Genomic DNA, 270,810 nt, shown 5'->3' on the forward strand with positions numbered 1-270,810 from the left:
TGCTAGTCCTGGAACGTGAGTGGCGGGCACCGCCCTCCCCACCTCCTTCATTTTCCCTCCTGTGCCGCTCGCCTCCCGGCTCCTGCTCCGTAGAACCCAGACGCCTCCTCCCCTCTCCGTCCCGCTGTGCCCCATGGGCCCACCACCTGGACAGAGGGGCCCGGATCTGAAGAGGGTGGGCTCGCTGCTTGACCAGCAGTGCTGGCAGCCTGGCTTGGGGAGGGCAGGGCTCTGCCCTCCAGCACGTGGGTCCTCGTCCTCCCCTCGACCCTCCTCGTGCCGTCTGTTCCGCCGTTCCTTTCTGCTCCCCTGGGCGCCTGCCCAGCTCCCTCCCTTGCGTCCGTGCTGCAAGCCTGAGGGGCCTCCGAGCTCAGCCCAGGCTTGCAGGTCTCGGAACCTTCTGTGTCCTTCGCAGCGTCTCGTTCTAAGGGATTTTCACATTTCAGTTCCTAGTGGGAATATTGTAAACTGACCAAGAACCAAGAGATTTGCTGGTTGGGGACTGGCAGAAGAACGGGTGCTCCCAGCACTGCTGGAGTGCTGTCAGCCTGGGGTCGGGGGGTGTGGAGCCACCTGGGTGCCACCTAGAGAAGGGCATGGGAGCCTTGGCCAGGGGGTGCTGTGGCTTTTTTTTTTTTTTTTTTTTTCCTGGAGACGGATTCTTGCTCTGTTGCCCAGGTGGAGGGCAGTGGCACGGTATCGGCTCAGTGCAACCTCCATCTCCTGGGTTCAAGCGATTCTCCTGCTTCAGCCTCCCAAGTAGCTGTGATTACAGGCACGAGCCAACACGCTTGGTTAATTTTTTTGTACTTTTAGTAGAGACGGGGTTTCACCATGTTAGCCAGGCTGGTCTTAAACTCCCTACCTTGTGATCCGCCCACCTCAGCCTCCCAAGTGCTGGGCCGGGATTACAGGCGTGAGCCACCGCGCCGGCCGGCTACGTTTTTAGAAAGGAATTTCCAGTTTGTGCTAGGGCTGCTCCAAGAGCCTGATGCCCCGGTCCTGGCTCAGGGACGTGAGTGGTGCCTTGTCTGTCCCCACATCCCGGTCCCAGCCTCGTGTGTCTCCGGGCAGGAACATCACCAGGCGGGGCCGCTCGGTTGCCAGCGCCTTAGCCCAGGGCCCGCCAGCTGCCGGCGAAGGCCACCTTCCCGAAGGGGCCTCCTCAGCAGGCGCTTGTGGCTCTTCTCTTCCCGGAGGCGCGGCCAGAGTTCCCCCTGGGCTTCCAGTCTTCGGGGTGTCAGGGCCACGGTGTTTTCGGGAGTGAAAACAAGCCCTTCCCGGGAGGAGCCACAGGTTCCTGGGGGTCAGGCAGGCAGCGCGGCCGTGCTCCTCCACTCTGCTGACCGCATCTCGCCGGGCCTCGCAGCCGGCACAGTCTCCACTTCCGTAGAAAACATTGGCTCGAAGACACTCCTCACCTGCTCCTTGAACGACAGCTCCACAGAGGTCACCGGGCACCGCTGGCTGAAAGGCGGCGCGGTGCTGAAGGAGGACACGCTGCCCGGCCAGAAAACGGACTTCGAGTGAGTGCCGGACCGCGGAACGCGACCACGTGCCCCTTCTCACAGCTCTCTTGCCGCGAGTGGCCTGTGGTCCGTGAGAACAAAAGACTGGTCGCCAGGCTCGATCCAGGCGGAAGTTAGGGACCAGCTCCACTCGGACCCCCAGAGGGAAACTCCAGGGAGGGGTCTGAGGGCGCCCTTGGGAGCCGGGTGGCTCCAGTAGCCCTGACAGGCGTCCCTGTTGCTCCCTCGCCAGGTCCCGGGCACAAAAGGGCGCCACACTGCCAGGCCCCGGGCACACATGCAGGCCTCCCGGGCTCTGTGCTCCTGACACAAGAGGGCGCCACACGGAGCCCTGCCCGGCTCAGCCCCCAGACGCTGTCATGGCCAGAGCCTTGTCATCACTGGAGCTGGGACGGCCCTGGGAGCACAGAGCCTTTTGTTTTGAGGCTCACTGGGAAGACAGTCCCAGGGTGTGGGGTGCAGAGCAGGGACCAGAGGTGACGGGTTCGTCGTCAGGGAGAGGGTCCTGTTTGCTGGTTCTCTCACCTGGAGGGTCTTGGCAGCCTGGCTCTGTCCCTGGGGCCGTATGGGGACACCAGGAGTTTTGTTGAGGTTCAGACTTGACTGGGACAGTTTGACTTTTTCACTGTGCTGTGGTTGGGCCCCTGGAGAGCCCTGGGTCCTGGGAGGCGTCCTGCAGAGCCGGGCCCAGCTCACCGCCTGCTGTGGTTGCAGGGTGGACTCCGACGACCTCGGGGGAGAGTACTCCTGCGTCTTCCTCCCCGAGCCCACGGGCAGGGCCGACATCCAGCTCGACGGTGAGTCCTGCAGCCAGGGGTGCCGGGCGCCGCCGACTATCGGGGGAAGCGGTTGGCCTGAAGCACCCGGCACATCCCGGAGCCCTGCCCTGCTCCCTGGAGGGGCACAGCCCTCGCGCTGCGGGGAGCCCTGTGGTTCCAGGCTCCTCTCTCTCTCAGCCCTCCTGTCAGGTGCCCCCAGAGTGAAGGCTGTGAAGTCGTCAGAACACGTCAGCGAGGGGGAGACGGCCGTGCTGGCCTGCAAGTCAGAGTCCCTGCCCCCCGTCACCACCTGGGTCTGGTACAAGATAACTGACTCTGGGGACCAGGTGAGAAGCCAGGGCAGCCAGGGGTCCCGGGCTCAGCCCTCAGGACCGGGGGAGGGGCCTAGGTCCGGGGTCCCGGGCTCAGCCCCTGTCCTTGGTCCCCCTAGGTCATCGTGAACGGCTCCCAGGGCAGGTTCTTCGTGAGTTCCTCGCAGGGCCGGTCGGAGCTACGCATCGAGAACCTGAACATGGAGGCCGACCCCGGCAAGTACGCGTGCAATGGCACCAGCTCCGAGGGCACCGACCAGGCCGTGGTCACCCTCCGCGTGCGCAGCCACCTGGCCGCCCTTTGGCCCTTCCTGGGCATCGTGGCTGAGGTGCTGGTGCTGGTCACCATTATCTTCATCTATGAGAAGCGCCGGAAGCCCGAGGACGTCCTGGATGGTGAGCCGTCTGCCCTCCTGCCCACACGCCCCGCTCTTGGGGTGGTCCGGGGCCACTCCTGGTCAGTCCCTGCCAGCCCCACCGCTGACCCAGAGCTCGGAAGCAAGGAGCCCCGGGCGGGGAGTTGATAGCACCCTGAAAGCCAGTGTGGGATGGAGCGTCCGGTCCGTCCCTGGGCAGCTGCGACTCAGTGGGCAGCGAGACCCCAGGAGGAGGAAGAGGCAGCAGTTCACCCCACAGCCTCACCCAACCCTTCCCTCCCCCTCACGTGGCTGCAAGCCAGTGTCCTCCATGGTAAGCCAGCCCTTGCTGTTCCGCCCGACCTCGTGGCAGCTGCGAAGAGCCCAGGGCCATGGTATCAGGGAGTCCTGGCCTCTGCATGATCGGGCTCGGGAACCTGAGGTCAGCCGTGCTCGGCTCCGGCAGCGCCTGGCTCTTCTGCTCCTCAGGCTGCGTGTTCTGGGGCGAGGCCTGTGTGGGCCTGTCGTGGCGGCTCTTGGAAAGCACTGGGGGGCAGGAGTGAGGCCCATGAGGCCGTGGGGACAGCTTACCTTGGGGGGGGGGGACAGCTCGCCGTGGGGAACACACCGCAGATGGGGAGGGCGGGTTTTCCCCGCACCATTCGGCCTCAGAAGATGCACACGGCCGGGGCTGATGCGCTGCCCTGAGCCACCTGGAGGTCACTGAGGGCGGGGCCAGCAGCACAGATGTCCCTGCTCGGGGGCCTGAGTGGGACCAGCTCTGACAGGCTGTTCTCTCGTCCTCTCTTTCATGGTGGCGGTCCTCCTTCAGATGACGACGCGGGCTCTGCTCCCCTGTAAGTCCCAGCTGTGGGGTTCGGGGTCCCAAGGAGCTGCCTGCTGCCCCAGGCCTTTAAAACACAAAGGCAGAGTCCCCCGGCTTCAGTATTCTGGGGTCCTGGGGGCCGGGGTGGGCAGGGGTGACTTGGAGAGGGTGACTTGTCGGAGACACCCTCTCACCCGGCCCCTCATGCCCCAGGAAGAGCACCGGGCAGCACCTGAACGACAAAGGCAAGAAAGTCCGACAGAGGAACTCCTCCTAGCCAGGTGCGGCGGGCGGGCGGGCGGGCGGGAGCTCCTCCTGAGCCGGGGCAGTGGGCTCCTGGGTCCCGCCTGTGGGCCGCTGGGAGGTGGGTCCAGTCTGAGCGCCCCTCCCTGTCCCCAGGTGGCCCGAGGACGCTCCCCGCCCCCGCGTCTGCGTCGCCGCTGGAGTCCACTCCCAGTGCTTGCAAGATTCCAAGTTCTCGCCTCTTAAAGAAAACCCACCCCATAGATTCCCATCATACGCTTTCGTCTTTTTAAAAAAAGTAGGGTTTTCTTTCTGCATTCAGGATTCTGTTCCTTAGGTTTTTTCCTTTGTGAGTATTTCTCAGAGCCCGGGAGCTGCGGCGCCGCGGCCCGCCTGTGGCTTTCCACCTCTGGGTCTGAGTCACGGCGGGTGGGCGGCGCAGCCTCCTCCACTGGCTGCGGAAGGTCACAGGTCACACGAGGGGCCCGCGTCCTGCCTGTCTGAAGCCAATGCTGTCTGGTTGCGCCATTTTTGCGCTTTTATGTTTAATTTTATGAAGGCCACAGGTCTGTGTTTGACTCAGCCTCAGGGACGACTCCGACCTCTTGGCCACAGAGGACTCACCTGCCCACACTGAGGGCAACCCCGTCACGGCCTCAAGGCACCCCCAAGCCCCTTCCTTGCCTGTGCATCCGGGGGCAGCTCTTTAGAGGGTTTGCTGGGGAACTGGCGCCGTCGCTGGGACTCCAGAACCGTGGACGCCCCTCCCCAGCTCGCCCCTCGAGGACGGCCCACTCTCCACAGCACCAGGACTCAGTGGGAGCCCCTGTCCCACCCACCGCCACAATAAAGATCGCCCCCACCCCCACCCTCACCCTCTCCTGGCTCCTGTCTGTGCCTGACGGGCTTGGGTCGCCCGAGAGCATGTTCACCCTGGGCTCTGGTGACCACAGCAGGGGTGGGTCCGGTGCCAGGACTTCACGTGTGAGGACGGGTCTGCTGAGACCCCAGTGGGTGTTGGGGGCCTGGGGGCATGGGCTGGACTGGGAACTTGGAAGGCAGCTGGGACCGACCCCGTGCCTCAGAGCCACACAGCAGAGGGTTGGCACTGACCTGAGTCTTCTCTGAGCCTGTTGCTCCTCTCGGCGTGCTTTGGGCCTGACAAAGGCCGAGGCTTTCGGCTGCCTGCCCCACAGCTGCCCGCACCGACCCTCCTGGGCGGGCTGCTTGGGCAAGGTTCAGGCGTGGTCCTGGCGGCTCCTGGAGAGCAGGTGTGTGAAGCTGGTTCCTGGGGGCTGAGGGATGCCCAGCCCCCGTCCGCCCAGCACGTGGAACAGACGTGGCTGCAGGGCTGGAGAACTTGGGGGGGACCAGGAGCTTACAGCGTGGAGGTTGCAAGGCACAGGGCTAGTGAGTGGGTGTGGAGGGAGGTTTGCAGCTGTCAGCCCTGTAGGCACTGGGCCTCCTGCTGGTCTGAGCGGGGGTCTCGGGGTGGAGGTCAGCAGAAGAGGCTGAGTAGGGGCTTAGGGAGCCTGGGTGGGTTCCCAGAGAAGCCAGGAATCAGGTGGGAGAGCAGTGTGTTCTGTGGTGGGGAAATCCAGCATTTAATGCCACAGAAGCCAAGAAACGTGACCCACAGCCTCACCTCACAGCTACGCAAAGCGGGCGTTGCGTCAACACAGTGAGGGGCCCAGGCGGGAGCCCCTCCCGGCGCTGATGCTGTGTGCTGGGCCAGCGGGGAACCGCGGGGCCCACATCCGGAGCTGCCCTCGGCCTGGAGCCGCACAGCTGAGGCCGGCTCAGGGTCCCTGGCAGTGACCGCCCCTGCCAGTTCCACAGCTGGGCCCTCCCCGCTGCTGCCACCAGGCGGCACGACATGCCCGTGGGGAGGGCGGCAGGTCCTGGAGCCCCTGTGCCCGGGCAGCCTGGCAGCCCCTCCTGGGCTGAGACCGCGGAGTCCCAGGCATCACCCACTGAGTGTATGCTCAGTGACCCGCGAATAGGGATGCCCGTTCTGCTTTCATTGATTAGGCGCCTGTGGTATACCTGGAGCTGGAGGTTGTGCGTGGACAACAGGCAGAAGGGTCCAGTGGGATGGAGACTGCCAACAGGATGATGGGAAGGGGCGCGTTGGGGGGCATCGCCGGGCACACGGCCCAAGTGGGCCCCTGGCTCGGGTCTCCCCCTCACCTCCCTGCCTGGGCTCTGTCCCCCTCAAGGGTCCCAGGCTCTGTCCATCTTTCTGCCGCACCCCAGCCCCAGGCGTGGGCCCACAGTGCCTGTGGACGCCTCATGCTCTGCACCGCGTGGTAGGTGTGAGAGTTGCAGGTCAGGCCAGCCTTGGGAGATGGACGGGTTTCTTGGGGTGGCGACCAGCAGGTGGGGGGCCTGGGTCCCTGCAGGGTCATCCGCCCGAGAAAGCAGCCACTCACCCATAGGTGCTTCCTTCGTCTTTTTTCTTTGCACACAGAAATATAAGCCTGATTCGCAAAAGTATAGCCGCTCAGCATGTAGCTCTGTGCACCTGCCCTCAGCATTTGGTGTCCATGTTCATCGACAAGCATCCAGTGAGCACTGAGGTGTGCCAGAGATGGGGCTCGGGTGTGTGGCTGAGACAGGGATGCCACCCCCTTTCCTAAGCCTCTGTTTCCTCAGCTGTAAGCTGGGACCACAGGCGACACGCACCACTCCGCCTGGCTCATTTAGTATTTAGTCAAACTGCAGATTTTCCAGGCGGGCTCAGTGCCTGCCCTGGCCTGATTTTGTCTTCCTGGTCTTACACTGCTTTTCACTCCAAAGCCCCCAAATTGTATAAGCTTTCAGGGCATCCGACCTGGACCTGTCCTGACCAAGTGGGAAATGCAGGTCCGAGGTTGGTAAATGCGGTAAACAACGCTGAGAGAGGCTGCAGGCGGCGGGGAGGTGGGGAAGACCCTGGGGAGGGAACGGCAGGGTCTGGGGAGGCTCAGCAAGGAGGGGTCTGGGGGTCCGGGGCCCAGTGACCCAGGCACACAAAGGCCAGGCGTGGGCAGAGGAGTACAAACTGCAGGGCTTTCTGCCAAAGGCACTGGGAGCCGTGGGTGGTTGTAGGCCACAGACCAGCGTGACTGAGGAGACAGGCCCTGGGTCTCCATGCTCCCTACACAAGTCAGGTGTCAGGTGTGGTCCCGTCTCAGGGCCTTTGCACAGGCTGTGCTGCCTGTCCAGAGCACGCTTCCTGCGGCTTCCCGGGCCGCACCCCCTCCTTCAGGCCTTCTCCCGACACCTCGCCCCTCTCCCCACCCCGAGTGTTTGGACAGCGCTCACCACCTTCCGCTGGACAGTATCTTATTTGCTACTCTTACAGTTGACTGTGATAACCAGCTTCTCCCCTGGCTGGCTCTGAGTCAGCCACACTCTGAATGCTCGGCCCCTGGAGCCGGTGCTTAGTCTTTGGTTTGTTTTTAGACGGAGTCTGGCTGTGTCGCCCAGGCTGGAGTGCAGTGGGGCCATCTTGACTCGCTGCACCTCCCAGGTTCAAGCGATTCTCCTGCCTCAGCCTCCTCCTGCGTAGCTGAGATGACAGGCGTGCGCCACCATGCCTGGCTAATTTTTGTATTTTTATTAGAAACAGCATTTTGCTATGTTGGCCAGGATGGTCTCGAACTCCTGATCCACCCGCCTCGGCCTCCCAAAGTGCTGGGATTACAGGCTTGAGCCACCGTGCCCGGCCAACTTTATTATTATTATTATTTTATTTTATTTTATTTTATTTTTTTTTATTTTTTTTTTTTTTTTGAGACGGAGTCTCGCTCTGTCCCCGGGCTGGAGTGCAGTGGCCGGATCTCAGCTCACTGCAAGCTCCGCCTCCCGGGTTTACGCCATTCTCCTGCCTCAGCCTCCCGAGTAGCTGGGACTACAGGCGCCCGCCACGTCGCCCGGCTAGCTTTTTGTATTTTTTAGTAGAGACGGGGTTTCACCTTGTTAGCCAGGATGGTCTCGATCTCCTGACCTAGTGATCCGCCCGTCTCGGCCTCCCAAAGTGCTGGGATTACAGGCTTGAGCCACCGCGCCCGGCCTATTTTATTTTATTTTTTCTGAGATGGAGTCTTGCTCTGTCACCAAGAGCTGGAGTGCAGTGGTGCGATCTCGGCTCACTGCAACGTCCGCTCCTGGGTTCAAGCAACTCTCCTGCCTCAGCCTAGCTGGGACTGCAGGCACGCACCGCACCCAGCTAATTTTTGTATTTTTAGTAGAGACGGGGTTTCACCATGTTGGTCAGGCTGGTCTCGATCTTTAAATATTTTTAAAATTAAAATAAATAAGCATGGCCAGGGGGGTGGCTCACACTTGTAATGCCAGCACTTTGGGAGGCCGAGGCGGGTGGGTCACCTGAGGTCAGGAGTTTGAGACCAGCCTGGCCCAACATGGCGAAACCCCGTCTCTAAAATTAGCCGGGCCTGGTGGCAGGCACCCGTAATCCCAGCTAGTCTGGAGGCTGAGGCAGGAGAATCGCTTAAACCCGGGAGGCGGAGGCTGCAGTGAGCCGAGGTCACATCCCTGTGCTCCAGCCTGGGCAGCGACAGAGCGAGACTCCATCTGAAAATTAATTAATTAGCAAATGCAGAGTACTCCAGCCTGGGCAAGGGGTCAGAGTGAGTGTGCTGAGGCCAGGCAGGGCCCTGCTCACACTGACAGGCATGGCCTGGGTCAGCCTGTGGGCTGGGGGGAGTCGCCGGGATCTGGTGGGAAGGACCCCGAGCCAGCCTCCCTAGTGACTTGCAGGTTCTGCCGGTGCCTGGAGGAGGCGCCTTTTTGCTTCTCCCACTGCCAGGCATGGGCGGTTCTCATGCCGTGCGGGTCCCGCCGCCTCCCTGCTCCCAAGCGCAAGCCCCAGGGCTCTGGCGACCTGCCCAGCCTGACATCTTCCCAGGGTGAACATAAAAGATCCCCCTTCAGCTGGAGGACGCATCTGCCTCGGGGCGGGCCACAGCCTGGCACTGCCAACTGTGCCACCAGCCCAGCCTCTCCCGCGACACCTTGGGACGAACAGCTGTCCTGCCCGCCTGTGCGGAGGTGGCCGGCGGGGCCGGCCGGCGTGGGGGCACAGGGATCCCCAGGGTGTGGGGCAGCTTGGCCGGGGCGAGAGACTCGGTCGGGCTCAGCCCATCCAGTGTCAACCAGGGGCATGCTGGCCCTCCCTCAAGTACCACTGAGTGCCTCCTGTGTGCAGGAAGGGGGCCATCTCTGCCCCAGTGGCCCCGAGGTGCAGGTGGGCAGGCGGCACCCGACACACAGGGCATCATGGCTGAGAGGACGTCAGGCCAGGTGCCAGAAGGGTCCCAGGAGGGCAGGAGGGTCCCAGGAGGATCTCAGGAGGGTCCCAGGAGGATCTCAGGAGGGTGCCAGGAGGGTCCCAGGAGAGTGCCATGAGGGTGGGGATGTTCAGCCTCCACTTCTTCGTGTGTGACTGTCTCTCTCCTCTCTCTCACTTGCCAACTCTCTCACCCACCCCATCCCGGCTGTCTGGTGGGCTGGGTGGGCTGGGTGGCTAGGGACACAGGCCTCATGTCACCTGGCACCAAGCAGCCCCCACACTCGGTCTGGCTGTGGCCCAGAAGCAGAGCCTTGGGAAGCACCTGTCTCAGAGCCGGAGACTGGGGGCACTGGGGGCACAGCCGCACCCGAAGCTTGAGGGGTCGGGGAAGGAGGCAGCCCCGGGGCAGAGGGCTCTGGTGCCTGTGCGAAGGCACTAGTGGGCTCTGGGTCTCCCTGTGACCCCAATCTAAAGCCCACCAGACCTAGAGGAGACCCCCCCACCCCACACTGCTCCCCAGGGCACGGTTTGAGGGTGGGTGGGAGCCCCACACCCTCGGGTGCCTCTTCTAGTTTTCCCTGTCAGTTTCCTCAAATGCAGACCAGGGAGAGGAGTGCCCGAGTCTCCCAGAACGGCCCCCAAGCCGGCCTGCCCCTCCCCACGCACTCAGGGGTCCCTGTCCAGGGCCCACGGGCGACCCAGCAAGGGCTCCTGTGACCTTTAGAAACACGCTTTCATTGTGGGAGTCTTCAAACCTACGGAAAGCAAGGAGGCGCTGGCCGTGGCGGCCTCCCGTCTCCCAGGCCCGCGTGCACCCTCCCCGCGCCGGTGCCCTCCGGGCAGAGGTGGAAGCCGCGGCGCGGGAGAGGCGGCCCCGGCCGGGCAGCGGGGCTCCGTGACCTTGGGCGCGTCCTTACACGTCGCGGGCCTCAGTTTCCCCTCCTGGGGAGAGGCCCGCGCGGGGCTCCGAGGCCTCGGGCCGCGTGACCTTGGGGCGCCCCGGACCCCGCGGCCCGAGTTTCCCGGCGCCGGGCGGAGGCGGCGCGCGGGGAGGGGGCGCAGCCGGGCGGGACTCCCGCCCCCGCCCCTCCCCCGCCGCGAGGCTCCGCCCCCCGCGGCTCCGCCCCACCCCGCCCCCGCCTCCCCCCTCCCTCGGGCTCCGGCCGGCGGCGGCGGCGGCGGCTCCGCTCCGCACTGCCCGGCGCCGCCTCGCCATGGACGCGCGCGGGGGCGGCGGGCGGCCCGGGGAGAGCCCGGGCGCGACCCCCGCGCCGGGGCCGCCGCCGCCGCCGCCGCCCGCGCCCCCCCAACAGCAGCCGCCGCCGCCGCCGCCGCCCGCGCCCCCCCCGGGCCCCGGGCCCGCGCCCCCCCAGCAGCCGCCCCGGGCCGAGGCGTTGCCCCTGGAGGCGGCGGACGAGGGCGGCCCGCGGGGCCGGCTCCGCAGCCGCGACAGCTCGTGCGGCCGCCCCGGCACCCCGGGCGCGGCGAGCACGGCCAAGGGCAGCCCGAACGGCGAGTGCGGGCGCGGCGAGCCGCAGTGCAGCCCCGCGGGGCCCGAGGGCCCGGCGCGGGGGCCCAAGGTGTCGTTCTCGTGCCGCGGGGCGGCCTCGGGGCCCGCGCCGGGGCCGGGGCCGGCGGAGGAGGCGGGCAGCGAGGAGGCGGGCCCGGCGGGGGAGCCGCGCGGCAGCCAGGCCAGCTTCATGCAGCGCCAGTTCGGCGCGCTCCTGCAGCCGGGCGTCAACAAGTTCTCGCTGCGGATGTTCGGCAGCCAGAAGGCCGTGGAACGCGAGCAGGAGCGCGTCAAGTCGGCGGGGGCCTGGATCATCCACCCGTACAGCGACTTCAGGTACCGCCTCCGGGAGGGCCGGTCGGCGCGAGGGGGCCCGGGGAGCCGGCGCGCGGGGGCCGTCCTTGGAGCGCCTGGGGAGGGCGGGGCGGCGCGCCCGGCCGGTGACCTCGGGGCTCCTCGGTGACCTCGGGCGTGTCCAGGACCCGCCCCGGAGTGACCCCGGCGCGCGAGGCTCCGCCTCTGGGGGGCTCCCGGGGTGACCCCGGAGCGCCCCCCTCCCACGCACCCCGACATCCTCCGCCCTGCGGCGCGGCGGGTGGGGTGGGCCGCAGGGCCAGGGTCTGAGCGCCGAGGGGCGCAGAGGACGAATAGAGGGGAACGTGGGCCCCAGAGAGGCGGCGGAGCGGAAGGGAGGAGGAACGAAGGGCGCCCGGGAAGGACGCGCCTGAGGGAGGCCGGGGGAGAGGGGGTTAAGCGGCTCCCACGGCGTCCACCCGCGCCCCGCCTGCGAGGAGGCGCGCCCGGAGCCGCGGGCCTGGAAAGCGTGCGGGTCCCCAAGCTGTGTCTCCAGGAGCCGCTCCACCCGAGCCGCGGGCGGTGCGCGCATGTGGCGGTGGGTGTGTAGATACCGCTGTGGATCAGCCGGCTAATGCGTGGAGGGCTCGGAGCAGGGCCGGCGCGAGACCACCGCCGCCGATGTTTGCGTTCCTGGTTCCCGGGCTGTGCGTGCTGTGGCCGGAGAGTGAGACCGGCGCGTGTCCCCGTGGGCTGTGTGTGAACAGGGGCGCGTGACGGCGGCGGGGTTCCCGGGGCGCAAGCCTGTGGCCCGGGAGGTGTGTCTCCAGGGGTGTGTCTGCGTGGTGGTCGCGAGCGTGTGTCTGCGTGGTGGTCTCGGGCGTGTGTGCCCCGGGTGGTTTTATCGTGGTGGGACGTGTGGTTCGTATGTGTTGGGACCAGGTGGCGGGCGTGCGTTGTGCGCCCGGGGCCGGTGTGCACCGGTGGGCAGTAGTGTGAGCCGTAGGCAGGTCTCACACGCGCGACCGTGGACGGCTGCGTGTGTGTTTGTCCACGAGTGGGGTGTGAGGTGGGTTGTGGAGGGTGTAGACGGGGCCCGCCGGGCGGGCGCGGTTTCAGCACCACGGACAGCGCGCCGGGCCTGGGAAGGCTGCGATTTTCCCGCCTGTCTCTCCTCCTCCAGGCCTGGGCACCCCTGAACGGCCCCCATGGACCCTGGACCCCCAGAACTGGGCAGGGAGGCTGTGGGAATCTCTCTTCCCTTGACTTCTCTGCACCCCTAGTGATTGGCTGGAGAAACTGAGGCCTGGGGCACACACGTCCTGGACAGCCTGGAGGAAGGCCCTGGAATCCTCCTCCCACCCCAGGTCTTCCTGAGAGAACACAGCTTTGACCAGAAGCCTGGATTTCGAGACAGGCCAGGGGTGGGAGGAGCCCCAAAACCCCCAGAAGGGCTGTGTCCGGCCCCTCCCACCCCGCCTCCGTGCCCCACTGGGAGAGCTTGGTCAGCGTCTGGGCTCTGGCCTGTGAAATGCGGACAGTGAGCAGGAAGGACTGGACTTCCAGGGCTGCTGGTCGGCCTGGCCCCACTTCCAGTCGGGCAGTGGCACCGCCTGGCCGGAGAGGGACGTGGTGGGGAGGGAGCTGCAGAGAGCGCCCACTCCCCTTCTTCGTCCCCTCCAGCATGACCGCCGACAACGATGGGTGCACCACAGTGCAAGGGCTGGCAGGTGGAGGCCCACGTTAACCACTCCCTCCCCTGGGCAGTTCCAGTGACCCCCTGGCTGCAGAGGGGCAGTCGGTGTCCTGGGGGGCAGGTGGGCTGATGGCTGATCCTGGCGCTTGGGGGGAAGGCCGGTAGGAGGAGTGAAGCCCCTCATCCTTCCACCCACCTTGCACGCACGCAGTCGCCTGGAGGCCCGGGCAGGCCGGGGCCCCGCTCTGTGCTGTGAGGTGTTGAGGGCTCAGAGGCCCCCTGTGTGGGCCAAGTGCGGCGTCACCCAGGCAGACGAGTGTTGAAGTGGAACTGAGCAGGCAGGGAATGGGGTTAGCGGGGCCTGTCTTCAGGACTAGGGGAGTTACGGCAGTCAGATTTTAAAAAAGGATTTCGATGTTGCCAAGCTGGGTGCACGCGGCCCCTATGACCCTCCCCAGGCTTGGGACCTGTGCCCCTTTTCGACTGTCCTGAATCAGTGTGGAAAAAGACCCCCAGAAATATCTCAAAAGCTCCCTAAGCCCCCGCTGGGCCGGGGGCTGTTGGAAGCACCTCTGAGGATTAATTTAATAATATTAATTATTGTAAGGGCGAGGAGGGTGCTGTTGCTAACCTGTTTTACCCAGGAGGAAAGAGAGGCCCACATAAGTCATTTGGTCAGAGACACACAGCTCCTGAGGGCCGGATCTGTCTGCACAGCACAGCCCAGGTGTCCACACTCCTGACCGGCAGGCGGCCAGCCTCTGCCTAGGTCCCATGCAGACCAAGGGGAGAAAGAAGGCATTCTGGGGGCGCCTAGGGGTGGGTGGTGGGTGATATCTGTGTGAATATTCATTTTTAATTTTTTATTTTTTTTGAGACGGAGTCTGGCTCCATCGCCCAGGCTGGAGTGCAGTGGTGTGATCTTGGCTCACCGCAACCTCCGCCTCCCGGGTTCAAGGGATTCTCCCACCTTAGCCTCCCCTGTAGCTGGGACTACAGGTGCCCGCCACCACGCCCGGCTAATTTTTGTATTTTTAGTAGAGAAGGGGTTTCACCATCTTGGCCAGGATGGTCTCAAACTCCTGACCTCAGGTGATCCTCCTGCCTCGGCCTTCCAAAGTGCTGGAATTACAGGTGTGAGCCACCGTGCCCGGCCTGTGAATATTAACTTTTTGAAGCCATGTATGCAGTGCTGGGAGGGGCCTTTCTGTGTCTGCCTTTTCACATTTGCCCTTTCTCCTCACAACCTGGGGGTGTAGTAACTGTTCTTGCTGGAGCAGCATCTGCAGCGAGATTTAAGAGGAAGAAGGAGGGGGCAGCTCCTGCCCCAGCCCCCAGGTCCCCGCACAGAGGCCAGCAGCGTCTCCCTTCCTTGAACTCCCCTTGTCTCTTGCCAGTGGATCCCATCCCGGGAAATTGGCCCCAGCCGCCTGGCACCAGGAAGGGGATCATTAGTGTTTGGTGAACCGGAACCGCCCCCACTCGGCTGGGCTGAGGAGGTGTGGAGGATGCAGGGGAGCCCTGGACGGGAGGAGGTGTTTGAGGTGGCCGGGGGGGTGATGGGGATGTGTGCAGAAAGGTGGCCCAGCCGAGGGAAGAGCCAGGCGCGGAGCTGGGCGTGGAGCCGGGCCAAGAGGTAGCATCGTGGAGCGTCTGGGGGCCGGACCCTGTTGTGTAGGGCGTTTTGGGGCAGCTCACAGCAAGCAAAGGGGCCTCTACGTTTGCAACTGACTCAGGAATCAGGCCCCAGCTGGCTTCAGGCCCAAGGCCTCCTGTACCTGGCTGGGTGTCTTGGCCCCTCATTGGGCCCCTCTGCCTCAGTTCCCCCAAATGCAAGGTGGGGGTGGTATGAGGGAGAGGGCTGTCTCCATCACGCCCAAGTCTGCCTTGCTTCTGTGCTCGGAAGTGGCCTCTCACACACCTCTCGTCCCAGCTCCCATATACAGCAGGCGCCACATATTTGCTGAATTTGCTGAGGGGCAGAGCACGGGTCCTGGGCAGACGTGGGTCCGGATTTCAGCTCTCAGGCTGGGCAGTTGGCCCCTTCGGAAGTGCAGTTGGTGCCAAGGCCGGGTGTCTCACGCCTGTGATCCCAGCGCTTTGGGCAGATCACCTGAGGTAAAGAGTTTGAGACCAGCCTGGCCAATATGGTGAAACCCTGTCTCCACTAAAAATACAAAAATTAGCCGGGCATGGTGGGCATGGTGACGGGTGCCTGTAATCCCAGCTAATAGGGAAGCTGAGGCAGGAGAATCGCTTATACCCAGGAGGCGGAGGTTGCAGTGAGCCGAGATCGTGCCATTACACTCCAGCCCGGATGACAGAGTGGGACTTGGTCTCAAAAAGAAAAAAAAAAGTGCAGTTGGTTCATTCATGAGGCCTCTGGGGCTGTGGAGGTGTCTAGACCCAGGCCTGATGTCTGGAAGTCCGCAGAGGTGTGCCGCACGCTTCCCTGGGGTGCTGGTGGAAAAGCAGGTTCAAGGACCCAAGTTCAAGGTTTTGAGTTCCGGAGGTTCAAGTTGCCATCTTTGTAGGTGATTACGGTTCGTGCCTGAATTGGAACAGGCGTGAAAACCAAGGAAGGAAGGGGTTTGGCCTCGTGGAACCCCCAGAGCTGCGGCAGGGTCTCCTGCGCCTCCCAGAGCAAAATTAGTTTAAAAATAAGTATAGTTCATTCCTACTCCCTTCACCCCAACCGCCGCTGATTCTAAAGGCCACACAGGTCCACTTGGGAAAGCCTGAGTCGTGCAAAGGAGGGTGTCTCAGCAGGAGGGGGGCTGGGGCTGGGGGAGATCTCAGCAGGAGAGGGGCTAGGGCTGGGGGGCGTCTCTGCAGGAGGGGGGCTGGGGCTGGTGGGCGTCTCTGCAGGAGGGGGGCTGGGACTGGGGGGCATCTCTGCATCAGGGGGGCTGGGGCTGGGGGGCATCTCTGCATCAGGGGGGCTGGGGCTGGGGGGCATCTCTGCATCAGGGGGGCTGGGGCTGGGGGGCGTCTCTGCATCAGGGGGGCTGGGGCTGGTGGGGACATGGAGGCCCAGGGAGGGGCGGTCTGTCCGAGGCTTGCTGTCATCCACTCCCCGTCCCTGGTGTCACCCAGGGGCTGGGCAGGCCTGGCAGGGTGGAGACGGGGGCAGATCCGAGGTTTGTGCCCTGGGAGCTCTGGGGGGCACAGGGCAGGTGTCGGGTGGAGAGAGGCTGGCGGCTTCCTGACTGCCCTCAGTCCAGCTGCAGGGCTAAGTGCCCCGTGGCCGGCCTGCAGTCTCCTGCTGCTGATTTTCTGGTCCATGTTCCTGAGTCAGCTTCAGCTGGGGAGGCCCCGTGTGAGGGGAGACAGACGAGATGCTCCCCAAAGCCAGGTTCTGTTATGTCTCCAAGAGGACAGTCCGGGGAGGGGCTGCTCCAAGACCCACCAGGACAGGCGGCCCCCGGGCCCCGCCCCAGATGGCTGAGCGGGTCAGTGGGAGATCAGCCTGGGGGTGCAGCTCTGCAAATCCACGGTGATGAAACCGTGCATTAGGGCCTGGGAATAAACCCCCCATTATCCCGGTGAGGGGGGGATGGCTCCGGGGGCGGGGTGGGGCGAGGCGAGGGTTTCTCTGGCTCCGGTCACGACAGGAAGACCCAGCCTGCGCAGGACCGTGGGGTGTGCACGGACCCATATGCCCGGTGGCAGAGTTGACACCCGGGGCCTGCCCTCTGGTCTGCGTGGAGGGGTCAGGGACTGGGGTGGCCAAGACCTCCCCACTCTCTTCAGGGCCTTCCCTATGTTCCCTGCTCGAAAAAGGACATCTTTGTCCGGGCACTGTGGCTCACGCCTATAATCCCAGCACTTTGAGAGGTAGAGGCGGGAGGATCGCTTGAGCCCAGGAGTTCGAGACCAGCATGGATAACATAGCAAGACCCCCCCTCATCTCTACAAAAAGTGAAAAAAATTAGCCAGGCCTGGTGGTGTGCACCTGTAGTCCCAGCTACTCTGGAGGCTGAGGCAGGAGGATCACCTGAGCCCAGGAGGTTGAGGCTGCAGTGAGCTATGATCAGTGCCACTGCACTCCGGCCTGGGCAACAGAGTAAGACCCTGTCTCAAAAATTTTTAAAAATCCCTGCCGGGCGCGGTGGCTCACGCCTGTAATCCCAGCACTTTGGGAGGCCGAGGCGGGCGGATCACAAGGTCAGGAGATCGAGACCACGGTGAAACCCCGTCTCTACTAAAAATACAAAAAATTAGCCGGGCGCGGTTGTGGGCGCCTGTAGTCCCAGCTACTCGGGAGGCTGAGGCAGGAGAATGGCGGGAACCCGGGAGGCGGAGCTTGCAGTGAGCCGAGATCGCGCCACTGCACTCCAGCCTGGGCAACAGAGCGAGACTCCGTCTAAAAAAAAAAAATAATAAAATAAAATAAAAATAAAAATCCCTAAAAACCCACATCTTCAAGCCCCCTTTATCAGCCCCCCACTCAGTTGGGTCAGGCCCTGGCTCGCCCCCCCACCCCACGGTTCAGCCTCACACCCAGACAGCACTGACCGCCTCTCTCCGGCCAGATGCTTCCCTGCTCCCTTTCTGGCCCCCCGGCTGCCAGCATGGGCTTCTCCAGACGTCGGTCCTCCTTTCCTTGTCACCTCTACCTCCCTGGCTCCGGCCCTCCCCGTCACGTCCACCCACGTCCCCCGTCCCGAGGTTGCCCACCAGCCTTGAAGGGAACCCGGGGCATCAACCTCCGCACCTGCTGCCCCTCCTCAGGCGCTGCCCTCCCCTCACCATCTCATCCACCCACACGCCACCTCTGAGAAGCCCTCCCGCCGCCCGGAGCTGATGGGCCCCCCAGGTCGGTCTCCCTGTGGCACCCCCCAGGGCATCCCCTGTGTCTGTCTTGGGGCTGGGCCTGTGGTCATCGTGTGCCCCAGCGCCCGGCGGCACAGCTCTGTAAACATCTGCCCCGTCTTGGGATCACCCGGGAACCTGAGATCTACCCCCCGTAGCATCTCCCTTTCTTGGCCGGGCGCGGTGGCTCAAGCCTGTAATCCCAGCACTTTGGGAGGCCGAGACGGGCGGATCACGAGGTCAGGAGATCGAGACCATCCTGGCTAACACAGTGAAACCCCGTCTCTACTAAAAAAATACAAAAAACTAGCCGGGCGAGGTGGCGGGCGCCTGTAGTCCCAGATACTTGGGAGGCTGAGGCAGGAGAATGGCGGGAACCCGGGAGGCGGAGCTTGCAGTGAGCTGAGATTCGGCCACAGCACTCCAGCCTGGGCAACAGAGCGAGACTCCGTCTCAAAAAAAAAAAAAAAAAAAAAAGATCTGTCCCTGAGTCCACAGCTGAGAGCTCTCTCCTAATCCCCCCGCCCGAGGCTCTCCCTTAATCACCGACCTCCAGCCCCTAATCCTCTCCCGGATTTGCCCCATCTGTAAATCCTTGTTGGCCTCGGGCCAAGGCTGGGCTCCTGCAGGGAGGGCCCGGCTGCCCTCGCCCGTTCCCCAACCTGGGAGTCAGGCTCCAGCAGGGGCTGAAGGCCCCCTGGGCCGGCCGTCCCCTGGGGTCCAAGGGGCTGAGGGTCCTGGGCCTTCTGTTGCCAGGAGACCTGGGGGCCTTGTGGGGTTTGGGAGCCGGGTCAGAGGCCTCGTCTCCCGAGCGTCATCCAGTCCTAGAGAGACGGAACCCTGCAGCGGCTTTGGGAACTTCCAGGGGAAGAACCTGAGCTCGGGGCAGGCGAGTGACGCGTGGTCTGTCTGGGTGTCCATCCCACTGTTTCGCTTATGGCTGGAAGAGCCTCAGTTTCCCTGTCTGAGCCGAGAGAGAGGCCGGGTGGCTGCTGGAGTTGGGCTGAGCTCACATTGGTGTCAGGTGCTGGAGGCCCCACTGAAGCCCTCTGTGAGTGGGAGGGGGTCTGAGGCTTCCTCCAGCCCCCCAGGCGTGAGAGCTGAGGCCGGAAGGTCTCCCCAGGGACCCAGCCTCATCCCCGGCCTCTGGAGCTAGTCTCCCTCCCTGCCTGCGAGGGCCGGGCTGGACCAAGTGGCAGGACCCCCCCACATTTCTGAGGAAGGGGCCCTTGCAGAGGCCTCTCTGTTACCTGTTGGGGATGGGTTTTAAGTACAGGATTTAATGATGGTGCCTGACATTCCCGTGACAGCTGAGGGGGGCCCGTCCGTGTTCAGCACTGGGGTTGGGAAAGGAGGGCACAGGGTGCCCGGGGGCTGCTGGCGCCCGCCTGCGTCCCGATGGCGGCTGGATGGGGAATGGGCTGCCGGACGCTCCTGCAGAGTGTGAGGGGGAGTCGGGGTGGCTCTGGGCCTTCCTCCCGCCCCGGGTCCTCTCTCTGGGGTCCTGTCTCCTGGAGCTGGCTCCCCCTCCCCAGGGCGAGAGGGACTCCCAACGTCACTCGTTCCAGTGCTGGGCAAGGAGAGGGCTGGGGTGCACCGGCAGGGACGGTGGCGCCCTGCAGGGCTCTGGGGTCCCCTCTGCCCCAGGCCTTGCTTTTCCCTTGGTAAGGGACATGTGTGGACGCCCTTCCTCCTTCTGACCTCTGGCTGGTGGCGATGAGGGTTGTGGCCCCAAGCCCTGCTTGGAGGCATTGCGGTTGGAACGGGCAGGCCCAGCCCCACGAGGGACCCTCAGGGTGGCCACCCAACCTGTGCCTTCTCCTAGGCCCCTCTGCTCCAACCCCTGTAATCCCCGGGAATACTGCCCTGCTGGGCAAGATGGGCTGAGGAGTCCTTTCCCCGGGACACAGGAACAGAAGGCTCGAGGGAGGAGGTTTCCAGACAGTGTGGGCCGTAGACAAGAGGACAGTCCTGGGGTCTCATCCTGCAGCCCCACTTACATCAGAGGGGAGGTGTGGTCCCTGCCCCCAGCCCACCCCGAGAATAAAGGGGAGAACGTCTGTTAATTGTCACCTGGAAAGGAGGCCCTTATGTTATATGGCCGTTTAAAACCAGGCCCCCGCCTTGGTGGTTTCCAGGTCACCCTTGGCGGTTTCTAGGTCCCCCTGGTGGTTTCTAGGTCTCCTTGGTGGTTTCTAGGTCCCCCTTGGAGGTCTCTGGAGCCCCCTGGGAGTTTGTCCCCGCTCCTTGTGGGGGAGATTTCTAGGTCCTGTGGCCTTTTTTTTTTTTTTTTTGAGACGGAGTCTCGCGCTGTGTCACCCAGGCTGGAGTGCAGTGGCGCGATCTCGGCTCACTGCAAGCTCCGCCTCCCAGGTTCATGCCATTCTCCTGCCTCAGCCTCCGAGTAGCTGTGACTATAGGCGCCCGCCACCATGCCCGGCTAGTTTTTTGTATTTTTAGTAGAGACGGGGTTTCACCATGTTAGCCAGGATGGTCTCGATCTCCTGACCTCGTGATCCACCCGCCTCGGCCTCCCAAAGTGCTGGGATTACAGGCTTGAGCCACCGCGCCCGGCCACTGTGGCCTTTTCAACTGATCTTTCCTACCTGTTTTGTCCCAAGGCTGGTGCTCGAAGGCGGGAGGCAGGTCTCAATGCAGAGGGAGAGACTGGGACGGAGGGGCAGGGAGCCAGCGGCAGGCAGGTGGCATCCCCTCAGCCCACTCGGTGCTGGGGCCCTGGGGGTCTCGTTGCTGAGCAGATGTGTCAGATTGGGGGCCTGAGCCCTCACGCCCTGTCTAGATGCAGGGAAAGGAAGGCCTTACATTTCAAGTCATTTGATTTCATTTCACCCTTCAAGCTTGTGAGGGGCCCTCCCCACCTCAAGATCAAGTCACCTTTTTTTTTTTTTTTTTTTAAGACAGAGTCTCACTCTGTCACCCAGGCTGGAGTGCAGTGGTGCAATTTTGGCTCACTGCAGCCTCGGCTTCATGGGCTCAAGTGATCCTCCTACCTCAGCCTCCCAAGTAGCTGGGGCCACAGGTGCCCGCCACCACACTGGCTGATTTTTGTATCTTTTTTTTTTTTTTTTTTTGAGATGGAGTCGCCGGGCGCGGTGGCTCAAGCCTGTAATCCCAGCACTTTGGGAGGCCGAGACGGGCGGATCACGAGGTCAGGAGATCGAGACCATCCTGGCTAACACGGTGAAACCCCGTCTCTACTAAAAAATACAAAAAAAAACTAGCCGGGCGAGGTGGCGGGCGCCTGTAGTCCCAGCTACTCGGGAGGCTGAGGCAGGAGAATGGCGGGAACCCGGGAGGCGGAGCTTGCAGTGAGCTGAGATCCGGCCACAGCACTCCAGCCTGGGTGACAGAGCAGCACTCCAGCCTGGGTGACAGAGCGAGACTCCGTCTCAAAAAAAAAAAAAAAAAAAAAAAAAGAGATGGAGTCTTGCTCTGTCGCCCAGGCTGGAATGCAGTGGCCGGATCTCGGCTCACTGCAAGCTCCGCCTCCCGGGTTTACGCCATTCTCCTGCCTCAGCCTCCCGAGTAGCTGGGACTACAGGCGCCTGCCACCACATACACAAAAATAATTTTTGTATTTTTTTTTTGTATTTTTTTTTTAGTAGAGACGGGGTTTCACCGTGTTAGCCAGGATGGTCTCGATCTCCTGACCTCGTGATCCGCCCATCTCGGCCTCTCTAAGTGCTGGGATTACAGGCATGAGCCACTGTGCCTGGCCCTGAGTCAGCCTTTCTCAGGTCTCTTCAGGTTTTATCCCCAGCCCAGGTGGTTCCTGGGGGCCTGTCCCAAAGGCTCAGCCCCTCCCCATCCCCAGGCGGTGGGTGCTTGGAAGAAGAGACTGAGATTCTCAGGGGCTGCAGGAACTCGCCCAAGGTCGCTGTGCCAGCAGGCGGGAGTCAGCCCGGGTCTGGCTGATGCCGCCGCCCTGCGAGACGTTGGGTCCCTTCCAGCCTTTGGCTCTCACAGACCGAGCGGCTGTGAACATCTTGGTACAAATGGCTTTTTAATTTTTTTCTCTTCCTTTTGGAAGGTTTCCTCGGGATCATTTCCCTAAAGTGGAGTGTCCGGGTCACCCGGCAGACGTGGTGTTAACGGCTTTTCCCTCGAGGAGTCATCCAGAAACAAGGAGCCAACTTTCGGCGGCTCCTGAAACAAAGCTCCGGGCAGCCATGCCAGCGATGGGCTCCCGGGTTTCCTTTATTGGTGCTAACTTTGGGGAGTCCCTCCAGCCTCTCGGCCTCTCCTCCGACAGGATGCGGGGACCCTGGCCATGATAGGGAGGAGCTGGGCCTGGGGTGGAGATAAGACCCCAAGAACTGGCCGGGCGCGGTGGCTCAAGCCCGTAATCCCAGCACTTTGGGAGGCGGAGGAGGGCGGATCACGAGGTCAGGAGATTGAGACCACCCTGGCTAACACGGTGAAACCCCGTCTCTACTAAAAATACAAAAAATTAGCCGGGCGAGGTGGTGGGCGCCTGTAGTCCCAGCTACTCGGGAGGCTGAGGCAGGAGAATGGCGTGAACCCGGGAGGCGGAGCTTGCAGTGAGCTGAGATCGGGCCACTGCACTCCAGCCTGGGCGGCAGAGCGAGACTCCGTCTCAAAAAAAAAAAACCAAACCTCAAGAACTAAGAAGGCTGAGTTGATCTGGGGGTGGGGGGTCCCCCCAGTGGTTTTGTGTGTATGTAACAGGGTCTCATGTTGCTCAGCTGGTCTCAAACTCCTGGGCTCAAGCGATCCTCCCACCTCAGTCTTCCAAAATGTTGGAATTACAGGCATGAGCCAGCATGTTTGGCGTATCCCCCGACCCCCAGTGTTAATGACAAAATGAATCATTGTGGTGGAAATTCAAGACCCTCCCTTGCCTAAGTCAGGCATGTGCAGGGCATGTGGGCTCAGACCCCACTCTGGGACCTCCCCTTCGTCAAGAGCCCTTGGCCTCAGAGCCCAAACGTTTGGTTTTTTGTTTTGTTTTGTTCTTTGAGATGGAATCTCGCTCTGTCACCCAGGCTGGAGTGCAGTGGCGCGATCTCGGCTCACTGCAACCTCCGCCTCCCAGGTTCAAACAATTCTCCTGCCTCAGCCTCCTGAGTAGCTGGGACTACAGGCGCCCGCCACCACGCCCGGCGGATTTTTGTATTATTGTTATTTTTTGAGATGGAGCCTCACTCTGTTGCCCAGGCTGGAGTGCTGTGATGCAATCTCAGCTCAGTGTAAGCTCCGACTCCCTGGTTCAAGCGATTCTCCTGCCTCAGCCTCCCAGGTAGCTGGGACTACAGGCACATGCCATCACACCCGGCTAATATATATATATATATATTTTTGTATTTTTGGTAAAGATGGAGTTTCACTATGTTGGCCAGGCTGGTCTTGATCTCCTGACCTTGTAACGCGTCCACCTCAGCTTCCCAAAGTGCTGGGATTACAGGTGTGAGCCACTGCGCCCGGCCAATTTTATTTTATTTTATTTTATTTTTTTGAGACGAAATCTCACTCTGTCACCCAGGCTGGAGTGCAGTGGCGGGATCTCGGCTCACTGCCAGCTCCGCCTCCTGGGTTCCCGCCATTCTCCTGCCTCAGCCTCCGGAGTAGCTGGGACTACAGGCGCCCGCCACCGCGCCCGGCTAATTTTCTGTATTTTTAGTAGAGACGAGGTTTCACCGTGTTAGCCAGGGTGGTCTCGATCTCCTGACCTCGTGATCTGCCTGTCTCGGCCTCCCAAAGTGCTGGGATTACAGGCTTGAGCCGCCGCGCCCGGCCGGTTTTTTCTTTTATCAATTTTCCACTTAACTGTTTTAAAACCTATGAATCAGTGTCCTTAAGCCCATTCATAATGCACAACCATCACCACTACCCATGTTTATACCTTTCTCATCCCCCAGACAGAAACTGCACCCCGCATGTGCCACTCCTCGTCCCTCCAGCCCCTGGTCCCCCGCACCCACGCATCTCCTTCCTGTCTCTCTGGATTGGCCCGTCCTGGACATTGCATAGAAATGGGATCACACCTGTAATTCCAGCACTTTGCAAGGCCGAGGTGGAAGGATCTTGAGGTCAGGAGTTCGAGACGAGCCTGACCAACATGATGAAACCCCGTCTCTACTAAAAATACGAAAGTTAGCCGGGTGTGGTGGTGGGTACCTGTAATCCCAGCTACTCCGGAGGCTGAGGCAGGAGAATCGCTTGAACCTGGGAAGTGGAGGTTACAGCGAGCCGAGATCATGCCATTGCACTCCAGTCTGGGCGACAGAGCGAGACTCCGTCTCAGAGAAAAAAAAGAAATGGCGTTTCTCACTGAGCGTGACGTCCTCAAGGGGCATCTGCGCCGTGGCCTGGGTCAGAGCCTCGCTCCTTTTCGTGGCTGAGTCCTGTTCTGTGATGGACGAGTCATGCTGTGTTTGTCCCTCTGTTGGTGATGGGCGCCTGGGCTGCCTCCGCCTTTTGGCTGCTGTGATTCGAGTGTGAATCGAGCTGGTGTGGACGCGGCGGAGTGGGCGTCCGTCCGCTGACCGAGCTGGTGTGGACACGGCGGAGTGGGCGTCCGTCCGCTGACCGAGCTGGTGTGAACACGGCGGAGTGGGCGTCCGTCCGCTGACCGAGCTGGTGTGGACACGGCGGAGTGGGCGTCCGTCCGCAGTCGAGCTGGTGTGGACACGGCGGAGTGGGCGTCCGTCCGCAGTCGAGCTGGTGTGGACACGGCGGAGTGGGCGTCCGTCCGCAGTCGAGCTGGTGTGGACACGGCGGAGTGGGCGTCCGTCCGCAGTCGAGCTGGTGTGGACACGGCGGAGTGGGCGTCCGTCCGCAGTCGAGCTGGTGTGGACACGGCGGAGTGGGCGTCCGTCCGCAGTCGAGCTGGTGTGGACACGGCGGAGTGGGCGTCCGTCCGCAGTCGAGCTGGTGTGGACACGGCGGAGTGGGCGTCCGTCCGCGTCCTTGTTTTAATTTCTTTGGGTGTAATCTCGGGGCGGGGAAGTACCGGTAATTTTATGTCTGTTTAAGGAGCCGCCCGTGTTTGCTCAGGGTGGTTTTGATTTGCATTTTCTCGATAGCGAAAGGGCCAGGCGCCTGTCCATGGAGCCGTTCGCTGACTCTCTATGACCTCCCGTGTGGACGCAGCTCTCACAGCACCGAGTCCGGCCCGCCATGCGCAGGCCCCGAGCAGACAGGCCTTTTCTGCCAGAGCTTCCTGGGGAGGGTTTTGGCATCCACGCTGGGGACTTGGACTCTGGCCGGGTGTATCTGGGAGTGGATGTGCCCTCTGGTCTCTTGTCCACGGGTATTTATCATGTGGAACGTCCGAACGGTGCCAGGTCCAGCTTGGCCCGTTCCTCCCACCCTCTCGGCCTCCCCTGTGGCACCAGCCCCGACTCTGCTTGACTTCCCTCCCTCCCGCGTGGACGCCCCACTTCCTCCTCTGTCCTCCCGCGTGGACGCCCCACTTCCTCCTCTGTCCTCCCGCGTGGACGCCCCACTTCCTCCTCTGTCCTCCCGCGTGGACGCCCCACTTCCTCCTCTGTCCTCCCGCGTGGACGCCCCACTTCCTCCTCTGTCCTCCCGCGTGGACGCCCCACTTCCTCCTCTGTCCTCCCGCGTGGACGCCCCACTTCCTCCTCTGTCCTCCCGCGTGGGCGCCCCACTTCCTCCTCTGTCCTCCCGCGTGGGCGCCCCACTTCCTCCTCTGTCCTCCCGCGTGGGCGCCCCACTTCCTCCTCTGTCCTCCCGCGTGGGCGCCCCACTTCCTCCTCTCTCCTCCCGCGTGGGCGCCCCACTTCCTCCTCTCTCCTCCCGCGTGGACGCCCCACTTCCTCCTCTCTCCTCCCGCGTGGGCGCCCCACTTCCTCCTCTCTCCTCCCGCGTGGGCGCCCCACTTCCTCCTCTCTCCTCCCGCGTGGACGCCCCACTTCCTCCTCTCTCCTCCCGCGTGGACGCCCCACTTCCTCCTCTGTCCTCCCGCGTGGACGCCCCACTTCCTCCTCTGTCCTCCCGCGTGGACGCCCCACTTCCTCCTCTGTCCTCCCGCGTGGACGCCCCACTTCCTCCTCTGTCCTCCCGCGTGGACGCCCCACTTCCTCCTCCTCCCGCGTGGACGCCCCACTTCCTCCTCTGTCCTCCCGCGTGGACGCCCCACTTCCTCCTCCTCCCGCGTGGACGCCCCACTTCCTCCTCTCTCCTCCCGCGTGGACGCCCCACTTCCTCCTCTCTCCTCCCGCGTGGACGCCCCACTTCCTCCTCTCTCCTCCCGCGTGGACGCCCCACTTCCTCCTCTCTCCTCCCGCGTGGACGCCCCACTTCCTCCTCTCTCCTCCCGCGTGGACGCCCCACTTCCTCCTCTCTCCTCCCGCGTGGACGCCCCACTTCCTCCTCTGTCCTCCCGCGTGGACGCCCCACTTCCTCCTCTGTCCTCCCGCGTGGACGCCCCACTTCCTCCTCTGTCCTCCCGCGTGGACGCCCCACTTCCTCCTCTGTCCTCCCGCGTGGACGCCCCACTTCCTCCTCCTCCCGCGTGGACGCCCCACTTCCTCCTCTGTCCTCCCGCGTGGACGCCCCACTTCCTCCTCCTCCCGCGTGGACGCCCCACTTCCTCCTCTGTCCTCCCGCGTGGACGCCCCACTTCCTCCTCTGTCCTCCCGCGTGGACGCCCCACTTCCTCCTCTGTCCTCCCGCGTGGACGCCCCACTTCCTCCTCTGTCCTCCCGCGTGGACGCCCCACTTCCTCCTCCTCCCGCGTGGACGCCCCACTTCCTCCTCTGTCCTCCCGCGTGGACGCCCCACTTCCTCCTCCTCCCGCGTGGACGCCCCACTTCCTCCTCTCTCCTCCCGTGTGGACGCCCCACTTCCTCCTCTCTCCTCCCGCGTGGACGCCCCACTTCCTCTTCTGTCCTCCCGCGTGGACGCCCCACTTCCTCCTCCTCTCTCCTATGTGGACGCCTCACTTCCTCCTCTCTCCTCCTGCATGGATGCCTCATTTCCTCTGGAATTGCAGCCAGTGCTGCCCTGGCTCAGCCTTCCTGTGGCCCCTGTGGAGGCTCCCACTTCTCAGTAAGGCATTTGGGGCCCTCACCTCCCGGCATGAGCTGAGCACGATTCATTTCCCACACTGGCTTCCTGCCTTTGCTCTCCCTGTGCCCGCCGCCCTGCCTGGCCCTGCTGCTTCCTGCTGCCCCTCTGCACCCCAGCTCCTCTCTGCTCGTCTGCTGTCCTGTCCTGTCTAGTTTTTCAACGCCAACCTTGTGCCAGGCACATAGTGCCTCTCTGGTCATGTGAAGCATTTAATCTATTTTGAGCCACCTCTTGGGCCTTGTGAGGTCTCCTGCATCTTCAAGGACACGGGGTCAAAGCTGGACACGGGGTCAGAGCTGGGCCTGAAGAAGGGACCTGGACTAGGGCAGCACAGTGGGCATTGGGCTCCCTCGGGTCTGGGCAGCCTTCCTGGAGTGGGAGCCTGGTCCCCAGGGAAGAGGGCACGGGGCCGGTCCTGGGGAAGGCACCAGCCTAAGGTGTGGGCACCCTTGTCCCCCAAAGAGGAGTGCCCGGGGCTGGTCCCACAGGTGCCTGGGGGAAGGCACCAGCCTGAGGTTTGGGTGCCCCTTGACCCCAGGGAGGAGGGCCTGGGGCTGGTCCCGCAGGCACCTGGGGGGAAGACACCGGTGTGAGGTGTGGGTGCCCCTCGCCCCCCCAGGGAGGCAGGCCCGGGGCTGGTCCCCCAGGCTCCTTGGAGGTGGCACCGGCCTGAGGTGTGGGCACCCCTCACCCCCCAGGGAGGAGGGCCCGGGGCTGGTCCCGCAGGCGCCCCGGGGAGGCACCGGCCTGAGGTGTGGGCACCCTCGCCCCCAGGTTCTACTGGGACTTCACCATGCTGCTGTTCATGGTGGGAAACCTCATCATCATTCCGGTGGGCATCACCTTCTTCAAGGACGAGACCACCGCCCCGTGGATTGTGTTCAATGTGGTCTCGGACACCTTCTTCCTCATGGACCTGGTGCTGAACTTCCGCACCGGCATCGTGATCGAGGACAACACGGAGATCATCCTGGACCCCGAGAAGATCAAGAAGAAGTACCTGCGCACGTGGTTCGTGGTGGACTTCGTGTCCTCCATCCCCGTGGACTACATCTTCCTCATCGTGGAGAAGGGCATCGACTCCGAGGTCTACAAGACTGCGCGCGCCCTGCGCATCGTGCGCTTCACCAAGATCCTCAGCCTCCTGCGGCTACTGCGCCTCTCGCGTCTGATCCGCTATATCCACCAGTGGGAGGAGGTGAGGTGGGGCGGGGGGCGGGGTCAAGGCCGCCGGGGCGGGGCTATGAAGGTTCTGGGGTGGAGCTACAATGGTGCAGGGGCGGGGTCAAGGCCACCAGGGCGGGGCTACGAGGGTGCTGGGGTGGGGTCAGACATCAGGGGTAGGGCTGTGAGGGTGCTGGGGTGGAGCTACAGTGGTGCAGGGGTGGGGCCAAGGCAGCAGGGGAGGGGCTATGAGAGATCTGGGTGGTGTCCAGGCCCCAGGGGTGGGACTATGAGAGTGCAGGGGCGGGGCTTTGAGGATGCTGGGGTGGAGATACAACGGTGCAGGGGTAGGGCCAAGGCGGCAGGGGTGGAGCTTTCAGGGTGCTGAGCAGGGTTGAGGCAGCAGGGACAGGGCTATGATGCTGCTGGGGTGGAGTAAGCACCAGGGGCGGGGCTATGAGGGTTGTGCTGGGTGGGGTCAAGCAGCAAGGGTGGGGCTATGAGGGTTTTTCTGGGCGTGGTCAGGCAGCAAGGGTGGGGTTATGAGAATTGTGCTGGGTGGGGTCAAGGAGCAGGGGTGGGGCTGTGACGATTGTGTTGGGCCGGGTCAAGTAGCAAGGGCGGGGCTATGAGGGTTGTGCTCGGCAGGGTCAGGCAGCAAGGGAGGGGTTATGAGAATTTTTCTGGGCAGAGTGAAGGAGCAGGGTTGGGGCTGTAAGGGCTGTGCTGGGCGGGGTCAGGCAGCAAGGGCGGGGCTATAAGGGTTGTGCTGGGAGGGGTCAGGCAGCAGGGGCGGGGCTCTGAGGATTGTGCTGGGCGGGGTCAGGCAGCAGGGGCGGGGCTCTGAGGATTGTGCTGGGCGGGGTCAGACATCAGGTGTGGGGATATGAGGGTACTGGGGTGCTTTTAAGCAGCAGATACAGGGCTGAGGGGTACTGGATGGGGCCAAGCCTGTAGTGGTCGGGCTGTGGCTGTGGGACCAAGGCCACGAGGGGCTCCAGGTCGTGGATGAGGCTGCTGCAGAGCAGGAGCAGGGCAATGAGGGGTGTGGCTGCGCTGTGGCTTCAGGGGTGAGGCTGTGAGGGTACTGCAGGGGTGGGGCCATAGCCACAGGGTCAGGACTTTGGCCACAGGGGCCGGGCCGTGGGTGAGAGTCAAGGCCACAGCTGCAGAGGTGTGGCCATGAGGAGGGCGGGGCCATAGCCGTAGGGGTGTGGCTTTGGCTACAAGGGCGGGGGCGCACAGGGCACTGGGACAGGGGTGGAGGTGAGTCTATGAGGTCTCCAGGGGAAGCGGGGGGCAGGGCTGTGGGGTGCAGGGCTATGAGGGCCCCAGGGACTGTGGCCAGGGCCATGGAAGTCAGTAAGGCTTGGCCGTGACACGAATGGGCGGGGCCACAGGGAAGGACAGGGCGGAGTTATGGGTCCCAGCAGGGGCGGGACACAGGGCGGGCCTCGGGCTGCCGGGTTAAGGCTGGGGGGTGGGGCTTAGGGCGTTGCTCTGCTGGGGTGGAGCCCCAGGTGGGGGCGTGGGAGCTGCTGGGGCAGAACCTGGGTGTCCGGGGAGGCCATGGGGGCCAGGGAATGGTGTCACCAGGGCGGTGCGGGCGCAGCACCGACCCTTGGACACATCCATGTCCCTATTATTCATTCTGCTGTGTTCAAGCTCTGGGGAAACTGAGGTCAGAGAAGCCAAGCCTAGTCACTCTCCCTCCCCCTAATTCCAGACCCCACCACAATCCCATCCTGGACCAAGTTTGTCACCCACGGCCACCAGTAGGGGCCTGGTGACTGTCCCGTGTCCTCCAGGCACCGCAGGCTGGAGGTGGGGGGCTGGGGGCTGGGGTCCTGGGATGGGAGTTGTGGATTTGGGCACGGGGGTCCTGAGGTGGGGGCCATGGAGTGGGGTGAGGGTCCTGGGGCGGGGGCCGTGGATTTGGGGGCAGGGGTCCTGGGATGGGGTCCATGGAGTGGGGTGGGGGTCCTGGGGTGGGGGCTGTGGACTTGGGGGCGGGAGTCCTGGGATGGGGGCCGTGGAGTGGAGTGGGGGTCCTGGGGTGGGGGCCGTGGAGTGGGGGTCCTGGGGTGGGGGCCGTGGAGTCGGGGTCCTGGGGTGGGGGCTGTGGATTTGGGGTCAGGGGTCCTGGGGTGGGGCTGTGGATTTGGGGTCAGGGGTCCTGGGGTGGGGACCGTGGACTTGGGGGCAGGGGTTCTGGGGTGGGGGCTGTGGACTTGGGGGCGGGAGTCCTGGGATGGGGACCGTGGAGTGGAGTTGGGGTTCTGTGGTGGGGGCTGTGGATTTGGGGGCAGGGGTCCTGGGGTGGGGACCGTGGACTTGGGGTCAGGGGTCCTGGGGTGGGGACCGTGGACTTGCGGGCAGGGGTTCTGGGGTGGGGGCTGTGGACTTGGGGGCGGTAGTCCTGGGATGGGGGCCGTGGAGTGGAGTGGGGGTTCTGGGGTGGGGGCTGTGGATTTGGGGGCAGGGGTCCTGGGGTGGGGACCGTGGACTTGGGGTCAGGGGTTCTGGGGTGGGGACCGTGGACTTGCGGGCAGGGGTTCTGGGGTGGTGACCGTGGACTTGGGGTCAGGAGTCCTGGGGTGGCGGCTGTGGACTTGGGGGTCAGGGGTTCTGGGGTGGCGGCTGTGGACTTGGGGGTCAGGGGTCCTGGGGTGGGGACCGTGGACTTGGGGGCAGGGGTCCTGGGGTGGGGACCGTGGACTTGGGGGCGGGAGTCCTGGGATGGGGGCCATGGAGTGGAGTGGGGGTCCTGAGGTGGGGCTGTGGATTTGGGGTCAGGGGTCCTGGGGTGGCGGCCGTGGACTTGGGGGTCAGGGGTCCTGGGGTAGCGGCCGTGGACTTGGGGGCAGGGGTTCTGGGGTGGGGGCTGTGGATTTGGGGTCAGGGGTCCTGGGGTGGCGGCCGTGGACTTGGGGGTCAGGGGTCCTGGGATGGGGGCTGTGGATTTGGGGTCAGGGGTCCTGGGGTGGGGGCTGTGGATTTGGGGGTGGGGCTGCAGGGTGAGGTGGGGGTCCTGGGGTGTGGCCATGGATTTGGGTGGGGGTCCTGGGGTGGGTTCTGTGTGTTTGGAGGGCAGGGGTGTTGGGGTGGGGTCTGCAGGGTGGGGCAGGGGGCCTGAGGCAGAGCCGTGGATTTGAGGGCGGGGCCAGGAGCTCCTGCAGTGTGGGCGCTCGGGACTGGGGCTCTGAGGTGGGGGCCGGGGGGGCAGCGGGGCAGCGGGTGGGGGGCAGCGGGTGGGGGGCGCTCGGGACTGGGGCTCTGAGGTGGGGCCGGGGGGCAGCGGGTGGGGGGCAGCGGGTGGGGGTGGGGGGCTCACGGCGCCTTCCTGCAGATCTTCCACATGACCTATGACCTGGCCAGTGCGGTGATGCGCATCTGCAACCTCATCAGCATGATGCTGCTGCTCTGCCACTGGGACGGCTGCCTGCAGTTCCTGGTGCCCATGCTGCAGGACTTCCCGCGCAACTGCTGGGTGTCCATCAACGGCATGGTGGTGAGCACCGCGGGCCCTGACGGAGGGGGACCCGGGCCCCCTTATCCGCCTTACAGAGGGGGGACCCAGGCTCCCTTATCCCCCTTACAGAGGGGGCACCCGGGCCCCCTTATCCCCCTTACAGAGGGGGGACCCAGGCTCCCACACAGAGGGGGGACCCAAGCCCTTCAGAAGTGGAGACAAGACCCCACCCTTACGGAGGGGAGGACCCAGGCCCCTACCGAGATGGGGACAAGACCCCCCTTATACAGGGGAGGACTCAGGCCTCTTTACAAAGGGGGACCCAGAACTGCAGCCCCGGGGTTGACCTGTTAGTGCCCCTGGGGGCTGAAACAGCCACTTGGAGCCTTTCAGGCCTGGGATCGTCCGTGGAGAGAAGCCGAGTGTGATTATGATGAGATCTGTCACCCAGACCTCTGCTTAGTGCTTTTTCCAGTGGATTTCCCTTTTTAATTTACCTACATTTATTATTATTATTTGCTTATTCTTTTTGAGACTGAGTTTCACTCTGTCGCCCAGGCTGGAGTGCAGTGGCGCGATCTCTGCTCACCGCAACCTGCGCCTCCCCGGGTTCAAGCGATTCTCTCGCCTCCGCCTCCCGAGTAGCTGGGACTACAGGCGCCCGCCATCGCACCTGGGTAATTTTTGTACTTTTAGTAGAGACAGGGTCTCGCCATGTTGGCCATGCTGGTCTCAAACCCCTGACCTCAGGTGATCCACCTGCCTCGGCCTCCCAAAGTGCTGGGATTACAGGGGTGAGCCACTGCGCCTGGCCTCATTTACATACATTTAATTCAAAGAACAATTGAAGAACTGGGTATGGTGGTGTTCACTTGTGGTCTCAGCTACTCAGGAGGCTGAGGGGGTTGGATCCCTTGAGCCCAGAAGTTTAGGCTGCAGTGGGCCACGATTGCACCACTGCACTCCAGCCTGGGCCACAGAGCCAGACCTGATCTCTGACAACTAAAGAACAATTTACATCATAGCCCTGAAATGGGGAAGTGGTATCACACGCCAAAGAAACAGTAAATGGGCCGGGCACAGTGGTTCACGGCTGTAATCCCAGCACTTTGGGAGGCCGAGGCAGGTGGATCACCCGAGGTCAGGAGTCTGAGACCAGCCTGGCCAACATGGTGAAACCCCGTCTCTACTAAAAATACAAAAATTAGCCGGGCGTGGTGGTGCACGTCTGTAGTCCCAGCTACTTGAGAGGCTGAGGCAGGAGAATCGCTTGAACCTGGGAAGCGGAGGCTGCAGCGAGCCGAGGTCGCACCACGGCACTCCCGCCTGGGCTACAAGAGCGAAACTCCATCTAAAAAGAAAAAAAAAAAGGAATAATAAATGAAGGCAGTCCCAGATTCCCCGTGCTTCCTGGCTGAGATGTGCTGACTGTTAAGAAGGGTCAGTGACGGGAGCCCTTGGGCGTTAGTCAGGTTAGTGCCCCAGCGAGCCTTTGTCCCCGCCTGGGGAGTGCTGGGCCCCAGCTTCCAGCTGCATATAGGGCTTGGGATATGTTTGGTTTGGACACAGAGCAGGTGGGCATTGATGGGGTCAGGAGCTACAGAGGGAAAACCCACCAGTGCCCCTCCCCAGAGCCTGGCACAGCTGCCCGGGCTGAGGCAGCCCATTGTCTGGCTGCCGCCCGCGCATGTGGTCCCATTTCCTGGACAGAGCCCCGCGGCCCCCCTTTCCCGGCCGGGTCAACTGAGGACTTGGTGGGACAGGACCTCCTGGGCCGGCCTGGTGTGTCCGCCCGCCGTGCCCCTCTGCTCTGGCCCAGGTGCTCCCTGGAACTTTCGCCCCCTCTTGACCTCACAAATGTTCTGATCTCAGAGGCTGCAAAAGTCGGGGTCCAGACTCTTGCCCTTGGGGTCTCAGTTTCCCCAGGAGTGAAGTGGGCAGCTAGCATCAGCCCTGGTCCTACTGCCGACTCACCGTGACAAGTGTGCAAACCATGTCATCTACCTGGGTCTCCGTTTCTCTTGGTTACCTCTGAGCATGGGGAGCTCAGTGCCTGGGGGAGGACGGGCGGTGGGCCCTTGAGGACCAGGGGCTCCCGGGGCGAGAGCACCTGCCCACCACCACCCCTCCTGCTGGCCTTGCAGAACCACTCGTGGAGCGAACTGTACTCCTTCGCGCTCTTCAAGGCCATGAGCCACATGCTGTGCATTGGGTACGGCCGGCAGGCGCCCGAGAGCATGACGGACATCTGGCTGACCATGCTTAGCATGATCGTGGGCGCCACCTGCTACGCCATGTTCATCGGCCACGCCACTGCCCTCATCCAGTCGCTGGACTCCTCGCGGCGCCAGTACCAGGAGAAGGTCTGAGGGAGGCGGGTCTGGGATCTCATGGGGGAGGCAGGCCCGGCCCTGGGATCTGATAGGGGAGGCAGGCCCAGCCCTGGGGTCTGAGGAGAGAGGCGGGCCCGGCCCTGGGGTCCGATGGGGGAGGCAGGCCTGGATCTGGGGTCCGAGGGGAGAGGCAGGCCCAGCCCTGGGGTCCGAGGCGAGAGGCAGACTTGGCCCTCCACCTAGCTCCAAGTGGCATGCTCAGGGCACAGACAGCGTGATGGGGAGGTCGGGGACCCTGGGGGTCCGTGGCTGTGATTAGGAGGAACAGAAACCCTTGCAGCCGGCGGTGAGAAGCGCTGGCCGTGTGATGGGGAGGGAGGTCTGGAGCCTGGAGATGGACTTGGGGCAGGGGCTGGGGAGGGGACGCAGGCTGGGCTGGAAGGGGCTGAGTTGGGGTCAGGGCAGGTCAGGGTCAGTCACTGGACGTAGGAAGCCCCTGGGGCTGAAGGAGGATATGGGGGAGCCTGGAGTGAGAGACAGGCATTGCCAGGAGGCGGGGCCCACCTGGGGGTCTCTAGGCCGGCTCAGGATGGGGCTGGGGTGGGGAAGGGGCCTGGCGGGTCCGGAGAGCCTGGGGTCACTTGAGGACACGCCGGTGGCCGGCAGTCAGGGCCAGGCTTCAGGGACAGCAAGGCTGCCCCACTGCTCAGACGTGGCCTCTGGTCTGCAGCGTCCACCGGGCTAATCCTAGGCTTGGCCGTGCAGGGGACACAGGGGAGCCAGGAGGGGTGGAGGGAGATTAGGATTGGCCCCATGGGCGGCCTCTGGAGTTGGGCCTCATGCTCCGCTCTGTGCCTCAGTTTCTCTCTGTGAAGCGGCTGGCTGGGAGTCAAGTGCCCCCTCTCCCCACCCCCCGAGCAGTGGCTGGCAGGATCGGCTGGGTCAGCTGGGCCCCGTGCCAGGCGCCCGGCTGTCCGGAAGCCACGGGCCTCGCACCCAAACATAAGCTGGTGCCACCACCCGCCCGCCGTCACGGGTTCCGCTGAGCTCAGGGCAGCTGTGGCCGGGCGGGGCTGGGGCGGAAGTGAGGCTGGAGCCATCGGGGGGCACCGTCCTGGGGACAGCAGGGCCTGGCACCCCTGCCTGGCACCCACGCTCCCTTCCCTGCTCAGGAGGGGCTGACCCGGCGGTTTCTAGAGAGATCATCAGGGAGGGGTCGGAGCCCCTGCAGGGTTGGAGGCCCTAGGAAGGGGGTCCTGTGTGTCAGGGTACCTGGGGCCTCTCCTCATAGAGTCAGGTGCCCACCCATTCCTCAGGGGTGGGGTTGCCAGATAAAATTCAGGGCACTGGGCTTGGCTCAGTGGCTCACACCTGCAATCCCAGTGCTTTGGGAGGCCGAGACAGGGATCACCTGAGGTCAGGAATTTAAGACCAGCAGGAGCAACATGACGAGACCTCATCCCTACAAAAAATAAAAAAATTAGCAGGGGCCGGGCGCGGTGGCTCAAGCCTGTAATCCCAGCACTTTGGGAGGCCGAGACGGGCGGATCACGAGGTCAGGAGATCGAGACCATCCTGGCTAACATGGTGAAACCCCGTCTCTACTAAAAAATACAAAAAACTAGCCGGGCGAGGTGGCGGCGCCTGTAGTCCCAGCTACTCGGGAGGCTGAGGCAGGAGAATGATGTGAACCCGGGAGGTGGAGCTTGCAGTGAGCTGAGAGCCGGCCACTGCACTCCAGCCTGGGCGACACAGCGAGACTCCGTCTCAAAAAAAAAAAAAAAAAAAAAAAAAAAAAAAAATTAGCAGGGTGTGGTGGTGCACACCTGTAATCCCCGCTACTCAGGAGGCTGAGGTGGGAGGATTGCTTGAGGCCAGAGGCTCAAAAAAAAAAAAAATTCATGATACGTAGTTACATCTGAATTTCAGAGAAACGCCAAATAAGGTTTTTAGTTTATTTCAGATATTACAAGGATAACTTAAACTAAACATTGTTCTTGTTTTTCTGCAGTTCAACTTATTTATTTATGTTGTTTGTTTGTTGTTTTTGAGATGGAGTCTCCCTCTGTCATCCAGACTGGAGTGCAGGGGCATGATCTCAGCTCACTGCAGCCTCCGCCTCCTGGGTTCAAGCAATTCTCCTGCCTCAGCCTCCCGAGTAGCGGGGATTACAGGCACCTGCCACCACACCGGGCTGACTTTTGTATTTTTAGTAAAGATGGGGTTTCACCATGTTGGCCAGGCTGGTCTTGAACTCCTGACCTCAAGTGATCCACCCGCCTCCTCCTCCCAAAGTGCTGGGATTACAGGCGTGAACCCCCGCGCCCAGCGTGCAATTCAACTTTAAATGGAGATCCTGAACTTTATCTGCCAACCCTGCCCCGACAATTAATTTAATATTATTTTAGAATTATTATTTAGGATATCAGTATCAATTATTCAGAATGTTAAGAATGAATCGACTTGGCCAGGCGCGGTGGTTCACACCTGTAATCCCAGCACTTTGGGAGGCCGAGGAGCCCAGGAGTTAAAGACCAGCCTGGGCAACATGGTGAGACCTCATCCCCACAAAAAATCAAAGAATCAGCCAGGCGTGGTGGCGCACACCTGTAGTCCCTGCTACTCAGGAGGCTGAGGTGGGAGGCTCGCTTGAGCCCGGAGGTGGAGGCTGCGGTGAGCTGTGATCGCGCCACTGCCCTCCAGCCTGGGCGACAGAGCGAGACTCTCTCAGAAAAAAAAAAAAAATTGAGTTTATCATTGAAACGAATTCAACTCCGATTTAAATAGAAGCATGTTTATTTGCTGTTGTGGAATCTGGCGGCCCCTGTGTGGCGGATGCCTGTCTCCCTGCCTCAGGCCGGGGCGATGTCTGACCCAGCCTCACCTCCTCCCCATGGTACAAGCAGGTGCCCGTGTGGCCGCTGAAGGCCTGGGCGGTGTCTGACCCAGCCTCGCCTCCTCCCCACAGTACAAGCAGGTGCCCGTGTGGCCGCTGAAGGCCGGGGCGGTGTCTGACCCAGCCTCGCCTCCTCCCCATGGTACAAGCAGGTGCCCGTGTGCCCGCTGCAGGCCGGGGTGGTGTCTGACCCAGCCTCGCCTCCTCCCCACAGTACAAGCAGGTGCCCGTGTGGCCGCTGAAGGCCGGGGCGGTGTCTGACCCAGCCTCGCCTCCTCCCCATGGTACAAGCAGGTGCCCGTGTGCCCGCTGCAGGCCGGGGTGGTGTCTGACCCAGCCTCGCCTCCTCCCCACAGTACAAGCAGGTGCCCGTGTGCCCGCTGCAGGCCAGGGTGGTGTCTGACCCAGCCTCGCCTCCTCCCCACAGTACAAGCAGGTGGAGCAGTACATGTCCTTCCACAAGCTGCCGGCCGACTTCCGCCAGAAGATCCACGACTACTATGAGCACCGTTACCAGGGCAAGATGTTCGACGAGGACAGCATCCTGGGCGAGCTCAACGGGCCCCTGCGGGAGGTGAGGCGGGCGCCGGGCAGGCGGGAGGCAGCCTCGGGCACAGGGCCGGCCTCCCTCTCCTGGCGCCCAGGAGCCGGTCCCTGAAGGAGGCGCGGAGCCTCAGCTGCCCCAGGAGGGACTTGAGCTAGACCTGTACACGCACCCTCCCCCGCCGTGAGCCTCTGCACCCCCGGGACCCCCGCCACCCCCGCCTTGCTTCCCGATGCCCCCTTAGCAGAGCTGCCGGGCTCTGTGCCCGACAGGGCGGGGCAGAAGCAGGGCAGGGTGGGGAGGGAGGAGCTGCAGAGGCCCCGCTGAGCACCAGGGCCTGGGGGCACACAGGCTGATGAGGAGGGGGTTTAACTCCCAGCTGTTTCTGTAGCTTGGGTGACCCTGGGCGAGTTTCCCGGGGCTGCGGGAACAAACCCCCCCAGTCTGGCTAGAACAGCAGAGATTCGGCCTCCCACGGTCCTGGAGGCCAGAAGCCCAAAATCAAGGCGTGGGCCGGCCGCGCTACCCTCCCCGGACCCCCCGGGAGGATCCTTCCTGCCTCTTCCGGAGTCTGCGGCTCCAGGCGCCCTCGGCTTGCAGATGCATCTCCCTGGTCTCCGCCTCCATCTGCTCACAGCCCTCTCCCCTGTGCGTCTCTGTCTCTTCTTGCAAATCCATCCGACGACGTTGGATCAGGGCCTACCCGGTTCCTCGTGGCTTCTCCTTAACTGGGTCATGTCTGCAAAGACCCTGTTTCCACATGAAACCGGGGTTCGGGATGTCAGCCTGTGTTTCTGGGAGATGTAGGTCAACCCACAACACCCATCAAGCAGTGGTTGAGCGCCGACTGCATGCCCTGCTCTGTGCTCGAAGGCCTTACCCTCAGGAAGCAGGGCCTAGGGAAGGCGGCTGTGATCACACAGGCAGCAGAGAGCAGCTCTGGGAAGTGGGGAGGGATGAGGATGGGGAGGCAACGTCAGAGCACGGCCACGTGTGAGCCGGGCAGGGTGTCCCGGGGGGAGCACCTGGCTTGGGCAGAGGCCCCAAGGAGGGGCTGGAGGAGCTGGGCGAGGAGGCGGACAGGACGGGCCTGACCCTCGGGACCGTGGGCCCCGGGAATGCTTCTGGGGGGCATTTACACGCATTGCCTCCCAGGAGGCATACACTGCGGTTCGCTTCGCTGAAAATGTTTAATTGCATTTGATGACTATGATTTTCATTCATTCATTTATAGAGAGATAACTCACAGACCACAAAATGCATAAAATGCAGTGGCTTTTAGTATTAACAGAGTGATGCACCCGACGCCACAACCAACTCCAGAACGTTCTCAAAAAGGAGACCTAGGCTGTCAGTCGCCAGCCTGGCTCCCCGTCCCCAGCCCTTGGCAACCTACACTACTTGGTCATTATTTAGGTGCTTAGGAGTTGCAAAGTCAAATCTTTAAACCCACATATGTCCAGGTGCGGTGGCTCACGCCTGTAATCCCAGCACTTCGGGAGGCCGAGGCGGGCGGATCACCTGAGGTCGGGAGTTCGAGACCAGCCTGGCCAACATGGTAAAACCCCGTCTCTACTAAAAATACAAAATATAGCCGGGCGTGGTGGTGCATGCCTGTAATCCCAGCTACTCGGGAGGCTGAGGCAGGAGAATCACTTGAACCCAGGAGGCAGAGATTGCAGAGAGCAAAGGTCACGCCACTGCACTCCAGCCTGAGCGACAGAGAGAGACTCGGTCTCAAAAAAACAAAAACAACAGCATATATTCAGAGAAGCCTGGCTCTGTCCTGTCCCTGTCCCTCTACCCAGTTTCCTGCATTGGACATTTCCACTTTAGTGTTTTGTTTTGTTTTTAGAAACGGAGTCGAGTCTCATTCTGTTGCCCAGGCTGGAGTGCAGTGGTGCAGTCTCAGCTCACTGCAACCTCCGCCTCCCAGGTTCAAGCGATTCTCCCACCTCAGCCTCCTGAGTAGCTGATATTACAGGGGAGCGTCACCACGCCCGGTTAATTTTTGTATTTTTAGTAGAGACGGGGTTTCACCATGTTGTCCAGGCTGGTCTCGAACTCCCAACCTCAAGTGATCTGCCTGCCTCAGCCTCCCAAAGTGCTGGGATTACAGGTGTGAGCCACCGCACTCGGCCAACTTTTTTTTTTTTTTAGACAGAGTCTCGCTCTGTCACCCAAGCTGGAGTGCCGTGGCGCAATCTTGGCTCATGGCAACCTCCACCTCCTGGGTTCAAACTTGAACTCCCAACCTCAGGTGATGCTCCTGCCTCAGCCACCTGAGTGGCTGGGATTACAGGCATGTACCACCCCATCTGGCTAATTTTTGTATTTTTAGTAGAGACGGGGTTTCACGGTGTTAGCCAGGATGGTCTTGATCTCCTGATCTTGTGATTCACCCGCCTCGGCCTCCCAAAGTGCTGGGATTACAGGCGTGAGCCACTGCGACGGGCCTGGGCCTTTTTTTTTTTTTTTTTTTTCCTTGAGACGAGTCTCACTCTGTCACCAGGCTGGAGTGCAATGGCACGATCTCGGCTCACTGCAACCTCTGCCTCGTGGGTTCAAGCAATTCTCTGCCTCAGCCTCCCGAGTGGCTGGGACTACAGGCGCCCGCCACCACGCCCAGCTAATTTTTTTTTTTTTTTTTTTTTGTATTTTTAGTAGAGACAGAGTTTCACCATCTTGGCCAGGCTGGTCTTGAACTCCTGACCTTGTGATCCACCCGCCTCGGCCTCCCAAAGTGCTGGAATTACAGGCATGAGCCACCGCTCCTGGCCTTTATATTTATTTATTTTTGAGATAGTCTTGCTCTGTCACCCAGGATGGAGTGCAGTGGCATGATCTCGGCTCACTGCAACCTCTGCCTCGTGGGTTCAAGAGATTCTCCTGCCTCAGCCTCCTGAGTAGCTGAGATTATAGGCGTGTGCCCCCACACCCAGTAATTGTTGTATTTTTAGTAGAGACGGGGTTTTACCATATTGGTCAGGCTGGTCTTAAACTCTTGATCTCAGGTGATCTGCTTGCCTCAGCCTCCCACAGTGCCAGGATTACAGGCATGAGCCGCCATTCCTGGCCTATTTTTCTTTCCTTTTTTTTTTTTTTTTTTTTTTTTTTTGAGACAGAGTCTCGCTCTGTCCCCCAGGCTGGAGTGCAGTGGCACGATCTCGGCTCACTGCAAGCTCCGTCTCCTGGGTTCAGGCCATTCTCCTGCCTCAGCCTCCCGAGTAGCTGGGACTATAGGCGCCGCCACCGCACCCGGCTAATTTTTTGTATTTTTTTAGTAGAGACGGGGTTTCACCGTGGTCTCGATCTCCTGACCTTGTGATCCGCCCGCCTCGGCCTCCCAAAGTGCTGGGATTACAGGCTTGAGACACCGCGCCCGGCCCTATTTTTCTTTTTAAGGTAAAACAAACATACGCAGATACCCACTGCCCTGTGTCCTCCTGGCTGGGGCATCTGGCGCCTCCTCTCTGCGCTTCTGGTCTTTTGTGAGGTGAGCTCCACGTGGTGCTAAACCAGGGCCCGGGTGTCCAGATTCACTGGGTTGGGTTGATTCCTTCTGAGAGCTTGCGCCATTCTGTAGGCTCAGCGGCCGCAAGGGTCACCTGCGCCTGGCTGAGGAAGGTGCAGTCTCCCTGGGTTAGAAATGGCAGCTGTTGCCGGGCGTGGTGGCTCACACCTGTAATTCCAGCACTTTGGGACGCTGAGGTGGGCAGATCACCTGAGGTCAGGAGTTCAAGACCAGCCTGGCCAACATGGTGAAACCCCATCTCGACTAAAAATGCAAAAAGTGGTGGCGGGCGCCTGTAATCCCAGCTACTCGGGAGGCTGAGGCAGGAGAATCGCTTGAACCCAAGAGGTGGAGCTTGCAGTGAGCCGAGATTGTGCCATTGCACTCCAGCCTGGGAGAAAGAGTAAGACTCCATCTCAAAAAAAAAAAAAAAGCTGCGCGTGGTGGTGGGCACCTGTAGTACCAGCTGCTTGGGAGGCTGAGGCAGGAGAATGGCATGAACCCGGGAGGCAGAGCTTGCAATGAGCCGAGATGGCACCACTGCACTCCAGCCTGGGCGACAGAGCAAGACTCCGTCTCAAAAAAAAAAAAAAAAATATCAAACAGTGCGCACGTCATAAGGGCACAGCTCGATAGCTGGTTCCTAAAGTGAACATGGAGCAAAAGTGGAACATTGCCATCCTTAGAAGCTGCCTTGCTAAGGGGAACTCGCTCTTTTTTTTTTTTTTTTTTTTGAGACGGAGTCTTGCTCTGTCGTCCAGGCTGGAGTGCAGTGGCGCGATCTCGGCTCACTGCAAGCTCCGCCTCCCGGGTTCACGCCATTCTCCTGCCTCAGCCTCCCGAGTAGCTGGGACTACAGGCGCCCACAACCGCGCCCGGCTAATTTTTTGTATTTTTAGTAGAGACGGGGTTTCACCGTGGTCTCGATCTCCTGACCTTGTGATCCGCCCGCCTTGGCCTCCCAAAGTGCTGGGATTACAGGCGTGAGCCACCGCGCCCGGCCGGAACTCGCTCTTAACAACATCTATTCATCTCAAGGCCCTTGGTTTTTATGTTGATTTTTCAAAAATCACCTAATAGTTTGACCAAATGTTGTAGCTTTCCCCTGATTTTGTGTGTGTGTGTGTGTGTGTGTGTGTGTGTGATGGAGTCTTGCTCTGTCGCCCAGGCTCTTGGCTCACTGTAACCTCTGCCTCCCGAGTTCAAGAGACTCTCCTGCCTTAGCCTCCCGAGTAGCTGGGATTACAGGCACGTGCCACCACGCCCGGCTAATTTTTTGTATTTTTAGTAGAAATGGGGTTTCCCCATGTTGGCCAGGCTGGTCTGGAACTCCTGACCTCAGGTGATCCACCCACCTTGGCCTCCCAGAGTGCTGGGATTACAGGTGTGAGCCACTGTGCCCGGCCTTTTTTTTTTCCGAGACGGAGTCTCGCTCTGTCCCCCAGGCTGGAGTGCAGTGGCCGGATCTCGGCTCACTGCAAGCTCTGCCTCCCGGGTTCACGCCATTCTCCTGCCTCAGCCTCCCGAGTAGCTGGGACTACAGGCACCGCCACCTCGCCCGGCTAGTTTTTTGTATTTTTTAGTAGAGACAGGGTTTCACCATGTTAGCCAGGATGGTCTCGATCTCCTGACCTCGTGATCTGCCCGTCTCGGCCTCCCAAAGTGCTGGGATTACAGGCTTAAGCCACCGCGCCCGGCCTGTTTTTTTTTTTAGAGTCAGGATCTCGTTCTGTCGCCCAGGCTGGAGTGCAGTGGTGTGGGGATCACGGCTCACTGCAACCTCCACTTCCTGGGGTCAAGTCATCCTGTAGCCTCAGCCTCCTGAGTAGCTGAGAGTAGGTGCCCCACCACCACTCCTGGCTTTTTTTTTTTGGTAGAGACGGGGTTTTACTATGTTGCCCAGGCTGGTCTAGAACTCCTGGGCCCAAGCGATCCTCCCGCCTCAGCCTCCGACAATGCTGGGGTCACAGGCGTGAGGCCCCCCGCACCTGGCCTCCTTTCCAGTGCTTATGTCTACAGTTGCCCGTCCTGGTCCGATTGGATTGGCAGATGTCGCCATATGATGTCAAATAGCGAGGAGCAGGGAGCGTTTTTGCTTTCTCCCGTCCTTGGCGGCAGCAGCTCGGTCCGGCTGCGGGGCCGAGCCCGTCTCTCAGACAAGGAAATTGGGGCCCGAGAGGTGAGCCGGTCCCAGAGGCAGGGCGAGGGGCAAGCGGGAGTGGGGTTTGCAGCGGACCCAGCCCTGCCTCCCCCCTGCAGGAGATCGTCAACTTCAACTGCCGGAAGCTGGTGGCCTCCATGCCGCTGTTCGCCAACGCTGACCCCAACTTCGTCACGGCCATGCTGACCAAGCTCAAGTTCGAGGTCTTCCAGCCGGGTGACTACATCATCCGCGAAGGCACCATCGGGAAGAAGATGTACTTCATCCAGCACGGCGTGGTCAGCGTGCTCACCAAGGGCAACAAGGAGATGAAGCTGTCCGACGGCTCCTACTTCGGGGGTGCGCTGGAGCGGGGCGCGCCTGGTGGGGAGGGGGCACGCGCCCCCCGCGGTGTGCAGAGCCGGGGGGCTGCGGGCTGCGGGCTGGGCTGGGGCAGGCACCAGGGAGAGCCTGGGTGGGAAGCGCCCCCGCTGGCCAAGGTGCAGAGGCCGGGCCGTGTGCCTGGGCGGGGAGGGCCGCGGTGCCCGCCCCGTCCAACGCCCCTGCCCGCCACGTGCAGAGATCTGCCTGCTCACCCGGGGCCGGCGCACGGCGAGCGTGCGGGCCGACACCTACTGCCGCCTCTATTCGCTGAGCGTGGACAACTTCAACGAGGTGCTGGAGGAGTACCCCATGATGCGGCGCGCCTTCGAGACGGTGGCCATCGACCGCCTGGACCGCATCGGTGAGCAGGCCGGGGGCGTGGCCGGGGCAGGAGGGGTGTGGCTGAGGATCGGGGGCGTGGCTGGGGCAGGAGGGGTGTGGCTGAGGGTCGGGGGCGTGACCAGGGCAGGAGGGGTGTGGCTAAGGGTCGGGGGCGTGGCCGGGGCAGGAGGGGTGTGGCTGAGGATCGGGGGCGTGGCCGGGGCAGGAGGGGTGTGGCTGAGGGTCAGGGGCGTGGCCGGGGCAGGAGGGGTGTGGCTGAGGGTCAGGGGTGTGGCCGTGGCAGGAGGGGTGTGGCTGAGGATTGGGGGCGTGGCCGGGGCAGGAGGGGTGTGGCTGAGAGTCGGGGGCGTGGCCGGGGCAGGAGGGGTGTGGCTGAGGCCTGAGGGACGTGGCCAAGGCACCAGGGGCGTGGCTTCGACGGTGCAATGGGGGACGGGCGTGGCTGTGGCATCAGGGGCATGGCTGGGGCAGCGGCGTGGCCAAGGCAGCAGGGGTGTGGCTCGGGCAGGGGCAGTGGCTGGCCGCTCCTGGGACCCTTTTGGGTCTACAGGCTGATTTTCTGACCTATTGTCCTACTTTGGCCAGGGGCAGCTATTTCCCAAGGAAGGGAATGCACGGGGTGTTTTCGGTTGTGCTGAATGCTCGGTGAGCCCCTGCTGTGTGCTGGAGGGGCAAGGGGCAGACCCGTCGGCCCACTCTGACTCCCAGGGAGGCTTATGGACTGGTGGTCAAATCGCACACGACCGGGCTGTGTGCCAGCAGGGCAGGTGGGGCCGGTGGGCCTCCCTGAGTTGGGAATGCAGAGTGAAGACCAGGGTAAGGGATGCCACGTGGAAAGGGGGAGGAAGGTGTGTTCCTGGAATGGACACAGCACGTCCCAAGGCCCTGAGATCGAAGGGAGGCCTAGAGTCCAGAGAGCCAGGGAGGCCTGGAGGAGGTCGGGGAGGAAGGGGGGTCCAGACACACAGGGCCCAGTGAGCGGCAGGGAGAGTTTTGACTAAATCAGGAGCATCCGGGAGTCATGGAGGGTTCTAGGTGGGCAGAGGACCTGGTCAGATAGTATCCATCAAGGCGGCCCGTGTCCAGGAGGGAGACTGACTTGGCCTCTGAGGGGGCAGTCTCCGGGGCAGGGAGGGGCAGAGCCCTGATGACTGGATGTAGGCGCCAGGGAGATCGCGGCTCCTGCTGCTGTTTGTGGGAATGGGAATGGGAATGAAGACCATGGCGGAAACGCAGGACAGGTGCGATGGAGTGGTGTCAGGGAGCTCCCCAGCGTACAGTAGGAAGCACTCCACAACGCTTTATACAGCGAGTATGCAACACATTCCAGGTGTTTAGGTTATACCTTCTGTATACAGCAGGCGCTGAGCACGGGCTGTTTACAGGCAGGTGTTCTCGGTATGCCTGTGGCACACTGGAGGCACTCATTACATAATCAGCATATACAGATGATATACATGCATACTTGCTGTACAGTGATACCTGCTCCATGTGCACAGCAAGCATTAAATACCTGCTTGCTGCCGGGTGCGGTGGCTCACACCTGTAATCCCAGCACTGTGGGAGATGGGAGACTAAGGTCAGGATCATGATCCTGAGGTCATCCTGACTAACACGGTGAAACCCCATCTCTACTAAAAATACAAAAAACTAGCCGGGCGTGGTGGTGGCGCCTGTAGTCCCAGCTACATGGGAGGCTGAGGCAGGAGAATGGCGTGAACCCTGGAGGCGGAGCTTGCAGTGAACTGAGATGGCGCCACTGCACTCCAGCCTGGGCGATAGAGCGAGACTGTGTCTCAAAAAAAAAAGAGCAAAAAACCTGCTTTCTGTATGCAGGTGCTTCATGCATGCTGGCTGTGCATAGCAGGTGCCTGTATACAGCAGGTACTCAATATCCATACCGTAGGCAAGAGAGGCTACATGTGTGCTTATTGTATACAGTAGGTACTAAATACATGTTTGCTCTACACTGCAAGCACTCCATGCACACCCGCTGTATAGAGTAGGTGCTCGGTGCCTGCTTGCTGTATCCAGCAGGTGCTCCATGTATGCGTGCCGCGTACAGTAAGTAGGTGCTCGGTGCCTGCTGTATGCAGCAAGTGCTCCCTGTGCACGTGCTGACGCCCCCTCTCCTGCAGGCAAGAAGAATTCCATCCTTCTGCACAAGGTGCAGCATGACCTCAACTCGGGCGTATTCAACAACCAGGAGAACGCCATCATCCAGGAGATCGTCAAGTACGACCGTGAGATGGTGCAGCAGGCCGAGCTGGGTCAGCGCGTGGGCCTCTTCCCGCCGCCGCCGCCGCCGCAGGTCACCTCGGCCATCGCCACGCTGCAGCAGGCCGTGGCCATGAGCTTCTGCCCGCAGGTGGCGCGGCCGCTCGTGGGGCCGCTGGCGCTCGGCTCGCCGCGCCTCGTCCGCCGCCCGCCCCCGGGGCCCGCACCTGCCGCCGCCTCACCGGGGCCCCCGCCTCCTGCCAGCCCCTCGGGCGTGCCCGCCAGCCCCCGGGCACCGCGGACCTCGCCCTACGGCGGCTCGCCCGCCGCCCCCCTTGCTGGGCCCGCCCTGCCTGCGCGCCGCCTGAGCCGCGCGTCGCGCCCACTGTCCGCCTCGCAGCCCTCGCTGCCCCATGGCGCGCCCGGCCCCGCGGCCTCCGCACGCCCGGCCAGCAGCTCCACGCCACGCCTGGGGCCGACGCCTGCTGCCCGGGCCGCCGCGCCCAGCCCGGACCGCAGGGACTCGGCCTCGCCTGGCGCCGCCGGCGGCCTGGACCCCCAGGACTCCGCGCGCTCGCGCCTCTCGTCCAACTTGTGACCCTCGCCAACCGCCCCGCGGGCCCAGGTGGGCCGGGGGCGGGGCCGTCATCCAGACCAAAGCCATGCCATTGCGCTGCCCCGGCCGCCAGCCCGCCCAGAAGCCATAGACAAGACGTAGGTAGCCGTAGTCGGACGGACGGGCCGGGCCGGTGGGGCAGCCCCCTCCGCGCCCCTGGCCGTCCCCCCCATCGCCCTGCGCCCACCCCCATCGCCCCTGCCCCCGGCGGCGGCCTCGCGTGCGAGGGGGCTCCCTTCACCTCGGTGCCTCAGTTCCCCCAGCTGTAAAACAGGGAGGGGGTGGCCCAAAGGAGCCGGCTGTGGAGCCCCGCCCGCACCCCGCCCTCCAGGTGGCCCGCCGTCCGATGAGGATTGTTTTTTAAGTGCAATACTTGGCCCGCCAGCTTCCCGCTGCCCCCATCGCGCTCACGCAATAACCGGCCCGGCCCCCATCCACGCGCGTCCCGCGGTGACCTCCGGGAGCAGCACCCCCGGCTCCCTCCAGCACCGGCACCGAGGGGCGGGCCTGGCTGCGCAGGGCACGGGGGCGAGGCTGGGGTCCCGCCGCCGTGATGAATGTACTGAAGAGCCGAGGCAGCAGTGCCCCCACCGTGGCCCCCACGCCCCATTAACCCCCACACTCCATTCCGCGCAATAAACGACAGCATTGGCGCCCACCCCGGCCGCGTATGATTGCTCGGGACGCACGGGGCGCGCACCCTCACGGAAAACAGTTCCCGGAGGTGGCCACAGAGCTTTATTTACATACTGGCACAAGGCCCGCCGGGTGTCAGCTGAAAAAGTAGGTGGAATGCTTCACCCGCTCCAGGTCGAAGGCCCCTGCGGAGTGAGCAGAGCGGACAGCGTGGGTGGCACGAAGGCCCGGCCCTGGCCCGCTGTTAGAGGCACCCTTGAAAGGCCGTCCACCCGCCTACCTGGCTTGGGCACTGCCTGCAGGGTCTCCTTCAGCTGGCTGGCCTCCCAGCACTGGGAGATCTTCCGGGGTGTGGGGCTGGAAGTAGGGTGGGGTGAGGCTGAGGCCAGGTTTTGTGGGGGGTGTCCAGGTAGGGTAGTTAGGTAAGGGAGTGCCTTACTTAGGGCAGAACCGGCTGACCAGGAACCGGGACAGGTCCTCCAGGATGGGTTCACTGTGCAAGCAGACAAACTGCTCCCGGCACACCTGGGCAGGAGAGAGAGTCCCCGTGCGTGATCAGGCAGGGTCTGGGCACCACCCCTACCCAATGCCCGGTGTGCCAGGCCCCACCCATGGATGCACTAAGGCTCAGACGGGGGCACCTGGTTCATGACGGCGACATCAGCTGCGTGGGTCCAGTAACAGTCGTGCACAGAGACGAAGGTCAGGCCCTTCCTGCGGCAGAGCGGACGGCTCCTGAAGGGAAGGGAGCCCACAGGGCCGCCCCGCGACGGGCATCCCGGCCCTGTGCTCAGCCCTCTCCACTCAAGGCCCAAGGAAGCCCACCCTCCTCCAGGCCTCGCCCAAACATCCTGGGTTTGGCTTCAGCACAGGCGGAGGAAATGTTCTGGGAAGCCGCCCTGCCCCACACCTGCTGCCCCCCAGGCTGCTGTGGGAGCCTCAGCTTCGAGGGCAGCTGCGTTGTCCCCTCCTGCCAGGGCCACCACCCCACGTCCGGGGTGTTCTCAGCTCCCGTGGCCGGTAGATGCTGCTGGGACGACCTCCACGTGCCCCAGATCTAACCACACACTGCGGTGCTCACCAAGAAATGCCCACCACAAAGGAGCAGAGCCCATGCTTGGCTCTCCCCGTCAGGCCACGGGGGTGGCGGGAGCTGACAGGACCACCTTCATATTCGGGGAACAGAGGCCCCACAAACACAGCAGATCCACTCTGCCCAGACCCTGCACCCAGCACTGTCCCTTGCTGGACCCTGCCTTGCCAGCTGTGCCCTGGTAGCCAGAACAGAGGACCCCAGGAAGCGAGCAGCACCCCTGCCACCCGGAGGTGCCCACCTGTAGCAGTGCAGGGCAGTGAGCATCATATGCGAGGAGTCCAGCGAGTGGATGAAGTTCGGTGGGAACCCGTTCTTCTGCTTACGCGTGTTGGGCTTCCTAGGAACAGGACAGGTGCCGGGTGGGGGCCAGAATGCACTCCCAGCCCAGAGACGCCCCTAACTGGCCACTGTCTCCACTGTGGCTGCTCCCCCGGCCAGCCCCCCAGCCTGGGCCCCCCACTCACTGGCTGATGTCTCCATTGTGGATGTAGGTGATGCTCTGAATCCCACCTCGTACTTGCTAAAAAGGGAAGGAGCGGGTGAGTCCCGCCCGAGGCCCAGCACAGTGTTGGTACACTGGGATGGGGGTACACTGGGACAGTATGGGGTGATACACTGGGATGGGGGTACACTGGGACAGTATGGGGTGATACACTGGGACAGTATGGGGTGATACACTGGGACAGTATGAGGTGATACACTGGGACAGGGGTACACTGGGACAGTATGGGGTGATACACTGGGACAGGGGTACACTGGGACAGTATGGGGTGATACACTGGGACAGGGGTACACTGGGACAGTATGGGGTGATACACTGGGATGGGGGTACACTGGGACAGTATGGGGTGATACACTGGGATGGGGGTACACTGGGACAGTATGGGGTGATACACTGGGATGGGGGTACACTGGGACAGTATGGGGTGATACACTGGGACAGTATGGGGTGATACACTGGGACAGTATGGGGTGATACACTGGGATGGGGGTACACTGGGACAGTATGGGGTGATACACTGGGATGGGGGTACACTGGGACAGTATGGGGTGATACACTGGGACAGTATGGGGTGATACACTGGGACAGTATGGGGTGATACACTGGGATGGGGGTACACTGGGACAGTATGGGGTGATACACTGGGATGGGGGTACACTGGGATGGGTTGGGGTGGTACACTGGGACAGGGGTACACTGAGATGGGATGGGGTGGTACACTGGGACGGTGATACACTGGGATGGGAGTACTGGGACAGGTACACTGGGATGAGGGTACACTGGGATGGGATGGGGTGGTACACTGGGACGAGGGTACACTGGGATGGTGGTATCCTGGGACAGGATGAGGTGGTACACTGGGACGGGGATACACTGGCATGGGATGGGGTGGTACAGGGGTACACTGGGATGGGATGGGGTGGTACAGGGGGACAGGGGTACACTGGGATGGGATGGGGTGGTACAATGGGACAGGGATACACTGGGATGGGTACATTGAGACGGGGTACACTGGGACGGTGGTATACTGGGATGGAAAAGGATGGTATACTGGGACGAGGGTACACTGGGATTGGGGTACACTGGGACGGATTAGGGTGGTACACTGGGACGGGTACACTGGGATGAGACAGGGTGGTATACTGGGACGGGTTACACTGGGACGGGGTACACTGGGATGGGGTACACTGGGATGGGGGTATACTGGGACGGGATGGGGTGGTACACTGGGACGGGCACACTGGGACGGGAGGGGGAGGTACACTGACCTTGACCTTGTGCTCCAGGCGGTAGGGCTGGATGATGGGGATACCCAGGGGTGTGACCCACTCCACCACGGAGCCCATGTGGGAGATGAGGCGGGCGCTCTCGGTCAGCCAGTGCTGTGGGACACAGGCCATCTCAGGGCTGGGGGCTCAAGCCGGGGCTCCCATCCACTTGCTCGGAGAGCCCTGGCCGAGCGGGGACAGCACAGGACGTACCTGGATGGCCCGGGTCCCTGAGAACATCTCCTGTAGACTCTTGAAGACCTGGCGTACGAGGTAGTGGGAGGCCTCCCACACAAACTCCTGCAGAAGACGGGCGGCAGCTGCGGGTCCTCAGGGGCTGGCCCGTTCATGCCCTACTCCCCCCCCATTTGAGAGCAACTGAGGCCCAGGGCCCGGCAGGGATGGGGCCTGACACTCCCACAGTCGGAGAGAAATGCCCAAGCCCTAGCAGGCAGGCAGTGGTCTGGGGGACCAGCTGGGTCTTCTGCTGGGAGGCTGGGTCTGCGGCAAAATCGTCCGACTTTTAAACGGCAGCGAAACCAACATGTTCCAAGCGCTACAGGCCTGGCGCACCTGGGGAAAGTCGGTCAGCTCCCGGAGGCGCTTCTCAATCTGCAGACGGCCGCCGTAGCGGGTGACCCCGTACACCACAGTCATCACCGTCTGCTTCACCACCTTGCGGGTGATAAAGCCTTCCAGCATCTGTGCCACCCGCGTGCCCCGCTGGGCATCCTGCCTGCGGAACACCTCCACCTGCACCACGGGAGGGCAGGCGCGCGAGTCAGCCCTGCCAGCATCCCAGGGGCCACCAAGCACCCATGAAGCCCTCGGGCAACATCTGCCTGGGAAGGCCCTGCCCCAGCCCCACCACATCCTCAGGACAGGCCAAGGTGAGGGCGCCTGGGACTCAGGGCCCACACTGCCCCCACACCCAGATGCCCCCGGGCAGCAGGTAACAGGGCACGCCCTACCTGCGCAGCCACGCCGCTGTACACGTCCTGGGGCACATCCGAGGGCTCCAGGTTGACCGAGGCGGCGCCCACGCTGTCGCGGCCCAGGGCAGCATAATGCTGTAGGCCGTTGCAAGAGCCGTCCTGAGGGAGGGGCCGCAAATGGGAGATAGAGACTCAGGGAGGCAGAGACGTGTGGGGCCCCAAACTACCCCCCAGGTCGAGCTGTTCCTAAGGCTGTGCACGCCCAGCCAAGCGCACCTGAGCCCTGCACGCTCCCAGGAGAGGCCAGGAGCCACGGTTCCTGGACCCTCTAGGGCCACCTCTAAAAGACAGCACAAGAGAAGGTGAAATCTCACAACCTCAAGGCGAGCCCCAGACCAAGTGCACGGCATGGCCTCGGGGGCCCACCCCGCGGGCTCACCTGGTGGACGGGGAGGTGGGAAACGTAGGCAGCAGGGTCGGAGCAGCGTACGGCGTTCGCCACCTCCATACAGCAGGCCAGCGTCTGCCAGGGTTCCTCAGCGCCCATCCACCACTTTCGGCCCTGCGGGGACAGGGGGTGTGGCGGGCAGTGAGGCCCGGGCGGACTTCCTGAGCCAGTGGGGGGATGTGGTACAGGGGGTGGGAACATAGGGAGGAGACGCACACGCCCGACGGTGAACACGGAACCCATGTGGGCGAGAGACGGGGCACTGACTGGATGAGTCCTCTACAGCCACAGATGGAGGGTGAGGACTGCGGGTGGACGGGGCTGAGACAAGTGTGTCCGGAGGCACCAGGGGAGGAGGGTGGGCGGGGGACGCCGGGGCACCTGGGGAGGAGGGAGCGCGGGGACACCCAGGGGAGGAGGGGGCGCGGGGGATGGGGGGGCGCCTAGGGAGGAGGAGCAGCGGGGGCGAAGGACGGGGGACGCGGGGTCCCCAGAGGAGGAGGAGGGAGCATGGGGGAGGCAGGGGCGCCGGTGGGGGAGGAGGGAGCGCGAGGGATGTGGGGGCGCCTGGGGAGGAGGGAGAGCGGGGGTGGAGAAGGGAGCATGGGGGAGGCAGGGGTGCCGGGGGAGAGGAGGGAGGCCAGGCGGGGGGAAAAAGGGAACAGGAGGGGGGGCTGGGGACACAGGAGCACAGGAGGAGGAGGGAGGGAGAAGGCGAGAGGACCTGGGGAGGAGGGCGGGCGGTGGACGTGGCGGTGCCAGGGGAGGGCGGGAGACGGGGCACAGGGAGAAGGGAGAGGGCGGGGGCGCCTGAGCAGGAGGGCAGGCAGGAGACGTGGGGGTGACGAGGGAGGGCGGGAGACACCAGGGCGCAGGGGGAGGGGGAGGGCGGGAGACACAAGGGCGCAGGGGGAGGGGGGAGGGGACGCCTTGGGAGGAGGGCGGGCAGGGGACTCAGGGGCACCAGGGGAGGGGAAAAGATGGAAGACGCGGGGGTGCAGGAGGAGGGGGGAGAGGGAAGACGGGGGCACCTTGGGAGGAGAGCGGGCAGAGGACGCGGAGGCACCAGAGGGGGAGGATAGAAGGCGCGGGGCCGCAGGGGGAGGGAGGGAGAGGGAGGACGAGGGCACCTGGGGAGAAGGGCGGGCACAGGACCTGGGGGCGCAGGGGGAGGGAGGGAGAGGGAGGACAGGGGCACCTGGGGAGGAGGGCAGGCACAGGACCGGGGGCCGCAGGGGGAGGGAGGGAGAGGGAGGACGAGGGCACCTGGGGAGGAGGGCGGGCACAGGACCGGGGGCCGCAGGGGGAGGGAGGGAGAGGGAGGACGAGGGCACCTGGGGAGGAGGGCGGGCACAGGACCGGGGGGCGCAGGGGGAGGGAGGGAGAGGGAGGACGGGGGCACCTGGGGAGGAGGGCGGGCACAGGACCGGGGGGCGCAGGGGGAGGGAGGGAGAGGGAGGACGGGGGCACCTGGGGAGGAGGGCGGGCACAGGACCGGGGGGCGCAGGGGGAGGGAGGGAGAGGGAGGACGGGGGCACCTGGGGAGGAGGGCGGGCAGGGGACCCGGGGGCGCAGGAGCTCCGCCCCTACCGTCATGGGCTGGTCCGCCGAATCCAGGATGTCGTCCATCACCTCCTCCGCGAAGGCCAGGCGCTTCCGCAGCGGTTCGCGCTTCTTGAACCCGGTGAGGTTGACCAAGTGGATCTTGAGCCAGTCCAGGCCGTGCGGGCCGAGCGGGCGGCCCTGGGCGAACTCCAGCAGGGCCCGCGCCACGTCGCTGCCCAGGTGGTTGAAGTGCGGCGGGCACGGGTAGGTGCGGCCGCGGAAGTCCATGTTGTGCGGCAGCCAGAAGACGCGGCCCCGCAGGTGCTGCGCCAGAGACAGGCGGTACAGCGCCTCCGCCCGCAGGCTGTGCATCTCCCGGGCCAACTTCTGGCAGCGCGCCAGCTCCCGGCGCAGCTCAGCCTTGCGGGCGGGCGCGGCGCTCTGCGGCACGTGGGCCTCCGCCGGCTGGGGAGCCTCGGAGGCCGGGGCCGGCACGCCTAGCTTGGGGCAGCCCTTGGCCTGGAAGAGCTGCAGCACCAGGTCCAGCACCCGCCCGTTGACGCGCCAGGCGCAGTTGCCCAGTTGGGTGAGAGCGTCCAGAGCGCCGTGCAGCGCGGTGGGCGGGCAGGTTTCCAGCAGCTCCTGGTGCTGCGTGGCGCCTTCCACCGTGCGCATCAGCTTGGTGGGGCTGAGCAGAAAGGCGCCCGTGTGCGGTGAGGTCCAGGGCAGCGGGGGACACAGCATGGGCACATCCACCGCCTCGAAGGTCAGCGTGGGCTCCGCGGCCGTCTCCAGCAGCTGCACGTAAGCCGGGTGCGGCTTCAGGATGCCGATCTGCGGTGCGACAGGCAGACGGGTCAGGGCCCCGCTGCCGGTGACTTCCTACCGCCGCCCTTTAAACTCGGTGAGAGAGACCGGCTCCCCCACCACCAAGAAACCAGTGTGGCCTCCCACGAACAGAAGCCACCTCTAGACACGGCTGGACAGCTGCGCGGACACCCATGGTGTGTCTCGAGTCCTGGGAGGTACTGATGGCTGCGCTGAGATCAAGGCACCACCCAGAGGCGCCAACCCCATGGGGTCCCTTGTGCCCCCAGCAGGATGCCCCCCAGCTCAGGAGGACACTGCTGTCCGGCACCTGCTGGACGTTGCGGAAGGAGTACACGTGGTAGAGCACGGGAACAAGCCGGGAGGAGCCGTGCCGGTTGTCCAGACTGGACGGCATCCGCGTGGCTTGCACCAGCATCTCCGCCAGCTGCTTGCCCAGCTCCATCTGCACTGGCAGGGGCCAGGGCTGCTCCCGCAGGGCCTCGGGCGCCCCCAGCGCCTCCCAGTACTGCCGCGGCAGGCAGGGGTTGGGCACCTGTGGGACAGGGTGGTCAGAGAGCTGGGCATCGGGACCTCCGACCAGACGCCCCACCGCCCGTGCCTGCTCCCCCGGTGGGGCCCTGTCAGCCCAAGGGTACAGAGAAAGAGGCTGAGGCTTGGGGGCAAACTCGGCTGCCCCAGAGAGGGAGCGCGCCCGCCCACCACTGGCCCCGGCCAGGAGGAGAGGGGGTGCGCGCCTTACCTTGGTGTCCGAGGCCAGCAGGTGCAGGTACTTCCTGTAGTACGTCTCCAGCGCCTGCACCTGACCACTGAGCCGCCGCCTCTGCACCACATGCCGGCTGAAAGTGCGTGCGCTCAGCTCCCGGGCCAGGGTGGTGAAGGACTCGCCCTGGGCGGGCAGCGCCTGCAGGACCTGGAGGAGGAGGCCGTGAGTGCCCGCCCACCCCGCCCGGGGACCCGGCCGCGCAGAGGAAGACGTACCTGCAGCAGCATCTGCACCACCTCGCGCTCGTCCAGCAGGCACAGGAAGGGGTACAGTGAGAACCGGCCCTTGTGCACCTCCACCTCCAGGTGGTTCTTGGTCTCCTGCAGCACCCGGCACAGCGCTTTCTCCCAGTGGTCCCGCAGGGTCTGCAGGGTCTTCCGCTGCGAGGGATGAAGGGCCCGGTGAGCCCCGTGGCGGCTGGCGGGACCCAGGCTCACAGGACGGGGGTCACCACAGCTCCCTGCGGAGACCTCGTGGCCCTCAAGGTCCCTGCTGTGTGTTCCAGGTAGCTCCTCACCCCGGCCTGCGCCCTCTGCCGGCTTCGGTGCGCCTGAGGCAGCCAAGAGCACAAACCCAGCCGCAGAGTGCGCAGCACCACAGGCCAGGACCTAACCTCGGGACCCCACAAGTTCCCCCTGAGCGGCAGCCAAGCTGAGATCCTAGGCCTTGCATGCCCATACCAGGGCATGAGCAATTCAACCACATGCACCGAGCTCAGCACCGCGGCAGACACGGGACCCGGCTCAGCCCCCGCGGCGGACACGGGACCCCGGCTCAGCTCCTACCGCGTGCGTGACCTCCTTGCTTGGCAATGCAGGCTTCTCCACAGACACCACGCACACCTTGCTGGCCAGCTCCACGCAAAGCTGCTTCTCAAAAAGCGACTGCAGGGTCTTCAGGGGCAAGTGTAGCTTCGGGTAGGACACCGGCCCATCCTGCAGGGATGGGGTAGTGAGGTCGGGGGCTCAGCCGGAGGGAGACCTGCCCTCCTAGGACCCCGAAAAGGCACGGGTGCACGCGTTTCTGCGTCTCGTGCAAATTGCTGACCGCCATCGCTGACGGGGAAAAGCGGGCTGCAGGTAGTCAGTGCCAGTGGCCAAACCAGAGGCTTTGGCCCCTCCTGACCTCGGGCCCTCTAGATGGGACAGTGGGCATCGTCGTGGGGTGGGGGGCAGTGGTGCTGGGAGCCGGCAGAGCCTGGGGAGACCATTCACTGCGCCCCCAGATGTTTGCTGTTTTCTCCTCAAACTTGGAACTGTGTGAATGTGACCCATCCAGAAATAGATGAATTAAAAATAACTAAAGCCCAGCACTTTGAGAATCAAAGGCTCAGGTCCACACAAAAGCTTGTACACAAACGTTCACAGCCGCATGACTCATAGTAGTCAAGAAGTAGAAACAGCCCAAGCGTCCATCAACGGACAAACAGACCAGCACGGTGCGGCCATCCACGCACCCGAGCATGACTCAGCCCTGACCCAGGCCGCCTCGCGGATGCACCGTGAGGACGTCACGCTCAGTGGGAGATGCCAAACACTAAAGGCCACGCAGTGTGCAGTCCCATTTCTATGGAATGTCCAGGGCAGACTCAGCCACAGAGATGAGGAGGGGATGGGGAGTGACGGGTGATGGAGATGAGGCTTCCTTTTGGGGTGATGTAACATTCTGGAATTAGACAACTGTGAATACACTAAAATCGCTGAATTACACCTTTAAGAGGGTTTTATGGCAGGTGAATTACCCCTCAGTGAAAGACAAGCACACTGCGTGCACCTGGCAGCCCCATTCGAAGGCGCTGCTCTCGCCTGTCACCCCACCCTGCCTCTGGGGCGCCCGACCACCTCATCCGCCCAGAGCCCACACCCTTACGCCCGAGACCCTCCCAGCTCTGGCTCCTTCAGTCTTCTGGGAGGAGGAAGGGACGAATCCAGGGCCCGGCCCAGGTGAGCCCCGGGCACCAGGGAGGCCCACTGGTCTGAGCTGAGGCTCCAGAGACCCCTCAGGGCAGCTATGAGGACTGAAGTCCGTCTGCTGGACCCCACGTGGGCTCACCTTGGCATACACGGCCCTGAGCAGCTTCGAGGTGTTGACCGCGGGCGGCGGCCGCGGCGGGAGGCTGAAGGTGGGCTTCACCTTGTGCACGGCCTTCAGCACAGTGGCCTGCTCCTCCTCGGACAGCGGCACGGCGGTGAAGAGCGCCTGCAGCTTCAGCCCCTCCTGGCTCATCTGTTTCAGACACCTGTGGGGCAGCAGGCCTGCCTGAGGGATGGGCCAGCCCCACGCTGGGCTTCCACAGAGCCCAGGGGCACCTCGTGGCCACCTCCTGCTAGCCTGCAGTTCTCAGTGCAGCTGTCAGGCCCTCCAGGGGTCCCCAGCCCCCAGCCTAGGCACTGTCCCAGATCTTAAGACCCTGGCAGGAATGTGGTGGGGGCTGGGGGCTGGGGTGTGGGGGGTGGGGGTAGGGGTGAGGGTAGCGGTGGGGCCCTCTCGACACCACCTACCTTTCAATGGTCCCAGCGTCCTGGCCCCGCCTCCCCATGCACTGGAGGATGGCCGCGTAGGACAGCAGGTCTGGGGTGAGTCCAGCATCCTTCACCATCAACAACACATACACCAGCTCCCTGAAGGCCCCCTGGGAGACCAAGCCAGGGTGAGGGTCTGGGGGGATGGCCCAACCTCTGCATTCCCCACTGCTCCCTGGAGACCCCTTCTCTGTAGCCACCAGCTCAGCAGGGGACAGGGTGACCAAGCAGGAGTGGCCAGCTGGGCAGACAGATGCGTCCCCCTGGGGTTCTCACACACAGGCTCTATCTGCAGAGGCGGCCACATGGCCTGCCAGGTGGGACTGTGTGAGGTGCACGTTCCTCTGGGAGGAGGCTTGTCAGTATTTTTAAATTTTCTTATTTTGAGAACACCAATGTGCCCAGTTTTGGGGTTTTGAAATTGATCCTTTCCAGGTCAGCCAACCTCAAGGTGTGCCAACTGCGTGATTTTTTTTTTTTTTTTTTTGAGACGGAGTCTCGCTCTGTCGCCCAGGCTGGAGTGCAGTGGCGCAGTCTCGGCTCACTGCAAGCTCCGCCTCCCGGGTTCACGCCATTCTCCTGCCTCAGCCTCCCGAGTAGCTGGGACTACAGGCGCCCACCCCTGCGCCCGGCTAATTTTTTCTATTTTTAGTAGAGACGGGGTTTCACCATGGTCTCGATCTCCTGACCTTGTGATCCACCCACCTCGGCCTCCCAAAGTGCTGGGATTACAGGCGTGAGCCACCGCGCCCGGCCTACGTGATCTTTTTGAAGGACTTGGCTTCACTGTTCTCTACCGCTCCTGCCTTCCGTTTCATTTATCTGTTTTCAGTTTTGTAACTTCATTTGCTTGCTTTAGGTTTAGTGAGAAATTCTTTTTCTAGTTTCCTAAGGTAAAAGGTGAAGTATTTCGTCTGAGATGTTTCACCTTTTCTTTTTTTTTTCCCAAGACGGAGTCTTGCTCTGTTGCACAGGCTGGAGTGCAGTGGCATGATCTCAGCTCACTGCAACCTCTGCCTCCTGGGTTCAAGTGATTCTCCTGCCTCAGCCTCCTGAGTAGCTGGGATTACAGGCATGCACCACCACGCCACTTAATTTTTTGTATTTTTAGTAGATACAGGGTTTCGCCATGCTGGCCAGGCTGGTCTTGAACTCCTAATACCGTGATCCACCAGCCTCAACCTCCCAAAGTGCTGGGATTACATGAGTGAACCACCATGCCGGGCCATCACCTTTCTTAATATAGGCATTTTATGGCTATAAATTACTCTCTGAGCAATGCATCCCAGAACTTCTGGTATGTGATGTTTTCATTTTCATTATCTCCAAGTGTTTTCAAATTTCATACTTTACTTCTTCTTTGGAATTTTTTTTTTGGATGCAGTCTCGCTCTGTTGCCCAGGCTGGAGGGCAGTGGCGCAATCTTGGCTCACTGAAAGCTCCACCTCCTGGGTTCAAGCGATTCTCCTACCTCAGCCTCCCAAGCAGCTGGGATTACAGGCATGCACCGTCACATCCAACTAATTATTTTGTATTTTTAGTAGAGATGGGGTTTCGCCCTGTTGGCCAGGCTGGTCTCGAACTCCTGACCTCAGGGGATCCACCTGCCTTGGCCTCCCAATGTCCTGGGATTACAGGCATGAGCCACCGCACCCGGCCCGATTTTTTTTTCTTGGGAGAGAGGGGTGTCTTGCTCTGTTGCCCAGGCTGGTCTCAAACTCCTGGGCTCAAGCAATCCTCCTGCCTCAGCCTCCCAAAGTGCTGGGATTACAGGCATGAGCCACCGTGCCTGGCCATGTATCCTTAAATTTCCCTTGCAATTTTTTTTTAATCTAATTTTTGGCCAGGCACAGTGGCTCATGCCTGTAATCCCATCACTTTGGGAGGCCAAGGCGGGTGGATCACGAGTTCAGGAGCTTAAGACCAGCCAGGCCAACATAGTGAACCCCGTCTCTACTAAAAATACAAAAAAAAAAATTAGCTGGGTGTGGGGGCACATGCCTGTAATCCCAGCTACTTGGGAGCCTGAGGCAGGAGAATCACTTGAACGTGGAAGGCGGAAGTTACAGAGAGCTGGGATCTCACCACTGCGTTCCAGCCTGGGTGACAGACACTGCACTGTCGACACAGACTTGGAGGCTCTCTCTCTTTTTTCTTTATTTTTAAGACAGAGTCTTGCTCTGTCGCCCAGGCTGGAGTGCAGTGGCACAATCTCGGCTCACTGCAAGCTCCGCCTCCCGTGTTCACGCCATTCTCCTGCCTCAGCCGCCTGAGCAGCTGGGACCACAGGCTCCCACCACTACGCCTGGCTAATTTTTTGTATTTTTAGTAGAGATGGGGTTTCACCGTGTTAGCCAGGATGGTCTCGATCTCCTGACCTTGTGATCCACCCGCCTCGGCCTCCCAAAGTGCTGGGATTACAGGCGCGAGCCACCGCACTCGGGTAGTTTTGGGGCAGTGACTTCCATGCATGTGGCCAGTGAGGTCTACTGTCCTTAAATTAAAATATTCAGTTCTTCCCTTTCACCAGCTTCAAGTGCTCAGTAGCCACACACAGCTGTTGGCAGATGTGGAAAATTCCCAGCATCATAGAAAGTTCTACTGGATGGTGCTGGTTAGAGCATGTGGCTGGGCGCGGTCGCTCCTGCCTGTAATCCTAGCACTTTGGGAGGCTGAGGCGGGCGGGTTACCTGAGGTCAGGAGTTTGAGACCAGCCTGGCCAATACGGCAAAAGCCCGTCTCTACTAAAAATACAAAAATTGGCCAGGCGTGGTCATGAGTCCCTGTAATCCCAGCTACTCAGGAGGCTGAGGCAGGGAGAACTCTGGAACCCAGGAGGCGGAGGCTGCAGTGAGTCGAGATCATGGCACTGCACCCTACCTAGCCTGGGCAACAGAGAGAATCCACCTCAAAAAAAAAAAAAAACAAAAACAAAGATAAAAGTAATACCTTAGCCTGGCTAACATGGGGAAACCCCACCTCTACTAAAAATAAAAATGAAAAACATTATCCGGGGTGGTGGCGCACACCTGTAATCCCAGCTGCTCAGGAGGCTGAGCTCACAGTTGAGCAACACCGAGGACTGCTGGCCACCCCTGAACACCGGGAGAGGCAGGAGGAGCCCCAGCCAGAGCCTCTGGAGAAACTTCGGGTCTGCAGACACTTTGATTTCAGACTTGTGGGCTCCAGTGCTGAGACTGCGTTTCTGCTATGCAAGTCACCAGGTTTGTGCCACTTCGTTACAGCTCCAGGCTGACCACAAAAGCGCCCTGTTACAGTGTGGGCTCTCTCTGAGGGAATTCAGGGGGCTTGTGACCTTGGAGGGGAAAATACACGACCCTCATCCTCAGTCTTCCTGGAGTTTAGTACCCCTACAGCTACGTGAACGAGGCAGCAAGCCCCCTCGACCGTGTGGTAAGGAGACTGCAGACTTCGCTGCAAGAGTGGCTCCATCTGATCCTGAGTTTCGCTGTCTGACGCATTAATAAACAAGCATATCAAGTTCTCTACCACGAATTGGTCTTAATGCTGTGACAGCTGTATTTTAACATAATAGTATCCCATGTTTACCCAAATATTAAGCCAAGCTTTTACTGCTGTTTCTCAAATTAGGGTTGAAGGACCATGGGGTGGGAGAAAGCTGGGAACGTCTGCTCCCTTGAAAGAATGTATAAACACCACCCTCCAAAACAACCAAGGGGTCCAAGGAGAAACTCTGGCCGGGCGCGGTGGCTCATGCCTGTAATCCCAGCATTCTGGGAGGCCGAGGCAGGCAGATCACGAGGTCAGGAGTTCCAGACCAGTCTGGTCAACATGGTGAAGCCCCGTCTCCACTAAAAATACAAAAAATAGCCGGGCTTGTAATTCCAGCTACTCAGGAGGCTGAGGCAGGAGAATCACTTGAACCTGGGAGGTAGAGGCGGCCGTGAGCCGACATCACGCCATTGTACTCCAGCCTGGTGACAGGAGACTCTGTCTCTAAGTAAGTAAATAAATAAATAAATAAACGGCAAGGGAAGTTGGAAAATACTCCAGATGAACTACAAAGAAAACATTGGTGGGATCCAGCTAAAGCCATGCTCAGAGGTCGTGAACGCCCACGTTTCACACAGAAGGATCTCAGCACAGTCGCCCGACCTTCCACCTCAGGAAACCAGAGAAAGGAGCAAAGTCAACCCCAACATCAAAGTCTCATCCTGACCAGGGGTCTGCAGGCTGCCCCCCGATGAGGCCAAAAGCACCCCCTGCCCAGACAGGTTCACGGGCCCTGAGAAAGACCGGAAGAAAATGCCAAAGACATTATAAGAATTTCTCCCTACTTTTTTGGTCATTTTCAAAATTTGAGAATCACATGTGATTTGTATTTGAAAAGCCTGAAAAAATTAAAATAAAAAACAAAGGACTTGAACTTGGGGGCTAAGAGATAAAAGTCCAGTCTAAACGAGGGCAAGTTCCTGTCTCCAACGACCAGGGCAGGTGTCCTGGCTCCCGCCACACTCACCTGCCGCGCCCAGCCAAGCATGACGGTGTTGTACATGTCCAGAGTGAGCAGCTTCTGTTTCCGCTGCTGGCTGTGGTGGGTGACCAGCAAGTGGTGGGCAAGGGGCAGGTGGTTGGTGAGCAGGCAGCACTTGAAGAAGGCCAGGAGCTTCTGCTGCTGACCTGAGAGCTGGGCCTGCGTGGACGGGGCCCGCCCCACGGTGAGCCTCAGCTTCCGAGGGGCCTCCTGCAGCACCCGGGGCAGCTGCTCCTCCCAGGAGCTCTCAGGGGCCAGGAAAACGGCCAGCTGCTTGCTCAGGAGCCGGGGCTCCACCTGCAGGTGCTTGGGCCACACCTTCAACTCCTCGCTCTGGCTCTGGACTTGCATCTGCAGGTTCACCTCCAACTGCTGCATGTGCATCCGCTGGATCCGCTTATCCTTCTCCAGTCTCTGTGCCCAGCCGCTACGGGGCACCGGGCTGGCACCCGTGGCCCCCCTCTGGACCTTCCTGGGTGGCTGGGGGCCACCATCTCCACTGCCACGTTCTGGGAGCCGCGCCACATCCACCCTGTTCACCACCACCTCAGACACGCTCTCAGCCTGCAGCTGCCGCACCCGCGCCTGGAGCACTGTGAGAGGCAGAGGGCGAGGACATCAGAGGAAGCCCCCATTCAAGCACCCATCTCTCTGGACCCCGAGCCGGGCCAGGAGGTGCAGGTGGCTGAGTTCACTGGGACCCAAGGCATGAATTCCTCGTATCTGCCAACAACGCCACAAGGTCCGCCCCCTCCTTTCCAGACACACGCACCTCCCCATCCGAGTCCCGGGCCTCACAAAACTCAGCAGCCCAAACAAGTTCCCACCGAGACCCGCTGCACTGCATCTCCCCGGTCCCAGGCCACTCCGACCCTCCAGGTTCTCCCTGGTCACGGGCCACTCCGACCCTCCAGGTGCCCAGACCAAGAACCCCGGGGTCTCTGACAACTCCCTCTGTCCATCTCTCAGTACCTCCTCCGGGCTTGCCTTCAGAATCTATCCAGGTCGCCCCTCGCCTCCCCGGCCTCCCCTGCCCCTCCCACTCACGGTCTACCTCAGGACCTCCGCAAAGGCTCCCGGGACCCTGAGCCACCCGCTCCCCGGCTCAACCGTGGCCTGCAAGTTTCCACCCTGCCTCAGCAAGACCCCCCAGCTGGTGGAGCTGCCACACACACACTCCTAGGCTCCTATGGCCTAAGCTGGTGGATGCTGAGTTAGTAAACACTGAGCCGCTGCTTCCAGGGAAAACAGGGCTCCTGTTCGTGCTGCCTCAGGTTGCACTTTTGCCAACCAATCAATGCCTAAATGTTTTGTGTCTAAGGAAGCCTTATTGGAAACCTATCGCTGGCCGGGCGTGGGGCTCACGTCGGTCATCCCAGAACTTTGTGAGGCCAAGGCAGAAAGATCACCTGAGGTCAGGAGTTCGAGACCAGCCTGGCCAACATGGTGAAACCCCGTCTCTACTAGAAATCCAAAAAATTAGCTGGGCATGGTGTCATGTGTCTATAGTACCAGCTACTTGGGAGGCTGAAGCAGGAGAATTGCTTGAGCCTGGGAGGCAGAGCTTGCAGTGAGACAAGATCGCGCCCTTGCCCTCCAGCCTGAGCAACAGAGTGAGATTCCATCTTAAAAAAAAAAAAAAAAAAAAAAAGACTGTTGAAATAGGCCAGGCATAGGGCCGCGCACCTGTGGTCCCAGCTACTCCGGAGGCTGAGGTGAAAAAATCACCTGCACCTAAGAGTTCCTGGCTGCTGTGAGCTGTGATCAGGCCACCGTGCTGCAGCCTGAGAGACAGAGCAGGACTCTGTCTCAAAAAAAAAAAAAAAAAAAAAGGCAGCCAGGTGCGATGGCTCACACCCATAATCCCAGCACTTTGTGAAGCCGAGGCAGGTGGATCACAAGGTCAGGAGATCAAGACTATCTTGACCTACACGGTGAAACCCCGTCTCTACTAAAAATACAGAGAATTAGCCCAGTGTGGTGGTGCGCGCCTACAGTTCCAGCTACTCAGGAGGTTGAGGCAGGAGAACTGCTTGAACTCGGGAGGCAGAGGCTGCAGTGAGCCAAGATCACACCATTGCACTCCAGCCTGGCAAGAGGGTGAGACTCCGTCATAAGAAAAAAAAAAAAAAAAAAAATTACTGAAATAAAAAGGCAAGTGTGGTGTCCGCCTTCAGTGTGCTCCAAAACTCAGGAGATACTTTTAGTATTAACAGGTGAGAGGTTTTTTTTATCTTTTTTGAGATAGAGTATCTCTTTTGTTGCCCAGGCCAGAGTGCAATGGCACGATCTCGGTTCACCGCAACCTCCACCTCCCAGGTTCAAGTGATTCTCCTGCCTCAGTCTCCCAAGCAGCTGAGATTATAGGCGTACATCATCACTCCTGGCTAATTTTGTATTTTTATGTTTTTTGAGACAGAATCTTGATCTGTCGCCCAGGCTTGAGTGCAGTGGCACGATCTCTGCTCACTGCAACCGCCACCCGGGTTCAAGTAATGTTCCTGTTTCAGCCTCCCCAGTAGCTGGGATTACCGGCGCCCACCACCACGCCCAGCTAATTTTTGCACTTTTTTTTTTTTTTTTTTTTTGAGACGGAGTCTCACTCTGTCGCCCAGGCTGGAGTGCAGTGGCCGGATCTCAGCTCACTGCAAGCTCCGCCTCCCGGGTTTACGCCACTCTCCTGCCTCAGCCTCCCGAGTAGCTGGGATTACAGGCGCCCGCCAACTCACCCGGCTAGTTTTTTGTATTTTTTAGTAGAGACGGGGTTTCACCGTGTTAGCCAGGATGGTCTCGATCTCCTGACCTCGTGATCCGCCCGTCTCGGCCTCCCAAAGTGCTGGGATTACAGGCTTGAGCCACCGCGCCCGGCCGACAATTTTTGCATTTTCAGTAGAGACGGGGTTTCACCATGTTGGCCAGGCTGGTCTTGAACTCCTGACCTCTTGATCCGCCCACCTTGGCCTCTCAAAGTGCTGGGATTACAGGCGTGAGCCACCGCGCGTGGTCAGGTTCCTTCCCTTTATAAAGGTTCTGTCTCTCCCTTCCGGCTGGCTGATGGATGCAGACGGGATGTGGGGCAGGAGCAGCGATGGGAAGCAAGCACAGAGAAGCTGGCACCACCCTCCGACACCGCCAGCCAGGACCTGCCACCGCTGGAGCCTGGGCTGTCCCTCCCAAGTTTCCCAGTCATCCAGTGTCCACTAGTCGCCCACCGCCCAGAGAGAAGCCAGGCAACCTGAGTCAGTTCAGGGTTCACGTCCTGGCTCTGCACATGTGGCCTGGGGGGTCTCTCCAGACATCATATCGAGCCTCACTGTGTCCCTGGAAAGTGGGAGGACCTGGTGGGGTTCTGGGGAGGGGAAATTACGAAAGGTCCAGGAAGGAGCCTGCTAGGCAAGGACGGGGCCCATGAGCGGCGCAAGAGACGTTCCAGTAACGCCGTCTGGGTGGGTCCTGGGACCCGAGAGGTGGAGACCACCCTCAACCTGTCTCAGAATCTGAGCTTCCGCCTTTTCTCCCGGCAGCAGGGACCGGACTCTCCTCTCCCGGGCCGCCGTGGGGGTCGCGCTTACCCTCCAGCAGTTCCACGTGGCCCCAGTCCTTCCTGCGGTCTTGGTCTTGCTCCTGGGGGCTGGCGGACGAGCTTCTCCTGGGGCCGCAGACGCCACCGAGGATCCCTGCGGGAGAGGCGAGGGCGGCTGAAGGGGGCCGGGCGTGTGGGCGGGGGTGTCCGCAAGGGCAGATGCCGCAGGGTCGAAGGTCAAAGGAGCCCCAAACGCGGCGGAAACTCTCTGAGCACGGGCTTAAGTTGGAAAAAAACTAAGAGAGCGAAGGTGGAAGGGGCCCCGCCACGGTGAACATGGGCGGGAACCGCGGAGACGGCTCCCCGCACTCCAGATGCAGCAGATCAAGGGTTAAGAGCCCTAAACTCCACACCTGGGGTCAGGAGGCTCCATAAGAAACCAGGAGTCAAAGGTCAGAGTACACTGAGGAGCCTCCGTCGGAAGAGCCGGCAAGGGCGAGTGGAAAGCGGGGCCGGGTCGGCGGGCTCCGCACATGCAGCCGCAAACGGGCAAAGGTCAAAGCGCCAAAGGCCCCGGGAGCGCGGGGAAGAGCGCGGGCCGCGGCGTGGCCCCTGGGCTGCCTGGCCGTCTTCCTTCGCGTTACCTTCTTTGGCGAGGAGCCCCGGGCAGCCGCAAGGCTGCAAGGCCCGTCTGAGCCCCGCCGCGCCGCGGCCCCAGCAAAGTACCGACATCACGCACGCCGCTCCGCGCCCCGCCGCCGCCACCCCCACCCCCTCACCGCCTAGCGCCTGCGCAAGCGTCCGCGCCGCCTACCGGGAGTTGTAGTTTCATGGTCGACGGCGGCTGCGAAGGGACACCCCAGCCGGAAGTGCACTGTCGGAACTACAACTCCCAGGATCCAGTGGAACCCGGAGTCGCGAAGGCATGCGCCGATGGAACGCTCTGATTGGCTCCTCCCGCTGTTTTCAAAGAGGGGGGCGGGACAGAGCTGTTGCCGTGGCAACTGGGGGGGACACGCAGGCTGTCTTCCCGAGGAGGAACCTCAAACCTGGACGTTTTTTTTTCTCTTTTTCTTTTTTCTTTTTTTTTTTCAAGGAATACTCTAATAATGAGGACAGCATCTGCAATTTAGAGATTCCTGTCTGCAACCTTCATTGTTCCAACGACAACTTTTGGGTAGGAGCTAATAGGATGCCGTCCGTCCTGGAGGAAGCTGAGACTCAGAGAGGGCCAAGTTGCCGGAATACAGCGCACGCGCGACCTCAGGGAGGCTGGAAGGAGAGAAAGCCCCAGTCCACGAGACTCCCAGCCTCCAGCGTCAGTTTACCCTCCAGTCCCCAAGCCCTCAGGGGCAGGGGCGGAATGGAGCCGCAGGTTTGGATTCGCCTGCTACGTGGGGCGAGGTCAAGGGAATGAAATAAACCCGGGAGCCTGGAACCTGCCCTGGTCTCCGCGTGATCCTGCCTAGAGGAGCAGGGCGGGAGCTTTAGAATGGAACCTGGAAGGCGTGCCCACGTGTGTCGTTCAGCTGGGGCAGCAGGCTTGTGAAGGGTGAGAATAGGAATATCTGGGGGTAACTGTGTTCCAGGCTGATGTCACAGTTGCAAAGGGGAGCCGGTTTGGTGGCTCAGGCCTGTCATCCCAGCACTTCGGGAGGCCGAGGCGGGTGGATCACCTAAGGTCAGGAGTTCGACACCAGCCCGGCAAATATGCAAACATGCCTGGCAACAGAGCAAAACCCCATCTGCAGTAAAAATACAACAATTATCCGGGTGTGGTGACAGGCACCTGTAATCCCAGCTACTCGGGAGGCTGAGGCAGGAGAATCGCTTGAACCCGGGAGGCGAAGGTTGCAGTGAGCCAAGATCTCACCACTGCACTCCAGCCTGGGTGACAGAGCGAGAATCTGTCTCAAAAACAAAGTGCAAAGGGAGGCCAGTTCACTGCCTCAGGCCTGTAATCCCAGCACTTTGCCTGTAATCCCAGCACTTTGGGAGGCTGAGGCGGGAGGATCGCTTGAGCCCAGGAGTTCCAGACAAGCCTGGGCAACTGAGATAGTGAGACCCAGTTTCTACCAAAGGGAAAAAAAAGAAAAATTAGCCAGGCATGGTGGTGCACACCTGTGGTCCCAGCTACTCGGGAGGCTGAGGCAGAAGGATTGCTTGAGCCCAGGAGGTTGAGAGTGCAGTGAGCCGAGATGGCGCCACTGCACTCCAGCCTGGGTGACAGAGCAGGACCCTGTCTCAAAACAAGTGTAAAGGCCCCGAGGCAGGAACAAGTGTGGACAGAGGAGCAATTTGAGCAGAGTGAGGCTGGGGAGAGGGAGCAAAGATATAGCTAGGACTCAGGTTGGGGCCTGACCACACGGGCTCAGGGGCCTCAGCTCAAACTGTCCCCAGTTCCCAAACCCTAGCACTTCAATTTCCCCATCAGCCCAGAACGAGGACTGGGCCTCACTCTGGAAAGGCCTGGCAGCCTCCTTACACACATTCCAGACGCTGCTGCCCACGCCTGCCTGGGCGCACTGATGCCACCGGCTGGGAATGTTTTCGACAGCAGCATCCTCCCTCACCTGCCTCAGTCCGCCCCAGGGTGCCCCAGCAGGCTGTGACCTCAGACCTCACTCACTACTGGGGTCACCTGCCTGGCCCTGAATCAGCCGGGCCTGGTGTCCCAAGACCTACAGACGCTCCCTGCACCCCTGCAGGAAACCAAGACTTCTGAACTATTTCACCATTCCTTTTGCGTTAGTCTTTTCTTCTATTTGATGAGACATCAGACCCCCTAAACCAGTGTTTCCCCAGGAGTCAGGTTCCCGAATCTTAGCAGCAAGAAAGTTACCCTCAGCCGCACGTGGTAGCTCACACCTGTGATCTCAGCATTTTGGGAGGCCGAGGCGGGCGGATCACGTGAGGTCAGGAGTTTGAGACCAGCCTGGCCAACATGGTGAAACCCCATCTTTACTAAAAATACAAAAAGTAGCTGGGCGTGGTGGCCTGTGCCTGCAATCCCAGCTACTCAAGAGGCCAAGGCAGGAAAATCACTTGAACCTGAGAGGTGGAGGTTGCAGTGAGCCAAGATCGCACAACTGCAGTCCAGCCTTGGGCAATGTAGCCAAACCCCATCTCTACAAATAACACAAAAAAATTTTGTTGGGTGTGGTGGTGCCTGCCTGTGGCCCCAGCTACTTGGGAGGCCGAGGTGGGAAGATGTAGAATTGCTTGAACCACAAGGCGGAGGTTGTAGTGAGCTGTGACTGAGCCACTGCCCTCCAGTCTGGGCGACAACGTGAGACCCTGTCTCAAAAAAAAAAAAAAAAAAGTGGCCAGGCGCGGTGGCTCAAGCCTGTAATCCCAGCACTTTGGGAGGCCGAGACGGGCAAATCACGAGGTTAGGAGATCGAGACCATCCTGGCTAACATGGTGAAACCCCGTCTCTACTAAAAAAATACAAAAAACTAGCCAGGTGAGGTGGCGGGCGCCTGTAGTCCCAGCTACTCGGGAGGCTGAGGCAGGAGAATGGCGTAAACCTGGGAGGCAGAGCTTGCAGTGAGCTGAGATCTGGCCACTGCACTCCCGCCTGGATGACAGAGCCAGACTCCGTCTCAAAAAAAAAAAAAAAAAAAAAAAAAAGAAAACCTAATTTGGTTTTCGAATAAGACAACAGTTTCTGAAACAGGTCCTTGCCCAAATTCCAGCCTGGCAACTCTGCAGCCATCGCCCCCGCCCTGCCATTTATTTTAACTATATCTGTCTCCACCACTCATGTATTAAATAAATACAATATTGGCCGGGCATGGTAGCTCACACCTGTAATCCTAGCACTTTTGGGAGGCTGAGGCCGGCAGATCCCCTGAGGTCAGGAGACCGGCCTAGCCAACATGGTGAAACCTTGTCTCTACCAAAATTCAAAAATTAGCCGGGCGTGGTGGCGGGCACCTGTTAATCCTAGTGACTGGGGAGGCTGAGGTAGGAGAAATGCTTGAATCCAGGAGATGGAGGTTGCAGTAAGCTGAGATCTCACCACTGCACTCCAGCCTGAACGACAGAGCTGAGACTCAATCTCAAAAATAAATTAATAGGCCGGGCACGGTGGCTCAAGCCTGTAATCCCAGCACTTTGGGAGACCGAGACGGGCGGATCACGAGGTCAGGAGATCGAGACCATCCGGGCTAACACGGTGAAACCCCGTCTCTACTAAAAAATACAAAAACTAGCCGGGCGAGGTGGCAGCGCCTGTAGTCCCAGCTACTCGGGAAGCTGAGGCCGGAGAATGGCGTGAACCCGGGAGGCGGAGCTTGCAGTGAGCTGAGATCCGGCCACTGCACTCCAGCCCGGGTGACAGAGCGAGACTCCGTCTCAAAAAAAAATAATAATAAATAAATAAATAAATTAATTAATTAATACAATATTAATATTTTGCTTGCTTAAGTTTTACAAAGAGACAATATCACCATCAAAAGCGGGAAACCGTATGTCTGGCCGGGTGCGGTGGCTCATGCCTGGAATCCCAGCACTATGGGAGGCCGAGGTGGGCAGATCACCTGAGGCCTGGAGTTCCAGACCAGCCTGGTCAACGTGGCAAAACCTTCATCTCGAATAAAAACACAAAAGTTAGCCGGGCGTGATGGGCACCTGTAATCCCAGCTACTCAGGAGGCTGAGGCAGGAAAATTGCTTGAACCCGGGAGGGAGAGGTTGCGGTGAGCCGAGATCGTGCCACTGCCCTCCAGCCTGGGCAACAGAGTGAGACTCTGTCTAAAAAAACACAAAACAAAACAAAACGCAACCAAACCCCAGAAAGTCAAGAATCGCTAGATGGAAGGGGATGGCCGCAGGCCCTGTGACAAATGATCACAAACTTGGTGCCTTAAAGCAACGTTCATTTTCTTACATTTCTGGAAATCAAAAATCCAAAATCTGGCTGGGCGCGGTGGCTCAAGCCTGTAATCCCAGCACTTTGGGAGGCCAAGACGGGCGGATCGCGAGGTCAGGAGATCCAGACCATCCTGGCTAACACGGTGAAACCCCGTCTCTACTAAAAATACAAATAACTAGCCGGGCGAGGTGGCGGGCGCCTGTAGTCCCAGCTACTCGGGAGGCTGAAGCAGGAGAATGGCGGGAACCCGGGAGACGGAGCTTGCAGTGAGCTGAGATCCGGCCATTGCACTCCAGCCTGGGTGACAGAGCCAGACTCCGGCTCAAAAAAAAAAAAAAAAAAAAAAGAAAAATCCAAAATCAGGACCACAGGGCTGAAATCAAGGTGTGTGGAGGCCTCGCTCCTTCCAGAGGTCCCCGGGCTCCTTCCTGCCTCTCCCAGCTTCTGAAGGCTCCAGGCATCCTTGGCTTGTGGCCGCATCGCTCCCATCTCGTCTCTGTGGTCGCACTGCAGCCACCTCGTCTGCTTGTGTGAAATCCCCTCCTGCCTCTCTATTGTGACCGCGTTTAGGACACTCCAGGACAATCATCTGCATCTCGTTCAGATCTTCAAGGCGTCTTTTGAGACTCTTTTTCCAAATAAGGCAAATGTCACAGGTTCTGGGGATCAGGGTGTGGACTTACCTTTGGGCCAACCATAGAGGCCACAAAGAGGAAAAGACCACTGAATACAAAGCATCCGCCAGCCCAGCCCTGATGGGTGTTTGTTGTTGTTGTTGAGACAAAGTCTCCCTCTGTCACCCAAGCTGGAGGGCAGTGGCGCGATCTCGGCTCACTGCAACCTCCACCTCCTGGGTTCAAGCGATTCTCATGCCTCAGCCTCCTGAGTAGCTGGGATTACTGGCATGAAAAGGAGCGAGGCTCTGATCTGGCCACAGCATGGACGCACCTTGAGGACGTCAGACACAGAGGGACACATAGCGTGTGATCCCCTTTATATGAAGTGTCCACGACGGGCCCATCCACAGAGGCAGGAAGGGGATGTGTGGGTGCCGGGGGCTGGCGGAGGGGATGAGGAGTGACGGCTAATGGGGCTTCTTCTTGCAGTGATGGAATTTTCTGGAACTAGACAGTGGTGGTGGTTACCCAACTCTGTGAGGTACTAAAATCACTGAACTGGCCAGGCGCGGTGGCTCATGCCTGTAATCCCAGCACTTTGGGAGGCAGAAGCAGGTAGATCACGAGGTCAGGAGTTCGAGACCAGCCTGGCCAACATGGTAAAACCCCGTCTCTACTAAAAATACAAAAATTAGCTGGACATGGTGGCAGGCGCCTGTAATCTCAGCTACTCGGGAGGCTGAGGCAGGAGAAACGCTTGAACCCAGAAGGCGGAGATGGCAGTGAGCCAAGATCTTTCCACTGCACTCCAGCCTGGCCAACAGAGCGAAAATCCGTCTCAAAAAAAAATAATAATAAAAATAAAATAAAATCACTGAACTGTGCGGTGTAAGTGGTGAATTGTGTGGTATATGACTGAAGTTTCCGAGGTGTCGTTAAAGAAACTCAGACGCCTGGGGTGGGGCCAGCCTCCCAGCTGTGTGTCCCATCCCCCATCCTTTGTCACAGGGCCTCAGACCACCCTTCTGCGGTGCGGAGCAGACACCCTAGGAAGGCAAGACCTGGGTTCCTGCTGGCGAGAAGTCGGAGGACATTTCTTCAGTGTCTGGTGCTGCACCCTCTGCCCAGCGTGCTCTGTGGAGGGTCTCACTGTCTTCCTCCAGACGTCTCTTTTTTTTTTTTTTTTTTTTTTGAGACAGAGTCTCGCTCTGTCGCCCAGGCTGGAGTGCAGTGGCGCGATCTCGGCTCACTGCAATCTCCACCTCCTGGGTTCACGCCATTCTCCTGCCTCAGCCTCCCGAGTAGCTGGGACTACAGGCGCCCGCCCCTGCGCCCGGCTAATTTTTTTTTTCTATTTTTAGTAGAGACGGGGTTTCACCATGGTCTCGATCTCCTGACCTTGTGATCCGCCCACCTCGGCCTCCCAAAGTGCTGGGATTACAGGCGTGAGCCACCACGCCCAGCCCCTCCAGACGTCTCTTTACTGGCCTATTTGACAGAGGCGGAACCCAAGCTTGGGGAGGTGAAGCGAGGCTTGCAGGGCCCCTGGGGTGCTGGCCACAGGGCTCTAGTGTGGGAAGCTAGGCCAGGCTGGACCTCAGCCCTGGGGACCCCTGGCCCAGTCTCAGTAGCGGGCCCCTGAGACTGTGGCACCTGCCTCTGTGTGACCCGCCTAAGCCAGGAACAGACGGTCAGGAGATGCCTGAGCCACCAGGAAGGCATCCGGCGTCCAGCCAGACCGGTTATCCCTCCAGAGGGCTCCCTGGCTGGATAGGCCGGTCGCCATGTCTTCACCCTGGTGCTATTTAAAAGTGCGTGCCACCTGGGGCTGTGGCCACGGAACCAGGACACGGCTGCTGGGAGCTGTGTCCCCACACCGGAGGTCGCTGCCCCTGTCAGGCCTCGGTTTCCCCACCTGTCAATGCCTTCACTTGGCTGTGAGTCTGCGAGGGTCACTGTGCTCACCTTTTGGGACCCAGGGCATGAGGCAGGCCAAGGAGGAGTGGGGGCCAGCCGCCTTGCTGGGTGGTTCCCCGTGGGACCTGGGGTGTGGCTCAAGGGAGAGCAGGTGTGGGTGTGAACGGGACCGCCCCATTCCTGCCGCCTTCGACGTGCCCCGCCGGCCGGCCACCCACAGGTCTACGTGGCTATCCTCCCTCCTGCCCAAACACACGTCCCCAGCCGTCACCTGCCCACCCACCCGCGCATCCCCACACCCTTGCGGGCCTGGCTTTCGGGAAATCACAATTTGGGGGGAGAGCAGTCCCACCAGGGCAGGCCCCGGAGCCCGGCTGGCGGGGCTGACGCACGCGGCAGGACCTCCCGTGTCCATCTCTGTCCCCCCGCATCTCCACCTCTGCCCGACTCGCTGTCTCACTCGTCTCTCCCTGTGTCTCTTGACTGCCACCGTCTCTGTCTCTGTCTCCCTCCGGGTCTCTGCGACCCGCGTCTCACACTCCCGCCCCCGCAGCCCGAGGTCCTAGCCCGCCCGGGGACTCGGCTGACTCACCGACACGGCCCGCGAGACAAACACACGCGCGGAGGCCGAGCGCAGAGTCCTGCACGGCAGCGCCCCCGTGCACCTGACCCCCGCCCCCGAGACGCCCCATTGGCCGGCGCCCTAGCCTGGCCCCACCCCCGAGGCACCCCATTGGCCGGCGCCCCAGCCTGGCCCCACCCCCGAGGCACCCCATTGGCCGGCGTCCCCGGCCCCGCCCCCGAGGCGCCCCATTGGCCCCGCCGCGCGAAGGCAGCGCTGCGGCGCCCGGGAGCGAAGAGCGCGCGGCGAACCGGGCGCCGGGTCATGCGCCGCCGCCTGTGGCTGGGCCTGGCCTGGCTGCTGCTGGCGCGGGCGCCGGACGCCGCGGGAACCCCGAGTGCGCCGCAGAGAACGCGCAGCTACCCGCACCTGGAGGGCGACGTGCGCTGGCGGCGCCTTTTCTCCTCCACTCACTTCTTCCTGCGCGTGGACCCCGGCGGCCGCGTGCAGGGCACCCGCTGGCGCCACGGCCAGGACAGTGAGTGCGGGGCGGCGGGGCCCGGGCGGGGGGCGGCGAGTGATGGCACTGAGTGATGGCGGAGGCTCCTCTGTGCAGCCTTGGCCTCAGTTTCCCCCGACTGTGCGATGGGTGCAGCCCTCTTGCTGGGAGGATTGGACTGTTAAAACGAAGACTGCAGGGGGGGCCCGGCTCAGGGGCAGGGAAGGGTCGGTGTGGAACAGCCCTGTGGGTGGGGTCACCCATCTGCAGGTGGGAAACAGGCTCCAGAGGGGCTGGGGCAGGCCCAGCTGCATGGCGGAAGGAGGGGGTTGACCGCCGGACTCCTGACATCACAAAACCGAGTCAGGGCTGCCTGAGTCCGGGCCCCTCTGCTTCTTCCTAGACACCCCATCTGGCAGGTGAGGACAAGGAGGCACACAGAGGGAATGGGGCCTGCCCGGGGTCGCACTGACAGGGGTGGCAGAGCTGGGTCCCCACAGGGCCCAGGACCTCACGGAGCGGGCGTCTCCATCCCCAGGGCCTGCCCAGCACACGGTAGGCCCTCAGCGTTTGTGGAATGTCAGGAGCAAGAGGAGAGGCCGGGCACAGCAGGGGATGTGGGGGTAACCCGGAGGCCAGGGGAGTCGGTGTCCCCGCCGGGCAGGGGGCACTGGGGAGGGGGCCTGGGCTGCTGGCTGCCGCCTGAATCACTACCATTAGGGCAGATAATCACCCCTGCCCTTCCCAGCGCTTTCATCTGGGCGCCAAGGCCCTCATTAGGCCGCACGCGACGAGGGCGGACGGGGGACTGGCTGGGCCGGTCCCTCCATGGCGGGCATGGCCAGGCGGGGTGGCCTCGGGCCAGGGCAGAGGCCTGGCTCTGCTGCGTGACCTGGGACAGTTGCTACCTCTCTCTGAGCCTTGGTTTCCCCAGCTGGACAGCGATGGGGGTGAGGGCTAGCCGAGGGCTCTCCTGCCCTTCGTTCATTCACCGGTCACTAACGGGCACCTTGTGGGTGCTGTGCTCGGCACGGGGGACCCAGTGGCGACAGAGATGCCCACCCTCCCGGGGCTCCCAGAGCAGAGGCGCGCAGCAGTTAGACACAGGAACAAGGGCCCAGGTGGGTGCGCAGAACAGTGAACAGCGGTGTTGGGAGACGCCTTGCCAGGGGCGGGGAGGCGCAGGGCGAGGAAGGGGCCAGGGGAGATGGTGACACAGACACCCCACAACAACCGCCTCAAAGACGTTCCTGTGTGCCCTGGAAGGTCGGGCCTGGAGGCCGCCCCGAGGAGCTTGTACTTTGACAGGGAGCTGGCCGGGCACACGGGGAACTGTGCAGCCGGCTGAGGAAGCGGCAGGCACCCAGGCTGGGGTCGGCAAGTGTGGGTGAGGAGTGGCGGCCGGGCCCAAGGTCCTTGTTGGACAAGACACTTTGGCTCAGGGTGGGGCAGGGTGAGCCCTGGGCCACCCACAGACGACGGGGTCTGCATCTGGCTCTGCCACTCGCTGGCCTCAGTTGGCCTCTCTGTGATGTGGGCTGCGGAGTGGGTTTGGTAGGACAGCTGGCATACAGTTGGCACTCAAGCATGTCTGTGGTGTCCCACTCCAGGCCACTGCCAGTCTGGCCTCCAGTCCGGAGCTCTGAGTCCCAGTGACTGTGCGTGGGCTGAGCCGCTGAGCTATGAGGGCCGGGGCTGGGGCTCCCTGGGGTGGTGCTTGTCGCTGGCTCATTTATGGTCAACAGCGGCCCAGACGGGCCCTGCCCGCTCTGACTCCCACATCCCAGGAACCCTCTGCCAACCTTCCTCGTGGTGTTCCGGCCCCTGGCGTCCCCCTGGATGTCTGGGACCTCCCCCCGCAACACACACACACGGATGCTGCCCTCGCACTGGGTTGCAGGGACAGCGCTGACCTGGCCTGGTGGACTCTCCCACGGGTCCTCGTCGATCCCTGCACTCCCTCCAGCACCAGGGGGCCGTCCTGCTCCTCGTTCCCTCTGCCTGCTCCTCGCTCCTCCTTCACATGCTGGGGGGCTCCTGGTGTCAGTCATGGCCTTGGGGGGGATCCTGGGTGTCTATCGTGGTCCTGGGGGTCTCCCGAGTGTCTGTCATGGTCAGGAGGGGACCTGTGGTCTGGGGCGGGGGGCTCCTGGTGTCTGTCGTGGTCCTGGGGGGGCTCCTGGTGTCTGTTGTGGTCGGGAGGGGACTCGTGGTCCTGGGGGGTCTTCCTGGTGTCTGTCGTGGTCCTGAGGGTCCTGCACGAAGCACGGTGGACAGCAGCGGTGCTGGGGGGTGAGCCAGTGCCAGCGTGAGCGGCTGTGAGCCAGCGAGGCCCTCCCCCAACCCCCGCCTCCCCCAGGCATCTTGGAGATCCGCTCTGTACACGTGGGCGTCGTGGTCATCAAAGCAGTGTCCTCAGGCTTCTACGTGGCCATGGACCGCCGGGGCCGCCTCTACGGGTCGGTGAGTGCCGGGCAGGGCCGGCCGGCACGGGCGCGGTGGGGGGGTCGGCCGGCCTCACCCCCACCCCCACCCTCAGCGGCTCTACACTGTGGACTGCAGGTTCCGGGAGCGCATCGAAGAGAACGGCCACAACACCTACGCCTCCCAGCGCTGGCACCGCCACGGCCAGCCCATGTTCCTGGCACTGGACAGGAGGGGGGGGCCCCGGCCAGGCGGCCGGACGCGGCGGTACCACCTGTCCGCCCACTTCCTGCCCGTCCTGGTCTCCTGAGGCCCCGAGAGGCCAGCGGCTCCCCAAGGTGCCCAGGCTGGTGGCGAGGGCCCAGCCATGCTTGTTCTTCCCCTTGCTGGCCCCGTAAGCGCTGAGTGCCCACGGCGTGCGGGCGCTGGGGACACAGCACAGGAGCCCCCCAGGGGGACCCCAGCCTGAGGGGACGGCGGCCACCAAGCAGGTCCAATCCTGAGTTGGCGACCTCGAGGACCCAACAGGGCACCTCCTGGGCTGAAGGATGCGGACGTCGAAAGGTTGAGGGGGATGTCCCAGGCAGGGCCCTGCAGAGGCAAGGGCTCAGGGTTGGGAGCACGCTGTGGGGCAGGCCAGGAGAGGAGAGGAGGGGAGGGGAAGGGGGGCGAAGAAGGAGCTGGGGGGACGGTGACAGACGCCGCAGAACACCAGCCTCAGAGTCGGTCCCGTCCCGGGAATCTGCAAATGCACTGCCTTGTGAGGACCAAGGCACCCGCAGGTGGGACAGAGATGGGGGAGCATCCGGGGTGGGGGGTCCAGGGCCCCAGTGTCCTCACAGGGTCCTCACGACAGGAGGCGGGAGGGTGAGAGCCAGAGAGACGGGGACGGGCTGCACTGTGGAAGGGGAGGAAGGGCCCAAAGCTGAGGGATGTGGGATGTGGGTGCCTCCAGGTGCTGGGGAAGGCGGGAAACGGGTCCCCACTGGAGCCCCCGGGAGGGACCGGCCCTGCCCCACCTTGATACTAGCCTGGTGGGACCCATTTTGGACTCTGGCCTCCAGAACCACCAGAAAATAAATGTCGTCTTTTAAGCCTTCAAGTTTGCAGGCCTTCGTTACAGCAGACGTCGGAAAAATACGGTGTCTGAAACTGTTTTGATGACAAAATAAGCCTCAGTGCCCCTCACATCCCCCGGGAAGGGCAGAGGCTGACACCTCAGTGCCCCTCACATCCCCCGGGAAGGGCAGAGGCTGACACCTCAGTGCCCCTCACATCCCCCGGGAAGGGCACAGGCTGACACCTCAGTGCCCCTCAGATCCCCCGGGAAGGGCAGAGGCTGACACCTCAGTGCCCCTCAGATCCCCCGGGAAGGGCAGAGGCTGACGCCTCAGTGCCCCTCAGATCCCCCGGGAAGGGCAGAGGCTGACGCCTCAGTGCCCCTCAGATCCCCCGGGAAGGGCAGAGGCTGACGCCTCAGTGCCCCTCAGATCCCCCGGGAAGGGCAGAGGCTGACGCCTCAGTGCCCCTCAGATCCCCCGGGAAGGGCACAGGCTGACACCTCAGGGCCCCTCACATCCCCCGGGAAGGGCAGAGGCTGAGGGCAGGAGCCGTGCTGGGTGCCGGGCAGGCCTGGGGCTTCATGCCGCTGTCCTGCGGGACGTGGGGAGGGCTGCTTGTCGGGGTGGGGGCGCCCCCACCTGTGCCCAGCGCCCTCCTGACATCCTGAATCCGCTGGGACATGTGCCTGCAGCACTGGGAGTCAAACTCCAGCCAGGGAAAAGGGCAGAGCCAAGAGCCCAGGTCCACCCCAGCCCCGCAGCCTCGAGCCAGGCAGCCACACCCTGGGCCCGTCTCCCCTTCTGTGTGTGGGTGACAGCACCATAGCCCTGGTGAAAGGGACAGTCCCCGGGGACGGCCAGGGCTCCACCCCCAGCCTCCGCCTTCCACATAAACGCAGGAAAACTGGGCCGGGGCACTTGCTGGGAGGCGCTGAGCAGCCTGACAGGGAAAACCCTTCTGGGAAGGGAGGGTCGTGCCCGGCCAGAAAGCCTCTGCACACCCTGCAGAGAAGGGGGCCCTGCCCCAGGGGACACCAGGTGGCCCCAGGGGACACTTTTGGCTGGCATGGAGCAGGTGGAGGCCAGAGCTGCACCCAGGATGACCCCAGGCTGTCAGCGTCGGGAGATCTGCACACATGGACCAGCTCAGAGGGCGCTGCCACTTGAGTTCTGTTGCCGGGGGCCGCACGGGTCCACGGCTGAAATAGAACTTGCTGGCACCCCACGCAGGAACCTAACGTGTGCCTCAGAGAAACAGGTCAGCAGGCCGGGCGCGGTGACTCATGCCTGTAATCCCAGCACTTTGGGAGGCCGAGGCAGGCAAGTCATGAGGTCAGGAGATCAAGACCGTCTGGATCAACATGGTGAAACCCCGTCTCTACTAAAATACAAAAAATTAGCTGGGTGTAGTGGCACATGCCTATAATTCCAGCTACTTGAGAGGCTGAGGCAGGGAAATCGCTTGAACCCGGGAGGCGGAGTCAGCTGAGGTCGTGCCACTGCACTCCAGCCTGGGCGACACAGCGAGATTCCATCTCAAAAAAAAAAAAAAGAGAAACAGGTCAGCAGTTGTTTCTAAAACGGAGCGTGAAATGAGCAGGCAGTCCAGCACGTCCCGGGGCAGTGAAATCCCCGGGGCAGCGAAATCCCAGTTCACGCAGAGGCCTCAGCAGCTCATTCACAAGCCCAAGCCTGGGTGCCCCGGTGTCCTCAGGCAGCGAGGTGGGGGCTGCACAACAGAGAGAAGCGGCCTGGGGGCACAGAACCAGCCACTCTCCAGGAAATTGCCAGCAGTGAAAATCAGCCAACTCCAAACTGTTGCAAACTGTGCTTCCGCTTACGAAGCACTCCTGAGAGGCAGGGCAATGGGGAGAGGGCGTCCCACCTCCTGTCGTGCAGCAGGCTCCTGGGGCGGGGAGGGCACCAGGGCGGCCACTTCTCACCACTGTCTGATCTGTGAGCACTGCGGCCTCACAGCCCCCACCAGGGTGCCAATGTCCTCAGGGCCCAGCGCCCCTGAGGCTCATGCCTGAGTGCGGCGACCTGATCGGTCCTGCTCCTCCGGCCACCGCGGCCACCCCACGGGAGGGAAGTCCCAGCCTCACAGGCAGGCACACACCCCGCAGCATCTCTGACAACGGCCGTCCAGTTCGAGGCCCCAGGCCTCGCAACCGTAAGCCTCACCTGCCCAGCCCTGCCCTCCAGCTCCAACTCCACTCCCAAGGACCAGCACGGACACACAGAACCCAAGCGTCGTCCCGCTGAACGCCTCCTGACTCAAAACTCCATCTTCCAACACAAAAACGGCGCGAGGCTCCGCCTTTCCAACAGGAAAACGGCTCGGCCAGAGCAGGCAGCCTGGCCTGTCGCGCAGACTTGGGGCCTAAAACACAGTTGTTCTTAGTCTTGAGATCAAGGACAATGCAAGGGGACTTCCCCACCTCGGTGGCCTCCATGCAACCTCGTCTTCAGGTGCCGGGTACGTTACCTCGTGAGGTGCCGAGTCCGCGGGTCCCGGAGTTGGGATGTGCACACCCTCAGGGTTGGCACTCTGCCCTGGCAGCCACAGCCATGAAGTCCCAACGCTTCTCTAGGCTCCACGACCCCGGAGGGCGGCCACCAGGAGGGCTCACCACGGCGTTGCGGTAGCAGAAGTCCAGCAAGTGCCCTAGGCACGGTCAGAACAGGTGGGATCCGAGTTACCTGGCCAAGGGGGCTGACGCAGACACGTCGCGGGACACGGTGAAGAGGGCGGTGTGGAGCGGAGCGGAGGGCGGGAGTCTTTGGAGAACAGGTGGGGGCGTGGGGTACGCACCTCCCGCTCACAGGAGCCGTCCGCAGTGGAAGGACACGGGTGGTCCTGCTGGCCTCCTCTCCGTTATCCGTCTCCATCGTCTGAGTCTTCGGTCTCAGGGTTGTGGATCGTCAGCAACTGAGACGAACCCACCGTCCTGGCCCCCAGCCCACACGTCCCCAGGCCTTGCCCCAGCTGGCTGCACCCCAGGCCAGGCATCCAGCCACCTTGAGCAGTGGGGTCTGGCTCCTCAGAGGGGCCAGGAACCCGCGTGGCTGCGGTGGAAGCCTGAGGTGCGACCGAGGGTGAGGTGGAGGTGCTGGGCCCTGGTGCTTTAACACTGGTGTTTCTGGTTTTATATTTCACGACCCGGTGTCACCGCCACCCTACCTCGCCAGCAGGCCTCCTGGGCTTAACCTCGGGAAAGCGGGCTTGCTCGTAGGTCCTGGGCGCCAGGCCCTGCAGGAGGCACAGGCCCCTGGAGACAGGACCGGGCTGTGCGGAGCCCAGCCAGCCTCCCAGCTTGGCCCTCTCCCGACACATGGGCGCAGAAGGAAAGCCACACACCGGCTTCTCTTTGTAAGTAGTGTATTTTAAATAGCTTTCAAGATACACATATTTTTTCCTTTAAAAAAGTCTGTTGGAGCAATTTTGTTCTTGAATTTTGCTGGTCATCCTCATGGTCCCGAGCCCCCGAACTCCGGGTTGTGGAGGCGGCCGAGGGGAGGCCGGGGGCCCACGCGGCCTGTCCTGGCGGCACCTGCAGCACTGTGGGGCAGCTGCGCCCCGTCTTTTGCCACAAATCATGCATGGCCGCCGTGTGAGCTAAAACGTCCATTTATTTCAAAGCAGTAATAATTTAAAATTATAAAAATCTTTCCACCGCTGAACGTTTAGAGGGTGAGGTTAGACAGAGGATGGGGAGGCTGGGGACACCCCAGCGGGAACCATGTGGCCCACGCCTTCCCGAGCCAGGGGGCCAGTGGGCCGGGCCCGGATCCTGCCCTGGAACAGGCGGGACCTGCAGCGCTGACCAGCCAAGTGTGGCCCGCCGGGGCACCAGTCCGTGGGTGCCGTGTGGCGCCGGCTGCGGATGGGTGGGAAAGGACCCGTGCTTTCCCGGCGGCCGACGCGGGCTCACGAGTTGCCTGTGGCGTTCTCGTTGCTGGGCGAGCTGGAGGAGGAGGAGGACGACGAGGAGGAGAAGCTCACCCCAGTGAGGCCCGGGGGGTTCGTGGCCGTGTTCTGTCCCGTGAGGCTTTTTCGGCAGACGGGGCAGCTGTCGTGCTTTGTGGGGACAGAGGCGGGGACGGGAGAAGGGGCAGGTTAGAGGCGGGAGGGCCGCGGTCGGGGGGCGGGTGGGCAGGGCACTCACCTGCTCCAGCCAGGGCACGATGCAGCCGTCGTGGAACAGGTGGTTGCAGGGCAGCTGCCGCACACGCTCACCCAGCGCGTAGTCGTCCTTGCACACAGGGCACTCGAGCCCGGAGCCTGCGGGAGTGTGTGGCTGTGGTCACAGGGGGCACAGGGGGCCTGCCGAGCCTTCAAGGGCGGGCTTCTCCACTGCCTCAGTCAGAGGCCACCCCTGAGCCCAGTGAAGGGAGAAAAGCCATGTGTGTGCCCCCGCGGGCCGCCAGAGGGAACCTAGACAGAACCCTCTCCTCCCAGCCGACCTTCAGGAAAATGCCGGAGGCCGGGCGCAGTGGCTCAAGCCTGTCATCCTAGCACTTTGGGGAATCAAGGTAGGAGGATCACCTGAGGTCAGGAGTTCGAGACCTGCCTGGCCAACATGGTGAAACCCCGTCTCTACTGAAAATACAAGTATTAGCCGGGCGAGGTGGCGAGTGCCTGTAATCCTGGCTACTTGGGAGACTGAGCTCTCATACCTACGTGCTCCTCGGTGACGGGGACGGTGGGGAGGGCCTGGATTTTCTCTTTATCTGCCGGTGGGGGGCCCGTGTTTTCAAACTGATTGAGGAGCTGAAAGACAAGAGGCGAGAGTGCCGGGAGCTCCTCGGGGGCCCGGCCCGGGGCTCTGAAACGCGAGGCTGCAGGACCTGCAAAAGCACCGAGGCCGCATTTGTCCTGGGCCCTGGCCCCTTGGAGCCCGCCCCGGGTCGGAGGTCACTGCGGAGCCCACGTGGCCCCCCGCTCCTGGGTCCCCTGACGGCAGAATGGGGTGGGCCGCGCTCCGGCTCGTGGGTTGCTGTGAGGGTCAGGTCCTGCCAGTGACAAAATACTCCAAGGGCTCCCAGCAAGGCTGAGATGGGCGGTGCCTGGAAGCAGGTCGGGGCGCGACCTCTCGGGAGAGGGACCGCGTGGCCTCCCGAGCACGGGACTGTGGCTGCGGGTGAACCCTCTGCGCGGTTCCGCTACAACGTTCCGCGTGAACACAGGAGAACCCCCAAGGGTGCCAAGACTCAGAAATGGCAGGAGGAAGGCCGGAGCTGCCCCGTGCCCGCCGGAGCGCGGAGGCTGCGCCCGCATCCCCCTTGACCTTTGTGGGCTTCCTGGGTCTGGGCAGTGGGGCAGCTCCCAGGGACGGGCAGCCCAGCCCACCCCCGGCAGGCACTTGGGGCCGTGGCCACGCTGTACCTGTGTGATGATGGCGTCCAGGCCGTTGGCCCCCCAGGCGTAGTCCATAGGGTTTGAGTGCAGGACTCCCCTGGAGGTGGAAGGTGGGGTTCGAGTGGCTGATGGGCAGCTGGGGCAGGTGCGTCTGCCCACCCCACTCACCAGGGACCCAGGCTGGGGATGGGGACAGACACCCCCACCTACTCACCAGGGACCCAGGCTGGGGATGGTGGCAGGCGTGATGATGCCATTGACAAGCTGCTGGATGATCCTGGAACAGAGGGGGCCAGTCATGGGGTGAGGCCGCCCCACGCACTGGGAGGCGCCAGGCCTGCCCAGGTCCGTGGTAAGCACCAAGGGCAGGACCAGCATTAACTTCTAAATTAGCTTCTATTTGTTTACTTTACTATGAACCAGGGTCTCATTCTGATGCTCAGGCAAGAGAGCAGAGGCTCGATCTTGGCTTACTGCAGCCCCGACCTGCTGGGCTTAGGTGATCCTCCTGCCTCAGCCTCCCAAGCAGCTGGGTCCACAGGAGAGCTCCACCACTCTCAGCTCTTTTTTTTTTTTTTTTTAAGATGGAGTTTTGCTCTTGTTGCCCAGGCTGGAGGGCAGGGGCGCAATTTTGGCTCATTACAACCTCTGCCTCCCGCGTTCAAGTGATTCTCCTGTCTCAGCCTCCTGAGTAGCTGAGATTACAGGCATGCGCCACTGCACCCGGCTAATTTTTGTATTCTTAGTAGAGATGGAGTTTCATCATATTGATCAGACTGGTCTCAAACTCCTGACCTCAGTGATCTGCCTGCTCAGCCTCCCAAAGTGCTGGGCTTACAGGTGTGAGACACCACGCCCGGCCTTGACTAGTTTTTTTTTTTTCTTTTGAGACGGAGTCTCGCTCTGTTGCCCAGGCTGGAGTGCAGTGGCCGGATCTCAGCTCACTGCAAGCTCCGCCTCCCGGGTTCACGCCATTCCCCTGCCTCAGCCTCCTGAGTAGCTGGAACTACAGGCGCCGCCACCTCGCCCGGCTAGTTTTTTTTGTATTTTTAGTAGAGACGGGGTTTCACCGTGTTACCCAGGATGGTCTCGATCTCCTGACCTTGTGATCCGCCCGTCTCGGCCTCCCAAAGTGCTGGGATTACAGGCTTGAGCCACCGCGCCTGGCCTAGTTTTTTAAAATTAGAGACGGGACCTCCCTATGTTGCTCAGGCTGATCTTAAACTCCTGTCCTCAAGGATCCTTCCTCCTCGGCCTCCCAGAGCACTGGGACTACAGCGCTGAGCCACCGTGCGGCAAAATCAGCCACTTTTAACGATGATATTTCCAGCAGGTGAGACACACAACCATAGAAGGATCAATCGCCAGGAGAGGGGAGGCCCGGGCTCTGCTCCACCAGCAGGGGGGCCCAGTGAAGGCTCGCCCAGGCTCTGGTCCAGGCCCAAGGGCAGGACGGTGTTTGATGATACGCATGTGAACAGCAGTCCCCAAAGTACGTGGGCCTGGCAGGCGCGCTGCGCCCCGCTCTGTGGTCAATGCACACGCCCTGGACCAGCACACTTCTGTCTCTGAAGGGCTGTGTGGGGCCCCCACTCCCAGTGGGTCACAGACCGAGGCTCTCAGAGAGTGTGGGGGTCACGGGGCTGGAGCACCTGGCCGGGCGGCCTCTCCAGAGAGCCTTCGGATGACGCCACACTTCCGTGGAACACGTGCTGCTGAATTCTAAGCACCAGAACTTCCGACCTCACGGCGTGGGGCCCTCGCGGCCACCCCCGGGGCCCCCTCACCCTTCCAGCGTGGGGACGCCTTCGTGCCGGCCGGTGGCCCGCCGCGTGGTGAGGCGGGCGCGGGGCTGCCGGGCGCCATACCGGTGCCGGGACGGATGGTCTCTCTCCCGCCGGCTCTCAGGGTCCCTGCCTTCATCAGCCTGAGCCCCAGGAGGGAACGTAGGGATCTCGAAGCTGTCATCGAAGATGCCGAAAGCAAACTGTCCGTAGCCCTGCGGCAGCGTGAACAGGTGCTGATCCACGTGCTGAGGAGAGGAGGGGGCGTGACCTCGGGGCTCAGGCCGGTGCAGGGGAGAGGAGGGGGCGTGACCTCAGGGCTCAGGCCGGTGCAGGGGAGAGGAGGGGGCGTGACCTCGGGGCTCAGGCCGGTGCAGTCTGCTGGGGGCACTAGGGCACAAAGACAAAAGAGAAAGCAAGACGGGCCCTGCTGGGTGCTGGGTGGGAGGGAGGCGGGAATTGGGCAGAGCCTGCCTGGCTGGTGTGAGCCGCCTTGACGAAGTCTCACTTTCATCAGCCCCAACTGAGCAGCGTGGGCCACCCCAAACCCAGCCCGGGCCCCTGGAGGGATGGATGTCCTCTGCCGTACGGGCAGGGAGAGCCCAGGGAGGCAAGGTGGGGACAGGCTGGTGCTCGGGGCCCTGAGCAAGGCCGACAGGATCAGGAAGCACGAGGGGTGGGCGACTCACCTCCAGTGGTGGCCGGCTCTGGTCCGTGGGGGCTGTGGAGGGGGCAGAACCATTTTCTGTGCTCCTGGGAAGACAGTGAGTGTCAGCAGCACTGGCTGCCCCGTGTCCCCATGCGCCAGGCGCTCCCTCCCCTCAAAAGCCTGTGTTGGGAGAGTGGCACTGTCCTCAGCACTGCTTCCCACCTGCCACCGCCCCTGCATTTGGTACCATAACCTGCCGCTTCTTCCCTCGCCAGTAAACCACAGGTTTCTCTGGAAACCAGTGCAGACACCAACAACCTCCTGAGCGTGAGGATGTGGGTGGGGCCCCCGTGGCCCCTTCCCCGGAGGGCCTGGGTCACCAGATCAGTCGCCAAGGCTGAGGGAGGTCAGCGGCTGCACAGGTCGCCAGCACTCCCCTCCGGCCCGGCCCTCACAGAAGGGAATGGCACGCTGCTGCCCGCACAGAGGAAAGGGCTCCCAGAGCCACGGACGCCAGGGCCTGCCAGCCACACACCCGGGGGGTTGGACGCCAGCACAGCCCCCACCCCTACGGCAGCTGAGGCCCGGAAGGCTCTCCCAGCCTCTTGAACGGGGGGCTGCATTACCTGGTCTCTTCCGGAAGCTCCTCAATGAAACCAGACTCGCATCTTGGACAGATATAATCCTGTAGGAGAAAACAGGAGGCCGGGTCACGGCGACGCCTGGCATGACCTGCAAAAACCCCTCAGGGGTGAGGACAGAGGGGCTCCGGACCCAGTGGTCTCTGGCTGGCCAGGGTGGCTCCCAACCTGTGGTCCTGGAGGGCAGCCGAGGGGACCTGGCCTCTGCCGGCCACCTGCTGACCCTTTGGTGGTTCCCGGCGATCTGATGCCCCACCATGACGGGCATCACCAGCGCCTGGGCACCTACTCACACAGGTGGCACCACTCGGAGGGGTGCCCCGATATCCCTTTTCCAGAATGCTCTGGCAGCCCTGCACACAGCTCGTTCCCCTGGCTGGGGGGAGGCCACGTCCACACTGGCCACACCCCTGCAAGACCTCATTCCCAGGTCCCCCTAGAGCCAAGCACAATGCGAGGCCAACACGGTGATGTCCCAGAGGAGAAATGAGGACCCTGCCAGGGGACAGCTGCGTGAGCCCCAAACCCACATTCACGGTTCCCCAGCACCAGCCTCAAGCCACAGCCATGCCGAGGGTGGATGCCATCCCCTGTGGACCTCACACTGCAAAGGGATCCCCAGGGCTGGAAGGGCCTGCTGGAGGCACTGGCTCATGGGGCAGACCCCTCATGGATGGCTGGGCCCCTGGTGATGGTGGAGCGGGCCGAGCATTCGTGGGGCCTGGGCTGAAAAGCGTGTGGTGCCTCCTGGCCTCACGAGGAGCTGGGCAGATGCCGATGCAAGCTTCTCGCACAGTCTGCAGAACTGGAAACCGGAAGCCAAATCAACCTCTCTCTAAACGACCCCGCGGGCTCAAGTACTCCACCGCAGCGACGTGAAAACGGCCTCACATGGCACGTGTCATCACGGAAAGTACTCCACCGCAGCGACGTGAAAACAGCCTCACACGGCACGTGTCATCACGGAAAGTACTCCACCGCAGCGACGTGAAAACGGCCTCACACGGCACGTGTCATCACGGAAAGGGCTCATACGGGGGTCCCGAGATCACCGCCAGGTAACACCAACAAAAACAGGGAGACGAGGCTCCCACGGTCCAAGGGGTACTGCTGTGAGGGGAGCCAACGCAGACCCCAGGCTCTGGGGACGCAGTTTCCACAGGGGCTGTTCAGTCCCAGCGGGGCAGGGGCTAGGACCTAGTCAGCTGTGGTCCCCTCTCCAGCAAGCAAGATCCCAGCCTCACCCGCTGACTCTGGGGAGAAACGGGGGTCTGGCGGGCAGTGCTCGAGGGGAGGGACGACAGCTGGGTCCCTGCCCACACCACACGGTGCCCGCCTCAGCTGCTCCTGCCACTGAAGCACATGCTGGGTGGGGAGGGACTAAGGCCAGGGCGAGCGAAGGATGCCAGATGCACGCGAACCCACCGTGAGGGCAGAGTAAAGACGCACCATCTACAAATATAAAAAAAGTGCTGCCGGCTCCTGGTGAGGCCGGCAAGCAACACACGCTTTTCAGCCCAGGCCCCACGAATGCTTGGCACACTCCGCCATCACCAGGGCGCGGTGGCTCAGGCCTGTAATCCCGGCACTACGGGAGGCCGAGGCGGGTGGATCACCTGAAGTCAGGAGTTGGAGACCAGCCTGGCCAACATGGTAAAACCCTGTCTCTACTAAAAATACAAAACTAGGCCGGGCGTGGTGGCGGGTGCCTGTAGTCCCAGCTACTGGGCAGGCTGAGGCAGGAGAATGGCGTGAACCTGAGAGGCAGAGCTTGCAGTGAGCCGAGATCGCGGCCACTGCACTCCAGCCTGGAGTGAGACAGAGCTGAGACTCTGTCTCAAAAAAAAAAAAAAAAAAAATTGCTGGCCGGGATGGTGTCTCCCACCTGTAATCCTGGCACTTTGGGAGGCCGAGTGGATCACCTGGAGTGAGGGGGCCAGGTCGTAGGTTGAGGGGGAGCCCATCTGGGGGACTTCTGGGTGATTTGGGTGGATCACCTGAGGCCAGGAGTTCAAGACCAGCGTGGCCAACATGGAGAAACCCCGCCTCTACTAAAAATACAAAAATTAGCCAGGTGTGGTGGCAGGTACCTGTAATCCCAGCTACTCAGGAGGCTGAAACAGGAGAATTGCTTCAACCCGGGAGGCAGAGGCTGCAGTGAGCCAAGATTGCGCCATTGCACTCCAGCCTGGGCGACAGAGCGAGACTTCATCTCAGAAAAAAGAAAAAAAGAAAGAAAAAAAAAAAAGAAAAAGAAAAGACAGCCCAGGCCAGGTGCAGTTCATGCCTGTGATTCCAGCACTTTGGGAGGCCAAGGTGGGCGGATCACTTGAGGCCAGGAGCTTGAGACCAGCCTGGCCAAAGTGGCCAAACCCCATCTCTACAAAACCAAATTAGCTGGGTGTGCTGGGGCAGGTCTGTAGCTGCAGCTACTAGGGAGGGGGAGGCAGGCAGGAGGGGGAGGCAGGAGGCAGGATGGCTTGAGTCCAGGAGGTCGAGACTGCAGTGAGCTGTGGTCCCACCACGGCACTAGCCTGAGTGACAGAGCCAGACCCTGCCTCTAAAAAAAAACAAAGGGAAAGAGAAACAGATAACCCAGCCGAAAACGGGCAAAGGACCGGCACAGGACACGCCTCCAAACCGCGCACCGGGAAACACAGCCGGCCAGCCCCGGCGAGACGCCACTTCCCGGGGCCGGCGAGGACGAGATGCGAGACCCCATCCAGGCCTGCTGGGAGCCCAGAAGCCCCCCAGATGGAACAACCCCACGACCTGCGAACGGTCCCCTCACTCCAGGCACACCCGGGAGAAACGAAGACACCTGCCCACACTCGTTCACGGGGCCAGAACGGTCCCCTCACTCCAGGCCCACCCCCGAGAGAAACGAAGACACCTGCCCACCCTCGTTCACGGGGCCAAAACCAGCAGGTGAGTGTCCATCGTCGTCGCCGGCAGGTGGGAGCAGCTCCAGTGCCCACCGGAACCTCAGAGCACGACTCAACCACGGAAAGGAGTGAGGCCCAGACCAGGCCACGCGGGTGGGGATGCATCTTGAGGACATGATGTCCAGTGAGAGACGCCAGACACAGAAGGCCACACAGCGTGTGATCCCATGTCTGTGAAATGTCCAGGACAGGCCGAGCCGCAGAGACAGTACCGGTGCCTGGCGGAGGGGACGGGCAGTGACGGCTGACGGGGACGAGGTGGGTTTCTTTTTGAGGCCATGAGAATGCTCTGGAATTAGACTGTGGTGGTGGTTGCACAACTTTATGAACATACCACAAACGCTTCACCGGGTGGGTTGTGTGGTGTGTGAAAACACTGAGATAAAGCTATTAAAATACATGGGCCAGGCGACTGTGGTCCCAGCTGCTCGGGAGGCTGAGGTGGCAGGATCTCTTGAACCCGGGAGGTGGAGGCTGCAGTCAGCCAAGATTGTAGCAACAAAGTGAGGCAGCGTCTCAAAAAAAAAGGGGGGGCGGGGTGTGGTGGCTCACACCTGTAATCCTAGCACTTTGGGAGGCCAAAGTGGGCAGATCACTTGAGGTTAGGAGTTTGAGACCAGCCGGGCCAACGTGGTGAAACCCCGTCTCTACTGAAAATACAGAAATTAGCCGGGCACGGTGGTGGCGCCGGTAATCCCAGCTGCTCGGGGGCTGGCACAGCGCTCAGCCGCTCCGGTCCCAATGTGCCGAGCTCAGCCCCTCTGCATCACCTGGCTCTCTATCGGGCTCCTGGGTTCCCATCTCAGTCCAGGGCACAACGCACGGAAAGTTCCCGCCACCCACACTGCGGGCTCACGACAGCCCAACCCGGCCACACACACACTCGTCTGCCCCAGCCCTGGCCTCCTCCTGGCCCCCGCTGTCCTGCCCGTAGCGGCCGTGGGACCTGGTGCCACAGCACCGTCCAGAACCCTCTCCCTGCAGCACCCACTCGGGAGTCGGGGCCTGTGCGTGTCGGCCCTGCTGCCGGCATGCCCACCCCAGGTGGTTCAAAGGTCACCTCTCTGCTCCAAGCCTCCGCCCTGTCATGGAGGACTCACTCGTATCTGAAATCCGGCCGCCAAGGGCTGTGACCCAGCTCCTGGGTGTTGTCAGGGCTCTGGGCTGTCCCTCAGGCCCCTGGCCAGCCCCTCCAGGGCCACCAAAGGCCGCAACCGAGGCTCTGGTCACGAAGGCAAGTCACAGGTGGATCCCAGATATCCAGGGTAGAGGCCGAGCCTCTACTCTCAGGTGGTGGGAGGGGCTGGACCTGGGGGTCTCCAGCCACCCTCCTCCTCCAAGGGCACAGCCGAGAGGTCGCTTGATCTCATATTAAATCGGAGCAGCCACAGGTAGAAACGCCTGGGCAAGGGGGCCTGGTGGAGGAGCTGCCCCACCTTCTCCGGGGGCAGCACGCACTGGGGGCCCCCACAGAGGCCCCACTGGAGCCTCCGGTCCTAGCAGAGGATTGTGAATCTGCTCACCTCTCCCTCGGAGGACAGGTGCAGGAGGTAAGATCACTCCCCCCCACCCCCGTCATCACCATAGCAACAGCTGGCCAGGCAGCAAGGGCGGCGGGAGCCTGCCGGTACCGGGCCCCACCTGTGCACCCCGAGGGGTGCGATGGCCTCATCCCTGGGTGGGACCTGGCAGGGCAGCCGGGGCCCTTCATCCACAGGGCCTGCATAGGGCCCATGTCCTGAGGGCCCAGGGCCAGGCGTGTGGAGGGGAGTGGGCTGGGGACCTGCAGGCCCCAGAGGACTGACTGCCTGGAGACAGTGACTCGGCCCCCGTGGGCGGCAGGGCCCTCAAGGAGCTGTGCGCATCAGGAGACCCAGGGAGGAAGACGGCGTGGCCCTCGGCCTCAGTGGGAGCCCCGTGCGGGCTACTGTTTTCCTAAAGGATGCCCAAAGCTTCCCGGCTCACCCACAGTGTGTGGGCCCCACAGCCGCAGAGGCACGGACACGTGTGGCGCCTACACCCCTTTCTTCCCGCCCTCAGCAGCTGCCACCACATCCCACATTCACACTGTCTGTCCCTGGGCCCCACGCACCACGCACTCCCGGGACAAGCTGGGCGGACGAGGCGTGAGCGAAGCCGCTGCCTAGACCTGCTGGGGCCCCACCTCACACCCCAGCGGGTGCCTCGGCCCAGACCCCGAACTCTGCCTTCTCCTTCCCAGGTGGCTTCAGGCACCGCCACTGGGGACCGGAACCCCACACGTGCCCGTCCGTGCCGGTGCCAGGGGTGCCGCAGCTCTCCTGAGGCTCGGGAAGGTCCTCGTGGTGGCAGAGTTCTGAGTGCGAGGAAATTCAGCACCAGCAGCTGCCTGAGGCAGACCCCTGCACCAGCCGGCCGGACAGAGAGGTCAGCCGACACCCACAGGTTCCCTGGGTATTGCTGGTGCCCGATCACAACGCCAGGCTCCATGCTCACAGGGTGCTGCAGGGAGCCAGTTCCAGAGAACCCAGCTGTGCGGAGTCGTTTCAGGGTGCCGGCCGGACGCTCGCGAGGCAGGGCTGTTACTGTCACAGAATCTGGCACAACCGCAGACACAGAGCAAGCAGCGGCCAGAGACAGACGCCGCACAGCCCCGGAAGACTCAGGTCCGGGCTGCTCGGGAGGCCAGAGACAGACGCCGTACAGCCCGGGAAGACTCGCGTCCGGGCTGCTCAGGAGGCCTGGGAGGGCCAGGCCGCTGCAGGGACGAGGAGAAGACAGGGTGGGCTGGGGGGCAGCTGGGGAGACTTCCTGACCGGCACCATCGGTGACACTGGCCACAGCAGCCCTCACTTTCCCGGTGGCTCCCAGCCCATGCCGCCTCTTCCCCACCCTGGGCAGCAGGGTCCAGCACCCCCACTGTCTTCTCACCACTCGGGGACACTGCAGAGGCCCTCAGGGGTGGGGGGCTGAGCAGGCAGAGCTGAGACCACCCTAGGAACCACCCAGAGACAGGGAGCTCAGGGACAGGGACGGCACCCAGGGCCACCTCCCTGCGCCCGCCCGGCTCCCGGGGACTCAGTGCCCTCAGCAGGTCCCTGCCCACCGGATGTTCTCGCCCACACCCTACTGTCACAGCACCGCACTCAGCACCTCCTCGGCAGGGTCGAGTCTGGGTCTGAGCAGCCGCCTGCGGCCTGAGCTCCAGCTGGCCTGTCTGGTTCCTGCCACCACACGCCCCACTCCGGCTGACGCTTCCTTTCCTTAGACACCCAGACGCTCTCGTCACTGCCTCTTTTTTTCTTTTTTTTTCTCCCCGAAGGAGTCTTGCTCTGTCGCCCAAGCTGGAGAGCAGTGGCACGATCTCAGCTCACTACATCCTCCGCCTTCCAGGTTCAAGCAATTCTCCTGTCTCAGCCTCCTGAGTAGCTAGGATTACAGGTGCCCGCCACCACACCCAGCCAATTTTTTGTATTTGTATTTTTATTTTTTTGAGACGGAGTCTCGCTCTGTCGCCCAGGCTGGAGTGCAGTGGTGCAATCTCGGCTCACTGCAAGCTCCACCTCCAGGGTTCACACCACTCTCCCGCCTCAGCCTCCCGAGTAGCTGGGACTACAGGCGCCCGCCACCACGCCTGGCCAATTTTTTGTATTTTTAGTAGAGACGGGGTTTCACCGTGTTAGCCAGGATGGTCTCGATCTCCTGACCTCGTGATCCGCCCGTCTCGGCCTCCCAAAGTGCTGGGATTACAGGCGTGAGCCACCGCGCCCAGCCAGTTTTTTGTATTTTTAGTAGGGACGGGGTTTCACCATATTGGCCAAGGCTGATCTCAACTCCTGACCTCAGGTGATCCGTCTACCTCAGCCTCCCGAAGCACCAGGACCACAGGCGTGAGCCACTGTGCCCGGCCTCGTCACCACCTTTCGTGGGGGCAATTGTCGCCCCTGTGCCGTCGCCTGAGCCTCCGACTGCGAGTGTGGCTCCCCGCTCAGGGCACCCTCACAAGTCACCAGGAGAGCAGCCAGGTGCCGGCCACTCTGCACACACGTGACCACCGGATGCCATGGGGAGCGAGTCGTACCACCAAACCCACGTCGCAGGTGAGGAGACTGAGGCCCAGGCTGCCCAGCGGAGAGCGGCCCAGCCGTGTGGGGCCTCAGCCTGATCCCAGAGCCCAGGAAGGCAACGGAGGCCTGGAACAGCCCAGCTGCCTGGGGGAAGCCCTTGTGGGCAGGCACACAGCCCACGGCAGCCGGGCAGCCAGTCTCCTCTGCGTCAGAGGCAGGCAGGAGTGTCCTGCCAGCCAGCCCAGGTGTCTCAGCAGCAGCACCGCCGCCTCAGACTCAGCTGCCGCGCAAGCTCCCCATCGGCAGAGACGCCGTTTCGAGGGCGCTGGCTGTGGCTGGGGACTTTCCCCATTACCAGATTCGGAGCAGCCTTCCCTCCTTCCCGCCCCAGAACCAGGTGTGCCCATTTCCCAGCACAGAAAACTCGTTTTTGAGACAGCGTCTTGCTCGTCACCCAGGCTGGAGTGCAGTGGCACCATCACGGCTCACCGCAGCCTCCACCTGCCAGGCTCAAGCGCTCCTCCCACCGCAGCCCCCGCCCGGAGCTGGGACTCCAGGCGCGCAGCAACACACCCCACTAATTGTTTCAGTAGAGACAGGGTCTCGCCACGCACAAAGAAGTTCTGACACTACAACGCTGTCTACGGGCGCCTTGTTGCGTCCTGCTCCAAAGGCACAAGCAGGTGCCCTCTGGATCACCTGTGGGGTGGAGACAGGCAGTCCTGCGGCAGCCCTCCCTGTAGTTATTTGCTCTTAAGGAATTTACCAACGTCCATGATTAAATATTTGTCAATCACTGTTCCATGCTGGCTCCCTGGCCAGCCTGTAAAGTCTGTGAGGGCAAAGACCACAACTACCTGTCACCACTGAGATCCTGTGACCACAGGAAAGCCTCGCCAGGCCCAGTGACAGTCAGAGGAGGTCAGGGTCCTCCCTGTCCAAGGCCACCAGTCCTGTGCAGGCTCCAGGAGCAGCTAAGTGTGCAGCCAGGTCAGGGCAGCGTCGGCCCCCCCGCCACAGCCACCACTTCGGCCTTCCCGGGGGCCTCCCAGGGCCTGTCCCACGGCTCACAGCGGCTGCGAGGGGCTGCCCTGCAACTCACCCAGGCAGGCAGGCTGTCAGGCAACCAGCCCCTCCTGTCACGGCCAGTGGGGACAGGAAGCGAGCGAGACCCCTGGGAGACAGAGGAGCAAGGCAAGGCTCAGTCTCAGCCCCAGAGCCTTCACCCCACATCCGAGATTTCACTTTATTTGTTCCTCCTGCGGGGGAGGGGAAACCCGGTGGCTTCAGTAGAGAGGAAACCACACCTCTCTCTCCACTTCTGGGCCTGGCACCGCTGTCCTGCCATGCCCCACTCTAGCACTCGTTTCTCCTCTGTGACCCCAGCCAGGCGGCTTCTCCCGACTCCCTCCAGCCCCTTCCTGGGTCTCTGCACTGCTTGTTGGGGGCTTGGGCTCCCCTTAGGGGTCAAAGCGTAGCAACAGCCAGGCGGCAACGCACACAGCACAGTAAATCCTCAATGCCTGCAGTCTCTTCCCCTGGGCACGGGGTGGGGAGTCCAGACCCCTCCACCTCCTGCAGCTGCTCCCCTCAAGCTCGTCAAGCGGCTCCGGACTGAGCCGGCTCTGCCCCTTTCCTGCTGAGCCACCACAGGCCTCAGTTTCCCCATCTATCAAGCAGGCGTGGCTCGACTAAATCACCACTTCCCACGTCAGCCTGGGGAAGGGGAACACGGGTTAAAAATGCAGACCACCGCCGGCCACGGTGGCTCACATCTGTAATCCCAGCGCTTTGGGAAGCTGAGGCAGGAGGATCGCTTGAGCCCAGGGGTTCAAGACCAGCCTGGGCAACACAGGGAGACCGTGTTCCTAAAAATAATATTAAAAATACAGACTGCTGAGCCCATTCCACACCGACTGACTCCGAAACCCTGGAAAAGGGGCCTGGAAATAGCACGTCCGACCAGCACAGCTCCCACCTCCCCCAAGGTGACATCAGGGCCGCGTGGGGAACCTTGCCCTGAACGAGCAGGAAGTAGCACTCGGAACGCCCAGGCCCAGGGTCCTCCCGGGCGAGGGGTGGCTGTAAACACCTCGAGGAGGAGGGGGCTGCCCGGCCAAGCCCCGGTAGGGGAAGAACGCAGGCTCCGGTCACAAAGCCCCGCCGGCGGGCCGCGCTCGGACCCCGGGACGGTGCCTGGAGCCTCCCGGGCCTGGGCCTGCCTCCAAGGCGGCGGCCAGGGCTCCACAAGGCGAACCTGCAGCGAGGCGCCGGCGCCCCAGACCACGCGCTCGGCGGGGGTCCCCTGGCGTTATTCTCGGGGTCCGAGCCCCGCCATCCCCTCCTCCAGGCCCCGCCAGGCCTGGCCCCTGCCCTGCGCCGCGCCACCGAGCAATACCCTCTCTCTGCTCGCCAGGCCTCAGTTTCTCCGTTTGCAAAACCAGGCTCACCGGACTCGGAGGTCCCACCTGGGATCCTCGCGGCCTCTCGGGTCGGGAACGCCGCGGATGTGGGGTCACCCAGCCGCGATCCCGCTGCGCCGCTCCGGCCAGGCCCCGCCTCCCGCCCAGGCCTCAGTTTCCCGCATGTGCAGGACGGGGTTCGCGCCCGCACCGCCCGGGTTCCCCGCGGATCCAGCCTGGGCCGGCGCTGCCCCGAGCCTCAGTTTCCCTATCTTGGCCAGCTCGCGCAAGCGACCCCCACCCCGGCCCCGGCCTCGGCCTTGCCTCAGGCCTGTGGCACAGACCCTGTCGCCCGTCGCCCTGGCCCGGGCCTCACCGGCAGGCGCGGGACGATCTCCACGGAGCAGCAGTGGCAGAAGTACCGTCCGGGCTGCGGCGACGCCTCGGCCATGGCCGCCGCCGCCTACTCCGCGCCGCCCGCCCCCCGCGCGGCGCCCGCCGCCGGCCGTTTGCTGCTCCCTCGCCGGCCGACGCGCCCGCGCACGCTCACGCACGGCACGCACGGCACGCGGGGCGGAGAGCGGACGCGGGAGCGGCGTAGGCTGCGCACTCGGCCGGCCGCGGACAGGGCGACGGTGGCCGCTGAGAGACAAAATAGGCCCGGCCGTTGGGCGGGGCTCCGGGCGGGGGCGGGGTTCCAGCGGGGGTGGGGCTTCCGACGGGGGCGGGGCCAAGTCCAGGCGGCGGAAGAGACGAGGAGCGGGGCCTGCGCGAGATGGAGCCGAGGCCCTCCTAGTCTCCCGAAGCTGCCAGGGTCCTCGTGTCCCTCAGTGCTTCCCTACCTCATCGCCTTCTCCCTTCATGGTGCTTCAGCCCACTGTCCCCACTGTTCCTGGGGCTCGCCAGGCGCCCTCTCCCCGCCCCCTCCCGGTGCAGCGCTCCCCCAACCCCCACGTGGCTTTCTTCCAGGTCTTTGCTCAAATGTCAGCTTACAAGGGCTCCTCTGCTGCCCTCCTGCCCCGTGGCACCGTCAGGTCAGCTGCGCAGCGAAGGGATTGTTGGACCCACAGCAGCGACTGACACACAGCAGGCATTCCCTCAGCGCTGCGGAATACAGGCAGACAGGGGCTCAGGGCGCTGCCTGGGCCTGGCTGGGACCCGTGGGGTCAGATAGAGGCTGAGGTCCGTGGCTTGTGGCCCTGTTTCCAAGATGCTCCGGAGGCTGACGGCCCAGGGGCCTCCCGGGTGCGGAGAGGGCAGGAAACCTAACCCCCACTTCCAAATTTAATCAGTAGACACGGTATCAACACCCAGCGCAGGCCAGGATCATGTCTGAGGTTCGTTCTGGCCCAATCATGCATGTATTTGTTTTTTTTTTTTTTTTTATACAGAGTCTGACTCTGTCACCCAGGCTGCAGTGCAATGGCACAGCCTCGGCTCACTGCAACCTCCACCTCCTGGGTTCAAGCGATTCTCCCGCCTCAGCCTCCCGAGTAGCTGGGACTAAAGGTGTGTGCCATCACACTGGCTAATTTTTGTATTTTTAGTAGAAACGGGGTTTCACTATATTTAGCCAGGCTGGTCTCGAACTCCTGAGTCATGATCCGCCCACCTCGGCCTCCCAAAGTGCTGGGATTACAGGCGTGAGCCACCGCACCCGGCCTCATGCATGTATTTCTTTATTCACTCAACGCTCATTGAGCACCTACTGCATACCAGACCCTATGCTGAAGGCACGCAGAGACCCCCGGCCCCATGAGATTGGACCAGAGTATGGGACTCAGGGGTGACCCCAGCTCTGCCTCGGGAGAGAGAAAGGGCTTCCGAGGGGAAAGGACATTGGAACCAGGGTTTTGAGGGATGAACAGGATTTGACTGGAGTTGGACTTCCTGCAAAGTGAGGCATTGGAGCCAGACTGTTGAGGAATTAAGAGTTGGAGCCTGTGCATTGAAGGGTTTTTTGTTTGTTTGTTTGTTTTGTTGTTGTTTGGTTTTTAGAGATGGAGTCTGGCTCTGTCGCCCAGGCTGGAGTGCAATGGCACGATCTCGGCTCACTGCAACCTCCGCCTCCCGGGTTCAAGTGATTCTCCTGCCTAAGCTTCCCCAGTAGCTGGGATTACAGGCCGGGCACCACCACGCCTGGCTAATTTTTGTATTTTTAGTAAAGAAGGGATTTCGCCATGTTGGCCAGGCTGACCTCAAACTCCTGACCTCAGGTGATCTGCCCGCCTCGGCCTCCCAAAGTGCTGGCATTACAGGCGTGAATCACCAAGCCCGTCCTGCATTTAGGTTTTTTTTTGTTTTTGTTTTTGTTTTGTTTTGTTTTTTTTGAGACGGAGTCTCGCTCTGTCGCCCAGGCTGGAGTGCAGTGGCGCGATCTCGGCTCACTGCAAGCTCCGCCTCCCGGGTTCACGCCATCCTCCTACCTCAGCCTCCCGAGTAGCTGGGACTACAGGCGCCCACAACCGCGCCCGGCTAATTTTTTGTATTTTTAGTAGAGACGGGGTTTCACCGTGGTCTCGATCTCCTGACCTTGTGATCCGCCCGCCTCGGCCTCCCAAAGTGCTGGGATTACAGGCGTGAGCCACCGCGCCCGGCCCTGCATTTAGGGTTTTGAATGTCGGAGGTTGGGGACGGGCTTGAGCCTCCTTCCTGTCCGTCTTTTCAGCAGCGAGAATCCAGTCATTCCTGCTCTGACCACCAGAGAGCGCACGGGCCCCGTCCCTAGGAATCCAGGAAAACCCCAGGCCGGGGAGGAGCAAGGCTTGCAGATTCAACACCAGGCCTCCCAGACCCAGCCCCTGCACCAGCCTTCGCCCTGCAGAAGTGTAGAAGGAGCAGCAGGCCTGGTTCAAAACGACACCAAACCACGAACTGGCTGTGTGTCCCTGGGCAAGTGGCTTAACCTCTCTGAGCAGGTGGCAGAACCTGAGGGTTTTCCGTTGGCTCGGGGCAGACGTGAGGACCCCTTGAACCTCCTCAGCCCTCCCTATGCTCTGCTGCCTGCCCTGAGTCACCTGCCCCTCACTGACCCCTCTCCAGCCTCACTGGCCGCCTTGGGTGGGTTGAGCAGTTTCCCACCTTGGGACCTTGCAAGGCCATTCCCTCTGCGGGTAGTCCTTCCCCAAGTCCCCTCTCCTGCCCCTGCTTTTCTTTTCTTTTCTTTTTTTTTTTTTTTTTGAGATGGAGCCCAGGCTGGAGTGCCACGGTGCGATCTCAGCTCACTGCAACCTCCGCCTCCCGGGTTCAAGCGATTCTCCTGCCTCAGCCTCCCGAGTAGCTGGGATTACAGGCATGTGCCACCACGCCCGGCTAATGTTGTATTTTTAGTAGAGACGGGGTTTCACCATGTTGGCCAGGCTGATCTCGAACTCCGAACCTCAGGTGATCCGCCCACCTTGGCCTCCCAAAGTGCTGGGATTACAGGCATGAGCCACCGCACCCGGCCCATCTGTGGGTTATTAATGGCGTCTCCCCGTATGTGAGGCCAATGCCCAGCGCACAGTAGGTGTTCAGTAGATTCCCAAATGCATGAACAGTTGGTGAGTGTCTACTGTGTGCTGGGCCCAGGCAGGTGCTGGAAACACAGTGGGATGAGAAGGAACGTAGGGATTTTGTATCAAACTAAGCAGGGCGAAGTGGCTCACGCCTGAGACCAGGAGTTCAAGACCAACCTGAGCAACATAGTGAGACCCTGTCTCTACACAAATAGAATTAGGCTGGGCACAGTGGCCCATGCCTGTAATCCCAGCACCTTGGGAGGCTGAGGTGGGAGGATTGCTTGAGCTCAGGAGTTGAAGACCAGCCTGGGCAACACGGTGAAACTGTCTCTACTAAAAATAAAAAAATGAGCTGGGTGTGGTGACAGGCGCCTGTAATCCCAGTAACTCAGGAGGCTGAGGCAGGAGGATCACTTGACTGGGAGGCAGAGGTTGCAGTGAGCCGAGGTCGCACCACTGCACTCCACCCTGGGCCACAGATGGAGACCCCCATCTTTTTTGTTTTGTTTTGTTTTGTTTTGTTTTGTTTGAGATGGAGTCTCGCTCTGCCGCCCAGGCTGGAGCGCAGTGGTGTGATCTCAGTTCACTGCAACCTCCGCCTCCCGGGATCAAGTGATTCTCCTGCCTCAGCCTCCTGAGTAGCTGGGATTACAGGCACCCGCCACCACGCCCAGCAAATTTTTCTATTTTTAGTAGAGACAGGGTTTCTCCATGTTGGTCAGGCTGGTCTTGAACTCCCGACCTCAGGTGATCTGCCCGCCTCAGCTTCCAAAAGTGCTGGGATTACAGGTGTGAGCCACCGCGCCCAGCAGAGACCCCCATCTTTAAAAACAAAACAGAACAGAACAGAGGGCTCAGCACGTGCCAGGCCTGAAGTTTAATTCTCACAAAAGCTCCACGTCGTGGACACAATTTAACGGACAACACAACAACACATAGCACACCCAGGCCCCTCAGCCCCTCCTGCTGGCCACCCGGCCCCCGATCAGACCCAGGACCCTCGGCCCCTCCTGCTGGCCACCCGGCCCCCGATCAGACCCAGGACCCTCGGCCCCCTCCTGCTGGCCACCCGGCCCCCGATCAGACCCAGGACCCTCGGCCCCCTCCTGCTGGCCACCCGGCCCCCGATCAGACCCAGGCCCCTCGGCCCCTCCTGCTGGCCACCCGGCCCCCGATCAGACCCAGGACCCTCGGCCCCTCCTGCTGGCCACCCGGCCCCCGATCAGACCCAGGACCCTCGGCCCCTCCTGCTGGCCACCCGGCCCCTGATCAGACCCAGGCCCCTGGGCCCTCCACCTGCTGGCCATCTGGCCCCAGTCTAACCGTGGAGTGTGGGCCGGAGCAACCCAAGTGCCAGGCCAGTGTCTGTGTGCAACCCAGTGGCCCTGGGCTTCCAGGGCACTCCAGTGTCCATTTGCGACCAAGTGGTCACCTTGCTGCTGCCGGCGATGGGACAGACCTGGGAGCGGGACGCTGGGCACCCCCAGGCCCCTCTGAGGCTCTGAGAGACCCCCGAAGTCTCACCGGGTGCTGTGAGATGGGGGTGCTGTTTCCCAGTTTCTCAGCACTTCCTTGGAACAGCTATGAAAGCAGATGCTTGGCTGGGCGCGGTGGCTCACACCTGTAAGCAGAGATCTCCCGACTCTCCTCTCTCCTGATCAGTTGTTTGGGTGTTGCTAACTTTGTTTTATTTTATTATTATATTTTTTTGAGACAGTGTCTAGCTCTGTCACCCAGGCCGGAGTGCAGTGGCACGATCTTGACTCACTGCAGCCTCCGCCTCCTGGGTTCAAGTGATTCTCCTGCCCCAGCCTCCTGAGTAGCTGGGATTACAGGCACCTGTCACCACGCCCAGCTAACTTTTTTTATTTATGTATTTTTTGTAGAGACGGGGTCTCACCGTGTTGGCCAGGCTGGTCTTGAACTCCTGACCTCAAATGATCTGCCCGCCTCAGCCTCCCACAGTGCTGGGATTACAGGCGTGAGCACCGTGCCCGGCCACTAACTTTATTTTAAATAATTTCCAAGATGCAGAAAAGCTACAGGCGTACCACAAAGGGATCTGTGTGCCCTGAACCCTGACCCCATTATTCACAATTTGCCTCATTTATTTATTTTTGAGATGGAGTCTTGCTTTTTTGCCCAGGCTGGAGTGCAGTGGTACAATCTTGGCTCACTGCAGCCTCTGCCTCCTGGGTTCAAGGGATTAACCTGGCTCAGCCTCCCGAGTAGCTGGGATTACAGGCGTGCGCCACCACACCCGGCTAATTTTTGTCTTTCTAGTTGAGACGGGGTTTCTCCATGTTGGTTAGGCTGGTCTCGAACTCCTGACCTCAGGTGATCCGCCCACCTCAGCCTCCCAAAGTGCTGGGATCACAGGCGTGAGGCTAATTTGTTTTTAAATTTTTATTTTGTAGAGATAAAAACTTGCTATGTTGCCGAGAGTGATCTCCAACTCCTGGGCTCATGGGATCCTCCCACCTTGGCCTCCCAAAGTGCGGGGAGTACAGGTGTGAGCCACAGTACTTGGCCCCACCTTTATCCCAAACACACCAAAAAGCAGCCTGCTGTTCCCTGAAGGCCGTAACACGTTGATCAGATTGACCAGCGGGCACCAACACCACCACACACAAACGCACAGACTCACACCCTACCCCGGGCCCCGCTGGCCACCCCTGGTTCCACACACATGGCACCCTGTTTCTCCCATTTCCTCTCACCAGGGACCTCAACAGATGTGGGCTTGGTTCCATGAGCTCTCCTGGCCCCTTTTTCAATTCAGGATCCCGTCCCCATGAACCCTGGGGGCCTTGGCCAACACGAACTGAGAGGACTCAAAGGAATGACATGGGCCACGCCTGACATTCTCAAAGGAATGTCAACACGGCTCATTCTCACGTCCCAGGCAGACCAAGCCCAGGTAGACCACGTCCCAGGCAGACCAAGCCCAGGTAGACCACGTCCCAGGCAGACCAAGCCCAGGTAGACCACGTCCCAGGCAGACCAAGCCCAGGTAGACCACGTCCCAGGCAGACCAAGCCCAGGTAGACCACGTCCCAGGCAGACCAAGCCCAGGTAGACCACGTCCCAGGCCGACCAAGCCCAGATAGACCAAGCCCAGGTAGACCACGTCCCAGGCAGACCAAGCCCAGGCAGACCACGTCCCAGGTAGACCAAGCCCAGGTAGACCACGTCCCAGGTAGACCAAGCCCAGGTAGACGATGTCCCAGGCAGACCAAGCCCAGGTAGACCAAGCCCAGGTACACCACGTCCCAGGTAGACCACGTCCCAGGCAGACCAAGCCCAGGCAGACCAAGCCCAGGTAGACCACGTCCCAGGTAGACCACGTCCCAGGCAGACCAAGCCCAGGCAGACCAAGCCCAGGTAGACCACGTCCCAGGTAGACCAAGCCCAGGTAGACCAAGCCCAGGTAGACCACATCCCAGGCAGACCAAGCCCAGGTAGACCACGTCCCAGGCAGACCACGTCCCAGGCAGACCAAGCCCAGGTAGACCACGTCCCAGGTAGACCATGTCCCAGGCAGACCAAGTGGCTGTGCATTCCCTTCTCCCAACCCCCTGGGCAGAAAGAACCACAACTGTCCCCATTGCACCGATGAGGAAACTGAGGCCTGGGGAGGAGGCCGACTGCCCGAGGTGGCAGCTTTGGGGCTGGACTGTGGCTGCCTCCTGGGGAAGGAAACAGTCCCTCTCTCCACTCCTCATCCTGGCAGGGGTGGTTGGGCCACTGTTCCTTCATCAAACGTCGTGGAGCCTCCGCCGCGTGCCAGGAGCGGGGGGCCCGTGCCACAAACGTCTGCCGAAACCAGCCATCCACCCAACGGCATTGAGCACCATGATCAAAAGAATAAAGGCCCCAAACAAGGCCAGGAGCAGTGGCTCATGCCCATAATCCCAGCACTTTGGAAGGCCGAGGCAGGTGGATCATTTGAGGTCAGGAGTTCGAGGCCAGTCTGGCCAAAACGGTGAAACCCCATCTCTGCTAAAAATACAAACAAATATAAAAAGGCCTGGTGCAGTGGCTCACGTCTGTAATCCCAGCACTTTGGGAGGCCGAGGCGGGCGGATCACCTGAAGTTGGGAGTGTGAGACAGCCTGACCAACATGGAGAAACCCTGTCTCTACTAAAAATACAAAATTAACCAGGCGTGGTGGCAGGCGCCTGTAATCCTAGCTACTTGGGAAGCTGAGGCAGGGGAATCACTTGAACCTGGGAGGCGGAGGTTGCAGTGAGCCAAGATCACGCCATTGCACTCCTGCCTAGGCAACAAGAGCAAAACATTGTCTCATTAAAAAAAAATAAAATAGGCCGGGCGCGGTGGCTCAAGCCTGTAATCCCAGCACTTTGGGAGGCCGAGGCGGGTGGATCACGAGGTCAGGAGATCGAGACTATCCTGGCTAACATGGTGAAACCCCGTCTCTACTAAAAATACAAAAAACTAGCCGGGCGTGGTGGCGGGTGCCTGTAGTCTCAGCTACTTGGGAGGCTGAGGCGGGAGAATGGCGTGAACCCGGGAGGCGGAGCTTGCAGTGAGCCGAGATCACGCCACTGCACTCCAGCCTGGGAGACACAGCGAGACTCCATCTCAAAAAAATAAAAAAAATAAAAAAATAAAAAATAAAATAAAATAGCCAGGTGTGGTGGTGCCTCCATGTAATCCCAGGTGCTCAGGAGGCTGAGGCATGAAAATCACTCGAACCCAGGAGCACAGGTTGCAGTGAGCTGAGATTGCACCACTGCACTCCAGCCTGGGAGACAGAGTGAGTTAGACTCCATCTCAAAATAAATAAATAAAGTCCCCAAACACACTTGATTTTTGCCCAGCAAGACTCATGTCTGTGGTGGGAAGTCAGGGAGCCCGAACGGACGGACCGGCTGCAGACGCGGCAGAGGAACATAAATTGTGAAGATTTCATTTTAATACGGACATGTATCAGTTCCCAAATTAATACTTTTGTAATTTCTTTTTTTTGTTTGTTTGGTTTTTTTTGTTTGTTTGTTTTTGGTTTTTTTTTTTTTTTTTGAGACGGAGTCTCGCTCTGTCGCCCAGGCTGGAGTGCAGTGGCGCGATCTCAGCTCATTGCAAGCTCCACCTCCTGGGTTTACGCCATTCTCCTGCCTCAGCCTCCTGAGTAGCTGGGACTACAGGCGCCCGCCACTGCGCCCGGCTAATTTTTTGTATTTTTAGTAGAGACGGGGTTTCACCGTGGTCTCGATCCCCTGACCTTGTGATCCGCCCGCCTCGGCCTCCCAAAGTGCTGGGATTACAGGCGTGAGCCACCGCACCCGGCCTACTTTTGTAATTTCTTATACCTGTCTTACTTTAATCTCTTAATCCTGTTATCTTTGTAAGCTGAGGATGTACGTCACCTCAGGACCACAGTGATAATTGTGTTAACTGTTGTAAAACGTGTGTTTGAACAATATGAAATCAGTGCACCTTGAAAAAGAACAGAATAACAGCGATTTTAGGGAACGAGGGAAGACAGCCATAAGGTCTGACTGCCTATGGGGTTGGGGCAAAAAGAGCCATATTTTTCTTCCTGCAGAGAGCCTATAAACGGACGTGCAAGTCGGGAAGATATCGCTATGTTCTTTTCCTAGCAAGGAATATTAATATTGATACCCTGGGAAAGAAATGAACTCCTTGGCAGAGGGCTACAAATGGCCACTCTGGGAATGTCCATCTATGTGGTTGTGATGAGGACTGAGATATGCCCTGGTCTCCTGCAGTATCCTCAGGCTTACTAGGGTTGAGAAATCCCACCCTGGTACATTTGTGGTCAGACCAGTTCTCTGCTCTCGAACCCTGTTTTCTGTTGTTTGAGATGTTTATCAAGACAATACGTGCACCGCTGAACATAGACCCTTAGTAGTTTGGTTTTGCCCTTTTGTCCTGTTCCCTCAGAAGCATGTGATCTTTGTTCTGCTTTTTGCCTTTTGAAGCATGTGATCTACTCCCTGTTCTTATACCCCCTTCCCTTTTGAAACCCTTCATAAAATCTCGCTGGTTTAAGGCTCAGGTGGGCATCATGGTCCTACCAATATGTGATGTCACCCCTGGCGGCCCAGCTGTAAAATTCCTCTCTTTGTACTCTTTCTCTTTATTTCTCAGCCAGCTGACACTTATGGAAAATAGAAAGAACCTACGTTGAAATATTGGTGGCGGGGCTGGACGCGGTGTCTCACGTCTGTAATCCCAGCACATTGGAAGGCCAAGGCAGGCAGATCATGAGGTCAGGAGATCGACACCATCCTGGCTAACACGGTGAAACCCCATCTCTACTAAAAAATACAAAAAATTAGCCAAGTGTGGTGGCAGGTGCCTGTAGTCCAGCTATGCAGGAGGCTGAGGCAGGAGAATGGCATGAACCTGGGATCAAGCCGAGATCACACCACTGCACTCCAGCCTGGGTCACAGAGTGAGACTCCGTCTCAAAAAAAAAAAAAAAGAAATATTGGGGGCAGGTTCCCCTGATACATGTCAGATTTCCGATCCCCAGAACCATCAGGTAATTCACCTGTGCTGTTTTCAGCTGCTACCTCTGGGTCCATTTGTTACAGCAGCAGATAGCATGCTCATACATCAAGCTATAATGAGTCGAGCCCAGTCAGTCTGGGTGTTTGTGGGTTTCCCAGAAGCCTTGAAGCTACAGGCGGCCCCTTCTGTCATTGGCCAGAGTGGGGTCACATGGTTGTGCCTGAACCAATGACTAGCAAGAGGAATGACTGACATCACTGTGATCTTTTTTGACCAATCAGTATTCACCTCTGGGGCTGAGGCAGGGCGCTCCCTTGTGAGAAATCTGGCTGCCTGAATCTCACACAAAATCAGGTCCCTCATCAGGGAGAGGGAACAGCCATTTATGGGGTGGGGATGCTTGGGGGCCAGCATGGAGAGATGCTGTGGGAAGAGGCCTGGACTGAGCAGGTTCAGCAGGAAGGAACCCAGGCCAATAAACCTCGACTGGTCCCATGGCCGTCGGGAGCCATGGGTGGTGTTTGAGCTGTGGAAGTACCTCTGAAGGGGGTGTTTTTTGTCTGTTTTGTTGTTTTTTTTTCTTTTTTGAGACAGTCTCACTATGTCACCCAGGCTGGAGTGCAGTGGTGTGATCTCGGCTCACCAAAACCTCTGCCTCCTGGCTTCAAGCAATTCTCCTGCCTCAGCCTCCTTAGTAGCTGGGGCTACAGGCACCTGGCACCACGCCCAGCTCATTTTTGTATTTTTAGTAGAGATGGGGTTTCACCATGTTGGCCAGGCTGGGTGTCAAACTCCTGACCTTAAGTGATTTGCCTGCCTCAGTCTCCCAAAGTGCTGGAATTACAGGCATGAGCCACCGCGCCTGGCCGTTTTGTTTTTTGAGATGAAGTCTCACTGTCGCCCAGGCTGGAGTGCAGTGGTGTGATCTTGGCTCATTGCAGCCTCCGCCTCCCAGGTTCAAGTGATTCTCCCGCCTCAGCCTCCTGAGTAGCTGGGATTACAGGCGTGCACCACCACGCCCGGCTAATTTTTTTGTATTTTTAGTAGAGAAAGGGTTTCACCATGTTGGCCAGGCTGGTCTCAAACTCCTGACCTCAAATGATCCGCCCACCTCAGCCTCCCAAAGTGCTGGAATGACAGACGTGAGCCACCGCACTCGGCCAGTGGGGTTGCTTTAGGCCCCGGCTCACACCGCACCCTGCCGATGGGGACATTTTAGGACTCAGCTCACTTCCCAGAGTTCCCACACCACCCACCAGGCCAGATCTTCAGGCCTGAGCCGTGGTTATCAGCATCACAGGCTCCAGAGAGGCCAGCAAGGCTTTGCTTCCTGGAGCCCAGGGGTTGGCAAGTTCTAGCTCAGAGGCTGCAGACAATGGACAATAAGTCAATGCCAAGTATCTTCAGGCTCAGGAAGGTGGGACCGGGTGTCCCTGAGTGTTCTGTACCAAGCCACGATCCACATCCCATCCTGGAGGCCGAAGGTGGTAGAGCAAAGTGACCCCCCCTAGAGCTCCACAGAACCTGCTGCTCTGGGTCCTAAAGGCTCCCCTTGAATAAATGCAAACCTACTAATTGCAAAGGTGGTTATTATTATCAGCTCCAAGGGACAGAAACTTGCTTTAAACTGGCTTCGTCTCCCTGTGGAGGAGGAGTTCAGGCACAGCTGGATCCAGCGACCTCCAGTGTCACTGAGAATTGTTGCTGTCCCTTTTGGCTCTGTGGCCCACGGGGCTGGCCTCTCCCTAGTCATCAGAAAGAGCCACTTGCAACTTCAGGCTCACACCCTTCCAGCCCCAGCAGGAAGCAGGTGTCCCTGTCCCTCTCCCAGCAAAATTCCAGGGCTGTTGGCCAGGCATGGTGGCTCACACCTGTAATCCCAGCACTTTGGGAGACTGAGGCAGGCAGATCATAAGATTAGGAGTTCGAGACCAGCCTGGCCAATACGGTGAAACCCCATCTCTACTAAAAATACAAAAATTAGCCAGACGTGGTGGCGTACACCTATAGTCCCAGCTACTCGGAAGGCTAAGGCAGAAGAATAGATTGAACCTGGGAGGCGGAGGTTGCAGTGAGCTGAGATCACGCCACTGCACTCCAGCCTGGGCAACAGAGTGAGACTCCGCCTTGAAAAAAAAAAAAAATCCAGGGCTAACTCGTCCTGGTGGTTTTGTTTTGTTTTGTTTTTTCTTTTTCTTTTTTTTTTTTTTTTGAGATGGAGTCTCGCTCTGTCACCCAGGCTGGAGTGCAGTGGCGCGATCTCACTGCAAGCTCCGCCTCCTGGGTTCAAGCGATTCTCCCGCCTCAGCCTCCTGAGTAGCTGGGACTACAGGCATGTGCCACCACGCTCGGTTAATTTTTGTATTTTAGTAGACACTGGGTTTCACCATGTTGGCCAGGGCGGTCTCGAACTCCTGATCTCAAGTGATCTGCCCGCCTCAGCCTCCCTAAGTGCTGGGATTATAGGCGTGAGCCACCGCACCCAGCCTGGTTTTCTGAGTGTCAGAGAAGCCTCACTCACTGGCTGGGCGTGCACAGGTGTCCACTCCTGGGGTCCCTTGTGCTGGGATGATTGGAGATGATTCCCCAGAGGAAAATACGGTGCTGGGAGCAGAAGGGGGGAACCAGCCCTGGGCCGGCCCTCGTCGTGCATGGGAGGTACACGGGTCCTGGAAGCTTGTGAACTCGGTGCTGACCCTAGTCCTGACTCTACAGGGCTGTGTGACTCCAAGAAAGTCACTTCCCACCCTCCAACCTCATTTGCCGCCTATAAATGGGGTGCCTGCCTCACAGCCTCCCGGCAAGCAGCAAAGGGGACTCACCATGCTCCCATCCTGGGCGAGCATCTATTAACTAGGTGATTAACAGGAATCCACGCATGCGTGCTGTGGCCCTACTGTGCGCCCGGTACTGTCCACATCCCACCTGGAACCTGTAGCACTGGGGTCTGTGCCCATTTTACAGATAAGAAAACAGGCATAGGCCGGGTGCGGTGACTCACGCCTGTAATCCCAGCAATTTGGGAGGCCAAGGCGGCTGGATCACCTGAGGTCAGGAGTTCGAGACCAGCCTGGCCAACATGGTGAAACTCCGTCTCTACTAAAAATACAAAAAATTAGCTGGGTCCGGTGGTGCATGCCTGTAATCCCAGCTACTCGGGAGGCTGAGGCACGAGAATTGTTTGAACCCAGGAGGCAGATGTTGCAGTGAGCCGAGGTCGCACCACTGCACTCCAGCCTTGGCAACAAGAGCAAAACTCTGTCTCAAAAAAAAAAAAAGAAAAGAAAAAGAAAAGAAAACAAGCATAGAAGGGTCTCCGGGCCTGGCACACAGTGGGCACCCATAGTTGCTATAACAAATCTGTACGAACTTCCTGGTTTAAAGCAACACACGGGCGGGGTGTGGTGTCTCACACCTGTAATCCCAGCACTTTGTGAGGCCAAGGTGGGCAGATCACCTGAGGTCAGGAGTTTGAGACCAGCCTGGCCAACATGGCAAAATCCCATCTCTATAAAAAAAAAAAAAAAAAAAAAAAAAAAATTAGCCGGGTGCAGTGGGAGGCGCCTGTAATCCCAGTTAATCGGGAGGCTGAGGTTGCAGTGAGCCGAGATCGCACCTCTGCACTCCAGCCTGGACGACAGAGTGAGGCCCTGTCTCAAAAAGATAAAAATGGCCGGGTGTTGTACTAAAAATACAAAAATTAGCCAGGCGTGGTGGTGCGCACCTGTAATCTGAGCTACTTGGGAGGCTGAGGCAGGAGAATCGCTTGAATCTGGGAGGTGGAGGTTGCAGTGAGCCGAGATCGCGCCACTGCACTCCAGCCTGGGTGACAGAGTAAAGACTCTGTCTCAAATAAATAATAAATAAAATAAAAATAATAAATAGCCGGGCATGGTGGCTCACGCCTGTAATCCCAGCACTTTGGGAGGCTGAGGCAGGCGGATCACGAGGTCAGGAGATTGAGACCATCCCCGGCCAACACGGTGAAACCCTGTCTCTACTAAAAACACAAAAAACTAGCCGGGCGTGGTGGCGGCGCCTGTAGTCCCAGCTACTCAGGAGGCTGAGGCAGGAGAATGGTGTGAACCCGGGAGGCGGAGCTTGCAGTGAGCCGAGATCGCGCCACTGCACTCCAGCCTGGGCAACAGAGCCAGACCCCGTCTCAAAAATAATAATAATAATAATAATAATAATAATAGGCCGGGCACAGTGGCTTACGCCTGTAATCCCAGCACTTTGGGAGGCCGAGGTGGGCGGATCACAAGGTCAGGAGATCGAGACCCTGGTGAAACCCCGTCTCTACTAAAAAAAAAATACAAAAAAAAATTAGCCGGGCGCGGTGGTGGGCGCCTGTAGTCCCAGCTACTCAGGAGGCTGAGGCAGGAGAATGATGTGAACCCGGGAGGCGGAGCTTGTAGTGAGCCGAGATTGCGCCACTGCACTCTAGCCTGGGCAACAGAGCCAGACTCCGTCTCAAAAAAAAAAAAAATAATAATAATAATAAATAAGTAAAACACACAATTTTTTCTCTTGCACAAGTTCTGAAGGTCAGTAGTCCCACATGGGGGCCGGGCGCGGTGGCTCACGCCTGTAGTCCCAGCACTTTGGGAGGCCGAGGCGGGTGGATCACCTGAGGTCAGGAGTTCAAGACCAGCCTGGCCAACACAGTGAAACCCCGTCTCTACTAAGAATACAAAAATTAGCTAATATGGTGACGGGCGCCTGTAATTCCAGCTACTCGGGAAACTGAGGCAGAAGGATCGCTTGAACCCGGCGGGGCGGAGGTTGCAGTGAGCCGAGATCGCGCCATTGCACTCCAGCCTGGGCGACAGAACGAGACGACGTCTCAAAAAAAAATAAAAAAGAAGTTCCACACGGGTCTTGCTGGGGGAAGATCGAGGTGCTGGCAGACCCGCGTTCCTTCTGGCAGCTCCAAGGAGAATCTGCGCCTTTCCAGGCTCCTAGAGGCCGCCCACATTCCCTGGCTCGAGCCCCCTTCCTCCATCTCCGAATCCCGCAATGGCAGCCAAGTCCTTCTCTTATCCCATCTCTAACCATAGAGGGCAGGCGTCTCCTTTTCTTTCTTTTTATTTTTATTTTTATTTATTTATTTATTTTATTTTTTTTTTTTTTTTTGAGACGGAGTCTCGCTCTGTTGCCCAGGCTGGAGTGCAGTGGCGCGATCTCGGCTCACTGCAAGCTCCACCTCCCGGGTTCACGCCATTCTCCTGCCTCAGCCTCCCGAGTAGCTGGGACTACAGGCGCCCACAACCGCGCCCGGCTAATTTTTTGTAATTTTTTAGTAGAGACGGGGTTTCACTGTGGTCTCGATCTCCTGACCTTGTGATCCGCCCGCCTCGGCCTCCCAAAGTGCTGGGATTACAGGCGTGAGCCACCGCGCCCGGCTATTTTTATTTTTGAGATGGAGTCTCGCTGTGTTGCCCAGGCTGGAGCACGATCTCAGCTCACTGCAACCTCCGCCTCCCGGGTTCAAGCGATTCTCCTGCTTCAGCCTCCCAAGTAGCTGGGATTACAGGCACACGCCGCCATGCCCACCTTTTTCTTTTTTGTATGTTTAGTAGAGACAGGGTTTTACCATGTTGGCTAGTCTAGTCTCGAACTCCTGACCTCAAGTGATCTGCCCATCTCAGCCTCCTAATGTGCTGGGATTCCACCGCGCCCGGCCAGGCATCTCCTCTTCTACGGACGCTTCAAAGACAGTGGGCCATCTGTATAACCCAGGATGAGCCCCTGTGTGAAAGTCCTCAACTCAGTCCCCCCTGCAGAGCCCCTTTGGCCGGGGAGGGTGGGACACCCACAGGTTCCAGGGATGAGGGCCCCATGGTCTCTGGGGCCGCCGTTCTGCTGACCACCCCCAATTGCACTTCCACTCACTCACAGCACAAACGTCTGTTTCCAGCGCCCACCCCTGCCGTTCCAACCAACGTTCGTCTCAACCTGAACATCCCTTTCCTCTGGGAAGCCCTCCTCAGTCTCCCCCAGGCCTGGGTGTGGCCTGGGGCACCTCTGCTATCTGGGCATCCTCTACCACAGAACAACACTGGATTGTTACTGTTTTTTTTTTTTTTTGAGACGGAGTCTGGCTCTGTCGCCCGGGCTGGAGTGCAGTGGCTGGATCTCAGCTCACTGCAAGCTCCGCCCCCCGGGTTTACGCCGTTCTCCTGCCTCAGCCTCCTGAGTAGCTGGGACTACAGGCGCCCGCCACCTCGCCCGGCTAGTTTTTTGTATTTTTTAGTAGAGACGGGGTTTCACCGTGTTCGCCAGGATGGTCTCGATCTCCTGACCTAGTGATCCGCCCGTCTCGGCCTCCCAAAGTGCTGGGATTACAGGCTTGAGCCACCGCGCCCGGCCGATTGTTACTGTTTACCTGTCAGGATTTACCTCGAGGGAGACAGAAGCCTGGGGGGGTGAGCAGAGGCCACGGCACCCACGGTGGGTGTCTGAGCCAGGGAGAAGTATAATGGCAGCTGGGGTACGAAGTGGCCACGGGGGCCAGGCTGCGGGTGGAGGTCCTAGGATGAGCCTCGGGGCTGGATAGGGTAGGGAGAGGGGCAGAGCCGGGAGGTCGTCACTGGGGTCTCAGGAGGAGGCAGTGCCCCAGAAAAGGCCAGTGACCTGTTTGAGGTCACCCCACAGAGCCTCTGGGTTAGGGAGGAAGACAGAGCCGGGAGCAGGAGGCCACTGGCAGCTGGCCTCGGTTTCCCCGGAGAGGGCCGGAACCCACGCCAGCCAGACAATGACCCTTTGATTCGCACAGCCCAGGCCGGAGTGGCTGAGCCACAGCGGGGTCAGGTCTTGGCCAAGGTCACACTGTCCAGCCCCCGCACACCCTCAGTGAGAACACAGGGTCCTGTCCCTGCCCCGCTCCCCAACCCGGGGAGATTCCCAGGGGAATGCCAGAGGCCAAGGCCAGGTCAAGACGGCGGGGTGTCCCCCCTCACGGCCACTAGGGCAGGAACTTGGCCCCTGGCCACTGGCTGCGAGGGGACACAGTCAGGCTGGGCAGCTGAGGTGGAGGAAAAGATACAGGTGCGCCGTTCGTGGGCGCAGGTCTCACTTACGCCAGAGAAGGGGCTGTGCCGTGGGGCTGCTGGACGCCTCCGTTTCCACACCTGGGGGGTGGGCAACGCCGGAACAGCCAGCGGCCAGACACAGGCATCCCCAGGAGACACCCAACTGCTCTCCATCTCCTCAACCTTCTTTATTTTCCTGAAAGCATTTACCAGTCTTTGAAGTTACAGATTAATTTGTCTCTGCATTTTGCTGTCTATGGCCCCTCCAAACCAGGAGCTCGGTGAGCGTGTGATGGGGTCTGCCTTGGTCACCACGGCACCCCAGCACCCTGCAGGGCCCCTCTGGCCAACAAGAGATGTTCACTGATGGTTCCTTAGAAGCGGGAACAGAGGGGCTCCGCAGAACCCTTGAGCTCGCCACGGGCGCCCTGACAGATCCGGAGGCCTCCACCGCGGCATCAGTCCCAAGTAGGAAATGTGTCTGGCTGCAGCAAGCAAAGCCCCCCGGACACAGCGCCTCCGGGCCCACGCAGATGTCGCTGTCATAAATTGTGGGAAACGCCTCTGCTGGAAACAGTGTTTGAAACAGTGTTTGCTGAATCTCGGAGGGAGAGGAAAAAACCTAGTAAACATTCTTGTTGATATGACCTGGGGGAACCTTCCCAAAGGCTTGGAAGGCTGTTGGGGGCAGAGTTGCCCAGGGGCCCAGGACAAAGGCCTGGCGTGCACGCACACACGCACACACACAGACAGTGGCCTCCCTGGGGGCCTTGGCTGGGCGAGGCCTGCTGTTGTCCACGATGCTGGAAGGAGCTGTGTCTCTGGGTCTGTCCCGGCCGCACCCCGTTCTGTCCCACACCCAACCTCTCCCCACCCACAGGCCGGCTCCAGCGGCCAGGTGGACGGGTGGGCGGCCTGCGCCATGAGCAGGGAACCATATCCAGCTGAGGTTTTGGGTGTGTGGGGCAGGTCGGGACCAAGGAGGCCGGGTTGGGGGGCTCAGACTATGAAAGTGACCACATGCAAATCACAGAAACGGGGTGCAGGGATCCACAGACGTGCTCCTCGTGGGTCCCCGCTAGCTCACCACCACCCCTGCAACTGAAGATCCCCACACCCACTTTGACTCCTGGAGACCGCCCCTCCATCCACCCAAAAGGCTGCCACCACCTCGAACCCACACCCCGGTCCCAGTTCCGCCCTGGGTCCAGCCACATCTCCCCAGATGCATTCTCTGGCTCCGGGAGGGGACCCGGGCGCGCGCCCCCAGCTGCCCCCCGCAGCGGCCGGGCCCGGCGCCTGCCCACCCCGCGCGGGACACGGCCTCGCCCCCGCCACTCCCGCGCCGCGCCCCGCCCCGTGCCCCGCCCCGCCCGCGGCCCGCGGGACCTTTATAGGGAGCGCCGGCCGCGCGCTAGGAAGTCGGTGCCGCTGCCGTCTCTGCGTTCGCCATGCGTCCCGGGGCGCCAGGGCCACTCTGGCCTCTGCCCTGGGGGGCCCTGGCTTGGGCCGTGGGCTTCGTGGGCTCCATGGGCTCGGGGGATCCCGCGCCCGGTGAGTGGGGCGGCCAGAGGGGCGGGCGGGGCGGGCCACCCACGTGGGGCTGCCCGGAATGCGGCCGGGGGGACGTCGGGGGGCGCGGCGGCGGTGGGGGCGAGGGCGGTGTCCGGCGCAAGCTGGAGCCGGGAGGGTCTGAAGGGGGGTCACCAGGAGGTCAGCAGAGCAGAGGTTCCTAATCACAATGACCGCTGACATTTATTGAGCGCTTAGTGTCTACCTCTCCCCTCCCTGAACCCGTGCCATCCCAGTAGTGCCGGAGCTCTCTTCATCTCTGTCTTCCAGATGGGGAAACTGAGGCTCAGGGTCACACAGACTGTAGGCGGCAAAGCCAGGGTTCTAGCCGCGACCGTCTGGGTCGGTCCTGGTGCCCTGAGAGGCAGCGCTGGGTGTCTGGAGCCAGGCCCTCCAGCTGGGGCTGAGAGCTTCCCCGGGTCCTGGGTAGACCCGGCATGGAGACTCACACCTGGGACTTGCCGGGAGGCGCCAGGCAGGAGACGGCCCCACTCCTGGCCTCAGTTTCCCCTATGATGGGTGCCAAGGTGCTGCATTCCCCAAACTGGTCCCTGGCAGTGTCTGTGAACCACCGAGCACTCTGGGAAGGGGGCTGTGGCCGTTCCTGCCCCCAGGGACAGGGGAAGAAACTGGGGGCTCTCTGGCTCCCCACCCCCCATCCCTGCAGCCCCACCCCACCCCAGCCCCGCGCCAAAGGGAGAGCAGAGCCCCCTCCCCGAAGGCCACGTCCCTGGGGAGACAGTGAGCTCATGCAAGGGGAATGTTCCCAAGTTGGAGTGAGTAAGAGGCGGGCCAGGCGGTGGGGGGGCTGCCAGGCGCGGGGCTCCACGTGCCCTCGGGTGCTGTCTAGACAGAGGGCAGAGGCGGGAGAAGCGGTTCCAGGGCCCGCTGACCCTGACATGCCCAGTGCCTGGCGTTGGGTGGTGTTTGACGGGTTGGGCAGGGTGCCAGCCCCCGGCCTGGGGGCTCGGAGGGAACGAGGGGGGACCTCCTGGGATGGGTGAGGGTTGGTGGTGAGGGTGTTGGGGGGGGCATAGAGCTAGAGGGGAGGAGGTATCTCCAGGGACCCGGAGCCAGGGTGGGGACCCCCATGTGGTTTTCTGCCCCTCTTCCTGGGTTGGGGTAGATCATCCCGTGCGTAACTACTGAGCACCACCTGCATGCATCTGTGGGCGGGCCAGAAGCTGGGTGTCAGGAGTGGCCCAGGAGAGCACCCCGTCCCCTGGCCCGCAGGTGGTGTTTGTTGGCTCCAGCAGGGCCAGGAGGCCACCTGCAGCCTGGTGCTCCGGACTGACGTCACCCGGGCCGAGTGCTGTGCCTCCGGCAACATTGACACCGCCTGGTCCAACCTCACTCACCCGGGGAACAAGATCAACCTCCTTGGCTTCTTGGGCCTTGTCCACTGCCTTCCCTGCAAAGGTGAGACCCCAGGCCAGAAGCAGGGCAGGCATCTCAGCTCAGGACCAGCCAAAAACAGTCACGGTGGTCGAGGGCAAAACATGCGGGGCTGAGCCTGTCACAGGGGTTGCAGGGGGGATCCTGGTCTCAGAGAGGGACTGGGGGCACCTCCCAGTTCCCAGGCTTCAGTCTCTTGCAGTTTAGGACTCAGGAAGAGGCCCTGAGGACTCCCCACGTGGCTGAGCCTTTGCTGGGGCTGAGCTCTCTGCCTGGGTGGCTCTTCGATAAATGTCTGGCTTACACCTAGCTCCTGGGAAGGTGGGTTTGCCATTCTGGCCTGTGACCCCAAATGTCCACACCAGGGACCTTCACTGCAGACTCCAGGGTCTGTGGTGGGGTTACAGCTGCATGATTAACAAGCATTTGCCTCGGGACCCAGTTTTTGTTTTTTTTTTTTTTTTTGAGATGGAGTTTCATTCTTGTTGCCTAGGCGGGAGTGAAATGGCACGATCTCGGCTCACCGCAACCTCCACCCCCCAGGTTCAAGCGATTCTCCTGCCTCAGCCTCCCTAGTAGCTGGGATTATAGGTGTGCACCATCACACCCGGCTAATTTTTTATATTTTTAGTAGAGACGGGGTTTCTCCATGTTGGTCAGGCTGGTCTCAAACGCCCGACCTCAGGTGATCTGCCTGCCTTGGCCTCCCAAAGTGCTGGATTACAGGCGTGAGCCACCGCGCCCAGCCACTCGGGACCCTCTTCTGAGACAATGCCTTCCCCATCAAACTAGGGGCTCTTGGGTGGCAGAGAACGAATGAATGAGTTAAGATATACTCTCTGCACTGGAGGATGAATTTTTTTTTTTTTTTTTTTTTTTTTTAAGACAGAGCCTTGCTCTGTCACCCAGGCTGGAGTGCAGTGGTGCGATCTCGGCTCACTGCAACCTCGGCCTCCTGGGTTCAAGCGATTCTCTTTCCGCAGCCTCCTCAGTGGCTGGGACTACAGGTGTGCGCTGCCACGCCTGGCTAAGTTTTATATTTTTGGTAGCGACGGGGTTTCATCACATTGGCCAGGCTGGTCTCAAACTCCTGACCTCAAGTGATCTGCCAGCCTTGGCCTCCCAAAGTGCTGGGATTACAGGCATGAGCCACCATGCCTTTGTTGGGGCACAACTTGAAGGAGGTGGGCATTAGAGCTGGGGTGTTGGGGGATGTCTAGGAGTTTGCCAGATGGAGTCAGTATGGGAGTGGGGATCAGGAGAGAACATGGCTTGAGGTTAGGTCCTGGTGGGTGGGGTGAGTCAGAGGAGCCAGGGGGAGGCTGGAGCTGAGGGGTGCAGACCCGAAGGCCAGGCTGAGGAACTCTGTTGGCCTCTGAGATGTGATTAATCCCAGATCAGCCTGGCTGGGTGGTCCTGAACTCATTGCCACATACCCCTGGCTCCCTCCAGACCCCCCTCTGGCTTCTGGGAGAAGGACAGACTTCAAAAAGTGCCTGGCCTGGGCATGAGACGGCCCAGGACCCCCCACCCCCAACCTCATCTGGCCGCCCTGGGGACGGGAACTCAGGCCCCCTTCCGTTCTCGCTTGTATGAAAGCCATCCTGGCCAAGCATTTCCAGATGTGCCTGTGAGCCGCTGTGCGGGGGCCGCCCAGGTGCGGCCCACATGCCCTGCAGGGCTGCGTGGGGGGCGCTGGCCATCCTCTAAGGAGTGCCTGACTGCCTTGTAAGTGGGGCTCCCCCGTCAGCCCCGCTTTACACACAGAGAAACTGAGGCTGACACATAAACAACAGCTGTGTTCAGAGGCCCCACCAGACCCACAGACAACAGAAAGGGGATCGGTCATCTGGGTCCTGCTGCAGCTTTCAAGCTGAGGTGCTTGGGTCCCCTGCACTCATAGCTGCGACCCGGCCTCAGTTTCCCCATCTGTAAAATGATGACTTGGGAGGATGCAATGAGCCTAGGTGGCGATGAACATCACATGAAAAGCAGGGGCGGGGACCCCAGAGACAGTTTCCCTAGCAGGACCTCAGTATCCCTGCCTGAGCAGTGGGGCTGCGGGGCAACTCCTGGTTCAGAGGCCTAGGGCTGTGGGCGGCCCCCTCCCCTGGAATCGCTCCCCAGGCCAGGAGGGGTGTCCAGAGCCCCGCCCTCCCCGACGCCTCCTGGGGGAAGATTCCGGCAGCCCCAGACTCGCAGCCCCAGACTCGCGCCTGGCAAGGGCGGAACACCCCAGGCTGACGCAGCTGGGGCCCCTCCGGCCTTCCCAGAAAAGCGCGTGCATCGGGGGCAGACGTCAGCCAGCTACAAGGAGGAGCGGCCCGAGGCTGCGTAGCTCCGCCGGACCCCGATTCCGGGCAGAGACCCCGCGGCCTGCGCGCACCGAGCCCAGCCCCCGCCCCCAGCCCCACCGGTCCCGCGCCCCGACCCGTAGCCCTGCCCCTGGGAACCCGAACGCCCCGACTCCGACTGACCCTGACCTGGGACGGCGCCCCCGCCTCCGCCCTGCAGAGGGGGCGCAGGGAGGGGCCCCGAGGCCTTCGCGCGGCCCCACGCCCGGGAACCTCCCATGCCCGGCCCCACGCGCGTGTCCTGTGTCCGCAGATTCGTGCGACGGCGTGGAGTGCGGCCCGGGCAAGGCGTGCCGCATGCTGGGGGGCCGCCCGCGCTGCGAGTGCGCGCCCGACTGCTCTGGGCTCCCGGCGCGGCTGCAGGTCTGCGGCTCAGACGGCGCCACCTACCGCGACGAGTGCGAGCTGCGAGCCGCGCGCTGCCGCGGCCACCCGGACCTGCGCGTCATGTACCGGGGCCGCTGCCGCAGTACGTGGGGGCGGGGTCTGTGGAGGGGCGGGCCTGGGGCGGGGCGGGACCTACCAGACCTGCGCGTCACGTATCGAGGCTGCTGGCGCAGTACGTGGGGGCGGGGCCTGGGGCGGGGCCACCCGGACCTGAGCGTCACGTTACGGAGCTGCTGCTGCAATGCGTGAGGGCGAGGCCTACGTGACGGCCCGGCCTCTGGGGGCAGGGCCTGCTGGAGGGGCGGGGCCGCTGCCGCAGTACGTGGGGGCGGGGCCTCCAGCCCACTATATGTCACGTGGGTCGCGGTGGGGCCTAATTAAGGGCGCGTTTACACTTCCGAGGGAGTATTACGGGGTGGGGTCTTTTGTAGGGTTGGGATTTGGAAAGTAGTGGGCCTCCGGGGCTCACATTGGGCGAGAGTAATGTGGCATGGTCAGAGCGGGAGTGTGACGCAGCGAGGGGCTTGTGGGTGTAACCAGAAGGGCATGATGGAACCAGGGGGTGAGACTTTGGGTCATGGAAGGGGCGGGGCTCTTGACTGCGGCGTGGTTCCTGGGTGGAGATGGGCGGGGATTTGTCGGTGGAGCTTGGGTGGGCGGCCCCGCAGTCGCGGAGGGGCGGGGCTTTGGGTAACAAGGGTGAGGGCTTACGAGGAGGTGTGGCTCCTGGGTACAATGGGAGGGGCAAGGCTTGTGGGTGGAGCCTGAGGGGGTTGGTTGGGCTCATGGAGGGGCGGGGCTTTGTGGGTGGTAAGAGGGTGGGGCTTATGGCTAAAGCAAGAGGTGGGGCTTCTGGAAGGGGAGAGACTCCTGGGTAGAATCGGAGGGGCAGGGCTTGTGAGTTCTATGGGGGGTTGGACTTCTGGGTAACAAGGCGCGAGGCTCGTGGGAGGAGCAGGGTTTCTGGGTGGAGCCTGATTGTGGGCGGGGCTTTGTGGTGGTAAGGGGGTGGGGCTTATGGCTAATGTAAGGGGTGGGGCTTCTGGAAGGGGAGTGACTTCTGGGTACAATCGGGGGGTGGGGCTTGTGGGAGCTTTAGGGGGTGGGACTTTTGGGTAACGTAAGGGGCGGGGTTCCTGGAAGGGGTGTGGCTCCTGGGTACAATTGGAGGGGCAGGGCTTGCGGGTGGAGCTCAAGGGGTGGGATGGAGAGGGGGGCTCATGGGGAGGTGCGGGGGGCTTGTGTCCTACCAGAGGGTTTTCTCAACTTGGGGGTTAAGGGCAGGTCTTGGGGCCAAGAGCCCTGCGGGGTTCTCAGCGAGATGTCTCCTGAACTGTCCCTGGCACCCGGCCTGCAGAGTCCTGTGAGCGCGTGGTGTGCCCGCGGCCACAGTCGTGCGTCGTGGACCAGACGGGCAGCGCCCACTGCGTGGTGTGTCGGGCGGCGCCCTGCCCTGTGCCCTCCAGCCCCGGCCAGGAGCTTTGCGGCAACAACAACGTCACCTACATCTCCTCGTGCCACCTGCGCCAGGCCACCTGCTTCCTGGGCCGCTCCATCGGTGTGCGCCACGCGGGCAGCTGCGCAGGTGCAAACGCAGGGCGAGGGCACAGACCTGTCCTGGGGGCCGGAGAACCCCCTGCCCTGCGCCCTCAATGCTCTTATCCACCCTTGCAGGCACCCCTGAGGAGCCGCCAGATGGTGAGTCGGAGGAAGAGGAAGAGAACTTCGTGTGAGCCTGCAGGACAGGCCTGGGCCTGGTGCCTGAGGCCGCCCCCCACCCCGTTATTTATTGCCACAGCAGAGTCTAATTTATATCCCACGGACACTCCCTAGGGCCTGGATTCGGACCACTTGGGGATCCCAGAACCCCCCTGGAAGGACTGAGGAAAGGAGGCCTGGGGGCCGGTTGGTGGGTGGGGTAGACCTGCATTCCGGACACCGAGCGCCTGATTTAGGGCCTTTCTCTAAGAAGCTCCAGCCCCTACCCTAAGACCTATTGCCGGGGAGGACTCCACACTTCTGCTCTGCTCCTTTGGGGATAAACCTGTTAATTATTGCTACCATTAAGAGGGCTGGGCATTCCCTGCTGGTAATTCCTGAAGAGGCATGACTGCTTTTCTCAGCCCCAACCATCCTAGAACAGGGGCCTTGGGCTTAGGCCAGGAGGAGCAGAGGAGGTCTAGCCTGGGTGTGTATGGAAGGTCTAGCCTGGGTGAGTACGGAGGGTCTAGCCTGGGTGAGTACGGAGGGTCTAGCCTGGGTGTGTAAGGAAGGTCTAGCCTGGGTGAGTACGGAGGGTCTAGCCTGGGTGAGTACGGAGGGTCTAGCCTGGGTGTGTAAGGAAGGTCTAGCCTGGGTGAGTACGGAGGGTCTAGCCTGGGTGAGTACGGAGGGTCTAGCCTGGGTGTGTAAGGAAGGTCTAGCCTGGGTGAGTACGGAGGGTCTAGCCTGGGTGAGTACGGAGGGTCTAGCCTGGGTGAGTACGGAGGGTCTAGCCTGGGTGTGTAAGGAAGGTCTAGCCTGGGTGAGTACGGAGGGTCTAGCCTGGGTGAGTACGGAGGGTCTAGCCTGGGTGTGTAAGGAAGGTCTAGCCTGGGTGAGTACGGAGGGTCTAGCCTGGGTGAGTACGGAGGGTCTAGCCTGGGTGAGTACGGAGGGTCTAGCCTGGGTGTGTAAGGAGGGTCTAGCCTGGGTGAGTACGGAGGGTCTAGCCTGGGTGAGTACGGAGGGTCTAGCCTGGGTGAGTACGGAGGGTCTAGCCTGGGTGTGTAAGGAGGGTCTAGCCTGGGTGAGTACGGAGGGTCTAGCCTGGGTGTAAGGAGGGTCTAGCCTGGGTGAGTACAGAGGGTCTAGCCTGGGTGAGTACGGAGGGTCTAGCCTGGGTGTGTAAGGAGGGTCTAGCCTGGGTGTAAGGAGGGTCTAGCCTGGGTGTGTACGGAGGGTCTAGTCTGAGTGCGTGTGGGGACCTCAGAACACTGTGACCTCAGTCCAGCAAGCCAGGCCCTTCATGAAGGCCAAGAAGGCTGCCACTATTCCCTGCCAGCCCAAGAACTCCAGGTTCCCCACTGCCTCTGTATGCCCCTTCCCATCCTGCGAAGGCCGTTGAGAAATGCCCAGTGTGACCCATGGGAAAGGGCACGGCCTGTCCTCCTGACACGGGCCGTGCTCAGCCACAGAACTGCCCAGCGCCTCCCCTGCTGCCGTCCACGGTCAGTTCACTAGGCGACATCACATGGTCTCAGGCATGCGGCAGCCAGCGGCAGCTCAGCGCAGGGCACTGTGTCCAGCGGAGCCCAGTCCACTTTGGGGGACTCCGGCAGGGACCACGGACCCCTGCTCACCCACTGGCCCCGAGGGGGGTGTAGACACCAAGACTCACGGATGTGTGACATCTGGAGTCCTGGAGCCGGGTGTTCCAGCAGCACCACTAGGTGCCTGCTGCCTCCACGGTGGGGTTCACACCCAGAGCTTCTCGGTCCCCTACACGTAGCCCGCCCCGGCTACATGCCAGACCTGCCTCACCCACCAGCACAGCCGGAGCTGGCGACACCAGCCAGGTGCTGGTCTTGGGCCAGTTGTCCCACGACGGCTCACCCTCCCCTCCATCTGGGTTGTCGCTCAGAATTGCCTACCTGTGCCTGCGTGTAAACCAGAGCCTCAGACCAGCTATGGGGAGGGGACAATGTGGAGGAAATCCAGCTTCCCCGGTCTGGGGTGAGGAGTGCCGGGAGCTTGGGCATCCTCCTCCAGCCCCCAGGCAGTGCCTTACCTGTGGTGCCCAGAAAAGTGCCCCTGGGCTGGTGGGTCTACGGGAGCCTCAACCAGGCAGCCCTCCCCACCCTGGGGCCCTGCCTCACCAAAGAAATAAAGACTCAAGCTATTTTGGGGTGTCCAGGCCTCAGTTTGTCTCCTCTCTCAGGGCTTCAGGCCACCCCCTCGGCCACGGGATGGGCAGCCTGGGGCCTGGGGCCTGGGGTGCTGTGTGGGGGCTCTGGAGGCACCAGAAGAGAGACCCAGCATTAGTCCTTGGGCAGCCTCTGGCCACCTCTGGGCCTCAGTGCCTCTCCAGGCAGTGGACAAGCCCAGGAGGGGCTGAGGCAGTGTGGGAGGGGAGGGAGAGGAAATTGGCCTTTTGGGAGGGCACACAGGATAGACAAGATGGCTTAGGGCACCCCTAAGACACCAGCTGGCTTGGGGCCCAGAAATGGAGGCCCAGCCTTGAAGGACTTGGGTGAACAATAGCAGTAATAACAATAACAGGATTAGGGCCGGGGCAGGGTAGCTCACCCCTGTAATCCCAGCGCTTTGAGAGGCCACAGTGGGTGGATCACTTGAGGCCAGGAGTTTCAGACCAGCCTGGGCAATATAGTGAGACCCCCGTGTATCTACATTAAAAAGAAAAAAAAGGTCAAGTGCCCCTGTAGTCCCAGCTACTCAGGAGGCTGAGGTGGGAAGATGGCTCGAGCCCAGGTTGTCAAGGCTGCAGTGAGCTACGATGGCACCACTGCACTCCAGCCTGGTGACACAGTGAAACACTGTTTCTAAAATAATAATAATAGCAAAATCAGCCAGCAGTGGTGGTTCATGCCTGTAATCCCAGCAGTTTGGGAGGCCGAGGCAGGTGAATCACAAGGTCAGGAGTTCGAGACCAGCCTGGCCAACATGCTGAAACCCTGTCTCTACTAAAAATACAAAAATTAGCCAGGTGTAGTGGCGGGTGCCTGTAATCCCAGCTACTCAGGAAACTGAGACAGGAGAATTGCTTGAACCTGGGAGGCAGAGGTTGCAGTGAGCCAAGATCGTGCCGCTGTACTCCAGCCTGGGTGACAGAGCAAGACTCTATCTTGAAAAAAAAAAAAAAATTAGCCAGCTGTGGTGTCACGTGCATGTAATCCCAGCTACGTGGGAGGGTGAGGCGAGAGAATCGCTTTAACTCAGGAGGAGGAGGTTGCAGTGAGCCGAGATCGCACCTCTGCACTCCAGCCTGGGTGACAGAAGGAGACTCTGTTTCAAAATAATAATAATTAAAAAAAGGCCGGGCGCGTTGGCTCACGCCTGTAATTCCAGCACTTTGGGAGGCCGAGGCGGGTGGATCACGAGGTCCGGAGATGGAGACCATCCTGGCTAACACAGTGGAACCCCGTCTCTACTAAAAAATACAAAAAAAATTAGCTGGGCGTGGTGGCGGGTGCTGTGGTCCCAGCCTCCGGAGGCTGAGGCAGGAGAATCGCATGAACCCGGGAGGCAGAGCTTGCAGTGAGCCGAGATTGCGCCACTGCACTCCAGCCTGGGCGACAGAGCGAGACTCCGTCTCAAAAAAATAAATAAAAATAAAAATTAATAATTAATAAGAAAGAAATAAAATTTAAAAATAAAAAATAACACAATAATAAGCTGTGACAGTAACATCAGCTGGGACTTGCCGTGCACCTGGCGCTATTCTCCGTGGTTTTCAGAGGATGAACGCCAGGCTGGATGGGAGGCCAGACCCTCTTGGGATTCTATGGTGTGGCCGGCGCAAGCCCGCACTGGTGTCCAGCGGCCCCCACGCCCTGCAGAGGGAGCTCAGGGCTTCCTAGCCTCCGTTTCCCAGCCTACTCATCTGTGCTGTGGTTAGCCGGCTGGAGGGAGGTGGAGGCACAGCGTTCCAGGTGGGAGGCTGCATGAGTGTGGGTTGCAGGCCTGCGGAGGTGGACCCAGAGGGGTTCACGGTGGGGGGCATGGGAAGGTGGAAAGGGGCTGCGGACAAGGAGCCGTGACACAAACACGGGTGGACCCTGCCGCTGACCGCCCGCGGGTGAGGCTGGAAGTCAGTTAACATTTTACTGGGTTAGATTCTGCCCTTTGCATATGGAACGGGTGTCCCCCGCCGCTGGCCGTCCCACCCCAACCCTGAACATCAGGGACCCCCTGCCCCAGCCATGGAACATTCCAGGCCTGGAGCAGCAACCTCATTTGCATGCCGCAAGGCTGTGGCTCAGGCGACTCCTCCTGGGGGCCTGGTGGTCCCACGCAGGGGTCCGGGCTGGGGGCTGCTCCGCCGAACCACGTCCCAGATCCAGGCCACAAAGGAGGACACCTGCGTGTACACATCGGGGGTCTTCGGGTCGCCGCACCAGAGGCCGGAGAATGACACGAGGCCGTGAGCCCGGTTCCTGCACACCAGGGGCCCCCCGGAGTCGGCCTGGAGTAAAAGGAGAGGTGAGGTCAGGGCCTCTGGGAGCTGCGGCAGGCACATCTCACCACCGCCCTCCCTGCCTCAGAACCCTCTGTGACTCCCTACTGCTCTCCAAGGAAAAAGTAAACTCATCTCTGCCATCCAGGCCCTGAGGACCCGGCCCCCACCCACTTCTCTGCCCGCCTCCCCCACCAGCCTCCTCGGTGCTCCAGCCTTTGCACAGCCTGGAGGCCTGTTCCTGGCCTGTGCTGGATGCTACGTGTGTAAACATTCGAGTCTGCAGTGCTCTGGGCAGTGCACAACCTGCACAGCTGTACGCGGCCGCCCTCCAGTAATGGGTCTCTCTGCCTTGCATGTGTTTCCTCCAATCTTCTAAGGATTCCTTCAAGTCTCAGCTCAAAGGTGCTCTCCTTGGAGAGGGCTCCCCGAATACTCACCCTAAAATCCCTCATCCTACCCTCCTAACTGCCATCTGGAATCCACTCTGACACCAGAAACTATTCGGGTGGCAGTTTTACAGATGGAGAAGAAGAGGCCCAGAGAAATCAAGTGACTTTTCCAAGGTCACACATTGGGAAAGTGGACAGTCTCGTTTCTCCTGGGCTTGGGCTGCCGGGCTCCAGAGTGTGTGTCCTGAACCAAGTCGCTCTCTTGCCTGCAAAAGACCTTCCAGGCCCCGTGTCTCCCTTAGCACCAGGGGATTCGTTTATCCGACAAGATTTTAGGAGTGGGAGCTGCTTCCTCTCAATCTGTTACTACCTTCTACTGAACACTGCTTGTGCAAATACACAAGTGTGTGGCTGTTTGTGCAGTGCACAACCTGCGCAACTGAACATGACAGCCCTGCGTGACCCTTGCCAACTCCCTGCCTTTCCTGGGCCTCAACTTCTCCATCTGGTCCAATATCAATGGGACTCAGTTCCCAAGGCCATTCCTGGCCCTGACTGTCTCTGTGGGCCTTGGTTTCCCCATACAGTAAGTGGGTGGAGCGGGGAGGGGATCTTACTGAGCAGAAGCCTCGCCTGTGCCTGTCCCCACTGCGGGTGCAGAGCATCGTATGGCTCAGGTGGCCCTTCCAGGAGCTGTTGCAGATGTCCAGGTCCAGCACTCGGACCTCGGCCTCCATCAGTCCAGGCGGCAGATCCTCAAAGTCAGACACGAAGCCCCAGCCAGCCACCCGGCACCGTGTCCCGGCTGTGGGGGGCCTGGCCCGTCTCCCTGGCAGCCTCAGCAGCCCCACTGCAGGGCCCAGGACAGCAGAGCTGTTCAGCTGCAGGGAAAGCATGAGTTCAGGCCACCAGGCTCCCTCCCCACCCCCGCTCCTGCCTCGGTTTATCCATGGGACCCCTGGTTCTGCCCTTGTGAAGCGAAATCAATGGTGGCCACCATGAGGCCGGGTCAGAAGGCCCCGTTCCTTCTGCCAACATAAACCCCTACCCCTTGGGTCTCCAGTGTCACCGTCAGTTGCCCAAAGGGTCTTTCTTTTTTTCTTTTTTTTTGAGAGAGAGTCTCACTCTGTTGTCCAGGCTGGACTGTAATGGTGCAATCTCAGCTCACTGCAACCTCCGCCTCCTGGGTTCAACCCATTCTCCTGCCTCAGCCTCCCAAGTAGCTGGGATTACAGGCGTGCACCACCATACCTGGCTAATTTTAGTATTTTAGCAGGAATGGGGTTTCACCACGTTGGCCAGGCTGGTCTCCAACTCCTGACCTCAGGTGATCCACCTGCCTCGGCCTCCCAAAGTGCTGGGATTACAGAGTGAGCCACCGCGCCTGGTCTCAAAGAGTCTTTCAAACCCCATCTCCTTCCTTGCTCTAAGCCCTCCCTTGGCTCCCCAGTGCCCTCAGGACAAAACCTCTTCGCTCACCAGCCAGGGCCTCTGAGGGCTCTCCAGCCTCAGCCTCCCCTCTGGCCGGACAGGATGAATTTACAGCCACTCCCTGGGCCTGCCACGCACCTCTGCTCACATCGGACCCCCAGCCTGGACCCTTTTCCTGTTCAGCCTCCACATCTCAGCGCGGACGCCACCTCTCCCAGGAAGTCTTCCCAGATTGCCAGGCTAGGACGTGAGTCTCCTCTGGGCTCCCTGCAGCCCGTCAAGGCTGGTTTACCAAGTGAAGATTGTGTGACACTCTGGGCTCTGCGCACCGGGCCTCTGGCCCTGGCCCTGGCGCCTGGCACGTGGCTGATACTCAGTTAACAGGCCTGGGAAGGATGGCTCTAATCCCTGGCTCTGGTTCTCTGACTCGTGCATCTTGGGTACATCCCTGACATTCCTGATGTCTCCCCCAGCCTCAGTTTCCCCATCTGTACAATGGCCTGGGTGAACCAGAGCAGGTTCCAGGCTTTAGGGTTTCACGAATGAGAAAAATTCACCCAAAAGCTTCGGCCACTGGCGCTTGCTGCCTCCTTTTATCTTATTTTTTTTCAGATGGAGTCTCGCTCTGTCCCCCAGGCTGGAGTGCAGTGGCCCGATCTCGGCTCACTGCAAGCTCCGCCTCCCGGGCTCACATCATTCTCCTGCCTCAGCCGAGTAGCTGGGACTACAGGCGCCTGCCACCTCGCCCGGCTAATTTTTTGTATTTTTTAGTAGAGACGGGGTTTCACCGTGTTAGCCAGGATGGTCTCGATCTCCTGACCTCGTGATCCGCCCGTCTCGGCCTCCCAAAGTGCTGGGATTACAGGCGAGAGCCACCGCGCCCGGGCTTTTTTTTTTTTTTTTTTTTTTTTTTTTTTTTTTGAGACTGAGTGTTGCTCTGTCGCCCAGGCTGGAGTGCAATGGCACGATCTCGGCTCACTGCAGCCTCTCTGCTTCCCAGGTTCAAGCAGTTCTCCTGCCTCAGCCTCCAGAATTTAATTCGGGGACTCTGGGTAGAAGCTTCAGGGATGGGGGTCGTCCCTCAAGCAGGAGGGGGCCAGGCGGGTCTGCATGGATGCACCACGTGTGGCAAAAGCAGCTTCCCACCTGGAAAACTCCACCCAGGGATTTTTTTCTTTTTCTTTTTTTTTTTTTGAGACGAAGTCTTGCTCTGTCGCCCAGACTGGAGTACAGGGGCGCAATCTCGGCTCACTGCAAGCTCCGCCTCCCGGGTTCCCGCCATTCTCTTGCCTCAGCCTCCCGAGTAGCTGGGACTACAGGTGCCCGCTACCACGCCCAGCTAATTTTTTGTATTTTTAGTAGAGACGGGGTTTCACCGTGTTAGCCAGGATGGTCTCCATCTCCTGACCTCGTGATCCGCCCTCCTCCGCCTCCCAAAGTGCTGGCATTACAGGCATGAGCCACCGCACCCGGCGGTGAAACCTCATTTCTACCAAAAATATAAAAATTAGCCGGGCGTGGTGGAGGTGCCTGTGATCCCAGCTACTCGGGAGGCTGAGGCGGGAGAATCGCCTGAGCCCGGGGGGTTGAGCTTGCGGTGAGCTGAGATAGCGCCACTGCACTCCAGCCTGGGCCACAGAGCGAGACTCCGTCTCAAAAACCAAACATGTGTCAGATACTCCTACGGGCCACCCCCCCACCCCAGGCTCACCCGCAGCAGGCAGATGTCGTTGACGTGGGTCACAGGGTGGAAGTCGGGGTGGTTGGTGATAGCACTGATACCAAACACCTGCTGGGTGGGCTCTGCGGTACGCAGGGCATGGGCGCCCAGCACCACCAGGCCGGTGCGGAGGTCTCTGCGGGGAGGAAGGGGTAGGCGAGACAGGGGTGAGAGGCTGCCTGTCCTGGGCCTGTCCTGGGCCTCAGTCTACTCATCTATGAAACAGAGGCCCTGGCCGGGCGCGGTGGCTCAAGCCTGTCATCCCAGCACTTTGGGAGGCCGAGGCGGGCGGATCACGAGGCCAGGAGTTCGAGACCAGCCTGGCCAACGTGGTGAAACCCTGTCTTTACCAAAAATACAAAATTAGCCGAGCGTGGTGGCAGGCGCCTGTAATCCCAGCTACTCAGGAGGCTGAGGCAGGAGAATCGCTTGAACCTGGGAGGAAGAGGTTGCAGTGAACTGAGATCACCCTACTGCACTCCAGTCTGGGTGACAGAGCAAAACTCTGTCTCAAAAAAAATTACTTTGCCAGGCGCGGTGGCTCACGCCTGTCATCCCAGCACTTTAGGAGGCCGAGGCGGGCGGATCACGAGGTCAGGAGATCAAGACCATCCTGGCTAACACGGTGAAACCCCGTCTCTACTAAAAATACAAAAAATTAGCCGGGCGAGGTGGCAGCCGCCTGTAGTCCCAGCTACACGGGAGGCTGAGGCAGGAGAATGGCGAGAACCCGGGAGGCAGAGCTTGCAGTGAGCTGTGATCGCGCCGCTCACTCCAGCCTGGGCGACAGAGCGAGACTCCGTCTCAAAACAACAACAACAACAAAACAACAACAACCCCGTCTCTACTAAAAAATACAAAAAACTAGCCGGGCGAGGTGGCGGGCGCCTGTAGTCCCAGCTACTGGGGAGGCTGAGGCAGGAGAATGGTGTGAACCCGGGAGGTGGAGCTTGCAGTGAGCTGAGATCCAGCCACTGCACTCCAGCCTGGGCAGCAGAGCGAGACTCCGTCTCAAAAAAAAAACAACAACAACAACAACAACAACAAAAAACAATTACTTTTACACCAACTTTATATTCTTTTTCTTTTTTTTCTTTTTTAGACAGAGTCTCACTCTGTCCCCCCAGGCTGGAGTGTGATCTTGGCTCACCGCACCCCGGGTTCCAGTAATTCTCTTGCCTCAGCCCTTCAAGCAGCTGGGACTACAGGCACGCACCACCACACCCGGCTAATTTTTGTATTTTTAGTAGAGACGAGGTTTCAGCATGTTGGCCAGGCTGGTCTCGAACTCCTGAGTAGCTGGGACCACAGAAGCACACCACTACTCCTGACTAATTTTTGTATTTTTTGTAGAGACGGGGGGTTTCATTTTGTTGCCCAGGCTGATCTTGAACTCCTGGAGGCAAGTGATCCTCCTGCCTTGGCCTCCTGCCAGATGTGACTGTCTGCGCCCAGCCCCAATATTCCTTTCTTTTTTTCTTCCTTTGAGACAGAGTCTGGCTCTGCCACTCAGGCTGGAGGGCAGTGGCACCATCTCAGCTCACTGCAACCTCCGCCTCCCGGGTTCAAGTGATTCTCCTGTCTCAGCCTCCCGAGTAGCTGGGGTTACAGCCACTCACCACCACGCCTGACTAATTTTTGTATTTTTAGTACAGACAGAATTTCACCATGTTGGCCAGGCTGGTCTCGAACTCCTGACCTCAAACAACCCACCATGTCCCAACGTGAGGGGACTCAAGGCTGGCGGGGGAGCTGGGGACACCGCAGTCCAGGACCAACCCATCTCTTGCCTGGTGGGGGCTCCGGCAGGAGGGGGCCCACCCACCTTGGCCCCAATATTCATCTTAATAGTTATTATAACAGCATATTTAAAATAAGGCCAGGCGCGGTGGCTCCCACCTGCAATCCCAGCACTTTGGGAGGCAGAGGCAGGTGAATCATTTGAGGTCAGGAGTTCCAGACCAGCCTGGCCAACATGGTGAAATCCCGTCTCTACTAAAAATAACAAAAATTCACCAGGCGTGGTGACAGATGTCTGTAATCCCAGCTACTCGGGAGGCTGAGGCAGGAGAATCGCTTGAACCCGAGAGGCAGAGGCTGCAGTGAGCTGAGATTGCACCATTGCACTCCAGCCTGGGGGACAGAGACTGTCTCAAAAAAAAAAAAAAAAAAAGAACATAGTAACAGTTACAGTCACAGAATATATACTTGTTGCCCCTGGTGCTTCTTTTGTGCTTCCTCTGCCTCCCTGACTTCTCCTCCTGTTTTCCCTTTGTTGCCCCTTAAATCTGACCCCCACTGAGACGCCCCCTCCTACCGGAGCCCCCACAGGCAAGGGATGGGTCCGTCCCGGGTTGCCGCGCCTCCAGCCCCCCACCAGCCTGGAGTTCCCCTCATGTTGGGACACGGTGTCCAGAGAGAAGGGGCCCGACAGGTGAGCTCACCTGTGGCTGAAGCAGTGGGCGGCCGAGACCACCCAGCGGGCTCGCAGCAGGAAGCCTCCGCAGTGATGCTGGCCCCCGAAGCGCACGGAAGCCATGTAGGGCCTGGAGTGGGGGGTCACTTCATGGCCGCCGATGATCTGGGCCCCCCAGGAGCCTGCTGGAGGGACAGCCCGAGTCAGGGACGAGGCAGGAGGAAGGGCTGACGGGCTGGGGTCAGGGCAGGGGGAGAAGGAGCGGCCGAGACACAGACGGGTGAGATGCGAGACAGACAGACACAGAGAGCTGGAGACACAGCCCAGACAAGCCCCCCAGTTGTGCTGGGAGGGGCTCCCGAGACCGGGAGATCCAGGGCAGGGCGGGCCGGCCCGAGACCCCCGTCGGATTTGCACCCATTTCCAGCAGAGGCAGTCACGGGCGCTTGGCAGATGGAGCAGGTGGAGCTCTCCCCAGGGTTCTCCGGGGACTGGGGGCTCCTGGGTGTGGCCGCCCTACGGGGACTTGGCGGGGGCCTGGGTGGGGATCCGGGGGGCTCCTCACCGGGGGGCTTCATGGGCAGCATCAGGGCAGTGGCCACGGTCAGCAGCGGACGTCCCCAGGCCCCCGACCCAGGCCCCATGGCGGATACGGGCTGGTGTCTCCCTGCAGAGGTCTCCGGGCCGTGGCTCCCACCCTCAGCCAACGGCCGGAAAGGGGGAGCCCGACTGTGGCCTGTGGTCAGGAGGCCCCACCAGCAACGCCTGAACCCCAGCCGGCCGTTTCTGGGAAATCGATGGTCTCAGGTGGTGGCTGATAATAATCATGTTGATAATAATCACCGCCGCCTGGGCCGGAAACGGGGGTGGGGGAGACAGCTCTGGGGCTGCAAGTGACCTCAGCAAGGCGCTCGACCCCTCTGTGCCTCAGTTTACCCAGCCTCAACACAGCTCAGCATGTGTGGGGAGCTTTCTGAAGAGCCGAGGTCACAGCGGCACTGGAGACCCTGCAGCTCCCCTCCGGCCCCCACCCCCCCAAACCCCAGTCTTCCCATCTCCAACCCCAGTGCCCACCTCAGGACTGTGGGGACAGTGAGGAAGGCTGGTCTCCTGGGAAGCTCTGATGATTTCTGCCTTTATTTTATTATTATTATTTTTTTGAGACAGAGTCTCACTCTGTTGCCCAGGCTGGAGTGCAGTGGTGTGATCTCGGCTCACTGCAAGCTCCGCCTCCCGGGTTCACGCCGTTCTCCTGCCTCAGCCTCCCGAGTAGCTAGGACTACAGGCGCCCTCCACTACGCCTGGCTAGTTTTTTGTATTTTTTAGTAAAGACGGGGTTTCACCGTGTTGGCCAGGATGGTCTCGATCTCCTGACCTCAAGATCCGCCCGCCTCAGCCTCCCAAAGTGCTGGGATTACAGACGTGAGCCACCACTCCGTGCTTGGCCTCTTTTTCTTTTTTTTTGGAAGGAGTCTCGCTCTTGTTGCCCAAGCTGGAGTGTAATGGCATGATCTCAGCTCACTGCAACCTCTGCCTCCTGGGTTCAAGCGATTCTCCTTCCTCAGCCTCCCTAGTAGCTGGCATTACCAGCGCCTGACACCACGCCTGGCTAATTTTGTGTTTAGTAGAGACGGGGTTTCACCATGTTGGTCAGGCTGGTCTCGAACTCCCGACCTCAGGTGATCCACCCGCCTCAGCCTCCCAAAGTGCTGGGATGACAGGTGTGAGCCGCCGCGCCCGGCCTGGCAGGTCTTCACCTTTCAGTGGGAGTGTTGTTAGTGGCGAAGCTCAGGCCGTAAAGTGCAGCTCACACAGCTGGGTGATGGCGTTCACAGTGGTGGCTGGCAGTGCGGTGCTCGTCAGCGTTTAACAGTGGACAGGCTGGGGCAGGCGCGGTGGCTCACACCTGTAATCTCAGCACTTTGGGAGGTCGAGGTGAGTGGATCACCTGAGGTCGGGAGTTTTAGACCAGCCTGGCTAACATGGTGAAACCCCATCTCTACTAAAAATACAAAAATTAGCTGGGCGTGGTGGCGGGCGCCTGTAATCCCAGCTACTTGGGAGGCTGAGGCAGGAGAATCGCTTGAACCGGGAGATGGAGGTGGCAGTGAGCCGAGATCGTGCTTCTGCACTCCAGCCTGGGAAACAGAGTCTCAAAAAAAAGGTGGATCACCTGAGGTCCATCTCAAAAAAAAATAAAAAGAAGTCACCGGTGAACGCTCCAGACCTGTGTTTTACCAAATGTAAAGTGTTCCCAATAAAGAAGGAAGTGAAATGAAGCAACAGGAAACGCATCGAAAGGAAGGTATATAAAGGTCCCACAAAGAACTCGGGATCTGTGAGATGCAGGCAGGAGAAGAGTTTTCCCCTGGAGCCTCCGGGAAAAGCCGGACCTACTGATGCCTTCACCAGCTCAGCGAGGCCTGTGCGGGCTTCTGACCTCCAGCACTGTCAGAGAATAAACTGGTGCCATTTCTTTTTTTTTTTTTTGAGACGGAGTCTCGCTCTGTCGCCCAGGCTGGAGTGCAGTGGCCGGATCTCAGCTCACTGCAAGTTCCGCCTCCCGGGTTCACGCCATTCTCCTGCCTCAGCCTCCCGAGTAGCTGGGACTACAGGCGCCCGCCACCTCGCCTGGCTAATTTTTTTTTGTATTTTTAGTAGAGATGGGGTTTCACCGTGTTGGCCAGGCTGGTCTCGATCTCCTGACCTCATGATCCGCCTGCCTTAGCCTCCCAAAGTGCTGGAACTACAGATGTGAGCCACCGCGCCCCTCCTAATACTGGTTTTTGTTTCCTTTTTTTTTTTTTTCTTTTTGTTTATTTATTTATTTATTTATTTTTGAGATGGAGTATCGCTCTGTTGCCCAGGCTGGAGTGCAGTGGTGCGATCTCGGCTCATGGCAAGCTCCACCTCCCGGGTTCACACCATTCTCTTGCCTCAGCCTCCTCAGTAGCTGGGACTACAGGCGCCTGCCACCATGCCTGGCTAATTTTTTGTATTTTTGGTAGAGACGGGGTTTCACCGCGTTAGCCAGGATGGTCTCGATCTCCTGACCTCGTGATCCACCAGCCTCGGCCTCCCATAGTGCTGGGATTACAGGCGTGAGCCACCACGCCCGACCTAATTTTTGTACTTTTTAGTAGAGTCAGAGTTTCGCCATGTTGGCCAGGCTGGTCTTGAACTCCTGATCTCAGGTGATTCATCTGCCTCAGCCTGCCAAAGTGCTGGGATTACAGGTGTGAGCCACTGCGCCTGGCCCTGTTTTTATCTTTTAGAGACAGAGTCTCGTTCTGTCGCCCAGGCTGGAGTGCAGTGGTTCGACCTCAGCTCACTGCAGCCTCTGCCTCCTGGGTTAAAGTGATTCCTTCTGCCTCAGCCTTCTGAGTAGCTGGGATTACAGGTGCCTGCCACCCCGCCCGGCTAATTTTTGTGTTGTTTGGTTTTGTTGGCAGAGATGGGGTTTTATCATATTGCCCAGGCTGGTCTCAAACTCCTGAGCTCAAGTGATCTGCCTGCCTCGGCCTCCCAAAGTGCTCGGATTACAGGCATGAGCCACCGCGCCCGGCCGTCCGTCAATACGGTTGAAGGACTGGACAGCGGGCACTCTGGTCTCCAGGTCATCACGTCAGCACTAGTGGGTCCCCTGGGCTTGCTCCTACCTCTCCTGCTGCCCTCCGTCGGGGAGCACCAAGGCAGAGACCTGGAAAACGGCCCCAGCTCCAGGGGCCTCAGAAGGAGAATTGCCCAAAGCTGCAGGAGTGTGGAACTTCATGCCCCCAGGGTGCTGTCCCTCTCCTGGTCGCTGACGGGGACACGGTACAGAGAGGGTAAGCGCCTTAGCCCCTCCACACAGTCAGGAGCCAGGGGGCCAGGGCTGCAGCCTCAGAGGAGCTCCCACTGCCTGTCACGGCCGATTCTACCCAGAGCTGGGCCGTTTCCTTCCCTTTTGGTGAACAGTTGTGAAATAAATAACCGTCCTCCGGCATCTCAGAAAACCGAGCTCCTGGCAGCTCTGAGGAGGAGCTGAGTGGGGATCGTTGTTCCCACTTACCAAACTGAGGCCCAGAGAGGGGAGCCGGTTTGTCTGGGGCCGCACAGCACAGGGTGTTGGTGCATGAACTGCTGGACTGCGATTTTCCCGGAGGGCCTCTCCATGGCGGATTTGGGGGACTCTTCAGGAGTTCAGACACCAGCCACTGCAAGGAGTCAACAGCAGTGGTGACAATGGCTTCATTTATTGTATTTAATTTTAAATATTTATTTTATTTTATTTTATTTTTATTTTTATTTCTTTTTGAGTTGGAGTCTCGCTCTGTCGCCCAGGCTGGAGTGTGGTGGCCCGATCTCGGCTCACTGCAAGCTTCGCCTCAAGGGTTCACGCCATTCTCCTGCCTCCCGAGTAGCTGGGATTACAGGCGCCCGCCACCACACCCGGCTAATTTTTCGTATTTTTAGTAGAGATGGGGTTTCACCGTGTGAGCCAGGATGGTCTCGATCTCCCGACCTCGTGATCCACCCGCCTTGGCCTCCCAAAGTGCTGGGATTACAGGCGTGAGCCACTGCGCCCGGCCTATTTTATTTTTTTGAGACGGAATCTCGCTCTGTCACCCAGGATGGAGTGCAGTGGCACCATCTCAACTTACTGCAAGCTCCGCCTCCCGGGTTCAAGTGATTCTTCTGCCTCAGACTCCCAAGTACCTGGGATTGCAGGTGCCTGCCACCATGCCCGGCTAATTTTTTGTATTTTTAGTAGAGATGGGGTTTCACCATGTTGGTCAGGCTGGTCTTGAACTCCTGATGGCAGGCGATCCACCTGCCTCGGCCTCCGAAAGTGCTGGGGTGACAGACGTGAGCCGCCGCACCTGGCCCCTCCCCTGCAAAAAATTGTTTTTCAAGACAAGATATTGCCTGGTCGCTGAGACCGAAATGCAGTGGTGCAATCACAGCTCACTGCAGCCTCTCCCTCCTGCCTCCGCCTTCCCCATAGCTGGGACCACAGGCTCACAAAACCACCAGGGTAATTAAAAAAAAAAAAAAAAAAAAAAAAAGAGGCCGGGCGCGGTGGCTCAAGCCTGTAATCCCAGCACTTTGGGAGGCCGAGACGGGCGGATCACGAGGTCAGGAGATCGAGACCATCCTGGCTAACACGGTGAAACCCCGTCTCTACTAAAAAAAAATACAAAAAACTAGCCGGGCGCGGTGGCGGGTGCCTGTAGTCCCAGCTACTTGGGAGGCTGAGGCAGGAGAATGGCGTGAACCCGGGAGGCGGAGCTTGCAGTGAGCTGAGATCCGGCCACTGCACTCCAGCCTGGGCGACAGAGTGAGACTCCGTCTCAAAAAAAAAAAAAAAAAAAAGCAAAAGCAGGACACGGTGGCTCATGTCTGTGATCCCAGCACTTTGGGAGGCCAAGACGGGCAGATCACGAGGTCAGGAGATCGAGACCATCCTGCCTAACACGGTGAAACCCCGTCTCTACTAAAAATACCAAAAATTAGCTAGGCGTGGTGGCGGGCGGCTGTAGTCCTAGCTACTAGGGAGGCTGAGGCAGGAGAATGGCGTAAACCTGGGAGGCGGAGCTTGCAGTGAGCTGAGATCCGGCCACTGCACTCCAGCCTGGGGGAGAGAGCAAGAGTCCGTCTCAAAAAAAAAAAAAAAGAATACACATAGCACTGCTGGGCACAGTGGCTCACGCCTGTAATCGCAGCATTTTGGGAGACCAAGGCAGGCGGATACCAAGAGGTCAGGAGTTCGATTCTGTCTCAAAAAAAAAAAAATACACATAGCACAACCCAACACCGCCTTCCAGCCAGACTGAAGAGGGCTGGCTTGGCCGGGCGCGGTGGCTCAAGCCTGTAATCCCAGCACTTTGGGAGGCCGAGACGGGCGGATCACAAGGTCAGGAGATCGAGACCATCCTGGCGAACCCGGTGAAACCCCGTCTCTACTAAAAAATACAAAAAACTAGCCGGGCGAGGTGGCAGGCGCCTGTAGTCCCAGCTACTCGGGAGGCTGAGGCAGGAGAATGGCGTGAACCCGGGAGGCGGAGCTTGCAGTGAGCTGAGATCCGGCCACTGCACTCCAGCCTGGGTGACAGAGCAAGACCCCGTCTCAAAAAAAAAAAAAAAAAAAAAGAGGGCTGGCTTGGCCGCTGTTGGGGGTCCCTGAGCTGCCTAAAGGCCCTGCTTCCCAGAGCTCTCTGACCTTGTTTTTCCCATCTAGGGAACGGGTGGCCCTGGGGCAACACTGAGACTGCTGGTGAGAATTCAGCAAGGCTGGCCGGGCATGGTGGCTCACGCCTGTAATCCCAGCACCTTGGGAGGTCAAGGCAGGCAGATCACCTGAGATCAGGAGCTCCAGACCAGCCTGGCCAACATGGTGAAACCCCGTCTCTACTAAAAATACAAAAATTAGCCAGACGTGGTGGTGCGTGCCTGTAATCCCAGCTACTCGGGAGGCTAAGGTGGAAGGATGGCTTAAACCCAGGAGGTGGAGGTTGCAGTGAGCCAAGATCGTGCCACCGAACTCCAGCCTGGGCGACAGAGCAAGACTCTATCAAAAAAAAAAAAAATTGGCCACGTGTGGTGGTGCATGCCTGTAGTCCCAGATACTCAGGAGGCTGGGGTGGGAGGATTACCTGATGTGGGAGGTCGAGGCTGCAGTGAGCCAAGATCACGTCACTGCACTCCAGATTGGATGACAGAGTGAGACCCTATCTTATTCAAAAAACTAAAAATAAAAAGGTACCGAGGGAACCCAGTGACAATGGGGAAGCTGGGGAAGTTCTTCCCAGAGGAACACACAAGGCGTCTAACAGCAGGTGTCTGGACGGTTGAAGCCCAAGCTGGTTGTGGGGCAAGGATTGTCTGGTCTCAGCTCTGCCTTGTGGGGCTGCAGGGCACTGGGGAGCCATAGATGGTGTTTGAGCTGGGGCAGGCCAGGGCATATTTCTCTGGAGAAAGAGTGGAGTGGGGAGAGGAGCTGGGGAGACCTGGAGGTGACACGGCTCAGGGTTGGGGTGGGGGCCACAAGGCCTCAGCTAAAGTCACAACTGGGGAGAGGTGAGGGGGTCTCTGACTCAGGGACAGGGGCGGAGTGAGGTTTTGGGGCCCCCCTAGAGCTTCCGGTCGTCCAAGCCTCTAGAGGGTGGCCAGATCTGCCAGGAGTGGGGGAGTGTGGGGGGCGGAGCCCTGGGGTGGAGCTCTAGGGAAGTAGGAAGGGCAGGGGCGCCCTCCGGGAAACCTCAATCTTCCCCTGTCCCTGAGTCCAGGAAGGGGTCGGGTCAACAACACCCTGGAAGCCTGGAGGCGGGGCCGAGGTGCAGGGGCGGGGCCTACATTGCCTGGGAGGCGGGGCCTAGGTGCAGGGGCGGGGCCTACATTGCCTGGGAGGCGGAGCCGAGGCGCAGGGGGCGGGGCCGACATTGCCTGGGAGGCGGAGCCGAGGCGCAGGGGGCGGGGCCGACATTGCCTGGGATGCTGGGAGGTGGAGCCGATGTCGGGGGCGAGGCCATGGTGCATGGGGCGGGGTCGGGGCGGGGCCGAGATGGCCTAGGCGGCTGGGAGGCGGGACCAGGGCCCGGGGCCTGGTGCGGAGCCGAGATTGCCCGGGCGGCGGGTCCGAGGTTCAGGGGCGGGGCCAGCGTCCTGGGGGCGGGGCCAACATTGCTTCGGAAGCTGGGTGGGGCGTCCGAGGTGCAGGGGACTGAGCCTCAGTGCAGTGACTGCTCCCCCCAGGACGCGGATGGGCGCTGCAGTGCCTGTGGGTGGGTGAGCGCAGTGAGGCGGTGGAAGTCAGGGTGTGAAGGTCAACTCAAGGCAGCTTCTCTCGGGTCCACTACACACCTCACCTTGTCCCACCTCCACACCCCACCTTGTCCCACCTCCACACCCCACCTTGTCCCACCTCCAGGCCTCTTTGTCCAGGCCGTTCCGGCCACCCGGAATGCCTCCCTCCCCACCTCCAGGCCTCTGTGTGCTTGAGTCTGGAGGTGTGGGCGGCGCGTGTTTTTCGTGCTGGGCCTTGAGAGTGGCAGAAGGAATTTGGCTTTTGCTTGGAGGGAGGTGTGAGCCCCGGAGGTTTAGAGCTGGGATGGTGGGAGAAATGATCCCAGCAGTCCCTTTGCCTCCCCACGGCCTCCTCCACGTCCTCTTATTTTTACACAAAATGCATCCACCACCTTCAAACCCTGAATCATTTATTTTATTTTTAATTTTTTAAAATTTTATTTTTTATTTTATTTTTTATTTTTATTTATTTATTTTTTTGAGACGGAGTCTCGCTCTGTCGCCCAGGCTGGAGTGCAGTGGCCGGATCTCAGCTCACTGCAAGCTCCGTCTCCCGAGTTCACGCCATTCTCCTGCCTCAGCCTCCCAAGTAGCTGGGACTGCAGGCGCCCGCCACCTCGCCCGGCTAGTTTTTTGTATTTTTTAGTAGAGACGGGGTTTCACCGTGTTAACCAGGATGGTCTCGATCTCCTGACCTCGTGATCCGCCCGCCTCGGCCTCCCAAAGTGCTGGGATTACAGGCTTGAGCCACCGCGCCCGGCCTAAATTTTATTTTTGAGATAGGGTCTAGCTCTGTCACCCAGGCTGGGGTGCAGTGGTGCTATCACAGCTCACTGCAGCCTCGATCTCCTGGGTTCAACTGATCTTCCTACCTCAGCCTGTGAGAAACTGGAACTATAGGTGTATGACACCTCACCTGGCTAATTTTTTAAAAATTTTTGTAGAGATGGGGTCTTGCTATGATGCCCAGACTGATCTCAAAGTCCTGGGCTCAAGTGATCCTCCCTTCTCAGCCTCCAAAGTGCTGGGATTACAGGTGTAAGCCACTGTGCCTGGCCCTGAATCATTTATTTTATTTTGAGCCAGGATCTGGCTCTGTTGCCCAGGCTGGAGTGCAGTGGCATGATCATGGCTCACTGGAGCCTCAACCTCCCAGGCTCATGCGATCCTCCCACCTTAGCTTCCCAAGTAGCTGGGACCACAGGCGCACACCACCATGCCCAACTAATTTTTAATCTTTTGTAGAAATGGGAGTCTCACTATGTAGCCCAGGGTCTTGAACTCCTGGATTCAAGTGATCCTCCTGCTTCAGTCTCCTGAAGTGTTGGGATTACAGGTAAGAGTCACTTCATTCACCCTGAATCATTTATGTAGGGGACAAAAAACACTGTTTCTCCAAGGACGGAACTTTTTTTTTTTTTTTTTTTTTTGAGATGGCGTCTTGTTCTGTCGCCCAGGCTGGAGTGCAGTGGCGCAATCTCTGCTCACTGCAACTTCTGCCTCCTGGCTTCAAGCCATTCTCCTGCCTTAGCCTCCCAAGTAGCTGGGATTACAGGTGCGCACAACCATGCCCAGCTAAATTTTGTATTTTGAGTAGAGAAGAGGTTTTGCTCCCTGGGCGCGATGGCTCATTCTGTAATCCCGGCACTTTGGGAGGCTGAGGCGGGGCGATCACCTGAGGTCGGGAGTTTGAGACCAGCCTGACCAACTTGTAGAAACCCCATCTGTACTAAAAATACAAAAGTAGCTGAGCATGGTGGCGCATGCCTATAATCCCAGCTACCGGGGAGGCTGAGGCAGGAGAATCGCTTGAACTTAGGAGATGGAGGTTGCAGTGAGCTGAGATCGCGCCACTGCACTCCAACCTAGGCAACAAGAGTGAAACTCTGTCCCCCACCCCTCCCCCCCAAAAAAAGAAAGAAGGGGTTTGCCATGTTAGCCAGGCTGGTCTCAAACTTTTGACTTTGTGATCCACCCGCCTCAGCCTCCCAAAGGGCTGGGATTATAGGCGTGAGCCACGGCGCCCGGCCACAAAAACAGAATTTCTGCATCCCAGGTGACTAACGGTGCCAGGCATACAGTAGATGTTCAATAAATCACTTTGGTCTAAAAGAACACAGAGGCCAAGGGGCAGTGAAGAAATGATTCACAGGTCAGTTTTATTGGGTGCCTAGTTTAGGAGTCAGTCAACTATGGCCCTCGGATCAGCTCTGGCCCACTGCCTGTTTTTGTAAATAAAGTTTTATGGGTACACAGCCGTGCCCATGGTTTTACATATTACCTCTGGCTACTTTCTCACTGCAATGGCAGAGCACAGTCATTGCCGCAGAGACTGTGACCTGCAATGCTGAAAATATTTACTCTCTGGCCCTTTACAGAAAAAGTTTGCCAAGCCCTGAGCGAGTGTGTGCTGGGCCCTGTGCCAAGCCCTTTGTGTGTACTCACTCAGTTAACCCTCCCACAGTCCTAAGTGGGGGGCGGGAAATGAGGCTCTGAGAGGTTAAGAAACAGACTCAGGGTCACACAGCTTGGAGGTGGATGAGCTGAGAATCAGACCCAGGACCCCTGATATTCCATAGGATCTTTGCTTTGTTTACCTTTGCTAATTTATTGTCTTAAATGCTAAAAGGAATACACATTCACTGTAAAAAGGGAGGACTATAGAAAAGGTGTTGATGGCCCTCTTCAGCCTGGGGTACATCGTTCTCCACAGCTCATCAGGGTTACTTTCCTTTAAATCTACAGCCATTCAGCAAACATCGGCAGAGGACAACCGTTTTATAAGAAAACTAAGGAGTTTGGAAAAATCTTTCCTTCCTGCCCAGCCTGGACCCCCAGGAGTAGGTGTGCTGGGGCAGGGCTGCAGTGTTCTCATGGGAAACCGGGAAGCTGGGCCCACGACCTACATGTTGGGGAAGACAGGTCCTGCCTGTCTCCTGCTGTGGCTCCCCAGTGCTCTGAGGACAAAGCCGGAGCTCTCCCTGATCCTCCATCGTCCGTCTCACTCACTCTGGTGGTCTGGTCGCTGGGCCTTCACTGAGTGTGCCATGGGAGCCCTGGGGCCGATTAAATTCATCGGCCTACTTCCAGCTCCGGACCAGGCTCAGCTCCCAGCCGGGGCCCAGACACATCAGTACCTGCGGTTGTCTCCATCCCAACCGCCGGCCTCTGCAGGCACAGCGCCCTCCACCAGATACTCCCGCAAAGGAGGCCTGGGGACCCTGCGGGCGGGGCCTGGGGTGCAGGGAGCTGTCAGGACCCCCCGATCCCCTAGCTCGCCCTGAAATGTGTGTCCCCCTCGGCACCTGGGCTCTCGGGAAAGGCCTTTGCTTGTTGTCTGACTTCGCGAGGGTCCCGGCTCGGGCCCGGGAGCTGGGGAGGGGCGGGACTTGGTGACAGCCGGGTCCCAGCGCCGCGCCCAGACCTAGGCCCTTCTCAGGGGTGCCCCGGGGCGGGGCGCGCGGGGCGGGGGGCGGTGGCACGGCCGGCAGGAGGCGCAGCGCCCGCTCGCAGCGCGGGGAGGTGGGAGGGGAGCGGGGCGGGGAGCGGGGCGGGCGGGAGGGAGAGGGGAGCGCGCCGGAGACGCGCGCGCCCAGCCCACCCCCTGCGCCCGCCGCCGCCCGGACAATAAACAGCCGCTTTGCGCGGGGCGATGCCCGAGCCGGTGCCGCCGCCCCCGCGCCGCGCAGCCCCGGCCGCCAGGCCTTAGCCCTCCCCGGCCCCCGCCCGGCCGCGTCCCCCTCCCCTCCCCTCCCCTCCCCCGCGCGCCTCCCGCGCCCGCCCCCGCCCGGCACCGCGGACCCACCCGGACCTCGGCGGGGAGATGGAGTGAGTAGGCGCGCTCGGGTCGCGGGGCTGGGGGCCCGGAGCGCCGGGAGCCGGGGAGGGGGGAGGCCCCCTCTCTCGCGCCCCCACTGGGGGCGTCGCGGCCCCCGCGAGGAGCAGGAGGCGGCGCGGAGCTGCTGGGGCCGCAGCTCAGCCGGGAAGAGACTCGGGCTGGGCCGCGCCTGCCGGGAGGCCTCCCCGCTCCCCGACCCCGGCTGCCCACCCACCGGCGCGTGGGGACCCGAGCAGCGGCGGCTCGGGCCAGTCCAGGACTCGGGGAGGGGGAGGCTCGAGTCTCCGCCCGCGCCCCGCCCGCGTCTCCAGGGCGAGCCTCGGCTCTCGGCCACCTGTGGGTGGCCCCGGGGAGATGGAGCGACCCCTCCCCGGATTGCAGCGGTCCGGCCTCGCGCTCACGCACCCTTCCCCCGCCCCAGCCTGAGCGCACCGCTCCTGGCGCCCTGGACGCGCGCGCGGGCCGGTGCTCCCCCACCCCCGCCCTTCCCAAAGGCCTCCAGGGGTGTCCCGAGCCCCCCGCCACTGCCCAGGTCCCGAGTTGTTACCGCTGGCGGGAGAGGGGCTGCCCTGGGCTTCCCGGGTCTCCGGGATGTGAGAGGGGAGAGGAACCGGCGCTTTCCAGCGGGGCGCCTGGGTCGGATGCCCTGTCGGGGAAGTGTCTCGGAGCTGGGGCTCCAATGGTGTAGCTCCACGAGTGGGCTGGCCCCGGGCTGGGATCCCTGGACCCCCGCATGCCTGCGCCTGTGTGGGGTCGGGAGTGCTGGGCAGTGGAGGGTTCCTTTGCACAGCAGGTACCAAGCGAGGGCGCATGGTCATTTCGGGGACCGGTCCCCTCCTCCCGGTGCTCGGGTGCCCCCCTGCCCCTCACTCCCACAGGTGGGCACTGCACGGGCAGGGGCCAGGAGGCGCCTCCTGGTGTCACCCACCTGCCCACTTCAGGACAGGGGGGCCAGCTGCCCTGCTGGGGCCCGGGTCCCCACCCCAGCCCGAGGACAGAAGACCGGATCTGGAGGCCGCCTGTGGCCCCCTGCCCTTCCCACTGGGCGTGTTTTCTAAGCCGCCAACTTTCCCCGGGGGACTCACCCCTGACCCGCCACGCCCGCGGCTGGGTGGGGGCCGCTGCCTCCCTCCCTCCCTGGGAAAGCGAGACACCCAGTGTCCTCCGCTTTTGAAAACCCAGACAAAGGCCTGACCCCGCTCCCAGTCACCCCGCCCCGGGAGCTCAGCCAGGGGCTCAGGGGAGCCAGGGCCCAGGCTTGCCTGGTCCACACCCCCACCCCACAGCCTTGTTTATCTGCCCTGCTCTCCAGGCCCCGGGGGAGCCTCTGGGCCTCCGACAGCCAGGCCTGGGCAGGGTGTGGCTGTGGGGAAGGGGCTGCCTAGGAGGACTACGGAGCTCTCCCACCCAGAGGAGGGGGGTCACGGAACACTCCGAGTCGGGCCCATTGTTTCCTTCCTGCCACCCCTTCCTTTTCCCACGGGGGATACTGAGGCCTAGAAAGGAGCTGCTGCCCCCCTCACCCCCCCCAGTCACACAGCACCTGGTGGTGGGGGGCTCGGTGCCTCCTGCTCTGCCCCACGACTTCTCCGTCCTGCGTCAGAGGTGGCCCACAGGTCCCCATTGGGTCATCACTGCTTTCGGGGACACACATATGGGACAGGCACCCAGCATTAACCGGCTGTGAGCCGCCATGCGAGGACGCCTTTCTCCCCGGTTCCCGGGCTGACAATGGGTGGGGACAGGCCCATCTGGTGCTGGCCCGTCTTGGACACCTGCCCCTTCGTTCTTCTCCCGAGCGGGCTTCAGGCACGAAGGCCCCGTCCGCTAGAACGTGGTCGCTTGCCTCCTCCCGTTTCCACAGATTTTCCAGTCGAAGACACGGGAGCTGGCTGTGGTTTATGGTGGTGCCTGTCTCGCTGGAAAGTTTCACAAATGAATTTAAGAATTTAAAGAATTGTAAATGTCATTCAAGAACAGGTTAAATAATTTTTTGTTAAAGTGAGGGTTTAAGGAAAACTAGCGGGTTGCTAACCGCTGCCAGGGTGCTGGGGTGAGGAGACCGTCCGGGAAGGAGTTGGGGAGAATCTCTGTGGTCTGGGAGGGTTTGTGTGGCCCCTGAGTGACACATGGTCTGGCTGGTAAAATAAAGATAATTGGGCTTGGAGCAGCCATTCTCCAGCACCCACAGCCCCGTCCTGGGTAAAGGCAAGGCTCAAACCTCCAGGATGGGGAGAACAGACTTGGGCCTGGACAGATGGTCAAGACCGACCCAGACTCCTCCCTGCTCGCAGACCTGGAAATTTTCAAGAGGAAACTCTCCGTGTTGGGTGCTAACAGGGTCCTTAACGCTCCTTCAGACTTGCTAATCCCCCTTTTGATTGAGAGGCAGAGCCTGTTAAAAGGTAACAGTATCTAGTGATAATTGAATTTAACAGCAAGCTTTTATTTTCATTGTATCTGTTTCTTCCTCCGTGTTCTCTTGTTTATGGACGTGGCTTCTGGTTCTGGTTTGCTCAGTCTTGATCACAGTATAATGTTTCTTTCTAAAACAAGGTGATCTGATTTAAATTTCAGTGGCTTTGAAGGCAAGGAATAGACAGATGCTGTCCGGGAGGCAGTGGAACTTGGGAAGGTGGTTTCTTTCTTTTTTTCCATGTTGCCCAGGCCGGTCTGGAACTCCTGGCCTCAAGGGACTTCCCGGCCTCAGCCTCCCAAGTAGCTGGGACGACAGGTGCGCGTCATTGCACAGAAAGGCGGTTTGAGAAGTGTAGGCATAATTTATGTAATTTATTCACTCAGCAACCATTAAGTGGGTACCTGCCTTTTCCACAGCTCTGTTCTGAGTGCTCGACGTGTGAATTCCTTTGATGCTTTTTTTTTTTCTTTTGGAGACAGAGTATCTCTCTGTTGTCCACGCTGGAGTGCAGCGGTAGGATCTCCAGTCACTGCAACCTCCGCCTCCTGGGTTCAAGCAATTCTCCTGCCTCAGCCTCCCGAGTAGCCATGACGACAGGCGCCCACCACCACGCCCGGCTAATTTTTGTATTTTTAGTAGAGGCAGGGTTTCACCATGTTGCCCAGGACGGTCTTGAACTCCTGACCTAAGTGACCCGCCCGCCTGGGCCTCCCCAAAGTGCTGGGATGACAGACGTGAGCCACGCGCCCGGCCGGCACTTGCTTTTTCCGCGGCCCTGTCCCGAGTGCTTTATGTGTGAAAGCTCCCTTGACCCTTGATCCTTTTTTTTGAGACGGAGTCTCGCTCTGTCGCCCAGGCTGGAGTGAGCGGCGCGATCTCGGCTCACTGCAAGCTCCGCCTCCCGGGTTCACGCCATTCTCCTGCCTCAGCCTCCCGAGTAGCTGGGATTACAGGCGCCCGCCACCGCGCCCGGCTAGTTTTTTTGTATTTTTTAGTAGAGACGGGGTTTCACCGTGTTCGCCAGGATGGTCTCGATCTCCTGACCTTGTGATCCACCTGTCTCGGCCTCCCAAAGTGCTGGGATTACAGGCTTGAGCCACGACGCCTTTTTTTTTTTTTTTTGAGACAGAGTCTCTTTCTGTCGACCAGGCTGAAGTGCAGTGGTGCGATCTCAGCTCACTGCAACCTCCACTTCCTGGGTTCGAGCGATTCTCCTGACTCAGCCTCCTGAGTAGCTGGGACTACAGGCTCCCGCTAACACGCCCAGCTAACCTCTGTATTTTTAGTAGAGATGAGGTTTTGCCATGTTGGGCAGGTGGGTCTCAAACTCCTGACCTCAGGTGATCCGCCCACCTGGGCCTCCCAAAATGCTGGGATTACAAGTGTGAGGCACCGTGCACAGCCACTCCCTTGATCCTTACGGAAGCCCTGTGCGAGAGGGAAACTGAGGTACCGGGCGGTCCAGTGGCACGTGTAAGGACACACAGCTGCAGAGGCGTGGATGGGAGTTCGCTGCTGGGTGGTCCGAGCGTGCTCCCTCTAAGCCGCCGAGGTCGGGGATGAGGGAGGGTTTTGGGTACCCGTGTCTGGGGGTTGTGGTCTTGTGGGGCGTGGTTCTGGATATCAGACATCCTGGTGTCGGCTTTCGTTCGTGGTGTGTTTACTGAGAAACACAGACGTTGGCCTTGTCAGTGGTCTTGGCTCCTGGGGCATCTGCCCTGCTTCTGTGCCCACCCACACCGTTCTGTGATTTGGGAGAGGAGTGTGGAGATGGGGTGTCCCGACTCCCCGTCGCGCCCTGGCATGTCTCTCTCCTCTGGGCCTCACTATTCTCATCTGGCGAATGGGGACGTGACTGCCATTCTTGGGGGAGGCAGGGTTAGAGGAGGGGCAGGTGCTTATGGGCCTGGACCCTCTGAGCACCACGTAGTGGGGGCGTCTCTGCCTCTACCCCATTAGCCAGGTTCGTCCTCAAGGGCCTCGGATTTTGAAGCTTGAAAATGGGCTTATGTTCTTTTTGTTTGTTTGTTTGAGACGGAGTCTCACTGTCACCCAGGCTGGAGCACAGTGGTGCTATCTTGGCTCATTACAACCTCCGCCTCCTGGGTTCACACGATTCTCATGCCTCAGCCTCTCAAGTGGCTGGGACTCCAGGCATGCGCCACCACGCCTGGCTAATTTTTTGTATGTTTCTTAGTAGAGACGGGATTTCGCCATGTTGGCCGGGCTGGCCTCGAACTCCTGGCCTCAAGTGATCTGTCTGCCTCGGCCTCACAAAGTGCTGGGATTACAGGCACGAGCCACCGTGCCCAGCCTATGTTCGTTCGTTCGTTCCTTCCTTCCTTCTTTCCTTCCTTTTCTTTCCTTCTTTCTTTCTTTTCTTTCTTTCATTCTTTCTTTGTCTCTCTCTCTCTCTTTCTTTCATTTTTGAGACAGCGTCTCACTCTGTCGCCTAGGCTGGAGTGCAGTGGCGCGATCTCAGCTCACTGCAATGTCTGCCTCCCTGGTTCAAGTGATTCTCCTGCCTCAGCCTCCTGAGTAGCTGAGACTACAGGCGTGCACCACGATGCCCAGCTAACTTTTGTATTTTTAGTAGAGATGGGGTTTCACTGTGTTAGCCAGGATGGTCTCAATCTCCTCACCTCATGATATGCCCTCCTCAGCCTCCCAAAGTGCTGGGATTAAATGTGTGAGCCACCGCACCCGGCCTTCTTCTTTTTTTTTTTTTTTTTTTTTTTTGATACGGAGTCTCGCTCTGTCGCCCAGGCTGGAGTACAGTGGCGTGATCTCGGCTCACTGCAAGCTCTGCCTCCTGGGTTCACGCCATTCTCCTGCCTCAGCCTCCCGAGTAGCTGGGAATACAGGCGCCCGCCACCACTCCCGGCTCATTTTTTTTGTGTGTTTTTAGTAGAGATAGGATTTCACCGTGTTAGCCAGGATAGTCTTGATCTTCTGACCTTGTGATCTGCCAGCCTCAGCCTCCCAAACTGCTGGGATTACAGGCGTGAGCCACTGCGCCTGGCCTTCTTTTTATTAGACTGAGTCTCCCTGTGTCCCCCAGGCTGGAGTGCAGAGGTGTGATCATAGCTCACTGCAGCCTCAACATCCCGGGCTCACGTGATCCTGCACCCAGCATCTTGAGTAGCTGGGACTACAGGTGCCACCACCACACCCAGCTAATTATTTTGTTTTGTTTTTGTAGAGATAGGGTCTCCCTGTGTTGCCCAGGCTGGTCTCAAACTCCTGGGCTTAAGCAATTCTCCCACCTCAGCCTCCCAGAGTGCTGTGATTACACACGTGTGAGCCACTGCAGCCAACCTGATGTTCTTTAAAAGCTTCATCTCGGCCGGGTGCGGTGGCTCATGCCTGTAATGCCAGCTCTTTGGGAGGCTGAGGTGGGAGGATCACAAGGTCAGGAGATCGAGACCATCTTGGCTAACATGGTGAAACCCCGTCTCTACTAAAAATACAAAAAATTAGCCGGGTGTGGTGGCAGGCGCCTGTAGTCCCAGCTACTCGGGAGGCCAAGGCAGGAGAATTGCTTCAACCCGGGAGGCAGAGATTTTGGTGAGCCAAGATTGCACCATTGCACTCCAGCCTGGGCGACAGAGCGAGACTGTCTCAAAAAAAAAAAAAAAAAAAAAAATTGTATCACTTTTTTCTGAGTGTGGGCCCCTGTTTCTTCTCATCCTTTCTTGATCTAGGAAACCCGTCATTTGTTTATCGAACAAATGCTCCCTCCTCACCATCCTCATGCTGTGCAGGATCAGAAGGGTCTGGAAGGCCATAGAGGGTCTTCCCTGACGTGTGAGAAGGGCTTCCTGATCCAGTCCGTGAACCTTTTCTGAGAAGGATGTTTCAGGGTTCATCCAGGCCGGCAGAAGGGTGCACCTTGTGGAGGGACTAGAGGTGGGAAAGTGTTGGAAGAAGAGAATATTCTTCGGTGTTTGTTCCTGCTGGGCCTTGAGTGCCAGGATGGGGAGTCATGGATAGTGTGTGGGCAGGGGAGGAGCAATGGCTGACCGGTGTTTGTTCCTGCTGGGCCTTGAGTGCCAGGATGGGGAGTCATGGATAGTGTGTGGGCAGGGGAGGAGCAATGGCTGACCTGGTCATCAAAAAAAGATTCTGGCAGCTGAGGGGTAAGACCAGGGAGGAGCAAGTCATGGCCAAGCCTTGATTGTGGCCACCGGGGCCGCATGGAGAGAAATGGCAGAGGCAGAGGGGGCAGGACCCCGTGTCTAGGAGGGCGAACACAGGATTTCAGAACTGTGTGTGGTCAGCGATGCCCACAGGGACAGGGCACCCTGGCCAGGGAGAGGTGGCCTGGACCCTGGATACATGAGGGGATGGAGGGGGCCCTCTGGGAGGATGGCTGAGTGGACGTCTTGGTGTCTGAGGAGTGTAAAATCAGGCCAGAGTGGCCGTCTCCTGCCCCAGGGTTTTAAACAGGAATTCAGGGACAGTCAGAGCCGGTCACCGGGACAGAGCCTGGACTGGGTGGGGAGAGGAAAGGGGAGCCAGCCAGAGGAGCAGGCCTTGGGATGGGCAAGACTTAAATTAGGGCCAATTGCGGTGGCTCACACCTGTAATCCCAGGACTTTGGGAGGCCGAGGCAGGTGGATCACTTGAGGTCAGGGGTTGGAGACCAGCCTGGCCAACATGGTGAAACCCTGTCTCTACTAAAAATAACAAAAATTAGCCGGGCGTGGTAGTGGGCGCCTGTAGTCCCAGCTACTTGGGAGGCTGAGGCAGGGGAATCGCTTGAACCCAGGAGGCAGAGGTTGCAGTGAGCCAAGATTGTGCCATTACACTGCAGCCTGGGTGACAGAGCAAGACTCTCTCTCTCAAAAAAAAAAAAAAAAAAAAGACTTAGATTAGGACCAAAGTGAGGCCTGCTGAGCGGGAGGCACTGCATGGTCAACACTGGTGGTGGGACGGGGCCAGGCCTGGGAGCCCCGCCTGGGTGGGCAGAGGCTGTGGGCAATGGAGGCAGTGATGCGGGACCCTGGAGGCCAGGGTGGGACGGAGGCCTGGGGTGCTTCAGTAACTCCATCAGGGAGCAAGAAGCTGATGTCCTCATCAGTTTGTATTCAAATGCTTCCAACCATGGAAAGTCTCAGGGCAGGACCAGCAGGGGCTTCAACGCCCCATGGGGGTTGGGAAGGACCCCAGTCCCTGCCTTGGCCTGGCCCTTGTTGAGAAGGCTGGCGTTCCCATTACACACGCACACAGATATGTATACACATGTCTCTATGTATATAATTCTTAACAGCTTTATTAAAATATAATTTACGTGCCACACAGTCTGGCTGTTTAGTGTACAGCTCAGTCGTTTTTAGTACGCTGCAGGGTTGTATATCTTTCTTTTTTTTTTTTTTTTTTTGAGATGGAGTCTCTCTGTGTCACCCAGGCTGGAGTGCAGTGGTGTCATCCTGGCTCACTGCAACCTCCACCTCCCGGGTTCAAGCCATTCTCCTGCCTCAGCCTCCTGAGTAGCTGAGATTACAGGTGCACGTGCCACCATGCTCAGCTAATTTTTGTATTTTTAGTAGAGACGGGGTTTCACCATATTGGCCAGGATAGTCTCGATCTCTTGACCTTGTGATCCACCTGCCTTGGCCTCCCAAAGTGCTGGGATTCCAGTGTGAGCCACCACGCCCAGCAGGGTTGTGTATCTTTCACTGCAATTTTAGAACGCTTTCATCACCCCCAAAACAAGCCCTGTCCCCATTACGTGTCCCCTCCCATTCCCTTCCCCGGCCCCCAGGGAGCCAATCCCCTTCCTGTCTCTGGATCAGCAGGTCCTGGACATTCCATAGACATGGGATCACACACTGCGTGGCCTTGTGTGTCTGGCGTCTCTCACTGAGTGTGACGTCCTCAAGGTGCATCTGCGCCGTGGCCTGGGTCAGAGCCTCGCTCCTGTTCACGGCTGAGTTGTGTTCAAGTGTGTGGACAGCCACGTTGCGTTTACCAGAGCATCTGTGGATGGACACCCGGGTTGGTTTATCTGTGAATCTGTGGTTCCCCCCCGAGGTGGTTGGAGCTTCTGCTCCGTTCACACTGAGGAGTCCGGGTCCTGCTTTACAGAAATGTAAGTCGTGACAGTCAGTTTCTTTAAAAAGAAGAGGAAGTGATCAGATGACAGGTGGCCCTGGGAGTGGCGGGAGTGTGAGAAGAGGGGGCTGGGGGCTTCCTCTGAAGATGGAAAGACCCTCATTGACTCCCTGGGGCAGCGAGCATTTATTGAGCACCTACTGTATGCCTGGTCCCAGGGATGTGGCAGGGACAAAATGGCACAGTTGCTGTCCTGGTGGGAAGACAAGATCACACCTGTAATCCCAGCACTTTGGGAGGCTGAGGCGGGTGAATCACCTGAGGTCAGGAGTTCAAGACCAGCCTGGCCAACATGGTGAAACCATGTCTCTACTAAAAATACAAAAATTAGCTGGGCGTGGTGGTGGGCTCCTGTAATCCCAGCTACTCAAGAGGCTGAGGCAGGAGAATCACTTGAACCCAGGAGGCGGAGGTTGCAGTGAGCCGAGATCGTGCCACCGCACTCCAGCCTGGGCGACAGAGAGAGGTCCATCTCAAAAAAAAGAAAAAGATAAGAAAAGTGGTCCGGGTGGAGATGGCTGCAGGGGGTGCTCGGGGCTGAAAATTAGGCCGGAAGAGGCCTAAATGAGGAGGTGACGTCTGCAGAAAGGCCTTGGGCGTGAGGTCTGTGGAGGTCTGGGTGACTGCACCAGGCCGGGGTGCAGCCAGCGCAGGGGCCCTGTGGTGGGAGCTCTGTGGGGTGTCTCAGCAGTGTGGCTGCAGTGCTGTCGGGTGGGGAAGGACCATGGGGCCCCTGCAGCAGGGTTTGCCCTGAGACCCTGCAGAAAGCCAGGGAAGGCCCAGTTCACGCCTCACTGCCCCATCTTCCTGTGAGGGCCCGGGCAGGGTCCAGCTTTTCTCCCTTCCTACCCCAGGTTAATAGGCAACAGGTCTGCTTCTGTACGTCTGTGGCCTGCTTTGACCTCCGTCTTCTCTCCCCACCGGGTGATGCATCTCTGCCTTAACCCATTTAGGGTTCTTGGTGTCCCAGAGACAGGGGTGGTCTCCGTGCTGTGTCCTGGGAGGGCTGGGAGGAGGTTCCTTCGTGGAAGGCTGCCTGGAGGAGGTGGCTGTGCTGGATCTGATCTTGGCAGTGGAGAAGGGAAAGGGGAAGCTGGGAGCTATTGAAGGGTGAGGGGCTGACACTAGGGCTTGGAGCAGGGCAGGGTGGTGGAGGAAGCAGGGCCGGGGGCGCCCAGTACTCAGGGCAGACACAGGCTCTGAGGACCGAGTATCACCTGAGCTGGGAAGCAGCTGAGGTCCAGACTCCCCGAACTCCATCCCCTGCCCAGTGGGGGAAGGGGCCGCCCTGCTCCCCCCTCACCCCACACCTCGCAGCCCCGCGTGACTCCCCCACCCCCCACCATGGCCAAGGTCACCGTCAGCTCTTTCCTTTCAATTAGCAGCAGGAATGTTCCCGGCGCTGGGCTCGGCGCCTGCCTGGGCAGGGACCCCCTCGTTCTGGCTGGAGCTGCCCGGGCTGGGTTCGGGAAGGACAAGTGCGACGCCCCCATCCCACACACGCCCCTCCCGCCCCGGACGGGGCCCGCCCTGCTCGCTGGGTGACCTTGGCCATTGCGTAACCTCTCTGGACCCCTCCAGCACCAACGCCCCGCACCGCGGAGGCCTCTGCGGGGCTCTCTCGTGCGGTTTGGGCCTCAGTAGCTCATCTCCTGGAGCCGGATTATCTCACGCGCTCCAGACGACGCCCTCGCCGGGCCCCGAGCCGCCCACACCGCCACGCGCCGTAAAAAGCATCGCGCGGACGGGAGGCCTGTGCGCGCCAGGGTGGGCGTCGGGCGGGGGGTGTGGCGCTCCAGGGGCTCTGCGCGGCTGCCGGGAGCCAGGGAGGCTCCGAGACCCAGCACCTGCCCCGGGACCCCCAGCAGCACCAGGACCGCCGCCGCCCCGAGCCTTTCCACGCCTTTGCCCCGGACTCAGCTCCTCCGCCCAGCATGTAAGACCTTTTGTGATCTGACCTCTGCTTCCCTCCGGGAGCCCAGGGGAGCCCGGGAAGCCCCTGCTCCGGGGTCCTGGTCCCGGCCTCGCTGATCAAACGGGAACGAGACTCCCCCGCGCCTGGCGGGCCCCGCCCGCAGGAGGATGAACGCCTGGCGAAGGCCATCTGCACACCGCCCTGCTCGGCCTCAGTTTCCCCGTCGGTGAAATGGGGCGGACCCGGCCGCAGGAGGGAGTGAGTGCTGGGGGAGGCGTTCTCGGTTTGTGGCCGTTTCCTCAGTTTCCCCATCTGTGAACTGGGCCGCAGGAGGGAGTGAGCGCCGGGGGAGGCGTTCTCGGTTTGTGGCCGTTTTGATCCGTGAGTCGTGGCCCTATTTCGCGTGATTTTTCGGATCTGTGACGTGGAGCGTTCTGCCGACCTGACCTTGGCTACCCGGCGTCGGGGGCGGGTCCACACCCCTCCCGGATGGAAGCCCCTTCCTGGGCGGGCGCCCCCCGGACGCCCAGACGGGACCCCTCTCCCCTCCCCCAGCCGCAGCGCGGGGGAGAAATGCCCGACCCCTCCCGCCCCTCTAGGCCGCCCCAGGCCCGAAGCCTCGGCCCCCCCCAACCCCCCCAAGGGGCGGGGGCGGGAGATGCTGCGCCGGCCCCACCCCCGCGCGCCGGGCCTCGGCGTTGCCATGGGGACCGCGCGGTTGCCACGGCGACCGCCTCCCGCGGGCCCCGCCATCCATCACCCGGGGCGGCGGCGCCCGGGCCTGGGGAGGGGCGAGGGGGGCGCATCCTGCGTGTTCTGGGAAGGGGCGAGGGGGGCGCCCGGGCCTGGGGAGGGGCGAGGGGGGCGCCCGGGCCTGGGAAGGGGCGAGGGGGGCGCATCCTGCGTGTTCTGTGGGGGGGTGAGGGCGCCCGGGCCCGGGGAGGCGGGAGGAACGAGGGAGGTGTCCGGGCCTGGGGAGGAGCCAGGGGAGCGCCTGGGCCTGGGGAGGGGCGAGGGGGGCGCATCCTGTGCCTCCTGGGGAGGGGCCTGCGCCCTGAGGCTGCTTCCCGCGCGTCCCCTGCCCGCCCGCCTGACATTCCCCGCCCTGGCCGGCCCGGCAGGGACAAGCTGCCCGAGGACAGACACTACCGCCTTGTCTCCAGCCTGGGAGGCGGCCACACAGCCACACTCTGTCCCCGGGTCTGGTCCGAGCGGCCACCTGCTTGCCGGATGGGGACGGATGGGGACAGGCCCTGGGCAGGCGGCGTCCAGCCTGATCCTGGGACCCAGGGGTCCCGCCGTTTTGCAGCCCTCCTGCCCCAGCTCTGCTCCCTCCGGGTTGGCCCCGAGCCCGCTGACAGCTGGAAACCAGGACTGTGGGGTGGCCCGGGGTTGGTCGGTTGTTCCAGTCTGTGCCCGTGCCCTCCCTGGACGTGGCTTACAGCCACGGGAAGAGGGTGCCGGGCAGGGGGAACCGTGTGTGAGAGACCCTGGGGTAGAGGGGCTTGTGCACAGCCGGGGGGACCCTGCAGGAATAGACCGACCAAGGGGGAAGTGAAGGGGCCGACCTGGGGGTTCCTTCAAGGGCTGGTGGGAGCCAAGGAGCTTCTAGAGCAGGAGAGGGACAGGGTCTGACTGATTATCATTATTATTTTAAGATAGGGTTTCACTCTGATGAACAGGCTGGAGTGCACTGGCGTGATCTCGGCTGACTGCAACGTCTGCCTCCTGGGTTCAAGGAATTCTCCTGCCTCAGCCTCCGAAGTAGCTGAGATTACGAGCACGCGCCCCCACCCCCAGCTAATTTTTGTATTTTTAGTAGAGACAGAGTTTTGCCATGTTGGCCAGGCTGGTCTCGAACTCCTGACCTCAAGTGACCCACCCACCTTGGCCTCCCGAAGTGCTAGGATTACAGGCATGAGCCATCGTACCTGGCCTTCTTTTCAAAAATTTTTAAAAATTTTTTTGTTTTGTTTTTTGAGACGGAGTTTCTCTTGTGTTGCCCAGGCTGGAGTGCAATGGAGTGATCTCGGCTCACCGCAACCTCCGCCTCCCGGGTTCAAGCGATTCTCCTGCCTTGGCCTCCTGAGTAGCTGGGATTACAGGTGCCTGTCACCACGCCCTGCTAATTTTGTATTTTTAGTAGAGACGGGGTTTCTCCGTGTTGGTCACGCTGGTCTCGAACTCCCAACTTCAGGTGATCCACCCACCTTGACCTCCCCAAGTGCTCGATTCCAGGTGTAAGCCACCATGCCTGGCCCATTTTAAAAAATATTTATTTGGCCAGGCGCGGTGGCTCAAGCCTGTAATCCCAGCACTTTGGGAGGCCGAGGCGGGCGGATCACGAGGTCAGGAGATCGAGACCATCCTGGCTAACACGGTGAAACCCCGTCTCTACTAAAAATACAAAAAGAAATTAGCCGGGCGTGGTGGCGGGCGCCTGTAGTCCCAGCTACTCTGGAGGCTGAGGCAGGAGAATGGCGTGAACCCGGGAGGCGGAGCTTGCAGTGAGCCGAGATCGCGCCACTGCACTCCAGTCCGGGCGACAGAGCGAGACTCCGTCTCAAAAAAAAAAAAAAAAAAAAATTTATTTATTTATTTTTATTTTATTTTATTTATTTTTTGAGACGGAGTCTCGCTCTGTCGCCCGGGCTGGAGTGCAGTGGCACGATCCTGGCTCATTTCAAGCTCCGCCTCCCGGGTTCACGCCATTCTCCTGCCTCAGCCTCCTGAGTAGATGGGACTACAGGCGCCTGCCACCATGCCCGGCTAATTTTTTGTATTTTTAGTAGAGACGGGGTTTCACCATGTTGGCCAGGAGGGTCTCGATCTCCTGACTTCGTGATCCACCTGCCTCAGCCTCCCAAAGTGCTGGGATTACAGGCTTGAACCACCACACCTGGTCTAGGGTCTGATTCTCTTTTTGAGAAGCTGCCTCTGGCTGGCGGGTGGAGAGGGAGCTGTGAGGGGGCAGGGGGTTGTCAGGGAACACTGGATGCCTGGGCTAGGGTGGGGAATGTGGGGTGGGCAGGAAGCGAGGGCCCGGGCCTCAGGGGAACGCACAGTGGAGGGTTCACTGCCTGCTTCACCCGTTCATGTGGGACTGACCCAGAACTCCAGCTGATCTGGCCGTTCAGGAAGGACCCCAAGCCAGAAAGCTGGATCAAGCCTTTCCTGAACCCCACCCAGTGGACGCAGCTGAACCCAGCCTCCCTGAGGAGGGAGAAGGGGAAGCCAGAGAGGGCGCAGCTCATGCTCCTGGGCCCCTGGGAGGCACTGGGAAGGGTAGGTGTCACCTGCCAGGAAGGGAGGAGCCAGTGGGGTCGCCTCTGGGGCATGGGAGCCGGACAACTTCACAGGCCTCAGCAGGGCCAGGAAACCGAACCCGAGTGGGGTGGGCAGGCGGGGCGCCTCGGGCTCCAGGGAGGTCTTGACCTGGAGCAGCCTCCCGGGCCGGGGCTGGGTGGTGAGCTAGTGCTCTGTGCAGTTTCATTTTCTCTGCTGAACAGGGGGAGGGGACGGCAGCACAAGGGGGACGCCATAGGAGGCTTTGGAGCTGCAGGTATCTGTGCCTCCGTGTTTGTGCGGATGGGGAAACTGAGGCCCAGAGAGGCATGGGGGCTCTTCGGAGGCAGGGCTGGCTCTGGGCCCTGACACCAGGCTGAGAGGGCTGTGGGTGGCGGCGGGCACAAAGGGCGGGCTGTAATTTCAGTCTCTGGGAAGATAAGACGGGGGACTGGGGGAACCTGTCTCCCACCCCTGCACCCCTGGTTCCCTCCAGTCCCTGCCCGTCAGCCCGGGCCTCCCGCTGTGGATGCTGCCCAGAGCCCTGGCATTGCTCGGGACATGGGGCTGATTCTCCAGAAATCCCCTACTTGAGTCTGGGACACCCACCGCCAACCCCTGCCGTCCTCTCCCTGCCCCACTGCACCAGCTCTGGAAGCCTGAGGGTCGCTGGCAGTCAAGGCTGAGCTCAGCCCCAGTCTACGGCTTCGGTGCTGCTTGCGTTTTTGTTGTCGTCGTTGTTTTGCTTTCGGTGGAGTCTCGTTTTGTTGCCCTGGCTGGAGTACACTGGCGTGATCTCTGCTCACTGCAGCTGCCTCCTAGGTTCAATCAGTTCTCCTGCCTTAGCTCAAGTAGCTGTTTTTTTTTTTTGAGACGGAGTCTCGCTCTGTCGCGCAGGCTGGAGTGCTGTGGCCGGATCTCAGCTCACTGCAAGCTCCGCCTCCCGGGTTCCCGCCATTCTCCTGCCTCAGCCTCCCAAGTAGCTGGGACTACAGGCGCCCGCCACCTCGCCCGGCTAATTTTTTGTATTTTTAGTAGAGACGGGGTTTCACCGTGTTAGCCAGGATGGTCTCGATCTCCTGACCTCGTGATCCGCCTGCCTTGGCCTCCCAAAGTGCTGGGATTACAGGCGTGAGCCACCGCGCCCGGCCGAGTAGCTCGTTTTACAGGTGCCTGCCATCACGCTCAGCTAATTTTTATATTTTTGGTAGAGGCAGGGTTTCACCATGCTGGCCAGGCTGGTCTTGAACTTCTGACCTCAGGTGATCCACCTGCCTCGGCCTCCTGAAGTGCTGGGATTACAGGCGTGAGCCACCGCGCCCGGCCTGCTCCTTGCATTTTACTAAGCACCTACTACTTTCCGAGGAGCTTTCGAGGGAAGCTTTCCAAAACTACTTTTGGAGCTTTCCGAGGGCCCACAGACCAGGGACGGGAGGGGTTGGGTGGCAAAGCTCCTCTTCTGGCAGGTGGGAGGGGAAGCGAGAAAGCAGGGGGGCAGGGTACCCGGAACTCGGGGTGTAGACCGCGGGCCTGCAGAGGGGTGAGGGGGGATTGTGCTTCAGGTTTTGGAGCTGCAGGGTGAGGTTGCTGTGGGGAGGTCAGAGAACCACGGAATTCCTCGGTTCCTTCCGGGGCGAGTGAGCGTGTGGTGGGTGCCTGGTGGAGGTGGCCAGGGCTTCGGTTCCTGGATCTCCTTCCCACACCGCAAAGGGCCCTGTATCTTTGAGGCAGGAAGCCCTGTCCCTTCAGGCGTATCCGGCAGCACTGGTATTCATTCATTCATTTCGTTCGTTTGTTTGAGGCAGAGTCTCGCTCTGTCGCCCAGGCTGGAGTGCAGTGGCGCTATCTCGGCTCACTCCAACCTCCATTCCCCGGGTTCAAGCGATTCTCCTGTCTCGGCCTCCGAATACCTGGGACTACAGGCGCCCGCCACCACGCCCGGCTAATTTTTGTATTTTTAGTAGACACGGGATTTCACCATGTTGGCCTGGCTGGTCTAGAACTCCTGACCTCAGGTGATCCGCCCGCCTCAGCCTCCCAAAGTGTTGGGATTACAAGTGTTAGCCACCGTACCCGGCAATTCATTAATTCATTTTTTGAGACAGAGTCTCGTGCTGCCGCCCAGGCTGGAGTACAGTGGTGGGGTCACAGCTCACTGCCCCCTGGACCTCCCAGGCTCAAGCGATCCTCCCGCCTTAGCCTCCCAAGTAGCTGGGACTACAGGCGCACACCGCCACACCTGGTTAATTTACTTTTTTTATTTTTGGTAGAGATGGGGTCTTACCAGATTGCCTAGGCTGGTCGCAAACTCCTGGGCTGCAGAAATCCTCCCACCTTGGCCTCCCAAAGTGCTAAAATTACAGGCGTGAGCAGCCGTGGTTCTGGTTTTGTTTTGATTTGTGACAGGGTCTAACTCTGTTACCCAGGCTGGAGTGCAGTGGCGTGATTTTGGCTCACTGCAGCCTCAACCTCCCAGGTTCAAGCAATTCTCCCACCTCAGCCTCCTGGGTAGCTGGGAGCAATTCTTGTGCCTCAGCCTCCATGCCCAGCTAATTTTTGTATTTCCTGGTAGAGACGGGGTTTCACCATGTTGGCCAGGCTGGTCTTGAACTCCTGACCTCAAGTGATTTGCCTGCCTCAGCTGCCCCTGATATTTGTTAAGTGCCTACCGCATACCAGCCCTGGGAGGTAAGGCTACAGCAGCACTGGGTGGGCTCTTGTCAAAAGACAATGATTGGGCCCGGCAGGGTGGCTCATGCCTGTAATCTCAGCACTTTGGGAGGCCCAGGCAGGTGGATCACCTGAGGTCAGGAGTTCGAGACCAGCCTGGCCAACATGGTGAAACCCCGTCTCTATTAAAAAAACAAAAACTGGCCGGGCGCGGTGGGTCACGCCTGTCATCCCAGCGCTTTGGGAGGCCGAGGCGGACAGATCATGAGGTCAAGAGATCAAGACCATCCTGGCAAACACAGTGAAACCCTGTCTCTACTGAAAATACAAAAAAATTAGCCGGGCGTGGTGGCGGCGCCTGTAGTCCCAGTTTCTAGGGAGGCTGAGGCAGGAGAATGGCGGGAACCTGGGAGGCAGCGGAGTTTGCAGTGAGTGGGGATCATGCCACTGTTCTCCAGCCTGGGCGACAGAGCGAGACTCTGTCTCAAAAAAACAAAAAACAGAAATTAGCTGGGCGTGGTGGCCGGTGCCTGTAATCCCAGCTACCCAGGAGGCTGAGGCAGGAGAGTCGCTTGAACCTGGGAAGCGAAGGCTGCAGTGAGCTGAGATCGCACCTCTGCACTCCAGCCTGGGCGACAGAGCGAGACTCTGTCTCAAAAAAACAAACAACAGCGATTGGATGAGAGCGAGTCTCGGGTTGAATCCGGACTTGGCTTCTTTGCTGTGTGTCCTCAGGAGGCTTATCTCCCTCTCTGGGCTTTTGCAAGCCCAGGCTTAGGAGGTGGGGCTGGTGGGTCTTTCACCCCGTTTGGCCCTCCTGGGGCTGCAGAGTAGGTCTAGGTGAGCAGGAGGGTGCGGAGAGGACTGTCCCGCTCCGTCTTCTGGTCTGCGCCAGGAGGTAATACACTTCCTTCTTCCTGAAACACGCTTCTCTGGCCTTTGATGCCTGGTGAATGCCTGTGCATCCTTGGTGGCCCTGCCTCAGTGTCCCCGTCTCCCCAAACCCTTCCTGGTCGCTAGGCAGAGCCTCGTCCCCTCCTGTCCTGGCCTCTGAGGGGACAGGGAAGGTCCCACTTTACAGAAGGGGAAACTGGGGTTCAGAGATGAAATCACTTGCCCTGGTTACCCCTAGGGGAAGAGGCAGAGCTGGGATTTGAACCACGTTTGACGGGCGGCAGGGCTCAGTGAACCAGAGCTTGACCTTATCTCCCTCCCACAGGGTCCTGGTGGCAGAGACCACGTCCCAGCAGGAGCGGCTGCAGGCCATCGCAGTGAGTCCCCGCAGACAGTGTGGTCGGGGTGGGGGGTTGGGGGACCTGGGGTCTCAGGCCTGGGCCTGTCCTAGGACCTGGAACCAGGGCATGGGGGTGGTGAGTTATTTGCTTGGGAAACTTGAGTCCTGCTGACCCGCAGAGAATGAAAGTGGAGACCCCCTGAGTCCATAGCTCCTGGACCCCCGGCCTCCCTCTCCCTGATGGGTCAACGGGGAAACTGAGCCTGGCCTTCCCTGGAGCCTTGTCCTCGTCCTGCAGGAAGATAAGCTTTGGTGGGGGGAGCACAGATGTGCTCTGGTGCCGTCTTGGTGGTCTCCAGCCCAAGAAGGCCCCCTCGGGGTCAGAAGACCCTCTCCGTGACCCAACCCTCCCGGGATGTGGCCTGTTTCCCAGCTTCAAGTCATTCTCCTGCCTCAGCCTCTCGAGTAGCTGGGATGACAGGCACCCGCCACCGCGCCCGGCTAATTTTTGTATTTTTAGTAGAGACGGGGTTTTACCATGTTGGCCAGGCTGGTCTCGATCTCCTGAACTCAAGTGATCCTCCCGCCTCGGCCTCCCAAAGTGTTAGGATGACAGGCGTGAGCCGCCGCGCCCGGCCAATCATTCGTTTTCAAGACAGGGTCTCGCGCTGCGGCCCCGGGCTGGAGTACAGTGGTGCGAACCGCTGTCACCTGGGAGCCGGTGGGCCACGCGGATCCACGGACGGAGGAAGCAGGGTCGGGCTGGGCAGAGCCTGGCGCGGGTGTTTGGGGGATCTCCAGGGCCCCCACGCTCAGCCCCGACCCCACCCGGCCCTCCCCACAGGAGAAGCGGAAGCGGCAGGCGGAGATCGAGAACAAGCGCCGGCAGCTGGAGGACGAGCGGAGGCAGCTGCAGCATCTAAAGGTACGGGCAGGGCCCAGGGTTAGGGAGCGCGGGCGGGACCCAGGGTTGGGGAGCGCGGGCGGGACCCAGGGTTGGGGAGCGCGGGCGGGACCCAGGGTTGGGGAGCAGGGTCGGCAGTGAGGCGGAGGTGACCCAGCCCCGGACCCCTGCCCAACCCTGACCCCAACCCCAACCCTGACCCCGACTCCAAGCCTGACCCTGACCTCAACCCTGACCCCAAACCTGACCCTGACCCTGACCCCAAACCTGACCCTGACCTCAACCCTGACCCCGACCCCAACCCTGACCCCAACCCTGACCCCGACCCCAACCCTGACCCAAACCCTGACCCTGACCCTGACCCCAAACCTGACCCTGACCTCAACCCTGACCCCAACCCCAACCCTGACCCCGACGCCAACCCTGACCCTGACCCCAACCTCAGTTCTGACTCTGACCCTGACTTGACCCCAACCCCGACCCTGATTCTGACCCTGATCCTGACCTCGATCTTAATCCCGACCCCAACCCTGACCCTGGTCCTGCCCCCGACTCTGACCTGGACCCCTGCTGCCCAGTCCAAGGCACTGCGGGAGCGCTGGCTGCTGGAGGGGACGCCGTCCTCGGCCTCGGAGGGGGACGAGGACCTGAGGAGGCAGATGCAGGAGGATGAGCAGAAGACACGGCTGCTGGAGGACTCGGTGTCCAGGTGAGGGCCACAGCGTGGGTGCGACCGGGCTGGGCGGGGCCTCGGGGGCTGCTGGAGGACTCGGTGTCCAGGTGAGGGCCACAGCGTGGGTGCGACCGGGCTGGGCGGGGCCTCGGGGGCTGCTGGAGGACTCGGTGTCCAGGTGAGGGCCACAGCGTGGGTGCGACCGGGCTGGGCGGGGCCTCGGGGGCTGCTGGAGGACTCGGTGTCCAGGTGAGGGCCACAGCGTGGGTGCGACCGGGCTGGGCGGGGCCTCGGGGGCTGCTGGAGGACTCGGTGTCCAGGTGAGGGCCACAGTGGGTGCGACTGGCTCGAAGGGGCCTCGGGGACCACAGGCTCCCGGGAGGGTATGGGAAGAGTCGTCAGTGTGCTTTGAGGGGGATGTGTGAACGGGGCAGGCCAGGACCCAACGTGCTTTGAGGGGGACGCAGGCCGGGGCAGGCCGGGGCATCCACCTGGGCCTGGGGCAGCTTGCTGGGGGCAGAGGCTGGCTGCGTGACCTCGGGCAGGGAGTCACCCCTTTCCCCTCCCGCCACCCCCATTCGAGCCAGCGAGGGATTCGGGATGGAGCTGGTGGGTCCCTGGGGCTGGGTGTTGCCGGCACTGGCCTCCCCGGGGGCTTCCTGGCGCCAGCCCAGCTGGCGGGCGAGCTCTCCCGCGGTGCGAACAGGGACACAGAGCAGCTGGGCCCGCAGGAAGCTCGGGCGGGGGCAGGATGGGGACAGGATGGGGAAAGGGGCCATCCCTGTGGGGGCTGGGACCAAAGGCCTGGAGTTTCCGGCGGGCAGGAGGCCCAGGCTCTGCTCGGGGCAGCAGGGTCAGGGCGGAGGGAAGTGACAACCAGGATTCCAGAGTCTGCCCTGGCCAGGGAAGGGCCCAGAGGCGGGAGGCCGGCCGGCCGGGTCACTCGGACCTCGCAGGCCCCGCCTGGACGCTGGGTTCTGACCCCCGTGGGGGCCCCTCCCTGCCCAGTTCTGCCCATTCGCTTTGAAGAAAGCATGTTGAGGGTGTTCGAGATGGAATTCCCTCCCTGGCAGGGCGTTCAAAGGCATGGACAGGCTGGGCACAGTGGCTCACGCCTGTAATCCCAGCACTTGGGAAGCCGAGGCGGGAGGATCACTTGAGATCAGGAGCTTGAGACCAGCCTGGAGAAACCCCGTCTCTACTAAAAATATAAAATTAGCCTGGCATGGTGGCACGCACCTGTAATCCCAGCTACTCGGGAGGCTGAGGCAGGAGAATCACTTGAACCCGGGAGGCAGAGGTTGCCTTGAGCCAAGATCTCGCCATTGCACTGCAGCCTGGGAGATAGAGCGAGACTCCATCTAAAAAAAAAAAAAGAAAAAAGAAAAATGGAAGGTATGGACAGGGTGGGGCAGTTCTGGTGGGTTTGGGGCCTTGGAATGAGCTGAGTGTTACCGACTCCCTGGGCCTCAGTTTCCTCACCTGTGGACCAGGGAGGCAAAAAACCCACGGTGTGTCTTTTTTTTTTTTTTTTCTTTTTTTGAGATGGAGTCTCGCTCTGTCACCAAGGCTGGAGTGCAGTGGCGTGATCACGGCTCACTGCAGCCTCCGCTTCCTGGATTCAAGCGATTCTCCTGCCTCAGCCTCCCAAGTAGCTGGGACTACAGGCGCCCACCACCACCCCCCAGCTAATTTTGCATTTTTAGTAGAAACAGGGTTTCTCCATGTTGGTCAGGCTGGTCTCAAACTCCCGACCTTAGGTGATCTGCCCGCCTCGGCCTCCCAAAGTGCTGGGATTATAGGCGTGAGCCACTGCAACCGGCCCCACTGTGCATCTTAATTCCAGCAAACATTAAGCACCAGCTGTGTCCCTGGGCTGAACGGGATGTTCAGACAGGTGGAGCTGAGACGGGCCTGGCCCTGTTTGCAGAGAGGTGGACGGTCAGACACCTGGGCGAATGCAGTGGGAGTTACTGGCCGTGGTGGCTGGGCACATTGGGATTCTTTTCACACAGCCCTAGTGGGCACAGGCTCAGGCCCCTCGATGGAGGATGAAGACCTGGCTTGAGGCCTAGTTTGCTTTCAGAGGCCTCGGCTTCACCCCTCCCCGGGGAAACCCGCTTCTCAGGTGCTGAAACTGAGCTGCTCTGGGTCTCCACTACCTTCTGCCAGCTCGGGCTCTGCCCAGACACCTCCTACAGGAAGCCCTCCAGGCTGACTGTGGGCTGGACCCCTCTTCTTGTGTGGGGGGGACGCGGGTCTGGCTCTGTGTCCAGCCCGCCAGCCCGAGCCCACCTTGTTAGACCTACGGACTCAGCCTCCGTCTGCCCTGTCCTGGGGCTGGGGCTGAGCTGCTGTGAGTGCCGCCCGCCCTTGCCAAAGCCCGGGGCTGGGATTTCATATCCCGGTTTTGTTTTCCTGGATCTATTTGTCCCGTTATCTTCTAACACTTGGAAAGTGACATGGTTTTTCCAGTTTCCCGGTGAGATAAAGTTTCCTGTTAAAATACACAAATTTGAGCGGGAAAGAGTTCGTTTGATACAGATAGTGACATAAACGGCACAGGCCGGAGGTCAGGGGACACGGGGAGCCAGCCCTGGTTTGAATCCCGCCTCTGCTACCTGCTGGCTGTGAGGCTTTTGCACTCCGTGCCTCAGTCTCCCCCACCGTGAACACCATGGGGTTGCCTGGGAGCTTTGAATTCAGAGAGCTGGGCCAGGCGCGGTGGCTACGCCTGTAATCCCAGCATTTTGGGAGGACGAGGCGGGCAGATCACCTGAGGTCAGGAGTTCAAGACCAGCCTGGCCATCATAGTGAAACGCCATCTCTATTAAAAATACAAAAGATTAGCCGGGTGTAGTGGTGCATGCCTGTCATCCCAGCTACTCGGGAGGCTGAGGCAGGAGAATCCCTTAAACCCGGGAGGTGGAGGTTGCGGTGAGCCAAGATCAAGCCATTGCACTCCAGCCTGGGCAACAAGAGCAAGAATCTGTCTCAAAAAGAAGAAATTTGGGAGCTGTCGTACAAAAGGTGCCCAGAGCCCTGTGGGGATACAGGAGTCACCCTCACGTACACCCTCTCCCCAGGTTGGAGAAGGAAATTGAGGTGCTGGAGCATGGAGACTCCGCCCCAGCCGCGGCCAAGGAGAACGCAGTGGCCCCGAGCCCGGTCCGGGCCCCGGCCCCGAGTCCAGCCAAGGAGGAGCGCAAGACAGAGGTGGTGATGAATTCACAGCAGGTAAGGGGGTGACCGGGGGGCGGATCCCCAGGCCCCCACTCCCGTTGGCCCCAGAGCAAGACCCCAGCCCTTCCATGTCAGCGCGGCTGAGGGGAGAGGCACAGACTAGAGCCAGGCACTCGATTTCAAGCTCACCGGAGCCACTTCCCAGCTGTGTGAGCCGGGACATGTGGTTTTGCCTCGCTGGGCCTCGGTTTCCCCATCTGTAAGACGGGGGAGTAATGGGAGCAGCCACCACTGGGGGCATTGGAGGGCTCGGGGAACGGCGGGAGACCCGGTGCTGGTGGGTGCTGGTGGTTTTGGCCATGGTGTTTTTTGGTTTTTGTTTTTGTTGGTTTTTGAGACGGAGTCTCGTTCCGTTGCCCAGGCGGGAGTGCAGTGGTGCGGTCTCGCAACCTCCGCTCCCAGGCTCAAGCGATTCTCCTGCCTCAGCCTCCCGAGTAGCTGGGACCACAGGCGCCGCCACCACACCCGGCTAATTTTTTTGTATTTTTAGTAGAGATGAAGTTTCCCCATGTTGGCCAGGCTGGTCCCAAACTCCTGACCTCAGGTGACCCGCCCCTCAGCCTCCCAAAGTGCTGGGATTACAGGCGGGAGCCACCTTACTTGGCCTGTTTTGTGTTGTTGTTGTTTTTGTTTTTGACACAGGGTCTCACTCTCACCCAGGCCAGAGTGCGGTGGCACAACCACAGTCCACTGCAGCCTCAACTTCCCCAGCTCCAGCGATCCTCCCGCCTCAGCCTCCCAAGTAGCTGGGACCACGGGTGCACGCCACCACGCCCGGCTAATTTCTGTCTTTTTGGTAGAAACGGGGTCTCCCTCTGCTGCCCGGGCTGGGGTTGTCATGGTTTCTGTTGAACCCCTGCATTGTTTCGTGTGGCTGAGCCTCCAGAAAGCCGTTCCCATGGGAACAGCATCTCCGTTTGATGGGAGTAAAACCCCGGCCCACAGAGGCTGGCTGGAGGCCACGCAGCTGAGTGGTCCTTAGTGGTCTCAGCTGTTGAATCTGGCATCTGCCATCTAAGCCAGACTATGTTAAAACCAGACCCTCGGCCGGGCTTGGCAGCTCACGCCTGTAATCCCAGCACTTTGGGAGGCCGAGACGGGTGGATCACAAGGTCAGGAGATCGAGACCATCCTGGCTAACACGGTGAAACCCCGTCTCTACTTTTTTTTTTTTTTTTTTTTTTTTTTTTTGAGGCGGAGTCTTCACTCTGTCGCCCAGGCTGGAGTGCCGTGGCACCATCTCGGCTCACTGCAAGCTCCGCCTCCCGGGTTCTGGCCATTCTCCTGCCTCAGCCTCCGAGTAGCTGGGACTACAGGCGCCCGCCACCGCGCCCGGCTAATTTTTTGTATTTTAGTAGAGACGGGGTTTCACCGTGTTAGCCAGGATGGTCTCGATCTCCTGACCTCGTGATCCGCCCGCCTCGGCCTCCCAAAGTGCAGGGATTACAGGCGTGAGCCACCGCGCCCGGCCTCCGTCTCTACTAAAAATACAAAAAATTAGCCGGGTGTGCTACTCAGGAGGCTGAGGCAGGAGAATGGCGGGAACCTGGGAGGCGGAGCTTGCAGTGAGCTGAGATCGCACCACTGCACTCCAGCCTGGGCGACTGAGCAAGACTCTGTCTCAAAAAAAAAAAACAGGCCGGGCGCGGTGGCTCAAGCCTGTAATCCCAGCACTTTGGGAGGCCGAGATGGGCGGATCACGAGGTCAGGAGATCGAGAGACGATCCCGGCTAACACGGTGAAACCCCGTCTCTACTAAAAAATACAAAAAAATAGCCGGGCGAGGTGGCGGGCGCCTGTAGTCCCAGCTACTCGGGAGGCTGAGGCAGGAGAATGGCGTAAACCTGGGAGGTGGAGCTTGCAGTGAGCTGAGATCCGGCCACTGCACTCCAGCCTGGGTGACAGAGCAAGACTCCGTCTCAAAAAAAAAAAAAACAAAAAACAAACAAACAAACAAACAAAAAACCAGACCCTTGGCCGGGCTTGGCAGCTCACGCCTGTAATCCCAGCACTTTGGGAGGCCGAGGCGGGCGCATCATTTGAGGTCAGGAGTTCAACAAGACCAGCCTGACCAACATGATGAAACCCCGTATCTACTAAAAATACAAAAATTCACCGGATGTCGTGGGGGCACCTGTGATCTCAGCTGGTCAGGAAGCTGAGAATCGCTTGAACTCTGGAGGGAGAGGTTGCAGTGAGCCGAGATCCCGCCATGACACTCCAGCCTGGGTGACAGAGCGAGATCCTGTCTCAAAAACAAAAAAAAAGACCTGGTTCTGGGCACAGTCCCGGACCTCACTGAGCTCATGTCAGGTGGGAAGATGGCCATGAGTCAGTAACCACCCAGGGAGCATGGTCAGGCTGAAGAGGTGGGAAGCCCAAGGCGCTGTGAAATCCCCAAGGAAGTTCCTCATTCGTGGGAGGGCTGGGCGGGTGTCCTGGAGGATGTGGGGTATTTTCTTTGTGGTTTTTTTTTTGAGACAGAGTTTCACTCTTGTTACCCAGGCTGGAGTGCAATGGCACGATCTCGGCTCACTGCAACCTCTGCCTCCCGGGTTCAAGTGATTCTTCTGCCTCAGCCTCCCAAGTATATGGGATTACAGGCATGTGCCACCACGCCTGGCTAATTTTAGTTTTTAGTAGAGACGGGGTTTCACCATGTTGGTCACACTGGTCTCGAATTCGTGACCTCAGGTGATCCGCCCACCTCAGCCTCCCAGAGTGCTGGGATTACAGGCATGAGCCACTGCACCTGGCCAAGGAAGTGGGTTTTGAAGTTTGAATAGGAGTTCTCCAGGCGCTTTTTTCCCTGAAGGGTGATTGAGCTGGTGTGGGAGGCCCACCAGTACACGTGCACGGTCCCTGCCTTCCTGAGGGGCACACCCGGTGACGTGATGGGGGAGAGTGGAGCGAGGGAACATCAGACACCACGGCCGTGAGTCAAGAGTGTGTCCCAGAAACAGCAGGAAGACCAGGGAGGCCAGGGCACCGTTCAGGGAGAAGGGCCTGTGTGCAGGGTCTGACCACGCAGGGCAGAACCGGCTCAGGCAGGAGACGCTAGACCCTGGGCCTTGCACAGTGGCTCCCAGGAGGCCACGGCAGGAGGCTCACTTGAGAGCAGGAGTTCAAGACCGGACTGAAGGGGCACAGAGGAGCCGGCTGGATTCAGGGAGGCCTGCGGGAGCCACTGATGCGGGGGCAGGAGGGCAGGGAGAAAAGAAACGAGAAATGAGTGGTGGCTCACGCCTGTAATCCCAGCACTTTGGGAGGCCGAGGTGGGCGGATCACCTGAGGTCAGGGGATCAAAACCAGCCTGGCCAACGTGGAGAAACCCCGTCTCTACTAAAAATACAAAATTAGCCGGGTGTGGTGGCGCGTGCCTGTAATCCCAGCCACTGGGGAGGCTGAGGCACGAGAATCGCTTGAACCCAGGAGGCGGAGGCTGCAGTGAGCCGAGATTGCCCCGCTGCACTCCAGCCTGGGCGACAAGAGCAAAACTCCGTCTCAAAAAAAAGAAGAAAGAAAGATGACCTGGGTGTTTCTGGCCAGAGTCCCAAGAGGATGGGATGAGAAGCGGGCGCATGTGACCTCACCCACCGTGCCAGCCCTTCCCAGGCTCCTGACCCCGGGGCTCCCCTCCCTCTGCCCGGGGATGCTGGCACCCCTCACCCCTCTCTCTTCTTTCTTGCAGACCCCGGTGGGCACACCCAAAGGTAGGGCTTCTGGAAGGAACTCGTGGGGCCTGGGCGCACTCTGGTGGCCAGAGAGGGGATGGCAGGGCGGGGAGTGCAGCTGCAAAGTAACAGGTGCTGGGGCCTCAGGCCTGTGATCCCAGCCCTTTGGGAGGCCAAGGCGGGTGGATCACCTGAGGTCAGGAGTTCGAGACCAGCCTGGCCAACATGGCGAAACTCAGTGTCTAGTGAAAAAATACAAAAACAATTAGCCGGGTGCGGTGGCTCATGCCTGTAATTCCAGCACTTTGGGAGGCTGAGGCAGGAGGATCGCTTGAAACCAGGAGTTCAAGAACAGCCTGGGCAACACAGGGAGACCCTGTCTCTGCCAAACATAAAAAAATTAGCCACCGGCCGGGCCCAGTGGTTCAGGCCTGTGACCCCAGCGCTCTGGAAGGCTGAGACAGGTGGATCCCTTGAGGTCAGGAGTTCGAGACCAGCCGGGCCAATATAGTGAAACCCCATCTCTACTAAAAATACAAAAAAATTAGCCGGGTTGTGTTGCGCGCCTGTAGTCCCAGCTGCTGGGGAGGCTGAGGTGGGAGGATCGCTTGAGCCCAGGAGGTTGAGACGGCGGTCAGCTGTGATCGCACCACTGCACCCCAGCCTGGGCGACAGAGCGAGACCCTGTCTGTAAAATGCATTTCACGCTTCCATATCGATAGCGGGACAGTCGGCAGCCAGGGTTGACGCTGGCGTCTGAAGTGCCTCTGGCCTGGTTTGTGTGTGTTAATTATTCATAAGGAAGTGTCTCCTTGTCTTACTGTAGAATTAAAAATTAATCATTAAAAAAATCTAGGCAGGCCTCTCAGGGATTTTGTGAAAATCACTGGACTGAGGATGAGGAATGAACTACGGGGGTGGCTGTGGGATTTTCTAGGGGTCTGGAGGGGCCCGGGTGCCTGTGTCTGTGTGGGGTCTGGGTGTCGGGGGGCCCAGGTGCCTGCGTCTGTGTGGGGTCTGGAGGGGCCCAGGTGCCTGTGTCTGTGTGGGGTCTGGGTGTCAGGGGGGCCCAGGTGCCTGTGTCTGTGTGGGGTCTGGAGGGGCCTGGGTGCCTGTGTCTGTGTGGGGTCTGGAGGGGCCCAGGTGCCTGTGTCTGTGTGGGGTCCGAGGGTCTGGGGGCCCAGGTGCCTGCGTCTGTGTGGGGTCTGAGGGTATAGGGGGCCCAGGTGCCTGTGTCTGTGTGGGGTCTGGGGGTCTAGGGGGTCTAGGTGCCTGTGTCTGTGTGGGGTCTGGGTGTCAGGGGGGCCCAGGTGCCTGTGTCTGTGTGGAGTGTGGGGGTCTGGGGGCCCAGGTGCCTGTGTCTGTGTGGGGTCTGGGTGGGGTCAGGGGCCCCGGTGCATGTGGGGGTCCAGATGCACTTGTGTGAAGGGGTGTTGGGCTGTCTAGGGGGTCCGTGTGACCTCTCCTCTGACCCCCGTCTCTCTCTCCACCTCCCCTCCTATGCAGACAAGCGAGTCTCCAACACGCCCGTGAGGACGGTTGACGGCTCCCCCATGATGAAGGCAGGTGGGTTGGTCCCCCAGGCTCTGGGCCCCAGATCCAGCCGCCATCGGGCCAAGTCTCAGTCCTGGAGGGCCGGGTGGGGTGGGGGCGACACCGACCTGCTCTCCGCAGCGTCTGGCCGGGCTGTGGTTGTGGGGGTGGCGGCTGGACCACGGCCGAGGCTCTGAGCCTGGGGTGGGGCCCCCTGTGCTTTGTGTCCTCGTCCCACGCCGGCCCATGCTTCCCTGAGAAGACGGGCCCCACGCATGGCGGCTCTAACCGACGCAACCCCACGGCTTTCATTCCACCCTAACCTCACGGCTCCCTCCTGGGGCCCACGGGGGGTGGTGCTCACGCCTGAACACGCTCGCTGCAAATCTTACCTGCTCCGGTCCTTGGGCAGTAGGACCGGCTGCCCCGGGAGAGTGAGCTCCCCGTCCCTGGAGGCAACCAAGCCAGGTCCCCGGCGCTGCTGCGCTTCCAAGAAGCAGGGGAAGCTCGGGGTTGACGCCGAGTGCCACACGGTGCTCAAGTCAGGCTCGAACCCCTGGCATGCCACGTGGTGCCGGTGTCTTGAATTTCTCCACCTGCCAGAGGGGTGGGACCTCGGTACGCCATTCTGGGGCCTGGCACAGGACAGGAGCCCAGTAATGGAAAATCATCGCAGTCGGCAAAACCACTGCGGTGTGAGTGAGCTGGAACAGCATAGGAGCAAGGCAGAGGGCCCGGCGCGGTGGCTCACACCTGTAACCGCAGCACTTTGGGAGGCCGGGGTGGGTGGATCGCCTGAAGTCAGGAGTTCAAAACCAGCCTGGCCAACATGGTGATACCCCGTCTCTGCTAAAATACAAAAATTAGCCTGGCGTGGTGGTGCACGCCTGTAATCCCAGCTACTCGGGAGGCTGAGGCAGGGGAATCGCTTGAACCCAGGAGGCAGAGTTTGTAGTGAGCTGAGATCGCCTCACTGCACTCCAGCCTGGGCGACACGAGCAAGACTCTGTCTCAGAAAAAGCAGGAAGGCAGGGAGGTGAAGAAGGACTCTGGGGTGGCTGGCCAGGACAGGACAGGGCTGGAAGGAAGGAGAGCCACCCAGAGGCCCAGGTCTCCAGCACGGTCCAGGGTGGGGGTTGCCCCAGGATGCAGCAGACAGAGGCATTAATGTGTCAGAGCAGGTGGTGCCTGTGGGCCTCTGTGCCAGTGAGACCAGCCCTGGCAGACACCGGGGACCAGGTCCCCCACTGGTCGCCATGGCCACTGACTTTGTGCAGTGCGCGACCTGCTCAACAGTGTGGGCAGCTCTGGACTAGCTGTCTGGGGTGGAGGGCTGAGGCTGTGCAGGGATATAGGGTTGAAAAACAGTCGTCCCTTCACCCGACATGCTTATCAAGCGCCTGCTGTATGCCAGGCATTAGGGGAGCAGGTGTTCTAATGAGGGCCACAGCCTCTACTACAGAAGAAAAGTGAGGCCAAGGACGTTGAGTTGGAGGAAGGAGGATTTGAACCACAGGGCTCGGGAGGGGAGCGTTCAACATTTGAGAGGTGACGTCTGAGTAAAGACCCAAAGGTGCTGGGGGAGCAAGGCACGCAGCTATCTGGAGGAAGGTGTTCCAAGCAGAGGGCACGGCCAGTACAGAGGACCCGAGGCAGGACAGGGCCTGGGGTGTTGGAGGAACAGCCAGGAGGCCGGTGTGGCTGGAGCAGCGTGAGGAGGGGGAGAGGGCGGAGGGGAGAAGATGGAGAGATTGTTCAGGGCCCTGTGGCGGGATGGGAGAGGGAGGGAGGCGGGAACCATAGGGGGCTGTAGGCAAAGCCGGGACCGCCCCGACTCCGTGGTCACTCACGCCCTCTGGTGACCGCGGGGAGAACAGACCGCGGACGGTGCCAGGCGGAGGGGACAGGGCTGCTGGGGAAGGAGGCTGCGATGGGCGGTGGAGGGGCGAGCAGTGGGCGGTTCCCTGTGTTCTGAAGGTGGAGCCCCCAGGGTTTGAGGAGAAACGGGTGTGGGGGGATAAGAGGCAGGGAGGACCGGCCGGGCGCGGTAGCTCACGCCTGTAATCCCAGCACTTTGGGAGGCCGAGGCGGGCGGATCATGAGGTCAGGAGATCAAGACCATCCTGGCTAACACAGTGAAACCCCATCTCTACTAAAAATACAAAAAATTAGCTGGGCGTGGGGGCGGGTGCCTGTAGTCCCAGCTACTCGGGAGGCTGAGGCAGGAGAATCGGTTGAACCCAGGAGGCAGAGGTTGCAGCGAGCTGAGATCGCACCCCTGCACTCCAGCCTTGGCAACAAGAGCAAAACTTTGTCTCAAAAAAAAAAAAAAAAAAAAGTCAGGGAGGACTGAGCTGCCCCCAGCGGGTGGGAAGAGCCAGGCGTAGTGGGAAGGCGTAGGGGCAGATGGGGAGTGGTGTTACGGAATGTGAGAGTGGGGCTTTTGTGGATAGAGGCTGAATCCAGGCCAAGGTCCTGGTGGGGATGGGCGTGCAGGAGATTGGAGCCCGGTGCCTGGACGAGGTCCCCGGAGCAGAGTCCAGGGCCGCAGCCGGGCCTGAGCGTCGAGGTGGGGTGGGAGGAAGGAAACGAGGTGGCTGTGGGGGCCGAGGGGCTGGGCGATGGCAGGGCTGCCCACAGTGGGGACCGACGGGCGCTCAGAAGTGGCGAGGGAGCAGGTCACGCGGCTATCTGGGGGAAGGGTGTGCCAGACATTGGGAACAGCCCGTGCAGAGGCCCTGAGGCCAGGCCGCACCTGGGGTGCAGTGTCACGGGTCAGGCCAGTAGTCCTGGCAGCCCTGTTCAGCTCCCACTGCGGGGCGGGGTCTCTGGGAGGTGCTTGATGACCCCCGGTGCTCGGCATCGTCGAGCAGCCACCAGTTGCTGTTAGGATGCAGGCTCTGTGTGGCTTCTGTGGGAATCACTTTTACAGAGCAGGGGACGGGGAGCTGAGTGTGGAGTCAGGGCCCTGATGAGTAGCGATGTTCAACTATCTCACGAGGGTCTCCTTCATTCTCTGAGTCTGAATAGATAATGGCACGTCCAACAGTCAGCTGGAAGGAGGCGGCCGGGCGCGGTGGCTCACGCCTGTAATCCCAGCACTTTGGGAGGCTGAGACGGGTGGATCACGAGGTCAGGAGATCGAGACCATCCTGGCTAACACGGTGAAACCCCGTCTGTACTAAAAAATACAAAAAAATAGCCGGGCGAGGTGGCGGGCGCCTGTAGTCCCAGCTACTTGGGAGGCTGAGGCAGGAGAATGGCGTGAACCCGGGAGGCGGAGCTTGCAGTGAGCTGAGATCCGGCCACCGCACTCCAGCCTGGGCGACAGAGCGAGACTCCGTCTCAAAAAAAAAAAAAGAAGGTCAGCTGGAAGGAGGCGTTGAGTCCCGGGGGTTTGGGTGGTCGGGGCGGGGCACAGGTCAGGCTGGGGGCTGTGGGTCTGCAGACTGAGCCCCAATCTTGGCCATGACCCCAGGCAAGGCAGGGTCTCCCTGGGACTCACCTGCCCCTCTGAGAAACCAGGAATGGCGGCGCTTGAGGGCTCACGTCTATAATCCCAGTGCTTTGGGAGGCCGAGGTGGGAGGATTGCTTGAACCCAGGAGTTTGAGACCAGCCTGGGCAATATAGTGAGACCCCCATTTCCAGGAAAGATAAATTAGCCGGGCATGGTGGCACACACCTGTGGTCCCAACTACCCAGGAGGCTGAGGTGGGAGAATGACTTGAGCCTGGAAGGTCTTGACTGCTGTGAGCTGTGATCGGGGCACCGCACTCCAGCCTGGCCGACAGAGCGAGACCCTCTATCGATTTAAATAATAGGCCAGGCGCAGTGGCTCACACCTGTAATCCCAGCACTTTGGGAGGCCAAGGCAGGCGGATCACCTGAGGTCAGGAGTTTGAGACCAGCCTGACCAACATAGAGACACCCCGTCTCTACTAAAAATACAATAATTAGTCAGGCGTGGTGGTGCGCGCCTGTAATCCCAGCTACTCAGGAGGCTGAGGCAGGAGAATCACTTTAACCCGGGAGGTGGACCCAGATGACACCACTGCGCTCCGGCCTGGGCGACAGAGCGAGGCTCCATCTCAAAAAAAAATTAAAACGATCTGGGAACAGTGAAGCCTTTCCAAAGGGCTGGGCTGGAACTTGAGCTTGACAGACAAGAGTTTGGTGGCCAAACAGAGGACACAGTGCAGAGGACAGGGATGAGGACCATCTGGGCGGACAGCAGGATGGGGCCTCGAACACCAAGCAGAGGTGTTCAGACCGGGCGCCCCGGGTACTGGGGAGCTATGGAGGGATGTAGAACTGGGGAGGGCCGCGTCGAGAAGGTGCCCCGGTATCCCCAGCTCCTCCTGCCCCATCGCTGCTTGGCTCTGTGCTGCTAGCTCCCCTCTCCCTGGCTTGGCCGCAGCCCGGCGGGGGGCGCGGGGGCGGGCGGGCTGTGGCGTAACCCCGTGACTCTCGTGCCAGCCATGTACTCGGTTGAGATCACTGTGGAGAAGGACAAGGTGACAGGGGAGACCAGGGTGCTGTCCAGCACCACGCTGCTCCCTCGGCAGCCGCTCCCTCAGGGCATCAAAGTCTACGAGGACGAAACCAAAGGTACGCGCACCCCGGCCCCTGCCCTCCCTCCGCCCGGGCCGGAGCCCTGAACGAGTGTGCTCCTGGCGTGTGGGCCCAGCGTCACCCCGGAGTCGGGACGTGAAGCAGATGACGCTTTCAGGCCAGGGCATCACCCCCTGCGGCCCACGGCTGGGCTCAGAGGTCGTTCAGCCCCGTGCCCACTGCCCAATCATTCGTCCACTCCAGAAAGCTGAGCCGGGTGCCAGGTACCCAGCCGGGCTCTGGAGGGAAATCTGGAGGTAGATTCAGCTTCTGTCCTCGCTGGGTGGCAAACCAGGCCCTTCCATCTGGAGCTCCAAATAATTCATTTAAATTACTGCTAGCACAGGGGCTCACGCCTTTAGTCCCAGCACTTTGGGAGGCTGAGGCAGGAGGATTGCTTGAGCCCAGAGGTTTGAGACCAGCCTGGGCAGCATAGCAAGGCCCTGTCTCTACCAAAAAAAAAAAAAATTACCCTGGCATGGTGGTGCGTGCCTGTGGTCCCAGCTACTTGGGAGGCTGAGATGGGAGGATCCCTTGGGCCCAGGAGGTTGAGGCTGTAATGAGCCATGATCACACCACTGCACTCCAACCTGGGCAACCGAGTGAGACCCTGTCTGTTAACAATATAAAAATAAAAAGAAAAAAAGAATTGCTAGTGTGATAAAAGCTACAGAAAATGCACATCCAGAGGGCTGTGAGAGGGTCTCACAGGGCGAGGATGGGGTGGGGGGAGGCTTCCCAGAGGAGGTAAGCAGGGGCTCATCAGAGGCACTCAGTGCATGGGAACCACACCTGGCAGAGCCGCAGCACCTGCAAAGGCCCTGAAGTAGGATGGAGTTTGCTGGACTGGAGGGGTGAGGGGAGCCGGGCTCCTGGGGTGAGAGGAGACAGGCTGTAGGGGTGAGAGGAGTCAGTCTGCAGGGGTGAAGGGAGACGGGTTGCAAGAGGAAAGGGAGATGGGCTGCAGGGATGAGGAGAATCGGGCTGCAGGGGTGAGAGGGGCCCATCTGCAGGGGTGAGGGGAGACGGGCTACAGGAGTGAGGAGAGATGGGCTACAGGAGTGAGGAGAGGTGGGCTGCAGGGGTGAAGAGAACCGGGCTGCAGGGGTGAGGGGAACTGAGCTGCAGGGGTGAGGGGAGCCGGGCTGCAGAAGTGAGGGGAACTGAGCTGCAGGGGTGAGGGGAGCCGGGCTGCAGGGGTGAGGGGAGCCAGGTTGATCAGGGAGTTGAGGAACTGGTCTCATGCAGGAGAAGGGTGCTTTGCCTGGAGGCAGGGGGACAGGGACAGGCAGGGCCGTGTCCTGAGGGCTTTGGGAAGCCTTGGGTGGGTTCGGCCCTGACGGTGATGAGGTCTGTGTTTTAAGGGCTCCTCCCGGTCAAGAGGCAAACAGGCTGTGGGAGATGCCAGGGATCCCAGGAGGAGGAGGGAAGCTCCGCACAAAACCCCAGTCTCTTTCGTTCTCTCTCTTTTCTTTTTATTGATTTATTTTCTGGAGGAAGAGTTTCACTCTGTCGCCCGGGCCACAGTGCTGCAACGCCATCGCGGCTCACTGCAGCCTCCAGCTCCTGGGCTCAAATGATCCTCCTGCCTCGGCCTCCCAAAATGCTGAGACCACAGGCATGAGTCACCGCACCCAGCCTCTTTTTCTTTGTGAGATATAATTCGCAGACCATAAAATTCCACCTTACTGGGAGACTCACCTGGGCCCGGGACACTGCAATGAGCCGAGATGGCACCCCTGCACTCCAGCCTGGGCAACACACCAAGATCCTGTCTCAAAAAAAAGAGAGGACAGAAGCCCCGTCCCCATCAGCTATCACCCCCGTCCCCTCCCCAGCACTGGCGCCCACACATCCCCTCCTATCTCTCTGGATTGGCCTGTCCTCGACATTTCATAGAAATGGGATCACATGGCCGGGTACGGTGGCTCACGTCTGTAATCCCAGCACTTTGGGAGGCCGAGGTGGGTGGATCAACTGAGGTCAGGAGTTCGAGACCAGCCTGGCCAACATGGAGAAACCCCGTCTCTGCTAAAAATACAAAAAGTAGCCGGATGTGGTGGCACATGCCTGTAATCCCAGATACTTGGGAGGCTGAAGCAGGAGAATCATTTGAACCCAGGAGGCAGAGGTTGCAGTGAGCCGTGATCGTGCCATTGCCCTCCAGCCTGGGAGACAAGAGTGAAACTCTGTCTCAAAAAAAAAAAAAAAGAAAAGAAATGGGGTCACACACTGTACGTGGCCTTCTGTGTCTGGCATGACATCCCCAAGGTGCATCGGCACTGTGGTCTGGGTTGGAGCTGGCTCCTTTTCATGGCTGAATACTATTCCACGGGTTGAGTGGACCTTCTTCCATCTGTAGACATTTGAGCTGTTGCTACCCTTTGGCTACTGTGAGTAGCATGCTAGGAAATTTGTGTGCAAGTATTTGTTTCCGCCCCTGCTTCCGAGGCCTTTGGGTGTACACCTAGGAGCGAACGTCTGGGTCCTGAGGTGACTGTGTTGAGCTCAGTGAGGACCTGCCATTTTCCACGGCAGCTGCACCGTCCCGTTCCCACAGGTCACAGACAAGGGTCCAGTTTCTCCACGTCCTCGCCAACGCCTGTAGCCCATTCTCGTGGCGTCCTGGTGGCGTGAACGGGGGCCTCCCTGTGGTTTGCATTCCCAAAGCCTTCTGTTCTCAGGCACCTTGCCCTCTGCGGTGCCCCAGATGCTGTCAGAGGGGCCCCCACAGCCCAGCTCTGGGGTGGCCTTGGGGTGTGGCCCTGGCGGCATCTCAGCTCCAGCCATCCCCAGCTGTGTGGCCTTGGGAAGTCCCCATGCCTCGTCTTCCAGACGAGGTCCTCACCCCCGGTCACTCCACCCTCCTCAGCCTGGCCCCTGGGGATTCCAGACCTGCCAGGCTGGACACTGGTTGCTTAGCCACGGGCAGGTGATCTGTTTCCATGGCAGCCGAGGGCTCCGATTCCTGCCTTGGGACAGCGGCCAGTGGGAGACACTGAATTCAGTTTCGCCTGATCCAGACACACCCCACCCTCCGGGCCTCCAGCCCAAAGTCACTGAGAGGCCTTGAAGCATGGACTCCCCTCCCTGGGGACTTCAAAACTGAAAGTGGAGAACACTTTCCTTCTGACCTGTAGCCAGGAACGGAAGCCCTGACCCTTGGCCGGGAGGAGGCGAGTCCCTGGGGCCCCCCATTGCGTCCCTTCCAACTCCCAGCACGGCCCAGGCAGACATGATTCTAGAAGGAATTTGCAGGGCTGTGAGCTGGGGCTGGCATCAGATCATAGCAGGGAGTCGTGGGGTGCTTTACTCTGGCCCTTGGAGAGTCCAACAGAGCTGAAAAAGTGTCAAGTCAGACACAGATAAGGAAATTTGGAAAGACTTGGGAAGCACATTTAGCAAGAGTGATTATATATATAAAATGCTACCAGTGGAGAATACACGTTCTTTTCAAGCACAGAACACTGTCAGAAAGTGACCACCATGACCCAGGCTGCCAAGGAGGTTTTAGGATTGTTACAGAGTTTGTATCTTCTGTCTGTGTTCCTCTACTCCCTGAAATTTAAAAACACCCTCCTAAATAAATTGTGGCTTCCCATGGCAATCAGTCAAACTGGGAATTAAAAACTATTTACACTTGAAAGTGACATCATCTAACTCGTAGGATACAGCCAAAGCAGAACTCAGAGGAAAATGCGTAGCCTTTAGGGCAGTTCCTAGAATACAAAAAATAAATGAATGAAACTTTAACTTAAGTTAAAATGAATGAAAATGTTAATTTAAGGTCAATCAAATACACCCATAGATGGAAAAAATCAGAATCCCTGTAAAGGCCGGGCACGGTGGCTCACACCTGTAATCCCAGCACCTTGGGAGGCCAAGGCAGGCAGATCACCTGAGGCCTGGAGTTCGAGACCAGCCTGGCCAACATGGTGAAACCCCATCTCTACTAAACATACAAAGATCAGCTGGGTGTAGTGGCAGGTACCTGTAATCCCAGCTACCCTAGAGACTGAGGCAGGAGGATTGCTTGAACCTGGGAGGTGGAGGTTGCAGTGAACTGAGATCACACCACTGCACTCCAGCCTGGGCAACAGGAGCAAAACTCTGTCTCAAAAAAAAAAAAAAAAATGCTGGCGCAGTGGCTCATGCCTGTAATCCCAGCACTTTGGGAGGCCGAGGCGGGTGGATCACAAGGTCAGGAGTTCGAGACCAGTCTGGCCAACATAGTGAAACCCCATCTCTACTAAAAATACACAAAAAATTAGCCGGATGGGGTGGCGGGCACCTGTAAGCCCAGCTACTCAGGAGGCTGAGGCAGGAGAATTGCGTGAACTAGGGAGGTGGAGGTTGCAGCGAGCCGAGATTGTGCCACTGCGCTCCAGCCTGGGTGACAGAACGACACTCGTCTCAAATAAAGGAAAAAAAAAAGAAAGAAAAAGAATCCCTGTAACGTGTAACCTCCAGTTCCCCAGGGTGGGTAGTCCTGTCTTGTATAAGAGAAACAGGCCTCGACGCGGGGGAGGAACAGGGGTTTAGTTGTGTGACCTTGGCCCAGTCGTGCCCCTTCTTTGAACTTTCATTTTTGCTATCTTTACGATGGAAAAGAATCCTTACTTTTCAGGGTGATCACATGGGAGCTAGTTGGCTAAAGGATATGGAATTACAGGCCGGGCACGGTGGCTCACGCCTGTCATCCCAGCATTTTGGGAGGGGGAGGTGGGCAGATCACTTGAGGTCAGGAGTTTGAGACCAGCCTGTCTCTACTAAAAATACAAAAAATGAGCCAAGCATGTTGGCTCACGCCTGTAATCCCAGCTACTCAGGAGGCTGAGGCAGGAGAATTGCTTGAACTAGGGAGGCGGAGGTTGTGGTGAGATGAGATTGCGCCACTGCACTCCAGCCTGGGCAACTCCATCTCAGAAAATTAAAAAAAAATCCTAGGCCCGGCGCGGTGGCTCAAGCCTGTAATCCCAGCACTTTGGGAGGCCGAGACAGGCGGATCACGAGGTCAGGAGATCGAGACCATCCTGGCTAACACGGTGAAACCCCTGTCTCTACTAAAAAATACAAAAAATTAGCTGGGCGCGGTGGCGGCGCCTGTAGTCCCAGCTACTCGGGAGGCTGAGGCAGGAGAATGGCGTAAACCCGGGAGACGGAGTTTGCAGTGAGCCGAGATCGCGCCACTGCACTCCAGCCCGGGCGACAGAGTGAGACTCCGTCTCAAAAAAAAAAAAAAAATCCTAATTCATTCCTTTCCACTCTTTTTCGATTCCTAATAAATACTTTTGTGCCTATAAATTTTCCTTGTCATCGACTGGGTGCAGTGGCTCACACCTGTAATCCCAGCACTTTGGGAGGCTGAGATGGGTGGATCACCTAAGGTTGGGAGTTCAAGAACAGCCTGGCCAACATGGAGACAACCTGTCTCTACTAAAAATACAAAATCAGCCGGGCGTAGTGGCGGGCACCTGTAGTCCCAGCTACTTGGGAGGCTGAGGTAGGAGAATCGCTTGAACCCGGGAAGTGGAGCTTGCATCGAGCCAAGATTGCACCACTGCACTCCAGCCTGGCGACAGAGTGAGACTCTGTCCCAAAAAAAAAAATTTTTTTTCCTCATTTTACCGCTTTGGCTGCATCTACAGATGCCAGCAGGGGCTTTAATTGTTAGTTCTGAAGGTGTAATCTAGTTCGTGATTTCCTGTTTAGCCTCGAGGAGGATACAAGCCTTGCCCAGGTGTCCCTCCTGCCTCGAGCCAGGTCACTCTCTGTCCCTCCTGCCTCGAGCCAGGTCACTCTCTCTGTCCCTCCTGCCTCGAGCCAGGTCACTCTCTGTCCCTCCTGCCTTGAGCCAGGTCACTCTCTCTGTCCCTCCTGCCTCGAGCCAGGTCACTCTCTCTGTCCCTCCTGCCTCGAGCCAGGTCACTCTCTCTGTCTCTCCTGCCTCGAGCCAGGTCACTCTCTGTCCCTCCTGCCTCGAGCCAGGTCACTCTCTCTGTCCCTCCTTGTACAGTGGTCCATGCTGTGGACGGCACCGCCGAGAACGGGATCCACCCCCTGAGCTCCTCTGAGGTGGACGAACTCATCCACAAAGCAGACGAGGTCACGCTGAGCGAGGCAGGGTCCACAGCCGGGGCGGCAGAGACCCGGGGCGCTGTGGAGGAGGCAGCCCGGACCACGCCCTCCAGACGGGAGATCACCGGCGTGCAGGCACAGCCAGGCGAGGCCACGTCCGGCCCGCCGGGGATCCAGCCCGGCCAGGAGCCCCCGGTCACAATGATCTTCATGGGTTACCAGAACGTAGAGGATGAGGCCGAGACCAAGAAGGTGCTGGGCCTTCAAGACACCATCACGGCAGAGCTGGTGGTCATCGAAGACGCGGCCGAGCCCAAGGAGCCCGCGCCGCCCAACGGCAGTGCCGCCGAGCCTCCCGCAGAGGCTGGCTCCAGGGAAGAGAATCAGGCCGGGCCGGAGGCCACCACCAGCGACCCCCAGGACCTCGACATGAAGAAGCAGCGTTGCAAATGCTGCTTGATCATGTGAGCCGGCCCCCGAGACCCCGGCCCCCACCCCACACCACAGACACCCACCAGCCCGGCGCCTGCCCACCCTCCACCCACGGCCTCACGGGTCCAGGACTTGGCGTGTTGTTACATGTTCCTTCCGAGTTTTCTTTGACTGGAAAGAGGGACGGGGGCCCCCCACCCGTCACCACGCCCCAACGCTCCCCCCGAAACCAGAGCCGTGCACTCGTGCCTGGTAGCAGAGAGAAAGGACAGACCCGCTTTTCCCGAGACAAGGACCCCCCCCATGTCACGGCAGCTTCACAGACGCGGCTCGCGCCCACCGGGGTCCTGGCGGGTGGGACCCGCGGCCTCCACGTGGCCCAGGCCAGCCTGCCACCCTCTGGGCCTCCCGCCTGTGCCTTTCTCTGAGGGGACACCCTGCCAGAGAGGGCCCCGGGAGCCGGGGGTGGGAAGTGGGGCTCCACGGGGTTCCCTAGCCAAGGCGCTGGCCCCCCAATCTCAGGCAGTTGGGGTGAGGCCGTGCCTCTTTGGGCCTCAAAGCGTTGGGTGGAGGACAGGCCCCTCCGCTGTGTCCCCCATGCCCTGTATGGGCCCAACCAGTGGACAGCGGAGTCTGGGGGAGGGGGAACCGGGGATATGCCCCCACCCGGGAGGGGCCGGCAAACCCTGGGCTGTGTTCTAGAGGGGGCGAACCAGGGGTCATCAACCTGTCCCCTGCACGGGGCAGGGACCGAGTGAGCCACTCCTTGTCCCGAGCTCCCGCCCCCACTGGGCCCTCCTTCCTCCTGGTGCTAATTTGGGGACCCCAGGGGCCGCCCCGGCCTCTTCTCCAACCTGCCTGGGCCAGGATCCTGGGTCTTCCCAACCACACCCCAGAGATCAGGCCCCACCTGCCAGCTCTGCTGGGCTTGGAGCATGTCTGGGCAGTGGAGAGAGGGACACAGCCTGGGACAGGAAGCCTCTTGGTTGGAGCAGGGGACCCTCATTTGCCACCCAGACCAATGTGAGCCTGCCCCCAGCCCCCTCTTACTGGAAATGGCAAGGGGCTTCCCTCCTGGGGGCAGCTACACCCGTCCCCAGAGGTGCATTCATGCACATTCTCACAGACAACTTCTCACGCGTTGGCTTTGGACAACCAGGCCCCAACTTGGTCCCTCCCCCGGGGGCCTCCAGCCTGGTGCCCAGTGCTCAGGCCACCTCCAGGTACAGGGGCCACCTCGGATGGGAGCCTGGGTCCCTGCCTCCGCTCTGCCCCTGGGTGGCTGGGAGGAGAGGCCCTCTCGGGGGTGACCTGGGCGTCAGCCACGGGACCCCGTCCTCCTCCCTCGAGTCCGCCCGAGTCCCTCGAGCCGCGAGCCTTCGCTGAAGTGCCCTTGCTGCCCCCTCCGCTTTTGGTGTGTGACGAGGTCCCCGATGTTCTTGATTTTCCCAGAGAAGCAAATAAACAGCGTGAACAGCCCCAGTTCCTAGAGTTCTTGGCTTTCAACCCGGCGAGGAAGGCGTGACCAGGCCAGGGGGTGGGGCCTGCCGGCCTTTGAGCCATAAAGGGGAGGCTGAGCAGGGTTCTGGTGAGCTGGCTTCACCTGCCTGCACCTGCTCACCTGCTGGGCTCCCCCTGGGCGCTGGGGGTGGTGGTGGGAGGAGTTGGAATCCCCACTGTGCAGGTAAGGCCTGGCGGTAAGGGGCTGCTGTGGGGGGCAGGCTTGGCTTCCTGGGGAGCTCTTGGGTTCTGCGGCCGCCCCGTCCTGTCCTTTGATTCCTTCCTTTACTGGGCTCACAGCCCCTGGGTGATGACAGAGGGTCCCCTGGACACCTACAAGCTCTGCAGAGAAGCCGGCCCCTGGGAAAGACACAGGAGGCCTGGGGAGGAGGTGTCTGTAGAGACCAGCGTCGTGCTCCGGGGAAGGTGTCCCCCACCCCAGCCCCACTCTGTGTCCCTCTGAGGTCTTGGAGAAGTCCCTGCCTCCTCCTCTGGGCCTCAATTTCTCCATCTGTAAAATAAGCCTTCATGGCCGGGCGCGGTGGCTCACACCTGCAATCCCAGTACTGTGGGAGGCCGTGGTGGGCGGATCACAAGATCAAGAGATCGAGACCATCCTGGCCACATATTGAAACCCCATCTCTACTAAGAATACAAAAATTAGCCGGGCGTGGTGGCGGGCACCCGTAGTCCCAGCTACTCGGGAGGCTGAGGCAGGAGAATGGCGTGAACCCGGGAGGCGGAGGCTGCAGTGAGCTGAGATCGCGCCACTGCGCTCCAGCCTGGGCGACAGAGCGAGACTCTGTCTCAAATAAAATAAAATAGGCCTTCGGAGCCCTGAGTGGGAGGCCGGCCTCAGCCTGGGTGTGGGACGTCTCCACAATGCCCCCAGCTCATGGGGGATCCAGCCTCCGCCCTGTTGAGGCCTCAGTTTTCCCCAATGAGGTGGTGAGTGTGGTGGAGGGTATGAATGAGGGAACTCAGGTTCCAATTGCAGCCTAACCCCGGGCCATTCCTGGGGCGCGATTTTAAGTGTTCTGTGCCTCAGTTTCCCTATCTACAAGCCAGGGAGGAAAGGACATGAAGGGGTCGTGGGAGGCGGTGGTGGGGGGCGGCGGTGGGAGGCCACACACCCTGGGCTTTCACACACCCAGCAGCATTAGGTGACATGCTGTCCTTTGGGGTGGGTCGTTTATCCAGATCTGTCCTTAAACACCCCCATCCTGGCTGGGCGCGGTGGCTCACACCTGTAATCCCAGCACTTTGGGAGGCCAAGGCGGGCGGATCACCTGAGGCCAGGAGTTCGAGACCAGCCTGGCCAACATGGCAAAACCCCGTCTCCACTAAAAATACAAAATTGGCTGCACGTGGGGGCGGGTGCCTGTAATCTCCTGAGGCTGAGGCAGGAGAATCGCTTGAACAGGAGAGGTTGCAGTGAGCCGAGATCGGGCCACTGCACTCCAGCCTGGGTGACAAGAGCGAGAGTCCGTCTCAAAAAAAAAACAAAACAAACAAAGCGTCCCCATCCAGCAGCCCTGCTGGATTCAGAGCTGGGGCCTTTTTACTGGAAGAAGAGACTGAGGTTCAGAGCGGCTCCACAAGCAGCCAGCGGGTAGGTCAGGACAGAGCCCCAGACTGGGGAACTGAGTCCCCCGCCCCCTCAGCTGTGTTCGCTGCCCTCACAGACGGCGCTAGGCCCAGTGGCCTGACTTCCCCACAGATGCTGGGCTCCCCACAGTCCCAGCAAGGCCTCTGCGCCTTGATCAAGAATCCAGGAGGACCACAGGCGCCTTGAGAGCTCCGCGTCCCCATCTCTCAGGGGGGCCTGCGTCTTTTGATGGCCTCGTGCGGTTCTTTTTTTTTTTTTTGAGTTGGAGTCTTACTCTATTGCCCAGGCTGGAGTGCAGTGGCGTGATCTCGGCTCACTGCAACCTCCACTTCCTGGGTTCAAGCGATTCTCCTGCCTCAGCCTCCTGAGTAGCTGGGATTACAGGCGCCCGCCACCACACCCTGCTAATTTTTGTATTTTTAGTAGAGACGGGGTTTCACCGTGTTGGCCAGGCTGGTCTCGAACTCCTGACCTCGGGTGATCCGCCCGCCTCGGCCTCCCAGAGTGCTGGGATTACAGGCGTGAGTTACCGCACCCAGCCCCCTCGTACAGTTTTTTATTTTTATGTGGATGGGGTCTGGGGAATTCCCCCCAGCAGCCGTGAGGGAGCCTGGACGTGATGTTCCCCCATGTCCCAGAGGAGGAAACGGCCAAGAGAGGTCAGGTGGGATCAGAACCCAGACCACACCGAGAATCTGCCTCCAGAGTCTGCCGAGCCTGGTTTATGCAAGAAGGAGGCGGCCGTCTAGGGGAGTTGCCCCAAGGGGTGGGCTGGGCCGGAGGGCACGGATGGGATCGGGACTCAGCCCCTCCGAGCCTCCGGGAGACACGGGCCATTGTCGCCGCTGAGCTGCTGTGTGACCCTGGGCACCCGCTGACCCTCTCTGAGCGGTGCTGAGAGGCGGCGGGAGGGCCAGGCAGCCAAGGGAGGTTCGGCTGAGTTCTGGCTCCTCGGGGCCATGTGGAGGCCCTGGGGGCGGAAGGGCAGCGGGCAGCGGGCACGGTACCCGCCCTCACCCAGACTGGTATCGTCTTTCTCCCTCCTCCTTCTCTGGACTTTGTTTCCTGAGCCCAGGTGGGGCTGGGGGGAGGGGGCACACCTGCCTTCCCTGGGTGGTGCCTCTGTCCCCTGGCAACCCAGCGGGCAGGGCGGAGCTGGGAGGCCTCTGTGCCCATCCAGGCCCCAGAGCTGAGGCTGCAGGCTGCAGGCTGTGGAGCCAGGAGCCGGCGGGTGAGCCTGGGGGCGCCCTGGGCCAGGCCGGGCGGGGGTCCTGTGTGAGGTGCTTGGACCCACATTTGGCGTGGGGGCGTCGTGTGTCTGTGGGCGGGATCTGCCTGCCTGGGGGCACTTGGGGTCCAGAGAGGCCATCGCCCCTGGAGCCTCCCGGGGGTACCTTCCCTCTGCTCCCCCCGCCAGGTGCTCTGGGGCCTCAAGGGCACCCACTGGGAGAGCAGAGGCCTTTGTCCCTGAACTCTGCTGGGGCTTTTGAACCCCAAATCCCAGAACCCTCCGAGGGAGGGGCCGAGTTGGCACCCCCATGGTCAGAGGTCAAAGGGGCCCCTGTATGGTTCTGGGAATTCCAGAAGCTTCTGGAGAGATGCTTATCCGTCCTGCCGGGCCCCTGACTGGAAGGATCTGGGCAGTAAACACCCCCCGTGGGGCCGGGGGCTGGTTTGGGGACACGGAGGAGGGATGGCTGAGTGCAGGTGGAGGCAGCCTCAGGCTGGGGCTGGGGACTTGGCCTGGGTCCTTGAGTGGGGGCGAGGTTCTAGCCTGGAATCCCGGGCGGCCGGCAGGGACGCAGCCCAGCGTCTGCCGTGGAGCTCCGCCCAGGAGCCCAAGGAGCCGAGATGACTCAGAGATGACTGCAACCCTGAGGGATGGGAAAGAGGAACCGCCCCTCCCTGCTGCATGGCCTCCGTGCCTGAGTCCCGGCCCCGCAAGGGAACCTTTGCCCCTCGGATGGAGGCCAACTGGCTGATGAGGAGGGAGGTGCGGCACCAGGGTCCATAAACCCAGTTTCATTCTGGTATCAGCAGGGTGCGGGGTGGGGCTGGGAGGAGCAACTCGGGGGGCTTCCTGTAGGAGGAGGTGATTGGGAGCAAAGTCTGAACACTGGCTTCAGACACTTGCTGTGTCATCACTGTGTGACCTAGATGAGCAGATTCTCCTCTCTGGGTCTCAGCTCCCTCTCCCGAAAACCGGAGTCAAAAACGGTTCCAAGATGTTGCAGGAGGAGTCGCAGGACGCTGAGGTCCTTAACCACCGCGGGGCCTTGCAGGGGCCATCTTCCGTCCTGGGGCTTTTCCCCCGAATGGGCAGTGTCACTCCCCAAGGGCTTTCCCGCGGGGAATGCCGGCCACGAGAGCCACCGTGGAGCCAGGGTTTTTTTGGCCGACACGGTGAAACCCCATCTCTACTAAAAATACAAAAATTAGCGGGGCGTGCTGGCGGGCACCTGTAGTCCCAGCTACTCGGGAGGCTGAGGCAGGAGAATGGTGTGAACCCGGGAGGCGGAGGTTGCAGTGAACGGAGATCGCGCCACCGCACTCCAGCCCGGGCGACAGAGCAAGACTCTGTCTCAGAAAAAAGGAGGGGGGGTGGCACGGAGGCACAGGCAGCAGGGGAGTGGGCCCAGTGGCCTTGAACCCAAGAGCCGGACCCCAGGCCCCACCCGCTGGCTTCAGTGAATCACTGGGGAGGAATGAGCGGAGGATGCCGTGCCTTCATCCCCACCCCACCCCACCAGAAGACCCAGCACCTGCGCAAGGCTGGGCGGACAGCTCCCTTTCTCCTGGAGTTGACGTCTGATGTGGGTTATAAATCCCGCTGTGTAAACCTCTGTCCACTCACTCAGCAAACATTCCTGCACCCGCCCTGCCTGGGGAGTCCCAGGGTGCAGGGCATGGACCTGCCCCGCCCTTCAGGGCCAGAAGGCATGATGGGGCCGTTCTGCATTCCGCAGTGAGCCTGACCCCCGTGTCTGAGCAGCTGGGGTGAGTGGTGTTTGCTCAGCCGGTATTAGGCGCCTGCTGTATTCCAGGCTCTGGGCTGCAGGAAGGATGCTGACCTGTGACCACAGCAGGAGAGGGCGAGGCCTGGGCTGACGGTTTCGGGTGGGAGAAGGCGAGGCCTTCAGTGAGCCGAGCAGGCGGCGTCCATGGGGGAGGAGGCCTCAGGTCAGGGGAGCTGTCTGTGCGTCACGCTTTGGGAGGAAAGCCCAGTCCGTTTGTGTGGGATTTATTCACCAATGCTGCCTGGTTTTCAATGTTTCCCCTATTTTCGTTTCTGACATTTGATACGCGCGGGAGATTGCATGACATATTGCGTGTTGGTTAAAACACAGCTCCCCACAATCTCTCCACTTGATGCTGTTTGATGCCACTTTCCAGTTCAGAGAGGGGCTGAGTTTTTCGTTTTAGAACTACATCGAGGGGCCAGGCACGGTGGCTCACACCTGTAATCTCAGCAAACTTTGGGAGGCCGAGGTGGGAGGGCCACTTGAGCCCAGGAGTTCCAGACCAGCCTGGGCAACATAGTGAGACCCCCATCTTTACAAAAAACTAAAAAACGAGCCAGGCACAGTGGTGCATGCCTGTGGTCCCAGCTATGAGGGAGGTTGACACAGGAGGACTGCTTGAGCCCAGGGGGTCAAGGCTGCAGTGAGCGAAGATTATGCCACTGTACCCCAGCCTGGGCGACACAGCAAGCCCCTGTCTCTCTCTCTCTTTTTTTTTTTTTTGAGACGGAGTCTTGCTCTGTCGCCCAGGCTGGAGGGCAGTGGCCAGATCTTGGCTCACTGCAAGCTCCGCCTCCCGGGTTCATGCCATTCTCCTGCCTCAGCCTCCCGAGTAGCTGGGACTACAGGCGCCGCCACCTCGCCTGGCTAATTTTTTTTTGTCTTTTTAGTAGAGACGGGGTTTCACCGTGTTAGCCAGGATGGTCTCGATCTCCTGACCTCGTGATCCGCCCGTCTCGGCCTCCCAAAGTGCTGGGATTACAGGTGTGAGCCACCGCGCCCGGCCGCCCTGTCTCTTAAAAAAAAAATGCTGCTGGTTGGTATAAAGGCAACCGATCGCAATAATAGCCTTGGTGGGCCTGGGAGCAACAGTCCTGCTTTTGGGGGGTTTGTTTGTTTTACTTCTGAGACAGGGTCTTGCTCCGTCGCCCAGGCTGGAGGGCAGTGGTACAATCTCGGCTCACTGCAACCTCCGCCTCCCAGGTTCAAGTGATTCTCCCACCTCAGCCTACCAAGTAGCTGGGATTACCAGTGCCCGCCACCATGCCCAGCTAATTTTTGTATTTTTGGTAGAGACTAAAATTCACCAAGTTGGTCAGGCTAGTCTCAAACTCCTGACCTCAGGTGATCCACCCACCTCTGCCTCCCAAAGTGCTGGGTTTACAGGCGTGAGCTGCTGTGCCTGGCCAACAGTGCTTTTTTTAAGTCAGGAGAAGCTCAAGCTTTTGAGGTCCCTGTGTCCTCAGGTGAGCCTTCCTTTCCTCAACTACAAAAGATGATGCCTGCTGGATGTAGTGACTCACGCCTGTAGTCCCTGCACTTTGGGAGGCCGAGGCAGGCAGATCACCTGAGGTCAGGAGTTCAAGACCAACCTGGCCAATATGGTGAAACCCGTATCTACTAAAAATACAAAAATTAGCCAGGTGCAGTGGCGGGCGCCTGTAGTCCCAGCTACTCAGGAGGCTGAGGCAGGAGAATTGCTTGAACCTGGGAGGTGGAGGTTGCAGTGAGCCGAGATCACATCACTGCACTCCAGCCTGGTCAGCAGAGTGAGTGAGACTCCGTCTCAAAAAAAGACGATGCCTAAGATGGGTGCTCCGTACAAGGCCTGACATGAAGGAGGTGCTCAGATGATGGCTCTGAGGGAGGGGCAATCTGGGTTACTTCCTGGAGGAGGTGTCCGTGGGCTTCAGCAGAGGAAGCTGTGGAGAAGCTGAAACAGGTGGCCTGGAAGCAGAGAGAGCTGCAGGTGGAGGAGGAGGGCAAGGTTTGGGGTGGAGGAAGAGGGCCTGGTTTGGGGTACAAGAGGAGGGTCTGGTTTCGGGTGGAGGTGCCCATAGAATTTGGGGTTTTGTGCTAAGGCCAGAAGCACAGTGTGAGAACTGTGCCCTGCAGATGCCAGGAGCCACAGAAGCATGCGAGCAGTGTGTGACCTTCGGGAAGGCTCCTGGAACAGAGCCCCGCAGCAACCTGGACCCTTGGGAAAGGGCCGAGAGCCCGAGGGCACTGGGTCAGGGTGTCACCCGCAGGCTCCACGGCCCCACCTGGGCCCAGCAGGACAAGGTCCACGGCGTTCCTTTGCCCATCCTGGCTTTATGGCGATAATACCCAGGCGGGGGTGGTGTCTCAGATGGGACAAGGTGTCCAGCTGGGCAGGGCAGGGTGGAGAACCAGGATGTGGGAGTCGGGAAACTGGAGTTGCTGTCAGTCCTTCTCCTCTCTGGCCCTCAGTTTCTCCATTTGACATCCCTCAGCAAGGGACCATCTATCATTGTCAGACAGAAAAATCCCACACCAGGAGTCTCAGAGTGAGCTCAGGGTGGAAAGGGTCTGTGGACAGGAGACGCAGATAAACATGGCACAGCCCAGGGAGGCTTCAGAGATTAAGGCTGAGGCCAGGCGCGGTGGCTCACGCCTGTCATCCCAGCACTTTGGGAGGCCGAGATGGGCAGATCACCTGAGGTCAGGAGTTCGAGACCAGCCTGGCCAACATGGTGAAACCCCGTGTCTACTAAAAATACAAAAAATTAGCCAGGCGTGGAGGTGGGCGCCTGTAATCCCAGCTACTCAGGAGGCTGAGGCACGAGAATTGCTTGAACCTGGGAAGCAGAGGTTGCAGTGAGCCAACATTGTGCCACTGCATCCAGCCTGTGCAACAGAGGGAGACCCTGTCTTTAAAAATAATAAATAAATAAATAAAATAAAATAAAATAAATAAATAAATAAATAAATAAAAATCAGGCCAGGCACTGTAGTTCACACCTGTAATCCCAGCACTTTGGGAGGCCAAGAAGGGTGGATCACCTGAGGTCAGCAGTTCAAGACCAGCCTGGTCAACATGGTAAGATCTCATCTCTACTCAAAATACAAAAATTAGCTAGGCGTGGTAGCAGGCACCTGTAATCCCAGCTCCTTGGGAGGCTGAGGTAGGAGAATCGGTTGAACTGGGAGGCAAAGGTTGCAGTGAGTTGAAATCGTGCCACTGCACTCCAGCCTGGGTGACAGAGCGAGACATCACCTCAAAAATAAATAAATAAAAATAAAAATCAGTCCGGCACAGTGGCTCATGCCTGTAATCTCAGCATTTTGGGAGGCTGAGGTGGGCGGATCACCTGAGGTCGGGAGTTTGAGACCAGCCTGACCAACATGGAGAAACGCTGTCTCTACTAAAAATACAAAATTATCAGGGTGTGGTGGCGCATGCCTGTAATCCCAGCTACTTGGGAGGCTGAGGCAGGAGCATTGCTTGAACCCAGGAGGTGGAGGTTGCAGTGAGCCGAGATCGCGCCACTGCACTCCAGCCTGGGCAACAAGAGCGAAACTCAGTCTCAAAAAATAAAAAACGGCCGGGTGTGGTGGCTCACGTCTGTAATCCCAGCACTTTGGGAGGCAGAGGCAGGCGGATCACCTGAGGTCAGGTGTTCGAGACCAGCCTGGCCAGCATGACCAAACCCCATCTCTACTAAAAATCCAAAAAAAAAAAATTAGCCAAGCGTGGTGGCGGACGCCTGTAATCCCTGCTACTCAGGAGGCTGAGGTATGAGACTCACTTGAACCCGGGAGGTGGAGGTTGCAGTAAGCCCAGATCACGCCACTGCACTCCAGCCTGGCAACAAGAGCAAAACTCGGTCTCTAAATAAAATAATAAATAAAAATTGTAAAAGTCTGGGTGCGGTGGCTCATGCCTGTAATCCCAACACTTTAGGAGGCTGAGGCAGGCGGATCACAAGGTCAGGAGTTCAAGACCAGCCTGGTCAATGAAACCCCATCTCTACTAAAAATACAAAAATTAGCCAGGTGTGGTGGCAGGTGCCTTCAGTCCCAGCTACTAGGGAGGCTGAGGCAGGAGAATCACTTGAACCCAGAAGGTGGAGGTTGCAGTGAGCCGGGATGGCACCACTGCACTCCAGCTGGGTGACAGGGGGAGACTCCTTCTCAAAAAAAAAAAAAAAAACTCAAGGCTGAGCTGGACTCCACATGGCAGGGTTGTGTGTCTGGGAGATAAGGTGGGCAGGGCACCCTGATTTTATTGGGCTGCAAATGTTAGATACATATAATGCGAGTTGTTGGGGTAGTAACAGGGCGTTCAGAGATTCAGGTACAGTCGGAATCAGGGAGCTTAAAAGTTTTCAGGATGCTTTGTTGGTGTTGGGCTTGCTCCCAAGCAAGCTGCACCCGTTGGGGGGACTTCTGCCCCCAGCAATTCACGGTCTCATCCCATCAGCCTAACAAGACCAGCGGCAAGACGATCCCATCTTCCGCATTAAGTGTAAAGTCCCAGGGTCTCATGTCATTGGCTAGACTGGGTCACGTGCTCATCTCTGAACCAATTACAGAGGCCAGAGGGTGAAATGTGCTCACTGGCTGGAGCAGGTGACTTACCCATCTTGGAACCAATCACAGAGGCCAGAGGGTGGGCTGCTCTGATTGGTCAGGAGGAGTCATTTATCCATCTTTGAACCAATCACAGAGGCCAGAAGGTGGGATGCTCCGATTGGCCAGGCTGGGTTACTTCCCCATCCCTGAGCCAATCACAGAGGTTAGAGAATGGGCGGGTGCGACTGGCTGGACTGTGTCACCCACCCCTGAACCAATCACAAAGGCCATTTGATGGACACTTTGCCCTTTGGGGGACTGGAAACTGTTCCTCTCCCCAGGTGCTCTGACTTGATGGCCATCATTTCCTTCTCCTCCCTCAGTGAGCCCAGAGGTCTCCAGCCCACGGGAGGAAGGTAGAGGCCAAGACCCTGGAGAAGATGGACCGCGTGACCAGATACCCCATCCTGGGCATCCCGCAGACACACCGTGCCACCGGCCTGGTGCTGGATGGAGACACCAGCTACACATACCATCTGGTGTGCACGGGCCCCGAGGCCAGCGGCTGGGGCCAGGATGAGCCGCAGACATGGTCCACTGACCACAAGGCCCAGCAGGGCGTGGGGAGGCGGGGGGTGTCCTACAGCGTGCATGCCTACCCTGGCCAGCCGTCCCCACGGGGACTCCACTCGGAGGACGGGGAGGATGAGGGTTCGAAGGTTCACCGCCTGGGCGCCAGGGATGCCCACCAGGGACGCTCAACACGGACCCTCCACCCGGAGGACGAGGAGGACGAGGAGATGAAGATGTACCACCTGGATGCTGGGGACACTGTCCCCAGGAGGCCACGCGACCTGGAGCGGGAGCGCTGGGCCGTCATCCAGGGCCAGGCAGTCAGGAAGAGTGGCACCGTGGCCACGCTCCAGGGCGCCCCTGACCACAGAGACCCCAGGACCCCCGGCCCACCTCGGTCCACGCCCCTGGAGGAGAACGCAGTTGACAGGGAGCAGATTGACTTCCTGGCAGCGAGACAGCAGTTCCTGAGTCTGGAGCAGGCGAACAAGGAGGTCCCTCATAGCTCCCCGGCCAGGGGGGCCCCCGCAGGCACATCCCCAGGGGTCAGCCAGGCCCCCAAGGCCTTCGACAAGCCCCACCTGGCCAACGGGCATGTAGTCCCCATCAAGCCCCAGGTGAAGGGGGTGGTCAGGGAAGAGAACAAGGTGCGTGCCGTGCCCACCTGGGCCAGTGTCCAAGTTGTGGATGACCCTGGCTCCCTGGCCCCAGTGGAGTCCCCGGAGACCCCCAAGGAGACGCCCATCGAGCGGGAGATCCGACTGGCTCAGGAGCGTGAGGCAGACCTTCGAGAGCAGAGGGGGCTTGGGCGGGGGACCGACCACCAGGAGCTGGTGGAAATCCCAGCCAGGCCACTGCTGACCAAGTTTAGCCTGATCACAACCCCACGGCGGGAGAGAGGGCGTCCGTCCCTCTACGTGCAGCGGGACATGGTACAGGAGACACAGCGCGAGGAGGACCACCGGCGGGAGGGCCTGCAGGTGGGCCGGGCGTCCACACCCGACTGGGTCTCGGAGGATCCCCAGCCCGGACTCCGGAGAGCCCTCAGCTCGGACTCCATCCTCGGTCCGGCCCCAGATGCCCGTGCGGCTGACCCAGCTCCAGAAGTAAGGAAGGTAAACCGTATCCCACCTGATGCCTACCAGCCGTACCTGAGCCCCGGGAACCCCCAGCTAGAATTCTCGGCCTTCGGAGCATTCGGCAAGCCCAGCAGCTTCTCCACGGTGGAGGCCAAGGCTACAGCTTCACCAAAGGCCACCATGTCCCCCAGGCACCTCTCAGAGTCCTCCGGAAAACCCCTGAGCACAAAGCAGGAGCCATCGAAGCCTCCTCGGGGATCCCTGCAAGCCAACAGGGGTGTCGTGAGGTGGGAATACTTCCGCCTGCGTCCTCTGCGGTTCAGGGCCCCAGACGAGCCCCAGCAGGCCCAAGTTCCCCGTGGCTGGGGCCGGGAGGTGGCCGGGGCCCCGGCCTTGAGGCTGCAGAAGTCCCAGTCATCTGACCTGCTGGAAAGGGAGAGGGAGAGTGTCCTGCGCCGGGAGCGAGAGGTGGCAGAGGAGCGGAGGAATGCTCTCTTCCCAGAGGTCTTCTCCCCAACGCCAGATGAGAACTGTGACCAGGACTCCAGGAGTTCCTCCCAGGCATCTGGTGAGAAGGGGCTCCAGGGACTGGCTGCTTGGATCAGGGCGGCAGAGGCTGGAGCAGGGGAGGGTGGGGAGGTGGAGTTTGAGGCTGTCAGGAAGGGCTGGGGTTGGGGAGACAACGCCTCCTAACTGTTCATCCCCTGGGTCTGCTGGTTTGTCTATCTGTCTATTAAAAATGTAGATTTTGGGCCGGGCGCAGTGGCTCAAGCCTGTAATCCCAGCACTTTGGGAGGCCGAGATGGGCGGATCATGAGGTCAGGAGATTGAGACCATCTGGCCAACATGGTGAAACCCCGTCTCTACTAAAAAATACAAAAACCGGCCGGGCGCGGTGTCTCAAGCCTGTAATCCCAGCACTTTGGGAGGCCGAGGTGGGCGGATCACAAGGTCAGGAGATCGAGACCACAGTGAAACCCCGTCTCTACTAAAAAAAAATACAAAAATTAGCCGGGCGCGGTGGCAGGCGCCTGTAGTCCCAGCTACTCAGGAGGCTGAGGCAGGAGAATGGCGGGAACCTGGGAGGCGGAGCTTGCAGTGAGCCGAGATCGCGCCACTGCACTCCAGCCTGGGCAACAGCGTGAGACTCCGTCTCAAAAAAAAAAAAAAAAAAAAACCTAGCCAGGCAAGCTGGCGGGCGCCTGTAGTCCCAGCTACTCGGGAGGCTGAGGCAGGAGAATGGCGTGAACCCAGGAGGCGGAGCTTGCAGTGAGCTGAGATCCCGCCACTGCACTCCAGCCTGGGCGACAGAGCGAGACTCCATCTCAAAAAAAAAAAAATGTAGATTTTGGAGAGAAGTGTCAACTTTACCTTAGGGCTTTTGCTTTATGGATTTGGATGCCTTGTTGTTAGGTGCATAAATGTTCATGTATGTTTTGTGGTTTGCTTTGTTTTGTTTTCGGATGGAGTCTCACTCTGTTGCCCAGGTTGGAGTGCAATGGTGTGATCTCAGCTCACTGCAACCTCCGCCTCCCGGGTTCAAGTGATTCTCCTGCCTCAACCTCCCTAGTAGCTGGGATTACAGGCATGCGCCACCACGCCCGGCTAGTTTTTGTATTTTTAGTAGAGACGGGGTTTCATCATGTTGGCCAGCCTGGTCTCGAACTCCTGACCTCAGACGATCCACCCTGCCTTGGCCTCCCAAAGTGCTGGGATTACAAGCGTGAGCCACCACACCTGGCCTGTTCATATATGTTTATCCTCTTGGACAATGGCACCTTTTTGTCAATATGAAATATTTCTTGTGTTACTTTTTTTTTTTTTTTTTTTTTTGAGACGGAGTCTCGCTCTGCCGCCCAGGCTGGAGTGCAGTGGCTGGATCTCAGCTCACTGCAAGCTCCGCCTCCCGGGTTCACGCCATTCTCCTGCCTCAGCCTCCCGAGTACCTGGGACTACAGGTGCCCGCCATCTCGCCCGGCTAGTTTTTTGTATTTTTTAGTAGAGACGGGGTTTCACCGTGTTAGCCAGGATGGTCTCGATCTCCTGACCTCATGATCCGCCCGTCTCGGCCTCCCAAAGTGCTGGGATTACAGGCTTGAGCCACCGCGCCCGGCCCCTTGTGTTACTTTTAATATTTTTCACCTTGCATATCAGCACATCTGTGCATCCAACTTCTCCTACTGGCTACTTCGGTCAATCTGTCAGTTTCCCAGCTAGTCATCTGCTCTGTCTGTCCATATACCTGTCTCTGGCTAGAGACTCTGTCTCCCGAGCAGAAGTCTGACAAATGTTCTCGTGTTCTGCCCTCCCTGCCCCCCACAGGCATCACAGGCAGTTACTCCGTGTCCGAGTCTCCCTTCTTCAGCCCCATCCACCTGCACTCAAGCCTGGCGTGGACAGTGGAAGATTCAGTGGACGGTGCTTCTCCTGGGCAGAGAAAAAAGGAGCAGTGGGTGAGTCTGGAACCCGTCTCTGCAGAGGCCAGGCTGAGATCAGACGGCCCCTATTAGGGCCACAGGAGGTTCGAGCAGGACTCAAGCCTGACCCGGGTTCAAGCACTGTCTCCCTTACTGCCCCGACCCCTGGCCGTGCCTCAGTCGCCTGCAGATGTCAGGTAAAAGATGATAAACCGGGTGCCCTCCTATCTCTGGGCTTTTGCTTGGAGAGGCCATATAAGCTGGGGTCTTTGTCCCCATCAGGAGGTCATCTCCAGGATCAAAGACCGAAGGACCAACTCTGCTTGCAGGAGGAGGACACTGGCAATTTGTCATCACCAGCATTAGTTTCATTTTTTTTAAAAATTTTGAGATGGAGTCTCGCTCTGTCGCCCAGGCTGGAGTGCAGTGGCATGATCTCGGCTCACTGCAGCCTCCGCCTCCCAGGTTGAAGTGATTCTCCTGCCTCAGCCTCCCGAGTAGCTGGGATTACAGGCGTCCGCCACCACACCTGGCTAATTTTTTTTGTATTTTTAGTAGAGATGTGGTTTCACCATGTTAGCCAGGCTGGTCTCGAACTCCTGACCTCAAGTGGCCTGCCCACTTGGGCCTCCCAAGGTGCTGGGATTACAGGCGTGAGCCGCTGCACCTGGCCACAGATATTTAGTTCTAAGAAAGAGAGAGAGGGGCCGGGCACAGTGGCTCACGCCTGTAATCCCAGCACCTTGGGAGGCTGAGGCGGGTGGATCACGAGGTCAGGAGATCGAGACCATCCTGGCTAACACGGTGAAACCCCATCTCTACTAAAAATACAAAAAACTAGTCAGGCGAGGTGGTGGGCGCCTGTAGTCCCAGCTACTTGGGAGGCTGAGGCAGGAGAATGGCGTAAACCCGGGAGGCGGAGCTTGCAGTGAGCTGAGATCCGGCCACTGCACTCCAGTCTGGGTGACAGAGCAAGACTCCGTCTCCAAAAAAAGAAAAAAGAAAAGAAAAGAAAAGAAAAGAAAAGAAAAAACGAGGAAGAGAAGGCAGGAGGGAGGGAGGGAAGGAGGGAGGGAAGGAGGGAAGGAACAAAGCAAGGAAGGAAGGGACGGAGGGAGGGAGAGGGAGAGAAGGAGGGGTGTGCCTGTCGTACGCTGGCTCGGGGCTTCCAGTGAACCCCAGTGTTAGTGCCCTGGTGGTCTCACATTCCCAGGGTTAGGCAGCTCATGAACCCAGGCTTGACTCCAGGACCTATAGGTCACAGAGCTTTGCCTTAGGGGTTTTGCTTTATGAATTTCGATGCCTTATTGTGAGATCCGAAATTGTTCGTATATGTTTATCCTCTTGGATGAGAGCTCCTTCTGTCGATATGAAATATTCCTTGGCCGGGCGCGGTGGCTCACGCCTGTAATCCAGCACTTTGGGAGGCCGAGGCGGGTGGATCACGAGGTCAGGAGATCGAGACCATCCTGGCTGACACGGCGAAACCCCGTCTCTACTAAAAATACAAAAAATTAGCCGGGCGAGGTGGCGGCACCTGTAGTCCCAGCTACTCGGGAGGCTGAGGCAGGAAAATGGCGTGAACCTGGGAGGTGGAGCTTGCGGTGCGCCGAGATGGTGCCACTGCACTCCAGCCTGGGTGACAGTGAGACTCTGTCTCGAAAAAAAAAGAAAATATTCCTCACGTCACTTTTAATGACATGAGGAATATTTAATGCTGTGAGGAATATTATGGTTTTTTTTTTTTTTTTTTTGAGATGGAGTCTCACTCTGTCACCCAGGCTGGAGTGCAGTGGTGTGATCTCGGCTCACTGCAAGCTCTACATCCCGGGTTCAAGCGATTCTCCCGCCTCAGTCCCCCATGTAGCTGGGATTACAGGCGCCGCCACCACACCCGGCTAAAGGGAGGCTACTAGGGAGGCTCCACCCGGGAGGTGGAAGCTGCAGTGAGACGAGATGGTGCCACTGCACTCCAGGCTGGGTGACAGAGCAAGACTCAGACCCAAAATAAATAAATAAATAAATAAAATCATGAATGTTGGACAGAGGCTGCACTGAGGGGAACAGCAAGGGGGATGGCTGTGAGTCTGGGTGACCGTGGGACACGTGTTGAGAACACTGAGGGCAGGGGATGCCTTCCATTCTTCCGCACATGGTGACGGACAGGGCTATGCGGGAGCTCTGGGTGTACTCTGCCCGGGGCAGGGCAGAAAGGCCGGGGCTGACTTGTGTTCCTTTCATGCAGTACGCTGGCATCGACCCCTCGGACGGTATTAACTCAGAGGTGAGTATGCTCCTGGGCACGAAGACTCAAGTCTTTCCCCCCACATCTGTGACCTTGCACGCAGAGGTCAATGGAAGCCCCTTCCTCCAGGTGTGGGGATCGTATTGGGTGTCATCTCAATTGGTAGTGTCTGCTTGAGGTGGATTTTGCTGTGATCTGCTTGTGATGTCTGCCGTGGGCATGGATTAGGAGAAGAGGGTTTACACACCACCTCTCCACCACGTGGTGAAGGTTTGTGAGGTTAGACTCCAAACAAAAGCAATTTTTTTGGGGGGTGGAGGGACGGAGTCTTGCTGTGTCATCGAGGCTGGACTGCAGTGGCGTGACCTCGGCTCACTGCGACCTCTGCCTCTCAGGTTCGAGCAATTCTCCTGCCTCAGCCTCCCAAGTAGCTGGGACTATAGGCACCTGCCACCAGAGACGGGGTTTCACCATGTTGGCCAGGATGGTCTTGAACTCCTGACCTCAGGTGATTCTCCCACCTCCACCTCCCAGAGTGCTGGGATTACAGGAGTGAGCCACTGCGCCCGGCCAAAGGCACTTTCTTTGCGGGAGAGATGCATCTGAGACTGTTCAAGCCGAGCCCCCAGTCGGTTTATGGCACATGTGTGTGGCCCTCCTTTTTCTTTTCCTTTACATTTTTAAATTTTTATTTATTTATTTATTTATTTTTATTTTTTTTTTTTTTTGAGACGGAGTCTTGCTCTGTCGCCCGGGCTGGAGTGCAGTGGCCGAATCTCAGCTCACTGCAAGCTCCGCCTCCCAGGTTTACGCCATTCTCCTGCCTCAGCCTCCCGAGTAGCTGGGACTACAGGCGCCCCACCTCGCCCAGCTAGTTTTTTGTATTTTTTAGTAGAGATGGGGTTTCACCGTGTTAGCCAGGATGGTCTCGATCTCCTGACCTCGTGATCTGCCCGTCTCAGCCTCCCAAAGTGCTGGGATTACAGGCTTGAGCCACCGCGCCCGGCCAAATTTTTATTTATTTATTTACTTACTTACTTATTTTGAGACAGGCTGTCACTCTATCACCCAGGCTGGAGTGCTATGATGTGATCCCAACTCATTACAGCTTTGATCTCCTGGGCTCAAGCAATCCTCCCACCTCAGCCTCCCAAGTAGGGTCATAGGAATGTGCCACCACACCCAGATAGTTTATTTTTAATTTTTTTGTACAGACAAAGTCTCACTAGGTTGCCCAGGCTGGTCTCGAATTCCTGCATTCAAGGGATCCTCCCACCTCAGCCCACCAAATTTCTGGGATTATAGGCATGAGCCACCATACCCGACCCCTTTTTGAGCTGAATCCAAAATGCCAAATTTACTGGCCAGGCGCAGTGGCTCACACCTGTAATCCCAGCACTTTGGGAGGCCGAGGCGGGCGGATCACGAGGGCGGGAGATTGAGACCATCCTGGCTAACATGGTGAAACCCCGTCTCTACTAAAAATACAAAAAATTAGCCGGGCGAGGTGGCGGTGCCTGTAGTCCCAGCTACTTGGGAGGCTGAGGTGGGAGAATGGTGTGAACCTGGGAGGTGGAGCTTGCAGTGAGCTGAGATCGCACCACTGTACTCCAGCCTGGGTGATAGAGTGAGACTCCGTCTCAAAAACAAAAAAATGGGCCGGGCGCGGTGGCTCACGCCTGTAATCCCAGCACTTTGGGAGGCCGAGACGGGCGGATCACAGGTCAGGAGATCGCGACCATCCTGGCTAACACGGTGAAACCCCGTCTCTACTAAAAAAAATACAAAAAAAACTAGCTGGGCGATGTGGCGGGCGCCTGTAGTCCCAGCTACTCAGGAGGCTGAGGCAGGAGAATGACATAAACCCGGGAGGCGGAGCTTGCAGTGAGCTGAGATCCGGCCACTGCACCCCAGCCTGGGCGACAGAGCGAGACTCCGTCTCAAAAAAAAAAAAAAAAAAGTCAAATACAGACACTTTTCCTGCGCTGGAGGTCAGCATGAGTTAGCATATTCTTTGGTCATATTACTAGGAGCAGAGGGTCTGAAACAGAGGAGGGGATCCTACTTTATCCCTGTTCTAAGCCTCTCTAATGAATTGGCAGTTGGAGGAGATGTCTTGGGGGTGTGGCTAGGACCTGGGTCGGGGGAATTCATGCCTCTTTTTTGCAGGTCCTGGAAGCCATACGGGTGACCCGTCACAAGAACGCCATGGCAGAGCGCTGGGAATCCCGCATCTACGCCAGTGAGGAGGATGACTGAGCCTCGGGATGGGGCGCCCACCCCCTGCCCTGCCCTGACCCTTGTGGGAACTGCCAAGACCATCGCCAAGCCCCCACCCTAGGAAATGGGTCCTAGATCCAGGATCCAAGAACCACAGCTCATCTGCCAACAATCCCGCCACGGGCGCATTTGGGACTGGAGGGTTTTTCGTTTCTGTGTCTATCTTCCTTTAGAAATGTTTCTGCCTTTGGAGTCTAATGCTTTTGGGGATGAAATGGTACCCCTGCCGATTCTTTCTGCTTCCAAGACTTTGCCAAATGCTCTGGGTCTAAGAAAGAAGGAGACCCACTCCTCCATTTTCAGGCGTAATTTGTGTCTGCTGGTCTGAGGGCGGAGGGACCGGTCAAAGAGGGAGGCACAGATGCAGCACCTTGAGCAGCCGTGGGTCTGAGGGAGGAGACCTGCCCCTTTCCAACCCTGGGAAGCCATCCAGTCTGAGGGAGGAGGCCAAACTTCCAGTGCTGGGGGCCCCTGTGCAGCCCTCAAACCCTTCACCTTGGTGTACCCAGCCACACCTGGTGGGCACAGAGCTCTGACATCGATGGGATCCCATGAGGATGGTCCCCGTCACCTGGGAGAAAAAAAGGCCCAATTTAGGGGCTGGAGGGGGGTCTTCGTCCCACACCCCCAAAATGCCGTGAAATAAACCTGGAATGAGCTGCCTGCCTCGGCCCCTGCCTGGTGTGGACAAAGCCCCCTGGGCCTTGCCTGTCTGTTTCACTCTCTTGGCGACATTAGGTTCCACCCGGCTAGGCCGTGAGCCTGTGAGGTTGTCAGGTTCCCATGGGGGTTCGTAGCGTCCGCATGCAGTAGGTGCTTAGCTGATGCTTGTTCGGTGACTGACAGTTGATCATGGACAGGCACCGTTAGCAACAGCGGGCCCAGGGCCCAAACTCCCCAGCCCAGCTCCTCCAGCCCAGTCTCACCAGGTCCCTAGCAGTACCCAGGGTGCTTATTTTTTTTTTTTTTTGAGACGGAGTCTCGCTCTGTCGCCCAGGCTGGAGCACAGTGGCCGGATCTCAGCTCACTGCAAGCTCCGCCTCCCGGGTTCACGCCATTCTCCTGCCTCAGCCTCCTGTGTAGCTGGGACTACAGGCGCCCGCCACCTCGCCCGGCTAGTTTTTTTTGTATTTTTTTAGTAGAGACGGGGTTTCACCGTGTTCGCCAGGATGGTCTCGATCTCCTGACCTCGTGATCCGCCCGTCTCGGCCTCCCAAAGTGCTGGGATTACAGGCTTGAGCCACCGCGCCCGGCCTCCAGGGTGCTTATTAAGCATTTGCTGAATCCCTCACCGCTCTGGTCTCAGAGGAGGCTGGAGGGTCATTAATTTGGCTCTGCATGTATACCAGGCTCACATCTAGGGAAGCCAGATCCTACTGGTCAGAGGCGTGGGCGCTGGACCCGAGTCCTGGCTCTGCTGCCTGCTGTGTGGCCTTAGGTGGGGGGGTCCTCTCACTGGCCCATGCCTCAGTTTCCCTCTGACACACAGGGTAAGGAAAGGACCAGGCTCCTGGGCAGTAGGAGGAGGAATTTATGTAAAGCTCTCAGCCCATGGGGACCATTGACATCGGATTTGGTGCCTGATGGCAGGGGGGTGTCCTCAGGCACACCCCAAAGCAGGCCTCGGCCCCCAGGCTCCCCCAACCCTGCTGGGAGCAGCGGGTGTTAATTACACCCAGGCCAGCGGCCCCTCCTTGGCTGCTCAGTGCCCGCCGCACTGCCTCAGGGAAAACCGCGCGGTGACTATTTTAAGAATCCATCTTTAAGGCGGCCCACGCCGGGCCCAGGCAGGCAGATGTGGAACCGAAATAGCTGGGCACTGGGGGCTGTGGGGGCCCTGGGGAGGCTGGGGAAGGGGGCAGAGGGGCTACGTCTGGGCAGAGCAGAGACAGGGAGGAGGGACAGCCCCTGTCTTCAGGGAGACCCCAGTCTGACGGAGGAGGCCTCTGCCCTCAGGGAGACCCCAGTCTGACGGAGGAGGCAAGTTATGTGTCCATAGAGGGAGCCTCGGTGCCCACAGTGGTGACTTCTTTCATGTCAGGGCAATTCTATTTCAGCCCCCAAAACTGAATGTGGGGCCTGCAGAAAGGGCGGCCCTCACGCACAGCTTTGGGTGAGTCCCATCAGTTTCTCCATCGTCTGGCAGCCCATCCTCCCCCGATGCCCCATGATATGTCCCTCTGTCCCTGTGCTCTGAGGATGTGTGAGCCTCTGTACACTGGTCACTGTAACAAATCACCCACTTAATGACTTAAAACAGCAGACAGGGCCGGGCGCGGTGGCTCACGCCTGTAAACCCAACACTTTGGGAGGCCGAGGAGGGCGAATCACCTGAGCTCTACTAAAACTACAAAAAATTAGCTGGGTGTGGTGGCTCACGCCTGTAATCCCAGCTACTTGGGAGGCTGAGGCAGGAAAATCACTTGAACTGGGGAGGCGGAGGTTGCAGTGAGCCAAGATCGCGCCACTGCACTCCAGCCTGGGCGACAAGAACGAAACTCCGTCTCAAAAACAAAACAAAAGGCCAGGTCCGGTGGCTCACACCTGAATCCCAGCATTCTGGGAGACCGAGTCGGGTGGATCCTCTGAGGTCAGGAGTTCAAGATCAGCCTGGCCAACATGGCCAAACCCCATCTCTACTAAAAATACAAAAATTAGCTGGGCGTGATGGTGCACCCCTGTAATCCCAGCTACTCGGGAGGCTGAAGCAAGAGAATTGCTCCAACCCGGGAGGCGGAGGTTGCAGTGAGCCGAGATGGTGCCCCTGTACTCCAGTCTGTGTGACAGAGTGAGACTCTGTCCTGAAAAAAAAAAAAAAGCAACCTCTTTCCGTCTCTCTCAGGCTCACCTTCCTGCCTCCTCTCGTGAGGATGCTGTGAGGACACTGGGCCTCCAGGTCACCCAGGATGCTCTCCTGTCTCAGGGTCACTCAGTCCCAGCTGCAGGTGCTTCTGCAGTGAGAGGCAACATGGCCACAGGTCCCAGGGATTAGGACAAGGATGTCTTTGGGGCCGTTGTTCTGCCCACCACAGAAGATCTCGACATCCCCCTTCTCCGTGACCCTTCGGTCACCTCTGCTCAGGTCCGCCCAGGACTGTTGCACAGGTTGTGCCCTGCACAAGCCCCCTGCCGAGACCAAAGGGCAAGGCTCTGCGTGCTGCCAGGGTCCCCGTCTCCAATATCCCTGGCCCTGGCTGTGGCCTGTTGCCAGACACCGCGTCACCAAGGTCTGCATTATTTGCATATAATCCCAGTTGGACACCTCAACTCACCCTGCCCATCGTCCTGCGGCGAGATGGTCCCACAGCGGCCCCAGCTGTCAGGGGCTCGGCAGGATCCCTCGCTGTCCCCGGGTTCTGGGTTGGAGAAGAACCGCCTGCTTCGTTGCAGGAAGTGACATCCACCCCCAGCTCTGGATCAGAGGCCAGGATCTACCCTCCAGACCCAACGCCAGGTCCCCAGCCCTTTCTGTCTCCTCTCTCTCTGTCTGTGTCTGGTGTTCTGGCCTCTCTCTCCATGTCTGTCTCCCTGTCTCTGTCCCTAATAAAAATACAAAAATTAGCCGGGCATGGTGACGGGCACCTGTAATCCCAGCTACTCCGGAGGCTGAGGCAGGAGAATCGCTTGAACCTGAGAGGCGGAGGTTGCAGTGAGCCGAGATTGCACCACTGCACTCCAGCCTGGGCGACAGAGCAAGACTGTGTCTGAAAAAAAAACAGATTTAGTTTAATTCCTGTAATGAGTCAGCCCCTTGGAAAATCAGACAGAATTCTGCCTGCTGAGCAGACACATTCCAGAAGGTATTCTGTGAGAGGTCAGATGAATTCCTAGTGAAATTCCCAGGGGCGGGAGAGCGTGTCTGGAAGGCCCGGGACATCACAGCAATCACAGCAGGCCTGTGGGGCGGGTATAACTGTCTGCTGGCGCTCACTGCTAGCAGGAGGGAGTTCATACTCTTTCCTGGTTTCCTCCCGGCTCAGTGTATCATGATATGCTGGGAAAGGGAGCGGAATTCTCTTTTCTGTTTGTTTGTTTTTTGAGACAGAGTCTCACGCTGTCGCCCAGGCTGGAGTGCAGTGGCGCAATCTCTGCTCACTGCAACCTCCGCCTCCTGGGTTCGTGCCATTCTCCTGCCTCAACCTCCGGAGTAGCTGGGATTACAGGCACCCGCCACCACGTCCGGCTAATTTTTTTGTATTTTTGGTAGAGACGGGGTTTCCCCATGTTGAGCAGGATGGTCTGGAACTCCAGACCTCAGATGATCCACCCGCCTCAGGTTCCCAAAGTGCTGGGGTTACAGGCGTGAGTCACCGCACCTGGCCTCAACTCCATTTTAATTAACCCTGCAGGGGCCGGGCATGGTAGCTCAAACCTGTAATCCCGGCATTTTGGGAGGCTGAGGCAGGAGGTGGATCACCTGAGGTCAGGAGTTCGAGACCAGCCTGACCAACATGGTGAAACCCTGTCTCTAGTAAATACAAAAAATTAGCCGACGCTGTGGCGGGCGCCTGTAATCCCAGATACTCAGGAGGCGGAGGCAGGAGAATCGCTTGAACCCGGGAGGCGGAGGCTATAATGAGCTGAGATCACACCACTGCACTCCAGGCTGGGCAACAAGAGCCAGACTCCACCTCAAAAAATAAGAATAAATAAATAAATAAGTAATAAAAATACAAAAAATTAGCCAGGCTTGGTAGCGCGTGCCTAGTCCCAGCTACTGAGGAGGCTGAGAATCGCTTGAACCCGGGAGACAGAGGTTGCAGCGAGCTGAGATTGCGCCACTACACTCCAGCCTGGGCAACAGAGCAAGACTTGGTCTCACAAAAAAAAAAAAAAAAAGAAAGAAAGAAAGAAAGAAAGAAAGAAAGAAAGAAAGAAAGAAAGAAAGATTTAGGAGAGGACACAAGCAAATGCAACTCAGACTGACTTTGGCAAAATCAGGCTTTATGGCTTCCCATAACTGAAACATCAATGAAGGGCCAGCTTCAGGCTCAGCTGGTTCCAGGCGCCACACAGCATCCCCAGGTTCCTTCAGTGTTGGGAGCTCAGGCTCCAAGCCCAGGACGGAGTCCCAGCTCTGCCACTTGGCCCTGAGGGACCCTGGACAAGGCCTACCCCTCTCCCAGCGTCCGCGTCCTTATCTGTAAGTGAAGTCGTCACACTGACATCCCTGCCCTGGGGGACGTCATGAGGGTCACCGGACACCTGGCAAAAATCAGTGAGGAATAAGCATGAATGTTGGTTCTGGTTGTTGTTGACCGAGTAAATTAACAGCCACTTCCATGTGACGTTCTGGTGTGAGCTGGCGAGGAGCCAAAGTACGCTGCCACCAGAGGGCGGCAAACGCCAAGGATGCAACCGCAGCCCTCGCCCCGCCACGGAGAAAACATGCCTGCTGCTCTCAGGTCCTCATTCCTGTAACCGGATGGGGTTTGCTTCGTGCTCCTTGAAAGCCTGGACAGGGCCGGGCGCGGTGGCTCACGCCTGTAATCCCAGTACTTCGGGAGGCCGAGGCAGGCGGATCATCTGAGGTAAAGAGTTCAAGACCAGCCTGGTCAACATGGCAAAATCCCGTCTCTACTAAGAAAAAAATAATTACCCGGGTTGTGGTGGCGGTCACCTGTAATCCCAGCCATGAGGAAGCTGAGGCAGGAGAATCCCTTGAACCTGGGAGGTGGAGGTTGCAGTGAGCTGAGACCGTGCCACTGCACTCCAGCCTGGGCAACTGAGCGAGACTCCATTTTTTTAAAAAAATTATTTGTAGAGATGGGGTTCTCACCATGTTTCCCAGGCTGGGCTTGAACTCCTCAAGTGATTCTCCCGCCTCATCCTCCCAAAGTGCTGGGATGACAGGCGTGAGCCGCTGCGCCCGGCCCTGACCAACTATTTAGATGTTGAAAATCGAGCCTGCAGGGCCGGGCGTGGTGACTCACGCCTGTCATCCCAGCACTTTGGGAGGCAGAGACGGGCGGATCACGAGGTCAGGAGATCGAGACCATCCTGGCGAACACAGTGAAACCCCATCTGTACTAAAAATACAAAAAAAACTAGCCGGGCGCGGTGGCGGGCGCCTGTGGTCCCAGCTACTCGGGAGGCTGAGGCAGGAGAATGGCGTGAACCCGGGAGGCGGAGCTTGCAGTGAGCTGAGATCGTGCCACTGCACTCCAGCCTGGGAGACAGAGCGAGACTCTGTCTCAAAAAAAAAAAAAAAATTAATTCATTAAGATAGAGATGGGCTCTGCCTCTGCCGCCCAGGCTGGAGTGCGGTGCCGTGATCATAGTTCACTGCAGCTTCCAACTCCGGGGCTCCAGCGATCACAGAACAAACCTGCCCCCCGGCCCGACAGCCAGGTGCTCACACCAGCCCTGTTGATAACCGGAATCTATGGAAAGTTCTGGCTCCACCAAGCTGCTGTCCTGAATAAGTCGTTGGCCGGATCAGTGATTCCACCCAGGGGGCATCTGCAAGGTACCACTTCATTCTTCCCGTGCCCCGGGCAGCCTCCCTGGGACCTCAAAGCCGCCAGTCAGGCTGCGCCCCGTGCCCCGGGCAGCCTCCCTGGGACCTCAAAGCCGCCAGTCAGGCTGCGCCCCGTGCCCCGGGCAGCCTCCCTGGGACCTCAAAGCCGCCAGTCAGGCCGCAGAAACAGCCTGGGGGTCCCTCTGTGACTAAACAATCCCACGACAGGGTCTCTACCCAGAGAAAGGAAAACAGGTCCCTAGGAGTGTTCGAGGCGGCCTGATTCACAATGAACAAAAGGAGAAGACAGGCCGGGCGCGGTGCCTCACGCCTGTGATCGCAGTACACTGGGAGGCCGAGGCGGGCGGATCACCTGGGATCAGGAGTTGGAGACCGGTCTGGCCAACATGGTCAAACCCCATCTCTACTAAAAAGACAAAAATTAGCTGGGCATGGTGGCGGGCTCCTGTAATCCCAGCTACTCAGGGGGCTGAGGCAAGAGAATCCCTCGGACCTGGGAGGTGGACGTCGCAATGAGTTGAGATTGTACCACTGCACTCCAGCCTGAGAGACAGACGGAGGCTCCATCTCAAACATTAAAAAATACGGCCGGGCGCGGTGGCTGACGCCTGTAATCCCAGTACTTTGGGAGGCTGAGGCGGACGAATCGCCTGGGGTCAGGAGTTCAAGACCAGCCTGGCCAACACGGTAAAACCCTGTCTCTAGTAAAAATACAAAAATTAGCCAGGTGTGGCCAGGCGCGGTGGCTCACGCCTGTAATCCCAGCACTTTGGGAGGCCGAGGCAGGCGGATCACGAGGTCAGGAGATGGAGACCATCCTGGCTAACACGGTGAAACCCCGTCTCTACTAAACAAAATACAAAAATTAGCCGGGCGTGGCGCCTGTGGTCCCAGCTACTCGGGAGGCTGAGGCAGGAGAATGGCGTGAACCCGGGAGGCAGAGCTTGCAGTGAGCTGAGATCGTGCCACTGCACTCCAGCCTGGGCAACAGAGCGAGACTCTGTATAGTATATATACTATATACATATATATATTTATTTTTTTAAAGAATATGCATTTAGGGCACCTCCTCACTTTTCCTTGTAGCCCCAGATAACGTTCCATTGTCGACGTTTAGCTGCTTGCCTGCTGAAGGATGCCTTGGTGACTTCCAGACTTGTTCTGAATGGCAGAGCTGCAGGCCAGGCACAGTGGCTCGCACCTCTCATCCCAGCAGTTCAGGAGGCCGAGGTGGGACGGTTGCTTGAGGTCAGGAGATTGAGACCAGCTTGGGCAACATAGCAAGACCCCAATCTCTAAAAAAGAAAATACAAAAATTATTCAGGCGTGGTGGTGCGTCCCAGTTGCCCAGGAGGCTGAGGTGGGAGGATCACTTGAGACCAGGAGGTCGAGGCTGCAGTGAGCTATGACTGCACCACTGCACTCCAGCCTGGGTAAGAGAGCAAGACCTTGTCTCAAAAAAAAAAAAAAGAAATGTTTATTTTGAGACAGAGTCTCACCCTGTCACCCAGAGTAGAGTGCAACGGCGTGATCTCAGCTCACTGCAACCTCCGCCTTCCGGGTTCAAGCGATCCTCCTGCCTCAGCCTCCAGGGTATCTGGGATTATAGGCACCCGCCACCAGGCCCAGCTAGTTTTTGTATTTTTAGTAGAGCTGGGGTTTTGCCATGTTGGCCAGACTGGTCTTGAACTCCTGACCTCAGGTGATCCACCTGCCTCAGCCTCTCAAAGTGCTGGGATTACAGGCGTGAGTCACTGTGCCCAACCAAAAGAAAAAAAAATTTTTTTTTTTTTTTTTTTTTGAGATGGAGTCTCGCTCTGTCATCCAGGCTGGAGTGCAGTGGCGCGATCTCGGCTCACTGCAAGCTCCGCCTCCTGGGTTCACGCCATTCTCCTGCCTCAGCCTCTGAGTAGCTGGGACTACAGGCGCCCGCCACCTCGCCTGGCTAGTTTTTTGTATTTTTAGTAGAGACGGGGTTTCACCATGTTAGCCAGGGATGGTCTCGATCTCCTGACCTCGTGATCCACCCGCCTCGGCCTCCCAAAGTGCTGGGATTACAGGCTTGAGCCACCGCGCCCGGCCAAAAAAAAAATTTTAAATAGTAAAATAGAGGCTGGGCATGGTGGCTCATGCCTGCAATCCCAGCACTTTGGGAGGCCGAGGCCCAACACTTTGGGATCTCCTGAGGTCAGGAGTTTGAGACCATCCCGGCCAACATGGCAAAACCCCGTCTTTGCTAAAAACACAAACATTAGCCGGGCGCGGTGGCACATGCCTTTAGTTCCAGCTACTCGGGAGGCTGAGGCAGGAGAATCGCTTGAACCCGGGAGGCGGAGGTTGCGGTGAGCCGAGATCCCGCCATTGCACTCCGGCCTGGGCGACAGAGCGAGACTTCGAATCAAAACAAACAAAGAGACAAACAAACAAGGAAGCCACGGGCGGCCACACACAGACCATCACCGACCTGCAGGAACGTCTCTTCTCAGGGAAAGGAACTTCCAGACTCAGAAAACTGGGGCAGGAAACATCCCAGGCCAGTTTTTCCAGCCCACCGGGTCTGAAGCAGCTTCCAAGAGGATTTGCCTGAACTTGCTGAAATTTCCCAATTTCCTCCTGGGCACACGGTTTTCGGAGGAGGAACACACGCCCTGAGCCCTGGGCCCTGAGCTCTGAGCGGAGGCTGAGGCCGCACCCCGGTGTCTGAATCCTGGGCCCTGGGTTTAGTCCCACAGGAGAAGCCACGCCGGCTGCTGGGATGGGATGGGAAGCAGGAAGCCGCCGTGGAAAACACGGACCAGCACTTCGGAAAGCCAGACGGCGGCGCCCTCTAACCCCAGGGTGCCCCGGCGAGGAGCCCACCCCAGATAACCAAACACGGTGGCTCCCAATAGACGAGCATACCCTGTCCACAGCAGGAGGATTACAAGAGCCCAGCGTGGACAGAAACAGCAGCATCAGCCGGCGCGGTGGCTCACGCCTGTGATCCCAGCACTTTGGGAGGCCGAGGCGGGCGGATCACGAGGTCAGGAGATCGAGACCAGCCTGGCTAACACGGTGAAACCCCGTCTCTACTAAAAATACAAAAAATTAGCCAGGCGAGGTGGCGGTGCCTGTAGTCCCAGCTACTCTGGAGGCCGAGGCAGGAGAATGGCGTGAACCCGGGAGGCGGAGCTTGCAGTGAGCTGAGATCGCGTCACCGCACTCCAGCCTGGGTGACAGAGCGAGACTCTGTCTCAAAAAAAAAATAAAAAGATAAAAAATAAAATAAAAAAAAGAAACAGCAGCACGATTCATGAGAGCCAAGCGTGGACGGAGGCAGCCCAGGTGTCCAACGATGGACACACGGACACAGCACAGCCCTCCACGCGCTGGAACTCGACTCAGCCCTGGAGAGGAGCGGGGAGCGAGGCTCTGACGCCGGCCACAAGACGGATGCACCCTGAGGACGTCAGTCTCAGAGAGACGCCAGACACAAAAGGCCACACAGTGTGTGATCCCATTTCCATGAAATGTCCAGGGCCGGGCGCCGTGGCTCACGTCTGTATTCCCAGCTACTTGGGAGGCTGAGGCAGGAGAATCGCTTGAACCCGGGAGGCAGACGTTGCAGTGAGCCGAGATCGTGCCATTGCATTCCAGCCCGGGTGACAGAGAGAGATTCCATCATGAAAAAAAAAAAAGAAAAGAAAAAGAAAAAGAAAAAGAAAACAGGATTAAACGTTTTAGTGAATAATTCAGCGGGATTTGGTGCCTCCACACTGCTGTGCCGCCTGCACCTCTAATTCCAGGATATTCCCATCACCCTTTGTCATTGGAGCATCATCTATCGTCTGTCACTCGCCGTCCCCTCTCCAGCCCGGGGAACCCTTGCACCCCTTCCCGTCTCTATGGCTTCGTCTGTCTGTCCTGGACATTTCTTTTTTTTTTTTTCTTTCTTTTTTTTGTTGCTGTTGGGTTTTGTTTGTTCGTTTTTTGAGACGGAGTCTCGCTCTGTCGCCCAGGCTGGAGTGCAGTGGTGCAATCTTGACTCACTGCAAGCTCCGCCTCCCGGGTTCTCGCCATTCTCCTGCCTCAGCCTCCCGAGTAGCTGGGATTACGGGCACCCACCACCAAGCCTGGCTAATTTTTTTGTATTTTTAGTAAAGACACAATTTTGCCATGTTGGCCAGGCTGGTCTCAAATTCCTGACCTCAGGTGATCCACCCGCCTCGGCCTCCCAAAGTGCTGGGATTACAGGCGTGAGCCACCGCACCCAGACTTTTATTTTTAATAGAGATGGGGTCTTGCTATGTTGCCCGTGGGGGATTTTTTTTTTTTTTTTTTGAGACTGAGTCTCTCTCTGTTGCCCAGGCTGGAGTGCAGTGGTGCAATCTTGACTCACTGCAACTTCTGCCTCCCAGATTCAGGCGATTCTCCTGCCACAGCCTCCTGAGTAGCTGGGATTACAGGCACCCGCCACCACGCCTGGCTAATTTTGTATTTTTAGTAGAGATGGGGTTTCATCATGTTGGCTAGGCTGGTCTCGAACTCCTGACCTCAGGTGATCCGCCCACCTCGGCCTCCCAAAGTGCTGGGATGACAGGCGTGAGCCACTGAGCCCGGCTGCCCACACTGGAATTCTATGTCATGGGAACTTCATCTCACAAAAAGAAAAAGGGGACGTGTTCGAAACAGCCTGACTCCGACATGGGTCCTGAATTCAGGCATTTGTTTGTTCGTGAAACAAAGGTTGATGGGGCCGTTGCATACCCAGGTCTGCCCTGTGGGGCGGCGGAGGGGCGAGGGCAGGGAGAGGCCGCCTTGAGAGGCAGTGGCCCGGGTGGAGGATTCAGGGCTGAGCCTGGCAATGCTCGGACCCCAGCTTCCGGAGACCAATCTCAGGTCCACAACGTGGAGATGCTGGCAGATGGTCCTGCTGAGGGCCGACAGACATCATCCCCACTTAATCCCACTTTTCCTCCCGAGAGGAGGTCAAAGTCACACCACGGAGGCTCATGCCTGTAATCCCAGTACTTTGGGAGGCCAAGGTGGGCGGACTGTCTGGACCCAGGAGGTCAAGACCAGCCTGGGCAACATGATGAAACTCGGTCTCTACTAAAATACAGAAAATTAGCCGGGCGTGGTGGCGGGCGCCTGTAGTCCCAGCTACTCGGGAGGCTGAGGCGGGAGAATCGCTTGAACCTGGGAAAGGGGGGTTGAGATCGCGCCAGGCGTTGTCTCAGGAAAACAACGGCTCACAGGAGAGTCGCGTCCACCCCGGGCCAGCAGACAGTCGCCACAGACCGGGAGCCGAATCGCCACTTTACAGACAAGTCCAGCAAGGCTGGGGCAGTGAGACGCTGCGACGGCCACAAGTCCCCGTCCCCGTTTCTCCCTCCGTGCTGTTCCTCTGTGAGCCACACCCGGGGCGGCAGGGCAAAGTGCAGGCTCGGCGGACAGAGGGGGCCGGTCTCCAGACAGGCGGCCTGGGAGGGTGACCTTAACCCCCACCACGGTTTTGTCCTAGAGGCTGTTGTGTGGCTGTGTTCCAGGCTGTCCGGGGTTCAGGCTGGGCCACCGTCTGGGTCCAGACCTCGGTGTCCATCACGACCCAGCCTGCCCTGGAAGTGGCAGAAATGTGGTTTTTCGACCTCCGTCAACCCTGGAGACAAAGCAGGGAAGGGCGGGAGTTGGGCCCTGGCTGGAGGCCTGGACATCCACCCGGAGAGAGCGAGTGGCCTCGAGGCGGCGTGTGAGTCCCCGGGAAAGATGCAGGGGACGCTGGGTGGCCGGCGGCACGAGTGAGGCTCAGGGTCCCGCAGCCCCCCGTGGTGTGGGTGCCCGGCCTGGGGGTCCTCGAGCAGGACAGGGGAGGGAAATGGAAGCAGGCCGGGATACCCGGTAGCTGGGCTGCGGGGACTCTGTGATATGCTAAGTCCTTCCTGCTCTAAACCCAAGAGGAAAAGGAATTCCTGGCAGAGTCCAATTTAAAGTCAACAAACAAACAATGTGGGAAGGAGAGAAGGAATCTCAGGAATGTGGGCGGGGTCCTCCTCCCGCCTGGGCCACCCTGGACCTGCTGAGAAATCGGAGGTCCCCCGAGGACCCACGTCCAGGCGCCTCCAGCCGCTCCCTGCAAACCAGAGAACCCTGCAGGAGCTTTGCTTGGAGAAACCATGGAAACTGTGCCCAGCCCTCCCGTCTCTATTTCCTTCTCTGTTTCATTCCCTCATTCTTGGCTGTGAGATAGAACAGGAGAAAATGAGACACTGGTTCTGGAGGACCCGGCCGAATTTGCTTTGGTGATAGGGTCAAGCTCTCTTCCTTGCCGGCCGCAGCCCTCACTGAAGGGGATTTGGGGGCCTCTGGGCAGGGGTCCTGAAGGCTTTGAACTGTTCAGTCTCTGGTGGTCCAGGAAACCCCGCGGAAGGTTTCAGAGACAAGAGTTCCACGGAGAGAAAAAACCATCAACTTTGCAGGTTGGTGGCGGAATCCGGTGATTTAAGAAAACGTGTTTCGGCCGGGCACGGTGGCTCAAGCCTGTAATCCCAGCACTTTGGGAGGCCGAGACGGGCGGATCACGAGGTCAGGAGATCCAGACCAGCCTGGCTAACACGGTGAAACCCCGTCTCTACTAAAAAAGTACAAAAAACTAGCCGGGCGAGGTGGCGGGCGCCTGTAGTCCCAGCTATTTGGGAGGCTGAGGCAGGAGAATGGCGTAAACCTGGGAGGCAGAGCTTGCAGTGAGCTGAGATCCGGCCACTGCACTCCAGCCTGGGTGACAGAGCGAGACTCTGTCTCAAAAAAAAAAAAAAAAGAAAACGTGTTTCCAAAACCTTGGCCGGGCCGCGCCTGGGCTGTCCGCGGTGCTCTTCCGGAATTCTCTACAATATCTGGAAGTGACCAAGAAAATTCCAGAACCCGGAGGCAGTGCCGTGGAGATAAACATGGGCACCTGGGTATGTTTGATTTTATTGTTAGGACCTATTTTATTACAAGCAAAAAAAAGGAAGCTGCCCATAAAACCAGGCGTGATGGAAGGCAGTGGGGCCTGCGGTGGCCCCACGGATTCTAGAATTTTCCTCTAGGAAGATGCCCGGGTTTTTTTTTTTTTTTTGAGACAGAGTCTTAGTCTGTCGCTCAGGCTGGAGTGCAGCGGTGCAATCTCGGCTCACTGCGACCTACACCTCCCAGGTTCAAGCGACTTTCCTGCCTCAGCCTCCCGAGTAGCTGGGATTACAGGCCACGCCCAGCTAATTTTTGTGTTCTTTAGTAGAGAAGGGGTTTCACCGTGTTGGTCATGCTGGTCTTGAACTCCTGACCTTGTGATCCACCCGCCTCGGCCTCCCAAAGTGCTGGGATTACAGGCGTGAGCCACCGTGCCCGGCCGATGCCCGGGAATTTAACCCTGTTGGCTCAATGGAGAAGCTCGGGGTGGCGGGGCTATCTTTCTTTCTTTTCTTTCTTTCTTTCCTTTCCTTTCTTTCCCTTTCCTTTTCCCTTTCCTTTTCCCTTTTTCCTTCCTTCCTTCCTTCCTTCCTTCCTTCCTTCCTTCCTTTTCTTTCTGATGGAGGGCAGTGACATAATCATAGTTTGCTGCAGCCTGGACCCCGCTGGCCCAAATGAGCCTCCCGCCTCAATCTCCTAAGTAGCTACAGGCGTATGCCACTACGCCCGGCTACATTTTTTTTTTTTTTTTGGACAGAGTTTTGCTCTTGTTGCCCGGGCTGGAGTGCAGTGGCATGATCTCATCTCACCGCAACCTCCACCTGTTGAGTTCAAGCGATTCTCCTCCCTCAGCCTCCCTAGTAGTTGGGATTACAGGCAGGTGCCACCACGCCCAACTAATTTTTGCATTTTTAGCGTTTCGCCATGTTGGCCAAGCGGATCTTGAACTCCTGACCTCGAGTGATCCGCCTGCCTCGGCCTCCCAAAGTGCTGGGATTATAGGCGTGAGCCACCGCACTGGCCTCAGTGTGGCCTTTTTTTTTTTTGAGACTCTGTCGCCCAGGCTGGAGTGCAGTGGCGCGATCTCGGCTCACTGCAAGCTCCGCCTCCCAGGTTCATGCCATTCTCCAGCCTCAGCCTCCCGAGTAGCTGGGACTACAGGCGCCCGCCACCTGACCCGGCTAGTTTTTTGTATTTTGTTTAGTAGAGACGGGGTTTCACCGAGTTAGCCGGGATGGTCTTGATCTCCTGACCTCATGATCTGCCCGCCTCGGCCTCCCAAAGTGCTGGGATTACAGGCGTGAGCCTCTGTAATGTGTTTACTGTGTTTGCTGGTGTGTGTTTGCAGGTTTGTTTGTTTGAGACGGAGTCTGGCTCTGTTGCCCAGGGTGGAGTGCAGTGGCCGGATCTCAGCTCACTGCAAGCTCCGCCTCCCAGGTTTATGCCATTCTCCTGCCTTAGCCTCCCAAGTAGCTGGGACTACAGGCGCCCGCCACCACGCCCGGCTAATTTTTTGTGTTTTTTTTAGTAGAGACGGGGTTTCACTGTTGGCCAGGATGGGCTTAATCTCTTGACCTTGTGATCTGCCCGCCTTTGCCTCTCAAACTGCTAGGATTAAGGCGTGAGCCACCGCACCTGGCCTATTTATTATTATTATTATTATTTTTTTTTTTTTTTTTTTTGAGACGGAGTCTCGCTCTGTCACCCAGGCTGGAGTGCAGTGGCCGGATCTCAGCTCACTGCAAGCTCCGCCTCCCGGGTTTACACCATTCTCCTGCCTCAGCCTCCCGAGCAGCTGGGACTACAGGCGCCCACCACCTCGCCTGGCTAGTTTTTTGTATTTTTTAGTAGAGACAGGGTTTCACCGGGTTAGCCAGGATGGTCTCCATCTCCTGACCTTGTGATCTGCCTGCGTCAGCCTCCCAAAGTGCTGGGATTACAGGTGTGAGCCACCGCGCCCGGCCTATTATTATTATTTTTGAGATGGAGTCTTGCTCTGTCACCCAGGCTGGAGTGCAGTGGCGCGATCTAAGCTCACTGCAAACTCCGCCTCCCGGGTTCACGCCATTCTCCTGCCTCAGCCTCCCGAGTAGCTGGGACTACAGGTGCCGCCACTGCGCCTGGCTGATTTTTTGTATTTTCAGTAGAGTTGGGGTTTCACCGTGTTAGCCAGGATGGTCTCGAGCTCCTGACCTTGTGATCCGCCCACCTCAGCCTCCCAAAGTGCTGGGATTACAGGCGTGAACCACCGCGCCCACCCCGACTCTTATTTTTAAATGTTGGTCTACACAAGTCTGGGAAATGTGAAATTAGTTTTCAAGCATATCAGGGAAAAAATGGATACAAAAGTCTTGAGGACCACTTAAGAAATGAACAGTAGCAGATGTGTGACAGTTACACTACGCTGCTACCTTGTAAAACATTTTAGAAACATGTTTCAGGCGAGGCCTGGTGAGCCTGTAACCCCAGCACTTTGGGAGGCCGAGACGGGCGGATCATGAGGTCAGGAGATCGAGACCATCCTGGCCAACCTAGTGAAACCCCGTCTCTACTAAAAATACAAAAACTTAGCCGGGCGCGGTGGTGGGTGCCTGTAGTCCCAGCTACTTGGGAGGCTGAGGCAGAAGAATTGCTTGAACCCAGGAGGTGGAGGTTGCAGTGAGCCGAGATCAAGCCACTGTATTCCAGCCGGGCAACAAAGCAAGACTCCGTCTCAAAAAAAAAAAAAAGGCCGGGCGCGGTGGCTCACGCTTGTAATCCCTGCGCTTTGGGAGGCCGAGGCGGGCGGATCACAAGGTCAGGATATCAAGACCATCCTGGCTAACACGGTGAAACCCCGTCTCTACTAAAATACAAAAAAAAAATTAGGCCGGGCGTGGTGGCTCACGCCTGTAATCCCAGCACTTTGGGAGGCCGAGGCGGGCGGATCACAAGGTCAGGAGATCAAGACCATCCTGGCTAACACGGTGAAACCCCGTCTCTACTAAAAAATACAAAAACTAGCCGGGCGAGGTGGCGGGTGCCTGTAGTCCCAGCTACTCGGGAGGCTGAGGCAGGAGAATGACATGAACCCGGGAGGCGGAGCTTGCAGTGAGCCGAGATCGCGCCACTGCACTCCAGCCTGGGCTGGGCGACAGAGCGAGACTCCGTCTCAAAAAAAAAAAAAAAAAAAAAAAATTAGCCGGGCGCGGTGGCGGGCGCCTGTAGTCCCAGCTACTCGGGAGGCTGGGGCAGGAGAATGGCGCGAACCTGGGAGGTGGAGCTTGCAGTGAGCCGAGATGGTGCCACTGCACTCCAGCCTGGGCGACAAAGTGAAGACTCCGCCTCAAAAAAAAAAAAAAAAAAAAAGAAAAGAAAAGAAAAGAAAAAAGAAACATTTGTATCATCCTTGTAGATTCTGGGGCTTGGAAATAGGCTTTGAAAAAAGTCCTGAGACAAATGAAGCAAACTTGGAAGAGCTTGCATACCTGAGGCAGGCCACGGATGTGAGGGCAGGCTTAGTTTATATTCTTCCCGAGTTGTGTGAATTTCTTCCAATTATACTTAGTAATTTTTCACCAGAATTTAGAACATTAGCATGTTTCTGTCGGGGCGCGGTGGCTCACGCCTGTAATCCCAGCACTTTGGGAGGCCGAGGCGGGTGGATCACGAGGTCAGGAGTTCGAGACCATCCCGGCCAACATGGAGAAACCCCATCTCTACTAAAAATTCAAAAATTAGCTGGGCATGGCGGCGTGTTCCTGTAATCCCAGCTACTCAGGAGGATGAAGCAGGAGAATCACTTGAACCCGAGAGGCGGAGGTTGCAGTGAGTTTGAGATCAAGCCATTGTACTCCAGCCTGGGCAACAGGACGAGACTCCGTCTCAAAAAAAAAAAAAAAAAGAGAGAATATTAGCATGTTTCCTAGCTAAGCCAACTCAGAATAAAAAGAAAATAAAGGAGAAAATATAATCCCAATAAAATACATCGAAATAAATATGTACACATATACATGAGTTTACGTTTTGTCTTGTTTTGTTTCCTGGAAGACGGAACCTCGCTCTGTCACCAAGGCTGGAGTGCAGTGGCGTGATCTCAGCTCACTGCAACCTCTGCCTCCTCAGTTCAAGGGATTCTTGTCTCAGCCTCCCGAGTAGCCGGCATTACAGGAACCACCATGCCTGGCTAATTTTTGTATTTTTAGTAGAGACGGGGTTTCACCATGTTGTCCAGGTTGGTCTTGAACTATTGACCTCAAGTGGTCCTCCCGCTTCTGCTATTTATGTATTATTTATATTTTTATTTTATTATTTTTATTTTTATTTTTTTTTTGAGACGGAGTCTCACGCTGTTGCCCAGGCTGGAGTGCAGTGGCGCGATCTCGGCTCACTGCAAGCTCCGCCTCCCGGGTTCCCGCCATTCTCCTGCCTCAGCCTCCTGAGTAGCTGGGACTACAGGCGCCCAGCTAATTTTTTGTATTTTTAGTAGAGACGGGGTTTCACTGTGGTCTCGATCTCCTGACGTTGTGATCCGCCCGCCTCGGCCTCCCAAAGTGCTGGGATTACAGGCTTGAGCCACCGCGCCCGGCCCTTCATTTTATCTTTCTTTTGCTGTTTATTTAGAGACAGAGTTTTACCCTGTTGCTCAGGTTGGTCTGAACTGGACTCAAGCCATCTGCCCACGTTGGCCTCCCAGTGTGCTGGGATTACAGGAGGAAGCCACTGCGACCAGCCTGGCAGTGTTCATTTTTTATTTTTATTTATTTATTTTTTTCAGACGGAGTCTCGCTCTGTCGCCCAGGCTGGAGTGCAGTGGCGCGATCTTAGCTCACTGCAAGCTCCGCCTCCCGGATTCATGCCATTCTCCTGCCTCAGCCTCCCGAGTAGCTGGGACTACAGGCGCCGCCACCTCGCCTGGCTAATTTTTTGTATTTTTAGTAGAGACGGGGTTTCACCGTGGTCTCGATCTCCTGACCTTGTGATCCGCCCGCCTTGGCCTCCCAAAGTGCTGGGATTACAGGCTTGAGCCACCGCGCCCGGCCCTTCATTTTATCTTTCTTTTGCTGTTTATTTAGAGACAGAGTTTTACCCTGTTGCTCAGGTTGGTCTGAACTGGACTCAAGCCATCTGCCCACGTTGGCCTCCCAGTGTGCTGGGATTACAGGAGGAAGCCACTACGACCAGCCTGGCAGTGTTCATTTTTTATTTTTATTTATTTATTTTTTTCAGACGGAGTCTCGCTCTGTCGCCCAGGGTGGAGTGCAGTGGCCGGATCTTGGCTCACTGCAAGCGCCGCCTCCCGGGTTCCCGCCATTCTCCTGCCTCAGCCTCCCGAGTAGCTGGGACTACAGGCGCCGCAACCTCGCCCGGCTAGTTTTTTGTATATTTTAGTAGAGACGGGGTTTCACCGTGTTAGCCAGGATGGTCTCGATCTCCTGACCTCGTGATCCACCCGTCTCGGCCTCCCAAATTGCTGGGATTACAGGCGTGAGCCCCCGCGCCCTGTCTTTAATTTTTAAAAGAGATGGGGTCTCACTGTGTCACCCAGGCTGGTCTGAATCTCCTGGACTCAAACCATGCGCCCACCTCAGCCTGCCAAAGTGTTGGGATCACAGGTGGGAGCCACGGCGACCAGCCCCGAAGCCCTCCTTGGATAAGCACCTGAGCCTCCACAGCCCGTATGCCCATCAAAACCAGAACAAACTGGTACCTGTGATGCAGCCTCCACTCCAGCCCCAGGGCCCAGCCCCAGGCCACCCGAGCCGGCTGTGGGTGACCTGAGATCAAGTGTCCTGTCCTGCTATCAACTATTGATGCCTGAGCAGTCACCTCCGGGAGCTCCGGCTTCGGTGTCCTGGGTTCCCGGTAATGAAGCCCGGGGCAGCTGCGGCCTGGCGGGTGTCTGCTCCTCCTTCATCCTGGGCCCGCCTGGGACTCTCTTCCTTCTAGCCCTGGTTCCCTCCACAATTAGCTTCCTATCCGGATCCCACATCCCCTCACAACGGAGTTCTGACCTCTGGGGAAGCAGAATGTCAGGGGCACTGCCACGTTTTTATTTGTGTGTTTTTACTTTTATTTATTCATTTGATACCGAATCTCACTCTGTTGTCCAGGCTGGACTGCATTAGTGCGATCCTGGCTCACTGCAACCTCCACCGCCCGGGCTCGAGCGATGCTCCCGCCTCAGCCTCCCGAGTAGCTGGGATTACAGGCACCTGCCATCACGCCTGGCTAAGTTTTCTATTTGTAGTAGAGACAGGGTTTCGCCCGGTTGGCCAGGCTGGTCTCGAACTCCTGACCTCAGGGGATCCACCCGCCTTGGCTGCCCAGTGTGCTGGGATCACAGGCGTGAGCCGTCGCGCCTGGCCTGACTTTACTATTTTTTTTTACAAAGAGCAGAACTTCCACCTGCCATGGATAAAACGCCGAGGTCTGGAGGACGCTGGAGACAGAGTGTTGAGTGTTCCCCAGAACAAGCCCTGGGCGCAGCAGCCTGCAGGGCTGGGGTCTCCACTCCCAGGGGGGAAGCATGGAGCAGGGCCTGCCATCCCCTCTGTGCCCCCACCGCCCCCGCCACCTTCCCCACCCTCCCGGCTCTGCGGGTTTGGCCGCTGACCCCGTGGTCGGGCTGGTGAACAGATGGCCGCTGGATCACTGACAGCCCGGCTCACGTTCCCTCTCCGTATCAAGACATCTTCCTTTTAATAAATTTTGCAAGGCCGCGGAGGGGGGCCAGCGCTCCGGCCCATGTCTGTCTCCCGTCCTCATCACCACGCGAGGCCCCAGCACGCCTGGCCAGCCTCAGTCCCCGCAGGATAAACGGGCTTCCGGGACCTGCCGGGACCGGGTACGCAGGCCATGCGGCTTAAAACAACACAAATAGACTCTCGTCTCTGGAGGCCGGAAGTCTGAAGTGAAGGTGTGTGAGGCTCCAGGCAAGGACCCTCCCGGCTTCTTGCAGCTCCTGGTGCTGATGGCCGCCTCTGACCCTGCTGGACGTGCGGCCGCTCCCCTCCCAGTTCTGCCTCTGCCACCCCACAGCCGCCTCCTCTGCATCTGTGTCCACGTTTCCCTTGTCTCCTGAAGTTGCCTGTCGCTGCTGTGGTACCCACCCTAATGATCTCATCCTGACTAATGACATCTGCAGAAACCCTATTTCCACATGAGGTCCCGTTTCTAGGTGCCTGGGGTTAGCGCAGACACAGATCTTCGAGGGAACTCCGTTCACCCCACGCCGGGGAGTTTGCCTTTGTGGCTTTCTCCTCTGCGGCCCTGGTTCCCGAGGGGCCGGCCCTTCCCCCTCAGATCAAATTCTGCCTCCTCAGCCAGGCCTTCCTGACCCTCCCGGGCCCTTCCTGCCTTTCTCTCTGGCTGCGGCTGTTTCCTGCAGGGCTGGCTGCAGCTGTTGGTGGCACCCTGTCCCGTACCTGTTTCATGTCCGTCGTTAGCAACCCCGGCTTCCAACACAGCTCATTGCCAGCAGGAGCAGGGGCCTAGTAGGCCACACGTCTCCCTCCGAACCACAAGCTGCTGCGGGTGGTTGACAGAAAGCCCCCTGCCCCCCGTTCCTTATTTGTTTTTTGTTTTTTTTTTTTTTTTTTGAGACGGTGTCTTGCTCTGTCGCCCAGGCTGGAGTGCAGTGGCCGGATCTCAGCTCACTGCAAGCTCCACCTCCCGGGTTCACGCCATTCTCCTGCCTCAGCCTCCCGAGTAGCTGGGACTACAGGCGCCCGCCACCTCGCCCGGCTAGTTTTTTTTTTTTTTTTTGTATTTTTTAGTAGAGACGGGGTTTCACCGTGTTAGCCAGGATGGTCTCGATCTCCTGACCTCGTGATCCGCCCGTCTCGGCCTCCCAAAGTGCAGGGATTACAGGCTTGAGCCACCGCGCCCGGCCTCCTTATTTGTTTATTTGCTTTTTTTGTTGTTTTAGAGACTGGATTTTGCCCTGTTGCCCAGACTGGAGTGCAGTGGTGAAATCTCGGTTCACTGCAGCCTCCGTCTCCTGGGCGCTGGTGAGCCTACGGCCTCAGCCTCCCGAGTAGCTGAGACCACACGCGTGCACCACCATGCCCAGCTAATTCTTTGACTTCTTTTGTAGAGACGGGGTTTTGCCATGTTGCCCAGGGTGGTTTCAAAGTCCTGGCCTTCAAGCAATCCTGCCTCGGCCTCCCAATGTGACAGGATTACAGGCATGAACCACTGCACACTCGGCCCCATCCTTTCCTTTTTTTTCTTTCTGAGACAGAGTCTTGCTCTGTCACGCAGGCTGGAGTGCAGTGGCGCCATCTCGGCTCACTGCAAGCTCCGCCTCCCGGGTTCAAGCAGGTCTCCTGCCTCAGCCTCCTGAGTAGCTGGGACTACTGGCGCCGCCACCATGCCTGGCTAATTTTTGTATTTTTAGTAGAGACGGGTTTTCAGGTTTTCCGCCTGTCTCGGGCCTCCAAAGTGCTGGGATGACAGGCATGAGCCACTGGGCCTGGCTTTATTTAATTTTTTGAGATGGGCTCTCACTCTGTCGCCTGGGATACAGTGCAGTGGTGGGATCCCAGCTAACTACAGCCTTGTACTCCTGGCCACAGGTGATCCTCCTGCCTGGGCTTCCCAAAGGGCTGGGATGACAGGTGTGAGCCACCACCCCCGGCTTGGCTATTTCATAGAAATGGGATCACACGGGGCCCGGCGCGGTGGCTCACGCCCGTCATCCCAGCACTTTGGGAGGCCGAGGCGGGCGGATCACCTGAGGTCAAGAGTTCGAGACCAGCCTAGCCAACATGGTAAAACCCCGTCTCTACTAAAAATACAAAAATTAGGCCAGGCGTGGTGGCTCACGCCTGTAATCCCAGCACTTTGGGAGGCCAAGGTGGGCGGATCACGAGGTCAGGAGATTGAGACCATCCTGGCTAACACGGTGAAACCCCGTCTCTACTAAAAATACAAAAATTAGCCGGGCGTGGTGGTGGATGCCTGTAATCCCAGCTACTCGGGAGGCTGAGGCAGGAGAATTGCTTGAACCTGGGAGGCGGAGATTGCAGTGAGCCCAGATTGCGCCACTGCACTCCAGCCTGGGCGACAAAGCAAGACTCCGTCTCAAAAAAAAAAAAGAGAAGGCCGGGCGCGGTGGCTCAAGCCTGTAATCCCAGCACTTTGGGAGGCCGAGAGAGGCGGATCATGAGGTCAGGAGATCAAGACCATCCTGGCTAACACGGTGAAACCCCGTCTCTACTAAAAAATACAAAAACTAGCCGGGCGAGGTGGCGGGTGCCTGTAGTCCCAGCTACTCGGGAGGCTGAGGCAGGAGAATGGCGTGAACCCAGGAGGTGGAGCTTGCAGTGAGCTGAGATCGCGCCACTGCACTCCAGCCTGGGTGGCAGAGCGAGACTCCGTCTCAAAAAAAAAAAAAAAAAAAAGAAAATACAAAAATTAGGCAGGCGTGGTGGCGGGTGCCTGCAATCTCAGCTCCTCGGGAGGCTGAGGCAGAACTGATCGAACTCGGGAGGCGGGGGTTGCAGTGAGCTGAGATCACACCACTGCACTCCAGCCTGGGCAGCAAGAGCAAAACTCCTTCTCAGAAAAATAAAGTAAAATAAATGGGAGCACACTGTGTGACCTTCTGCGTCCGGCGTCTCTCACGGAGCATCGAGCTGTGGCCGGGGTCAGAGCCTGTTGTGTTCCGCGGTGGACGGCCTGGGCCGTGTTGGTCTTTTCTTTCACTGACGGGAATCTGGGCTGTTTCCACGTATGGCCTCCGTGAATAATACTGTGATGAATGTTCACGTACGCGTTTCTGTGTGGACGTGTGTTTCCCCTTCTCCCAGGTGTCTGCGCAGGAGGGGAATTGCCGGGGGGGGGGTCCTGAGGAACAGCCCCCACTGCTGGCACATAACCCAGCCCCCCCCCTTTTTTTTCAGAGTCTCGCTCCATCACCCAGGCTGGAGTGCAGTGGCACAATCTCGGCTCACTGCAACCTCTGCCTCCCAGGTTCAAGCAATTCTCCTGCCTCGGTCTCCCGAGGAGCTGAGATTACAGGCACCCGCCACCATGCCCGGCTAATTTTTGTATTTTTAGTGGGAGACGGGGTTTCACCACATTGACCAGGCTGATCTTGAATTCCTGACCTCAGTGATCCACACGCCTCGGCACCCTCTTTGGAAGTTCCCAGCGAGTTCCCTGCCTGAGTTCAGACCCACGGGCCGTCTTACAGGCTTAGAGGCCTCAGGCACCTCATTCCACCTCGCTAGAGGTGGGTTTCCCTGGGAAAAGGAGAAGAAAATATTTCCTAGGCACGGGATTAAAGGGTTAAAACAGGAAAACCTTGAAGGAGGGGCCCAGGTCTAGCTGAACTCCCCCCGGGGTGAGTGGGGCGGGGGTCAGGCTGGGGAGGGGAGCACAGAAAGGCTGGGTGCCAGGCCTGGGGGAGAGGCGGATGGGGTGGGGAAGGGTGGGTCTGGGCAGATTAAGGCTGTGGCCTTTTCCTGTTGGCCTGAGGGCTGGGGGTGGGGGTGGGGAGAGGCTGGTCTCCCTGAGGTCCGGGCTTAGGGAGATGTCCTGGGATGAGAAGACTCTTGAGAAGTGACCCTGATAATTCAGAGGCAGGGGTCCTTCTTGGGGGTGGGGGATGAACAGAGACTGGAGGGGGTGGGAGAGAAAGAGGTCGAGGGGCCCGTTTAAGGAGCCCTCAGGCTGGGTGTGGCAGCTCACGCCTGTAATCCCAGCACTATGGGCAGCGGAGGCGGGAGGATCCCTTGAGCCCAGGAGTTTGAGACCAGCCTGGGTAATATGGTGAGATTCTGTGTCAACAGAAAAGGTTTAAAAAATGAGCCAGGCGCGGTGCAACTACTTGCCTATAGCCCCAGCTACCGAGAGGCCGAGGCGGCAGGACCACCTGAGCCGGGGAGGTTGGGGCAATGGTACCGAGATTGTGCCATGGCACTCCAGCCTGGGTGGCAGCGTGAGACCCTGCCTCAAAAAAATAAATAAAGCCCCCATTCCCCTTAGGATCGCTACTTCCTATACCAACCCACTATCCCAGCTTGGAGGGGTGGGACTGGCCTTGAGCCACAGTTGGTTCCCAGAGCAGAGAGCACGGGACGGAAGTGGTTCTGCACGGAGTACAGTGAGGTCAGGGAAAAGCAGCACGTTCCTGTCTGCGAGTCCTGGCCCTCAGGGCTTGGGGTGGCCTCGCTGAGCCCCCACTCCAAGGTCTGTCTGACAGAAATCCAGGAAATGGGCCGGAGAGGCTGGGATACCCGCCAGGAGACCGGTCCGAGGCTGTGCCCTGGATCCCTGAGCCCTCACTTTTGTAATTAAGGTAATAAACCGGTGCTGGCCATGGGGGCGCAGGCCTGTCATCCCAGCACTTTGGGAGGCTGAGGCGGGAGGATCACCTGCGGCCAGGAGTTCGAGACCAGCCTGGCCAACATGGAGAAACCCCGTCTCTACTAAAAATACAAAAATTAGCTGGGTGTGGTGGCGGATGCCTGTAATCCCAGCTACTCGGGAGGCTGAGGCAGGAGAATGACTTGAATCCAGGAGGCGGAGGTTGCAGTGAGCTGAGATGGCGCCACTGCACTCCAGCCAGGGCAGCAGAGCGAGATTCCATCCCCCCGGAAAAAAAAAAAAGAAAAAAGAAATCTATGGAACTGCCCATGGGGAGAAGGGACTGGCCTGGCCCTGCCACTCATGTTGACAAAGGAGTAAACTGAGGCACGGCCCTTCCCTCCCCCATCAGAACTGAAAGGTGTCTGAGGCCCCGGCAGCCCCTCTGCCTGAGATTCGGTGGCTCTGAGGGCCTCAGATGTCCTCACTCCACCCCCCGTTTCTCCTGCCAGCCTCAGAGGATCATTTTCAAAATGGTAACCGGCAAACCAACGTGATTCTCACACAAAGGCAAGGTGAGCCTGCTCCCGGCTGCTCACCCTGAATCATTCATGAAGGAGGCAGCTGGCCTGCGGGCTGGGATGGGAGACAGGAGAAAAGACAGAGGCTGGGCCCTGGGCTCGCTGAATCAGTCAGGTGCCCACGGGAGCCCCTGGGCGTCTTCCCGCGCTGGCATTCTGGATGTGACGGCTGACCTGTCAATCGCTGGGCCCTCAGCCATGGTTACCGGCAGGCCAGCTCGGGAAGGACACTGGTTTCAGGTGACCTGGGTGGGGCGGGGGCGGTGGGGGGGTTCCTGAGACCAGGCCGCCATTACAAAAGCAAAGGGCCTGCTTGTACCTGCTATCTCCCTCTGAGCTTCAGGTGGTGGGTGGGGCTGAGGGGCAGCCCCCAAGAGAGAAATCCACATCCGGAACCCCGGAACGTGTGTGAACAGGGCTTCATTCGGAAAAACAGTCTTTGAAGGTACCATTAAGTGTCTTGACATGAGACCATCCTGGAGTAGGCAGGTAGACCCTAAATTCTGGGACATACACTCTCGTTTTTATTTTTACCCGTCTTTTAAGACAGAGTGTCACTCTGTTGCCCAGGCTGGAGTGCAGTGGCATAATCTAGACTCACGGCAGCCTCCGCCTCCCACGTTCAAGTAATTCTCCTGCCTCAGTCTCCCCAGCAGCTGGGATTACAGGCGCGAACCACCATCCCCGGCTAATTTTTTTTTTTTTTTTTTGAGACAGAGTCTCGCTCTGTCGCCCAGGCTGGAGTGCAGTGGCGCGATCTCGGCTCACTGCAAGCTCCGCCTCCCGGGTTTACGCCATTCTCCTGCCTCAGCCTCACGAGTAGCTGGGACTACAGGCGCCGCCACCTCGCCCGGCTAGTTTTTTTGTATTTTTAGTAGAGACGGGGTTTCACTGTGTTAGCCAGGATGGTCTCGATCTCCTGACCTCGTGATCCGCCCACCTCAGCCTCCCAAAGCGCTGGGATTACAGGCGTGAGCCACCGTGCCCGGCCTTAATTTTTGTATTTTTAGTAGAAACGGGCTTTCACCATGTTGGCCGGGATGGTCTCAGTCTCTTGACCTCGTGATCTGCCTGCCTCGGCCTCCCAAAGTGCTAGGATGACAAGCGTTTGTTTTCGTTTTTGTGTTTTAGAGATGGAGTTTCACTCTTGTTGCCCAGGCTGGGGTGCAATGGCGCAATCTTGGCTCACTGCAACCTCTACCTCCCGGGTTCAAGCGATTCTCCTACCTCAGCCTCCTGAGTAGCAGAGGTTACAGGAATGCACCACCACAGCCGGCTAATTTTTGTATTTTTAGTAGAGACAAGGTTTCTCCATGTTGGCCAGACTGGTCTTAAACTCCGGCCTCAGATGTGATCCACCCGCCTTGGCCTCCCAGAGTGCTGGGGTTACAGGTGTGAGCTACCAAGCCCGGCCAGACACTGTCTTAAAAAAAATAAAAATAAGAAAAGGAACTGGACGGGTGGCTGGTGATGTGAGCCTTGCTGGGTAAAGGGTGGCCTTGGGCTTATACTTGGAGCAAGACAGGAGCCCTGGTGGGGCCACGATCGGAAGTGGGTTTTAACACAATTCCGATGGGTTAGACCGGGGCTTGGAACCTGCTGGTCTCTACCACTGCCAGCTGCCACTCAGACCCCTGGCCCCTCCCTGTCTGTGCTCAGGATGGGGCCCATCCCAGGCACCCCAAGAACAGACAGCAGCGACTTGCTCTGGTGGTGTGAGGATGGGGGTCTCCAGGGGAGCAAATCCACAGTAACACGCTGGGCTTCTCCCAGATGGGCTGCAGACGGCTCTTGGTGAGTCTCCGTTGACCGGCTGGTTCAGGCCAAAGGACCTCGCCACGGAGCTCGGCGGCCACCCCTAATCCCGGCTGGAATCCTCTGGCTCCGGATGCCCGGCGGGGCTCCAAGTCTCCTGGGCCCACACCAGGCCCCGGCCTGAAACACGCTGGAGGGGCAGGGCGCTGGGCTCGTTTGGATTTGGGGAAAGGAGAATTGTCATGTCTTCTCCCTCCGTAGGTTGCTGCCAATGAAAAACCCTTTTGAGTATGGACGAAATCTCACTAAGTCTATTTAGGGAGCAGCGTGGACTCCGGGCTGGGAACTGCGCCAGCCGGATGCCCACCGTCTGAGGCTTTCAACCACAGCCCCGTTTGGGTTCCAGGTGTGGAGGGCTGGGGTCATCCCCTCACCCTGGGGTGGCTCCCAAGCTGCTGACCTGGCTTCCCTGACGGGCATCCCTACAGCTCTGTCCGACTCTTCATGCGATCAGCGCTCCCGGGAACATATACTTTGGGGTGTTTTCTGATGCTGGGATGGTGGCCCGTGAGGCAGGGAACCTCCTGGTGACCCTGCTGGGCCCGGCCCTGTTTCCCCAGCCGTAGGGTGGCAGCCTCGAACTATACAAGGTCCAGGCCACAGTTTCCTTAGCTGTAGGTCGGTGGGCTGTGCACTGTACGGGGCTTGGGCCTCAGTTTCCCCAGCTGTAAGTGGGCGGCCGTGGACTGTGTGTGGCTTGGGCCTCAGTTTCCCTAGCTGTAGGTGGGCGGCCTCGGACTGTACAGGGCCTGGGCCTCAGTTTCCCCAGCTGTAGGCGGGGAGGCCATCGACTGTGTGTGGCCCGGACCTCAGTTTCCCCAGCTTTAGGCCGTTGGCGGCGGACTATACAAGGTCCAGGCCTCAGTTTCCCCAGCTGCAGGCTGGCGGCCGCGGACTGTGCGGGGCCCGGGACTCAGTTTCCCTATCCCCGCAGTCGGGATTCGCTGTTTCGGGCGAACAAAGGACGGTCGGGGGTGACCCTGAATCATGGCGCGTCCGCAGTCTCTGTGGCCACTGTGGAAACAGCCCTGGCGAGTCCGGGACGCGACGCGGCCTTTCCCTCCCCGCGCGATCACCCAGACGTGAACGCTCAGTTTGAATCGGACTTTTTGGCCATGTGCCCACAAGCAACATGGAGCCCTGCGGGTTTCCTGCCCGACTCCAAGATGGCGACGCGACTCCCTTTGCCCTCATGGCCCAGGCCGGGGGGTCCTGCCCACTTGCAAGATGGCGGCAGCCTGGGCCAAGCACGCTTCCCTCCGCCTGACTCGCCACGTACCCAATCTCAAGATGGCGTCTCCCGCAAAGCCACGCGCCAGACGGCGGCTTGCTCACTGGCTCAGACGCCGTCACGTGCGCCCACTTTCTCTCCCTCCCCCGACTCCATAGGCCGTTTCCGCCTTCGGCCTTGACGAATGACCGCCTCCGCCAATAGGCGCCTTCGATTCCTCTGAGTCCCGCCCCCGGGAGACATTCTGGCCAGTGGGAGCCGCTGGCGGGGGCCCGCGGGGCTCTCCCCGCCCCCGGGCTGCGGCGAGAGCCAATGGGCAGCGCGCGCGGGGGACGTGTGCGGGCGTCTCCGCCATTTTGTGAGTCTATAACTCGGAGCCGTTGGGTCGGTTCCTGCTATTCCGGCGCCTCCACTCCGTCCCCCGCGGGTCTGCTCTGTGTGCCATGGACGGGTGAGTCGCACCTCGCCCCGCGCCCCGCCGCCCTCCCCGCGCTGCAGCCCTGCCCCCGCCGCCGCGCCGGCCTCCCCGGCGCCGATCTCGCCGCCGCCCGGGCGGGAGGGGCGGCGGGCTCTCCCCTTCCTCTCCGCGTGGCGGGCGCGGGCTCGGGGCGGGCCAGGGGTTTCCCGGGGATCTGGCCGCGTCCCCGTTCCCGTCCCCCGCCCGGCCCGCTTCCGGCCCCCGCGCGCCCCGTCCCGAGCGCACGCGGCCTCCCGCGCCCCTCCCCCTCCGCGCGCGGCCCCGCACTTCGCCTTTGCCCCGCCTCGGCGGCGCGCGGCCCTTCCCGCTTCCCGTCCGGCCCTTGCGCGCCCGCTTGGATGGCCCTTCCCGCCTCCCGTCCGCGCTCCTCGTGCGCCTGCGTAGCCCGTCGCGCGTCCCCGTTGGCCCCAGCGCGCGTGCGCGGCTGCCGTCGGGGGCGCGCGCCTTTCCCGCCTCCCGGACTCTGCCCCCGGCGCAGCCCCGGAAGCGCAGGCGGGGCTAGGGCGGCCGCCGGGAGGGAAAGCCGGCGCCGGGGCCTCGCCGCGGGCTGGAGGGTCTGCGCTCCCCGCCCTGCCCCCCGTGCGCCCTGGGCCGTGGCCAAGGGTTTCGGCGATCTCAGGAGAGAGGCGGCCTCCCCGGGGTCGGAGGGTCCTCTCCAGGGACCCCCGCGGGCGCCGTCATGGGGAGGGCCTTTCCGGCTCTCTGGCTGCGGCAGCCTTTCCGGGCGGCTTTGCGGGGCGGGCTTCCCCTGGGAGGGGTGGGAGCCCCTCCAGAAAGGCCGTGTCCCGCCGAGCGCTTCCTGCGCGAGGCCCTCCTTGGGAATAGGAAGCGGGAGAGGCGGGAGATGCTTCGCATTCTTTCCGTTTTCCTGAGAAGTTTTTCTTGGGCCCAGTTACATTTAAAAGTCTGTTAGGACGTGCTCCGTGCAGTCCGTGGTGTCACAGCGAGGAGGCGCGGCCCTAGAGTGGGTCTGGAGCCCTTGGCATGCGTCGGGGCAGGTGGGTCCTGCAGACGGCGAGCCGGGGCTTCCCGCTCTCGTCCCGGCGCCGCGGGCTTGGGGCCGCGCACTCGCCTCCCGGAGTGAGGCAGGTCCGGGGGCTGCGCTTCCTTCCGACGCGCGCTCCGAGTCACTGAGGCCCCCGCCGGGAGTTGCAGTGGCGCCGTGGGGAGCTCCCTGTTGGGTCGGGAGCTGGCCGGGGCTGAAGGGGGGGCCTCGGGCCGCCCAGCTTTCTTCCCACCTTCCCCCCGAGGTGTCCCGAGGAGGGAGAGTCGGGTCGGGCAGGGCTCGGGTTGATCAGTAACTGAGGCTGTGTTCTGGTTGGTCTGTTCATTTTTATTTTTATGGACGGTTCCTACGGCCGCCACCCGCCCTCGGTGGATGGGGCTCCACTCTGATGAGAGGCACCCTCTTGGGGGGGCCACCCCCATCCGGGCGGAAGCTCTGGCCCAGCCCTGGGAGTTTGCCGGCTTCAGCCTTTCTCAGGCGTTTCCAACTTTCTGGAAAGCACACAGCGGCCCTCGAACCCTCTCAGCGGCGTCTAGCATCCTTGGGGCTTCCGAGGGGCGTGTCTTTGTCTTGGGACTTGTGGAGCCTGGTCCAGAGGTGGGGCCTAGGGTCCTGCTGGGAGGGAGGGGCGCCGCAGGACAATGGTGGCCCCTTTTCAAGTTGCAGTCAAGTGGACGGCTCACTTCCCTGCCCTTCTGAGCTTTCTCTAGCGGGGCCTCGCGCAGCCAGAGGGAGCCCCGCGGAGGTGGCGGCTGCAGGGTCCTGCGGGCTCTCCTGGCCCCGGGACAGCCGGGCGCGCCTGCTGCTGAGCGGCCACCGGGCTAACGTTGTCTCCTTTCTCTCTCTCTACAGCATTGTCCCAGATATAGCCGTTGGTACAAAGGTAGGCACTTCTCACTTTGCTTCTCCGTGACGCTCCTCTGACCTTGTGCCGACCCCGGGGGCCACCCCCCAGCGCTGCTGCGTTGGCTGGAGAGCGCCTTGCTGTTCCGAAGGGGCACACTACCCTTGGTCTGGAATCTGGAGTTGGGTGGGAGGGTTCCAGCCCCGGCTCCAGTGCCCCGTGCGTTTGGTCTGGAATCTGGAGTTGGGTGGTTGGTCTGGAATCTGGAGTTGGGTGGTTGGTCTGGAATCTGGAGTTGGGTGGGAGGGTTCCAGCCCCGGGCTCCACTGCCCCGTCCGTTTTGGGGGTTTGGGTTTGCTGGCCGCCCCTCAGGTCTGGAATCTGAGCCGCTCTTCAGTTCTTGCTCTCAGCAGCGAGGGCTCTGCGTGCCCCAGACCTGGGTTTGGAACCTCTCCTGTCCCTGGAGGCTGGAAGAGTGCTGTTAAGTGGGATACCTCGTGTTGTAGCTGCCAGAGGGACTCTTGGTTTGGATCAGAAAAGAGTCACCTGGCTGTGGAGGGACCTGGGCAGACCCCAGTGTGTGTGAGCGCCTGGAGTGGGCATTTACTGGTTGCTTTTGACATTAAGTTGTTTTCTTTTTTGAGATGGGGTCTTGTTTTGTCACCAGGCAGGAGTGCAGTGGTGCGACCTTGGCTCACTGCAACCTCCACTTCCTGGGTTCAAGCGGTTCTCCTGCCTCTGCCTCCTGAGTAGCCGGGGTTACAGGTGCCCACCGCCATGCCTGGCTAATTTTTGTGTGTATATATATGTTTTTAAACAAACATGGGGTTTCACCATGTTGGCCAGGCTGGTCTGGAACTCCTGATCTCAGGTGATCCACTGCCCTCAGCCTCTCAGAGTGCTGGGATTACAGTTGTGAGCCACCAGGCCCTGCTGACATTGTCTTTTGATGGCATCTGGTCAGAACAACAGTAAACTGTCAAAGATGGCGTTTGGGGCAAGAGAAAAATGAATGTGCCAGATCTCACGTGTGTGTGAATCTTGCAGCCAGGGCTGGAAGGCAGGGGCACTGCTTCCCCGTGGAGGGTGAGGCCAGGGCTAAGCGTGTGAGGAAAGGGGGTGAGAACCTGGAGAGTAAGGTCCTGGGGAGGCCAGCGATTCCGAGGGAGCTGTGGTCCTCGCTTAGCTGGGGTGGGTGGTTGGTGAATGATTGTGCTGGTCATTGTGGGTTGAGGGCTCCCGACTTCAGGGCTTGTCCCCCGAGGGCCTCTTGCAGGGTGAGCCCACAGCGGTGGGGCCAGAGCTCTCTGGTTTCTGGTCAGTCAGCGGTGGTGCCTGGGCCAGGTTTCGGTTTTCCCAAGTGGACTGCTGTCTTTACAGGCGGCCTGGCCCGATCTTCCTGGAGATAAAACCTGTTTGTTCAGTGTGGGAGGAGGGAGAGGGACTTTCCCTCTGAAAGCATTTGCAGCAATCCCTGGATGTGTCTGGCTTGCAGGCAGTCCTCTTTTCCTTGCTTCTGTGAGGCTGCGTTCCAGCTGGAGTGGCCCTCAGCTTCCATCAGGTGGTCCTGCAGCCCTTCTCTGCAGTTCCCAGGGGGCTCGATGGCTGGGACACAGAAGCTAAGCCAGGGCAGGATGGCAGCCCGCGGGCTCTGGTGCAGGGAGGGATTTTGCCAAGGGGCGGTGTCAGGGCCCCTGCTGGGTGCAGGCCCTGGTAGGAGGATGGGGTGGTACCCTGACCCGGGTGATCGCCCTCCTGCACCAGGGAACCCTCAGCTGACCTGGGCCCACACCTGGCCACGTTGTCCTTTATCCCCGGACAGAGCACCTCCTGTTCAGTGTGGGGTTGAAGACGCCTGGGACCCGTGCCGCAGGGTCCCGGCTGCAGACTGGGAGGGCTCGGGGCGTTTCCGGTCAGTCCGTGTGCTTCAGGACAGGTGCCTTGAAGGGACCCTCCTGGGGTGTCTGGCGGCTGCAGTGAAGGAAGTGGAGGTGCTCGGCCCAGCTTGTGTCTCCTGGTTGCTGCCCTGTGGAGCCTCAGAGCCTCCAGGTGTCCCTTTCGTTCTACTGGGGCGCTGCTGAGCTGAGCTGAGCCAAGCCGGCCTGTGCCGCCCGGGCAGGCGTGGAGTTTGCTGCCACAGACGGTTGTGGGCATGCCAGGCCACTTGCCCATGGGAATGAGATTAGGGCTTCAGGCAGGCGGCCAAGAGGACTGCTCAGAGGAAGCGGCACCGCCCACCACTCCAGTCAAACAGGGTCCAAGATGCCCTTTTTAAGGTTTGTGCAGCTAGCACATGGGAGCCGCATGGGCGCCTGGCCGCTGTCCAGCTCGGGGGAGGACCAGCCCTGGTGTCCTAGATGGTCGGCTTCTGGGCTCCCCCAGCCTCTGGGCTGGAGGGGAGAGGAGACAGGAAACGACTTCCTGTGGGGGGCGGGGGGCGGAGGCTGGAGGCTGGAGGCTCCGTGTCTCTGCGTCTCTGCGTCTCAGGTGCACCTTGCCTCACGTCCTCCTGTCCTGGCGCTCCTGTGTTTTCCGATCCCGTGGTTTCCACCTGAGGCTGCTGACTGTTTGCCCTGGGCCTGTGCAGCCCCGCCCTGTGCTCACAGAGGGCCCTGGACTCTGGAAGTAAAAAGATGCCTCGAGGCTCTGTTCTCAGCATTTGACTTCGTTTGCGTCCGGCCGGAGCCTCAGCCGCCCTGATGGTGCACACTTCTGTTCATTCTTTGATCCTAAAGTCTTGGGGACTGACAGGTGGCATTTGGGTGGGCACCAGGCCTGTGGAGCCTGAGCGATTCCTGGTTCTAGCCCTGGTGGCTTCTCGACTGCTTGTTTGGTGACGCCCTGGGTGCTTGCGGGGTTGGCCTGGGGGCTCGAGGCTGCAGTTAGAGGTCTCAGTGGCAGGGGCAGTCCCTGTTCCCTGTCCTGGAGCAGGTGCTGGAGTCTCACGTGGGGAGGCTTTGCAGGCCGGCCTGCCTGCCTTCCTTCCTTCCTTCCTTCCCTCCTTCCTTCCCTCCTTCCTTCCCTCCTTCCTTCCCTCCTTCCTTCTCTCCTTCCTTCCTGGAAGCTTTACAGTCAGGGCCAGCAGAGGGCCCCGGTTGAGGTCAGGGCAGGAGTGGAGCTGAACGTGCGTGGAGGGGAGGCGGCCTTAAGGGAAGACCATCCAAGCGCAGGCTCAGGGAGGCCGGTGTTGGTGGGGGCTCTTTGACCGGGCATGGGGGCTCATGGAGCTGGGGGCTGTCTGAGGAGGGACAGGGTGTGACATCCACTGGTTCCTTCTGATGTGATGGCCCTGGGCCCCTCAGTAGGTGGGGCAGGCTCTTGGCCTCACTCCTGATACGGGAGATGGAGGCTCCTTCTTTGTTCCCTGGGATGGCTCTGTCCTGGGGGCCTGGGCGCTGCCCTGGGGGCCTGCAGAGTCCGGCTTTGCAGACCAAGCGCCTGTGCTCCAAGGTCCTCAGACCCGAGCTTTGTTTTCTGTGTAACTAAGGGCCGTAACTAACGTCTCCTCCAATTTCACTCTGAATAAACGTGTGTCTTCAACCCTTGCGTGGGGGGGGGGCCGTCTGCCGTTCTGAGCCTAGGATCAGTGTAGTGTAATTCTCCCTAGAAGTTGATTCAGTTACATAGAAATAACGAGTGAATAGATTGTTTCTGGAGAGAAAATGGACAGGTAGAAATGATGGGGCTGCTGTAGAGCTCCCCTGGCCCCAGTCACGGCCGTGGTAGCACCAGATCACTGCGCAGGGAGGCTGTGTCTCTGGTCCTCAGTCTCGAGTGTGCGGAGACGGAGGTCGGGTTTCCCTTACGGGGCTGGAAAACAGAAGAGGAGGGGCTTCCGCGAGAGCGAGCGAGGCGGTGCTAGAGTTTGGTTCTCCTGTGAGGCCACCAGCAGTGAGGTCAGCTGCCTGGGCCCTGCCTTGTGCTGCTGGGGAGGCTGGTTCCATGGAGCGGGTCCCCTGCCCTGCTGGCTGGTGGCTGAGGCCCAGGCCTGCGCCCAGGGCGGCCGGCAGCACAGTGAGGCTGCGTCCACAGCAGAGTTGGCCGTGGAGATAGTATACGCGGTGCCCTCCGTCGCTGAGACCTCCCAGCGCCACTGGCTGAGTACCCCAGGGCTTCCAGAGCTTGGAAAAAGGAGCAGTGTCTTGGTTGTGGAACTGTGGGGTGCTGTGCGCGTCCATGGGCTGTGGGGGTGTTTCTGGAGACAGGCCTGGGTCTGTGCTCTGGCTGCCCTGCCGTGGAAGTGTGGGTGTGGGTGTGGGTTGGGGGTCTGGGACCCCAGGCAGCCTGAGTGGGAGCTGGGCGGCTGGTGGGGAAGGGAGGCCCTGGACTGGCGGGAAGTGCAGCTCAGCGTTGTCCCTTCTCTTGCAGCGGGGATCTGACGAGCTTTTCTCTACTTGTGTCACTAACGGACCGTTTATCATGAGCAGCAGCAACTCGGCAGGTAAGGCCGGGACTTAGCCCAGGGCGAGGTCTGCGGGTGTCTTTTCCTGGAACAACCCTGGGACTCTCCTTTTCATCTCAAACGGTGGGCCCCACGGTCCACGCTGCAGGTCCAGGTCCCAGTTCTTGCTACAGAGAATTCCTGGGGAGGTGCTGGATGGGTGGTCCAGGCCGGCACTTGGACTTGTGGGCGGGTTGTCAGCAGCTGTCGGGAGCAGGGGTCCCGACGGTGCAGGCCTTGGCCTCGTGCTGCTGGTTCACGTGCACCCTCCTGGGGCTCAGGGCTGGTCTCTGTAGCAGGCAGGGCTCTAGGCGGAGAGCAGGGACCCGGCCCTGTGGGATTCTACGTGTTGATGCCTGCGTCTCCCGGCACCCCCTTTTCAGCAAACGGAAATGACAGCAAAAAGTTCAAAGGTGACAGCAGAAGCGCTGGCGTCCCCTCCAGAGTGATCCACATCCGGAAGCTCCCCATCGACGTCACAGAAGGAGAGGTCATCTCCCTGGGGCTGCCTTTCGGGAAGGTCACCAACCTCCTGATGCTGAAGGGGAAAAACCAGGTATCTGAGCCGCGCTTCTCGGGGCGCTGGTACCGCACAGGCGGGGAGGAGGAGGGCCCGGCACTCACTGCCTCCCCCACAGGCCTTCATCGAGATGAACACGGAGGAGGCTGCCAACACCATGGTGAACTACTACACCTCGGTGACGCCAGTGCTGCGCGGCCAGCCCATCTACATCCAGTTCTCCAACCACAAGGAGCTGAAGACCGACAGCTCTCCCAACCAGGCGGTGCGTGGCCCTGCAGCGGACCCCAGCAGCCCGGGGACCTCGGGGGTGGGGGGTCCCGGCCTCAGGGGCCGGGGACTCACGGCAATGCCTCCCACAGCGGGCCCAGGCGGCCCTGCAGGCTGTGAACTCGGTCCAGTCGGGGAACCTGGCCTTGGCTGCCTCGGCGGCGGCCGTGGACGCAGGAATGGCGATGGCTGGGCAGAGCCCCGTGCTCAGGATCATTGTGGAGAACCTCTTCTACCCCGTGACCCTGGATGTGCTGCACCAGGTGAGGTGGTCCCATCACTGCCAGGGCCGCACGGCTGGGTCAGGCTGCCGTCGCTGTGGGCGCAGGCCCACGGGAGGGGTCTGGCAGGGCTGGTGGGCGCCGGGCAGGAGCTCATGCTGTGGCCTGGGGCCTGCAGATTTTTTCGAAGTTTGGCACAGTGTTGAAGATCATCACCTTCACCAAGAACAACCAGTTCCAGGCCCTGCTGCAGTACGCGGACCCTGTGAGCGCCCAGCACGCCAAGCTGGTGAGTGGGGCTCCCAGGATGGCACCTGCCCTGGCCCTGGCCCTGGCCTGGCCCGGCCGCACCTCACGCTGCCTCTCCCCTCAGTCGCTGGACGGGCAGAACATCTACAACGCCTGCTGCACGCTGCGCATCGACTTTTCCAAGCTCACCAGCCTCAACGTCAAATACAACAATGACAAGAGCCGCGACTACACGCGCCCAGACCTGCCCTCCGGGGACAGCCAGCCCTCCCTGGACCAGACCATGGCCGCGGCCTTCGGTAAGAGGCTGCCCGAGGCGGCGCCAGTGTGCAGAGTGGTCTGTGAGGGCCGCTCAGTCCGGAACCCCAGCGGCACGGCCCGGCCCTGCACCAGGGTGATGCGCCTGCTGCTCTCTGCACGGCCAGCACAGCACAGTCCGGTGCCCCCCACGTCGGGACCACGGCCCCCCTAGAGCAGCGGATCTGCCCGCGAAGGCTCTGCTGGGGCCGCCCGCCAGCCGGGTTGGGGCCCATCCCACAGCACAGCGCCCGCTCGCGGTGGAGGTTGTGGGTGCGATGATTAGTGTCTCATTTATTTCTAGGTGCACCTGGTATAATCTCAGCCTCTCCGTATGCAGGAGCTGGTTTCCCTCCCACCTTTGCCATTCCTCAAGCTGCAGGTATTCAAACGCTTGGTCTTGGTTCCCCGGCGACTGCATGCCCACACCACCTTCCCAGGCAGCTCCGCATCCACGGCGGCAGCCTGGGCGGACTGGGCACTCGAGTGCCAGGTCAGGGGCCCTTTCCGGGAGAGGGGACGCCACGTCCACAGAGCAGGCTTGGCCAGGGCAGTGGTAGGACAGGGCAGTGGAGGCGCACGTGTGGATGGCGCCAGCCGGAAGCACTAACCGCACAGTCTTTGTGGTCTGGTTCCCTTCAAGCACCTCCGGGCGAGCGCGAGGACCGCCAGTGGTTGGAGGGATGTGTCCCTAGTAGTTGAATTTGAGTGGCCGGGTAAGCGCGTGGCCCGAGGCTGCGGAGCATGACCGGCGGCGGGACGTGTGTGCGTGGCCGTCCTCCTGCTTCCCTTCTGGGACGGGGACCGGGCCGCCGAGTGCTGGCCGTGGACGGAGCAGCGCGTGCCGCCCCGCGGCCGCCTTGTCTGCATGGAGGCATGGGCACGCATGCGCGGTGGTCCCGGGACAGGCCCTGCTTGCCGAGGGCCCCGTGTCTGTGCTGGCGGAGCCGGAGCTTTTCTGTGCTGTGGGCGCATGCAGATGAGTCCAAGCCCCGCACGGCCCGTGCTGTGAGGAGAGGCGGGCGCTGGTGCAGGAGCCAGCGGGTGGCTGTGCGGGGGTCGGGCGACCCCACAGGCACCCGGGGTAGGGCCAGAGCCAGGGCCGCCTCCCGCGCGGCTCCTCGGTGCATGAGGACGGGGAGCGTCGGCCTCTCCCACGCTGCGGTGGACTGGGGGTGCCGCTGCTCATCTTACCTCCTACCTTTCCAGGCCTTTCCGTTCCCAACGTCCACGGAGCCCTGGCCCCCCTGGCTATCCCCTCGGCGGCGGCGGCAGCTGCAGCGGCAGGCCGGATCGCCATCCCGGGCCTGGCGGGGGCAGGAAATTCTGTATTGCTGGTCAGCAACCTCAACCCAGAGGTACGTGGGCTTCGCCGCGCCGTTCCTCCCGGAAAAGCGAGCAGGGGATGTTGTGCTCGGTCTTGGGTCCCGGAGCGGCGCCGCTCCTCGCTGTGTCTGCGCCTCTGCCCCGGCAGCTCCTCTGCTGCAGCGCTGAGAGCCTCCTCTCCCAAGATGGCTTGAGTTTTCCTGTTTTCCTGAATTCACATCTTGGTTTACGTTTTCACTTCCGTGATATGCAGAATGAATTGTTTTTTGTTACCCAAAGGCAGTGTAAAAATGACTCGGAACTGAGCAGGGCGTGCAGTTCCGAGCCGCAGCAGGCCGCCCTGCTGGTCCCCGGGACCACAGGGTTAGTGCGGCAGGGTGTGGGCGGCCCCTGTGGCACCAGAGCCTGTCACTTAATTAGCTGGTGGACTGTTATTTCTCAGAATGGTTAAATCCCCCTCGGGGAGAGCTTGGGTAAAAGTAGAGGCTCAAAATATGGAACTTGATGGATGGGATCCCCGGAATCAGTATTTCAGGCTGTTCTGTTACTCGGCAATTCCTGTGATTTCCTCAAGGTGGTGCCCACCCTGGCCCTCCCTCGCGGGGCACAGGGCGCACTCCCTGCCTCTGCCTCTTACCACGAGCCCGGTGCTGTCCCTCCAGCTCCTGAGCCGGGGGACCCACGGCGAGGCCGTGCACTAACAGACTCAATCTCCCTTCACGCCTGTGTCATCGTCCTTAGAGACTGACTTGTGCCACAGCCGTGCGAGACAGCGCTGCTGCAGGGCTTGGCTGAGGTGGCCGGGAGCGGAGCTGCACCCGCGCTCCTGGGGGGCGTGGTGGGGATCAGCCTCTGGGCGCCCTCCAGCAGTGCTGTCTGCCGGCATGTGAGTGAAGGTGCTTTTCTCACCGTGTGCCCCGCGGTAAACCTGTAACTGGAATGTGTGTGGAGTGTGACTGATAGAACACTACCTGATTTTCTTATGTATTTACTGACCTGTGTTTTTTTGCTACTTTTTTTCTTTTCTCCCCTTCCCCTTTCCCAATTTTTTTTCTTGCCCTGATCCGGAATTTCTTTGCCAACTGACTGCACGGTACTTCTGCTTCCTGTTGTTGCTTGAAACAAAACAAAAACATAAACAAATAAAAAACAAAAATTCCCCCTCAAACCCTGCTCTCCGGAAACCAACCTGCCCTTGAATATTAACATCCTGACAACTTCATCATCCATCAACCACTGCACGCCTGCGGGGACTGTCTTCCTCGTGTGGACGATTGGCAACTCGCCCCCCTTGACCTCTCCCTCTCCCCTGTCCCTCCGCTGCCTTGCTCTGCTGTCTCTAAAGAGAGTCACACCCCAAAGCCTCTTTATTCTTTTCGGTATGTTATCATTCACACTTTTATTACCTTGTTTTCATTTAATTGAGATGATTTTGATGCCCTGAGACGTATTATGAGTTTGCGGTTTGGCACTCTGATGCTCCGTGGCATCGGCCTCGTTTTATGGTTTGCTTTCGGTTTGCCTATTTTATTTGGTCCCGTAGATACGTACGCATGGTTTATCGCCCTGCATGCTTTTCAGAGTTAGACCTGTCGGTGGCATATGCTACCGTGGCCACCTGCTGGCAGCTTACCTGTCCTGGATGCTATGACTTTGCCGAACGGAGCTGCTCCCGTTAGCGCGCCCTGTGGCTGCGAGACGCAGCTCCGCAGTGGCCGATAAAGCAAACCCGGCCGGGCTGAGCCGGGCCTTGTGGGGGGTGGGTGCGGGGTTGGGGCTGACGGGGAGATGGGCGGGGCGGGCGGCAGGCGACTCAGGCCCTGTCCCTGGGCTTTTGAAGGCGTCTACGGGGACGTGCAGCGCGTGAAGATCCTGTTCAATAAGAAGGAGAACGCCCTGGTGCAGATGGCGGACGGCAACCAGGCCCAGCTGGGTGAGAGGCCGGGCCGGCCCTGGGGGCGGTGGGGGCAGGGGCTGCCTTCCCTCACGGGCGCCTGGTCACACGGGTGCTGCTGTCCCCAGCCATGAGCCACCTGAATGGGCACAAACTGCACGGGAAGCCCATCCGCATCACACTGTCAAAGCACCAGAATGTGCAGCTGCCCCGCGAGGGCCAGGAGGACCAGGGCCTGACCAAGGACTATGGCAACTCACCCCTGCACCGCTTCAAGAAGCCGGGCTCCAAGAACTTCCAGAACATATTCCCGCCCTCAGCCACGCTGCACCTCTCCAACATCCCGTGAGTGCTGGCGGGGGGCGGGCACGGGGCCGGGCCGGGGCTCTGCGTGGCTGTCCTGCCGCGTCGGCCTGTGAACTGCAATTTCCAGAGTGCAGGTCGGACACCTCTTAGCCCAAACCTGAAGTACGGCGAGGCCTGAAGCTTGAGGGAGGGAGGGATCGTTGGACTTGGAAGGGTTTGGTCTTTTGGCTTAGGGGACGCTCCGCTGTGAGAATGTAGAATGCACACATTTATTTATTTTTATTTTTTGAGACGGAGTCATGCTCTGTTGTCCTGGCTGGAGTACAGTGGAAGGATCTCGGTTCACTGCATCCTCTACCTCTTGGGTTCAAAGCGATTGTCCTGCCTCAGCTTCCGGAGTAGCTGGGACTACAGGCGCCCACCCCCACGCCTGGCTAATTTTCTTATTTATTTATTTTTTTTATTTTGAGACAGAGTCTCGCGCTGTCACCCAGGCTGGAGTGCAGTGGCCGGATCTCAGCTCACTGCAAGCTCCGCCTCCCGGGTTTACGCCATTCTCCTGCCTCAGCCTCCCGAGTAGCTGGGACTACAGGCGTCCGCCACCTCGGCCGGCTAGTTTTTTGTATTTTTTTAGTAGAGACGGGGTTTCACCGTGTTAACCAGGATGGTCTCGATCTCCTGACCTCGTGATCCGCCCGTCTCGGCCTCCCAAAGTGCTGGGATTACAGGCTTGAGCCACCGCGCCCGGCCCTAATTTTCTTATTTTTAGTAGAGACGGGGGTTTCACCATATTGGCCAGGCTGGTCTCCACCTCCTGACCTCATGATCTTCCCTCCTCGGCCTCCCAAAATGCTGGGGTTACAGGCGTGAGCCACTGTGCCTGGCCACGTTTATTTAATCTTTTTTGAGATGGAGTCTGGCTCTGTCGCCCAGGCTGGAGTGCAGTGGCACAATCTTGGCTCACTGCAAGCTCCGCCTCCCGGGTTCACGCCATTCTCCTGCCTCAGCCTCCTGAGTAGCTGGGACTAGAGGCGCCGCCACCACGTCCGGCTAGTTTTTTGTATTTTTTTAGTAGAGACGGGGGTTCTCCGTGTTAGCCAGGATGGTCTCGATCTCCTGACCTCGTGATCTACCTCCCTCGGCCTCCCAAAGTGCTAGGATTACAGGCGGGAGCCACCACCCCCGGGCTAATGCACACCTTTATAATCCCAGTGCTATGTGGGGCCAGGCAGGGGATCTTCTTGAACCCAAGACCAGCCTGAGCAATAAAGTGAGATTCCCGTCTCTACCAGAAAAATTGGTTAAAATTAGGTAAGAGTGGTGGTGTGCACCTCAGGGCCCAGCTCCTTGGGATTTGGAGGCTGAGGTGGGAGGTTCACTTTGAGCTCAGGGGTTTGAGGTTGCAGTGAGCTGTGATTGCCACACTCCAGGCTGGGCAACAGAGTGAGACCCTGTTGCAAAAAAATACATAGTGCAAATATTTGGAAATGCAGGTACATCTGGCCCCAAGTATGTCAACCTATGCCCTTTGATATTTAACACATTACTTGTGAAATGTTTATTAGAAAGTCACCAAGGGGCCTGGCAGAGTGGCTCACGCCTGTGATTCCAGCACTTGAGGAGGCTGAGGTAGGCAGATTGCCTGAGGTCAGGAGTTCGAGACCAGCCTCGCCAACCTGGTGAAACCCCATCTTTACTAAAAATAAAAATTCAGCCTGGCATGGTGTCGTGCACCTGTAATCCCAGCTACTTGGGAGGCTCAGGCAGGAGAATCACTTGAACCCGGGAGGCGGAGGTTGTAAGCCAAGATCACGCCACTGCAGTCCAACCTGGGTGACAAAGCAAGACTCTGTCTCAAAACAAAAAAAAAGGGGGGAGCAGCATGGTACTCTGCTTCTACAAACCTGTGGATGCCTGGTTTCATTAGAAGCTGCTTCAGACCATTGTGGGCATGATTCGATGTCCCATTTCTGGGCTCCTAAAAGGCCCTACACCTTCCCTGGCCACTCAGAAAACTAGTGTGGGGAGAGCCTCGCTGACCTTATCAGACGTCCCTCTACCCAGCCCCAGGCCAACACCTTTCTCCTCCCACAGACCCTCCGTCTCCGAGGAGGATCTCAAGGTTCTGTTCTCTAGCAATGGGGGCGTCGTCAAAGGATTCAAGTTCTTCCAGTGAGTATGAGGCAGACGGTGCCTGGCTCTCCCCGGGCTGCCCTGTGGCCGGCCCTGACCCCATGTCTTGCAGGAAGGACCGCAAGATGGCACTGATCCAGATGGGCTCTGTGGAGGAGGCGGTCCAGGCCCTCATCGACCTGCACAACCATGACCTCGGGGAGAACCACCACCTGCGGGTCTCCTTCTCCAAGTCCACCATCTAGGGGCGCAGGCCCCCTGGCCGGGCCCGCTGGCGACAACTTCCATCATTCCAGAAAAAAGCCACTTTAAAAAGCAGCTGAAGTGACCTTAACAGACCAGAGATTTTATTTTTTTAAAGAGAAATCAGTTTACCTGTTTTTAAAAAAATTAAATCTAGTTCACCTTGCTAACCCTGCGGTGACGGGGACAGCTCAGGCTCTTGGTGACTGTGGCGGCGGGAGTTCCCAGCCCTCCACACCCGGGGCCAGACCCTCGGGGCCGTGCCTTGGTGGGGCCTGCAGGTGGGTGCCCCGACCACAACTCGGCTTCCTTGTGCCTTAAAAACCCTGCCTTCCTGCAGCCACACCCCCCCGGGGTGTCCTGGGGACCCAGGGGGCGGGGGTCACACCAGAGAAAGGCAGGGGGCCTGGCCGGCTCCTGCAGGATCATGTGCCTGGGGCTCCCCGGCCGAGGCTGCGACTCCCCAACCCCAGCCCTCTAATCAAGTCATGTGATTCCCCCGCCCTGCCCCCAGGGCCTTCCCTGCTGCCCCCGGGCGGGCTCCCCACTGCTCCAGCTGCGGAGCTGGTCGTCATAATCTCTGTATTATATACTTTGCAGTTGCAGACGTCTGTGCCTAGCAATATTTCCAGTTGACCAAATATTCTAATCTTTTTTTCATTTATATGCAAAAGAAATAGTTTTAAGTAACTTTTTATAGCAAGATGATACAATGGTATGAGTGTAATCTAAACTTCCTTGTGGTATTACCTTGTATGCTGTTACTTTTATTTTATTCCTTGTAATTAAGTCACAGGCAGGACCCAGTTTCCAGAGAGCAGGCGGGGCCGCCCAGCGGGTCAGGCACAGGGAGCCCCGGTCCGATCTTAGACCCCTGAGCTTCAGGGAGGGGCGGGCGCGTCGCCGCCTCTGGCATCGCCTCCGGTTGCCTTACACCACACCTTCACCTGCAGTCGCCTAGGAAACTTGCTTTCAAACTTCTTCAGGGTTTTTTCCTTCAAATTTTGGACCAAAGTCTCATTTCTGTGTTGTGCTTGCCTCTGATGCTGGGACCCGGCAGGCGGCCGCTCCTGTCCTCACTGTGCTGTCTCCCGCCCCCGCGTCCTGTCCCGGGGGCTCTCCTAGGATCCCCTTTCCATGAAGAGTGTAACAAGGGTGTAAATATTTATAATTTTTTATACCTGTTGTGAGACCCGAGGGCGGCGGCGCGGTTTTTTATGGTGACACAGATGTATATTTTGCTAACAGCAATTCCAGGCTCAGTATTGACCGCGGAGCCACAGGGACCCCACGCACATTCCGTTGCCTTACCCGATGGCTTGTGACGCGGAGAACCGATTAAAACCGTTTGATAAACTCCTCCCTTGTCTAGGCCTGTGTTCGCTGTGGACGCTGTAGAGGCAGGTTGGCCAGTCTGTACCTGGACTTCGAATAAATCTTCTGTATCCTCGCTCCGTCCGCCTTCAGTGCTTTTCCTCTTGCTGTGCTTTGGGCGGTCCCGGCTCGAACCCGGGCTTCCGCGGGAGCGCCAGGTGGGGCCGCGGGTGGGGTGGGCCCGGCGCTGAGGGAGGGTCCCCGCGTGGGGCGTGCGGGCCGGAGCGAATGACCAAGAGCCTGAGCCGGGTTTCCGCCGCTTTATTGAGCACCCCCCCGCCCCCGCCCGCCCCGGCCCCGCCGCGCTAGTCGGGGAAGCGGCGCGCCTGCATCTTGCGGAAGTAGCTCTCGGCCTCGGCCTCCGCCTCGCGCTCCGCCAGCCCCAGGCCGCCCGCGTGGCGCCGCAGCGTGGACTCCCGGCTGCCCGGGCCCAGCGCGCCGTCGGCCGCGCCCAGCGGGGGCAGCCCCTCGCCCGTGGCCAGGTTGACGGTGGCCACGGCCCCGAACCGCGGCTCCTCCTGGTCCACGTCGCTGACCGACGAGCCGGGGGACACGCCCGGGGGCTTGGCCCCGCCGCGGAAGCCGCGCGCCAGGTCCCCCAGCTCGTAGCCGCCGTCGGCCTCCGCCTTGGCCCCGCCGCCCGCCGCCTTCCACTCCCAGGGCGCGCCGCCGGCCGACAGGTGCACCACCGGGTGGTGCGGCGCGTGCGCGTCGATGGTCACGATGCTGGCGGAGTCGCGGTCCGACGGCGACCGGTACTGCGAGGAGTCGGAGCTGGCGCTGGACGACGACGCCGTCTCGGCCGCTTTGGGGACCGGCGCGCCCGGGGCCTTGGACATGGCGATGACCTGCAGCAGCCGCGGAGGGTTGGCCACGGCCGCCCCGCTCTTCTCGGCCATCATGAGCCACTTGGCGCGCACCCCGGCGCCGCTTTTGGGGGACAGGCCGGCCCCCGCCTGCGCGCCCTCCTCGGGGATGTGCACCAGCGGCGGCGGCCCCGCGCGCGGCGGGAGGATGACCCGAGGCCCCAGCCCCGGCCGCGCCTGCACGGTGGGGTAGAGCGAGGGCGGGGCCGGGCCCTCCTCCTCGTCCTCTTCCTCCTCCTCCTCCTCCTCTTCCTCCTCCTCCTCCTCTTCCTCTTCCTCCGCCATGGGCTCGGCTGGCGTGCGCAGGTGCCCGGGGCTGGCGTCGTCGGGCAGCCCCAGGCCGCGGCCCTCCAGGCTCTTCTGCTTCCACTCGCTGATGAGCTGCTTGGAGCGCGAGGCGTCCAGTGGCACGTGGATGGTCATGTGGCGGCGCGCGGGGTCGTCCAGCGACGGCGCGCTGGCCCTGGGCAGCGTGTGGCTGAAGGTCACCATGTTCTCCTTGGCCATGGGGCTGCGCGGGGCCAGCAGGTCCACATCCACGCTGGCGCGCTTCAGGCTGCCCAGTGAGGTCTTCTCGCGGGCCACGGGCCGGGGCGCGCCCTCCAGCCGCCCCGGGGGCCCCAGCTCGTCGGTGCTCACCGACTTGTTCTGCTGATAAACCGAGTCGTGGCCCCGCTGTGTCAGGGCCCGCAGCGCGTCCTTGGCGGGGGCCGGGGCCGCGGGCTTCTCTGTAGGTGGGGCCTGGAAGTTGCCCACCGCGTGGCAGGCCTGGTGGGGAGAGGGGTCTGGGGGTGAGGCCTGGGGCTCAGAGGGCTCCTCCCCTCTAATCGTTGGACTTGCCGTGGAGGGCTTTGGGCCAGGGGAGGGGGGGTGGCAAGCCCTTGTCCAGTGGGACCAGTTCCCACCTCAAGGTCGCTGACCCCGCACATCTGGCAGGTCTGAGCCCACGGGATTCTGACTCCAGCATTCCAAGGGTGAGACACTTCAGCACCCATGCCTTCCCCCTAAGATCCCCTGGGCACCCATGCCTCCCCCTCAGACACCCTGGGCACCCATGCCTCCCCCTCAGACACCCTGGGCACCCGTGCCTCCCCCTCAGACACCCTGAGCACCCATGCCTTCCCCCTAAGACCCCCTGGGCACCCATGCCTCCCCCTCAGACACCCTGGGCACCCGTGCCTCCCCTGAGGCCCCCTGGGCACCCATGCCTATCCCCTCAGACCACCAGCCTCCCTCCTCAGACCCTCTGGGCCAGCCTTCCCCCTCAGAACCCCTGGGCACCCATGCCTCCCCCCTCAGGCCACCAGCCTCCCCCATCAGACCCCCTGAGCCTGCCTCCCCCCTCAGAACCCCTGGGCCAGCCTCCCCACTCAGACCCCGTGGGCACCCATGCCAACCCTCCTCAGAACCTGTTGCTCACCAAGTAGGCAGCGATGCCTGCCCCGATGAGGAAGCCGGCATACACGTCCACCGGGTGGCTGCGGTACTGCGTGATCTGCGTCAGCCCGCACACGCCCGCGGCGATGGCAAAGGCGAAGACCAGGATGGGTTTCAGCAGCTTGGTGGTGTCCGAGATGACGGAGTTGAAGTACATCTGGGGGCATGGGGGTTGGGGGGTCAAGGAGGGCTCCCCGCGGGCCAGCAAGAGGCCCTGAGCAGGGCAGACGGGGGCTGGACTCACCGACACGTAGACCGCGGCGAAGGCCGACAGTGTGGCGTGCTGCGACGGGAAGGTCTTCCTGTAAGAGGCGTCCAGGATGAGCCCCACCCACCCGGGGACCCCAGCTCCAGTGGCCTCGCTGTGCCTCTGTGTCCCCACATGTTCACGGGGGTGGAAGGGACACGGGGGTGGAAGAAGGCTCCCAGCCAGGGGAGTTGGGGGTCCGGCTCACCGTGCAGACAGGATGGCGTGGGTGTCGTGGCCGGAGCAGATGTCCTGCGTGATGTAGGGGTTGACCTCGCAGGACGTGCCCAGGAGCGTGTAGTTGGGCTTACAGACGGTGAGGAAGAAGGGAGTGTGGTAACCCGTGGCCAGCTGGATCACGTCGGTCACCAGGGCTGTGGCGCACAGGCCAAACACGTGGACACCTGCGGGGCGGAAGGCTCAGCCAGGCGGGGAGCTGGGGACCCGGGACAGCCCCAGCCCTGCATGTGGACTCGGCTCAGGGTTGGGGCGCGGCCGGCAACTCACCCACAAACCGCACGGTTCGCCGCAGGAAGGAGTTGAAGTTGCAGCCACCGGCGTTGATGCTGCCCTCGGCCCCGGCGGGCCCCCCAGCGCGGCCCCACAGCCGGGACTGCAGACAGTACAACATGCCCTCGGCCACCATGATCTGCCAACAAGGAGGGAGCGCTCAGGCTGCAGTGCCCACAGGGAGAGGGCGCTCAGGCAGGCTCCCAGCCATGGTGCCCATAGGCCAGCCCCTCAGGCGGGCTCCCATCTGCAGTGCCCACAGGCTGAGCACTGGCGGGCTCCCATCTGCGGTGCACACAGGCTGGCACAGGCCCCAGTGTGGGTGCTCACCGAGGCAGCAGGGGCCGCGAAGGCCAAGCTGAGAAGCATCAGCAGCGGGATGAGCTCCTCGTTGGTCTCCACGTAGGGCATGGAGAGAGTGCGGTCATAGCACTGGAAGCCCACGTTGGCCGGCTTGAAGAGGTCGGTCAGCTCCAAGAAGTACAGGGATACGATGGAGGAAGCCACTATGGGCAGCTGTGGGCACAAGGCCGGCCAGGTTCACCCTGCTCTCCCTCATGGAGGCGTCTGTCCAGTCCTCCATGAAGTCAGGGCCATCCACGGTCTCACTCACCCACCCACAGATCCAACTCACTCCCAGCCACTCTTTCCCCCATGAATTATTCATCCATCCACAGATGCTCCATCCATAACTCGACCATCTACACACCACACAACCACCCACCCATCCACCCAAACACCTATGCCCCCAACATCCACCCACTCACCCATCACCCACCCATCCACCCACTGGGAACCATCCATCCATTCATCTACCCACCCACCCATCATCCATCCCCCCATCCTCCACCCACGCACCCAACGGTACCCATCCATTTATCCACCCACCCAGCTATCCATCCATCCATCCAGCCACTCATTCATCCATCCATCCATCCATCCATCCATCCATCATCCACCCACGCACCCAACGGTACCCATCCATCTACCCACCCACCCACCCATGTATCCACCTACTCATCCATCCACCCAACTGTCCATCCATCCATCCATCCATCCATCCATCACCCAGCCATTCATTCATGCATCCATCCATTCACCCATGCACCCGATACCCATCCATCTACCCACCCACCCAACTGTCCATCCATCCACCCACCTAACCACCTATCTACCCACCCACCCACCCTCCCATCTATCCACCTACCCATCCTTCCATCCAACTGTCCATCCATCCATCCATCCATCCATCATCCACCCACGCACCCAACAGTACCCATCCATCTACCCACCCACCCACCCATGTATCCACCTACTCATCCATCCACCCAACTGTCCATCCATCCATTACCCAGCCATTCATTCATCCATCCATCATCCACCCACGCACCCAACGGTACCCATCCATCTACCCACCCAACTGTCCATCCATCCATTCATTACCCAGCCATTCATCCATCCATCCATTCATCCATCCATCCATCATCCACCCACACACCCAACGGTACTCATCCATCTACCCACCCACCCAACAGTCCATCTATCCATTCATTGCCCAGCTATTCATTCATCCATCCACCCACCCATCTATCCACCTACCCATCCATCCACCCATCTGTCCATCCACAACAGTCTTGCTCTGTTGCCCAGGCTTCAGTGCAGTGGTGCCATCTCAGCTCACTGCAGCCTCCGCCTCCCGGGTTTTTGTATTTTTAGTAGAGATGGGGTATCGTCATGTTGCCCAGACTGGTCTTGAACTCCTGGGCTCAAGTGATACACCCGCCTTGGCCTCCCAAAGTGCTGGGACCAGAGGCATGAGCCATCGCAGCCAGCCATGGCCTCAATCCTTTTTTCTTCCCCCCCACTCTGTCACACAGCCTGGAGAGCAGTGGTGCAATCTTGGCTCACTGCAACCTCCGCCTCCAGGTTCAAGCAATCCTCCCACCTCAGCCTTCCAAGTAGCTGGGATTACAAGCATGCACTACCACGTCTGGCTAATTTTTTGTATTTTTAGTAGAGGCGGGGTTTCCCCATGTTGCCCAGGCTGGTCTCGAACTTCTGACCTCAAGTAATCCACCTGCCTCGGCCTCCTGAATTGCTGGGGTTACAGGCGTGAGTGACCTCTCTCGGGCATTGCCCCAATCGTAATTCCTGCTTTGTTGTGGCATCTTAGCAGGGGATCAGCCCTCAGCCCAGCCCTGGGGAGGGCACAGGTCAGGGCTGGGCGCTTCAGGAAGGGAAAAGCCATCACTGAACATCCCAGGGTGGAATTGGGTGGAGGGAGCTGAGTTCATGTCCCGTGAGCATTCATTGAGCGCCTGCTGCATGCAGGCATGAGGCCGGGGGCAGACGTGGAAAGTGGGGAGCACCGTTTGTTTGCACCTGACACCTGATTTGAAAACCACCCACTTTAACCTGTGGGCGGCCAGCAGACCCCCCTGTGCCAAGGGCTCAGGTGGAGATGAGTCAATGTGGGAAGAGGCCCCTGGCAATTATGCACTTGTTCTCTCCACTCTCATCATCAGCATGATTTTGCTGGGGCGGGCAGACAGTATCAAGCCTGGGGAGGGTTTGAGGTGGAGCCTGGGCGTGGCCTTAAAAATACCTAACCGGCCAGGCGCGGTGGCTCACGTTTGTAATCCCAGCACTTTGGGAGGCCGAGGTGGGCGGATCACCTGAGATCAGGAGTTTGAGACCAGCCTGGCCAACATGGTGAAACCCTGTCTCTACTAAAAATGCAAAAATTAGCCCAGCGTGGTGGCGCACACCTGTAATCCCAGCTACTCGGGAGGCTGAGGTGGGAGAATTTATTGAGGTCAAAAGGTGGCGGTGGCAGTGAGCTGAGATTGTGCCAGTGCACTCCAGCTTGGGCAAGAGAGCAAGACTCCATCTCAAAAAATAATAGTAATAAATAAAATAATAATAATAATGAAGGCCGACACAGTGACTCACACCTGTAATTCCAGTGCTTTGGGAGGCCAAGGCAGGAAGATCACCTGAGGTCAGGAGTTCAAGACTAGCCTGGGTAACATAGTAAGACCTTGTCTCTACTCCTCTCTCTCTCTCTCTCTCTATATATATATATATTTTTTTTTTTTTTTTTTTTTGAGACAGAGTCTTGCTCTGTCACCCAGGCTGGAGTGCAGTGGCGTGATCTCCGCTCACTGCAAGCTCCGCCTCCCGGGTTCACGCCATTCTCCTGCCTCAGCCTCCCGAGTAGCTGGGACTACAGGCGCCCACAACCGCGCCCGGCTAATTTTTTGTATTTTTAGTAGAGACGGGGTTTCACTGTGTTAGCCAGGATGGTCTTGATCTCCTGACCTCATGATCCGCCCGCCTCGGCCTCCCAAAGTGCTGGGATTACAGGCGTGAGCCACCGCGCCTGGCCTATTTTTATGTTTTTTGAGATGGAGTATGGCTCTGTCGCCCAGGCTGGAGTGCAGTGGTGCAATCTCGGCTCACGCCAACCTCTACCTCCTGGGTTCAAGCGATTCTCCTGCCTCAGCCTCCCGAGTTGCTGGGATTACAGGCGCCCACCACTACCACCACTACGCCCAGCTAATTTTTATATTTTTAGTAGAGACGGGGTTTCACCATATTGGCCAGGCTGGTCTCAAACTCCCGACCTCAAGTGATCCGCCCACCTCAGCCTCCCAAAGTGCTGGGATTACAGGTGTGAGCCACCACGCCCGTCCTGCAACAGGAATTTAAATGCAATTTTGAAAAATAAACAGATTTTCTACGAACTGATGTAGACAACTCAGTGATACTGTGTTGGGGAGGAACCCACTTGCCCAGGTGTGAGGTAACAGATTACAGGCCAGCCGCCAGCCCTGTGACCTGCATGGGTCGCTGTTTCCTTGAGACTGGGGTCCCGTCTTCCATCTAGGCTCTGGAAGGTCCATCACTAGAGCCAGTTTTCCTGGCCTGACATGGAAGGACGGATTAAAGTTATTTTATTTTTTGAGATGGGGTCTGGCTCTGTCACCCAGGCTGGGATGCAGTGGTGTGATCTTGGCTCACTGCAGCCTCTGCCACCTGGGCTCAAGTCATCTTCCACCTCAAGCTCCTACGTAACTGAGACCGCGGCTGCACACCACCACGCCCGGCTGTTCTTTCTGTTTTTGTTTTGTAGAGATGGGGTTTTTGCCATGTTGCCCAGGCTGGTCTTGAACTATTGGGCTCAAGCAATCCATCTGCCTGGGCCTCCCAAAGTGTTGAGATCGCATACATGAGCCACCTCCCCGGCTTTAAGTTACTTTACCATCCTGAGCCAGGTGTGCACCAAATGGTGGCTTTTTTATTTTAGAGACAGGGTCTCTGTCATCCAGGATGGAGTGCGGTGGTGCGATCACAACTCACTACAGCCTCAACTTCCTGGGTTCCAGCAATCCTCCCATCTCGGCCTCCTAAGTAGCTGAGAAAAAAGGCACGCACCACACGCCCAGCTAATTTTTTTTTTTTTTTTTTTTTTTTTGAGACGGAGTCTCGCTGTGTCGCCCAGGCTGGCGTGCAGTGGCCGGATCTCAGCTCACTGCAAGCTCCGCCTCCCGGGTTTACGCCGTTCTCCTGCCTCAGCCTCCCGAGTAGCTGGGACTACAGGCGCCCGCCACCTCGCCCGGCTAGTTTTTTGTATTTTTTAGTAGAGACGGGGTTTCACTGTGTTAGCCGGGATCGTCTCTCGATCTCCTGGCCTCGTGATCCGCCCGTCTCGGCCTCCCAAAGTGCTGGGATTACAGGCTTGAGCCACCGCGCCCGGCCTAATATTTTAATTTTTTTTTCTTTTTGTAGAGATGGGATCTCGCTGTGTTACCCAGGCTGGTCTCAAACTCCTGGCCTCAAGCAATCCTCCCACCTCGGTCTCCCAAAGTGTTGGGACTACAAACGGGAGCCATCACACAGGGCAGGGGGCTCTATTTATTGCATTTATTGTCTTTTTTTTTTTTTTTGCCTAAGACAGGGCCTTGCTCTGTTGCCCAGGCTGGAGTACAGTGGCATGATCTCTGCTCACTGCAACCTCCACCTCCTGGGTTCAAGCGATTCTCCTGCCCCAGTCTCCCAAGTAGCTGGGATTACAGGCACCTGCCACCATACCTGGCTAATTTTTTGTATTTTTGGTAGAGACGGGGTTTCACCATGTTGGCCAGGCTGGTCTTGATCTCCTGACCTCAGATGATCCACCCGCCTCAGCCTCCCAAAGTGCTGGGATTACAGGCCTGAGCCACAGTGCCCAGCCTAATTGTATTTTTAATGGAGACGGGTTTTCACCATGTTGGCCAGGCTGGTCTTGAACTCCTGACCTCAGGTGATCTGCCCACCTTGGCCTCCCAAAGCGCTGGGATTACAGGCGTGAGCCACAGTGCCCAGCCTAATTGTTGTATTTTTAATGGAGACGGGTTTTCAGCATGTTGGCCAGGCTGGTCTTGATCTCCTGACCTCAGGTGATCCGCCCACCTTGGCCTCCCAAAGTGCTGGGATTACAGGCGTGAGCCACAGTGCCCAGCCTAATTGTTGTATTTTTAATGGAGACGGGTTTTCACCATGTTGGCCAGGCTGGTCCTGAACTCCTGACCTCAGGTGATCCGCCCACCTTGGCCTCCCAAAGCGCTGGATGACAGGCCTGAGCCACCGCACAGGGGAGGGGGTTCCACTTACTGTCATAAACTCCTCACTACGTGCCCGACAGTTTTCCATATTCGGTAAATATTAATTCCCGTCAGCTCCATCGGCGGAAAAGCGGAGGCCCAGAGAGGTTAGGGGCAGGGCACCAGCCTCACCATTAGCAGAGATGAACTCAGACCGGGGGGCTTCGGAGCCCGGGCACCTGCACCCAGCCCCACCCCCTCCGGCCTCCCCGCCCCTGCAGGCCCCCAGCCCCCTGGTCCCCAGCCTCTCTTGTGAGCTCTGACCACACCTCGGTCACAAGGGCTCCCCTCCCAGCATCTGCCCAGTTCCCACGGCCCGGACCCCCTTCGGAGCCCCTGGAGCTCCTAGTCGACCTGCGGAACCCAAGTCTCTGCCCCGCCCCCCTCCGCCGGGCACCCCGGTCCTGCCCCGCCCCGAGGCCACTGCGGGGGCAGCTGTGCCCGCTCTGGTCCCCCAGCGGGGGGGGTCTCTGCGTGCGGGCGAAACCGAGGCGTCTCCCCCGCCCCCAGCGCGACCCCCACCCACCTCCACGAAGTAGAAGCAGGGCAGGAGCGTCATGCTGTCCTTCGGGATCTTGTTCTTCTCCTTGGAGATCATGGTGCCGCGGGCGCCGCAGGCCGTGGCTGGAGGGGAGACAGCGGCGCTGGAGGGGGGCGCGCAGGCGGAACCCGGGGGGCGGGCACGGTGGCCGGCGCCGGCGGGGGAGGGGCGGCCGGGGAAACTGAGGCTGGAGAGAGCGGCGTCCGCGCGGCCTCCCCGTGCCCCGGCCCAGCACGCGCCTTCCGGGCGCCCCCACACCCGGGATTGGGGGGTCGGGGCCGGGATCTGCGAGGAGGGCGGGGCCGGCCTGGCCCGGGGGTCTCGGGGCGGGAGCCGGTCCCCGTGTGGGGGTGGGGGGCGTCCGGGAGAACGGGGGTTCCGGCCGGCGGAGGAGGCTGGGTCCGCGCCCCCCGCCCCGCAGCCCCTCACCTGGCGCGGCCGGCGCCCAGCACAAAGCGCGTCTCCTCCGTGGGGCGGGGCCGGGAGCGGGGACGGGGAGGGGAGGAGGGAGGGGAGGGGGAGGGTCCGGCCCGGAGACCCCCGCGCGCGCCCAGACGCCGCAGCCCAGACGCCGCGCCAGGGGCGGGGGCTCTTTGTCTCCGCGCGTCCTCCGCAGGCCCCGCGCACCGTCCCCGCCTCCCGGGCGCCGCCTCCCCCGCCGGGGGTCTCGGGGGTCTCAGGTCTGCGCGAGCGGTTGGCCGGGCTCGGGGGTCGCGTCCTCCTCTCTCCGGGCCTGCGGCGGCGGCGGTCCAGTCCTCCCCTCCCCGGTGGCTGCGGTCGGCCCGGGGGCCCCCATCGAGGCGGAGGCGGGGGTTGGGGGTTCGGGGTCTCTGACTGTCTCGGTGCCTCTCACGGTCTCTCGGCCGCTCCGACTCCCCCCGCCCCGCGCCTCCGCCCGCCCCTCCGCGGAGCCCGCCGCTCGCTGGTGCGCGTTTCCATGGCGCGGCTCCCAGGGCGCCCGGAGCATCCGAGACAAAAGAGCTGGCGGAGGGGGAGGGGGGTGGGGGGGTCTCCCCGTGCCTCCCTCCCCCGCACTCACCCTCGCCCCCTCCGCCGCCCCGGGGTCCACCCTCCGCCTGGCCGCAGCCGCCCGGGGCGCACGGCGGGATTGCACGGTGCGGGGCTGGGGGCTGCGGGATGCGGGGATGCGGGCAGGGCCCTGGGGACGCGCACTCGGGCAGTGCCTGCTGTCTGCGGGCATTTCCTCCTCCATATGCGCAGCCCTGCGGGGTAGGGGCGGGTTGACCCCCGTTGTAGGAATGGAGAAACTGAGGCTTGGGCACCCTGGGTCGCTGTCCGAGGTCTACGGGCCCCAAACGGCAGGTTTTTAAAAAATCGTTTTTTGGGCGGTGCGCGCTGGCTCAGGCCTGTAATCCCAGCACTTTGGGAGGCCGAGGCAGGCGGATCGCGAGGCCAGGAGTTCGAGACCAGCCTGGCCAACATGGTGAAACCCCGTCTCTACTAAAAATACAAAAATTAGCCGGGCGTGGTGGCGGGCGCCTGTAATCCCAGCTACTCGGGAGGCTGAGGCAGGAGAATCGCTTGAAGCTGGGAGGCGGAGGTTGCAGTGAGCCCAGATCCCGCCACTGCCCTTTGGTCTGGGCAACAAGAGCCAGACTCTGTCTCAAAGAAAAAAAAAAAAAAAAAAAAAAGAATGACTTCCAGGCTGGGCGCGGTGGCTCAGGCATGTAATCCCAGCATTTTGGGAGGCAGAGGCTGGAGGATCCCTTGAGGTCAGGAGTTCGAGACCAGCCTGGCCAACATGGTGAAACCCCATCTCTACTAAAAATATAAAAATTAGCCGGACACGGTGACGGGCGCCTGTGATCCCACCTACATGAGAGGCTGAGGCAGGAGAGTTGCTTGAACCTGGGAGGCCGAGGTTGCAGTGAACCCGGATGGCGCCATTGCACTCCAGCCTGGGCGACAGAGGAGACTCTGTCTGAAAAATAAAAAAATAAAAAAGTGACTTCCAGAGGGTTGGAGCCCTGCCGGACGCCTTAGTTTGCTCATAACAGGCACTGCTGCCCCCTGGGAACAGGGTCGCCCACCATAAATGTGGGAACAGTTTTTTTTTTTTGTTTTTTTTGTTTTTTTTTTTTTTTTTTTGAGATGGAGTCTCGCTCTGTCGCCCAGGCTGGAGCGCAGTGGCGCGATCTCGGCTCACTGCAAGCTCCGCCTCCCGGGTTCACGCTGTTCTCCTGCCTCAGCCTCCCAGTAGCTGGGACTACAGGCGCCCGCCACCACACCCCGCTAATTTTTTGTATTTTTAGTAGAGACGGGGTTTCACCGTGTTAGCCAGGATGGTCTCGATCTCCTGACCTCGTGATCCGCCCGCCTCGGCCTCCCAAAGTGCTGGGATTACAGGCGTGAGCCACCGCGCCCGGCCAAATGTGGGAACAGTTAAATGGTGATGGGAATAGGATGGGAACTCAACGGTGCTGCTACCTTTGGGCGGACTCAGAGGTGGCCCTGCTTCCTGGGACAGGACTGCACGGACTGCCTGGGGAGGGGTCTTTGGCCCCCGGGGTTCCTGCAGAGGGGCTCGGGGAGGCCCTGTGAGCAGATGGTCACAGGTGGGTCCCATTCGATGTGATCCCGTTTCTCCCCAGTGGCCCTGGAGAAGGGGGACGGACGTAGCCTGCTGCAGCCTGTGAGGGGTGGGGCCAGGGTGACCGTTGGGAATCTGGGTGTTGCAAGGTGGCCACAAACAGCTCTCTGGGGGGGAGGAGGAAAAATGCAATTGCTTTTCGGAGGCTTCTGGGGTCAGGAGTGGGAGGGTGTGCAGGGGAACCTGCCGGACGGCTTGGGGGTCCAACAGAGGATCTGGGGGAGTCTCAGAATCTTCTCACCCTAGGAACGCCAGTAGTGGGAAAGGGGCAGGCCTGGCCATGGAGGGCACATTGCTTGGCTGAGGGGCCTGGGCTTGAGTGTGGGGTAATAGGGAGCCATGCAGAGTTCAGAGCAGGCCGGAGGGGTTAAGCATACCAGATGCTGCTCAAAAACTTTATTTAAAGGCCGGGCGCGGTGGCTCACGCCTGTAATCCCAGCACTTTGGGAGGCCGAGACGGGCGGATCACGAGGTCAGGAGATCGAGACAATCCTGGCTAACACGGTGAAACCCCGTCTCTACTAAAAAAAATACAAAAAACTAGCCGGGCGAGGTGGCGGGCGCCTATAGTCCCAGCTACTCGGGAGGCTGAGGCAGGAGAATGGCGTGAACCCGGGAGGCGGAGCTTGCAGTGAGCTGAGATCCGGCCACCGCACTCCAGCCTGGGTGACAGAGCGAGACTCCGTCTCAAAAAAAAAAAAAAAAAAAAATTATTAGCCGGGCGCGGTGGCTCACGCCTGTAATCCCAGCACTTTGGGAGGCCGAGGCGGGTGGATCATGAGGTCAGGAGATCGAGACCATCATGGCCAACACGGTGAAACCCCATCTCTACTAAAAATACAAAAAAAAATTAGCCGGGCGAGGTGGCAGGGGTTGTAGTCCCAGCTACTCGGGAGGCTGAGGCAGGAGAATGGCGTGAACCCGGGAGGCGGAGCTTGCAGTGAGCCAAGATCGCACCACTGCACTCCAGCCTGGGGGACAGAGCGAGACTCCGTCTCAAAAAATTTAAAAAATAAATAAATAAATAAATAAAAATTATTATAATTATTATTACTATTATTTTGAGATGGACTCTTGCTCTGTTCCGCAGGGTGGCGTGCAGTGGTGCAATTTCAGCTCACTGCAACCTCCACCTCCTGGGTTCAAGTGATTTTCCTTCCTCAGCCTCCTGAGTAGTTGGGATTATGGGCGCTCGCCACCACGACTGGCTAATTTTTGTATTTTTAGTAAAGACAGGATCTCCCCATGCTGGTCAGGCTGGTCTTGATCTCCTGACCTCAGCTGATCCACCTGCCTCGGCCTCCCAAAGTGCTGGGATGACAGGTGAGCCACTGAGCCCAGCCTCTTTTTTTTTTTTTTTTTTTTTTTAATAGAGTTAGGGTCTCACCATATTGACAAGGCTGATCTCAAACTACTGGGCTCAAGTGATCCTCCCACCTCGGCCTCCCAAAGCACTGGGATTACAGGCGTGAGCCACCATACCCAGCCTCAAAAACTTTTAGAAATACGAACCCACTCCATGCTAGGCACTGCTTTGTCTAGAACGCAGGGTCTGTCCCTGTTGCAGGGCACACTGATGTGCAGACGGGATCACCCTGAGGTCACGGGACTGGGAAGGACAGACTTCGGGCTCCCGGTGAGAGGAAATGGGGCCTGGCCCACGGGAGAGCTGAGGCCCATGTTTGGCCAGGATAGGGTGGATGGAGGCTGGGGCCTCAGTCGGGAAGATGGACAGGTGGGGTCTGGGGTGGGCGAAGAGGGAGAGCTGGCCTGGATGGAGGCAGGGGTCTGAGGGCTGTGCCGTGGACCCTGTGAGGTGGCTGGGCTGTGAGGCTCAGTGGAGACCGGATTTGAGCCCTGGGACCCTACCCTGGGATGGGCAGCAGACCTCAAGGCACACTGGCCCCGCCTCCCTGGATTCTCCCCATATGCGCCCCTTGGAGGGGTAAACTACCCTCAAAGGGGCCCCACAGGCCCAGACACAAACTGGCGTCCCCAAGGGTGTGGGGGACACGGTAAGCCCCAGACCTCAGTTTCACCTTGGAAGTGAGCCCCGTGGTAGAAAATGGAGGTAAGTTTGGATGCAGTAGCTCACACCTGTGCTCCCAGCACTTTCGGAGGCCGAGGCGGGTGGATTGCTTGAGGTCAGGAGTTCCAAACCAGCCTGGGCAACATAGTGAGACTCCACCTCTGCAAAAAAAAAGTACAAAAATTAGCCAGGCATGGTGGCGGGCGCCTGTGGTCCCAGCTACTTGGGAGGCTGAGGCGGGAGGATTGCTGGAAACTGGGAATCGGAGGCTGCAGCAAGCTGAGATCCTGCCACTGCACTCCACCCTGGGCAACATAATGAGATCCCAGCTCTACAAAATAGACAAAAATTAGCCGGGTGTGATGGTGGACGCCTGTGGTCCCAGCTACTCGGGAGGCTGAGGCAGGAGGATCACTTGAACCCAGGAGATTGAGGCTGCAGTGAGCCAAGATCGTGCCACTGCCCTCCAGCCTGAGTGACAGCGAGAATTTGACTCTAAAAAAAACAAAAAAAAGGAGATGAAAATTTACATAAAATTAGCCACTTTGAACGGTACAGTTAAGTGGTTTTCGGTGCATTCACTGAGTTGTGCAACCATCACCGCCGTCCAGTCCCAGAACATTCCATCACCCCAAAGAAGGAAGCCCCGTCTCCGTCAGCCATCACTCCCCTCCCCTCCCGCAGCCCCGGCAACCACAGATCCACTTCCCGCCTCTGCAGATTTGCTTGTTCTGGACATTTCGTCTTTATTTTTATATAGTTTTTTATTTGTTTTTTTTATTTTAATTTAATTTAATTTTATTTTTTTTGAGACGGCGTCTTGCTCTGTCACCCAGGCTGGAGTGCAGTGGCACGATCTCAGCTCACTGCAAGCTCCACCTCCCGGTTCACGCCATTCTCCTGCCTCAGCCTCCCGAGTAGCTGGGACTACAGGTGCCTGCCACCTCGCCCGGCTAGTTTTTTGTATTTTTAGTAGAGACGGGGTTTCACCGTGTTAGCCAGGATGGTCTCGATCTCCTGACCTCGTGATCCGCCCGCCTCAGCCTCCCAAAGTGCTGGGATTACAGGCATGAGCCACCACACCCAGCCTATTTTTTATTTTTTTTGAGACGGAGTCTCTCTCTGTCACCCAGGCTGGAGTGCAGTGGTGCAGTCTTGGCTCACTGCAAGCTCCGCCTCCTGAGTTCAAGCAATTATCCTGTCTCAGCCTCCTGAGTAGGTGGGACTATAGGCACCCACCACCACACCCAGCTGATTTCTTTCTTTTTTCTTTTTTTTTTTTTTGAGAGGGAGTTTTGCTCTTGTCGCCCAGGCTGGAGTGCAATGGTGCGATCTCAGCTCTCTGCAACCTCCGCCTCCCAGGTTCAAGTGATTCTCCTGCCTCAGCCTCCTAAGTAGGTGGGATTACAAGCACGTGCCACCACGCCTGGCTAATATTGTATTTTTAGTAGAGACGGGTTTCTCCATGTTGGTCAGGCTGGTCTTGAACGCCCAACCTCAGGTGATCTGCCTGCCTCGGCCTCCCAAAGTGCTGGGATTACAGGCGTGAGCCACCGCGCCAATCCCACACCCGGCTAAGTTTTGTTTTGTTTTGTTTGTAGAGACAAAGTTTCACCATGTTGGCTGGGCTCTATTTGTTTTTTTTTGAGACAGGGTCTGACTGTGTTGTCCAGGCTTGTCTCAATCTCCTAAGCTCAAGCGATCCTCCTGCCTTGGCCTCCAATATGTTAGGATTTCAGGCATAAACCACTGTGCCCAGCCTGGTCGGGATTTCTTTTGCGGGTGATGAAAATATCCTAAAACTGACTGTGGTGATAACGGCACAGATCCATGAAGATGCTCAAAATCCCCGAATGGCACACTTTAAATGGGTGAATTTTGTCGTAGGTGAATGATATCTTTTTTTTTTTGAGATGAAGTTTCATTCTGTCACCCAGGCTGGAGTGCAAAGGCGAGATCTCAGCTCATTGCAACCTCCACCTCCCAGGTTCAAACAATTCTCCTGCCTCAGCCTCCCAAGTAGCTGGGATTACAGGCATGCACCACCACACCTGGCTAATTTTTAAATTTTTAGTAGAGACGGGCTTTCACCATGTTGGCCAGGCTGGTCTCAAACTCCCAACCTCAGGTGATCTGCCTGCCTTGGCCTCCCAAAGTGCTGGGATTACAGGCAGGAGCCATCGTGCCTGGTTTGACAATTACATCTCAATAAAGCTGTTGAAAAGGTTAAAAAAAAATCACCCAGCCAGGCACAGTGGCTCACACCTGTAATCCCAGCATTTTGGGAGGCTGAGGCAGGTGGATCACCTGAGATCGGGAGTTTGAGACCAGCCTGACCAACATGGAGAAAGCCATGTTTCAATATAGTGAAACCCCATCTCTACTAAAAATACAATAAATTAGCCAGGTGTGGTGGCGGGTGCCTGTAATCTTGGCTACTCGGGAGGCTGAGACAGGAGAATCACTTGAACCTGGGGGGCAGAGGTTGCAGTGAGCTGAGATCACGCCATTGCACTCAGCCTGGGCGACAAGAGGGGAACTCCGTCTCAAAATAATAATAATAATGATAATCACCCATGCAGACATGCAGGACTCAACGCAGGCCTGCCAGCTCCACTGCCCTGAGCTGCCCTGGTGCCAGGCCCAGTGGGCAGTGGTGGAGCCCCAGTGGCTTGGGATGGGGAGACCGGGACTCTGAGCTGGCAGCGTGGCTGGTGTCTGCTGGGTGCCACTGCATTCCCGCCGTGTGCTGGGCCCCGGGATCCACTGGTTCCTGTCATCATCATCTGCCCCTGAGGGTGCGGCCATCTTCTAGAAGGGGAAACTGAGGGTCAGCGTGGGACGTCAGGGGAGCCCAGGCTGGCCCGGGGAGCAGTTGGCAGTGAAGGCCTTGGGCAACTTCCCGTGTTCCCACTGAGTGGGGCTGTCCCTGGGCCTGGGCGGGGACGCCGCCAACTGCCGAGGCCCGCGTATAAGGGTGGCCGCCGCCTTAGCCACAGAGCTGCTCCGCCATGACCCGGCTGACGGTCCTGGCCCTGCTGGCTGGTCTTCTGGTGTCCTCGAGGGCCGGTGAGTGCCTGTGTGTGCCAGGTGGTCCCCAGTCTGTGCTGGGGGCCCGGCTGCCGGGGCAGAGCTCAGACTCAAGGCACAGAGAAGGCAAGCGGCTTGGCCTGGGTCACACAGCCATCCCGGCCGGGACAGTCCCGGAGGGTGTGTGGGACTCAGGGCCCACCTGTCCTTTTAGGGAGTGGGACGATGGGGGAGGGTGGGTCCTCCTGTAGCCCCACTGTGTGGATGGAGCTGGGGCTGGAGCTTCACACGCCCTCCCGGCCACTGAGTGGGTTCTCGGGGATCTCAGAGCTGCCTCCCCCGACCCAGGCTCCAGCCCCCTCGCGGACATCGTGGGTGGCCGGAAGGCGAGACCCCGCCAGTTCCCGTTCCTGGCCTCCATCCAGAATCAAGGAAGGCACTTCTGCGGGGGTGCCCTGATCCATCCCCGCTTCGTGATGAGCGCGGCCAGCTGCTTCCGAAACCAGTGAGGCGGGCCTGGGGAGGGGGTCTGGGGGGCACTGGGGCTCAGAGAAGGGGCTTGGGGGGCTTAGGGGATTCAGTGGGGGTGCTTGGTAGGTGAGGAGGGGAGGGGGTTGTAAAAGGAGGGGCTCAGGAAAAGGAGGGGGCTTGGAGGGAGAAATGGGGAATGAGTTGAGGAGGGACTCAAGGATATTGGGGGACTCAGATGGAGGAAGCCCAGAGAAGGGAAGGGGTTCAGATGGAGGAGGTTCAGAGAAGGGAAGGGGGTCAGATGGAGGAAGCCCAGAGAAGGGAAGGGACTCAGATGGAGGAGGTTCAGAGAAGGGAAGGGGCTCAGATGGAGGAGGCCTAGAGAAGGGAAGGGACTCAGATGGAGGAGGGCCAGAGAAGGGAAGAGGGTCAGATGGAGGAGGGCCAGAGAAGGGAAGAGGGTCAGATGGAGGAGGGCCAGAGAAGGGAAGGGGGTCAGATGGAGGAGGCTCAGAGAAGGGAAGGGACTCGGATGGAGGAGGGCCAGAGAAGGGAAGGGGCTCAGATGGAGGAGGCCCAGAGAAGGGAAGGGTGTCTAATGGAGGAGGCTCAGAGAAGGGAAGGGTGTCAGATGGAGGAGGCTCAGAGAAGGGAAGGGGGTCAGATGGAGGAGGCTCAGAGAAGGGGAAGAGCTCAGATGGAGGAGGCCCAGAGAAGGGAAGGGGGTCAGATGGAGGAGGTTCAGAGAAGGGAAGGGACTCAGATGGAGGAGGGCCAGAGAAGGGAAGGGACTCAGATGGAGGAGGCCCACAGAAGGGAAGAGGGTCAGATGGAGGAGGTCGAGAGAAGAGAAGGGACTCAGATGGAGGAGGGAGGAGGCTCAGAGAAGGGAAGGGACTCAGATGGAGGAGGCCCAGAGAAGGAAAGGGGGTCAGATGGAGGAGGACCAGAGAAGGGAAGGGGGTCAGATGGAGGAGGTTCAGAGAAGGGAAGAGGGTCAGATGGAGGAGGCTCAGAGAAGGGAAGAGACTCGGATGGAGGAGGCCCAGAGAAGGGAAGGGGGTCAGATGGAGGAGGCCCAGAGAAGGGAAAGGGGTCAGATGGAGGAGGCCCAGAAAAGGGAAGGGGCTCAGGATGGGGAGGGGGCCCTGGAGGGTCTCGGCTCCGCTTCTGTAAAAGGAGGGGAGTTTTCAGGGTGAAGGAATTCAGTCTGCAGGCTGGATCCCCCCTAATTTGTAAGCCGGCTTGCCCCGTGCCCAGGCCCCAGCCTGGTGTCCTCCCTCTGCCCTTTCCTCCACTGCTCTCAGGAACCCCGGGACTGTCACCGTGGTGCTGGGCGCCTATGACCTGAGGCGGCGGGAGAGGCGGTCCCGCCAGATGTTTTCCATCAGCAGCATGAGTGAGAACCGCTATGACCCCCAGCAGAACCTGAACGACCTGGTGCTGCTTCAGGTGAGAGGCTGGTGTGGGGCTCACGCCTGTGGCCCCAGCACCTCAGGAGGCCGACATTAGCCAGGGAAACACGTTCAAACTCGGTCTCTACGAAAAAACAAGGGCACGGTGGCTCACGACTGTAATCCCAGCATTTTGGGAGGCTGAGGCAGGTGGATCATGAGGTCAGGAGTTCGAGACCAGCCTGGCCAACATGGTGAAACCCCGTCTCTACTAAAAATACAAAAATTAGCCGGGCGTGGTGGCGGGCGCCTGTAGTCCCAGCTACTCAGGAGGCTGACGCAGGAGAATTACTGGAACCCAGGAGGTTGAGGCTGCAGTGAGCTGAGATTGCGCCATTGCACTCCCGCCTGGGCGACAGAGCCAGGCCCTGTCTCAAAAAAAACTTACAAAAAAAAAAAAAAAAGAAAGAAAAAAAAAGAAAAACAGCAAAACACACAGATGTACCACAGTGCACGTACGGAGCCTCCTGTTGGTGGAAACTGACGCCGTTTTCAGATGCTTTCGTTGTAACAGAACCAAGTGAATGTTTTTCATTTTTTATTTTTTCTTTGAGGAAATGATAAAATGATCTCAAAAATAATATAAAAAAATTTTAAAAGTAGAGAGGGGGGTTTCACCTTGTTGGCCAGGTTGGTCTCAAACTCCTGGCCTTAAGGGATCCTCCCACCTTGGTCTCCCAACGTGCTAATACAGGCACGAGCCACCGCGCCCGGCACCTGCCGGGAATTAAATGCAAACCACTTACAGACTACAATTCATGTCCCTGACACTCCTGCTGCCAGGGGGCCCATGAGGCTCCAGTTCCCAGGGCCACCCTTCCCTGACTCCGTTTCCTTCCCCAGCTGGACCGCGAGGCCAACATCACCAGCAGCGTGGCAATACTGGCACTGCCCCTGCAGAACGCCACGGTGGAAGCCGGCACCAGATGCCAGGTGGCCGGCTGGGGGACCCGGCGTAGTGGGGGGCATCTCTCTCGTTTTCCCAGGTTCGTCAACGTGACCGTGACGCCCGAGGACCAGTGTCGTCCCAATAACGTGTGCACCGGTGTGCTCGCCCGCCGGGCCGGCATCTGCAATGTAAGTGCTCCCCGTGGCGGGAGGAGGGGTCTGGAGAGGTAATGAGCTCTCCATGGCAGGAGAAAGCAAGTTCAGGCTGAGGACGGCACAGGAGGGGGCCTCAGGATGGAGCATTTTAACAGTATGAGAAAAAGTATCTCTTTTTTTTTTTTTTTGAGACGGAGTCTCGCTCTGTCGCCCAGGCTGGAGTGCAGTGGCCGGATCTCAGCTCACTGCAAGCTCCGCCTCCCGGGTTTACGCCATTCTCCTGCCTCAGCCTCCCGAGTAGCTGGGACTACAGGCGCCCGCCACCTCGCCCGGCTAGTTTTTTTGTATTTTTTAGTAGAGACGGGGTTTCACTGTGTTAGCCAGGATGGTCTCGATCTCCTGACCTCGTGATCCACCCGTCTCGGCCTCCCAAAGTGCTGGGATTACAGGCTTGAGCCACCGCGCCCGGCCCCTCTTTTTTTTTTTTTTTTTTTTTGAGATGGAGTCTCCTTGCTGTTGTCACCCAGGCTGGAGTGCAGTAGGGTGATCTCGGCTCACTGCAACCTCCGCCTCCCAGGTCCAAGCGATTCTCCTGCCTCAGCCTGCTGAGTAGCTGGGATTACAGGCGCCCGCCACCACGCCCGGCTAATTTTGTATTTTTAGTAGAGACGGGGTTTCTCCATGTTGGTCAGGCTGGTCTCGAACTCCTGACCGCATGATCTGCCCACCTCGGCCTCCCAAAGTGTTGGGATTACAGGCGTGAGCCACCGCACCTGGCTGAGAAACAGTATCTATCAAACGTTAACGTCTGTGCTGGGGGTTGGGGACCCAGCAGGCACGGTAGAGCCGGACATTGAGGGACTCAGGTGTGTGACTGCCAGGGGAGGGGCACCTGGCCCAGCCTGGAGGTGCCAGGAAACTTCAGAAAGCAGCTGGTCCCAAATTCCACTAGGAGTTAACCAGGGCAGAGAGAGAACAGCTGTGCAAAGGTCCTGGGGTTGGATCAGGACTTGTAGGTTCCAGGAGCGGCAAAAGGGCTCTGCAGTTCTGGGGTGGCGCGGGAGCCGGGCCCAGGGACGCCCTGACACAGCTGCCACCTGCCCAGGGAGACGGGGGCACCCCCCTCATCTGCGACGGCCTGGGGCACGGCGTGGCCTCCTTCTCCATGGGGCCCTGTGGCCGAGGCCCCGACTTCTTCACCCGAGTGTCGGTTTTCCGAGACTGGATCGATGGTGTTCTCAACGGGGGACCAGTGCCAGCCTAGGGGGGCCTGTGACCTCCCAAAGAGCTCAGCCCTGCCCTCCGCGCCTCCCGCGCTCCGAACCCACCTCCCACGGCCCCGCCCCTGCCCCGCTCCGGCCGGCGTGGCCCTGGCTGTAATAAAGAAGCCAATCTCGCCTCTGCTTCTGGTTTCTGTTCATCAGGGAGGGCTGTGGGGAGGTGTGAGCGGCACCTTCACGGACCTCAGGGGCACCCACGCCAGGCACGCTGCCTGTGCAGACGTTCAGGGATCCCCTGGAAGCAGGGGCTGGTGTTATCTCCACCGGACAGCGGGGTGTTGGGGGAGGCCCAGGTTCCGAGAGGTTGGGTGGCTGCCCTGAGGTCACACAGCTTTGAACCCGAATCTGTGAGACTGTAGTCCCTCTTCCCACATCTCATCCTGCTGGAGAACATATCACACAGCTCCGTGGGCAACGCCAGAACACGCAGGAGAGGCGGGCGCGGTGGCTCACGCCTGTTATCCCGGCACTTTGGGAGGCTGGGGCAGGCGGATCACCTGAGGTCAGGAGTTCAAGACCAGCCTGCCAACCTGGTGAAACCCCATCTCTACAAAAATACAAAAATTAGCCAGGCATGATGGCAGGCCCCTGTAGTCCCAGCTACTCAGGAGGCTGAGGCAGGAGAATCACTTGAACCCAGAAGGCGGAGCTTGCAGGGAACCGAGATGGCGCCATTGCACTCCAGCCTGGGCACAGAGTGAGACTCTGTCTCAAAAAAAAAGAAAAAGAAAACCCACAGGAGAGAACGGGAAACATTTGCCTCTTGGATCCAATACAAACCGAGTAAAACATGAATACGAAATAATAAATATAATTGTATATATAAGTGATACAGAGTAAAATATGAATCTGATGGCTGGGCGTGGAAAACACAGGAGAGGCGGGCGCAGTGGCTCACGCCTGTTATCTCAGCACTTTGGGAGGCCAAGGTGGGAGCCCCGGAGGTTGAGACCAGCCTAGGCAACAGAGTGAAACCACATCTCTACAAAAATAATTTTTAAAATGCCGGGCGCGGTGGCTCACACCTGTAATCCCAGCACTTTAGGAGGCTGAGGTGGGCGGATCACGAGGTCAGGAGATCGAGACCAGCCTGGCCAACATGGTGAAACCCTGTCTGTACTAAAAATAAAAAAATTGGCCGGGCGCGGTGGCTCAAGCCTGTAAACCCAGCACTTTGGGAGGCCGAGACGGGCGGATCACGAGGTCAAGAGATCGAGACCATCCTGGCTAACATGGTGAAACCCCGTCTCTACTAAAAAAAATACAAAAAACTAGCCGGGCGAGGTGGCGGGCGCCTGTAGTCCCAGCTACCCAGGAGGCTGAGGCAGGAGAATGGCGTAAACCCGGGAGGCAGAGCTTGCAGTGAGCTGAGATCCGGCCACTGCGCTCCAGCCTGGGCCACGACAGAGCAAGACTCCGTCTCAAAAAAAAATAAAAAAAATAAAAAAATAAAAAAAATAAAAATAAAAATACAAAAAAGTAGTCGGACGTCGTGGCACGTGCCTGTAATCCCAGCTACTCGGGAGACTGAGGAGGAGAATCGCTTGAACCCAGGAGGTGGAGGTTGCAATGAGCCAAGATTGAGCCACTGCACTCCAGCCTGGGGGATAGAGTGAGACTCTGTCTCATAAAATAAAATAAAATAAAATAAAATAAAATAAAATAAAATAAAATAAAACAAAATAAAACGAAGCATGCAATTCAATGGTCTTTGGTACACTCACAATGTTGTGTGGTCACGACCTCTGTTGAGTTCCAGAATATTCCATCACCCCCAAAGGAATCCGTGTCCCCCTCAGCCGTCACTCCCTGTCCCCTCCCCAGTCCGCGGCACCCAGGCGTCCTCTTCCTGTCTCCGTGGATGGGCCTGTCCTGGACGGTTCATAGCAATGGGATTACACACTGCGTGGTGTTTCGTGTCTGGCGTCTCTCACATGGCGTGATATCCTCACGGTGCATCCGTGCTGTGGCCTGGGTCAGAGCCTGGCTCCTTTTCACGGCCGCGTCATGTTCCAGCACGTGGAGGGCCACGCTGTGCTGATGGACGCCCCCGTGGATGGACGTCTGAGCCTCTCCACTTCCAGCAGCTGTGACTGTCAGTGCTGTGGACACTCGTGTGCAGGTTTGTGTTGGAAACTCCTGCTTTTCTTTCTTTATGGGTATAACAGGTCCTCCTTTTTTTTTTTTTTTTTTTTTTTTTGGGACGGAGTCTGTCTCTGTTGCCCGGGCTGGAGTGCAGTGGTGCAATCTCGGCTCACTGCAAGCTCCGCCTCCCGGGTTCACGCCATTCTCCCGCCTCAGCCTCCTGAGGAGCTGGGGCTACAGGTGCCGCCACCACGCCTGCTAATGTTTTGTATTTTTAGTACAGACGGGGTTTCACCGTGTTAGCCAGGATGGTCTCTATCTCCTGACCTCGCAATCCGCCCGCCTCAGCCTCCCAAAGTGCTGGGATTACAGGCGTGAGCCACTGCACTCGGCCAACAGGTCCTCTTTACAGAGGGGGAAGCTGAGGCCTAGAGAGGGGGCCAGTGGCTCAGGAGGCCAGCTGGTGGGGGCCCTGCTTGAACTTGGAGAGGCGAAGCCACTGACTGACCATTGTTCAGATGGGGAAACTGAGGCCCAAGGCAGGATTGAGGTTCAAAGGGCTTCTGGTGTCCCTGGCTTGGGGCCACGTCCAGTCATGAAGGTCTCCCTGCTGGTATGCGATTCTTTTCCTGCTAGGGGCGGTTTCCGCCCTCCTCTCTCCGGCCCCTCTTGCTCCCCTGTCCTGGGCCCACGGGTGCTGGTCTCAGGTTCCCCTGGCAGGGGTCAGCCCAGCTCGAGGGCCCTCAGTGCGGAGCTGTGTGTGATTGTGGGTGGCCTCAGATTTCAGGGACATAGAACGGGGTCCCATCCGTGGTCCCACCCCCAACCCTGCAGCCCTGTCCAGGCTCCGTCCACAGGCCCCCACCCTGCAGCCCTGTCCAGGCTCCGCCCTCAGCCCCCCAACCCTGCAGCCCTGTCCAGGCTCCGTCCTCAGCCCCCCAACCCTGCAGCCCTGTCCAGGCTCCGCCCTCAGCCCCCCAACCCTGCAGCCCTGTCCAGGCTCCGCCCTCAGCCCCCAACCCTGCAGCCCTGTCCAGGCTCCGCCCTCAGCCCCCCAACCCTGCAGCCCTGTCCAGGCTCCGCCCTCAGCCCCCAACCCTGCAGCCCTGTCCAGGCTCCGCCCTCAGCCCCCCAACCCTGCAGCCCTGTCCAGGCTCCGCCCTCAGCCCCCCAACCCTGCAGCCCTGTCCAGGCTCCGCCCTCAGCCCCCCAACCCTGCAGCCCTGTCCAGGCTCCGCCCTCAGCCCCCCAACCCTGCAGCCCTGTCCAGACTCCGTCCACAGGCCCCCACCCTGCAGCCCTGTCCAGGCTCCGCCCTCAGCCCCCAACCCTGCAGCCCTGTCCAGGCTCCGTCCACAGGCCCCCACCCTGCAGCCCTGTCCAGGCTCCGCCCTCAGCCCCCAACCCTGCAGCCCTGTCCAGGCTCCGCCCTCAGCCCCCAACCCTGCAGCCCTGTCCAGGCTCCGCCCTCAGCCCCCAACCCTGCAGCCCTGTCCAGGCTCCGTCCACAGGCCCCCACCCTGCAGCCCTGTCCAGGCTCCGCCCTCAGCCCCCAACCCTGCAGCCCTGTCCAGGCTCCGCCCTCAGCCCCCAACCCTGCAGCCCTGTCCAGGCTCCGCCCTCAGCCCCCCAACCCTGCAGCCCTGTCCAGACTCCGTCCACAGGCCCCCACCCTGCAGCCCTGTCCAGGCTCCGCCCTCAGCCCCCCAACCCTGCAGCCCTGTCCAGACTCCGTCCACAGGCCCCCACCCTGCAGCCCTGTCCAGGCTCCGCCCTCAGCCCCCAACCCTGCAGCCCTGTCCAGGCTCCGCCCTCAGCCCCCAACCCTGCAGCCCTGTCCAGGCTCCGCCCTCAGCCCCCCAACCCTGCAGCCCTGTCCAGACTCCGTCCACAGGCCCCCACCCTGCAGCCCTGTCCAGGCTCCGCCCTCAGCCCCCCAACCCTGCAGCCCTGTCCAGACTCCGTCCACAGGCCCCCACCCTGCAGCCCTGTCCAGGCTCCGCCCTCAGCCCCCAACCCTGCAGCCCTGTCCAGGCTCCGCCCTCAGCCCCCAACCCTGCAGCCCTGTCCAGGCTCCGCCCTCAGCCCCCCAACCCTGCAGCCCTGTCCAGACTCCGTCCACAGGCCCCCACCCTGCAGCCCTGTCCAGGCTCCGCCCTCAGCCCCACAACCCTGCAGCCCTGTCCAGGCTCCGCCCTCAGCCCCACAACCCTGCAGCCCTGTCCAGGCTCCGTCCACAGGCCCCCACCCTGCAGCCCTGTCCAGGCTCCGCCCTCAGCCCCCCAACCCTGCAGCCCTGTCCAGGCTCCGCCCTCAGCCCCCAACCCTGCAGCCCTGTCCAGGCTCCGCCCTCAGCCCCCCAACCCTGCAGCCCTGTCCAGGCTCCGCTCTCAGCCCCCCAACCCTGCAGCCCTGTCCAGGCTCTGCCTGCAGCCCCCCAGCCTCATAGCCCTGTCCAGGACACGCTCACAGCCCCCACCCTGCAGCCCTGTCCAGGCTCCGCCCTCAGCCCCCCAACCCTGCAGCCCTGTCCAGACTCCGTCCACAGGCCCCCACCCTGCAGCCCTGTCCAGGCTCCGCCCTCAGCCCCCAACCCTGCAGCCCTGTCCAGGCTCCGTCCACAGGCCCCCACCCTGCAGCCCTGTCCAGGCTCCGCCCTCAGCCCCCAACCCTGCAGCCCTGTCCAGGCTCCGCCCTCAGCCCCCAACCCTGCAGCCCTGTCCAGGCTCCGCCCTCAGCCCCCAACCCTGCAGCCCTGTCCAGGCTCCGTCCACAGGCCCCCACCCTGCAGCCCTGTCCAGGCTCCGCCCTCAGCCCCCAACCCTGCAGCCCTGTCCAGGCTCCGCCCTCAGCCCCCAACCCTGCAGCCCTGTCCAGGCTCCGCCCTCAGCCCCCCAACCCTGCAGCCCTGTCCAGACTCCGTCCACAGGCCCCCACCCTGCAGCCCTGTCCAGGCTCCGCCCTCAGCCCCCCAACCCTGCAGCCCTGTCCAGACTCCGTCCACAGGCCCCCACCCTGCAGCCCTGTCCAGGCTCCGCCCTCAGCCCCCAACCCTGCAGCCCTGTCCAGGCTCCGCCCTCAGCCCCCAACCCTGCAGCCCTGTCCAGGCTCCGCCCTCAGCCCCCCAACCCTGCAGCCCTGTCCAGACTCCGTCCACAGGCCCCCACCCTGCAGCCCTGTCCAGGCTCCGCCCTCAGCCCCCCAACCCTGCAGCCCTGTCCAGACTCCGTCCACAGGCCCCCACCCTGCAGCCCTGTCCAGGCTCCGCCCTCAGCCCCCAACCCTGCAGCCCTGTCCAGGCTCCGCCCTCAGCCCCCAACCCTGCAGCCCTGTCCAGGCTCCGCCCTCAGCCCCCCAACCCTGCAGCCCTGTCCAGACTCCGTCCACAGGCCCCCACCCTGCAGCCCTGTCCAGGCTCCGCCCTCAGCCCCACAACCCTGCAGCCCTGTCCAGGCTCCGCCCTCAGCCCCACAACCCTGCAGCCCTGTCCAGGCTCCGTCCACAGGCCCCCACCCTGCAGCCCTGTCCAGGCTCCGCCCTCAGCCCCCCAACCCTGCAGCCCTGTCCAGGCTCCGCCCTCAGCCCCCAACCCTGCAGCCCTGTCCAGGCTCCGCCCTCAGCCCCCCAACCCTGCAGCCCTGTCCAGGCTCCGCTCTCAGCCCCCCAACCCTGCAGCCCTGTCCAGGCTCTGCCTGCAGCCCCCCAGCCTCATAGCCCTGTCCAGGACACGCTCACAGCCCCCACCCTGCAGCCCTGTCCAGGCCCGGCCACGTGCAGCCTCCCGGCAGACCCAGGTGTGCTCAGGCTAAAACCAGCGGTTCTGTTTCTTCTCATCACCCCGCTACCCCGCCCCACTCACTGGTGTCTTGGGAAGGTTTTTAAATTTGGGGAATTCTCGGTACAGATTGTGAAATGTCTGGGCTTGGCTTACAAATCCCGCGAGGGGCATCAGAGGACAGGCGGGTGGATGGGCCTGGGGGGTGTGGAAGGCGGCCGGGTGTCGGGTCCCCAAGGACATGGGAAGGTCAACAGTCAGCACAAAACACACAAAACACAACCGGGGCGAGGCTGAGCCTCACGAGCGAGTCAGCATCTTCCCATCACTCAGGGAGAGAAGATTTTCCTTTTATAAAGAGGAGAGGAAAGGAGGCCGGGCCCAGCGGCTCACGCCTGTAATCCCAGCACTTTGGAGGCCGAGGCGGGCGGATCATTGGAGGCCAGGAGTTCGAGACCAGCCTGGCCAAAAAGGTGAAACGCTGTCTCTACTAAAAATACAAAAATTAGCTGGGCACATGCCTGTAATCCCAGCTACTTGGGAGCCTGAGGCAGAATTGCTTGAACTCAGGAGGTAGAGG

The 270,810-nt window shown here is 59.9% G+C and overlaps 12 protein-coding genes and 2 long non-coding RNA genes across 119 annotated transcripts in view; 8 read left to right on the forward strand and 6 right to left on the reverse strand.

Moving 5' to 3' along the window:
* BSG (basigin) overlaps positions 1-4,912 on the forward strand; it is a 14,252-nt gene extending 9,340 nt beyond the window's left edge. The window contains exons 2-9 of one of the 7 annotated variants that reach the window (XM_028839479.2): positions 1-15; positions 1,370-1,526; positions 2,244-2,326; positions 2,486-2,634; positions 2,739-3,015; positions 3,808-3,832; positions 4,015-4,082; positions 4,201-4,912. The exon at positions 1-15 is cut by the window's left edge and continues 333 nt beyond it. In XM_028839479.2, coding sequence (XP_028695312.2) covers positions 1-15; positions 1,370-1,526; positions 2,244-2,326; positions 2,486-2,634; positions 2,739-3,015; positions 3,808-3,832; positions 4,015-4,078 — 770 coding nt within the window. In that variant the 3' untranslated portion in view covers positions 4,079-4,082; positions 4,201-4,912. Of the gene's footprint in view, positions 16-1,369; positions 1,527-2,243; positions 2,327-2,485; positions 2,635-2,738; positions 3,314-3,807; positions 3,833-3,983; positions 4,083-4,200 lie in introns of those variants that run through there. The other 6 variants (XM_077978861.1, XM_077978860.1, XM_077978859.1 and 3 more) reach the window with 6 other exon arrangements.
* Positions 4,913-10,533: 5,621 nt separating this feature from the next.
* On the forward strand, positions 10,534-47,013 carry HCN2 (hyperpolarization activated cyclic nucleotide gated potassium and sodium channel 2). 2 transcript variants are annotated; one of them, XM_077978720.1, is made up of 9 exons: positions 10,534-11,186; positions 27,508-27,931; positions 31,247-31,408; positions 33,514-33,732; positions 37,026-37,172; positions 42,916-43,156; positions 43,377-43,541; positions 45,661-46,138; positions 46,498-47,013. In XM_077978720.1, exons 1-9 carry the CDS (start codon positions 10,555-10,557, stop codon positions 46,622-46,624), a joined length of 2,595 nt encoding a protein of 864 aa, XP_077834846.1. In that variant the 5' UTR covers positions 10,534-10,554; the 3' UTR covers positions 46,625-47,013. The 2 variants fall into 2 exon arrangements, with proteins under 2 accessions (XP_077834846.1, XP_028695313.2); XM_028839480.2 differs by lacking the exon at positions 46,498-47,013 and having other exon boundaries at positions 45,661-46,352.
* PALM (paralemmin) lies at positions 13,197-181,499 on the forward strand. Of its 18 annotated transcripts, none has more exons than XM_077978811.1 (10): positions 13,197-13,200; positions 141,186-141,218; positions 158,854-158,905; positions 159,713-159,793; positions 160,351-160,481; positions 163,532-163,682; positions 167,380-167,401; positions 168,869-168,928; positions 173,373-173,504; positions 179,524-181,499. In XM_077978811.1, the coding sequence occupies exons 2-10, from the start codon at positions 141,214-141,216 to the stop codon at positions 180,051-180,053; spliced, it is 1,164 nt and encodes a 387-aa protein (XP_077834937.1). In that variant the 5' UTR covers positions 13,197-13,200; positions 141,186-141,213; the 3' UTR covers positions 180,054-181,499. The 18 variants fall into 18 exon arrangements, with proteins under 18 accessions (XP_077834937.1, XP_077834939.1, XP_077834935.1 ...); XM_077978813.1 differs by lacking the exon at positions 13,197-13,200 and adding an exon at positions 31,057-31,060 and having other exon boundaries at positions 141,198-141,218; XM_077978809.1 differs by lacking the exons at positions 13,197-13,200; positions 141,186-141,218 and adding exons at positions 75,210-75,477; positions 151,552-151,700.
* On the reverse strand, positions 36,481-38,083 carry LOC144336955 (uncharacterized). Its single transcript, XR_013409421.1, has 3 exons — positions 38,023-38,083; positions 36,905-37,892; positions 36,481-36,549 (listed from the first exon to the last, which is right to left on the reverse strand). It is a non-coding gene; the product is annotated as an uncharacterized LOC144336955 (long non-coding RNA).
* On the reverse strand, positions 47,077-65,682 carry POLRMT (RNA polymerase mitochondrial). 27 transcript variants are annotated; one of them, XM_077978704.1, is made up of 22 exons: positions 65,585-65,682; positions 64,990-65,094; positions 64,147-64,468; positions 61,403-62,010; positions 56,881-57,011; positions 56,432-56,618; positions 55,165-55,314; positions 54,595-54,759; positions 54,356-54,526; positions 53,924-54,148; positions 52,831-53,619; positions 51,232-51,354; positions 50,829-50,951; positions 50,431-50,610; positions 50,071-50,157; positions 49,858-49,971; positions 48,552-48,607; positions 48,326-48,424; positions 47,633-47,705; positions 47,431-47,516; positions 47,272-47,348; positions 47,077-47,176 (listed from the first exon to the last, which is right to left on the reverse strand). In XM_077978704.1, the coding sequence occupies exons 4-22, from the start codon at positions 61,799-61,801 to the stop codon at positions 47,127-47,129; spliced, it is 3,285 nt and encodes a 1,094-aa protein (XP_077834830.1). In that variant the 5' UTR covers positions 61,802-62,010; positions 64,147-64,468; positions 64,990-65,094; positions 65,585-65,682; the 3' UTR covers positions 47,077-47,126. The 27 variants fall into 27 exon arrangements, 26 of the variants coding, with proteins under 26 accessions (XP_077834830.1, XP_077834828.1, XP_077834818.1 ...); XM_077978702.1 differs by having other exon boundaries at positions 47,633-47,726; XR_013409378.1 differs by lacking the exon at positions 64,147-64,468 and having other exon boundaries at positions 50,829-51,015; positions 51,198-51,354.
* Positions 73,163-76,939, forward strand: FGF22 (fibroblast growth factor 22). Of its 2 annotated transcripts, none has more exons than XM_015122271.3 (3): positions 73,163-73,452; positions 75,773-75,876; positions 75,976-76,939. In XM_015122271.3, exons 1-3 carry the CDS (start codon positions 73,239-73,241, stop codon positions 76,240-76,242), a joined length of 585 nt encoding a protein of 194 aa, XP_014977757.2. In that variant the 5' UTR covers positions 73,163-73,238; the 3' UTR covers positions 76,243-76,939.
* On the reverse strand, positions 76,978-79,524 carry LOC144336956 (uncharacterized). The gene is made up of 3 exons (XR_013409422.1): positions 79,387-79,524; positions 77,264-79,281; positions 76,978-77,176 (listed from the first exon to the last, which is right to left on the reverse strand). It is a non-coding gene; the product is annotated as an uncharacterized LOC144336956 (long non-coding RNA).
* Positions 80,322-95,271, reverse strand: RNF126 (ring finger protein 126). 4 transcript variants are annotated; one of them, NM_001261265.1, is given in 9 exon segments: positions 80,322-80,979; positions 81,068-81,183; positions 81,579-81,672; positions 82,288-82,357; positions 82,475-82,537; positions 84,048-84,292; positions 84,734-84,797; positions 85,320-85,378; positions 95,104-95,260. In NM_001261265.1, coding segments are annotated over 9 exon segments (936 nt in total). In that variant the 5' UTR covers positions 95,179-95,260; the 3' UTR covers positions 80,322-80,829.
* Positions 113,113-121,352, forward strand: FSTL3 (follistatin like 3). 9 transcript variants are annotated; one of them, XR_013409403.1, is made up of 6 exons: positions 113,113-113,317; positions 114,569-114,754; positions 117,338-117,553; positions 118,829-119,056; positions 119,146-119,971; positions 120,183-121,352. XR_013409403.1 is itself a non-coding variant. In XM_015122306.3 (5 exons), exons 1-5 carry the CDS (start codon positions 113,215-113,217, stop codon positions 119,202-119,204), a joined length of 792 nt encoding a protein of 263 aa, XP_014977792.1. In that variant the 5' UTR covers positions 113,113-113,214; the 3' UTR covers positions 119,205-121,352. The 9 variants fall into 9 exon arrangements, 1 of the variants encoding a protein (XP_014977792.1); XR_013409405.1 differs by having other exon boundaries at positions 119,146-119,951; positions 120,169-121,352; XR_013409404.1 differs by having other exon boundaries at positions 119,146-119,947; positions 120,159-121,352.
* PRSS57 (serine protease 57) lies at positions 123,281-130,374 on the reverse strand. 2 transcript variants are annotated; one of them, XM_028839489.2, is made up of 5 exons: positions 130,171-130,374; positions 129,634-129,790; positions 127,181-127,325; positions 124,656-124,919; positions 123,281-123,655 (listed from the first exon to the last, which is right to left on the reverse strand). In XM_028839489.2, exons 1-5 carry the CDS (start codon positions 130,247-130,249, stop codon positions 123,449-123,451), a joined length of 852 nt encoding a protein of 283 aa, XP_028695322.2. In that variant the 5' UTR covers positions 130,250-130,374; the 3' UTR covers positions 123,281-123,448. The 2 variants fall into 2 exon arrangements, with proteins under 2 accessions (XP_028695322.2, XP_077835008.1); XM_077978882.1 differs by having other exon boundaries at positions 129,634-129,787; positions 130,171-130,371.
* Positions 181,500-181,568: 69 nt separating the features above from the next.
* Positions 181,569-199,939, forward strand: MISP (mitotic spindle positioning). Of its 8 annotated transcripts, none has more exons than XM_015122297.3 (5): positions 181,569-181,701; positions 191,066-192,902; positions 194,657-194,787; positions 196,997-197,035; positions 199,166-199,939. In XM_015122297.3, exons 2-5 carry the CDS (start codon positions 191,123-191,125, stop codon positions 199,253-199,255), a joined length of 2,040 nt encoding a protein of 679 aa, XP_014977783.1. In that variant the 5' UTR covers positions 181,569-181,701; positions 191,066-191,122; the 3' UTR covers positions 199,256-199,939. The 8 variants fall into 8 exon arrangements, with proteins under 8 accessions (XP_014977783.1, XP_077834871.1, XP_077834870.1 ...); XM_077978744.1 differs by having other exon boundaries at positions 181,594-181,701; positions 191,024-192,902; XM_015122298.3 differs by lacking the exon at positions 181,569-181,701 and adding an exon at positions 184,116-184,357.
* Positions 199,940-227,831: 27,892 nt separating this feature from the next.
* On the forward strand, positions 227,832-243,281 carry PTBP1 (polypyrimidine tract binding protein 1). Of its 34 annotated transcripts, none has more exons than XM_077978779.1 (15): positions 227,964-228,054; positions 229,940-229,970; positions 234,300-234,372; positions 234,756-234,928; positions 235,011-235,157; positions 235,255-235,425; positions 235,562-235,672; positions 235,757-235,931; positions 236,234-236,311; positions 237,139-237,291; positions 238,605-238,634; positions 239,096-239,188; positions 239,278-239,494; positions 241,550-241,627; positions 241,701-243,281. In XM_077978779.1, exons 1-15 carry the CDS (start codon positions 228,047-228,049, stop codon positions 241,831-241,833), a joined length of 1,671 nt encoding a protein of 556 aa, XP_077834905.1. In that variant the 5' UTR covers positions 227,964-228,046; the 3' UTR covers positions 241,834-243,281. The 34 variants fall into 34 exon arrangements, 32 of the variants coding, with proteins under 32 accessions (XP_077834896.1, XP_077834900.1, XP_077834899.1 ...); XM_077978787.1 differs by having other exon boundaries at positions 237,139-237,287; positions 238,601-238,634; positions 239,096-239,195; XM_015122301.3 differs by having other exon boundaries at positions 237,139-237,287; positions 238,601-238,634.
* Positions 243,282-243,419: 138 nt separating this feature from the next.
* PLPPR3 (phospholipid phosphatase related 3) lies at positions 243,420-253,119 on the reverse strand. 2 transcript variants are annotated; one of them, XM_015122296.3, is made up of 8 exons: positions 252,881-252,982; positions 252,437-252,534; positions 246,596-246,781; positions 246,263-246,404; positions 245,964-246,159; positions 245,753-245,810; positions 245,492-245,665; positions 243,423-244,839 (listed from the first exon to the last, which is right to left on the reverse strand). In XM_015122296.3, exons 2-8 carry the CDS (start codon positions 252,506-252,508, stop codon positions 243,511-243,513), a joined length of 2,157 nt encoding a protein of 718 aa, XP_014977782.3. In that variant the 5' UTR covers positions 252,509-252,534; positions 252,881-252,982; the 3' UTR covers positions 243,423-243,510. The 2 variants fall into 2 exon arrangements, with proteins under 2 accessions (XP_028695314.2, XP_014977782.3); XM_028839481.2 differs by having other exon boundaries at positions 243,420-244,839; positions 245,492-245,810; positions 252,881-253,119.
* Positions 253,120-260,000: 6,881 nt separating this feature from the next.
* Positions 260,001-264,485, forward strand: AZU1 (azurocidin 1). 2 transcript variants are annotated; one of them, XM_077978883.1, is made up of 5 exons: positions 260,001-260,247; positions 260,470-260,626; positions 261,900-262,044; positions 262,890-263,123; positions 264,196-264,485. In XM_077978883.1, the coding sequence occupies exons 1-5, from the start codon at positions 260,103-260,105 to the stop codon at positions 264,352-264,354; spliced, it is 840 nt and encodes a 279-aa protein (XP_077835009.1). In that variant the 5' UTR covers positions 260,001-260,102; the 3' UTR covers positions 264,355-264,485. The 2 variants fall into 2 exon arrangements, with proteins under 2 accessions (XP_077835009.1, XP_014977793.2); XM_015122307.3 differs by having other exon boundaries at positions 260,014-260,160.
* The last annotated feature ends 6,325 nt before the right edge of the window (positions 264,486-270,810 follow it).

The sequence above is a fragment of the Macaca mulatta genome, chromosome 19 (genome assembly GCF_049350105.2).
Source record: "Macaca mulatta isolate MMU2019108-1 chromosome 19, T2T-MMU8v2.0, whole genome shotgun sequence".
In the NCBI taxonomy this organism is placed as follows: domain Eukaryota; kingdom Metazoa; phylum Chordata; class Mammalia; order Primates; family Cercopithecidae; genus Macaca; species Macaca mulatta.

Coding starts and splice junctions, on each gene's coding strand:
- HCN2 (XM_028839480.2), top strand. CDS start 10,555: ATGGACGCGCGCGGGGGCGGCGGGCGGCCCGGGGAGAGCCCGGGCGCG. Junction 11,187..27,507: donor CACCCGTACAGCGACTTCAG/GTACCGCCTCCG, acceptor CCTCGCCCCCAG/GTTCTACTGGGACTTCACCA. Junction 31,409..33,513: donor TGTCCATCAACGGCATGGTG/GTGAGCACCGCG, acceptor CTGGCCTTGCAG/AACCACTCGTGGAGCGAACT.
- POLRMT (XM_077978680.1), bottom strand. CDS start 65,672: ATGTCGGTACTTTGCTGGGGCCGCGGCGCGGCGGGGCTCAGACGGGCC. Junction 54,760..55,164: donor GCAAGGAGGTCACGCACGCG/GTAGGAGCTGAG, acceptor CATCCCTCGCAG/CGGAAGACCCTGCAGACCCT. Junction 48,425..48,551: donor CACAATGGAGACATCAGCCA/GTGAGTGGGGGG, acceptor TCCTGTTCCTAG/GAAGCCCAACACGCGTAAGC.
- FGF22 (XM_015122271.3), top strand. CDS start 73,239: ATGCGCCGCCGCCTGTGGCTGGGCCTGGCCTGGCTGCTGCTGGCGCGG. Junction 73,453..75,772: donor CTGGCGCCACGGCCAGGACA/GTGAGTGCGGGG, acceptor CGCCTCCCCCAG/GCATCTTGGAGATCCGCTCT. Junction 75,877..75,975: donor GGGGCCGCCTCTACGGGTCG/GTGAGTGCCGGG, acceptor TGTGGACTGCAG/GTTCCGGGAGCGCATCGAAG.
- PALM (XM_077978809.1), top strand. CDS start 75,253: ATGTCTGGGACCTCCCCCCGCAACACACACACACGGATGCTGCCCTCG. Junction 158,906..159,712: donor AGCGGCTGCAGGCCATCGCA/GTGAGTCCCCGC, acceptor CCCTCCCCACAG/GAGAAGCGGAAGCGGCAGGC. Junction 160,482..163,531: donor CTGGAGGACTCGGTGTCCAG/GTGAGGGCCACA, acceptor CCCTCTCCCCAG/GTTGGAGAAGGAAATTGAGG.
- RNF126 (XM_015122272.3), bottom strand. CDS start 95,178: ATGGCCGAGGCGTCGCCGCAGCCCGGACGGTACTTCTGCCACTGCTGC. Junction 85,379..95,103: donor AGATCGTCCCGCGCCTGCCG/GTGAGGCCCGGG, acceptor TTTCTCCTACAG/GATTATATCTGTCCAAGATG. Junction 84,798..85,319: donor GAGCTTCCGGAAGAGACCAG/GTAATGCAGCCC, acceptor CTGTCTTCCCAG/GAGCACAGAAAATGGTTCTG.
- FSTL3 (XM_015122306.3), top strand. CDS start 113,215: ATGCGTCCCGGGGCGCCAGGGCCACTCTGGCCTCTGCCCTGGGGGGCC. Junction 113,318..114,568: donor CTCGGGGGATCCCGCGCCCG/GTGAGTGGGGCG, acceptor CCTGGCCCGCAG/GTGGTGTTTGTTGGCTCCAG. Junction 117,554..118,828: donor GTACCGGGGCCGCTGCCGCA/GTACGTGGGGGC, acceptor CCCGGCCTGCAG/AGTCCTGTGAGCGCGTGGTG.
- PRSS57 (XM_028839489.2), bottom strand. CDS start 130,249: ATGGGGCCTGGGTCGGGGGCCTGGGGACGTCCGCTGCTGACCGTGGCC. Junction 129,791..130,170: donor GCTGCCCATGAAGCCCCCCG/GTGAGGAGCCCC, acceptor CTGTCCCTCCAG/CAGGCTCCTGGGGGGCCCAG. Junction 124,920..127,180: donor ACGACATCTGCCTGCTGCGG/GTGAGCCTGGGG, acceptor CTTTCCCTGCAG/CTGAACAGCTCTGCTGTCCT.
- MISP (XM_015122297.3), top strand. CDS start 191,123: ATGGACCGCGTGACCAGATACCCCATCCTGGGCATCCCGCAGACACAC. Junction 192,903..194,656: donor GAGTTCCTCCCAGGCATCTG/GTGAGAAGGGGC, acceptor TGCCCCCCACAG/GCATCACAGGCAGTTACTCC. Junction 197,036..199,165: donor CGGACGGTATTAACTCAGAG/GTGAGTATGCTC, acceptor TCTTTTTTGCAG/GTCCTGGAAGCCATACGGGT.
- PTBP1 (XM_077978768.1), top strand. CDS start 234,108: ATGGGCTGTGGGGGTGTTTCTGGAGACAGGCCTGGGTCTGTGCTCTGG. Junction 235,158..235,254: donor ACAGCTCTCCCAACCAGGCG/GTGCGTGGCCCT, acceptor TGCCTCCCACAG/CGGGCCCAGGCGGCCCTGCA. Junction 236,312..237,138: donor TGCCATTCCTCAAGCTGCAG/GTATTCAAACGC, acceptor CTACCTTTCCAG/GCCTTTCCGTTCCCAACGTC.
- PLPPR3 (XM_028839481.2), bottom strand. CDS start 252,508: ATGATCTCCAAGGAGAAGAACAAGATCCCGAAGGACAGCATGACGCTC. Junction 246,160..246,262: donor GCGAACCGTGCGGTTTGTGG/GTGAGTTGCCGG, acceptor TCCGCCCCGCAG/GTGTCCACGTGTTTGGCCTG. Junction 244,840..245,491: donor CAGGCATCGCTGCCTACTTG/GTGAGCAACAGG, acceptor TCTCCCCACCAG/GCCTGCCACGCGGTGGGCAA.
- AZU1 (XM_077978883.1), top strand. CDS start 260,103: ATGACCCGGCTGACGGTCCTGGCCCTGCTGGCTGGTCTTCTGGTGTCC. Junction 262,045..262,889: donor ACGACCTGGTGCTGCTTCAG/GTGAGAGGCTGG, acceptor TTCCTTCCCCAG/CTGGACCGCGAGGCCAACAT. Junction 263,124..264,195: donor GCCGGGCCGGCATCTGCAAT/GTAAGTGCTCCC, acceptor CCACCTGCCCAG/GGAGACGGGGGCACCCCCCT.